This window comes from Chanodichthys erythropterus, chromosome 18, assembly GCF_024489055.1.
Source record: "Chanodichthys erythropterus isolate Z2021 chromosome 18, ASM2448905v1, whole genome shotgun sequence".
Lineage (NCBI taxonomy): Eukaryota > Metazoa > Chordata > Actinopteri > Cypriniformes > Xenocyprididae > Chanodichthys > Chanodichthys erythropterus.
The window spans coordinates 32,717,199-33,005,556 of NC_090238.1; the positions used below are offsets into that span (position 1 = coordinate 32,717,199).

General features: G+C 37.1%; 3 protein-coding genes across 12 annotated transcripts; all 3 read left to right on the plus strand.

The window, feature by feature from the left end:
* Positions 1 to 43,736: 43,736 nt before the first annotated feature.
* Positions 43,737 to 155,306, plus strand: gphna (gephyrin a). Of its 7 annotated transcripts, XM_067367944.1 has the most exons (27): positions 43,763 to 43,831; positions 56,614 to 56,649; positions 76,423 to 76,501; positions 84,533 to 84,590; positions 85,178 to 85,270; positions 96,228 to 96,322; positions 96,454 to 96,520; positions 101,917 to 102,189; positions 103,212 to 103,328; positions 106,551 to 106,682; positions 119,163 to 119,204; positions 120,996 to 121,070; positions 126,692 to 126,754; positions 128,991 to 129,033; positions 129,116 to 129,253; positions 140,227 to 140,319; positions 140,944 to 140,999; positions 141,532 to 141,651; positions 142,909 to 142,967; positions 145,274 to 145,427; positions 145,529 to 145,650; positions 148,507 to 148,594; positions 149,056 to 149,129; positions 150,689 to 150,753; positions 153,480 to 153,583; positions 153,667 to 153,763; positions 153,856 to 155,306. In XM_067367944.1, exons 1-27 carry the CDS (start codon positions 43,768 to 43,770, stop codon positions 153,987 to 153,989), a joined length of 2,541 nt encoding a protein of 846 aa, XP_067224045.1. In that variant the 5' UTR covers positions 43,763 to 43,767; the 3' UTR covers positions 153,990 to 155,306. The 7 variants fall into 7 exon arrangements, with proteins under 7 accessions (XP_067224046.1, XP_067224051.1, XP_067224045.1 ...); XM_067367945.1 differs by lacking the exon at positions 56,614 to 56,649 and having other exon boundaries at positions 43,737 to 43,831; XM_067367947.1 differs by lacking the exon at positions 126,692 to 126,754.
* A 2,037-nt stretch (positions 155,307 to 157,343) lies between these two features.
* pals1a (protein associated with LIN7 1, MAGUK p55 family member a) lies at positions 157,344 to 190,726 on the plus strand. Of its 4 annotated transcripts, XM_067367600.1 has the most exons (16): positions 157,360 to 157,480; positions 164,561 to 164,631; positions 171,499 to 171,624; positions 175,119 to 175,641; positions 177,670 to 177,878; positions 181,918 to 181,995; positions 182,192 to 182,341; positions 182,434 to 182,595; positions 183,507 to 183,584; positions 183,678 to 183,861; positions 185,075 to 185,146; positions 185,232 to 185,303; positions 185,493 to 185,660; positions 185,749 to 185,951; positions 186,742 to 186,852; positions 188,484 to 190,726. In XM_067367600.1, the coding sequence occupies exons 4-16, from the start codon at positions 175,182 to 175,184 to the stop codon at positions 188,658 to 188,660; spliced, it is 2,124 nt and encodes a 707-aa protein (XP_067223701.1). In that variant the 5' UTR covers positions 157,360 to 157,480; positions 164,561 to 164,631; positions 171,499 to 171,624; positions 175,119 to 175,181; the 3' UTR covers positions 188,661 to 190,726. The 4 variants fall into 4 exon arrangements, with proteins under 4 accessions (XP_067223700.1, XP_067223703.1, XP_067223701.1 ...); XM_067367599.1 differs by lacking the exon at positions 164,561 to 164,631 and having other exon boundaries at positions 157,344 to 157,480; XM_067367601.1 differs by lacking the exons at positions 157,360 to 157,480; positions 164,561 to 164,631 and adding an exon at positions 164,959 to 164,976.
* A 2,886-nt stretch (positions 190,727 to 193,612) lies between these two features.
* Positions 193,613 to 199,176, plus strand: eif2s1a (eukaryotic translation initiation factor 2, subunit 1 alpha a). Its single transcript, XM_067367388.1, has 7 exons — positions 193,613 to 193,764; positions 194,028 to 194,275; positions 194,354 to 194,433; positions 196,591 to 196,742; positions 196,824 to 197,028; positions 198,300 to 198,443; positions 198,577 to 199,176. The coding sequence occupies exons 2-7, from the start codon at positions 194,035 to 194,037 to the stop codon at positions 198,700 to 198,702; spliced, it is 948 nt and encodes a 315-aa protein (XP_067223489.1). The 5' UTR covers positions 193,613 to 193,764; positions 194,028 to 194,034; the 3' UTR covers positions 198,703 to 199,176.
* Positions 199,177 to 288,358: the final 89,182 nt, after the last annotated feature.

The window sequence follows — 288,358 nt, forward strand, 5'->3', positions numbered from 1 at the left end:
GTGAGAGTCGCTGCTCTCTCTGGGACTACAGGTCATCTGCTGTAATTAAGGTGTCACTCTCTGACACATGAATAAATATGTGGTGAAAGCAAAGGTTGAAAAAGTGTATGGAAGAACTGTGCTGCTTTTGACAGCAGAGAAAGAATGCGTTTGATAAAGACGTAAACAAAGCTGAAAAGGATGATGGGTGAAAGAAAAGACCTCTGTAGACTGCCGGTGATGTAAGACGTTTTTTATTGGATCCTGAGGGGATTTATTCCATAGTCCTTCTAAAACAGGCATTCTGCTGGTTTCTTTTTTTGTCAGTAATCGTCCAGCTTTACTAGTTCAAGTGAATTTGTTCTGGTGAGCCCATATGACGTCAACTCGTTTAGCACAGCAGAAACCCAAAGGCTGATTTGACTGGTTGTGTGTTGTAGTGGGTAATGATCTGGGCTGGTAATTGAAAAGGTGTAGGTGAAATCCATGCGAGGCTTTATCTCTGAGCTTTTACCCTTGTGCCCTGAGCAAATTACTTATCCTCAGGTTACACCACTAGACCTGTCCCAGTAATACATCTGTTAGTCACTGTGGACAAAAGTGTCTGTTACATTAATACTTACGCCCATACTTTGGTGTCCCTGCCACTTTTTTTTTAAAGCATTTGAAGCACAAAAGTTTGTTGCTATTAAAGGTGCCCTAGAATCAAAATTTGAATTTACCTCGGCATAGTTAAATAACAAGAGTTCAGTACATGGAAAAGACATACGTTGAGTTTCAAACTGCTTCCTCCTTCTTATGTAAATCTCATTTGTTTAAAAGACTTCTGGAAAACACACGGATCTCAACATAACACCGTAACAGTCGGGATCATTAATATGTATGACCCCAATATTTGCATATATGCCAGCCCATGTTCAAGGCATTAGACAAGGAAAGGCAGTATTAACGTCTGGATCTGTGCACAGCTGAATCATCAGACAAGGTAAGCCAGCAAGGACAATAGCGAAAAATGGCAGATGCAGCAATAATAACTGACATGATATCATGATATTTTTAGTGATATTTGTAAATTGTCTTTCTAAATGTTTCGTTAGCATGTTGCTAATGTACTGTTAAATGTGGTTAAAGTTACCATCGTTTCTTACTGTATTCACGGAGACAAGAGCCATCACTATTTTCATTATTAAACACTTGCAGTCTGTATAGTTCATAAACACAACTTCATTCTTTATAAATCTCTTCAACAGTGTAGCATTAGCTGTTAGCCACAGAGCATATAGCCTCAAACTCATTCAGAATCAAACGTAAACATCAAAATAAATACTTTACTCACATAATTCGAAGCATGCACACAGCATGCATGACGAACATCTTGTAAAGATCCATTTGAGGGTTATATTAGCTGTGTGAACTTTGTAAATGCGCTGTAATATAGTCGAGAGCTCGTGTGGCAGGGAGCAGGTAAATTAAAGGGGCGGCGCGCTGCCAAAATCAGTGTTTAGTTAATGATGCCCCAAAATAGGCAGTTAAAAAAATTAATTTAAAAAAATCTATGGGGTATTTTGAGGTGAAACTTCACAGACACATTCAGGAGACACCTTAGACTTATATTACATCTTGTGAAAAAGCATTCTTGCATTCACCTTTAACCTACTATTATCTAGCAAAAAGACAAAACAAAACAAAAAAACATGATTTTATTTTTTTATGTTTTTGTCTGTCCCACTTTAGAGGTCTTGACCTTCTTGCCCTGCATTTGTCACACTGTTATCAGAGTTCAATAATAAAAAATAATAAATTCAGTAAAAAAGATAGAAATATGTGTTGTATACTTTTCTCACTCGCTACTGCACTGTAAAAAATGACTGTGATTTTAACAGTAAAAGACTGTAAAAATGCTGCGGTGAAAAACTGTCAATTGGTTTACAGAAAGTTTCCGTACTGTATACGGTGAATAACTGTAATAGATCTAACGGTACATTTAATGTAATTTTACGGTAAAATACCATTAAATTCACAGTTTTTGGAAGTGAAAAATAACAATTCCTTGTAAAATTTACAGTGAAAAAACGTAAATTGACATTCTCACAATTCCCTGCGTGACACTTCACATTTGATATATTTTCGTTGAAATAACTCTATTTCTTCTTAGTTTTTCTCATTTTTTTCTAATCAGTTATGTACATTAGGGTTTTATGTTACATCTAATGTTGTTAAATTAATGTTTATTGCATTTTTAAAATGTCATGCATGTTACCATGATGGTGTTTAGTGTGTGTGTGAATGACACTGTATGCTCCTTCTATATGTTAGTGTTGTCCTTCTCAGCTTGTGATGAACTTTGATTCATCATGTGACTCTTATCACCACTGTGTTTGGTGACTCTCAGTGTATTATAAAGGTACAAAACAGATATTAGTACTTCATTAGGTTGGTAAATTAACATTATATCAGTTAATGAAATATGTTATTTTACCGTAAATTTAACAGATTTTTTTTTTTAACCTTGCTACTGTATTTTTTACGGTAAAGTTCTGGCAACCACAGCTGCCAGTTTTTACCGTAAATTTTACTGGGATTTTTTTTAACAGTGTGTCAAGGACTGCATTTCCCATCATTCTCTCTGGCACCTAACCATGCACACCTGGAACTCATCTATCCCTCATCACCAGCATGATTAGAGCATGCACACTTCTCAGTCATCAAATGCTGCCTTCTGAGGACACGTTTCAGGGTAGGAAGGCATCAAGGCACGTCCGAATAGTGTCACTTCCAGTTTCCTCAGATTCCTTCATCTGATCGATTTTTCAAGGCAGCATAGATGTATCCCACAATCCTGTGCTTTCCATTCAGTGACAGCTGAGCTAGAAAAAGAAAGATGGCATCTGAAAGTTGCGGTTTCTTATAAGTTTGTGTGTAAAAGTATGTTTTTGACCGTCTTCCACTTCTGATGTCATTTCTAGCGAGAAATTACTACTGTAGTAATTAAATATTTGTTTAGTTCTCACCAAAGCTCGCTCTATTTTGCTGTAGATCATTAAATTGTGTATTAGTGAGTCATTGAATCATTTATTCAAAACCATTTTTTTGTTTAAATCATAAAAATTAATTCAAATTAACATTTTTAAATAGACTGCAACACTTTATATTTTTTTCAGAACCTCTAGTAAATTATTTTGTTTAGTTGTCTGTTCAGAATCGTGATCTCCATTTTAAACAAAAAATTGTGATTCTCATTTTATCCACAATCATGCAGCTCTACGTGATATAAACTTGCAATTGTACGGAGCCCCTAAAGGGTCATGGTGCTGGGGGGTAAGAGATGGGAAGAAAATAAGTCAATGCTTTTGTGTTTTCTCGCAAACGTGTTGCATTCCCCCAAGAAACTTTGCGTTCCCTCGCAAAACCTTTTTGAGCCCTTGGGAGCAAACGCAAACTTTTTTGGGAGCACAAAGTTTTGTGCAATTGCGTGTTATAAGGATATAAACTCGCAATTCTGACAGTTCTGAAGTTATGTATCACACAATTCTGAGGGGGAAAAAAGTCAGAATTGCTTCTATACGTTTTACCTCTCCCTATTTTATATTAATTTTGAACCATTATCTGCAGCATCTTAAGTCATGCACACCTATCTGTGTGTGCCGTAATAAGCGCCTGAGACCTGCGAGAACGCTTTGTCTTTGGATGAAAAGTGAGAATGAGTTGTATGTGACAGAGAGTGATGGAGCAGTGGAGAGGGAATAGTCCCCTGAAAGCTTGATTTCCCAGGGTCCTCTCTGGTTCAGCTGCTGCAACTGCCGCCTGGTTAGAGCTGAATAATGAGTCTGTTAAAACGAGAGATCCTGTGTGATGGTGTGTGAATGGCTCGGTGGGCAGCTGGGTGTTAGGTGCGCTAAACGAGAGGCTTTATTATCATTCTATTTCCCATCTCTTTTTGAAGAATCCTTTTCGCAGTGTATAACCTGTTTTTACTCTCCTCCCCTGCGAGAACTTCCCATTCCTCTTTTTATATCCTCTTCTGAAAATAAAAGAAAATAATGGAGGAGAAATATACTGCGTTCCAATTGTTTTTGCATCCTTAATTAAATATTGATCCAAGAGTCACAATACAGTCAATCTAAATCAGTGAGGGATATTATGGCCATAAATATAGTATAGTATAGGGACTTCTTGAACAGGTGTATGATGCTATTGGGACGTGTGGTAGTAGTTTTGGAGAGTAAGCTGTTCTGTGCGCTGTGCGCTTTAAGAGCCATTCAACAGAGTACTACTATTGAACTCAGTTACTGGTGATATCTCAGGGCACCATGGGATCCCGATGAAGATTTGTATGTTTTTGAACTGTAAATCTAGTGTTTTTTTCAGGTTTTTTTGGTTGATAAGCATATTCTGTCTTCTCTGTGTGTGCATGTTTTTGCAGGTCTGTGAGGTTAATGAATAAATCAGTAAACATGTGTGGTTGATTTTCCCCTACGCACCTGACTTCATTTAAACTGGGTGTCACAGACACCTACTAAGCGTACTTCAATACCTGTTCGAGTCGGTCGACGTCTCAACCCTTCTTGAGCACTATCACTTGGGAATAAGATCTTTAGTGCTCCGCTAAACACTATCACTTGAGTATGGAAGTAAGATCTCGAGTGCCTAGTCTACTGCACAGCCTAAAAACCAAACAGACTCCAGACTATGCCTTAGAATATGCTTTAATCACAGCTGGAGGACTTCGTATCAATCACAGAGAATCCCAGCATCAAAAAGAATACAACAGTTTATATAGGATAGGAGCATGGCAAAGCATCCTACAATATGATTGGTTCTTCATATGTCAAACCCTCCTGTTACTAAGTAAAGCAATATCTGCCCAAATCATGCGTTTATTGGTTCGTTGGTTACTCAATATCATGGGGCTATCATATTTAGATGGTTGTCAAGCCTAGGTTTCATTTCCACTTTTCTTATTTTTGGACATGATTCAGACACACACTGACTTAGGCCCAAGGTTTGAGGACATTTAAGTTTCAAAAGCATATAAATGTGATTCCTGCAAGGAAAAAGAAATGTTAGTTATGATTAATTAAAAAATTCCATTACACATGACATAGGAAAGAAATATTTTGAATGCAATTTCTGTAATATCTCAATGGTTTCTCCTAGACAGCAATGATATAATATGGAGAGCAAATGGAGAATCTTTGGGAATATAATAATATATTTATTTTTAATCTACATTAAAGTTAAAAAGTTTGGGATACGTTTTTTTTTTTTTTTTGTCTTTTCTTTTTGGCTGCATTTATTTGATCAAAATACACTAAAACTATTATTATTACTAAATATCAATACAATAAAAAATAAAAAAATTATTATATATATGTTTTAAATATATTCTAGTCTTCAGTGTCACATGACCCTTCCGAAATCAGTCGAAAAAGTTTTGGTGCTCAAGAAACATTTATTTTTAATTTATAATATATATATATATATATATATATATATATATATATATATATATATATATATATATATATATATATATAAAATTATATATATATATATATATATAGATTTATTTTATTTTTTTATTTTTTTTTTTTCTCCTTGTCCTTCAAATTTTGAATGTTAAAAACTCTCATCACTGAGAACTCCACGTCTTGGGAACAAAGAAAGAGCTAACTGTGAGCAATGAAAATTTAATGTGGGTCTTCGAGTTTCGCAGTGATACTGTATATAGCTCTGACGATAATCATGCTTGTGAGTTCATGCATAAGTTCAACAAGATTTGTGTGTGTGGTCCTAAACCCTACATTATTGGAACAAAATGTCCCCAGAGGGAAATATCCAAAATCCTTGTCCTTGTGTGGACATTATTTGGACCACACGAAGAGAACTTTTTTTTTTTTTTAAATGTAGATCTAGAAAGTTTTCTGTGAAAGGGTTAGGGTATAGAATATACAGTTTGTACAGTATAAAAATCATGTTTATGGAAAACCCAATGTGTGTGTGTGTGTGTGTGTGTGTAGACTCTTTCAGCACAAGGCAGAGTTTAGCTAAGCTGAATGAATCTTTGAGTCTGAATGATTTAGATGAACAGAGAGGCTTGCTCCAAAAGGTTTGCTCTGAAGACTGACACAAACTTGTGAGCTTCTGTGTGTAGCAGTGTTGGGAGTAACTAACTGAAAGTAGAGACACTACTAACTTAACTCCATTCTTCAGTAATGTGGCAAATAGTTCAGCTGCAAAATACTGCTACTTTTACAATAACATCATGCTATTTTTTCTAACAAGCGAGTTTTGTAGCAACAAGACACCTTGACATTATTCATTTTTAATGAAAGCCGGTGACTTCCAATGACATGAACGATAGCAACTGTTACCGAGTAGATGTGCGCATGTCATTATACAGTATATTCACTGGTGCAGTTTATATAAAACGTTTTTCCTTCCAAAAGAGTAATGTTGCGGAATATTTTTACAATGTAATATGATTGTTTTCCATTTTATTATATTTTAAAATAATAGATAAAAAGGAATCTTTTCCATGTTAATCTGAGTTTTTGTCCTAACTATCCGTGACAATCCTATTTTTGAAACGGTTTCTATTTTTCTGCGATGTCAAGGCTGAAACAACAACACAAATTATGGCAGTGATCTCCGGTAATGTTTATGTGCTTTATTTAATGCTAAAAGCGTGTAATGTGAGTTTGAATATCATTTAGTGTTCCCAGCTTTGTAGCCGTACTAAAAGCAACACCTCAGATCTTGAAATTAAACAAATGAAAACAAGAACGTACAAACTTAGATAAACAAGTGTATTTTATGACAAATATCATTTTAGTAAACCAGTATGTATTTTTAATATTGTTTAAATTGTAGAATATTTGTGAATTTGATTATGTAGGCTACTTATACATTTGCCAAGCACTTGCCGCGAGAGACCGCCCACACTCTCCTCTGATTGGCTGTGTTGTTTTTTTTTTATTGATTCTGTCGCATCAAGTAGTCGCATCGCGTCTGGTGTGGGCAGACAAACAGAGTATCTCAGAGATGACGTGTTTTTGTAGGCAAAACTTGGAAGCGAGTTAGCATTTTAGGACTTCCGGTTCCAACGCCTTAAAGTCTATGGGTTTTTTGAATGGGTTTTTGCTAAATTGTCTGAAATAAGGTCTGTGGTTAACAAAGCCTCCAAATATTTTCACGTTTTGATCTATGACATAAAATACACCAGTTATATTATGGGATTTTTTTAACTTTTACTGTGTCTTAAAAATGGCGGTTGCTAACAAGTTGCTAAAAGGGACTACTTCCTTTGGCGGGGACTTTAGACGTCATCATGACAAACAGGACATTTGGACAGCATTTCTCATGAAAAAGTGGATAAGTATTCATACACAGCGCAGATCATAATCAGTGAGCATGTTTTTAAATAAAGTTGTTTAAATTTAAATAGAGTTTGAGGAAGCTTGGCGGTGACGACGTTGATCCGCGACCATGGTGTGCTGTAGTCCGTTTATAGCCTACTGTTAGCTTTTTATATCTGACCACTTTATTTAGGCTTCAAAATGTGTAAATGTTGTGTTCACTTGTAAAGATTATCTTGATAGACAAAACGTATAAGTGTCATAACCCTTTGTTAAACACACAGCTTATTTTTTGCGATTTTCCAGAAGTCTATGGGAGAAATGCATAGGCTTTCGATCGAGGGAACCCATGCGGCGCTAACTTTTGGATTGGCCTACAAAAACACGTCATCCCAGAGGTACTCTATTGCATGTCACTGGAATCTTATCGCATCACGTCTGGTCTTCAGCCTTCAGTATCACATGATCCTTCAGAAATCATTCATCAGTGTAGTTAGCTCCAAAAAAGTAGCTTGACTATAGTTGAACTTACTTTAAATTATTATAGCTTGCTAGCAATATTGTTTCAAAGTACTCATGTGTAGACATTTAGACTTTTCAGATCATTAAACCAGGTCAGATTTGAGTGTTTTTAGGATGGGACATACGCTTGAAATGACTGCCACTTGTGCCATCATGTGTGGAATGACAGACATCTTGTTCTCCCTTCTTCTCCTGCTGATCAGAGACAAGAGGGCCTCCTTCTGATGAATATTCGATGAGGCTTGTGTTCTGAAAATCTGCTGGCCCACTGTGGATGCTGAAACTTGCTCTTTGGGCTCAACTCATAAAGATGTTCTTTGGGTGAGTGCCCAGATCTACCCGGCCAAACACGGAGCCGTAATAGCTCCTGACTGACAGGATGGAGAGCTGCTGTTGCAGAGCTGTCAGCGTCTGCGGTCCTGTGTGATGAGGGTTTTTGAAATAGTGATAAAGGAGAAGTGGTCTGCCCTTGTGGTGAAGGCTATAATGAGATGGGCTGTGCTGACTCTGCAGTGCAGAGACCCCGCGGGATCCACCGGGGGACCCTTTTACTGCATAAGGGAAATCTCTGCAGACCCCCTGTGGTTTCTGTGTGTTTTATTGATTTTATTTTAAAATGAATGAGTTTGCACTTGGATACATACTGTACGTTCCAGAACCCCTCAGTCCAAAAAGACATAAAAAATAAAAACTTAGCTGCAGAGATGGCTTGGTACTCAACAATAAAGATTTTCTTTTTCTTTTTTTTTTGTTCTTTAGTTTAGATTTTTACTGGCCCCAACACAAAGCATTTTTATATTTGCTGGAAGTATATTTTTTTCTTAAATGTTAAGTTTTCTTTAGAGTTGTTTGGAAACACTTTGTTCCATTTGTTAACACTATAAACCTCATTAGTTAACATGCACTAACAATGAGCATTTATTAATCTCTGTTCAATTGGAAATTCGCAGATTTTCAACCTGCTTTGTATTGTAGTATACAGTTTATAAATTAACAATGTTTACTCATTCTCTGTTACCTGAACTGAGAAATTCAGGTTTATTTGTCAGCAAAAGTTTGTGTCATCCAGCCGACTTTTGACAGCTCCAGGGCTTTCGTGAAAACTACGGATTATACTTCCACATTTTTGGACAGTGAGATCAACAGAGAGATATTAACAAAACAGTTAGTGTAAGAGTAGATTTATCACTAAATTTGAATCGTATTTTATCTACTCTTTAAACAAAAATATGGTAAAAATGGAGCACTATAGTAACACTGTTGGAACAGCTTTCTTACCTGCTAGCAACAGTATTTTGCTTTGGCCAGAACTGATGGATTGTCCGTTTCTTTCAGTTTTTCCCCTCCGTTTGGCCTAAAACAGTGTTCATGGTCATCCAGTTTGAACTGCTGACTACAAACACTGAGGTTTTACAAATTTTCCGACTCGCCGTTCTCTCCATATTTGCTTCTTTGCAGCCTTTAGCCGCTGACTACAACACACTGGATCCTTCACTGGAAACCAAGAGAAACTCATTCCCGCTATATGTTTACTCTTTGAATTCTTGCACCCGGGAACAATAGCTACAAGTCAACACCATTATGACTAAACGTTTGCTAAGAAGTATGTCCTACTAAAGCAAGGCAGTATTTGACTCTGGTAAGCGTATCCATAGCAGACTGGTGGGAGTGGCCTTGGACGGCAGCATGCCCTGTACATTATGGATGTTGAAGTTTTCCTATTTATTTGGCAAAAGGGAAGACAACACCCTTTTTTCTCTGTTTTCTCTGTTAGCTCTTTCTCCGCCAATTTTTGGAAAAAGTTGCCAGCCACCGCTAGCATTTTTGAATATTTTCACAAAACTTTCATGGCCCCCAGAATATTTTGTTGCATGAATATCTGAACAATGCCTATAATATATATATATATATATATATATATATATATATATATATATATATATATATATATATATATATATATATATATATATATATATATATATATATATATATAAGAACAGAGCCTCTGCTTTTATCAACACTTGAATGTTGGTAAGTTTCATAAAAAAATATTTTAAGCAAAAAGCTAAGAAAAATCGCTACATCCAGATCAGATTCACAATAATGATCAAAACATAGATGGAGTAGATCGCATCCATCAAAACCCCCAAAGCTTGCACAGTCCTATACCTTGTCCTGGGCTGATATTTCATTCAGTAACACTAGGCAGTTTTGATTTATATGCTGTTTAATGTTGATTAGCGCATTATTTTAATATGCATCTGCTTATATATGTTGTCGCTTGTTTCTGCTACTTCTTTGCCTGTGTTTTGATCAGGAGATTTATTACTCTTTCAGAATATGGGTAATAGCGCCCCCTACCATATAACAGTGAAAACACAGAAAGCAGGAAAATTCCATCAATGGTGGGGAAAGAGTTAATATTATTTAATAGACCTGAGAAAACAGGAAATAAAAAAGAACAGTTGTGATTTTATTAAGTAATTTTAACAAACATTAATAATTACTGTAACAAATGTATTGCTAAATGTAATTATAATAAATGCAACTAATTGTTTTTATTTATATATATATATATATATATATATAATACTAACAACTTTTTTGTTGTTATTTATTTATTTACAAAAAGAACATTATACAGCTATAATGTAACACACCTTTGCTGGAAAATGATGGCATGTGATCCAAAAGGCATGCCAAAACGGTGTTTATGCAAAACAGCCAGTTGATTCTGAAGGCTTAGAGATAGGGTAAATATGGTCATGTCAAAGCTAAATTACAATTTTATGGTGCATATAACCTTGACTAATGTTTAAATGTCATAGGAAAAAAGAAATAATTTGCACAAAAAAAAAAAAAAAAAAAAAATTAAACTACTCTAAACTAGCCTCAGTAGTTGCAGACTGTGTGCTGCTGTGTAATGTGGTGTCCTCCAATTAAACTGTGATGTTAGACAAAGCAGTTCAACAAGCACAAAAGCTTCATTTCCCATGATAAAATCATTCGATTTTAGTCTGTTCATTTCTGCTGGGGCAAACGGCCAGAGAAAATGGGGTTATAACTCTAATTAACGGAGCTATACGCTCCTTTTCCAGATTACAGACTTTCATTTGATTAGAATGGATCTAGTAGAGTACATCCACTCTAACTGAACACAAATAAGGTCACAGATTAGCCATATTTATATACAGAGGCTTTCTACATGTCTTTACTGAAATTCTCTTAAGGCTTAAGGGTGGCAGATTGACACCGAGTCATCTGCTTAAGATGATTTATTGTTTTAGTTATGTGGTGCAGTGAATACAGCTTCAGGCTGATAATTAGAAGGTCACTGGTTCAAGACTTGAAAGGAGCAAGATATGAGCTGTTGTGTCAATGAGCAAAGCACTTAACTCCAGGATGATCGATTGGGGTTGTCCTTGTAATAAGTGTACTGGAAGTCACTTTGGATGAATATGTCAATGATAAAGATCTACTATTTTTAAGAGTTTTATATATATACGAAGTATCGCAAAGTATTAATTCATAAATATCATATCATTATGTTTTAGGGAGTCGCACCACATGACATTTTACGACCTGAAATAACCTTGTCTTGTCATAAAAGGTGAAATTATCTGATATTTTTGACTTATTGACCTTGACACGCAGTCATATAGACAGTGTCTCTTTGTCTGTGTGGTTTCTGCTGTTGCCTGGGCTGGATGTAGTTTGTCCAATGTTGATGAAGCAGCTTAAATGGACTTGTTTACTCAGCTGACACAAACACCACGATCCATCACATCCCCAACCGATAGAGAGAAAGGACAAACAAAGTGTCTCTCTCGCCTCGGTGGGGGGAACTTCTTCGCCAAGTTGAGATGGAATCCAATCACCAAACCAATGCTGACACTCAGCGTGCAGGAGCTCTATCTTTGATGAATAATTCCTCCGAGTTGACATATGTACGAGGACACACACACACATACTCAATTTCAGCAGCTGTTCCAAGCGTCTCATTCCCGATGTAGTGAACTGAGGTAGTGCTGGTGAACATATGGACAGAGAGACACTGTGAGGAGATGATGAAGCTGTCTGTCTCCCTCTGTCTCCATTACACCACACAAAAACACGCACAGACGGAGTGTTTCAGCTAGCTAAATCTCCAATTGGAATACTAGCATCGCCAGACGTCCCGTTTTGGCCTCTTCTCAGTTGTTCCAGTTTTGTACTGTACGTTCACAGCATCTTGGCAATTGAAATAAAACCATGTGCTAAAAAAACCTTGCTTTTTTCTGTAGCTAGTTTGCCTTTTCCCGCATAATTTTGTTAGATAAATACCTTAACCAAGTTTTGTGTTTTGTTCGTCCTTCATATTTAAAATATTTTCAAATATCCACTCTGGACATCACCTTTGGACACTAGTAATATATGTATATGGGTCAATCACGAATAAGGTTTTTAAAAGTGTTTTAAAAAAACAAAAAAACATAATGGAGATATAATTCACTGTAAAGTTTTAAGTGTTAAAGTCCCCATGAAACGGAAGTTTCAAACGACTTTTCTTCAGTGTTGTGACATTTCTAAGTAAAACAGAATACTGAATAGAGGGCAGGGTTTTACTTTAGTGCTCCTCCTCTCCATCTCTCGCTCATAGCAGACTAAAGTTTGGAGGGGAGTGGTTTAAGTGTTTTCAACCCAAGCCGTCAAAGTGACGTCATCAGGGAAGGAACGCCATTCCAGACCGGAAGTAACATTTCAGATTTTGATTAAAGATTACCACAACAAACAAATTTTTTCTGTGTATTAACCTGCACGGATTTCACGGATTCACCACAAGACTAGTAATATGCACTAATAAAGTACAAACCCGATTCCAAAAAAGTTTGGACACTGTGCAAATTGTGAATAAAAAAGGAATGCAATAATTTACAAATCTCATAAACTTATATTTTATTTACAATAGAATATAGATAACATATCAAATGTTGAAAGTGAGACATTTTGAAATGTCATGTCAAATATTGGCTCATTTTGGATTTCATTAGAGCTACACCTTCCAAAAAAGTTGGGACAGGTAGCAATAAGAGGGCGGAAAAGTTAAATGTACATATAAGGAACAGCTGGAGGACCAATTTGCAACTTATTTGGTTAATTGGCAACATGATTGGGTATAAAAAGAGCCTCTCAGAGTGGCAGTGTCTCTCAAAAGTCAAGATGGGCAGAAGATCACCAATTCCCCCAATGCTGCGGCGAAAAATAGTGGAGCAATATCTGAAAGGAGTTTCTCAGAGAAAAATTGCAAAGAGTTTGAAGTTATCATCATCTACAGTGCATAATGCAAAAATACAGTTGCATGAGTGCGTGTGGCATGGGCAGCTTACACATCTGGAAAGGCACCATCAATGCTGAAAGGTATATCCAAGTTCTACAAACAACATATGATCCCATCCAGACATCATCTCTTTCAGGGAAGTCCTTGCATTTTCCAACATGACAATGCCAGACCTCAAGGGTGACCAGACGTCCCGAAATCTAAACTGTTGTCCCGAATCCCGAATCTGGCCCTAATTGTCACGAAAATTAAACTAAAGCAAAATCTTGAGTAGTTATTGTCTGATAAACATTAAGGTTGAGTCGTCCTGTAACCAGCCCCCGCCGGCTGCTCATTGGCTGCAGCATCTTTTTTCTAAGTTCTAAAAAAATACCGTAGTAAGTTTTATTTTTTCTATTCATTTATCTAATTAATCTATATGCACAAAGACAATATGTCCTTTTTGTCCCCTTTTTGTTTTAAGCCTTGATGAAGAGGGCGCAAGTTGCTGCAGCCACAAGGAGGACAGTGATGCACGCGTAAAGGAGTGATTGATTGTTTGCTGCACTGTGTACAAAAAAATACTTCTACACAATTATTTCGTTATTTTCGTTTAAGCTTATTAGCATTAGGCTATACAGAAAGGTCTGATTTACGCACTGTTACTTACAACAGTCATTGTTTTTTTTCTTTTCACAATGACATTTGAGTTTATGATTTTAATGTTGTTTTTTTGTGGCAGACTAAAGACTAATGACAGACAGTTGATCTTTGAATAAAAATATGTGTGGTTCAGGTTGGAAATTCATTAACTTTTATTATAGGCTACACAGTCTAACATCATAGAAGCCCCCCATCCCGTCACCCCAGACTGCAGACCTGTTCTCTTTTTTTCTGGACGGCAAGGGCAGTGACTGTAACATTGAGCATATTTTGCAGTATTAAACACATATTTATGCCGATTTCATCAGGCTCCGTAAATTCTTCAAAATGAACACAAAGAAAGACCTTCTCAGCTGCCATAGTTGCAACTCTTGCGTCATCAGAACGGGGGGTTCAACGCATCACCATTTCCGTTTAAAAAACGTTTTGCAACATTTTGTCAGGGCTGAACGCTGAATTATTATTATTGTCATGTCATTGACCCATATATATATATATATATATATATATAATATAACATAGAACATAGTTATAGTGTTATTTCTGCTGTAGGCTGGATGATCAGGTGAACATTTGAACTAAATCCAGACAGTGTTCAGAACCCAGACATGAAGCAAATTATTCCAGAGAGCCATGTAATAAATATGGTTATTCTGCATTTTAATCAAGTTTTGAGTTACGTGTCTGATGAAATACATGGGTCAAGAAGGAAATATTATAAATTAACATTGATATTGCTTCCGGTTAATTCGTGACACTGGAAATGGAAGTTTCAAATTGAGTACACTGCATTGTGGGAGGTAGTATTTCATGTAGTGCTGTGTTTTATACTGCACATGTTGACTAATATAGTAAGTCACATTATACAGACTAATGTACATTCGAAGAACATTTGCATTCTGTGTATAGTACTGCTTACTGTTTCAAAAATAGTCTAGTATGCAGGGCTCCAGACTGCGATTAAAATAACAATTTGCAACAGTTCTTTTATATGTAGTCTGCATTGATGACTAAAAAATGTTTTATGAGTCTATTATTTTGTCAGACATCATCAGACAGACATCTGGTTCTTTTAAAGAAGTCAGAAAGATTCACGTAACAGTCTCAAACTTGCTTGTTGTTGACATTATAGTTCAGAAACATCACTGAGTTAACAACTGACTCTTTCACTAAAGCGTTCTGTCAAATTGTTTTTGGTTGTCTGATTCGAAATTAACCAGGCAGGAACCGTGTCTGCAATACAATGTTTGAAAGACATTTATTGACTGGCTGTTCATTTGAAGTAATTAAAGATACGTTCACATGTTTAAACATTTTATTGGTGGTTGTTTTGCATAAGAGGTCCAAATGTAAAGATACGTACACATTAGCAAAATTTTGGATGCAGAAAATGCCCATTGTCAATAGTTACAGCGTATTCACGTGACCAACTTGAACATGAGCGAAATCTTTGTGAAGAACTTTTTCTCCGTCACGTGAAACTCCTGATCGTGTGGAGTTTCCTATTAATATTCCTATTAAAATGACTGGATTTTGCCATGGTAAATGTATCTGCAGCCTAAAGTTAGGGTTGGCAATGTTTATCATCCTGATAGCAAGCAATACGGAGCCCCGCACATGACATGCAAGAAAAAAAATTAAATCATGCACACAATTTACTAATTCGTTCCCTCGATTTACGCATTCGTGTGCACGATTTACTAATGCGTTCCCTCGATTTACATGTGCATGATTTATAAATCGAGGGAACAAAATAGTAAATCGTGCACACAATTTAGCCTATTTTGTTCCTGCATGTCATGTCCGGGGCTCTGTAAATCAATAATAGAAGTGGTCTAAATATTAAAACATGTCTTCTGTGGAAGTCTCAGGACCAAAAAAAATTTTCGTACAATCATTGCACTTGTTCTGAATGCAATGATAGGATGTCCAACCTTCCTATCAACATATGCATTTCCATCAAAGCCCCTGGAAGGCAAACCTGCAACCTTTAGCCAAAAAAGCGTAACGGCTAATGATAACACTCCGGTTGTGGCGGTACCCATGGGCATTACTGGCGGTACGCAGGAAAGTACAAAAAGTAGCCATGATTACACGATAGGCTGAGAGGTGCCGCACGTGATTAAAGGGTTAGTTCACCCCAAAATGAAAATTCTGTCATTAATTACTCACCCTCATGTCATTTCACACCCTTAAGACCTTCTTTCATCTTCGGAATACAAATTAAGATATTTTAGTTGAAATCCGATGGATCCGTGAGGCCTCCATAGGGAGCAATGTCACTTCCTCTCTCAAGATCCATAAAGGTACTAAAAACATATTTAAATCAGTTCATGTGAGTACAGTGGTTCAATAGTAATGTTATAAAGCGACGAGAATATTTTTGGTGCGCCAAAAAAAAAACAAAATAACGACTTATTTAGTGATGGCCGATTTCAAAACACTGCTTCAGGAAGCATCGGAGCATTGTGAATACGCGTGTGTCGAATCTGCAGTTCGAAGCCCCAAAGTCATGTGATTTCAGCAGTTTGGCGGTTTGACCCGCGATCCGATTCATGATTCGATACACGGATTCATTTATCTGAATCTTCCTGAAGCAGTGTTTTGAAATCGGCCATCACTAAATAAGTCGTTATTTTTTTTTTTTTTTTGGCGCACCAAAAATATTCTCGTCACTTTATAATATTAATATTGAACCACTGTACTCACATAAACTGATTTAAATATGTTTTTAGTACCTTTATGAATCTTGACAGAGGAAGTGACATTGCTCCCTACAGAGGCCTCACGGAGCCATCGGATTTCAACTAAAATATCTTCATTTGTGTTCTGAAGATTAACGGGTCTTACGGGTGTGAAACGACATGAGGGTAAGTAATTAATGACAGAATTTTCATTTTGGGGTGAACTAACCCTTTAAGTTAGCTGTTACGCTTTTTCCAATGATAAGAGATACAGACCCTCTCATCTCCCTATTATATACAATCTCTGCAACAGTTCCTCCTGAACAAAAACAACGAGCTTATGCTGTATTCGCCATTTAGTAATTACTGTAATTAAGAGATGGCAACCCGTGACGTTCTACTAGGAACTGTTCACATCCCCAGACTCGGATTTATGCGTTTTTATGGCAACACTGTCAACGCCGAAATGAATCTGCAGCAGTCAGGTAGGACAAGTCGGCACTCTCTGGCTATTTACGTTGATTATTACTGTAATGTTATGCGCTTTGCCTTTGAGACATAAGGTAATTTTTCGGTACCCTTTGCTGAATCTGCTCTGGCTGTGCGCGACTTGCACGTTCATGTGTTTTGAAGGAGGCGTGGCTTTGGCGAGCGCTCTGAAGTGAGGGTGGGATCTTTTCATTTCAAAAGCTAGCTTGCTATTGCTAGTTTTCAGAAATTGCCTGCCTATCCATCTTATAATTTGTATCCATCTATCCATTAGACAGATACAGTCCTTCAAAACAAAATGACATGTAACAGCATTTTTGTGCTAAATATGACTAGGAAAAACTCCTTAGTTTATATCATTTAATTGTTGTTTTATATTTTATTAATTTTTTCAATGTGAATTCTAACCAAAATCCAACATACTCCTTCAGGTGGGCACAGGTGGCCAATCTGGTGGATTGGCCATAAATTCTCTCCAGTATTAAATTAAGCAGCACCTTTCTGATTCATCCTTCCTCTCTCTATATCTTGATTAACAAGGCCACCATAATGATGCTCACGTTGGCATTTATTGGGAACGGATGAGGAGTGATCCTCTAAATTGAATCTTTTAAAAATTCCTCAGGCCCATTTCACATAACGCTGCCTCTGTAATGTGACCGTGATGATTAATCAGACGGGGCAGAGATGAGAGGCCGTGCCGGAGAGAGTGATGGATGGGACGGCCGGGCGAGCTTTAAATGGAGTAAGTTTCCCCTCCTGTTGCATGTACCTCATTTCCATATTTAACTCCACATCATCTGTGATTAGTGAAGAGGGATTGATGTGGAATGAGAGCCAGAGAAAGAGAGTAGGGATGAAAGAAAAGATAAAGTTAAGGACAAGGAAAGGGATAGAAGAATTGAGGGCGGGGAAGAGAGGAAATAAGGTGTGGGGATGATGAAATATAGAGACGCAGAGAAGTTAAAAAGAAACCAGAGAGCGACAAATGTAACAAAACAGGGGTGGAGTCCACAGACAGAAATGAAAGGACCCTGTGAGTGTGTGTTTGGGTGGGTCTGTTTGTGAGGAAGAAAAGGAAAAGTGGGACATGAGAACGCAGAAGGGAATAATAGGTTAGCGAGGACAGATAGATACAAAGCTGCTTAAAAGAAACAAATCAGAATCCATCTCATTACGACTATAGATGGCAAAAGATCTAGAACACTTGCAACAATGCAGCGGAAAATAGCCGGGGGAAGTTCAACGGCTGAATGAATGGGTGGATGGATGAATGAGGGAATAAGAAAGAAGGAAAATCCATATTGTAACAATATATGCTAATAATAGGCCTTTTCTGTGAAACTGATTTAAATACGTGATTAGTGGTGTTGAGAACAGCATAGGGTCACTCTCAGAATACAATGGCATTTGTGTGTAATGTGGGTTCTTATGACTTCTTCCAATTTTCAAGTACTCGTTCATTATTACATTTCATAGGTTTAAATATATAATATATATATATATATATATATATATATATATATATATATATATATATATATATATATATATATATATATATACAGTAGAGAGAGAGAGAGAGAGTCCATCATTTTTGTCCATCATTTTCTGTTCAACTCTGTTTTGCTGTGATTCTTCTGACATTATATTTAAGGGAGTATTTTTTTTTTTTTTAACCACATGGTTCAGACAGTCTTTATTAGTATTTCATCATAGTTTCACTATGGGAATAAATCCATGTAATGATAATTTTTTTTACAGAAAAGCTTCTTTGCAACCATATTATTTGTAAATAATATGGTGTAATGATTTATACTAATGTAGTTAAGCCATTATAGCTAGTTTTTAAACCTTTTTAATACATGTAACAAAAACAGGTTTGGCACAAAACATGTTTGAAAGAGAACATTGTGGGGTTTTTTTTCAATTATAATTGTGATGAATATATATATATATATATATATATATATATATATATATATATATATATATATATATATATATATATATATATATATATATATATATTTGTCAGGGTTCTGTCACTTCGGTCTAGTCTATTTCCTGGTTTTGTGACAGAGCTCTGACACTCCCGTTCTTGTCGTGTTTTTGTGTGAGCGTACGGTCTCGAGGGTTCTCGGGGCTGTGCGCTCTCTTGTCTGCGTGCCTTGTTTCATGTTGGGAGCGTGGCGTTCGGATCCCGGCACTCGTGTCTAGTTTGGTTTCGGTTTCGTGTCGGGATTCGGACACTCGCGCTCCCAGTCCTGTCTTTATTGTGAGCGCACGGATTGTGTGTACTTTCACTTGCCGTGCGCTCTTGTCTCATGTTTTGTGTAGCACGCGGTTATTTCCACCTGCTGCGTGCTTTCATGTTGTGGTGTTGTCTTGTGTAGCACGCAGTCTGTGTTTCACGGGCTGCGTGCTCTCATGTTGTCTTGTTTTGTGTGAACACGTGGCTTATGAGTTTTCATAGTCACGTGTTCATGTCTCGTCTTGTGTAAGCACATGGCTTGTGATTTGTCTTCATTGGCCATGTGCTTGTGTCTTTGTTTTGTTTGATGTGAGCACATGGCTTGTCATGTCTTTCTTTGTGCCATGTGCTCTCATGTCTATTGTCTTGACCCCGCCCACCTTGTTACCTCATTATTGGTTGATTTGCCCCACCTGTCCTCCCTCATTACCTGCCTTGTTTGCTCTCCTATTTATTCTCCTTGTGTTTGCAGTCCTGTGCTGGTTCGTTGTCGTAATTTGTCACTGAATGTCGTATTTTCCCTTGTGTGTCAAGTCAAGTCAAGTCAAGTCAAGTCAAGTCTTATTCTTGTCTGTTTTCCACCACGGGGTTGTTTCTATTGTGTTTTTGTTTTTATTTTTATTATTAATAAAAAGCCCTTCCTTCCCTGCATTATTTAGTCCTCGTCCTTCCAAACCTGACAATATTATATATATTTATAAGATACATAAGATACAATACATAAGATATAATATAGACTGGGTAAACCCAGCCTGATCTGCCGGCGATTTGTTTTCGCCCGGCAACTCAGTCTGGAAACCTGTACATTCTTTTCTACTGCTTCTGTTACACTTTTGCAGGAACCAATCACAGACTGGCTTATCCACCTTGCTCGCTATTGGCGGGTATAACACGATGATGATAGAGAAGTGACGGCAAGCATGACCGTCAATCCAATTCCTTTTAACCTCTCGACAATGCTGAATGACTTATTTAGTTTAGCAAACAAATCGCTCGAGTGGGTGTAAATACCACTCACTTTCATGTTTTTTTTTTTGCACAACCTGCAAAAATTGCTCGATGACATTGCTGCTTCTGCAAACCGCTGATCAATGCTACAAACCAATACAAACTAAACATGTCTGGAGTTTTCTAGTAACTAAACATGCTGATGAAATGAAAGTGATTCTTTAAAGGGATAGTTTACCCAAAAATGAAAGTTATCCCATGATTTACTCACCCTCAAGCCATCCTAGGTGTATATGACTTTCTTCTTTCAGATGAACACAATCAAGAGTTATATTAAAAACATCCTGGCTCTTCTATGCTTTATAATGGTAGTGAATGGGGCTTAAGACTTTGAACCCAAAAAAAGTGCATGCATCCATCATAAACGAAATCCATACGATTCCAGGAGGTTAATAAAGGCCTTCTGAAGCGAAGCGATGGGTTTTTGTAAGAAAAATATCCATATTTAAAACTTTATAAACACCTGATGCGATGTAGGTGTCACGATCACCGTCAGTTACTGTCACTTCCTGGACTACATTCCCCATAATCCTCTCTGCCAATCACCTGCACTCACTCCACCAATCACTACACTAATCACCACACCCAGCTGCCATGCATTACCTGGACTATAAAAGACTCACACACTCATCACCTGATCGCGAACTCTTGTTTTCACTTGTGTTACATTTCTGAGCGTTTCCTTGTATCCTGTTTGCCTGTCTGTGATTGATCTTGCCTGATTCCTGTTTTACGACCCATTGCTGCCTGCCTCGATCCTTGCATGTACCCTGACTACGACTCTGCCTATTCCTTATTGCTCCTGTTTGTTCCTGTTTGACCCTGCCTGAACGACCACGCTCACTTCTAATAAAACGCTGCAGTTGGATCTTACTCTGAGTCCTGCCTTCGTTACAGAAGACTTCGCCATACCCAGATCCAGCAGCTTCTGTGAGCGTTTCCAGTCTCAACATGGACCCCGCAATACGTCTCATCCGACTTCGTCAAGGTAACTGTACCCTGGAGGATCATATTCAGAAGTTTCTGGATATTGCTTACTATTCAGATTTGCCTGACTGTGTCTTGATAGATTTTTTTGTGATGGCGTTAACCAGCCACTCCAAAATAAACTACGACAAGAAGGACCACGTTTATCACTCAGCGGTTTTATGGATTATGCGTTATTAACTGTGGGCTCTCCATTTACTGTGTGTGTCGCAGAGAAATGCGACACCACGGTGAATTATGTAATGGCTGCCACACCAATGGACACTCACAAAATGGTGGCTACCATCACAACAACACCAAGTCAAAACATAGTTGATCTTCATGAGCCACGTCACGCCTTCGCTGATCGCCCAGAGCAACGTCACGCCTTCGCTGATCGCCCAGAGCAACGTCACGCCTTCGCTGATCGCCCAGAGCAACGTCACGCCTTCGCTGATCGCCCAGAGCAACGTCACGCCTTCGCTGATCGCCCAGAGCAACGTCACGCCTTCGCTGATCGCCCAGAGCAACGTCACGCCTTCGCTGATCGCCCAGAGCAACGTCACGCCTTCGCTGATCGCCCAGAGCAACGTCACGCCTTCGCTGATCGCCCAGAGCAACGTCACGCCTTCGCTGATCGCCCAGAGTCACGTCACGTCGCCGCTGATCACCCAGAGTCGCGTCACGTCTGTAGATCAGTCCGGGAGCGGAGAGGGTTGCGTTCCAGTGTGGCTGATCCTCCACTGACTACGGTCCGAGCAGCTGGCATCCCCAAGTCCTCGCCGGCCGCTTCGCTCTCAAGCCAGCCGGCCGCTTCGCTCTCAAGCCAGCCGGCCGCTTCGCTCTCAAGCCAGCCGGACGCTTCGCTCTCAAGCCAGCCGGCCGCTTCGCTCTCAAGTTCGCCGGTTGCAACGCTCTCAAGTTCGCCGGTTGCAACGCTCTCAAGCGCCCCGGACGCGATGGACAAAGTGGCTGCCTTGCCAGTGCCCTCGGGCAAGATGGCCGCCCCTGCAATGAGTAAGGATGTAGGGGGCGTTCCAGCCAGTGAGTCCATTCCAGAGGCCGCTCCAGCCAGTGAGTCCACTCCAGAGCAGCCTGCTCTCCTGGTCAGTCCTGTCTTGGCCCAGAGGGCTGTGCTCACTTTTTATGTTTTGGCTGTCCTGCGTGCGTTGAGGATAAACTCGAGCTCTATGGACTTTGGAGCAGTCTGCCAGCCCGAGCAGCCCGCTGTCGTCCCAGAGCAGCCCGAGCCTGCTGCCGTCACAGTGCGGCTTGCTGCCGTTCTAGAACAGCCTGTGCCCATCCCAGAGCTGCCCGCTCTCCCTGACACGGCCACGGAGGCCGTCACCGAGCTGCCCGCTCTCACTGACACGGCCACGGAGCACCCTTGGTCGGCCCTGCCACCACCGCTCAGGCCATCTGCCCTGCAGGCGCCACCCGAGCTCCTTGCCCATGAACCCGCCAATGCCTCCGTTGATTTCCCCAAGAACTTTTGGGGGGGGGGGCAGTATACCTAGGGGTGGGGAGCTTGTGGGAGGGGACCCTGCTCGGCCACTGCCGTCATCGGCCTTTGAACTATTCTGGCCATTTATGGACCCTGACCCGCCGTGGTTACCCAAGCCGCCTGACCTGCCGTGGTTACCCAAGCCGCCTGACCTGCCGTGGTTACCCAAGCCGCCTGACCTGCCGTGGCCGCCCAGGCCGCCTGACCTGCCGTGGCCGCCCAGGCCGCCTGACCTGCCATGGCCGCCCAGGCCGCCTGACCCGCCGTGGCTTTCCGACACTCCGGACCATGGTTGCCCGAGTTCCTGGACCTGCATTGGGGACCCCATTCCTGTCTGCATGCAGGTCTCCAATGCACCCACCCTCCCTCCCTAGCTGTTCCTTTTACGCCGCGAGGACGCGCCTTCCGGGAGGGGGGCGTTATGTCACGATCACCGTCAGTTACTGTCACTTCCTGGACTACATTCCCCATAATCCTCTCTGCCAATCACCTGCACTCACTCCACCAATCACTACACTAATCACCACACCCAGCTGCCATGCATTACCTGGACTATAAAAGACTCACACACTCATCACCTGATCGCGAACTCTTGTTTTCACTTGTGTTACATTTCTGAGCGTTTCCTTGTATCCTGTTTGCCTGTCTGTGATTGATCTTGCCTGATTCCTGTTTTACGACCCATTCCTGCCTGCCTCGATCCTTGCCTGTACCCTGACTACGACTCGGCCTATTCCTTATTGCTCCTGTTTGTTCCTGTTTGACCCTGCCTGAACGACCACGCTCACTTCTAATAAAACGCTGCAGTTGGATCTTACTCTGAGTCCTGCCTTCGTTACAGTAGGAGTGTCGAAAGCTTAGACGCCTCTCTCTGTTCAAACAAATAGGGCTGGGCAACAAACTCAAGCTCCTCTTCTCTTATATCGAAATCCAACATTTCTGTTTAAAAATTCTTGTTTTAGACTTATAATTTGTGACTGGTGTTTTGTTTTGCTCTATCCTCTGCATGGAAGTCAACTTGTGTACGGATGTTTGCCAGAAGCCAGTTATCATAGTGTATAAAGCTGTAAATATGGATATTTTTCTTACAAAATCCTATTGCTTCACTTCAGAAGGCCTTTATTAACCCCCTGGAGCCGTGTGGATTACTGTTTTGATGGATGGATGCACTTTTTTGGGCTTCAAAATCATGAGCACCATTCATTCCCATTTTAAAGACAGGATATTTTTTAATCTAACTCCAATTGTGTTTGTCTGTGAGTAGATAGTCATATACACTTAGGATGGCTTAAGGGTGAGTAAATCATGGGATAATTTTTGTTTTTGGGAGAACTCTTTAAGTGCATTCACACTTACCTAATTTTTTGTGTCTGAAAGTGGTTTGCAGGATTTTAGTTTATATGTGAACGCTTCAAAAAACCCAATGAGGCCTTCACAACTATAATGGACCAAAAGGAGATCTGAGTACACTTTTGAGCCCCAATACAGTGTGAATTTCAAGCAAACTAGATACAATTTCTCTTCAAATCAGAGTTTGGTTTAAGAATATAAACCTACACATCCCTACAAACCCACTCCAATTTTCAAGTAATGTTATGTGATTGCAACAATGTCAAACAAGGCCGAATTTCACCTTGGTGTTTTTGGAAACATTACTTCCATTTGCACATGCTGTGAGGAGGTGCAGCACAGATTCATTAGAAACTCAATGTTCTTTATTTCTCCACTTTATTCCCATCAGCAACCAAGAGCGACACCACACGCTCACGCACGCCCTCCTCGCACATCTCCACGGCAACTCGCAGCCAGGTTAAATCAGTTGTGAGTCTCACAGGGAGAACACACATTATCTCAAATAATTCCTCCCAACTAAAAAGCTTTTTGTTTCACTGTGACGGGGACAGAATGGGAGGGAAGCGCTCCATTTGCAAGTATCAAATAATGGGAGCAAAATAAAGCTTGTCTTTTTTCATTTGTCTCCTCTGATGAACTGTTAAATATGGTTTGGCCTCTGGTGTACCATCTCCATTTGGATGCTTCCTGGCCTTCTCATGTTTTGCATATTGACTTGTATGGAAAATTCCATGCAACTTGGCCACAGCGGGTCAGAGCTGGGTTGGTTAAAAGCGTAGGGAGTTTGCCAGGAAATGTGAACCTGAAAGGAAGTAGGAATGAGGCTTCAGTGGGCTTGTCTAGAATACTCAAACACCTGGGCTGTAAAGCTTTCTTGTTAATGTCTGATGGTATTAAAAGGCCGCTGCATGCCAAGTAGATGTGTGTCTACATTCCATGTACCTGAGTGGGAGAACAAGAGAGTGGGAATGTGATAAAACAGGGAGCAGAGGGAAAAGAGCCAGTGGGACGCCTTATGGGGTGTGTTTAAAAAAAAAAAAGAAAACTCTGTCAAGTCAAGTCAAGTCAAATTTATTTATATAGCGCTTTTACAATTGGTAATTGTTTCAAAGCAGCTTTACATATTAGAAGCACAGAAAAAAAGGGAAGTGGTTAAAACTGTACAAGCAAGCGTGGTAATATGTAACATATACAAGATGGTGCTACATTAAGCCAATGTCGGCTGACTTCCAGGGGTGGAAAAAACCCCCTAGGAGAAAAACCCAGCGTGCTAGCACTGGGAAAAAAGTCCTAGGAGGGAAAAAACCCCTTGGAAGATATATATATGTAAATGTATATGGAGATCAAAATCTGAATTGTACATTTTTATTATAGAGATTAAAAATCGATTATATATAAATATATGTAAGCGGATACGGGGATCCTGGGCTACGTTGTAGTCAGGTCCAGACGCAGGTTCTCCATCTGACCTGGATACGGCCTGGATCCAGCACCCGGCAAACCTCAGGATAAGCAGAGAGACAGATATTAGCGTAGATGCCATTCTGGTTGTACTTTGAAGTGTAATTGGCCACTTCGCTACAGATACAACAACTGAGGGTCCCTTTGCTGTTCTGTAAGCCTGCAGAAGACTGAAGATCAAAGAAGATGTGATGGACATCTTCCCCATGGAGGTAGAGTGTGTGTGTGTGTGTGTGTGTGTGTGTGTGTGTGTGTGTGTGTGTGTGTGTGTGTGTGTGTGTGTGTGTGTGTGTGTGTGTGTGTGTGTGTGTGTGTGTGTGTGTGTGTGTGTGTGTGTGTGTGTGTGTGTGTGTGTGTGTGTGTGTGTGTGTGTGTGTGCTGCATGGTAATATATACAGTATCATCATCTGTGAAATATGAAAATGCAGTGCTTGTGTGCTAATCTATCATAAATTGTTATGATGTCAACATGCAAAATCATGTACACCTGTTTGGTTAATTAAAAAAAGTTTACTTTCTTTTTTTTTAATGATTGTTGTTTTATATACTTTTATAGGGACTGGGAAGAGCCGACAGTAAACTATTTGGAGAATAGGCGGGACCAAAATAAGTAATGTCACAAGTTCAAACACCTGCCACCCACATAAGCATCATGGCTCATTATTGATCCACCACTTACTGATCACCTAGTAACGCCCTAGCAACTGTAAAACAAGATGCTAAACTCTCCTTACACCTTAGTAATGCCCAACAGCCACCAATAACAGCCTATAGCAACCTTATAACCAAACCTAAGTAATTCCCTGGCAATAGTGGTAATTTCGTTACAAAAATCTATGACGAAAAATATACGTTGACAACCTTCTTTCTATGATGCTGCATTCCAGAGGTTGGATGTGAATGTCCTAAATTAAATGTCCCACTTCAGACCTCACTAAGTTCCAGGCAATCAGACGTCACGCTCACATGTGGACCACATGATGTCACCAAGACACAAAGACACAACATATCGTGTTTTTGTCAATTATGGGAAAAACAGAATAAAAACAGCATAACGAAAGTATTAACCGGTCGAATGTCCGACTTTGAGTGGCATTCCAGATTAGTTTTTCCAAGAATGAGGTGGGAAAAATTCAAAAGCTTCCAAGCTGTCTGGAGTGTAGGATAAGATGAGATGATGACAAGATGACACAAAGTCATTAAATTATAACTGACTATATTAACGTATATCTTTGACAGCTGCCAGATTTCAAGAATTGAAATCCCCCAATCAGAGCTTTTCTGTTAAAAGAACATGTTTTCTACATGCAATATGATAAAAACTAAATGTACATTTAACATAGAACTAAGACTAAGACTAAATTAAAAAATTAACACTACCTGGCAATGACACAGAATACAACTGCATAACTAGGTGCTAAAACACTTTAGCAATGCCTAGCAGCCACCAAGAACACTAGAAATGTCAAAAAACACTGAGAACATCTTAGACACCCTGGCAACCATTGAGAAAACATTTTAGCTACGCACTTGCAACCATCCAGGGGTGCGTTTCCCGAAAGCATCGTTAGCCAACTATGGTCGTAAGTCCCATTGAACTTTCAGGAAACAACCACATAACAACATACTAAAATACTCAGAACACCTTAGCAATGCCTAGGAACCATCCAAGAACACTCTAGCAACAGCATAAGAATGCATTCAAACTCAGAACACCATAGAGATGCCATGGCAACATGACAAAACACAAGCAAGAGCACAGCAACGTCTGAAAAACACTAAGAACAACTTAGTAACACTGGCAACCACTAAGAAAACTCTTTAGCAATGCCCTGGCAACCACATAGCAGTCCTAAAAAAAAATCAGAACACCTCAGAAACACCATGACAACACCCTAACAACTGCATATCAATACCCTAAATCTCAGAACACCATACCAGTGCCATGGCAACACACCATGAATCTCAGAGAAACACCTTAACAATGCCCTGGAAAACACCCTAGAAACGGCCTATACTCAAATCCCCTCAGTAACGACCTGGCAACCACCCAGAACACCCCAGTAATCGTTTAGCAACATGCTAAAACACTCAGAACAACTTAGCAATGCCCAGCAGCCATCAAGACCACACTAGGACCCACAATGCAAATATACAAAAAGTACTGACCTTGGCAACCACATAGAAAACATCTAAGCAACCACATGCTATTTTTGAGTGTTTTTAGCTATGTGCTAAAAACACTCAAAACAACTTAGCAACGCATTGTGGCGAGTTGCATGGGCAAGCAGCATATTTTCTTCATCTACTTCTCCCACTCCCACTGCTGATTCTTCTTATAAGTCTGCAACTCTTATAACTTTTAAGAGAGAGTAAGTAGGAGGGAAAGAGAGATTACATGTTGAGGGATAATTGGAGTCACACAGAGATACAGTGTTCATAATCACAGTCCTTACCTCAGTACAGCAGGTTGCACTCACACTTTCTCAGTAATACAATAATAAAGATCAGAGGGGTGTTTTCAGAGGCCAAGGCTCATTGTGCGTTATGAGACCTGCACTTGTAACCCAACTATATCTCATGACCGCACAAGAATATTGCACTTTAAATTTGGGCTAGTGAGGTTAGGTTTTTCACAGCTCACAGATCACAGCATGACTCTTACTCTTATCTGTCACCCTGTTCACTTCACTAGAATTTCGTTTTCTCCCTCCTCAAGCATATCCTTTACCTCACAAACACTGTCCTCAGCTAAAACAATGCAAACTTCCTTCTCTTTTCAACTTTTTTTCTCTCAAAATTCGTTCTACTGCTGATGTCAGATGTACAGTGTTGCCAAATCCGTAGTTTTCCTGTGAAATTGGGCTACGTCTAAATGCGATTTTTACTCCCCGGCTGTGATTGAGCGGGTTTTGAAAAGAAATAGAGTAGTGCTGGTATGACGTCAGAGCCTGTAAGTCTAAACCCCTGGGTAAACTTGTTTTTTTACACGTACGCTAGTGTATGCGCACAGTCGAATGCAAAAGTATACTTCATTCGACTCGTATGTGTACACATGCATTTGATGCATGCACAGTTTTGAGTAATCTCTCGGCACGAGTTACAACACATGTAAACATATTTGTATTCTTTCATGCTAGAGGGTACTTTCTAACCTTTCTAACCTACAAATGAGGGCACTTTCTAACCTTTTTTGCACAGTCTGTCATATATATATATATATATAGGCCTCCATTGTCGCAGTACCTTGCATGTGTTCCGTTCTGTTCTGTTTATGCAGTTTTTCTTTGACTACCTTGTGAATCGGTGCCCCCAGGGCACAGTTGCCATCTTGTGGATAAACTAATTACTACAAAAAACAAAAAAACATGTACAAGTATGCACGTGTAACTGAAGGGAGTCAGTCAAGCATAAATATAACATAAACCATGAAATGTGAACAAGAAACACTAAAACAAGACATGACAGAATCCCCCCGTCTAAGGGTGGCTCCTGACGCCCAACATAAATAAAAAAACTACAGTCCAGGAGGGTGGTCTTGGGGGAGGGATGGTGGGCCAGGCCCGTGCAGGGGAATCAGAAGACCTGGGCGTTGCAGAGGCGGGCCTGGGCCGTGGAGTGTGGGAGGACCTGGGCCGTGGAGTGAGGGATCCAGGTGCACTGAAGGACCTGGGCCATGGAGCAGTGGTGTACCAAGCTCCACAGCTGCAGGAGCTTGATACCTATAACCCCCCCAAAAAAAATACTTGGGGAAAACTAGGGCAGGTTTTATGAGAGGGGGCTCTGGTGTGGCAGGTGTGGCGTGGTGAGGCTCTGGCGTGGCAGCCATGGCATGCCGGCGAGCTTGAGTGCAAAGCGTCATAGAAACAGAGACGTGGCTTGACACGGCTTGACTTGACATGAAAACAGATCCTGACACTCACCATTAGCGGGTCACATAAAACAAAGCTAGACCAGATAACAATGGAACATGAGGGCTATTTATACAAAAAGACTAATGACAAACAAGGAACACCTGTGAACGATCAAGACAAAGGACCAATGACAGGACAGAACTGAAATCACATGACTATGACAACCAATCAGAACATGACACATGAGACAGGGGAAGCGCATGACATGATCACATGAAGGCAATGGGAAAACACATGGCAAAAACAAGGAAAACAAACATAGCAGTGGAAAAGCATAACTATAACATAAACCATGAAATGTGAACAAGAAACACCAAAACAAGACATGACAGCACGGTTACAAAAATCTTCTGATGACGAAATTCATGTCACACACACTGTACGCTGACCCTCACTTACACGTAAAAAGTGAAGTACACTTTGGGCTTAATTGACCCTTCGCAAAGACCCGCCCCTCCTTAGTTACTGTTGCTTTGTCTGACAAGCCATGGCGCTGTCACGCCACACGCAGTGAAAAATACATCAGGAGCAAAGAGGACACTGACAACACGTCGATAGACAAGACAGAGCAGGTTACTTATGATATTAAACAAAGTCCCAGCTTTCAAATTGTGAAATTTTTTTGAAGAAATTCAAACAATAAAAACTGTTTTGTGGCTCTTTAATGTGTCGTGACGGATTGCTGTAGCGCCTCAGCTCAAGTGGCTCGTGAACCGATCATCTCTTCCTACAAGTTAATTTATAGCATCAAATAAACATGAATGATCATGAGAAGGAATGTTGTTTCGAATGTGGAAAGACATCAGTACACACCATTTTCAAGTTCAAGTCCACTGAGGTTAATCTTCTAACTCCTGACTGCTTTGTCGGACAAAATGGCAAATTCGGCATTATGATTGGTTAGATCGCTTGTCAATCAAACTCCCGGCGAAGGGTCAATTCGCTGGTGGTTCCTTACAGATTTTCAGGTTTTTATAATGGGTTTTTTCAGTTTATGTGTAAAATAAAGCCTGTGGTAAACATAACGTGACTATACCTATTCTGTTCTATAACGTAAATTACACACAACCATAGCAAACACACAGAGCGCAGAGTATGTTCATTCTTGAAAACATACGTTTTTAATAAGTAACTAGATAAAGCAGTTTGGGGTGTGAGTGTGTGCAGTGTACATTGTAAAACAAAACGTCAAAGTATAGTCAAGTTATGTTTGCCAGAGGCTAAATTTACACATAATTTGAAAAACCTCATTATAAAACCCCATAGGAAAATCTTGAAGGAACCGGCAGCGAATTAGTCCTCTGGGTTCTGACGTCATATCTGCACCACTCTATTGGGCTGGTTTTGTTACGCAAACCTGGCAACCCTGCAGATGTAGCCCATCTTGAGCTTAACAGGTTTATGAACGTCTGATTATGTTATGAAGCACTAGAGATCAGAGCCATACAGATTTGCATGACCTTAATTGTGGATTTTGACACAAAACCATCAGAGAGCTGAATTGATCTTAATGTACTTGGGTTTATCAAGGATGGCTGATTATCTCACTTACTATTTGGCACTGCTTCTACAGTCTGTGAAATGACACTAGTTATGCCCCATTTGCAATTATGAGTGGCTTTTTTGTATTTTCCAGTGCTTTTTCAAAAATGGGGTCAAGGAGTTTTCATTTTATGATTGTGGCACCGTTTATGCCAAAATGGTGGCTGAAGCTACACAAATAAGTGTGGAAATAAACGGCTGGCATGAACAGGTATGCTGGAGTCGTAACCTTCTAGGCCCAACACCTTTTATCAGCACACTGCTGCCATCTACTGGCTAATTATATTGTACATTTCAGTGTGGCACTGCAAAATGAGCCTGAAGGACTGTGATGGTGAGCACTGAACCTTCTGTGTAAACAGTATTTCAGTAAACAGATCTTGACTTTATTGTAAAAAGAAAACTTTTTTTTTTTAATCATAATTAATATTCATGAGTTAGGCCTTCAACACTCAACTCTGTGTGAAATGTACAAGCAATTTCTGAGTGAAAAATGTTTCAAAGTAAATACATTTTTTTCAGTGTAGGATCTGTAATTGTGTTGATCTAATTTATAATGCATTTCCAAAACTTCTTGATCTATGGATCGCACTTGTCCAAACAACAAGATGTTGTATATAAAAACGAATCCTTTCTCAGCACTTACTTAAATAACACCCTGCCGCCATGTTCTGCAGAGTTTTATTTTTCTCTGTTGTGACAAGAGTCACTGTCTAAACAGACCTCAACACTATATTATAAAGCCTCAATTAGTCATGATAATAGGATGACAGTTTTGCATTCTGGAAGGGTAATGGCTCGGTTTAATCGTGCATTTGCATGAGTGCGCTCTGGGTGGAGGTGAGAGGTGGGCCTCAAATGAGAAACATTTACTCAGCGCTTGATTATAAAGAATAGACACACTTAATTGTGGAGAATTGAATAATGAGCCTTTATTCTATTTATTGGATTACGGAGCCTCTTAGCTGTCCCCTGCTGAACGTTTCAAAGGGCGCTCGGGTCACACAATACTGTCAGGTTAGGAGGCGTCGGAGGTGAGCAGGTCTTTGGAGATGTGGAATATTAATGAGCCGGATTGGCATTGATTAGCCTGCCGATGTCATATATTGGTTTGCCTGATGGACATGGTGATGAAAATTAAATGAAATAAAGAGAAATATAGAAAAATAACTATAGCTAAACTGAAATGAAACAATAAAATAGAAATGAAAAAAAAAAAAAAACGGATGAATTCTTAAATGAATTCTTTTAAAATCTATAACAACCCTGGCAAGGATAAGTTGTGTATGGTTGTAATATGAAATACTGTTTTGGCAACATTTGAGAATCAGAAATGGCCATATTGATTGACCATTAATCTGAATATTTGGGAGGATAAATCCCACTCAGTGTTGTTTCATTTCCCTTGGTTATCAGATCTCAAGCACAACGGATGCTTCAAAGTACTGTATAACAGATTCAGTGCAATTTAAAGAGAATTTTTAAATTAAATGCTATTGAATTGCACGGCGAGGCAAGTTATATGAGTGCAATGATAACTAAATTAAATAAAAAAACATAAAAAATGACAAGTAACCAAAAATGACAATGCCACTAAATAAACTACAATAACACTAGACTGCACTCTAAAAAATGCTGGGTTAAAAACAACTCAAGTTGGGTTGAAAATGGACAAACCCAGCGATTGGGCTGTTAAATGTTTGCTGAACCTGCTGGGAAGTTTTATTTTACTCAACTATTGTTTAAAAATGACTGTATTGCTTTGTTAAAATTAACCCAAAATATGCTGGAAATTAACATTTATTAATATGTTTAATAAATGAGCATTTATTGATAGTTTAGTGAATAATACACAATAAATATTAATTAAATTGCTAATTAATAAATGTTCACCTTTTAATTATTATTATTGTTGCCTCTAGTAATTATGTATCTGATTTTTAATTTCCAACCTATTTGGGGTTCATTTTTAGCAGCCATGTAGTAATTTTTAAACAATAGCTGGGTTAAATAAAACTACCCAGCACATGGGGCAAACATTTAACCCAACCGCTGAGTTAAAACAACCCAATTGCTGGGTTTGTCCATTGTCAATTGCTGGTGTAACACTTTAAGTGACACCAGATAACATTTTACTTTGGCAGCCCTAAAAATACGAAACTAATCTGAAACTGAGCCAAAACTACACTGTAAAAAATGGGTCAAATATGGACAAACTCAGCCGTTGGGTTAAAAAATGTATTAAAAAATGTAAACAAACAGTTGGGTTTGTCCATTTTTGACCCAAATTTGGGTTGAAACCACCCAGCATTTTTTAGAGTGTAACAATTACTAATAAACTGAAAAGATAGATTGAAAATAAAACAGAAATAAAAAACTCATAAGCTGAGGTACCATTTGATATTTTTGTATTATATAAAATACTGTGTGGTTACAGCCCTGGGTTTCTATCAAACCTTTAATACTAAAGCTACAAAAAAATAAATAAAGCAGATTCTGTGCAATTCAAAAGGAAATCTGAATGCTATTGAATAAAGCGGTTTGGATAGATGGATGCTACTCAATTGCGTCGTGAGGCAGTTATGTGAGCGTTTTCACTGGGATCTGGTGATATAATTATTGAGTTGCATTATCCTTCTGGCTTGATTAAAATTACTATCATTGTGGCAAAGAATGAAAATTGTGTACTCCAAGACGTGTGATGATGACAGCCACCGGTTCAATCTAAACCCCTTAGCCCCTTTTATGTGCTCCTGCTCCAACAAATCAATTGTGAAATGAATTCTGATCAACCTACAGTTTTTTTTTTTTTTTTTTGCAGTCGGAGGGAGCGATGTCCAGCGATGGATGTTTGTCTCACTGGCTGTAATTCGCCTGAAATCCAATTACAAAGAAAGCGACGCTAAGCCGAAACACGCTAAGATGAAAAATGAATCTGGAGAGCGTTTTGCTCGCTAGAGCTGTTTGGTGTGGCAGGCCGATACTCCAGCACAAACTCGGTTAGGTCATACTCGCTGGAAGCGCACATTACGCTGACATTAGCATAAATGGGTTATCGATTCTCATTGAAGTTAACCTTCAGTTCTGTCCTGTGGAATTATCTGGGGTGGACGGAAGAGCTCGTGTAGGTGTGTGCACGCGTGCGCGTGACAGTAATGAAGATGTGACCTTTCGGGTTGAGCCCTCCTGCCCCCGACAACCCTTCAACACGCCGCTCACCTCTACACGTGCGTTCTTGTGTCACAGTGTCATCCGCTCCATTTCCAGACATGTAGTGTTCTTTCACGAGCTGTCAGCGAACACATCTCTAAGCTCGAGTCTTCTCAAGTTCTTGACAGGAATTTTTGAAAGCCTGTCTTAAAGGAATAAGCCGCTGTCTTTCCCATCACGGGCGACGGGAAGAAGGGAAAAAAAATGAGGGATGGGTTGGGGAGGGGGACATGCAGTGGAGACTGACCAACGAGAAGAGGAGATCAGTAAATAACAGTCACCCCAGGGGCCGTGTCTGGGGTGCCTCCTCATCTGGCCCCCAGTCAATTTAATTTAAATGTAAATTTCAGGGATGCGTGACGTTAAAAGGCTTATATTAGCAAAAAAGGAAAAGTTAATGAATATATTTCAATCTCTGTAACCACACAGCCATCCTCATTTACCTCCCCGAATATATGAGCAGTGCTGCTAGAAATTGGGACTGTGGTAATATACGTGTTCTCCAACAACCCACTTAAACCAGCCTTCACAATCCCTTATCCAGTCCATCATCTCGGGTAATGCCGAGGGCGAGTTTGAGTTTGACTGAACACCACATTAAAGTGATCATGATACTACTGCTGCATTTTAGAATGAAAGCCATCAAGAAATGTCCAGGTCAAAACACCAAAACCAACAGAAAAAATAATTTGATCTATTATTATGACCTTCACATTGAAAAAAATAAATAAAATAAGAAATCACTACTTTAATGTATATAGTATGGCCTTTCTCATTCTATTCTATTCTATTCTATTCTATTCTATTCTATTCTATTCTATTATGATTGTCTGTACTGTAATAGTCATTTTTTAAAATGTAGTATGGCCTTTCTCATTATTTTATATTATATTATATTATATTATATTATATTATATTATATTATATTATATTATATTATATTATATTATATTATATTATATTATATTATATTATATTATATTATATTATATTATATTATATTATATTATATTATATTATATTATATTATATTATATTATATTATATTATATTATATTATGATTGTACTGTAATAGTCATTTTTTAAAAACTTAATTGTGGTACAAATACTGTTTTTAATGTTTTTTTTTATTTAGTTAATTTATATAGATATATAGTAATATTCTTATTTAAATCTAAAAAATGTACTGTATAATACATAATTCACATTATATTTATATACACTACAATGGTCAAAAGTTCATGAAGCATCATGTGACTCTGAAAATTCTGCTTTGCCATTACAAGAATAAATTAAATAAAAAAAAAAAAAAAACTTTTAAATTGTTAAATTGTTTAAAGTATTACTGTCTTGTATTTTTGATCAAATAAATGCAGCCTAAGTAATTATTATAAACTTTTGACCGAAAGTGTGTGTGTGTGTATATATATACTATATATATATATATATATATATATATATATATATATATATATATATATATATATATATATATATATATATATATATATATATATATATATATATATATATATATATATATATATATATATATATATATATATATATATATATATATATATATATATATACTAGTGGGTGCAGGACACTATACACTCATTTATGTAAGTGAGGATAGCAAAATAAAGTAAACTGTGACATATTATACCCAAAAATTCTTCATACAGTGGACTACCAGTAAAACTGATAAAAATTTGGAACCAAAAATTATTCAGACACTTTGACCTGACCATGTTTTGCTTAAGTGTTATCTGACATAATTAAGATTATTTTTTTTCTGACAGTTTAACTATTTTTTGTTTAGATCTTGCCATATTTTATTACCATTTTTTTAAACTATGGTGAATAAAGTATAATAATGAATGAAATGTTCAAGGTGTCTTAATAAATTTTGTTTTTACTGTATACACACACACACACACACATATATATATATATATATATATATATATATATATATATATATATATATATATATATATATATATATATATATATATATATATATATATATATATATATATATATATATATATATATATATATCATGAGATTCACCCAATTTAATATTTCACTCTTCATGAGATTCACCCAAATACCCTGTCTAAGCTAAATGTTTTGGATGCTGGTGTCTCCACCAGGGTTCTTTATTAGCTTAACCAGCCAATGGCATTGCTTGTCCTCCATATACACTGTAGGTTTGGCTATGCTGGTGGACCGGCTAAACCGGCACTAACCAGCCCGGACCAGCAGGGAAATGCAAAAGAGAGAGGGGGATGCTGAAAAGACATTGGTGAGGAAGACTGAAGAGAGATTGAGAGGATGGGGGAGGTGAGAGAATGGGTGAGTGGAGCAGTCTTGGGAAGAGGGTTCACAGACTAGTGCCTACTTGGAATTCAGGTTGGTTAAAATTCTGCCTGCATACAGTATGTGTGAATTGGAGAGCTGTCTCATCTAAGTGTGCTAAGGCTTTCCTCACAGAGTGCCAACAGCTGGAAATGTACATGTCAGCTCTAGAGAGAGGAGCTCCTGTGTTATAGCAATACGCACACATTCAGTAAAGCAGAGGAGGGTCATGCGTGAAGACACTGAAAGATACTAAAAGTGATGTCAGAGCCAAAAAACATCTTCACATTGGTGTTTCTTCAACTTTTGGCACTTGTTTTACATCACATGGGTTGCTATTTATTTTATTTTATTTTATTATAAATTAGAAGGTTTCAACTTTTTTTTTTTTTTTTTTTTTTTTTTTTTTTGATGAGGGTCACATTAAAACATACTTAGAAGCTTTTTAATTAAATTTCATCATTTACTCATGTTTCCATATGTTGCCACACACACACACACACACACACACACACACACACACACATACGCACTATATTGCCAAAAGTTTTGGGACGCCTGCCTTTACGTGCACATGAACTTTAATGACATCCCATTCTTAATCCATAGGGTTTAATATGGAGTTGGTCCACCCTTTGCAGCTATAACAGCCTCAACTCTTCTGGGAAGGCTTTCCACAAGGTTTAAGGGTGTGTTTATGGGAATTTTTGACCATTCTTCTAGAAGCGCTTTTGTGAGCTCAGACGGTGATGTTGGCGAGAAGGCCTGGCTCGCAGTCTCCGCTCTAATTCATCCCACAGTGAGGTCAGGACTCTGTGCAGGCCAGTCAAGTTCCTCCACACCAAACTCACTCATCCATGTCTGTGTAGTCATGTTGGAACAGGAAGGGGCCATCCCCAAACTGTTCTTACAATGTTGGGAGCATGAAATTGTCCAAAATGTCTTGATATGCTGAAGTATTAAGAGTTCCTTTCACTGCAACTAAGGGTTCAAGTCCAACCCCTGAAAACAACCCCACACCATAATCCCCCCCCACCAAACTTTACACTCGGCACAATGCAGTCAGGAAAGTACCGTTCTCCTGGCAACCACCAAACCCAGACTCATCCATCAGATTCCCAGACAGAGAAGCGTGATTGGTCGCTCCAGAGAACATGTCTCCACTGCTCTAGAGTCTATTGACTCTGCAGAAAGTTGGCGACTTCTGTGCACCTCAGCATGCGCTGACCCCGCTCTGTGATTTTACGTGGCCTGCCACTTTGTGGCTGAGTTGCTGTTGTTCCCAATTGCTTCCACTTTATTATGATACCACTAACATTTGACCGTGGAATATTTTAGTAGAATATATTAGTAGTATGTATATAGTAGTAATATATTTATTTATTTATTTTTTCCCCCAGACTTCTAATCCTAAAAAATAAATATTACATGTTTAAAACTGTGGTAGTTAAACAGAGAGTGAAATAAACACAAATCATTTCCATATTTCTTGTGCGGAAATGATTGACATCATAATTTCCACTACACCGAACAATTTTTTTTTTTTTTTTTTTTTTTTTTAAATCTAACTGTACTTGTAAATTTAAGACCTCAATTGAGTAAAATATCAAGTACAAGGTAAATATCAATATAAAAAATATGTGCTATTATATGTGCAATATAAAAAGTGCCATTTCCAACCAAGCTGTAATTTTTTCAGATTATTTAAACAGTGTGAAAGTGTTATTTAATTGTGTGTTTTTAGAAAAACAAAAACATGCTAGCTGTGAAATTGCCAGCGTAGTTAGCATTTAATTTATATATTTTTGAGATGTGAGGATAGATGTGATTTCTATGCTGCGTTTTTTGTGCTCTGCCAGCAGAAAACAGCCGCTCATTTTGTTGGCTTGAGCTTGTTGCCTAATAAGAATGCTTAAATAATGACCTGCAGAGAGCCGTTGTCCTCCTAGGAGGCCTGTGCTGACGTGCTGGCTTTTCACTCAACTCCAGTAAGGTCTGACGTATCCTTTTTGGGGTTACATGGTGAACGCTGATCTAGATTTAGCTGCGCTTGCCTGAAAATCTCCCTATGATCCTTGCAACAGCAGAAAATGGTTTCTTCTAATAACACCGTTGCAAACATTCATGTCTATTAATGGACAAGACGCAAGCTTCCCCACAGCCTTCCCTGTTTTTTTCCCCACAATGCTCTTGTGCACATGTTAATAAAGCTGGAGTGCTTCTGCTGGAGCTGCGCACCTTAGTGCCAGATCTAAGCTTGCGATTCTGTGATGCAATAAAGTGTGTAATTAATTTTTGATACAGGTACCAACTCCCCTGGATCCATCCTGCACTGACACTCCAATAATATCATCACTAAACATCAACCCTTATAGGAATATTCTAGGATCAGTACAAGTTAAGCACAATTGACAGCATTTGTGAACTAATACTACCATAAAAATCAATTTAGACTCATCCCTTCTTTTCTTAAATTACACAAAATAAATGACCTCTAGAGGGATGATAAAGATGAGTGACCACCAAGAAAGAGAAAGAAAGAGAAATGACATGCAAACAGTTAGAACGTTTTGGGATTTTTAAGTGGGATTCATAATTCAGTTTTACATTTAAAGGGGTCATCAATCTTTTGACATATAAGAAGTCTTTGTACCACTAAAGCTTTAAGTAGTTAAAAATAAAAATGAAATGTCCTCCTCACTATAAACAAAGCATTTATTTAATCAAGCTCAAAATGGCTCGTTTTGATATTGCAGGATCTGTGACGTCACACGGGCAAATGCATTTGCATATGACTGCCTCCAGAGCAAGACTTCGACAAATAATTCACATCATTGCACCACAGGCCCCGCCCACTGGCATTCAGTCGCTTAACGGCTGACGTTTAGCTACACTGGATGTGATCGTCACGTCAAAAGCAAACAGAACCCATTATAATCGCTGTCTATGCTGGATACGTGCGTTCATTTTCTGACATAATCCACGCACCTGATGACAATTTTTTCCACGTAAAAAACTATTAACATTATAAGACATAATAAAATATTAAAATAAAACATTAAAATCCATGATCTCTTAGTCCTACTCTAAACGTCCTGAGCAGATATGGTGCCGATCAGATGGTCACGCTGTTCTTGCATAAAATTTTAAGCATTTCTCAGATACTAGTTCACTACTGCAGTCCCATTAAGAAAGCATAATCGAATCAGCCAAAATATGTGCTAACGGGGGAAGGATGTGTAGGATTCAATGGCAAGTTTATCAGTTCCGTAAAAATCTACTAAGGTTTCTGTGGAGTTAAGTGTGAGTCTGGTTCCTAAGTTTTTCTTTGAACATTTGCAGTAACAGTGAATTTGTTTATGATATAGGCCTATTAATATTCCTAAATTAATAGGAGGCCTAAACAGGAGATGCATGGTGAAATATGTGAGCCATTACTGAAACTTTCAAATGTCAAAAGGCCACAGAACAATGGATTCCCCGGTTGTAAATCTTTGCAACTGGCATATTGTTGGAATACTCTTCATCTTGCCCCTTCAAGCTCAAACAAATAAAATGTGCTTTTTCCTCATTGTTAAATAAGGTACAAACATTTTCAGGATAGTGAACATTAAAACATTTTTCAAACTAAAGTAAATATTCATACTAAGGCAAGACACCCCAGATGAATAGGGTAAAAAAAATGAACTAATAGATATCACCATACTTACCCAGTTGATTTTTTTTACATTAGGAATTGCAAACATTTTTTTATTACAAGTTTTCTGAAATGTTATGTTTAAATATGCAAATGAGATGTTATCTAATTAAATATGCACTCATTTGCATACATTTCTAGAACAAAATCTGAATATTGGATGAAGTCAGGTTCAAAATTCTTGTTTCATTTTTTTTTTTTTTTTTTTTTGACATATTAGAGTCAAAGATTTTTACAGAGGGGATTTTGGATATCTCTTTTTATCACTCTATAAATTAGAAAATACTGTCAATATGTCAAAATACATTTTCACCATTTTTTTTTTTTTTTAGGAATAAAATCAGATTTATATATCAAGTAAAATATATACCTCTGTAAAAACCTTCAGAATATAGATAGGAATAAAAATAAAGTTTGGTGTATAAGTTCTGCTGAAGTGGAGATTTTTGACTCAGAGCCTTTAAAGATATGTACAGTAACTGAAATCTACAGTGCCATTAGAGACACTCTTAAAAGTGTATTTTGGATGTTTTATTTCTACCAGACCAAAAACAAACAAACAAAAAACACTTTATGAAAATCCAAAATGCACAAAAATCTCAAAATTGATAACTGCATGAAAAAAAAAATAAAATAAAAAAAAAATAAAATATATATATATATATATATATATATATATATATATATATATATATATATATATATATATATATATATATATATATATATATATATATATATATAGTCATTTTATATATATAGATATAATGACTTGAAATGTATAGGCAAAAACAAAGGGATTTTTTTTTTTTATTCACCAATCAATTTTTAGGCTTCAGGATTTTTTTTTAACCAAACTTTGTATAAAGATGATTGTCAACTATGTTATGAAAGATATAAAGGTATTAATTGATATACCATTTTACTTTATGCAATATGTGGATAAAATAGCCATGGGTTTTTCCATTCAGTACAATGCATCTATACACTGTATCTAATTTGCTTATTAATATGTTCTTGGAGCAACATGTAATTAAAAAAAGTGTAATAATGAGAGTAATAATTGGCAAAATTTTCATAATAATATCTAATAATTAATAGGAATATTGATATTAAAATGCCTGATAAACATGATTTGAGTCCTGTTGTCCTCTACAGTAGACATGTGTAAAATCAATGTTCTGTTTTGTAACAGAAAGTCATATTTTGATTAGAAACCCCATAACATTTTTTCTTGAGATGTTGATTTATGACAAACAATGTGAAAAGGGTGTTAAATTTGATCACTAAATCATATTTATAGACCAAGGAGAGGGAGAGGTCATGGTGAAACCTCCAAACATTTGGTATCTCTGAAAAGCCCTGAATGTGCTCTTTACAGGACATCCAGACTTAAAACTGTGACATGATGATGATGTCAGAGAAAATCACTAAAATATAATGTCCACTACAGAGGACAGAAGTCTATTCCTGGGTCCCAGGAGGATAAGACAAGAGATGTCAATTAAACATTACGAGGGCATATATATATATATATATATATATATATATATATATATATATATATATATATATATATATATATATATATATATATATATATATATATATATATATATATATATATATATATATATATATATACACTTATACATAAATATATACATATATATAATAGTGCTGTCAAAAGATTAATCACAGTTTTTGTTTACATAGTATACATGTGTGTAGTGTGTATAATTATTATGTACATATAAATACACATACATTCATGTATACAGTACAGTCCAAAAGTTTGGAACCACTAAGATTTTTAATGTTTTTAAAAGAAGTTTCGTCTGCTCACCAAGGCTACATTTATTTAATTATAAATACAGTAAAAAACAGTAATATTGTGAAATATTATTACAATTTAAAATAACTGTGTACTATTTAAATATATTTGACAAAGTAATTTATTCCTGTGATGCAAAGCTGAATTTTCAGCATCATTTCTCCAGTCTTCAGTGTCACATGATCCTTCAGAAATCATTCTAATATGCTGATTTGCTGCTCAAGAAACATTTATTATTATTTTCAATGTTGTAAACAGTTGTGTACTTTTTTTTTCAGGATTCCTTGATGAATAGAAAGTTCAAAAGACCAGCATTTATCTGAAATTCAAAGCTTCTGTAGCATTATACACTACCGTTCAAAAGTTTGGGGTCAGTAAGAATTTTTATTTTTATTTTTTTGAAAAGAAATTAAAGAAATGAATACTTTTATTCAGCAAGGATGCATTAAATCAATCAAAAGTGCCAGTAAAGACATTTATAATGTTACAAAAGATTAGATTTCAGATAAACACTGTTCTTTTGAACTTTCTATTCATCAAATAATCCTAAAACAAAATGTTGACACAAATATTTTGTACAATTGTACACATTAAATGTTTCTTGAGCAGCAGATCATCATATTAGAATGATTTCTGAAGGATTGTGTGACACTGAAGACTGGAGTAACGATGCTGAAAATTCAGCTTTGCATCACAGGAATAAATTACTTTGTCAAATATATTTAAATAGTACACAGTTATTTTAAAGTGTAATAATATTTCACAATATTACTGTTTTTTACTGTATTTTTAATTAAATAAATGTAGCCTTGGTGAGCAGACGAAACTTCTTTTAAAAACATTAAAAATCTTACTGATCCCAAACTTTTGGACTGTAGCCTACTGTATATTTTAAAATCTGTTATATTTATGTATAAATATATATATATTTATATATAATGTAAATTATATAAATACATATACAGTATTATTGTGTATTGTGTAATCTCACTGGATTATTACAATTAATGGCAAAATGGCAAAACACACTACAGCAAAAGATATAAATAACTGTCTTAAAACCTTTTTTAGGGGGTTGAAAATACTGACGTGCCTAAGACTTTTGCACAGTACTGTGTGTGTTATATATATATATATATATATATATATATATATATATATATATATATATATATATATATATATATATATATATGTGTGTGTGTGTGTGTGTATAATGTATAATGTTTAATTGATATCTCTTGTCTGATGACATGTTTACTGGCGGGAGGGCGGGACAACCTGTCACTCACATGAGATCTCAGCATATAGCAACCATCCAACAATGCAATCAGTTCTTGATGGACAAAATCAAGTCTCCAATCTTTTAAACGATACCGTAACTTTAAAACAAAATATACAATCACTGATTACACTCCCTGGTCTCCAGTACACATTCATGGAGGAGATTAGCACTATTTGTAGGGCATTAAAACCATGTCATTCCTCTTACAAAAAAGAGATTTGTGAGTAAACTGTACATTATTGTCCAGCAACCTTGCCAAATCTACAGCGGTGCGCTCAGAGTTCGGCTGCTCTCGCCTGACTCCTCCCCCCGAGTTCGATGCGCTCGTCTCTCGGCTCTGCTCAGGCTTGTCAGTGCGGGCGAGAGCGCTGCTAAACATGGCGTCGGACGGGATGATTTTAACCAACCACGACCACCAAATCCGAGTTGGAATATTGACAGGTAAATACGAAATGACACTAGCTCTTTTTACGCCTCGTCGCTCGTGCTGGTCTGTCCGTACATGCTGTTGCCCGCTGTTGATTGTCGTGCCGGTGGTGATTCCTATCTGAGCGAGTTCTGCCCATCTATCGCTCGCGACTCATTTGCAAAAAGCTGTGCGTTTATTTATATATTCCGCTGTTCATTTATATACATATGCGATAATGTATCCGGCTCTGTGAGATCTGCCTTTGGTCTCTCATGCAGCACAGCTCAGTGTCAAGACAACAGTTTGTGTGATGAATTATTCATAGCTTGTACGCAAGACATCCAAATAACATAAAGCAGATAGCTGGAAAACCCTCTTATATCTGTGAATGAGCCTTCCGGTCGATGCCATATGTCTGATCGTGGTCATATTAACATGTGTGGCTGCTGAATAGTGCTGTTATGTGGATACGAGTTGGTATTTGGAGTTGGTCACGCAGTGTGTTTTTTTCCCCCTCTCATGGATTTCTGCACAGCAGCATCGGCTTTGCTTCGAGTCGTTATTTGTACACATGCACGTTGATATCTAGATATATACAGCGTCTCGTGCAATAGATAGATTCACTGAGAAATGCACCTGAAACACGACTTTCAGGGTTAACGATTATGGCTTTTAAGATGCACGCGATTGAGTGGTGTGTATGCATGTGAATCGTTTGCATTGATCGCCACCCCAATTTTGCCTAAAATCAGGGGAATGAAGCAGCCGCCATCCTGTTAAATATCGCTGCCATAGCTTCCCCTCGGGAGCAGGAGGGAATAAGTGATGAATAGCGATGTGAACGAATCGAGTCAGAGATATTTATAATGAATCACGATTGCTTCGCGAGTCGGATAGAACTCGTGCGTTAAAGGGTTACTTCACCCAAAAATGAAATTTCTGTCATAATTACTCACCCTCGTGTCGTTCCTCACCCGTAAGACCTTCGTTCATCTTCGAAACACAAATTAAGATATTTTCTGATTAAATTCGAGGGTTTTTTTTATCATAGAAAGCAACAAAATGATCACATTCAAGGTCCAGAGAAGTAGTAAAGACATCGTTAAAATAGTCAAATACAGTGGTTCAACTTTAATGTTATGAAGCGACGTGAATACTTTTTGTGAGCGAAAACAAAACAAAAATAACAACTTTGGAACGACATGAGGTGAGTACTTAGTGACAGAAATGTCATTTTTGGGGAGCTAACCCTTTAAGGAGTCGAATTGATTTATTGGTTTAGCATCTGTCAGAGCGATTCTGAATTATTATTAACTCATTGATTCGAGAATTTTTTTTTTGAACATGTCCACATGTAAATAAGGTGCAGAGTTCTGTTAATGCGTTTTACAACTTTTTTTGTCAACGTACATGATAGTGCGGGAACACACCAAGCCGACGGTCGGCCGTCGGGCAGTTTTTCTTCGTTTGGCCAACTAAGTTTTCTCAGTGTGTTCCACACTGTCGGCTGAAGTTGGTCCTCGACGGCTTTTTTTCAGCCGATTCGACATGTTGAATTGGCGTCGGGCCATCTGATCATTCTGATTGGCTGTTCAGCTACTGCCACCTGCTGGTATGGAAAGGCATTTCATCTTACGCAGCCGCAGAACGGATGTGCAACTTGGCCGTTGGCTGTCGAGCGTTGGTTTGGTGTGTCAGGGCAACTTTGGACCCAGATGCTCCCGACGTGAGCCAACCCCGCAGTCTGCTTTCGTCGCCACTAGTTCGTCAGCGTCAGCTTGGTGTGTTCCTGCCTTAAGCGACATTTTGCAGCCATTTTCTATTGTCAATAGTTTGGCGATTACTTTCAAACCAAGCAGCTCTGTATTGGTCAACACTGCAAATTTGTGACCATTGTGAAATCTGTGTGGTGAAATGATGTGGAATTCCAGTTTGCACGGATTCCAATTGAAAATATTGGATTTCGTCGTGAAAATTCGGCGAACAACAATAAACGTGACCGCACTGGAATTACTTTTTTAGTAAACAACATTTTATTTAAACAAACAACAACTTTTCATTGGTTTTTGTAAATATAAATAACAAAAATCTCCCTTATTAATAACATTAACTTAATGACAGTTTTTAGAGCATGTAATATACCATGTAGGCATGTCACAGATCACATGATGATGTAAAAGAATCGCTGAATCATTTTTTTGAACTGGTTCTTTGTAACAAACTGAATGAAATGAATTGGACTTGGATCACAAGTGATCAAATGCACACACTGACTGAATGCAAATGTCAATGACTTTGCAGTGTGTCACATATTCATGACATTCTCTTAGGCATGCTTCCGCAAGCCTATTCCGTGAGCATGAGTCTTCGAAATGCTTGTTGCGAGGGGGAATGACATAAAACAGTGTGGGAATCCCTCTCCCCCCTCCACACACACACACACACACACACACACACACACACACACACACACACACACACACACACACACACACACACACACACACACACACACACACGCACACACACACACACACACACACACACACACTACTGTATAAGCATGACTGCTGGCTGAGGGTGCTGTCCACTGGTTTTTTGGTGCTGAAATGCTGTCACCCTCATATTTGTGCTTGTTGCAACGTTTTCCTCAGCTTTGTGGGGCTGTAACAGAAATATATTTGAAGAGGTGAGAGGGATTTTCCTGAGGACATTATAAGCACCCCCTTTCCCCTTTTCTCTTATACTAACATCAGCTGATCTAGTCCATCATTAGTCGCAGTCACGCCAAACCCTTCTAGGAGATTGGTTAGCATGCCTGCACTGTGTAGGGGCATTTCGTGGAAGCGCACGCTTATTGATGAGGAGCTCTGTGTGTGTGTGTGTGTGTGTGTAAAGGAGGCAGGGAGAGGGAGCAAGAGTGAGTATGAATGGCTTAGAGTGAGACGAAAATGGGACCAAGCACAAAGAAATACGGAACGCGCATACTTAATAGTGAACGAGCGTCACATCGCTATTTCTAGACAGTTGTGTATTGACGGGGGAAAAACTGTAATAAATTGGTTTAGTAGAAACATAACCGGGGCTTCCAAATGAATCTTAGTCTAAAAATAGGTCTCCAAACTGTTTAGACTATGCATTAAATTTGCATTAAAAATATTTGTTTTGGTGTTTATTTTTGGGGTAGCAGTCGAGACTTGCTCTGCAGATTTTCCGAGTGGTTTCCAGGCAAACGTTATCATTGTTCAGAATGCTGTCTGCTATTATGAATGTTTTACATATAACATTCATAGCCTGGAACATTTTAGGTGGAAAAAAAATGAATTAATATAAAGGACACATGCAGAATTATCTCGAGTCTCAAGGTTTTGGTTGAATGCTGAGCTCAGAGGCTTTCATTTTTGGAAGGGTGTTGCTTTTGGTTTTTCATAGAACAGTAAAATATTCGTGTATCCTACAAACTGCCTCCTGAAGGGGATTGTGATATTGGACCAAATTTGATGTGTTGTAAATGCCATATATTTACTGCATTCATCAGGTTTGCTCAACCAAGCGTTTTTCATTCTGATTGCTTGAGCTATGGAGGGTCAGACACATCTATCGGTAAATCGTTGGTTCCTCTTTGATATCTGATACATGAAATAACACATAGAGAAAAAGCACAAGCTTTTTAGATCGTTTCCTCTTCAGCTCTCATCTTTCCATTCAAAGGTGCCAGCATCAGAGTTACATTCACGGCTGTGGATGCTGTCAGGGCTTGTCTCTGAGGTGTTCAGAGCGATCCTCCCGTGTGGGCAGGGCTCCTCCTTCTGAACAGCTGTCGTGCTTCAACGAATAAACTGAAGTCAGGTACATGCCCGTCATTGATGGGCTTTATTTCCTCAAACACAGGAAATGATTGAGTTCCGGAATTGTTTAGTATCCCAATGGGTTTACTTTTTTTGGATCCATGTGCAAGACAGGCAGGCACGATTTGACTAAAATGAAGGACTGAATTAGTACAGTTTGGCTGCAATTTACCTAAAACGAGAGAAAGAATTAATAAGATTTTTCCCTCATGTTGTGTGCGGGGCTACGTAACTTTGGTTTATTTGGCCAGATATTTAACCACTAAGCTGAGGTTTCGCCACCTTGCTGTTATATTGAGAAATGAGTCCTTTGGTTAAATGCCTGATATCAGATCTGTGGTTAACACAAGCTGAAGTTATTTAACACGGTTATTGGTGGACGATATGAATAAAGTCTTTTTTTTTGTGATATGAGTAATTTTAGATATCAGTAAAATTTCACAATTATCGATAGGCTACTTCATCAAAAACTAACACTAGGTTATCTAATGTAGCTAACTAAAAGGAGTAACACTTTATTTTACTGTGTCCTTAATACACGTTTCATGTAGTTACTGTAGTAATAACTATAAGTTATGCATAATTACATGCAACTAACCCTAAACACACTCTTATCCTAACCCTAATGCTATAGTAAGTACATATAGTTAATTATTGTTAATTATAATTACACTGTAACACATACACCTTAAAATAAAGTTTAACCGTAAAAGGTCCTCAAAACGGTTAAAGAAGGCAAGTCAGCAATACAATAAGAACAAAGAAACTAATTGCAAACAAAATGGACAAAAATACAAATGAAATCTTGTTTTTCAGGAAAATGTACTAACAGTGCTATTCAGGTAAGTAATAGTCTACAACAGAAACTGAATAAAGTAATCAGATGTAAAATAATGCATAGTCTTCACTGTATACATTAAATATAGATTAATCCATTTTAAAGCTACAAAAGTTATTCATTCAAGAGCAGTGAGTGATTGTACCTTTTGTTGTTTGATTAACATTAAAGGGTTAGTTCACCCAAAAATGAATGTTCTGCCATTAATTACTCACCCATTCCAAACCCTTAAAACTTTTGTTCATTTTTGGAAAGCAAATGAAGGTCTTTGTGTTGAAATCAGAGCTTTCTGTCCCTCCATAGACAGCCTACGCAATTTAAACTTTGACGCTTCAAAAAGTTCATCAAGAGATCTTAAAACTTAATCCATAATTGATTGGTTTTGTTAAAATTTTCTGAAGAGACACAATAACTTTATATGATGAACAGATTAAACATTGATCAGCGAACATGAACAGAAGCTCAACGAACCTGAATGACGGGGGAGAACAAACCTCTTCTGGAAGCTCAAACGTGCTGCGTAACACACAAGAATGAACCTCTTTGGTTACGCAGCACGTTTGAACTTCTGGAGGAGGTTTGTTCTCATGTGACTCAACTGCAGCAGTTATATTAGGCTGCTGTCACTTTAAGAGCTGCACGGATCCAATATACTGATACACTTAAGACATAACCTACCTACTGTGTTTACGAGGATACATGCCAAAACGTCATTTTGACATTTAAGCTATTTGACCGTTTTGACGCAATAGTATACTTTGCATGTTCCACTCTGTCTCGGAGTGCGCGCACAGAAAGCCGCCCCAGGAATACTTTCTCTTTTGCAGCTTAGTAGACTGTAGAATGCATTTTACAACAACACTCACTTATTCGGCTGAAATTGGATGCTAAGTTTGGCTTGGGGATGAACAAAAGTGCTATGAAAGGAAAGGAAGGTGCTCTGGGCGAAATGCGACAACGGCACAATAATCATTTTACCTCGATTATCTTGTTTTTATAATCGTTGGAAGCTAAAATTGGAATTGAAAATCAATTTTGATTATGTACAACTGTGCACAACACTGTTGAGGATATTAAACATCATCATGACGAACAGGCTAGTCGCCTTTTACAGCCTTGTGTATATACCGGTACTCTTGCAAACCATTCCGACACAAACTTTGAAACTTAATAAAGACAAGAGTTTTTAGAAGCTTGGTGGGGGTTTTGAAGTCATGCGAACGTGGAGTAGTTCTTTATAGCCTAACTTTATCATTTTACTTCTGGCGATTGCATTAAGGCTTCAAAATTGATAAAAATTATGTTCATTTGTGAAGATCAAGAAGACGTGCAAGTATCAAACTTTTGTTGGCCACAGAGCTTAAAGTGGGAATAAATCCTACTGGCTTTTTGTCGGGGGAACCAGCATAGCAATCAGTTAAATTCCATAATCGCTGTATTGAATTTTTTATCAGATTGTTGCATTTCTGCATCTCTAGTCACCAGTAAGCTGCTCCTGTCTTATCCAACCTCTTGAGATCCACCTTCAGATGTAGTTCCTCAAGGCCATTGTGGTGTCAGAGCATGTTAGCACCCTTTGTGCTAACACTCAAACAGCTCTCCAAAAGTTTACACTTCAAGTCACTTTAACACCTCCAGAAACCCTCCAGTGGTGAGGGAGCAGACACTTGAATAGCAATTGGGAAGTCATGTGCCAGACTTAAAGGCAATAGAGGACCTTGTATTTGAAAGACAGGGGCCTCTGCCAAGATCTAATCTCAGTTCTACGTCAACAGTTGCCATTAATAAGCCTTAATGAAAGATAGTTCAGATGTCAGTTCCCAGGTATCGTTTCGAAGCCATCAGTATTGAGTTACAGGGGCATAATTTCACAGGTGTTGGAAATTCAGACAAGATCAGCCCCGGAGAACACAGATAACAGAGCATTCTGGTCAGTGTTCTCAGAACGACATCAAATCAAAGCTAAAGGCAAATATATGGCTTTTATGTAGTGGTTTATGCGAATACTCCTTTCCATGTCGACACGGATGACATTTTTGTGGATTTATGCTCCTCGTTTTCTGACTGTAGTTGCCCTTTGGGGATGTAGAGGACAAATGACTTCAGCATGATGTGTTTATACAGTATACATTTATGGTATTTCAGGGTTCGTTCTCCCTTAGTTTTCACCATAGAAGCATATGGTTGTGTGTAGTTTTGAAGATCACTGTCATTTAATTAGGATGTTGAAAGACTTTAGACTGATGCTGTCATGATTTCTCGGTTAAATTCGAGTACTCGATTTTAAAAAAAAAACTTTGTTTGCAATTTACCCATGTTGAGTAACCAGCAAAATACTAGAGTTTTGATGTCCACATTTTCTTGTTCAAGAAACTACAGTCGCTGTAGCATTTCTATCATAAAAAATGGCTAAAAGGCTAAACATTTTAATTAAATGTTGTTTGGCCAATATTAAAAAAAGGATTTGATCTGCTATAAAGTGTAACAACACCAGGCCTTTGGCACCCTTTTCAGGCATATGTTATACATTATTGTTATACATAATGTACTTAAGATGATTGTTTATATTATGTATTTTAACAGTGTTGTTCTATAAAAGCATATGTTTACTTGCTTTTGATACTTTATTTGAACAAAATATTAGGGCTGCATGATTTGGCAAAGGCTGCGATTATTTAATGTGCAGCTTGTCAGAGCTGTACGGCTCTGTGATCAGTAGTAAATGCTTCTCCATCTGGAAGCCAGAGGGCGCTCTTGTGCAGAAACTGAAAGTATGCCCTGCCACAGAAGAAGATAACATGCGTCATATATCGCTGTAGCTGAATAAACTGAAGATTGGAAAGCTTTGATTAAACATGACTAATAAACACACGACTGCATTATTCTGTGTAAGAAGCCACATCATCTCACAGAAGGATGCTCAACTGTTATGAAGTGAGTTTGTAGTAAAAACATTTTATTAATTGTTGTCTTTTGTTGGACAAGATGTTAATAAATGCTTCTCATGTCTGGAAAGATGTTTGACGCGTGTTGCTTTTTCAAATGTACATTATAAGCGATTCAAACTCGCAGTGCTTTCAGATGGATTAGCATTTGTTGTATCATTATACGGTAAAAGTGCAATGATAATAAATGCATTCGATTTGGAGCAATAGTTCATTGACAGGCTGCGCATAAAAAAATCGCAGCCTTTGCGATCTCATAATTGCACTAAGAATCACGTTTAAGCTCAATGTTATTTTTCATATTGTGCGATAATCTTGCAGCCCTACCAAATATTATTGCCACATTGTTAATATATATGTATATTTTAAGTAATTTTGAAGGCTTAGGTCTATTTTTATTTCCACAAAAATATTAAATACTCGATTAATCGTCAAAATAATCGACTGATTACTCAATTACTCACCATAGAAGCATATGGCTGTGTTTGTGCGTAGTTTTGAAGATCACTGTCATTTAATTAGGATGTTGAAAGACTTTTGACTAGCGCTGTCACACATGTTTTGATGTCCACATTTTCCTGTTCAATAAATTACAGTGGCTGTAGCCTTTCTATCATAAAGAAGTAGCCAAATAAGTAAACATTTCAATTAAATGTCGTTTGGCTAATATTACACAAGGATTTGATCTGCTATAAAGTTAACAACACCAGGCCCTGTTATACATAATGTACATAAGATGATTTTCTTTATATTATGTATTTTAACAGTGTTGTTCTTTAAAACCATATGATTACTTGCTTATGATACTTTATTTGAACTAAATATTATTGCCTCATTGTTATTATATATGTATTTTAAGTCATTATACAGGCTTAGGTCTATTTTTATTACCGCAGAAATATCTGAATACTCGATTAATCATCAAAATAATCGACTGATTACTCGATTACCAAAATAATCGCCAGTGTCAGCCCTACAGTGACTTAATACTATATCATCCCTGAGGCATTTTTTCATAAAAATCAGTAAGCTGCGACGTTCTCATGGACGGCGTTTTACGTGTATCTGGTAACTCGGCTGTCATACGGAGCAACCAGAGAGACCAGTCGAAAGCAGTTCTCGTTCTGGTAACTGCATTATGCCGAAGGTATCTTCAGTTTAACAGATTATTAATCTATTCCATCGAGGGATTTCTGTCCAGATGTGGGCGAGATGAAATTGCATGCTCATGATAAATCCACTGCAGTTGTTATCTGCATATGTTTAGAGTTCAGATCTCTCAGCATGGGCACAAGAATTTCTTTTTGAAGCGGATTATCTTTGAAGCATCTCTCTGCCGTTTAGAGAGCTATAGCTCGTACTGAGATATACTTCATTTAAGTCTTGGCTATAGTGTAACCCCATGGCAATGATCTATTCTTTGAAATGCCTAAGGGGCCCACTTAGTCCAACTAGTACAGACAACATTGAAATGGAAGGTTCTGTATGCAAGTACTACTCACTGATTTACAGTTAAACGTTAGGATGCTCAGTTTTAAGGAAAATGATTCTTTATGACTTTTATTTTACATAAAGGCATTCTTTCATGCAGTCATTTTGGTTATTATTTAACATATAGGCTTGCATGCTTAGGTATTAAAATATGCTTTCAAGTTATTCATTATTTTTGAAAATGTAGGACATTTTTTATTTTGGCTTTTATATTTTAAAGACGTGTGCATAGAAAATTATTCTTTATTTTGTTTTTTTGTAAATAAAAAGCAAAAAGTTATTTTGCACATAAGCATGTCTTTTTTACATAAAACATGCTGACATGTCAAATTATTTGGCTCTTATTTTACATAATTTTGCACTCAAGCATGTTTTTATGTCAAATAAGAGCTAAAATAAAGAATAATCTTGCATGCAAGCATTTCTTTATAATAAATAATTTTGCATAGACATGCTTTAACATCAACATGCTAACATGAAAAATGTTTATTTTGGCTCTTATTTTGCATAAAACATGCCTACATGTCAAATTCTATTTTATTTGACCCTGTTTAATGTTAAGTAAGAGCCATTATAAAGAATAATTGTGTATGTAATGATGTCTTCGCAAAAAGACTAATTATTTTTTTTAGTTTTTTTTATTTGCAAGTAATTACATACAAAATTAACAGTGAATAATTTCCATGACGTTATCATTTTTTCATTTCACATTTATTGAAGACATTTTTTTTCTCAAGAAGGTCACCTGGCTGAGATCTCCCACTTTTTCCCGCTCTTTCCCGCTCTGCTATTGGTTGACCTAGTGACTGACAGCTCTCCTGTCCTCTCGCAGTGTGTTCCAGCAGGATTGGCTCCAAGGTCTGCCTCTATCACCACACCACAAGCTCCATTCATAAATGCGTAATGGCTCATGAACGTGTTGGCTCTGTGTCTGTGTCCTGCTGGGGATTTGGAGCAGTGGGAAATATGATCCAGCAGGACATTTATACCATGCCGTCTAGCCTATGCTTCACTTCCCACTTACACTCAGAGTGTGTGGAGAGTGTGTGAACTCATTGCAGACGGGTGCATTGTGTGTTTTGCACACACAGTGTACATGACCCTCACAGAGTCAGACAGAATCATTGTCTGTGCATATATTTTAGTATTAGCTTTAGTGAAATATTGAGTTTAAGAAAATGCTTTTGAAATTATTGTATGTTGTTTCACTATGAGCGCATCTAAAAATAGTATGTGTTCTATAAACAGCTATGTAAATTAGAAATGTATTTTGCTTATTCATAAGAAATTTATATGCTCAAATGCTCCCGAGATCCATTTCAGTATGACAATATATCAGCCTAACAAGATATAATTCACTTCCGATTATGACTTTTATCTCAGCGAACTCGTGCCTTTTTCAGCCCTTAATGATCAAGAAATGACCTTTGCCTTCCTCTGTCCCATGATTCTCTGAGTTCTGGCCTTGAAATTGTGGATATTTCACGCTGGCCCCCTGACTGCTGATTAAATGGACCTCTGAAGGGGTTCATGGCTGGTCATATATTTATCATGCTCAGAAAGAGGCCTAGATCACAAGACGCATCCACGCACACACACATGAAGCAGTGTTGTGCACCATCCAAAAATGAATGGAGAATGCTTTTAAAATTTCAGTTAAATTCCTGAATTTGATGTAGGATTATAGTATTAGAGTATTTCAATCAATGATTTCAATACCACATATAGGAATGTGTATAAACGAATGCATGCACAAGCATATTCTAGCGCAGTGGCTGAAATACAGATAGTTAGCACAGCAGAGGCTGAAAATGAGCATGATAATCCTCATGCAGTTTTAATCGGCCTTTAATCATTACTCTCATTACACCCCTCCACTGTCAACGGCACTCTAAACACACATCAGTACAACACTAGACACATACGACTCTGAATACATAAGAGAAGGCCTGTGTGTTCATGGAATAGGTAGAGAACATGGCTTTGTGTTTGTGTGAGCAAACGTGGTTTAATTGTGTAGTTTTTATCATTCCTTAATAATGCTGGGTGATAATTTTAGTTTAGTTTTTAGTTTTTTTGGGAGATATTTTCATGGTTGTGAGCATGTTACTGGTGATGTGAACGTGTACACGTGTTTGTATTCAGGGAGGAATTCTCACCACACCAACCCCGTGGAGCAAGGCCTGACATGGTTCGTATTGTTTTCCGTTTAATCGCCATAAAAAGCGCATACAATTTTTTCGCTCCATCTCTCTAAGCTGTTTATTATGCTTTTCTATTTGCATATCTTATATCACAGCCATACATGGCCATATTATTTGTTAGACTGAAAAAGGCTATCTGTTTACGGGAGCATAAACTAGTCTTACAAGTTAGTCTTTTTCAAGACTGGTCATAACTTTTTTAAATCAGTCAGTTGCATGAAAAAGAAGATTGATTGGTCTAATTTGAATCCGAAAAAGTAAGACTGATTAGCCCTAACTTATTGCTAATTGGTCAGATTAGTTCTTAAAAGGGATAGCTTTCTTCTGCTGAACACGAAAGAAGATATTTAGAAGAATATGGGTAACCAAACAGTTGATGGGCCTCACTGACTTCCATTGTATAGGAAAAAATACTATGAAAGTCAATGAGGCCCATCAACTGTTAGGTTACAGATATTCTTTAAAGGTACCCTAGAATTAAAAATTGAATTTACCTTGGCATAGTTAAATAACAAGAGTTCAGTACATGGAAATGACATACAGTGAGTCTCAAAGTCCATTGTTTCCTCCTTCTTATGTAAATGTCATTTGTTTAAAAGACCTCAGAAGAACAGGCGAATCTCAACATAACACCGACTGTTACGTAACAGTCGGGATCATTAATATGTACGCGCCCAATATTTGCATATGCCAGCTCATGTTCAAAGCATTACACAAGGGCAGCCAGTATTAATGTCTGGATGAGCACAGCTGAATCATCAGACTAGGTAAGCAAGCAAGGACAATAGCGAAAAATGGCAGATGGAGCGATAATAACTGACATGATCCATGATTACATGATATTTTTAGTGATATTTGTAAATTGTCTTTCTAAATGTTTCGTTAGCATGTTGCTAATGTACTGTTAAATGTGGTTAAAGTTACCATTGTTTCGTACTGTGTTCACAGAGACAAGACTGTCGCTATTTTCTTTATTAAACACTTGCAGTCTGTATAATTCATAAACACAACTTCATTCTTTATAAATCTCTCCAACAGTGTGTAATGTTAGCTTTAGCCACGGAGCACCTTCAAACTCATTCAGAATCAAAGTAAACATCTGAATAAATACCATACTTGCGCAATTAGACATGCTGCATGACAAACACTTTGTAAAGATCCATTTTGAGGGTTATATTAGTTGTGTGAATTTTGTTTATGCTGTTTAAGGCAAGCACAAGCTCGGGGGCGAGGAGCACGAGAATTTAAAGGGGCCGCAGCCTGAATCGGTGCATATTTAATGATGCCCCCAAAATAGGCAGTTAAAAACGTGTATATATATATATATATATATATATATATATATATATATATATATATATATATATATAATATATATATATTTTGAGCTGAAACTTCACAGACACATTCAGGGGACACTTAGACTTATATTACATCTTTTGAAAACACGTTCTATGGCACCTTTAAAATATCTTCTTTTTTGTTCAGCAGAAGAAATTCATACAGGTTCGGAACAACTTGAGGGTGAGTAAATGACTAACTCTGTGTAAAGGATTTACTGAGTGAGTAAATGATTACTCTGATGTGTCCAGTGTAGACCACCTCAAACAGCTGTGGCAAAATATGCGCCTAGAGTAGATACGTTGGATGAGTTTATTATAAGTGAGACACTCATGTTCGCCTACTCAATTGCTTACTCATGAGTCACACAGAAACACAGCTAAAAGTATTCCTAATATGTTGGAACTTTTATTGAAAATGGCCTGCTTTTACCTGTCGAGAGTGACATGCCTTCACATGCACCTGTAAAAACTGTATTTATCTTGTTTGAGTTGGGGGAGGGGTGGGCATTTGAAAGGTTGTTTGAAAATTGCTTCATTACTTCACTTTTAAGATCACTGCCCATATATTTCAATATCTTAGACAGAGTTAAAAATGACAAATGTATGCACAATTTATTATTAATATTATTTATTTTAAAAAGTTGACAAACTATGGGACTAAAATGGGATTTTTTAAAAAAGTGTTATTATTATTATTAATATATTAAAGTTAATATTAAAATAAATCGATAAAAAGTTAATAAAGTGTTAATAATATAAAAATAATAAAACTAATCCATTTACTCTTTTATTTATTTATTTTAAAACTAAATTATAAAAATTAAATTTTCAATGCTTGGTGACATTGATTAGGCCAGCAGGAAAAAAAAAAAAAAAAAAAATCCTTCTTGTTGATGCCTGAACAGCTCCGTTATATTCCGGGAACACTTCTCACAGTGAGGTAGAAACTGTATCAGTAACAGTACAAGAGGCCCATATGGTGGAAACAGACTGTGTGAGAGAGAAAATCTGCCAAAGTGTCTCAGTAATGATCTCTTCTCTTAAACATGCCTTCCCATCTGAATGTGCCTGTGTTCTGTTGGCTCGTGTCTGGATGAATAATTTAACTCGAGCCTTATCTGGACACAGTGTGACTGCAGCGTCTTAGATAATAGAATACAGACATTAATCACAGCCCCCCTTCACCTCCGGCTAAAGGAACCCCCCGGAATCGCTCTCGCACCGCTGATCAAATGGACATGCTGCTCTTTACGTTTTTGTAACCTGTTGGAGTGTGTGTTTCAGAGCGTATGTGATTTGTTTCTGATGTTTTCTGTGTCGGCATTACTTCAGATTTCCTGAGTGCAACATTTGGAGGTGGGCAGTGCCTGAGAGAGGCAAGGTGGCTGAAGTCTCCATCAGATGTCAATTCATTTGATCTAAAGAGAAGGGTTGTTTTTGCAAACATTTCTGTGCCAAACAAGAGTAGTCATTAATAGATCATTTACCAGCGCTATCATCCAAACGACTAACCAGATATGATGCAATAAAAGCTCACTCCATGTAAATTTAAGTTTTTGTCCCAACCGGCAGCAAAGATAACAAACAACAAGGTGTTTTGTTGGTCACATTTATTTATTATTATTATTTATTTGTATTATTTCTGTGGTGCTATTATTACAATGTAAAATAACTGTCTTTTGTTTTAATATATTTTAAAATGTAATTTAATCCTGTGATGGCCATTACTCCAGTCTTCAGTGTCACATGATCCTTCAAAAATCATTCTAATATATTGTTTTGGTGCTCAAGAAACATTTCTCTTTTTACATTTCTAAAAAACAATTCAGTGTAAATGAAGTCCGGATCACACCTACTTGGCACTGAAACTGCAACCATTTTGCCTCCACCACCCTGTATTATTAATTATCAGGGTGTGAATATGCAAGGATCCCGCAATAGCGTCATAATCTTCATATTTCTTGGGTCATGTTGCAGTACAGTTGCAGCCGCTTAATTTGCAGAAATACGGAAAGTATTAGAACATCAAGACTTATTAAAACGCAATAAGGCTTTCATTCGGCATCTCTTAAAAATTGCATTTTTCATATGAGGCTTTTGTTTCTCTTTAATGCTGTTAAAGGTGAAATGAATCCAGGCTCTCAGTGCGCTTGTAGAATGAGATGTCTTCAGTTTGCGCAGCCGTGCCACAATAACTTCCGACTGCTCTCAAATAACCGAATGCAGTGCAATTTGTTTTTAATTAACAACAGTCCTTTATAATGATAAATAAAAGCCCACTGAAGTGCCTTGAAATGCATAGCATTATTCAGTGTGTTGACATAAATTTCACTTAACCAGGAAGACAGGGCTAGACATATCGAGCAGCTCCTCCCCTTTTTAAAAAAAAAAAAAGTAGCGCTTTGTTTACATCACAGCTCAGGCCAGAGCTGTTGAACTCCATAAAGCGGCATTTGACAGCTTATGAGAGCCATATATTCCCATTTTAGATTAAATATGAAACCAAAACTTCCACCGTCCAACTTCCGCTTCCACCAAGCTTTACTGTTAAAATTAAAACATGGAAGAAACACTGAGATTATTGTTTAAAAATAATAATTTAATAATTTATTGTTTAATTTATCTAAATTCTACTGTACAACAGTATCCATCAAGTTAAATCGAACTTTTATTTTTACGGTTTGCCTAGAGCTTTGAGTTTCTCTGTGTTTATGATGGTAGTTTTCTCAAACGAAGCGGTTAAATGCTGATGAAGTGACTTTCAGAGCAGCTCTGGAGATGAATTTGTGCATTCATATAGGGAGGCGACAGAGGACGAAAACACCGCGAGTGTCGCATGTGCTTCCCGCGCGAGTGTGTGCGCGAGTGTGTGCGCGAGTGTGCGCGCGAGTGTGCGCGCGAGTGTGCGCGCGAGTGTGCGCGCGAGTGTGCGCGGCGGTGTGAGGTAAATGAAACTGCTTCCGCATCATTCATTTCAGAGTCACACAGGCATGCAGGATTCATGTTTAAATAGTCGTTTTGTGGGTTTATATTCACAGATACTAGTCTATATCGCGATTTAATTTAAGTGTACTAACCTGCTTTTAATTCATTCATCAAAAAATTTCACAAATTCCGTGACATTCCGCGTTATATAGTAAATTCCGTTTTTACGAATGGATTCTGCGATTCCGTCTGCGATTCCGTGATCGCGGAAATTATAGGGCCCTACATAATGATTTTAGGCTGCCTAAATGCGTAGTAACATTGTGAACAAACTGAATGACGGCACTTATGTTAAAATTAATTGTAATGTGTCTGTTATATGCCACACAAGTCTGTGTGTGTGAGGCAGTGTCTGAGCTGATTGACAGCTTTTAGGTGCGCTATTGGCAGCGTGCGCCACCCTCCGGTTACAAGTCACCACCGCATCAAATGGGGAATTTTTTTTAAGACGATAATCGCTCAACCTATTCGATATTCTATAATTAAATCAACTAATCGAATATTCGAAAATTGTGACACATCCCTAATTCATATTGCTGGAAGTAAAATACTGTAAGCTTTGAACACTTACTTATATGTTCTAAATGCGAATTTGTTTTGGAGCACACTAGCTTATAGAGAACCTTAATGCTAACTATGGATGCTATGATATGAACATTTTGGCCAATACCGGTAACGATAATTCTTTATATTTGAAAGCCGATAACTGCACAACAACAAAAGTCTCACCATTAAAAGCCCCTCACCATTAAAATGCCCCAAGCACACAATTATATCGTTCTCATTATTATGATATGTAGGCTATCTATATGACTTGTGCTGTACATTGCACACAACGGTATTTTCCTTTTTGAAGTGATTTCAATCATATTTCAAGCAATTCAATACTATGCTGGAAGACAGTGCCCATCTGATGTGTCTCAGCTGTTCATTAGTTATCAGCTTTAATATATCGGGCCGATAAATGATAACATTAAAAATGAACATATATCGGCCGATATCGATATGTTGGCTGATATATCGTGCATCCCTAATGCTAAAATATTCATACATGGGGGCAGTCGTGGCCTAATGATTAAAGAGTCAGACTGGTAACCCGAAGGTTGCGAGTTCGATTCTCAATACCGACAGGAACAGCACCTAATTCGCTCCTTGGGTGCCACAGCAAAAATGGCTGTCCACTGTTCTACAGTTTGCAGTGTGTGTGTTTACTGCTCACTACTCCTAATGTGTGTACACTAACTTTTGAGTATGGGTTACCACCATACTTGGCCTTCATATTTCACTTTCACTAAAAGGCAAATTTTTGATTTTATGGGGACTTTAAAGCATTGATGCTTGGTTTCAGAGTGCCGATTCTGTATTGCGATGAAAAATGAGTGTAAGATAATTGTAATATATTCTATTGGTTTCATTCTTTCTCTAATAATGAAACAAGTCTAAGTGGTCTAAAGTGTCAGTTTGTCTCTGTTGGTTGAAGTGGAGCTACTTTGAAAACTATATATAAAATGATAACAAAATGAAGTCTTTGATATGATCTGAGCGTGGTGGCGGATCATACATTTTGGTGAGAGACTCAGACTCCTGCAGGAGCGGAGGTGAGTCTGCAGACATCTGTCTTAAGAACACAACTTCTGTCCACTCTGTCTTCTTAATTCATGCTATCTCTCTGTCTCTCTGCTTTACTTCATTTTCTGTCTTTCTTGTGGTAGTAGAAGAGCATCTTTGGATCATTTGTCATGCTTAAACCAGGGAGAGAGCTTCCTGTTTGTCATGGCAGTGAGTGATCCCAACTACTTGGACATATCAGATGCAGTCACACTTTCATTGATTCACAAAAAACAGCTATGCACAAAGTGAATGAACAGAGCATCTTTAAGTCAGCGTGGTGTGTGAGACCCGGTGAGTCGCTCCGCAGCAGATTAAGCTTCCGATTTGGATGCAGAGCTGGGTTGTGGGATTACAGCTCTCACATATTGGAGCAGGCTATGTCTTCATCCTCAGTGTGAGTCTAGTGAAGGACAGTGCTGCTGTCACAGTCCCCAAAAATGATTTTTACAAATTGGTTTGCAACTTGAGGCTTACAGGAATTTCTTGTTGTCTTGGCTGTGTTCGAAATCGCCCTCTATACCTTCAATATGGCACTAAATTGAGGGGACAGCCATTTGTAGTGGTGTCTGAAACCATAGTGGACGTTATCGAGTGCACTCATTCAATCCCATAATGCGCCGCAACCGATGTACACTCAACGGCTAGAGAATACCCACTATGCACATTCGTTGTGCCGAATGAATTCCCACGTGTCGCCAGAAGATGGCACTTGCAGCTGAATCATCCATCCATTTTCCAAACCGCTGGTCCAATGTGGGTACAGTGTAATATACTGGTATAAATTCCTGTTACACTTTATTTGAAGGTGTTTTTGTCACACTGTAATTATCCATTTATGTACTGAGTAATATTAAGTACTACATATACTCACTATAGGTTTAGGATTAGGGTTCGGTTTAGGGCATGTAATTATGCATAATTTATAGTTATTACTAGGGCTGGGTATCAATTCAGATGTCCCAAATCGATTCGATTTCGATTCACTAGGTATTGATTCGATTCTCGATTAGATTTTATGATTCTCGATTTTTGATTCAATTAATTCATATAAATGATTCATTAATTATAAATTTGATTCATTAATTCAATAAATATTCACATGCCCACCACCACCACAAAAAAAAAAAAAAAAAAATAGTTATTGTTTTTGTTGTTTTTGACCCATGTATACTTATGTTGTAATAAACAAGGTTAAGGTTAAACGTCTTTCACGTTGAAGGGCACGCATGCATCCGCCATGTTTAGCAGTAGCACTGAATGAATGAGTCCCCGGCCCGCTGTAACATCACGCAAGGTAAATAAGAGGATTACATCTAGTGGAGAAGATAAGTAAAAAGATTAATGTCAATCAGATAATATGTTCAGTGTTTGCGGAATTAAATACGAAAAAAATAGATTCTTGGCTTTTGAGAATCGATATCGAATCGACCACATTTTTAAAAAAATGATTAATCGAAAAATCTATTTTTTTGCCCAGCCCTAGTTATTACTATTGTAACTACATGTAACAATGACACTGTAAAATAAAGTGTTACCTAAATTCCTTTTATTAGTTGATTATTAAATTGTTTAATTAAGGTTTGTACATGATGGAGTTCATGATACATGTTTTCATTACTACTGGAGCTGCAGGTTTCAAATGACAAGCACAAAATATTTAAAAGCGGCAGCCCTTCCGGCACACTCAGTGTCTGAATTTGCTCACTTGTTTTCATTCACTCCTTCAAGTAGATTATATTAGTGGACTAATGTAGGGAATAGTGAATGAAGGTATGGGAGCGATTTTGAACACAGCCTTGGGCTTATGTGTGCCTCTAATTCAGGGGTTCTCAAGTCTGACCCTCGAGGTCCACTTATCTGCAGAGTTTAGCTCCAACCTTGATCAAACCAGAGATTGTATATAATAGGGAGATGAGAGGGTCTGTATCTCTTACCATTGGAGAAAGCGTAACGGCTAACTTAATCATATGCGGCACCTCTCAGCCTATCGTATAATGGCAGTGACATCAGTCGCAACATTCCCTAGTCTGTCTTCTCTTAAAAAAATACATTTTTATCAAGCTAAAATCTACATATAGTTCCCAACGAAAGTACTGTTTAGTGTAAAACATGCTGAAGATTAGCAAACAGGCTGTCGATTAATTAAAGCTTGTTCATGTGTGTTTGATTAGGGTTGGAGCAAAACTCTGGTTGGTTCACCCCAAAAAGAAAATTCTGTCATTTACTCACCCTCATGTTGTGCCAGACCCATATGTCTTCCATTCATCTTTGAAACAGGTGTATTTAAAGAAATATGAGATATTTCTATCAAAAGTCTATTCACCCAAAACTTTAAGCAATTCAAAAAGTTCATAAATGCATAGTAAATGTAATCCATATGAATTAAGCAAATCATTTCCAAATCTTCTGAAGAGACCTGATTGCTTTAAATGATAAACCAGTTTAATTTAGGCTTTTATTAGCTTATAAGTATTAGGGCTGTAACGATATGCGATATGAAACCGAAATCGCGATACGCAGGTCCACAAACCTGTATCGCGATTTGAGAAGGCAGAATCGCGACACACCCCTTCCAACTCCCAGAGTTATCCTTCCTGTCCAGATCCAATGCTACCACATTTTTAAATTACTATAAGTATTAGGGGTGTAACAATTTATCGTAGATGATGTGTCTCAATCAGCTCTCTAGTTCAGTAAGTGTTTCGGGCACACATTGAATCTTGCAAGCAGGTTTAAACGTTTCTCATGTCAGTCTCTTGCATGGTCGCGTGAGAAAAGTCGTGGCTTTCTTTCACCGCAGTGCACAGCAACAGCTGTGCTCACAGAAAAGCAAAAGACGCTTGCGATGCTTTGCTTTAAGAAGTTCTGTGGGGCCGTTCACATATTGTGTCTTTTCTGCGTGCAAGTCAGTTATTATTTTCAAATGTAGCTGCGCGGGAGGCGCGCTCATAATGGGATCGATGCGCATGCAATTCTCAACTTCTCAGAATGCCGCAAGCGCACCGCAGGTCGTGTGACAAGAATCAACCGATCAGCTATGGCCTTTCCGTAACAAAACATCAAAAGCTCAGCCGAACAGCTGATCATAGCTGTACATGGTGGTTTTTATATCTTATCTCCATCAACATATCTCGTAGTAAAACTAATGCAAGGGCTAGAAATCATTTATCCTTTGCAGAAACTTCCTGATCCTCTTCGAGAGCGCAGTTCATGGTTGCATAGCAACGACCGACGCCACGAGAGCGCAAGCGCTTTGGAAAGGAGAAGCGGTGCTGCCGCGCCTTCCACGCGTTTTTAGACGCGATATGCGAACGGCCCCTATTCATAATTCTAAGTTCATGTTAAATTTAACATTTTTTTTCAGTGACAGACAGCCCTATTCAACTGTTAATTTGAATACAGAAGGTTTTTATTAAAATTTTATATTTATTTTATTGAAATATGATCTTGTATGTACAAGGAAAATTTTTGAAATTTGTTAATGTTTTTTTTAAATAAATCTTGTTTGAATTTCAGTTTCATTTTGTTCAAAATATTGTGATACGTATCATATCGTATCGTGAACTCCGTATCGAGATACGTATCGTATCGTGACCTGAGCGTATCGTTACACCCCTAATAAGTATTGATCAACACGCATGCATAGAACACATTAAACCGCTCAGTTAATAGGTATTGATTGAACTTGAAGCGTTAAAGTTTTGGTTGCATGAAATTTCTAATGGAGGGACAGAAATCTCTCAGGTTTCGTTAAAAATATCTTAATTTGTGTTTTGAAGATGAACAGAAGTCTTATGACTTTGAAACGACATGAGGATGATTAAATAATGACAGAATTTTCTTTTTTGGGTGAAGTGTCCCTTTAATCGAGAAAACATCGGAGTAGGATGGTTTTTATCTGAGAATTAATGAGAAGCTTTGCACCCCGTCACTCTGAGGGTGATTCAAGGCTGGTGCCTTTATATTTTTGGGATTTTGCCACTTTTATTTTTAGAAGTAGTCGAGGGTGCATAGGAAGACATGCAATATCCCGAATTAGCACGTCTGGTTGGGCCACGTCTCCAACACATTTCTCTGTTTTAAAGGCCCAGTTTTATTATCTGTGTTGTTTCCTATTAAAAAAAGGAAGGTGTGTTGGAAGATATTAAAGAGCTCATGCTTTTATGAGTACTTTTATGAGTACACTAGTATTTAGCTTTAAAGCTAACAGGCCTGGACCACAAAACGTGTTTGATTTCATTGGGTCATTTATGTTAAGTTTTAATCTTTCTTTGTGTGGTTTAATGCAAGTATTTGAGTGAAAAGCAGTGACTTTGGTAACCCTTATTTCAGCAAAAATGAAAAAGTGACAGAAATGCTCTTACAGTAGAGTTATGTTGGTCAGTTGGTGTATTTGTCCCATAGACTTCCATTACAAGCCCATAATTTTCAGTGTGTTTTATTCTTTGCTTTCACAAAAAGAGAGAAGGGTTGAAATGAATTTCTGTCATATTTGGTAACAGATGCCGTCCATAGACCTTAACTCATATTAAAGCTTTAATATCCCTTTAAGAGGAACTCCAAAATATTGTTTTCATATGTGTTACAGTGACAGCTCTGATCTGCTCTTAATGAATGTCTTGCAGGAGAGTAAACAGGTTAGTTTCTATGTGTATGTGTGTGCTTGTATGTGCAGAAATGAGGCAAAAGTGCTAATGAAAGCACAGGGGTCATCAGCAGTGGGCTTTAAGATAATTACCAGCATTCACAAGGGGAATAGCTGTGTGTGTGTGTGTTTGTGTGAGTTTTGGGTGTAAGGGTTTGCATCATTCCTCTGTAAATCTAAATCTCTCATTCCTTGATGTCTTTTCTCTGAATTTCTCTCTCTCTCAGGATGTATGCTTCATCTTGTTCATCATTTATCTACTTGGATACCTTGTCTTCTCATCCACAGTCTCTCGCTCTCCTCCCTAATCCAACTCTTCCTCAGTCGCTCCTTCTACACCTCCCCCAATCTCTTCTTCAGTCTTTAGATCCCTTCATCATTCCACATTGTTCTTCCTGACTGACCATCTGTCTCTCTCCATCTCTGTTTGTCATTCTGTCTCTCTTTCTGTTGGTTTTTAGTTTTTTTTTTCCCCATTTATGTAGCCTACAATATGAATTATCTCCATCTTTTGGTTTTTAAGAAATGCAGGAGAGTAAAAGAGCTGAAGATGACAGGAGTGGCAGGATGGAGGGATGCAAAGAGACGAGTGCTGAGATTCCTGTCTGTTGTGTGAGCGGCAGCTTCCTGAACGAGCCTCTCCTCAATATTTATTAGTGTTGAAATTAAATCTTAATAATGGTGGACAATTTCACAGATACAAAAAAAGACCACATGATGACCATAATTCATAACCCACATAACCGCTGGAGCGATTGGGCAAAAACAAGTGTCACGAGCAGCGGGACTTTTATTATGACACAGTCGCTGCCTGGCGCCGCTTTTCCGGTCATGAGTATGAGGTAACGCAGCTCTGTTTATCATATTAGATACATTTGAGTGTGTTGAAAATGATGTTATAACGTTACTCTGTGCATTCGCTCGGCGGCTGCAGTGAGATTTTAGAATATCATTAAATGCTGGATGGCTTGTGTTGATAAATGGCATGCAATTCATTTTAAAACGTATTGTATGATGGAGAAAATTCTGTATTACTGTTACTAAAAATAAAGCTGCATCTGATTATGCTATGTTAGCTACTTCACAAAATAGTGTTTTTCTCTGAGGCATGGTAAAAAATCAAGAAAATTTGATTTAAACAATACAATAGACTATACAACAATAAACAATACAAAACAATAGACTAAACATGTTGAGCTATATAACAATAATTAGTTTTTTGTCTATAAATATATCAAAACAGTTGTTCCCTTGTCTATTAAAACATTTAAGCGTCTTTGGTGTTTCCATGGTTTCTACAAAATAAAACCTGAAACCGAGGGTAACGCGGGTACGACGCAATTGACAGGCGACTCCTCACACCTCCCGGAGTCTTGGTTAAAATTGCAATTTTCTCACGATTTACAAACAGTTGGAAACATTTGGAAATTGTAAGTACTCAAGTGAACAAAATATATAACACTGGTGGTTTTTGGATATTTTACTGCAAAATTATTACATATTGGGTATGATTAAGAATGTAGGATATAGTAATGCAGAATAAGGCATTAATATGTGCTTAATAAGTACTAATAAATAGGCAATATACTAGTAATATGCATGCTAATAAGCAACTAGTTAAAAGACTAAAATAAAGTGTGTAAAATATATATATATATATATATATATATATATATATATATATATATATATATATATATATATATAATATATATCTCAGACAAATAATGCGTTTACCAAATTGCACTGCTAAACTGATTGGTTTTAATATACGTTGGTGAATAATTATGTCTTTAGAAACATAGATTGATATACTTTAGTTTAATTTGATGTTATAAACCCCTCAAGGTCGTGAAACTGAAAGGTGCTGCTTATAAAGCCAATATAATGCTGATATTTCTATACCCTTTTCAAATATAGAAAATAATGGTAACACGGTTGATATTTTAAGATCATCCCCTATTGATTATTATAAGACGTAAGATAAATTTGAGAAAAAAAGAGGAGTTTACTTTTTGAAAGGATGTCTCTTTTAATAACTGTTAACTAACAAGTTGGTAAAAATAATGATTTTTTTTTTGTTGGTATGTTTAAACAAATGAAAGTTGCCATCAGCTATTCATTTATTACTCTTTATTTATTTATTTATTTTTTATACACATTTTATAAGGGATAATGGCCCCCATTTAGTGTAATCACCCATTTCGTAATTCACACCATCATTGATTAAGATGCGAGTGTGGTCTTGCCTATACTGTGAAATATTTATTCGACATTGATCGTCACTGTGAACTTAAAATTTTTTAAAAGACAGACTGAAAGCACTCGCTTCTTCACAGTATGATTTCTTTCCTTTTTGTGTGTGCTTGCTTTGTTATTGTGTGATCTTGGTGTTGTTTGCATGCGTATGTGTGTTCAGTATTGAGAGAAAATGTATTTTGCTGACTAAGTAAGTTAGCAGTGGAGCTGCTGTGTATGATGTTTTATTAATCTGCTCTGGAAGGAGAGAGAAGACGAGGGCAACTTTCAACTTTTCAAGTCATTTTTCACTCAGACTTGGATCAGGGTGGTTTTCTTATTAAGTCTGACTTCGCAGAACGTCATGATGGGATATTTAGAGCACATTCTGTTGGTGCAGAAGGCCAGTGAGGTCAGATGATCTTCTGTTTGCAGTGACTGGTGTTTAGGGAATGTTTTTTCTTAATACAATTGCAGAAAATGCTTGATTGATTTACATTAATGTACTTACTATGGGGAAAAAAAATCCGAAATATGCGGCTTGTCATTTTGTTAAAGCACACATGATGGTGTTTTCTCAGTGATTTAATTACATGCTCCTCATTCCTCTCTAGAACACTTCTACTTTCCCACATTCCCTTCTGCTCCCTCCCCCCTAAATAAATTATTTTTCATTTTCTCCATTCCCTCCTTTGCCTTTGTGAAACGCTTATCTTGAAACTGAGCTTTTGTAGACTCTATACGATACATTTTGTATAAAGGTGCTTTGAAATGCAGCTCACAGATTTGAGTTCCATTGTGACTTTCTCTTTTCTCCTGAACATCATCCCCTCACAACCCCCCGCCCCCCCGCCCCCCTCCCCCCCCCACACACACACACACACACACACACACACACACACACACGTGTCCTGTCCAGCACAGTTAACTATGTGCCTGGGGATCAGCGTGTTCCTGTCACTGATCTAATGGAGTTCACCTGAAACCTACATAGACTCTCTCTTCTTGAAAGCCCTGCTCTTTTTCCATCTTCTTTCCATATCTCCCATGTTTCCAGAGCAGTTTTGCATAGTCATGAAGGTGGCGGCAGGGGGCAGTAGAGATACTCATTGATTAGATCTGGAGCGAAGAGTGAGTAATATATAACGTTGCTCTTGGGGAGTTAGTCTAGTGGGCTTCTCTGATTGGTCAGCAGGACGTTACACATTCTTCTATCTGATTGGACACACGTCTGTACACAGCAAAAGCCTCTAAATCATTTTGCTAGTGGTGCTTGAGAATACCCACTAACACTAGATATTGAACTCTGGTTCATACCTGGCCCTGCATTATTTAAGCTATAAACATGAATGATCTTGAATTGTGTGACTTTTTTTTAGTGGAGAGTTGAGTGTCCAAAGAACATTGTCTGCTTAGACACTTGGAAAAAAAAGCAGACACTATTCAAAGTGACTTGCATTCAAGCTATTTGAGAATGTTGATTTGACAATGATGAAACCGTGGTTGAATTTCATTTATGAAGGAAATGTGCCAAAGAAAGTCGGTAAAGTGTACTTCTGATCATTTCTGACATTTTGGCTGCGTGAGATTCTCCAGTTTTGTTGTTGTTGGGTATCCAAAAGAAGCACAAGCTGTTAAAGCTCCGCCCTCTTCTGGAAAGGGGGGCCGGGATCAGCAGCTCATTTGAATTTAAAGGGATGCACATAAAAATTGTCAAAAGTGACAAGACTTTTCAGTTTTATGGACTTCGCCATCTTTGATATTACTTTGCTTACTGGTGAGAGAATAACAGGCTTGACTCTCCTTGCACGTTTACAGACAATATTCGAGACTCTACTGTAAGTTGTTGTGTGAACGGGACATTCTGAGACTCACATCTGTAAGTAAATGCGGTTGTCAATCCCAAATACTTACCATGTGAATGCAACAATAGCATCAGAATAAACCTTAAAGGGATGAAACAAGAGAGGAAGTAAATGAACCAACTAGATTAGCTCATCATCCAATTGGAGACAGACTTGTCCTTTAGTACTTTAGTGTTTCTATATGTTGTCTTTCATGGCAGGAGGGTTTTTCACAGAGAATGCTGCTCCAACTGAGGTTTGCTGCTCAAAGCTGGGCTTATCTGCTCCCAGGTGTTGGACCTGTGGTGTTTGAGGAACAGAGTGAGGTCCACAGGTCTTCTCTGGATGTAGGCAGAGGTTAACGAGACCGGGTTTTACACCAGCTCAGCTCATGCAAGTCTAACTCCTACGCACAGCCGCAGGCAACACACACTCTCTCACAGACAAACACACTCACACAAACACACACAGTCTCACGCTGAGAGGGAAACTCTCACCTCACCAAAGTGTCCATGCAGACAGACTTTTCCGTCTGCAGAGCTGTGAGTCACAGACATGAGGTAGAAAGAAAAAGCATGTGTGTGTGTGTGCGCCTTCCTACAAACAGAGCTTGAGAGATGCCGTGTCTGTGTGACGAGAATTGGCAGTGTTCAATAATTCCATTTTATATATATATATATATATTATTTGATATAATACCAAGGCTGTAACCATGTTTTGAACATTAGGGAGGGACCGGGGGGTATTGTTTTTTTTTTTTTTTTTATGTATATATATATTACAAGTAATTAAATAAAAGATTAAACGGCCAATAAAGACTGCATTATGGAGAATGATTAGATATTTCTTTACATTTTATTATTAATTTGTGTTAATGTTGCTCAAATAGAACAACCTAGGTTAGACAACCATGCCGCGAATTCCGGGCTGAGAGCGGTTTGTAATCTTGCTGTGCCGTACCAGGCTCCAGTGAAAACACAACTGGAACCGTTCCTTACCATTCTAAGAACCGTTCAGCCTTACGGTGGAAAAGCAGCTATTGTTCTATGGGGAAATCATGGTATTTTTCGGTACCTTGGAATTCCATGTAAATACCATGGTATAACCATCAGTTACTATCACTACTGTACTTTTTGTAAGGTGTCATTATAATCATTATCATGATATTTTTTTATTCTTTTTACAGTACAAATAATAAAAAAAAATTGCCGGCCACATAAAACAAAGCCATTTCAGTGCTTCCCACAGGTCTGAAATATACTTGCGGTGGTAGCCAGGCAGAAAATCCTCCTATTACCCACAGCACAAAAATGGTCTACTACATGTGACAAACAAATAATGTGTGATTTTTAACAGTATTTTTATTTATTGAAATTAATTTTAATTACATAGCATATTACATTTAATTACATACTAATGTTATGCATTATTATGCATTGTAAATTATGCAAAATTACAGCATTTAAATGGTTATCCTTTTCCTATGTTCTCCTTGCTGTCATATAGTTTCTCTCTCAGTGAATGGGGCACATATTTTACTAGGAAAATTTATAAAATTAATAATATATGTGTCAAATAATGTTCTTAGTCTTTTCTTTCTGTGGGGGAGACTACAATAATTTACTATGAATTAAATGGAAATCAAATTAAATACAATTTATTATGTAACCAAAATACATACCCCCCCCCCCCCCCCAAAAAAAAAAAACAAAAAAACAAAAAAAAAACTTAGCGTCTGACTTTTAATTATAAACAAGCCCGAAATACACCGGGACTCTTATTTTGAAATGTCTGTACTATTGCAGGCTGATCCTTCAGATTCTTACAATCATCTAAAACATTTTATATAAAGGCCATGAAGTAGACATTGTAATAATTCATCAACTTGAGTTTATTATCAATCGCTTGGCATAAATCTGCGCTTTTCACTGATTGAGAATCACTTCGAAGCAGTCTGAACATAAGAGTCTGAAGCGCTGTTGGGCGAGCTTGTTAAATACGCAACAGCGCCCCCTTGTGAGTTTGCAAAATGCCTGTGGGAATGTCAGCGGGAGTAAACAGTTCTGACGCACACATAACGAGCAGGTATGAAATGACTAGTTTATTGATCGCAGATGGTTTCATTATCTTGCAGAGATATAAAAGTATAAGAGGATAAAAATAATAAAAGCAAAAATGTGCCTCCAAATATGCTTGGGCGGCCGTTATTATATGTGGGCGGCGCGCCAAAATTAAAGTCTGTGTGTGAGAAGCACTGCATTTAAAACCAAGCAGAAGTTTTTGTCAACTGGTCAAACTGACAGTCGATGGAATTAATGAATCAGTGAGTGGTTATCCTATTATGGCTACATTCACTTACTTGCTTTTCAACAAATTAGCTACAGCTTCTGGGCGAATGTTAAGTCACCTAATTAATATTAATGAGGAAGGTTCACAATGTGTTGGGGATCATTCCTATTCCCTTATATAGAAGTCATATATTGTCATATAGTATTTTTTCAATTTCTTAGAATACCATAACAAACATACAATAACATGATGTTTAAATCTGTGTCATGGTAATATTAAAGTACTATGGTATTACCATTGGTTGCTGTCAGCTTGTTTTGTGAGTTTTTATAGGAGCAATGAATTGATATGCTTAAATGATTAGTTCACTTTCAAATTAAAATTTCCTGATAATTTACTCACCCCCATGTTATCCAAAATGTCCATGTCCTTCTTTCTTCAGTCGAAAAGAAATTAAGGTTTTTGATGAAAACAGGAATTCCAGGATTTTTTCTCCATATAGTGGACTTCAATGGACTCCAAATGGTCAAAATTACAGTTTCATTGCAGCTTCAAAGCGTTCTACATGATCCCAGACGAGGAATAAGGGTCTAATCTAGAGAAACCATCACTCATTTTCTAAAAAAAAAAAAAAAAAAAATATATACGTTTTAACAGTAAATGCTCATCTTGAACTAGCTCTCTACTTCTTCTCCATTAGAATTCTGGCAGTGTAGACGCTGCTAAGTGTATTACTGCCCTCCACAGGTTAAAGTTTGAACTAATTGTTAAATACTTGCACTAGCATATTGTATATGACAATTTAGTTCAAACTTTGACCTGTGGAGGGCAGTAATACACTTAGCAGTGTCTACACTGCCGGAATTCAAATAGAGAATAAGTAGAAAGCTAGTTCAAGGTGAGCATTTATGGTTAAAACATATAATTTTTTTATTTATTAGAAAATGAGCGATGGTTTCTCTATATAAGACCCTTATTTCTCATCTGGGATTGCTGTAAACTGTAATTTTTACCTTCAACCGTTTTGGCTCCATTGAAGTCCACTATATGGAGAAAAATCCTGGAATGTTTTCATCAAAAACCTTAATTTCTTTCCGACTGAAGAAAGAAAGACATGAACATCTCGAATGACATGGGGTGAGTAAATTATCAGGGAATTTTAATTTGAAAGGGAACTAGTCCTTTAACAATGCGTTACTTGAGAGGTGTAGCTCTTTAGCAGGTCTGAAAAAATAGACAACTCTCCTCTCCTCTCATGCAGGGCAGAGCGCTGGTGATATTAACATTCTGATGCCTTAACATCTCTGATGAATGTTCCAACTGCTGCGTCTTTCCTTCTCCTTTCTCCTGCTCCTTTTCTCTCACACACACACATATGGTCACTTGTATACGATGCATTGGCAGAACAATCCTCCTTCACCCTCATTCATACTCGCACAGACATTGCGTTTCCGTGCCTGTGACAAGAAGTTTTTTGCCGCCTCTCTGAGGAGAGCTCACTTCTCCTGCCTCCTGCAGGGAACACCAACCTATTTATAGATCAAGGGTTAGCAGGGTGGAGAGAGAGAGAGAGAGAGAGAGAACAGAGAGAACAGAGAGAGCAAGAGATGAGGAGAAAAGAGAGAAGGGTGAGAAAATGCTGCAATTATGAAGCAAGTGTTGCACCGAGCCTTGTGCATGATGGAGAATGTGACGGTGAACGGCAGCACTTTATCACTTATTTACACAGCACGGGTCATTCTCTTCCCTCGTCACAGATTTTGACCTGTTTTGAGCTAGACTGGACCTTTTTATATCACAATGCTGTTGAAATGACTATTATTTATGTTACTATTAAAAGCATTTGCACCCTTTTTTAATTTGGTAATACGAATATTTCTAGGTTAAGCATGATATGTAATGAAAAAAAATGTAGGATGGGACTTGATCATAAATAGTCGTTTCCATATGGCTGGTGGTTGAAAGAGAGCTTGGTGACCCTAAAAATTAACTTCATAGGCGGAGACAGTTATATTTTGATTACATATATTTTTCTTTGGCATAACATGTAAGATCAGGTTTAAATGGGGTTTCATTGTTGTTCAGTGTTGGAGTCTTCGAGTCTGGACACAATCTTGACCATATTTTCATGGTTTTGGTCTTGTCATGGACTTCGAGCATTTGGAGCATTCGGTCTTGACTTGTTTTGTGGTCTGTCCTGAAGGTTTGAGTGACACTGATGTGAAACTAGGCTTCATTCGCCTCAGTGGAAAGCGTATTTACACTGTCTGAATTATTTAGACTCATACTTTTCTGGTCTCAGGTCTCGGCCTGGTCTCTGACTACAACTTTGATATATTCTATACTTTTTGTGTTTTGTTTTCTTCCCTAAAGTCCAATAATAATGTTAGTCAAGACATCTTGCATCATGAATGATTGTTTTTCATTATCGTTTTTGAACGTTTCTTTGATGCTTTGTTACCACTAGAGGGTTAGTTCACCAAAAATGAAAATTCAGTCATTTATTTACTCACCCGTATTTCGTTCTGAACTACTATGATTTTCTTCTGTGAAACAGAATTTTTAAGAATGCTTCAGTTGTTTTTGTCCATACATTGCAAGTCAGTGGAGTCCAAAACAACTTAAGACATGGAACACTGAATTTTTATTTTTGGATGAACTATTTCTTTAAGACCTCTATATGCAAGTGACCTCTGTTATGATTGGCTAACTTTTTAATAACAAAGTTTGGTTACACTTTTGTTTAGGGTCCATTTCTCACTATTAACTCGTTGCTTATTAGCATGCCTATTTCTAGGATTTTGGCTGTATATTAGTGCTTATAAAGCAGATATTAAAGACTTATTCTGCATGACCATATTCCACATCCCTTAATCCTACCCAATACCTAAACTTAACAACTACCTTACTAACTAATAAAGGGGTCCTTGATTATGATTTCCCTTTTTTCATACTTTAGTTAGTGTGTAATGTTGCTGCTTGAGCATAAGCAACGTCTGTAGTTACGACGCTCAAAGTTCAATGCAAAGGGAGATATTTTCTTTTACAGAAATTACTTTTTAAGGACTACAGCAAACGGCTGGTAGAAACTATAACAAGTTCTTTCCAGGTTTGTGACATCACAAACCCCAAAATTTACATAAACCCTGCCCCCGAGAACATGCAACAAAGTGGATGAGGCCATGTTGGGCTGCTTTATAGAAGAGGAAGAGTTGTTGTAGTAGAGTGTTGTTGCCATGCTGTCATTTTACACCAGACTGCTTCACAAACGAGGGTCAATTCAATGCTGGATTTGCACAGAAGATTAACATTACGGCACATGCTAGTTGATGAGTTGAATCAACTCCACAGCAACTAAATTTATCCACTAACCATTCAGAAACGTCCAGTTTCATTCTAAAAGTTGTAACTTCTTGCTGAGTCTCTCCATCACTGTTTGACAGTTTTTGAACAATGTAAAGCTGAATACCGTTACTGACAATCCTCATTTTGGCTGCGTAAGATTCTCCAGCTTTGTTGTTGTTGAGCAACTGAAATGTGAGCTGTTAAAGCTCCGCCCTCTTCTGGAAAGCGGGCCGGGAGCAGCAGCTCATTTGCATTTAAAGGGACACACACAAAAACTGCATGTTTTTGCTCACACCAAAATAGGGGCAAATTTGACAAGCTATAATAAATGATCTGTGGGGTATTTTGAGCTGAAACTTAACAGACACATTCTGGGGACACCAGAGACTTATTAAATTTTGTAAAAGTGGCATTATAGGTCCCCTTTAATTAGCAGAAATTAGGAGTTTGAGGCAAAAGTCCTAGTCACTAATGTCATATGCTAATAAGCTTATAGTTTAGGCATCAAAACCATGACAATTTCTGAATGACAGATTTTTGCAGCATGGTTTCAGTAGGTGGTTCATGTTGAATATGTGTACATAGTTCTAACTACTGGTTAGTTTTGTGCTGGTGCTTGAGGATGTGTGCTGAGCTGATGGTTATCAGTGGTGCTTGTTCTGCTCACCATCATACAGGTTGTAAAATCCCAGAGCAAGTTGACAGTAATGTTAATGCTCTCTGGTGTGTAACAGTGTGGCCTCCATTACATAGAATACATGAAGGCCCGAGAGTATGATTGTCCACGCTTGTCGTTGCGTGCTTTTGTTGAGTAATGTGTTTTGACATAATTCATATTCTCTCAAACCTCAGGACTAACGTGACGTTTAAAGAATTAGACATTTGTGGTCTACAAAAGGGCATTATATTATTCCCATGCAATAATGTGCTTTTTTTTCTCTTTTCTTTTCCTGTCTCATATCCTTTCTCCATTTCTCTCTCTCTCTCCTGTCTGCAGTGAGTGACAGCTGCTTCAGAAACCTTGCTGAGGACCGCAGTGGAGTCAACCTCAAAGATCTTGTCCATGACCCATCCTTGTAAGTGATTCACAATTCGCATTCCTACCACCCATGCATCAGGTCCAGTTCACCATAGGACATTGCCAGATGGGCATCGTTTCCCATTCCTAGTTTTTCTTTGCTGAATGGATGGGATGTCCTTGAACTTGTGGACTTGTGATGGCTGTCACTTGAGCGTGTTTGTGATGTCCATGAGACTGTAGGGTAACCCAGTCCATATGTGCCTTTGAATGCGGCCTTATGCCAAGTCCACTCTGATGCGGTCTACTACCCAATGATTCATTCCAGAACAACGTGTGGACTTGAAGGAAGACTGCAAGTGTTTTGGCCAGCATTTGATGCCAGGCCCAAGAGTCCATCCCTGATGGAGGACAGCAGCTGCAATTTCTTACTTAGTCTTTCTGCATTACCTTTCATGCATTGTTGCGAACTCCATTGATTCTGTAAATTGAAAGAATTTGAAGCAGGGCTTCTATACACTTCCAGAAATTGAAGTGCACAGACTACTATCAGTTTACTATCAGTAATTATTGTGATATTATTTTTCTCAATAAAATAACAACAGTTCGATAAATGTTCAATATGATGCTTATGCTCCAAAGTGGAACATAACAACATTAATGGTGCCACACTGACCATTTATCCACTCGACTCAAATGGCAGCACAGCGCAAGCTTACTAGTGCAGATGCGTTTACTTGCTGATCAGTCTCGATCACGCAAACACTGAACAGCGTTGTGAGATCCAACGAGAAGCACTTGAATTCAGTGAAGAACACAAATGTCTCTAGGGCTTTTCACGCTTGAAATAATAAACCCTGGGTCATTCTAAACCCCAGGTAAACGGAATCCGGGAATATCTTGCTTCGTGTTTCAAACTGCTCATAATGTACCTGGGGATAACAATTAATCCTGGGTTTTCATAAACTGACATTTCACATTCTTAATTGCATATTTGCAGTGTCATTGATTGGAGAAATGCAGCACGCGACCTGTTTTCCAAGCTCTAGCATCGAGCATCCTGTATTGCAGACTAGTAACAAGTTTATACTGAATGGACATTTTGGACTGAAGGTTAGAATAAAATGGTCTCTTCTTCACTCAAATTGTCACGTTTTCTGTCAGTTTTGACATTTTTTTTCTCTCAACCTCCGAATTTACTGTTTATCCGCTGTGTTTTTGTGACTATCTAAAGCACGTGAATATGAGGCAAGCTATTGGTTATCTGTTGCTAACTTTTTAGTTGTAACATTCTAACTTTCACACTGTACAAGTTTGGCACCGCAAAATCATAATCCAGGGTAAAAAGCGGTGCAAACCACGCTTCTAAATTACAAGTGTGAAACATTCCTTTACCCGGGGTTAAAAGCGGTATTTAGAACGATGATAACCCGGGGTTAGGCGCAGTGTGAAAACCCCTTCTGTGATTTAAATTAGTTGAAACCAGAGGAAGCAGCACTGTCACTCTCAACAGCACGACAAACACGAGAAACATTGTGCCATGAACGATCCAGTTAGAAAGATTTTCAATCTACAAATCACCATCATTTACCATGGGTTTAATGTAGTAACACTAACTGGCCAGTCCACATTGTACAGCGGCCAACTCCCGGTGCTCCAGATGGCCAGTCCGCCCCTGAACTGCGCCATGGTATTGTGTCAGAAATGTGGTATATTCTTATCGAGTTTTATTATATTATTCATTTAGACTACTAGATCTACTTCTGAGTAACAGTTTATTGCTGGATTTTCCCAAGTTTGTTAGTTTTATGGCATCAGATCTTTGAAAGATATTTAAGAGTTTTGTTTGAGACCAGCAAGTAAACAAGATTCTTGAGCATCCTTAATCTGTTTGTAAAAAAAGCAACTCTGGTTTTCCCTTGTCTCTTGTCTGAATGAAATCAAATGCAGGGGTCTCCAAATAAGCAAGAACTTGTCCTTTCTGGACGGCCTAGATGGTGGCTTTTGGATGGCTTTTGGACAGAATATATACTTCAAAGTAGTCAAAAATCTGGGTCCTTAAAACTATATAAACCAATTAAAGGACCTCTGTTATGTCATGTAATTTGTGTAGAAAGTAAGCAGTTAGTGAAAGTGTCTATTATAGTTTCAATTACATAAAAAGGTGTATCTACTTTTGACTAGGTGCATATGAGATGCTAAAGTAGCGTATTTATTTTCTTCAGTCATGTGTCGAAGGTCATGAAAAAATGACCACATGCAGGACTGAACTGCTGGAGACTACTTATGAGTGCTTGAGTGCAGAGAATGTCTGCATGCACTCTTGCAAATAGGTGTAGTGAGGACTCTTCACTTAATTCAGGCTTCTTGTATACTTCAGCGTATACCTCTCGAGCTTTGAGAAACCTCTTCGTCTTTAACAGACTTTCAGCAGGAAGAAGAGCTCACTGTCCTTCCACCTCTCTGTTTAATTGCTGCCTTCTCTTGGCATAATTTGAAGGTTGGAAGGCCTCAAGGCACATCCAAATCCAATGTTCACTAACAACCTGTCTAAAAAGATGCACCAATCTGTTGATTTCTGAAGTGCCTTTGTAGACTAGTTTCCTTGGGAGGTGCCTTACATCAGAAAACGCTTCCTGTTATGTCATTAAAGGAAGCTGCTTTTGTTTCAGACACAGCAAGTGGACAATGATCCATTTTAATAATTGATATATCTAAAGTTATTGGTATTGATGTTATGAGTAAAGAAGATTGATCAGTAGGGATCTATGATGGATCAGGAATCGAAAGGACCTTCAGTTGTTCCAATACTGCATTGTACCAGAACCTGCAATGCCTGTCCACCTCTGTTTCTACTTTAGCATCTAAAACCAAAGCTTTGTACAGAGCAAGTCTCTGTACCCCGACCAAGGTCAGTGGAGCGACAGAGACAGCAGGATGTAGGTCTCTGAGAGATGTCAGAGAGGAGGAGAGGCATGGGGCGCAGCCAGAAGGTAGAGATAGTTCAGAGAGTATTGATGGATAAGGAATGTGTGTGTTGTCTGTTGACTGGTGAGCTCCATCTCCAGTGCTCTGTCAGCTCAGGTGAATTGATTCATCGGAAGAGCTGTCAGTTTTACTAACGAGGTGTGGTAAAAATAGAGCTGAATTAATCATAGCGGGGACACGTGTGGCTCATCGTCCTCTGGATAGAGATGATTCCGACGTCTTCACCTACAGAGACGTTTGAGAGAGGGACAGCTGAGCACTCACCTGAGAAACAGAGATGGACGTGTCTTCACCCGAGAGCAGAAAAGTGTCACCAAGGTTATTGTTCCTTATGAACCCGGCTTTTATTTGCCGTGGGCCTGCAGACAGTTATTTATTAACTCGCCAGAATTGTCTGGTTTTATTTATTTATTTTTTATCAATGACAGTAGAGAGGAGACTGGGATTGGGACCATATTTGAACCTGTGTCACCCGCAAAAGCACCTATGTCTTGATAGTGTCTGCCTTTTCTGTATTTTCAGTGGGTGCAAGTGGGACACCTAATTCACTACAGGACGTACTGTATCCAAATCAGGTTACTGCGCAAACAAGTCTAGAATACCTGTGATTACTGCAATGCTAACGGCAGAGATGGGCACTCTAGTTAGAGACTCGGACTCGAGTCGCACTCGAGTCGCATTTTAACAAACTTAAGACTCGGACTCGACCTGAATGACTTCAGACTTGACTTGACTCAGCACAAAAGACTCGGAATATTTAAAAAACGACTCAAGTCTTTTACCCTGAACTACTGATATAATAAATAAAGAATTTGTGTTGTGTTTAAATGGATTTATAATATCTTGTCACATATATTTCCTTACGTGTCGTGGTAGATTGGACTCTTGCCATAGAATTTGATTATGTGTGTCCGTGCGCATATACTCCGAAATGTCATAATAAGAGTCCCATGAAACATGATGGGAGCCACCGTGCCATATGTTCTTTCGTTTGGGTTTATTATCACGTCAGATCAGCTAGATGCACAGAATGTGGGAAAACAATTAAAGACACCGGAACAACATCATCATTTTATGAGACATCGCATCCACAAATGTTAGTCACATTAACTCGCAGCTCATTTGAATTGCCAGCCTGTTAAAATATGAACAAAAAAAAAATCTAGACTTTAAACCTAGCACTATGTTTTATCAATCTTCGTATTATTTGCAGCTTTTCTATTTCTTAATGTGTCCATAAGAGAGAGAGATAGAAAGAGATGTTAATCCATTTATTACTTAAAGCTCATATTTTAACGTATCACAATCGGCATGTGTAGAGTTTTATATTGACATTCTTAAACATTCCAAAGTTTGATATTTTCTGATAATGACTGTCGTCAATAACAACAAACAACTGTATAACGAACCGTGACTCACTGGCGCCATCTTGTGTCTGTTTAGTGACTACTGAAAATGACTACTCGTGTTGCAAGGAGGACTGTTTTGTACATTGTAATGGATTATAAAGCAAAAAACTGGATGTACATTATCCCTTACATCATAGGACCTTAATTTCAAATAAAACGGATTACAGAAAGATCATATAATTTTTCTACATGATACAACTAGGATAAACTAGGATTTGATTATTAGATTTTTTTTTTTTTAATGACTCGAGACTCGACTCGGACTCCAGATAAAAGACTCGTGAACGTCACTGGCTAACAGCACCAGGAAAGTAGTGCTGAGTTTTGTGAATGAGGTAGTTACATAATTAATTTCATTACTTAAAGGTAGGGTAGGCAATATTCTAAGAGGGTAGCAAAACCGAGCAAGCTTTGAAAGCACAAGATCCCACCCGCTCTTCAGAGTGCTCTACAAAGCCACTCCTCCTCCAAAACACATGAACGAGTTCAGCAGGGAGCAAACAAAAGCGTCACAAGAGACGGCGCTAAATTACCTCATATCTCAGAGCACATAACATCTCAATAATAATGAACATAAACAACTAAAAGAGCACTGACCTGTTCCACCTGACTGCTGAAGATTAATTTCGGCGTTGATAGTGTTACAATTGAAACACATAAATTCGAGTCACAAACTGCTCCGAGTATAACTTCACGGGTCTTCATCTCTCCCAAATTACAGTAGTTATGGTGTGAATGCAGCATAAGCTTGTTGTTTTGGTTCATGAGGAACTGTAAAAGGTGGCTGCTGTTTTGGTTGCAGTGTTCAGTGACCGACGTCTGCATAACATTAAACACACTGATGACGTATGATGTCAGCGTGAACGATGCGCAGGGGTATGGAAATACATATGCTCACAGGCAGGTAGGACATTGTATCATTGCATTCAGACCGAATTAAATGATTGGACGAACATTTAATGGTCCTACGCCTTCCACAGATGATATATTAACATATAAATACATTTAGACCACTCAGCTTAGTGATTAGCTATCAGGATGTGAAGAGACTTTCAACCAGCATAACAAAAAAATGGAACAAATCACCTACCCCGCCTTTGATAATATTATTTAATAATACATTAAATAATGACAATTACTATTGACAAGGACAAGTACTCACTGTGAAACACTGTTTTAGCACATTTAAGGGCTTTTGACACTTTGTTTAACCCCGGGTTATCGTCATTCTAAACACTGCTTCAAACCCCGGGTAAAGGAACATTTCACACTTGTAATTTAGAAGCAGGGTTAGCACCGCTTTTTACCCGGGGCTATGAAACCCTGCTTCAGGGCAAGGTTAGCACTGCTTTCGCACTGTAAACCCCGCATTGCGGTGCCAGACTTGTCATGGAAACACTGCACATTGTATATAAACAGTAAATTCTGACAGAATAACTGACAGAAAATGCGACAATTTGAGTGAAGATTATCTTTATAATCCGAAATGTTCATTCAGCATAAACTCGATAGTACACTCGCCATTATGAGGATCCGCAATGCTGGAGATACTGTAGCTAGCCTATGTAAACAAGTCTCGTGCTACGTTTATCCAGTCAATGACATTAACACTGCAAATATGCAAATAAGAACGTTAACCCAGGGTTTAGTAATGTGAAATGGCTGATTATGAATACCCAGGTTAATTGTTAGTTTATAATGACCCAGGGTTATATATTTCAAGTGTGAAAAGCCCTTTAGAGCCTCACTAAAATGTATTGCAGATTGTAATTGAATTACATGTTTTATGCACTGAAATACTGTGTTACAGAGGTGCAACTGGTTAATAAATTCATCGCTTTAAATTCCAAGGCCTGCTTAAGGCACCCACACACTATTAGATGATTTTGGGCCCAATTCTCCCCTTAATAATTCTAGGTAAAGTCCCAATTATCTTGATGGTTCTACAGATTATCTTTATCATATTTTCTTGTGGTGTGAGGTATGTTAAGAGTGATTGAATCTGCTCAAAAGAACGTCGGGCCCACACTAATCTCAAATCTCCAACATGTTGAATATTTACGATCAGAAATCCTGTTGTGTGGGGGAACCCTGTGGTCAAACATTCACACACTCTGTAGATCGTCACATGGAACGAAACGATACCAAATCAGAAAGCGAGCTTTAGTGTTGAGCAAGCTTTTTAGTAGAGCTTTATGCTTTAGTTGAGCATGTGTGGCTACGTGAGCATACATGCACTGCATCACAGAGTTTTAAAGTTGAAAATAGCGAATGATGGCTTTATTCAGGTTGAAACCTCAACTAAATCAGTACACAAAGACATGCGTTAACATTCTTGTTTTGGTTTGACAGACTATGCCGCCCAACCCACGTACACACTCATTAATCAAACCACAATCGAACAGTTTCGCCCAGATTCAGAAGACGCTTCAGCATTCTTCACTTCCCTTTCTTCGCGTGTGTGTGTGTGTGTACTCACTTACACAAACAAAATACCCAGGTTGAAATCCCAAACTCATCTCCGTCTTAAAGCACCTCTCCCCAAACCCCCAATCTTCACACACCAGCGGTTTCCCTGGCAACCGGATTAAAGAGCTCTGCATCTTTGTGTTCAGCATATTCTTCTTTTAGTCTCTGCTCTCTCTGTCTCTCTCCCTCTCTCTGTCTTTCTTTTTCTCTATTTCTTGCTCTTTTGTGGGCACTACACAGTTAGATGGACCGATAGATGTACTTCAAGAGAAAATGTAGATGCAATACAACAACGTAATCAACACAGAGAGCCCCAAATATACAAATAAGCTCCAGAAAATCAATCTTGAGCCAAACTAAAAAACAAGATTTTGCTAAATCTTTTCAGTTTTTTTTGAGTCACGAGCTTGTCCTGGTTTTTCAATCACCTTTAGTTGGACACATAGCTCTGCGGTCCGGACATGTCAAGATGCGGTGCTCACGTAGACGATACAAGTTTGAGTCCGACTTGCATCCCATTTTCTCCACTTCTGTAATAGCTTTCTGTTTTATATTTAAAGAGCTTTAAACTATTTAATTGGTCGTTGTAATCAGCAACTGATTTCCAACTTACCTGTGGTAGTTTGCGTCTTGTATCGTCTTTCTTCTCACATAATAACATTATTTAAAGTTAAATGGACATGAAACATTATTTATTTTGTATATAATCATGCACTAAGCTGAATTATGTATGTACAAATCAAAAATTGTAAATGTGCTCACATCTGTGTCTGAGCTGCTGTCTCCATTTATTGCTTTGCAGTACTAGAAGCAGCCACTAGTGTGTGCTGCACTTCAGTATTCGAATATGGTTTGCTCCAAAAGTTATGAGTTCAAATTTACATTTATATAGGAGGCTTGGACTTGAAACCGAGCCATTGTCTTAATCCACCTGTTTTGTGGCCTAAAACAGCACTGTCAAAGTTGAACCCCTGTGAATGCTAAAACAGCAAGAACCCTGTGAAAGAGAGAAATTTCTGCTTTAACTGTCATTCCTGTTGTGGGTGGAGTGTGTGGGGATCTATTTTGACAGCTTTCTGGTACCTCTGGCATTGTGTTGCTCTTTCTTTTTCCTGCACTCTGTCACATTGTGTTTTTTTTCCTCTCTCGCTCCCCGTTTCTCCCCTGCTGTTGGATCTGAACATGCACTAACGGTTGTTGTCGTTTGTGTGTTTCACCCACAGGCTCGGAGGCATAATCTCTGCATACAAAATAGTCCCTGATGAGATTGACGAGATCAAGGTAACGCTTCCTCTCACCCCTTCAGAGAGGCCATGAGGCACACATGCACATCCATACACACCTTTGCACATTACTGCCCCCTAGAGGCCAGTATTAGTGCTGCACTCTCAGCCATACCATAAACCACTTGGAGTTTATCTAAACTCAGATATGGAAAAATGTAATGAAAGTGTCTAAAATGTATTTTGTAATGATAAAACAAATGTTAGTTGATCATATTTATACTTAATGTGATAAAGTTCACCTGTGGTGATAGACATCCATTAAAAATTACCTTAGGGAACTAGTTGGTTAAAAGTCTATTGCTGCAATGATGCAATGGCTTAAATGTCCAAATACCTTTCGGAGCCACTTTATATGATATTTTTTGCTGGTAACAGCAGAATAAAAATTGATGTTTTATTTATCAGGCCAGACTATATGCCCGAAATAGCTGATATGATGTTGCACCAGTAGTCTGAGGGAGATATGCTGCACAAATGTATCTTTCTGCACTATACAGAATTACTGCTAAACGTTTTGTGTTGATATTCTGTATGTGTGTGTGTGTGTGTGTGTGTGTGTGTGTGTGTGTGTGTGTGTTAAAGGAGACGCTGGTGGACTGGTGTGATGAGAAGGAGCTCAACTTGATTCTCACCACCGGTGGAACGGGTTTTGCACCCCGTGATGTCACGCCTGAGGTATATGGGAGCCCACCTGTTTGTGTTTGTGTCCATGTGAGTGTGTGTTTCTGGCCCCATCCCCATGTGTCTTTGTTTTGAGTCTGAATGAGAGTGAGAGAAATTGTGACTTCTGTACATTTGGGCATTGTGTATGTTTGTGCACAATTTATTTTCACATTCGCATGCATGCTGCTTGGCTGATGCTTTCTTATGAAATCAGGTTTTGTGAGAGGAGTATTTTTAATGACTTTTTAACAGCTTTACACAGACGTTTTAGAAGTTGTTTAAATATGGTCCAATCATTTTATTTATAATGAGCAAATTTCATAAATACTGCCATTCAAAATTTTGGTGTCAGTGATTTTTTTTTTTTTTTTTTTAATTCAGCAAGGGCATATTAAATCATCAAAAGTTACAGTAAAGACATTTATCATGATACAAAGGATATCTGTGTGAAAAAATGCTGTTTTTTAATAGTTCTATTTATCATAGAATCCTGAAAGTGGGTATCACAATTTCCACAAAATTTTTTTTTTTTTTTTTTTTTTTCTTGAATCAGCATATTAGAATGATTTCTGAGGAATAATGTGACTCTGAAGACTGGAGTAATGGCTTTTTTCATATGAATAATTTTTTGATCATACAAATGCAGTCTTGATGAGCATAAGTGGCTTCTTTCAAAAAAAATCTTACCAACACCAATTATATATACATAAGAGCCATTGGTAACACTTTAGTATAGGGAACACATATTCACTATTAACTACAACTTTTGCCTCAATAAACTTCTAATTTACTGTTTATTAATAGTTAGTAAGGTAGTTTTTGTAGTGTTTATGTTTAGGTATTGGGTAGGATTAAGGGATGTAGAATAAGGCAAATAAAGGATTAGTTCACTTTAAAATGAAAATTACCCCATAATTTACTCACCCTCAAGCCATCCTAGGTATATATAACTTTCTTCTTTCTGATGAACACAATCAGAGTTATATTAATAAATATCCTGACACATCCAAGCTTTATAATGGCAGTGAACAAGACCAACGAGCATGAAGCTCAAGAAAGTGCATCCATCCGTTGCGTCAGTTACACTTTCTTTGTAAGTTGAATACGGAAGGCAGTAGGGGCGTGCGATATGTATCGTCTGCGATAATATCGTGATTGTTGTTTTAACGATATGCCATCTGAAATTATCGAGTAAATCCCTCACTTTACAAAAACACAGAGAGTTGCACGCATACACTATGTGCTGTAGTCTAGTGTGCGTTAGAGTGCACACTTTCACTGCATGATATAGTCCATTAAAAATAATTTATAATGCACCCAATATTCAAGATAAGGGGTAAAAGTACATCTGTAGGCTGTCTTTTATATATTTGTATCATTTAATATAGTTGATCGATATCACATTTTCTCCAAATATCAGCATGATTACAAATGTGATATTGATTTTCAATAAACAAGAAGTTAATATTGCCTGTTTTCACTCTATTTCGGCAACGAAAATAGTTCCAAACAAAGCCACTGGACTGATTTGCGTCTAACAAACGCAAATTGTTTGATTAAATGATTCAATGATTCACTCATTAAAACGGTCAATTGCTTTCCTGAATGAATCAGCTGTTTGGATGAATCGGTTAAGACTCAATGACTCTCTCACCTACTGGCGGTTTTAATTTCATTAAATTTATACTTTCATTCTTTAAATAATTTCAAAGTATCAATATTCAATGTTTTATGTTTAAAACATCAAAGCATTATTTATGCATTTGTAACTGCAGTTTAAATGCATTTGTTAGCTCTGAGCTGCATTAAACGGTGTGTATAAATGCATTTAAATGCCACATCAGATGCAGATTCTATGTTTCTTCTGCATTGCAGAAATTAATTTTGTTGATTCTGATTTTATCCCTATTATGTCTTGTTGTTCTAATTGAATTTATTGATTAAAAGTAAGAATTTGACACAAAAGATGATTTAATTATAAAGGTAAAAATGCCCATAAAATAGGTAAAAATCAATTTAAACTTATTGAAAAAGATAATTCACAATTATTATTAAAGTCTGCGAACTAACCACCGCACAAAAAATATGAAGAATATCAAAAACTTTGAGAGTAAACTGCCCACCAACACAATAAACACACTCAGCAAAATATCGTCTAATTATCATTATCGAGAAAATCCCAGAAAATATCGAGATATTTTTTGTCAATATCACACATCCCTAGAAGGCAGTCAGGTGGAAGCTAGATATTTTACTTGTTAAACTTGTTAAATATGGATGTTTTTCTTACACAAACACATTCAGAAGGCCTTTATTAACCCTAAAATAAAGTGTTACAGAATCCTTTGAATCAGAAACAGAATCAGAAAAAGCTTTATTGCCAGGTATCTTTACACATTCTAGGAATTTGTTTTAGTGACAGAAGCTCCACAGTGCAACAGAGTGACAGTGACAAGATAAGACACAGATAATAAAAAGAATAAAGAATAATATACAAATATACAAGATAGACAAAGTGCAAAAAAAAGCAAAAAAACAATATATAATATAGGCAATTTGTATGTACAGTTATGATGTGTGCAAATTTGAAATATAAATAAGTATGCGTTTCAAGTAAATAATGTATAATAGTGTTGTGTGTTCCGTCTTTGTTTGTTTGTTTGTTTGGTAATTGAACAAAATGTGGTTGCGCTGTATGGTTTTGATTTACTAAAATGAACTCACTCCTTTAGAAAGTCATTAGAATGGGAAACTGACATGTTTAGAGCTGATTCGATAGCAGAGTTAGTTAATCTATAAGGAAAAAATATGTGTGTGTACCTGTAGATCTCCATATAAAGGTGTTGTAATGTGTGTAACAGCGAGTGAAACAGTGTATATCCATATGGAAGTCTGGTGGGGATTGTGCCTGGTGGAGTGACGCTATGTAGCTTTTTTGATGTACCCTGCACTCCTTCTCCTTTTTACTAATGTGAGTGTTTTGAAGTGTCATTCAATTCAAGGGCACAGTGCGTCACGTCGTAGAGAAATTCTCTCCTTTCTTTAGCCTGAGATCCCTTTGGTTTTCTTCTCCTCCCTTCCCTGCTGCGCACTTTTCTTCTGACTTTGTGTGTGTTCTTGAATGTGTTTGTTTGAGTATGACTGTGCGCAGGTGTGTGTGTGTTCCACTGGGATGGGACAGCGGAGGTGGAGGGATGCGTGTCCCAGGGGATGCTGGGAAGGGTTCAGTGAGTGGGGATTTCAGATGGAAGAGTAAAGACATCAAAGGCCCACTGGAATTGTGTTTGTAATGAAAAATCTCAGTGACGGGGCTGTGCTTATGTCATGAGTATCGGGCTAATGCCAGTGCTGCGAAGAACAATCTGCTCTAAACGATGAATTAGCTTAGCCTGTTTGCATGTAAAAAGAAAAAAATTATTATGTTTTCCTTATGTTTCGGGGTCCTTTTTTGTTGTTGTTGTTGTTGTTTTTTGGTAAAGAAGTTTTTACAGTTCTTACATTTGATAACAATCGAAAAAAATGTTCGATAAAACGCTCGATAGTTTCACTTAAAGGTGCCATAGAATGCGTTTTTCAAAAGATGTAAAGTCTAAGGTGTCCCCTGAATGTGTCGGTGAAGTTTCAGTTCAAAATACCCCATAGATTTTTTTTAATGAATTTTTTAACTGCCTATTTTGGGGCATCATTTAATATGCGCCGATTCAGGTTGCAGCCCATTTAAATTCTCTTGCTCCCCGCCCCCGGAACTTGCACAAGTTCACACAGCTAATATAACCTTCAAAATCTTTACAAAATTTTCATCATACAACATGTCTAATCGCGTAAGTATGGCATTTATTTGGATGTTTACATTTGATTCTGAATGAGTTTGATAGTGCTCCGTGGTTAAAGCTAACATTACACACTGTTGGAGAGATTTATAAAGAATGAAGTTGTGTTTATGAATTATACAGACTGCAAGTGTTTAAAAAAATGAAAATAACGACAGTCTTGTCTCCGTGAACACAGTAAGAAACGTTGGTAACTTTAACCACATTTAACAGTACATTAGCAACATGCTAACAAAACATTTAGAAAGACAATTAACAAATCACTAAAAATATCATGATATCATGGATCATGTCAATTATTATCGCTCCATCTGCCATTTTTCGCTATTGTCCTTGCTTGCTTACCTAGTCTGATGATTCAGCTGTGCTGATCCAGATGTTAATACTGGCTGCCCTTGTCTAATGCCTTGAACATGGGCTGGCATATGCAAATATTGGGGGCGTACATGTGTTATGTTGAGATTCGCCTGTTTTCGGAGGTCTTTTAAACAAATGAGATTTATATAAGGAGGAGGAAACAATGGAGTTTGAGACTCACTGTATGTCATTTCCATGTACTGAACTCTTGTTATTCAACTATGCCAGGGTAAATTAAATTTTTAATTCTACTTTTACTTCTTTAAATGCACTAAAATGTAAATAGACATTACAAGTATGGTTACATGAACAACCCTCAAGCATGCACCATCCCTTGATCATAAACAGCCTATCATATGTCTTGATAAAGGAGTGTGCTACAAGTGACAACCGAACAGCCAATAATTGAACAAGTTGTGTTACTGTGGGGTTCGGTTACGCCATCGCCATGTGACATCAGAACACACAAACACATGCAAAAATGAGTGCCGCGCCTGCTGGCGATGAGGAGATTGTGAATAAAAAAGGACACTGATTTATTTAACAGCCTATCACAGCAGAAATAAACGTGACAACAGCCAGCCAGTGTATGTCGCTAAATCTCTCCATTTTTCTGCATGTCTCTGTGTGAATGAGTGCTGTAATTTCGTCTACTACACAAACTCAAACACACGTGACGCTTACGGTGTGTTCAGCATTTGCGTCTACATTTATGAGGACATGAACACATGAACTTCATCTCCAGAGCAGCTTCTGAGAGTCACTTCACAAGCTTTTTCCTGTTTGATTTGAGAAAAATTACTGTTAAATATACGCTGAAATTGAAACTGAAAGTTCTTCGCAACAAACGTCAAAATAAAAGTCCAGTTAAATTAAAGAAATTATGACAGAACTATATATTGCTATTGTATACTAAAATGTAATTCTTAAAGTAATATTATTTTTTTATATCATAAAACAAAGATATCACCCATATTTTAATTTAAACAGTTCTGTTGTGCAGCATCTTACTTGATAAAATATAAAACAAAATGATTTGTTGTAAATTAATTGTTATATTTTCATTTGATTATATTTTATTGATTTTTATTAAATTAATTTAACTAGACAATTTTTGATGATACATTTTATATTAAATCATAAAAAAGAATCCATACATATATTTATATATATATATACACATACATATATATATATATATATACACATACATATATATATATATATATACACATACATATATATATATATATATATATACACAAACATATATATATATATATATATATATATCTATATGTATATATATATATACACATACATATATATATATATATATACACATACATATATATATATATATATACACATACATATATATATATATATATACACATACATATATATATATATATATACACATACATATATATATATATATATATATATATATACATACATATATATATATATATATACACATACATATATATATATATATACACATACATATATATATATATATACACATACATATATATATATATATATATATATATATATATATATATATATATATACACATACATATATATATATATATACACATACATATATATATACACATACATATATATATATATACACATACATATATATATATATATATATATATATATATATACACATACATATATATATATATATATATATATATATATATACACATACATATATATATATATATATACACATACATATATATATATATATATACACATACATATATATATATATACACATACATATATATATATATATATATATATATATATATACACATACATATATATATATATATATACACATACATATATATATATATATATACACATACATATATATATATATATATATACACATACATATATATATATATATATATATATAGACACAAAAATATATATATATATATATACACATACATATATATATATATATATACACATACATATATATATATATACACATACATACAGTGGGTACAGAAAGTATTCAGACCCCCTTAAATTTTTCACTCTTTGTTATTGCATAATTGCATAATTTTTTTCCTCATTAATGTACACACAGCACCCCATATTGACAGAAAAACACAGAATTGTTGACATTTTTGCAGATTTATTAAAAAAGAAAAAAACTAAAATATCACATGATCCTAAGTATTCAGACCCTTTGCTGTGACACTCATATATTTAACTCAGGTGCTGTCCATTTCTTCTGATCATCCTTGAGATGGTTCTACACCTTCATTTGAGTCCAGCTGTGTTTGATTATACTGATTGGACTTGATTAGGAAAGCCACACACCTGTCTATATAAGACCTTACAGCTCACAGTGTATGTCAGAGCAAATGAGAATCATGTGGTCAAATGAACTGCCTGAAGAGCTCAGAGACAGAATTGTGGCAAGGCACAGATCTGGCCAAGGTTACAAAAAAAATTCTGCTGCACTTAAGGTTCCTAAGAGCTCAGTGGCCTCCATAATCCTTAAATGGAAGTCGTTTGGGACGACCAGAACCCTTCCTAGAGCTGGTCGTCCAGCCAAACTGAGCTATTGGGGGAGAAGAGCCTTGGTGAGAGAGGTAAAGAAGAACCCAAAGATCACTGTGATTGAGCTCCAGAGATGCGGTCGGGAGATGGTAGAAAATTGTAGAAAGTCAACCATCTCTGCAGCCCTCCACCAGTCGGGGCTTTATGGCAGAGTGGCCCGACGGAAGCCTCTCCTCAGTGCAAGACACATGAAAGCCTGCATGGAGTTTGCCAAGATGGTGAGAAATAAGATTCTCTGGTCTGATGAGACCAAGATAGAACTTTTTGGCCTTAATTCTAAGCGGTATGTGTGGAGAAAACCAGGCACTGTCCAATACAGTCCCAACAGTGAAGCATGGTGGTGGCAGCATCATGCTGTGGGGGTGTTTTTCAGCTGCAGGATGACTGGTTGCAATTGAGGGAAAGATGAATGCGGCCAAGTACAGGGATATCCTGGACGAAAACCTTCTCCAGAGTGCTCAGGACCTCAGACTGGGCCGAAGGTTTACCTTCCAACAAGACAATGACCCTAAACACACAGCTAAAATAATGGAGTGGCTTCACAACAACTCCGTGACTGATCTTGAATGGCCCAGCCAGAGCCCTGACTTAAACCCAATTGAGCATCTCTGGAGAGACCTAAAAATAGCTGTCCACCAACGTTTACCATCCAACCTGACAGAACAAGAGAGGATCTGCAAGGAGGAATGGCAGAGGTTCCCCAAATCCAGGTGTGAAAAACTTGTTGCATCTTTCCCAAAAAGACTCATGGCTGTATTAGATCAAAAGGGTGCTTCTACTAAATACTGAGCAAAGGGTCTGAATACTTAGGACTAGGGGTGTAACGGTACACAAAACTCACGGTTCGGTACGTACCTTGGTTTTGAAGTCACGGTTCGGTACAGTTTTCGGTACAGCAGGTGGAGAGAAAACTAAACATAAAATTGTTTTTTTTTATTATTAAACAGAGGTTTACTGAACAAATTGTGTTTTTGTCTTTAAATATATTAATACAAATTAAAACTAAAAGTTTCTTAAGGATAAAAAAAAATGCTCTCTGCTAATGCTATAAACTATGTAGGGAGCCCTATTGAAAGAAGCCCAAACTATTAGCCTAAATTCAATTGCTTTTTATTTTTAGATAAAATAATCAACACTCAAATAACAAATTGTATGCAAACCTGTAAGCTGCACCTAAGGCAGTTTTTGCATTAACTTCTAAATGTTTTTACTCCAATTCGTTGTTGAAATATAATCATTAATCACACAGGCTGTTATTTTAACATCAGATTTATTTAAACATACATTAAATAGCCTAATCAGGATATCACTAAAAGATTAAGTAAAATAATGAATATATTGGCTAATGCAGTGCATACATTAAGCGAAGGAGTTCATTTCTCTAGCGAACTAACAAGCTGTGAACAATGAATGGCTTTTCTGAGGTAAATGCATCATGACATATTGTTGAATACGGACGCTTTCATTGATGTCTTTCCACCGTTGAAACACTGAATGAGCGATTACATGAGATATGACCGTTTCAGTAAGTTGTACTGAATCTTGCAACATACCTTCAGATGTTCTTTCATGTTTATTCTGTAACTAGTATTAAGGAGGAAGAGATGAACACATTCACTTGCGCTCCGCGCTCGCACTGCCGGTTGAACTGAGGCGCCTGTACAGTGATCTGTCACCCCACATCAAAGCACGTCAAAATGGCATTTTCTGTTTAAACGTCATGATTTCGTGGACAGAATTTGAAGGATGACACTTTGTTTCTTATCGAAAGTAACAAATCGCAGAGCTTATTGCGGTTATTGGTGGTGAATATTGGTTGCAATGTAATGCTTCGGTACACACGTGCACCGTACCGAAAGCCCTGTACCGAAGCGGTTCGGTACAAATACGTGTACAGTTACACCCCTACTTAGGACCATGTGATATTTCAGTTTTTCTTTTTTAATAAATCTGCAAAAATGTCAACAATTCTGTGTTTTTCTGTCAATATGGGGTGCTGTGTGTACATTAATGAGGAAAAAAAATGAACTTAAATGATTTTAGCAAATGGCTGCAATATAACAAAGAGTGAAAAATTTCCGTACCCACTATATATATATATATATATATATATATATATATATATATATATATATATATATGATATATATATATATATATCTGATTTATATATATCTCGTGAGACTAAACTGTGATGAGATTTCTCGTCGAGGCGAAAAGTAGTCTCGTGATGTTGCCATGACAGAGTGGTTAGGATGATTAGGAAAGAATATGCCACCGCTACGTTTACATTACGCCTCCACTGTCGTTTTGCTTTGTGTTTAAATAAAAACATTTAATTCAGTTGGATAACGGACGCCGCTGCTCCATATTTACAGAATTACGCGCGATCGCTGAAAGTGAAAGTAAACATAAGCGCGCATTCAAACGCGATCTCAATACCCCGCATTTTGAAAGCGGCTCGATGAATACAGATATCTCTCAATATGAAAGCTATTTTAGGCTGGGCAGTGTAGTTGTAACCATCTCTCAGCTCTGTATCAAAGAAAAATTTGGTCTTATTTGCACTTTGAATATTGAGAGAGTGTGATTATGGTTGCACTTATTGTAAAGTGTTATCATGAAAACGAATAACAGTTTTCTCTTAATCTTATTAAGCACAAACAGTAAGGTTTCATTTGTTAACATTAGTTAATGCACTGTAAACTATGAACAATGAATGACTATTTTTTATTAACTAACATAAACAAAGATTAATAAATACTGTAGCAAATATATTGCTCATTGTTAGTTGATGTTGGTTAATACATTAATGTTAATAAATGAGACCTTATTGTAAAGTGTTACCATTTTTATTTATACTGTTTTTATTTCTATGATCAGTTTGGGGAAAGGAGTTCAGTTAGGAGGTCAAAGGTTGTAGAAGCTCATAAATCATGTACAGTAAGGTCTGAAGAGACGTGAAATCATACAGGAGAGAAGTCAGTCAGTTGAGTTAGTAGCAAAATGTTTTACAGTACTTGAGTATTGTTGTCTTTTACTGCATATGATAATTCACACTCAGAAAGTTGAACTGAAATGACATTCATTACAAGATGATTAGTTAAAACATTTCAAATACACCTGCAGAATATTTTTCCTAGTCATGATTTCACCATTGAGGATTTCTTAAAAATGAGATACCTGTCTCGTCACACCCCTATATATATATATATATATATATATATATATATATATATATATATATATATATATATATATATATATATATATATATATATATATATATATATATATATAATAAAATAAATAAATAATAAAATAAATTTTGTTTTCCATTAAAAAAAAAATATATATATATATATATATATTTTATTTTTATTTATTTTTATTTATTTTTTTTTTTAATGGAAAACAAAATTTAGGGAAAAATAAAACATACATTCATTCTCAAGGTCAAATAAACATAATTTCCTTCCCCATTAATTGGTAAATCAATATCGTGATAAATATTGATACTGTATGATATGAAAAAAAGATAGTGATACTATTTTTGGCCCTATCGCCCAGCCCTAGTATAAGAAGATATTTTGAGATTTTTGTTGTTGTTGTTGTTGTTTTCTTTCATTGTATAGACAAAAGCCACTGAGACATACAATAATATACAGGTTTGGAACAAAAAATCAAGTGTGGCTTAAACTGGCTATTGGCTGTTTTTTTTAAAAAGGGGACGATCCCTTCAATGTGTCCCGTGACCATCCCATCTTATCAGCACAGGAAAGAAAATAAAACCCCATTTCATGGAGTGGGGCTATTGGATACATGTGACAGGTTCAAGTCCTGCTTGCAACATAAAAAAATCTTATAAATTCCCATAAAAAACAATGACTAAATGTTTTTTTAAGCATTTAGTCAAATAAACAGTCAGTAATCAAATACATAAATAGTAAGTATTAGTAAATATTATTTGGTTTATTATTAATGACATATAATGTGTACATGTCTCCATAAAACAAAAACAAAAAAACATAATAAAACAGGAACCTGTAAGTAATATAGCACTCGTTTACCAAATTGGTACTGTAGAAAGACTTTTTGACATCCCTAAAAGTTAACTTTGCTGGTTTTTGAACCTGTTGTTGCTTATATATGTGTGTTTTCTGTCGTCCTCAGGCCACCAGAGAGGTGATCGAGCGTGAAGCTCCAGGGATGGCTCTAGCAATGCTCATGGGGTCCCTAAATGTCACGCCACTCGGCATGCTGTCCAGGTGAATGCACATGCACAGACATGTCCTCTCATCTCACTCCTCCTCTCTGCCTTTCACTCTCAAAAGCACAAGTGTAAAGGATGTGTTTTGAATACTAATTGGATTAAATACTAATCATCGCCTTCCTGTAGACCCGTATGTGGAATCAGAGGCAAAACCCTCATCATTAATTTACCTGGGAGCAAGAAGGGCTCACAGGTAAGCTGTTTGTGTGCGTGCGTGCGTGCGTGCGTGCGTGCGTGTGTGTGTGTGTGTGTGTGTGTGTGTGTGTGTGTGTGTGTGTGTGTGTGTGTGTGTGTGTGTGTGTCTTTTAGTGCATATGTATTCTGATCACTTCTTCAACTATTCTGAACTGTGTATCTATAAATATGCATATAAATATTTTAGCACTTGCTTATATTGTTTATACATTTTATTTATTTATGTAAGGGTAATCTATATAATAAATATGATACATTACATAAAAAGTATACATTAAATAAAAAAATCACCATGTAAAAAGTTCTTTAAATTATATATATATATATATATATATATATATATATATATATATATATATATATATATATATATATATATATATATATATATATATATATATATATACAATGAGGACACACCCCTCCCCTTTCTACACCTCTCACATATACGTTCACCCTCTCTTACCGTGTTAACATTGTGGCCAATCCTATTAGAGCTCCTTCCCGTGGAGCTCTGCTGATAGGGCCATGCTATTAATCTCCATTACCCATCAGCCCCAGCCACGGAGAACTCTGCTGTCACTGCTGCTTTGAAGTCCAGAAGCCGAGCCGATAAGGGGATTAAACTTTGAAGAACCCCTTTATGCTCGGTCCAGCTCAGCTACTGCACTCCCCCTCTCCCTTCCTAAATAAAAGCACCCTCCATCCCACATCTTAGACCTATAAAAGCAGCCTCTTCACGTCCCCAGCTCCTCCTCTATGACAGCGATTCTGCTTCTGGACTAAGTTTGCCCTTCTTGCTTTTAAAATGGAGACAGACCCAGGCCACGCCAGGGGATGCATGTTCCCAGTGTGCACTAGATGGAACACACAAACATAACCCTCAAGTGGCCATGAAGTGGTAAAATAAACATAATGGATGTTTCTTCAACCTTGGGCACTTTCCAAAAGTCCTGAATGTTTCCACAACATCTCAAATGTTGTATTGTGTTTAGATTTATTATGTGATAAATAACTAAATGAACTACATATTATACTTCCACATTTTTGTATCCCCGGCCACGGACAGTCAGATCGACAGAGGGTTATTAACAAAACAGTTATTGTAAGAGTACTAGGTTTATCACTGAAAATTGTATTGTATTATATCTACTCTTTAAACAGTATTATGGTAAAAATGGAACACTATGGCAACAGCTTTCTTGCCTGTATGCAAAGTGTATTGCTTTAGGGGGTTGGGCGGAACTGACAGAATGGCAGTTTCTTTCAGTTTTTCCCCCGTTTGGCCTAAAACACTGTGTCTACCAGTTTGAAATGACTACAAACACAAATGCTTTTCAGATTTTCCTTTGCGGCATTCTCTCAGTATTTATGATTCTTTGCAGCCTTTAGCCAATGCCTACAATACTCTGAATCCTTCACTGGAAACTAAAAATAACTCATTCCTACTAAATGTTTGCTCTTTGAATTCTTGGACTGTGGAACAAAGTTGACACCATTGTGACTAAAAGTTTGCTAAGAAGTATTTTCTACTAAAGCAAGGCGGTATTTGATCCTGGTAAGTGTATCCAGAGCAGACTGGTGCATTATGGGTGTTGACGTTTTCTTATCTCTTTGGCACAAGGGAAGACAACAGCATTTTTTCTTTGTTTCTCTAGTCATGTAGCACCGACTTCAATATTTTTTGCCTTTGTACTGCATCGGCAGCCAAGTTTTGTTGAAAGCCCATTTTGCCAGGGGTGAAGTACCCCTTAAAATAATATTTTCCCACTTTTTGCGCAATTTGACAAAATTATAGCTTGATTGGAAATACACACTTAGATATAAGTATGTAAGTATAATGTTAAATTTAGATTTTAGACTTAGATTTTTTTGTTTTCTCACACTTTTATGAAACTGTATAGAGTAAAAAACTCACATACTTAAAGGGAGAGTTCACCCAAAAATGAAAATGATGTCATTAATGACTCACCCTTATGTCGTTCCAAACCCGTAAGACCTCCGTTCATCTTCGGAACACAGTTTAAGATATTTTAGATTTAGTCTGAGAGCTTTCTGTCCCTCCATTGAACATGTATGTATGCTATACTGTCCATGTCTAGAAAGGTAATAAAAACATCATCAAAGTAGTCCATGTGACATCAGAAGGTCAGTTAGAATTTGTTGAAGCATCGAAAATACATTTTGGTCCAAAAATAACAAAAACTACAACTTTATTCAGCATTGTATTCTCTTCCGGGTCTGTTGTCAATTCGCGTTCACGACTCCGCTTCTTCTTCTTCTTCTTTCCTGTTTTACGGCGGTTGGCATCCAGCTTATTGGTGCATTAACGCTGCTGACGTGTTATCTGGTGCGCCCGAGCTTCGTTTACAGTCTGAGGGAGACGCACGCTGTATTCAAGCTATTCTACATTGTTTGTATTTTGGTATTGCTATATTTTTTAAAATGGTGCATAAGTGTGCATGTCACGGATGTCCTAATCGCCAAAAACAACCACGTAAAAGTGCATTACCAACACCGACAGACGAAAGCATTCAATGGAATCAATTCAATGGAAAGGATTCCGGAAGAGAAGACAATGCTGAATAAAGTCGTAGTTTTTGTTATTTTTGGACCAAAATGTATTTTCGATGCTTCAAAAACTTCTAACTGACCCTTTGATGTCACATGGATTACTTTGATGATGATTTTATTACCTTTTTGGACATGGACAGTATAGCATACATACATTTTCAATGGAGGGACAGAAAGCTCTCGGACTAAATCTAAAATATCTTAAACTGTGTTCCGAAGATGAACGGAGGTCTAACGGGTTTGGAACGACATGAGGGTGAGTCACTAATGACATAATTTTCATTTTTGGGTGAACTAACCCTTTAAAAACAACTGTATAGAGTGCAACAGTAAAAATCCCATTAATTTTCTCCATATTTCATCAAATGATTTTTAACAATAACTTATAATCCTTTAAAGACAGATCTAATATATTTATTTCATTTATTAAAACCTTTAAGTACACAGTCTACCTTTGTCTTTTGTTCCATTTTTAAATCCTGTTTTGCTTCTCATAGGTTGGTTTGGTTTTTGACTTAAAATACCTATGGGAAAAATGAATGGGGAAAATACTGTGAATCAAGGCCACTAAAAAGTGTCCAGGCACTGCTTACAATTATTTCGCTCTTTGTTTAGATTATCGTAATTAATATTTTTATGATAGATTTTCAGAGTTTAATGGTAAAAATTTAAAGTTTCCAAGACAGGTTTAAAAGTTGGTTGTTTTAGATTTGCATTGGATTTGAACACGTACATCAGTGGTACCTCTTAAAGGGTTAGTTCACTGAATATAAGCGTAAATTCTATCTGTTCATCATATAAAGCAATCAAGTCTCTTTAGAAAATTTTGACTAAACCATTCAATTCATATGGATTAGTTTTATGATCTCTTTATTGAAACATTTTGAAGCGTCAAAGTGTCAGTTGCGTAGACTGTCTATGGAGGGACATAAAGCTCTCAGATTTAATCAAAAAGATCTTCATTTGTGTTCCGAAGATGATTAAAAGTCTTACAGGTTTGGACCGACATGAGGGTGAGTAATGACAGCATTTTCATTTTTGGTTGAACTAACCCTTTAAGTTGACAAGGGAGTGTTTGATCTGTTGAACCCAACAGAATAGGAACCAAGTGACTGCCAAAATGTCTTGCAATTCCTTCAGCTCTGAATAAGGGCTGCAGTGTAGGGGTTTCTAGTGTTGTTTCGAGGAAACTGGACGTGAAATGTGTCCATCTGCTTTTACAGTGATGTGGCTTCACATCACACATCCTTATTGGCATGTTCCTGTCTGGTCAGTGTGTCTGAGTTGCCCATCACTCTTTCTTTGAGCTCAGGTGCCATTATTCCTACAGAGCAGCGCGCTCTGATCTGGACTGTCAGCGCACACACATGTGCCTCACCTTGTACCAGGAAGACAAAAATAGACCATTCCTACATGCACCAAGAGGACATGAAGTAGCCTATGGACTTCTAACGTCTCCACACATTAATCTTCATTTTAACCCTGAGTCACCAAAACGGGGATATGCAACCACATCAGACCTGCGGGGGGAAACACTCCACTGCATCAACCCTCCCTGGACCGGTCTCCATCCCCGCTGCCATCCTTTCCTTCATTATTATTAATGTCTCTTGTCAGAAGTACTTAAGAAATGCGGTTTAAGAGCAATCGAGTTTGGCCACCTGTGTTAAGTTCACACGCTGTGTCCTTATCGGACTTCAGCCCCTCAAAATGGAGGATGTCCAACTGTATTAGAAATTCCATTAAGTTAGTGTCAATAGGTTGGCCTGTATGTCATCCTATTAGGGGATTCGGATAGATAGTGGCCCATTACGTTGGAGGAGAACAAGAGGGATTTACGCCGTAAAGACCTCACATTACTGCTAAACAGTACACTAGAAGCTTAGGAGCTGGAGAAATCTGAACTCCAAGGAGATACAACAGATTAATTCATTTTTATAATTCCACTGTTCAAATCTTGAAGGAATACCTCCGGTTAAATATTATTTAAGGTCTTTTAAGCACATTTAATGTGTTATATATTGTATGATAAGAGATATTAATTTGTCGAATATTGTATGATAAAAAAAAAAAGGATAAGAGAAATAATACTAATTGTCAATCATTTATCTACTGCAGTCAGGCATTTATTTTAGCTTGTGTGTTGATTTTTTTAATAACATGTATATTGCTATACTATAGCTTAATCTAGTAAAATAATGTATTTTTCAGCAAACCATAATAGTATTAATAATGATAATAATAATAATAATAATAATAATAATTTCATTATCCCATAATGTTATTTTTTATTGTTAAAATCATAATATCTTATTTTTTCTGAATGTTAGACAAAAATATTTCCCATCACACAATATAATAACAGTATGAGAGAATTTATTTTAAAAACCTTTTTTAACCTTCATTCTATTTATATAAGTTTATATTCTGTATTTATATATAAATAAATAAATGAATTAATATATAAATGAATATGTACTGTTTAATTTGTTTATTTTGGGAATAATTAAATTAAATTAAATTAAATTAAATTAAATTAAATTAAATTAAATTAAATTAAATTAAATTAAATTAAATTAAATTAAATTAAATTAAATTAAATTTCCAGCTTTGAAAGCTGCCTATTAGTAGTTGCCATTTAACAATGTGATACTCATAATAAATATAAATAACACGCACACAAATATCGGGCAAATTATATTACGTATTATTAAATTTAAGCTGCTCATGAGCTCATTTATATGAAGTAACACATTTTGGGTGTAAAAGATTTTCTTGCGGTTTCATTCTTTCACCTGTTTCTTCTCTCCCTTTTCACAGGAGTGCTTCCAGTTCATCCTGCCTGCTCTGCCCCACGCCATAGACCTGCTGCGGGACGCCATAGTAAAGGTGAAGGAGGTGCACGACGCTTTAGAGGACCTGCCATCCCCTCCACCGCCGCTCTCCCCTCCACCCACCACCAGTCCACACAAGCAGACAGAAGACAAGGGTGTACAGTGTGAGGAAGAGGACGAGGAGAAGAAGGACAGTGGCATTGCGTCCACAGAGGACAGCGGCTCCTCTCACATCACAGCAGCTGCTATTGCTGCTAAGGTGAGTGCCATTAACAGCTATTTAATCTCAAACACTCAAACTGGCTCAGGCTGTTTGTTTCTGCAGCTCTTAAAATTTTTCACTCTTACAAAAATGAATGCCTTAAAGGCATAGTTCACCAAAAAATGAAAATTATCCCATGATTTACTCACCCTCAAGCCATCCTAGGTGTATATGACTATCTTCTTTCAGACAAACACAGTCGGAGTTATATTAAAAATATCCTGACTCTTTTCAAGCTTTATGATGGGAGTGAATGATGCCCAAAAAAGCGCATCCATCCATTAAAAAAGTAATCCATACGACTCCAGGGGTTAATAAAGACCTTCTGAAGCGAAGCAATGTGTTTTTGTAAGAAAAATACTCATAATTATAACTTTATAAACTGTATTCTCTATCTAGTACTACTCACTCCCATTATAAAGCTTGGAAGAGCCAGGATATTTTTTAATATAACTCAGATTGTGTTTGGCTGAAAAAAGAAATGCATATACACTTAGGATGGATTGAGGGTGAGTAAATTATGGGATAATTTTTGGGTAAACTATCTGTCAATTGGTTATGAAAACGTCCCTTTGAATAAACTCACTTAATTTTGATAAATTTCATATTTTGTCATTTTGTATCTCCAGTAAATACTTCTTGATTTAGATCATTAAAGCCAACCACTTCTTGATCATTAAAGCCAATCACAGACATATCTGTTCAGCGTGTGAACACAATGGCCAATCAGAGGTGTTGATGAACCCGCTCAACAGCGCTCAAAGCATCACATTTTTAACATTTCAGTAAAGTGTGTAATTTCTGTGCCATTAGAGGCACCAAATGGATTTGTAACAACTGTTGTCAAAAGGTTTTCCAAACAGTTGAACAAGAGAAAGAAAACTAAAATAGTAGAAAGTATTTTGACATTGAAAAGTGACGCTCTACCCCTTCTTTCGTCATCTCTTGCCCTTGATGTTCCATTAATTCATGTTTTGTGTGTACTTTGTCATGTTCATATGTCTCATATTCATCATCAGAACATGAAGTCTCATCACAGCCATGCCATTTTCATGGCGAAAGGTGGGCAGCCCTTGACTGGCTTTATCCCGCCCACCTCCATTCCCTCCCATTTCACCTGCTCCTGCAGTGACACGGTAAGCCACACCCACTTTTCCATCCGTATTCACCTCTCCTGCTATTCAATTGGCCCTTTTGAACATCCTGTTTCAAAACCTATCATTACGAGTTCTGATTGGTTGTTTTGCCTTGTCACTATTACTGTTGGTCGACGATAAAACAGGAAAAAAAAAAAAAAATCATATTCTTATGTTAAAGCCCTATTTAAAGACCAACATATTAAAGAATCGACACCCAGGTCTAACTTTTTTGACTTTCTTCTACTGCAGTCTTGAATTTATGTAAAGTGCCCCTATTATACTATTTTAAAGGTGCCTACTTTTGTTTTGGAGTCTCTTACAACAGGTTTACATGCATCCAAGATCAAAAAACAGTTTAATTTTCTCATAATATACATTGCTGCACCATCTCTTTTCTCACAGTGTCTGAAATGGTTCGATAAAGGATTCACTCTCTCCAAACCCCTCTTTTCCATGAGCTTTTTCTGCCCTGATTGGTCAAAAAAATAAACTTTTAATATTAATTCAGTATAAGTTTTATATAATGTATGTAAGTTATTAATATATGCTGTTGTTATTTATTTATTTACTTATTTAGACATTAAAGCCATATCTAAAGGCCAAAATATCATAGACTTGGCACGTCGAGGTCTTGCTTTTTTGAATTTGGCAGGAAGTAACACCCTGGCAGCCACCCACAACACCTTAGTTTTGCACGGGCAAGCACGTCTCGCTGTCTTTCTGTAGTGCCTTGTATCAGTTTATTCTCTAGTAAGCAATATTTGTCTTGTTGTTCAGCTTTGCCAGGTCTTGTAAAGCTTTTTCCCTGATAGCCGAGGATTGAGTGTATATCCTGTATTAGCTGTCTTTATATAGTAATTATAATGGGGTCACGCAGGTTGGCATTACTGTGTTCTCCACAGGGAGCGCTCGTAGCACAAGTCTCCTGGGAAGGCAGAGGTTGAGTCGAATGCTATTATTAGCGCAGGGTTAGCTTCTGCGCTGGGTAATTAAAGCGCTTGTGGAGCTGCTCTTTCCTGTGAGGCCTTGATTTAGCCCCAGTGTTAATTAGTGCTCCGTTAAGCCCCAGCGTTCCTGTGGAAGATCCCTGCGCTCTTCGCCCTTCTGCCCGTCAGACTCCTGCTTAATCCCACCACGGTTCTCCCAGACAGCATAGCTGCAGTTTGTTTCTGCACGAAGACTCGCCTGCTGGATCAAAGGCAGCGAGTCTCTGTCTGAATACAGTAACAAATATCACTCTGTGTAGATAATGGCGTTTCAGATATTTGTCTTCATTGTGGAGGTTTCATTGATATTTTCTGCAGACATTTAATGGGCCGTAATATGCGCTTCTCTAGCTTTTGAAAGTTTGTGTTAATCAAGGCTTAATGTAGTGTTACATTATTATTTACCACCCCTCTCTGATGCTGTTGTACCTTCTGTGTGCGAATAAGCGGTGTTATGATTGGCTAATGCTTTGCAACACACCCGCCAACACATATTGGCTAAAACCACTAAACTTTTGATAATTGCAAAAAAAGATCAGGGTTTAAAATCTTGAAATAAATAAATCAAATAAATATTTGTAACTCTTTAGTTGAGTGCCCTATTCTCACTATTAACTAGTTTCTTATTAGCTTGAATATTACAAAGATATTGGCTGTTTATTAGTACTTATAAAGCACATATCAATGCCTTATTTTGCCTGACTATATTCTACATCCTTTAACTACTACCTCAACTATTAATAAGCAGAAATTAGGAGTTTGAGGCAAAAGTTGTAGTTAATAGTGAGAATTGGACCCTAAACTATATGTGTATATCACTTAAAATTATTAAATTAAGATTTTTTTTCTTTTTTAACTTAAATTTTAATTAAATTTAATAATTTCAGCTGTGTTACACTAGTACTTTAGTCCTTCTCAACCATTTTACATCATCATACATTGCCATTCAAAAGTTTGTAATAATTAAGATTTCTTTGAATCATTGTGAAGTTTTGGCATTATAAATGTCTTTACAGTTACTTTTGAGCAATTTAATATGTATATTAAATATTGATGTATAAAAGTATTAATTTCTTATAAAAAAACACTCCTATTGACTGTTGACAAAAAAAAAAGATAATTGCGACTTTTCTGACTTTTTTCTCGGAATTGTGAGATTTAAACTTGCATTTGCAAGTCAGAATTGCGCGATATAAAGTCAGAATTGAGTGATATAAAGTCAGAATTGCATGATATAAAGTCAGAATTGCGAGATATAAAGTCAGAATTGCGATATAAAGTCAGAATTGCGCGATATAAAGTCAGAATTGAGTGATATAAAGTCAGAATTGCGAGATATAAAGTCAGAATTGCGAGATATAAAGTCAGAATTGCGAGATATAAAGTCAGAATTGAGTGATATAAAGTCAGAATTGCGTGATATAAAGTCAGAATTGCGTGATATAAAGTCAGAATTGTGAGATATAAAGTCAGAATTGCGAGATATAAAGTCAGAATTGCGAGATATAAAGTCAGAATTGTGAGATATAAAGTCAGAATTGCGAGATTTTGGCCCGGTTTCACAGACAGGGCTTAGCGTAAGCCAGGATTAGGCCTTAGTTCAATTAGGATATTTAAGTAGCTTTTATAAATGTACACTATAAAAAATAAACATTACTGGTGTTCATCTTGAGAAAAAAAATTGGCACTGACATATTTTAAGATATGTCAGTACAAGTTGCTTTCAGTGAAAACAGCTCAAATATGCATTTTAGTCTGTGACTAACTTAAACCTTGTCTGTGAAACTAGGGGATAAAGTCGCAATTCTGACTTTTTTCTCACAATTGCGAGTTTATATTGTGCAATTCTGACTTTATTACTTTATATCCAGAAACTGCGAGTTTAAATCTTGCAATTCTGAGAAAAAAGTCAGTAATTTTTCCCTCACAATTGGACATTATAACATGCAATTACGAGTTTATATCTCACAGTTCTGAGAAAAAATTGAGAATTGCAAGTTATAAAGTCAGAATTGCGTTTTCCTCGCAATAGCGAATATATATCATGAAATTCTGACTTTATATCTCGCAATTCTAGAAAAAAAAAATCACAATTAGCTTTTTTATGTTTATTTCATTGTGGAAACAAGTTTCCATATGAAACCACTGAATGGTAGTGTAAACAATAATATTTAAGAGGCTTATTTCTAACAATTCTTTACTGAACTTGACTGCAACGGTCTTCTATTTCCAGATACCAGAGTCCATCATTTCACGAGGCGTGCAGGTGTTGCCACGGGACACCGCCTCTCTCAGCACCACGCCCTCAGAGTCTCCTTGTGCTCAGCAGTCCCGCCTCTCCACTGCCTCCTGCCCCACCCCCAAAGTAAGACTCCACCCCTTCTCCCTTTATTCACACCATTCCTTCTCCCCTCAGCTTTCTGTTTCGTCATGCACTCCGTATCCTCCATGGCTGGATCCTCATCTGCTGCCACCTCATTGGCTGCTTGACACACTGCTTTGCATTCCAGACAGCAGTGACTTTGCTCATTGGGCCGTGTGAGAGGAGAAGCGGGGCTTCTTCACTGGCTGAATTTTAAGTTTGGCCATTTTGATGTTCCTCATGTAGCGGTTAACAGTTTGTTGTTTTAGATCCAGCGGTGTGATTAGATTAATTCTATTAGCGGCTATTAATTGATAACCTTTATATTCAGATATTCAGGAGCTGTTTTGGGTGTGTTTTTTTTTTTTTTTTTAAGCATTAACACTTATTTGAAGTGTCTCTAACTCATGTTGTGTCAGCCATTTAGTATTTAGTCACTTATATACATCATTGTCAAACATACACTCTCATCTCCACTTCTAATTGAACAAGTTAGATTTTGCTGTGACGTGTGTGACAATATGATACTTCGGTTTCAGCTCTTTCTCAGTTGTGCTTTAGTGTCATGGTATAAATGTTTCCTATTTTGGCCCAGACGAGGCTGGCCCTGTCAAAAATGCCACCCTCAGCTTTTGCTTTCTGTCTTTGAGTGGTGACATAATACATCTTAGACTTTTTAATAGTACTGATTGAAACACAGAATGACAAATGAGTCACCCTTTGCTCTCATGGACATCATGCACAGACAAAAGCACATCAAATGTGGCATTTGGGTCAGGACTACTGTGCGTGTATCCATTCAGCTCATGAGACAATGGGTCACATAGGTCATATGTATGCATGAAATCTGTCAACATGCTAAGAATAAGTAATTAATTGGTGCTCCACTACTTTGTCTGTCTCCCTCTAGTGAACACAGTGTGTATTACAACAGTGTTTTCCTGTAGTATTTGTCTAAGTATCAGACCTTGGAAAGTTGATGCCGTAAAGTACTTGAAGTATATAATGGAAACGTTTTGCCATTTTTATATAGTATTTTTAGGATGTATGTGAAATGCCTGTGATAAGCAGAATTCCAATGAAGTGTTCTAAGCTTCAGCTTTGACCTCAGGCTGGTTTTTAATTCTGCTGACTGTTGTTTTTTTGACAAGTGTCTGGCAGTTTGGCTTTAGTTGCTAAACAAGGGTGTCAAGTGGCACTTAACAGTTAGAGGCTATATACAGTAAAGAACGTGCTGAGAAGTGTGTGTGTGTGTGTGTGTGTGTGTGTACTCTGTTACATGTGCTGGTGAGCAGTGTACCTATCAGCTTGAGCATCTGGGAATTCACAGACCTGAAAAAATAGTCATTGCAGATTCATGAGAGTGTGGAGAATTTATATGCAGAGGAAATTGTGTGTGTGTGAGACACTGTGGTGGGGCCCATATATATATTTTTTTTAATTTGACCTCATAATTTTTCATCAAAATGTCATAACACGATCTTCTTAGAAACAATCACGTGTGATCTGCATGTACAGAGGTACATGTGGTTAGATAAATCGGGCTGCGCGTGTGTAGTACAGACCCTAGCTTGTGTGTAAAATCTGTAGAATACTTTGGGCTATAGGGGTGGATGATATGAACAAATTCTTATTTCATATGAAAAAATTTATTTCATGAAATATATATTTGGGTCATTGACGAATAAGGTTTTTAAAAGTGTAAAAAAACATAATGGAGATTTAATTACTTTTGAAGTTTTATTAAGTGTTAACAATGAGATTACAGTGGGTTCGGAAAGTATTCAGATCCCCTTAAACTTTTCACTCTGTTATATTGCAGCCATTTGCTAAAATCATTTAAGTTCATTTTTTTTCCTCAATAATGTACACACAGCACCCCATATTGACAGAAAAACACAGAATTGTTGACATTTTTGCAGATTTATTTAAAAACAAAAACTGAAATATCACATGGTCTTAAGTATTCAGACCCTTTGCTCAGTATTTAGTAGAAGCACCCTTTTGATCTAATACAGCCATGAGTCTTTTTGGGAAAGATGCAACAAGTTTTTCACACCTGGATTTTGGGATCCTCTGCCATTCCTCCTTGCAGATCCTCTCCAGTTCTGTCAGGTTGGATGGTAAACATTGGTGGACAGCCATTTTTAGGTCTCTCCAGAGATGCTCAATTGGGTTTAAGTCAGGGCTCTGGCTGGGCCATTCAAGATCAGTCACGAAGGAGTGGCTTCACAACAACTCCATTATTTTAGCTGTGTGCTTAGGGTCATTGCCTTGTTGGAAGGTAAACCTTCAGCCCAGTCTGAGGTCCTGAGCACTCTGGAGAAGGTTTTCTTCCAGGATATCCCTGTACTTGGCCGCATTCATCTTTCCCTCAATTGCAACCAGTCGTCCTGTCCCTGCAGCTGAAAAACACCCCCACAGCATGATGCTGCCACCACCATGCTTCACTGTTGGGACTGTATTGGACAGGTGATGAGCAGTGCCTGGTTTTCTCCACACATACCGCTTAGAATTAAGGTCAAAAAGTTCTATCTTGGTCTCATCAGACCAGCGAATCTTATTTCTCACCATCTTGGCAAACTCCATGCAGGCTTTCATGTGTCTTGCACTGAGGAGAGGCTTCCGTCGGGCCACTCTGCCATAAAGCCCCGAATGGTGGAGGGCTGCAGAGATGGTTGACTTTCTACAACTTTCTCCCATCTCCTGACTGCATCTCTGGAGCTCAGCCACAGCGATCTTTGGGTTCTTCTTTACCTCTCTCATCAAGGCTTTTCTCCCCCGATAGCTCAGTTTGGCCAGACGGCCAGCCCTAGGAAGGGTACTGGTCGTCCCAAACATCTTCAATTTAAGGATGATGACCCTTTGAACACTGAATCAATGAACACTGCTTTTGTCATGTTTTACAAGATTGACAATTTGTCACCAAAAAAAGTCATTTGGTTTAACCAAAATGTCAGTTTTACCGAATGACAATATATTCAAACAATACTAACAGGCTGATATCTCGATAGTTAGCTTATTATCTAGCTAGCAAAAGGACAATCAAACATTTTATATTTAGTACAAGTCTTTAAAATATTACAATATTACACTGTGCTCTTAGGAGCCTTAAGTGCAGCAGAAATGTTTTGTAACCTTGGCCAGATCTGTGCCTTGCCACAATTCAGTCTCTGAGCTCTTCAGGCAGTTCCTTTGACCTCATGATTCTCATTTGCTCTGACATGCATTGTGAGCTGTAAGGTCTTATATAGACAGGTGTGTGGCTTTCCTAATCAAGTCCAATCAGTATAATCAAACACAGCTGGACTAAAATGAAGGTGTAGAACCATCTCAAGGATGATCAGAAAAAATGGACAGCACCTGAGTTAAATATATGAGTGTCGCAACAAAGGGTCTGAATACTTAGGACCATGTGATATTTCAGTTTTTCTTTTTTAATAAATCTGCAAAAATGTCAACAATTCTGTGTTTTTCTGTCAATATGGGGTGCTGTGTGTACATTAATGAGGGAAAAAATGAACTTAAATTATTTTAGCAAATGGCTGCAATATAACAAAGAGTGAAAAATTTAAGGGGGTCTGAATACTTTCCGTACCCACTGTATATGATTTTTATAATCAATGAACACTGCTTTTGTCATGTTTTACAAGATTGACAAAATTTGTCACCAAAAAAAGTCATTTGGTTTAACCAAAATGTCAGTTTTACCGAATGACAATATATTCAAACAATACTAACAGGCTGATATCTCGATAGTTAGCTTATTATCTAGCTAGCAAAAGGACAATCAAACATTTTATATTTAGTACAAGTCTTTAAAATATTACAATATTGTCCATGTTTTATAGCCGTTGTACCGAATGTCGGGACATGCGTATGAGCATAATTTTAATATCATTTTGCACTATGTTGATACATGATGTTATACAATCATTCCAGAATAAAAAAAAATATACATTTATTACATTTTAAAGATGATTTTAATCACAAATTAAATGGCTTTATTGGCATTTGGACGGTTAAACCGAATGACCTTTTGACACTTTAAAAAGTCCTTAAAAGATCTTTAAAATACCTTTATATTTAGGAAAATATAATTAAACTTTTTGGATTCAATAAAAGAGATCTAGTTGTACTACCTTACACACTTTAGATGTCATATCTTTGTTTTTTATTATTATTAAGGCCTTTAGACAAAATATGTCACAATATAGTTATTTTGTGTTATTTTATCTAATTTCTGTTATTAAAAATAAGAAAAAAAGAAGAAAATTACACACAATAGGACAAATATAATAAAACAAAAATATGAAATAAATTAAGTTTTCCAGTACAAAAGGTTTATTTAACATGGATTTATAATTAATACTCAAATTTAACAATCATAAAATGCATTTGCATTTGCGCTGCCGTTGACCCAGAGAGTGCAGTTATCATGTGTATGGAACAGCATCACAAACATTCCTGTCAACCACACAGGATCATTAATTCTGCCTTACAATAATTCAAATCATCACAAAATTACTGGGATACACATTTTATTGTTCGGATATAAACACTGATGTCTTTAACCTTTTGAAACTCTAGTCTTCAAATATAAGTGTCACTCGTTCAAGAAATTCATTCATTATTGAAACAAATGACATATTTATTCATTGAATCATTCAAAACAAAATTTTAAAATAATTCAAATAATTTAAATATTTTTAAATGGACTGCAGCAGTTAACATTTTGTCAGAACTTCATGTAAATTACATGCTATTTTGTTTAGTTATCTATTCAGAATTGTGGAAGAATCTCTATTTTGTTTACATTCTTATCATTCAGATTTCAAGCAGGTACTCTGCTGTTTAAAACTTCAAGGTCAGTATGCTTTTTTTTAAAATTTTTTTTTATTAAACTTCTTTCAAAAACATAAAAAAAAAATCTAACCAACCCCAAACTTTTGAACGGTAATGTGTGTAACATCATATATAGTGCACACACATTGTCTGGAACTCTGTCTTAATACATTCTTTTTTTTGTTGTTGTTTGTTTGACTCCTCCTTTATATAGTGAACTGTGTGACATTCACTGTGCAGTGAACAAATCAGCAGTTTTGCACACAATATATGCATGAATGCATAAAATGTCGCTTACGTTCTGGTCAGCAAAATGGCGTGGTAGACATCAGCAGAGGCTAAATTCCAGTTTTCCTGTCACCTCTTTCCAAGCTGACAGCTTGTTGTAGGAGAGAGACTTTTAGAATCATGCTGACGCTAAAAGAGTTACAATGAGGAATCACTGAAACAAACAATTCATATTTCATCAAAATAACAATCGGGCCTAAAGATCAGATGTGAAGCCAAATTGGATTTGCGTGTAGTGTGAAAGGAGCGTGTGATTAAAAACCTCTTCCGAGCATACATCATCCAGTACGACCAGAGGCAACTCAAACACACACACACATATGCTCACTGCATTCCCTCAGCACAACGTCCAGCTGTTACATAAGACCCAGTTTGGCTGTGAGCTCTCCATGCGCACTAAACACAGAGGTAATAATGCATAATAAGTTTTTACACTCTCTTTCTCCCTCTCTTAACCCACTCACATGCTCTGTCTGAGCCGATCTGATTTCAGCAACCACACACACAGCCGTCATGCCATACATCCTTCAAATCTGTGGTTGCACTTCCTCCAAATTTAGATCCCAGTGGTTTTTACTCATCCTCCGCTTTGCATGCTGTCTCACTCCACCTCTTTCTCCCCTCCTACACTCTCTCTGGCTTCATGCGTGTAGTGTGTGTGTGTATGCGTGTGTCACTGTGTGCATGGGAGACGTGCGGCATTCTTCTGTGTACCAGGATAAAGCATGGTAAGCGCCGTCTTTCTCCGCTCTGATGCGTCACTCTGTTTTGTTATACACGTGTCTGTTTTGGATGTGCGTGCGTGCGTGTGGGGGGGTAAGTCAGTAGGGCTTTAGATAGACTCCAGGGGGGATCGTGGGGCAGGAAGATTTCAGGGTGCATGATCTACGGCGTACGGAGCAACCACTTGGTTTCATAACAGCTGCAGTGGTCTGATGTGGAAGTACAGGAGACGTTACTGTGGCTTTTGTCAATGTAGGCTCCATTAGGTGCCACTGTTTGGAGGTGTAGTTGGTCAGTAGTATCAGTGCCGTCCCATATCTGTACAAATTTTCCAGGTGCAGGTGCTTACAGAGAAAATTGTTTCCTTGTATGTTTGAGTTTTGTTTATGACAACAAATATGCATATTTGTTTGATTTCTGTTGCTATGTGTGTTTGCATGTTGTGTAAGTGCACATACTGTATGTGTGTTTTTGTTGTGTATGCATGTGCACTCATGTTCATAGTGTGTGTTCGTTTATGGAGGGGAATCTGTTATTTTACACACTTTGAATTTTCAGTTATAAAGAGACAGTGTTCTCAGAAGTTTTGTAACAGACATTTCCTGAATTAGTTCCAACACAATGTAATTGGAAAAAATAATAATATAATATAATATAATATAATATAATATAATATAATATAATATAATATAATATAATATAATATAATATAATATAATATAATATAATATAATATAATATAATATAATATAATATAATATAATTAATATAGATCCGCAAAATTACTGAAAATGCTGTATTATTCATGCCAGGCCAGTAGTTGGCGATGTCACTTTGTAAAGATACACTACGCAGCTAAATATCACCAAGGTATCTTGGCAAGATATCACCATTTTTTTTAAAAAATTTGCCTTTCTGTAGTTTATATGAAGACAATAACGGTATTGTTTTCAAAAACTTGTACTTTGAAACCCGCTTTCAAAATCAAAACCCCCAAAACATCCAAATGTCATGTAAATGAATGACCACTTAGTCTTTCATTATGTAGATAATGTTCTCAAGATTTTTATAATATACATTTTGTAAATTAGATACTACAAAAATATAATTTATGATATAATATAATATAAATAATTTAAAAATAATCATTTTGGCTTAATTTCAGCTGAAAAGATTTGAATTAACTTTAATTGTGAAACATTTGTCTTTTATTCTTTTATACTCTCATTATTCAGCATTTCACTATTATTTTTGAATATATTTCCATATAATATTATAATACAAATATGCATTATTATACAAACATAATATGTTATTATAGTATATTATTTCCCCAGATATAATTGCAACATTCAGTGTGTCACATATGATAAGAACAGCAGTATAGCACTTTATTTTACATTTAATCATTTATGATCATAATACTTGTCATAATGATATCATATCTCTTGATCACTGGTGAATCCCATTGTGTGTGATGTATAATAAGACTAGATAACAGCAATATGAGATGTAGACAGATTCCAGACTGAAGCTCACCCTTTGCTTCACTGGCTGGAGATGTGTGGATGCTCAGAGGGACAGCATGTGTGTTGTGTGTTCACTGAGGCGAGTGTGTAGTGTGTTCACTGGTGTGTGCTTACGAGGTAGGGTTGGCTAAGAATACCGCCTGGAGGGGCTTTCAGCGACGGACAGAAAATAGAGACTGTAATTAAACAAGGGTGTTTGTACTGAATTGCAGTCACATCTTTTCCCTACACAGGGCAAGAAAATCATGAGTGGCAGGATTTTAAAATTTTATATATATATATATATATATATATATATATATATATATATATATATATATATATATATATATATATATATATATATATATATATATATATATATATATATATATATATATATATATATATATATATATATATAATATATATATATATATATATAATATATATATATAATATATATATATATATATATAATATATAATATATATATATATATATATATATATATATATATATATATATATATATATATATATATATATATATATATATATATATATATATAATATATAATATATATATATATATATATATATATATATATAATATATAATATATATATATATATATATATATATATATATATATATATATATATAATATATAATATATATATATATATAATATATATATATATATATATATATATATATATATATAATATATAATATATAATATATATATATATATATATATATATATATATATATATATATATATATATAATATATATATATATATATATATATATATATATATATATATATATATATATATATATATATATATATATATATATATATATATATTATATATATTATATATATATATTATATATATATTATATATATATATATATATATATATATATATATGTATAGATATGTATAGATATGTATAGATAGATATAGAAACTATAGACATAATAACAAAATGATATCTATATCTATTCTATGGACATTGCTGCCATTTTATATATATTTTTGATTTTGTTTATAACGTGGCACATCAATAAATCGGTGCATCTTTAAGTGGGCAGTACTGCTTAAAGTTATTGACATTGACATGTTAGTTCACTCTTGAACGATTCACACTTAGAAATCTTCCACAACGTGCGAGTACTGAATTGAGTTCTCTTTTGCATTTATGGTATTTCTCTTTAATTTCTTCTCACTAGTAGGAAATATCATACTGCGAGTGACCAAGCTCGTTTTTTCTGTTCTTTGGATGTTAAACAACCAAAAAAAAAAAGGATGACAGAAATAAATACAAAAAAAAAAAAAAAAAAAAAAATATATATATATATATATATATATATATATATATATATATTTTTTTTTTGTGAGTTGTATGTTTGTTTGTTGCATTGGACATAATGAGAAAAGACGTGATATCTAGTTGGTCATTGTACTTTTGCGTCCGTTCCTTTTTCTTTTTTTTAAACCAGAAATTAAATATGGAAGGTGCGGTTTCTTCTTTATTGATACTAACACTAATGAATAGAATTAGCAGATACAAACCAAAGTTCCTTATACAAGATTCTTGTTTTATTAAAAAATAATATAAATTATATACAACTTGTTTTTTTAATATATAAAAGTGCTAAATTTAATTTCTAGTATTTTTGCATCTTTGCAGATGCTGAAAGTGCCCTATAGTGCCTTTTTACTAATGTGAGCAGTAAAAGCATTGGTTTGGCGTCAATAGTGACTTTATTATAGTTTCTCAAAATATCTGTATAAATTTGCATTCCTAAAAAAATTTATTAAAGCCTTTATCTGGCTGTTTTATATTATTCTATATTGAGAAATTGTTTAGGTATAGTAGGAGTCGTGTTATGCTCTAGCTAGCTGTTCAAATTGAAAATCATACCCCAACATATGTCATGATGACCAAATTATTCTCCAATGTATAATTTTTATGAAGACAAAATTCCCATGTCCTTTGCCCAATTGGATGTTTGACATGAAAGATTTTTCATTGAAAGCAATACGTTGCCGGCCGCATTGCTGGGCATGTTTGCCGTCAGTATAATGACTGCATTTGTCTTGGACATGCGGCAGTATCGGACCCTTGTGAGTGAGAAGAAATCAAGCCATGGTTCCAGAGACATGGCTCTCAAATGTGTGGGAGAAATGGATATTCTATTTTTTTGTGTTACTTGCATCATATTAGGTGTAAACGGGGCAAACCTTCATTATAAATAATAAAAAAGAAGAAATGTCACACGGAAATGGTTAAATAGCCTATAGGATGCTATGATAACAGAAAGCAGGCACTTCAATGTACACTGTGGTAACATGCGTGTGTTACCTGCGTACACCCTCTCTGGAAGTGTAATAAATGGACATTGACAGTTCGATGACCCTTTGCTCCCGAGTCCACCCCACCCCCACCTTCTCTATCTCTCTTCGATTGATGAATGGAGAGGAGATTGAAGGTCAGCTGAAGGGGAGAACAGGCCCTTACGCTTGCCTTGGCGATTACTAAACAGCCCTGTCATTGAATCTGACGTGTGTGGCAGTTGTGGAAGAGATACGTATTGTATCTGGCAGTGCTTCTGCATTTAATTTTTTCATTAATGTGCGTATGTGTGTGTATGTGTGCGCCTGTGGGGTTAATTAAAAGCTGGTACAAGACTTCAAGGGCGCTTAGTGGTATATTTTATATCATAAGTATGTGTTTGTTCAGTTGTGTGTGTCCATTCTCATAGTTTCAATTCTTCATATTCACACGTCAATTCATCTCATTCGTTTAGTTCTGTTGTTTATACATGTACACATCTTCTGACACATTGGCACTTGGCAGTCTGTTAAAGCAACCATTTCTATAGAATTGTGCACTGTAAGTTTACTTATAATGCAAGTCAATGTTTCTTGCACCAAAAACAGTGAGATTAAGCAGGCTGTTATTGATACTGTACCTACTACTGTAAGAGTTCTGTATTTAATTGACTTGTATGTGTTATAAATGGTTAATTGCATGCAGAAGTTTCAGCCTAATACATTAGAGTGGGCTGAGTTGCTGAATACGGAATGGCTGCTGAAATGTAAATGTTGGCAGTCATGTTAATGTGCTCATGGTTGTGATGTCATAAACATGACGATTTCAGAATTACCTTTTTTACCAATTTAGTTTTCCTAAATGGAGAGAGGAAGCTATGTATTGTGAATGTTAGAGTATGTCAGTGGGGTTGGTTAAACTCTTTTATTTCAAAAGAGTAAGGAAAGTTCTGTTCTCCATTTGTTTATCCTCCTTTAAAATATAAATGTAGGCATTAAAAAAAGAGAAAGTTCATCCAAAAATGAAAATTCTGCCATCCTCATTCAACCTCATATTGTTTAAAACCAACATAACTTTCTGCTTCTGATGCGACACAACAGCATAAATACTGGCCATTTACCATATAGTAAAATGATAGTAAGTAAATTGGGATTCAGGTTGTCAAGTGTCAAAATGACCAAAAGCACCAGAAAAGTTGTGTAAATAACATATGTGCTATATTCTAAATCCAATCAAGTATTAAAATAGTTTTATGTAATGAATATGTCAGAATTTGCCATGCAGATATTTAATGTGGTCAATTTGTGGGAGCAAATTCATAATTTGTGGCCACTATATCTGTTTTTTTCCTTCTGCATGTCATATTTTGAGTTCCATAGTTTTTTTGTTGTTGTTGGTTTGTTTGCACATGGCATAATAAATATGCAAATATGCGAATACATATGTCCATGAATTTCATGGGAACAAATTCTTAATTTGTGACCGCTATATCTATTTTTTTCCTTCCACGTCATATTTTGAGTTCCATAGTTTTTTGTTTTGTTTCATTGCGTTCACAATTGACATGGGGGGATAAGTATACCCATGAATTAAGGAATGGGAACAAATTCTTAATTAGTTGCCACTATATCTGTTTTTTCTTCTGCATGTCATACTTTAAGTTCCATAGTTTTTTTGTTTGTTTTGTTTTTGTTTTGTTTTTTGTTTTGTTTTGTTTTGTTTTGTTTTTTGTTTTGTTTTTGTTTTGTTTTGTTTTGTTTTTGTTTTGTTTTGTTTTGTTTTGTTTTGTTTTGTTTTGTTTTGTTTTGTTTTGTTTTGTTTTGTTTTGTTTTGTTTTTTTGTTTGCAACTAAAATGCCAGAATAAGTATACCCATGAATTAATAAGTCACTGGAATAAATTCTTAATTTGTAGCCACGATATATATATATATATATTTTTTCCTTCCACATGTCATATTTTGAGTTCCATAGTTTTTGTTTTGTTTTGTTTCATTTCGTTTCGCTCGGACATGACATGGGGGGATAAATATAACCATGAATTAAGTCATGGGAACAAATTCTTAATTCAATTTTTTTCCTTCCTCGTTTCATATTTTGAGTTCCATAGTTTTTTGTTTTGTTTTGTTTTTTTGTGTTTTGTATTGTTTTGTTCGCAACTGAAATGGGGGGAATAAGTATACCCATGAATTAATAAGTCACTGGAACAAAATCTTAATTTGTGGCCATGATATATATTTTTTTCTTACGCATGTCATGATTTTGCGCTCCATACTTTTGTTTTATTTTGTTTAATTTCATCGTTTTATGTTCATTTTGGAGCTCTGCAACCCGGATTCTCATTCACTTTCATAATATGGAAAAGCAGGATATAATATGGAGTAGCCAACACATTTTTCAACATTTCTTCTTTTCTGTTCAAAGTAAGAAAGTCATTGAGGTTTGAAATTACATGAAGTTGAGTAAATGGTGGCAGAATTTTGTTCTTTTTATCATTAAGCTATTATTGTAACTAGTTTGTTGCATGTATCATTTTGTGTTTTTAAAGAGAATCTCTCTCTGGAGGTCTTTACAAACGTGTGCAGTTGTGTTCAATCAAACTGGCAGTGGGGTTGCTGCATCCTGTGTCTTGAATGTGTCCTCTCCTTGTAGAGTTCCGGCCAGCACTTGCCTGTGAGCCGCTGTAATGACGGAATGCTGTTTATATGTTTCCCCTGCTTGTGGCTGCAGTGTTAACCCTCCTCTTCCCTGTTCCCTCTCTCCCTAAACCAGGCCCGGCTCACCTCCTGCTCATCCACTTATAGTGTCACAGAGGTACAGCATGTTTTACACAGCCACGCCCCTCTCAGAGACTCGGCCAATCATTGCTCACACACCTCACACATGCACAACTCATCCCTGTGAAGCAAGTCTCTCTCATCGGTTCTTTTATTTACCCCCAAATTGCCTCATAGTTTGTTTTGTGTGTTGGAGTGTGTGTTTGTGTGTGTGCTTCAATTCATCAGTTTCTCATGAAGTGTGAACTTTTCTGTTCTAAATAACGATAACGTGATCATTAATTAGATCAGTGTTTAACATGAAATGTGTAATATTTCATAATTGATAAAAACATTTAAAGCTGCCGTAAGCAATACCACGTCAGCCCCAAATCAAGTAGAAAGTGTAAATAATAATAATAATAATAATTATTAATATTATTATCATCATTGTCATCAAATTGTTGCATTATTTGAATGTTTTTTGTATTTCCAATGATAACAAATGTTATCATGATACATTTATACTGTTAATTGGTATATATAGATAATATAATATATAGAGATAATATAATACCATTTAAATAATATATCATTAGAATAAGTTTTCTCACATTACAGTAACCTGAAAGTGTTTTTGCATTGTGGTAACTTTTTCTAAAATATAATTTTTGGTTGGAATCTGATTAAAGGGATAGTTCACCCAAAAATGAAAATTTGATGTTTATCTGCTTACCCCCAGGGCATTCAAGATGTAGGTGACTTTATTTCTTCAGTAGAACACAAATGATGATTTTTAACTCCAACCGTTGCCGTCTGACAGTCTTATAATGCGAGTGAATGGTAACACAATTTATATGTCCAACTGCGTTCAGCGCTCCCTTAGTGAGGTCTGATCGCGCTCTGACAACGGCAGTAATGTCTCGCACTCATTGAAGTATAAGCGCGAGACATTACTGCCATTGTCAGAGCACGATCAGACCTCACTAAGCGAGTGCTGAACGCAGTTGGACATAGTGGTGTATTAGAGCTAAAAAATGATATAAATAATGTTTGGTTTCTTGCACAAACCGATCGCTTTGTGTCTTAGGACATCAGTGTGCCGTCACGAGCCGCAGGGTTTAATTTAGATTTGTCTAAGCATATTTTTTGACTCTTATAAATTGTGTTACCATTCACTCGCATTATAAGACTGTCAGAAGGCAACGGTTGGAGTTAAAAAATCATCATTTGTGTTCTACTAAAGAAATAAAGTCACCTACATCTTGGATGCCCTGGGGGTAAGCAGATAAACATCAAATTTTCATTTTTGGGTGAACTATCCCTTTTAAGATATGTTCTTGAACGATTTGATAAGATTCACCCGTGGAGGGCGAGAGGTTATGAAAGGGTGGGGAATGGCTAGTGTGATTTCTGAATTGCTTACAGCAGCTTTAACAACCACCCAATACACACTTGTCCTTCCAGACCAAAGACTTTAATCTCTCATAATATTCTACTTTTCTGCAACACTTCCAGTTTCACAAAGTTGGAGGGGTTATAGAAATGAGCTTTAATACATTCATAAGTGCTCATTACCCACGGAAGCCTCCTTTGTTCTTGACTATCAGATGAAAAATTGTTGTAACACACAGAGACACACTGCAGCTGCTTTGCTCCTCTTTGGTTGCGTCGTAGTAGTAGGAATATTTTGCTGTTATGACTTTTCGCTTGATTCCCCCTCATATTTTTCATATCAGTGTCAGATGATCCTTAGAGTGTGTGTTTGTGACAGTGTATATTGTGAAGTGTGTGTTTGTTGACGGGGAAGGCTGTATCAGGTGAGTTACTGTCCTGTGGCTTCCTCCAGGCCTCACGGAGAGAGTTCAGGGCTCACCTGGATGAGGTCATCACGCTCAAGTCAAGGTACTCTACCTTGGACCAGGTAAACAGATATCCCTTTCTCCCCTAATCTTCACATAAGACAGCACTCAGTCAATCACACATACAAACATGCACTAAAGTCTTCCCTCAGAGTGTTGCACGTGGCCCACAGCCTCCTGATGTAGAATCAAGGCAGTTTTTGTTATAGCTTCGACTTCTTGTCTTAAACAATCTCTCTCTAGCTTTGTTCCAAAACCTAGTGAACTACCTTGCTTTACCAAGTACAGAGGTTGCTATCTTAGCGATCCTCACATGAAGCGCACAGGAGGAGGAGATTCACAATTTTTAATTAGAACAAGTATTTTTTTATCAATAATTTTGACACGTAAAATAAAGAAGCCAGGCCTGGTTGAGTTGCGTTATTGTGTTGAAACTCATGGTTATGGTAAAGGGCATGACATTTCTGAAACATGCTTGAAGCGGTGGACCAATCACAACACACTGGTCCAGCTGACCAATCAGAGCTTCAAAGAGACAGGAACTAAACAGGGTGTTACTGACAGACTGGGAAGAGAGGTGCTGAAACAGTGTAAAATATCTGAAAAATGTGTTTTTTAACATTAAAGCATGAAAACCTATTCTAGTAGACCCCAAAAGCATATTAAATACTTCAAAAAAAAAAAAAAAAAAAAAAGAGCATAATGGGTCCTCTTTAAAAAACACTGAATTTAAAATCTGAAAACTATATTTATAAAAATATAAAACGTTCAGGGCTTGACATTAACAGTCCACGGTTTTTCACAGAATTGGGCTACTTTAACACTGTTGCGGTGTGTTGTTTTTCATGTCCCAATAACATGATATTTAAAGCCTTGAATGTGAATTTTACCAGGTTAAGCCCTCCTGAAATGCGATTGGGCTAGTTTTGAGTAGCAATTGGGCGGGTTTTGTTGTGCAAACCTGGCAACCCTGTTAACACCTGCCAACCCACTAAATGTGGGTGGATTTAGCAGTGGCGTGTAACACAGTCACTCTGACTTTGGCTGGTTGAAATTTACAGTATATATAAAATATACATTTTTCAATTGAAGTCCTTTAAAGGGATAGTTCACCCAAAAATGAAAATTTGATGTTTATCAACACAAATGATGATTTTTAAATCCAACCATTGCCGTCTGGAACTTCTTTTATAAGAGTAAATAAAACTTGCTTAGACAAATCCAAATTAAACCCTGCGGCTCATGACGACACATTGATGTCCTAAGACACGAAATGACCAGTTTGTGTGAGAAACCGAACAGTATTTAAATATTTTTTTACCTCTAATACACCACTATTTCCAACTGCGTTCAGCACTCGCTTAGTGAGGTCTGATCATGCTCTGATGTCTCGGCAGTGATGAACGGCAGTGATGTCTCGCGCTTATACTTCAATGAGTGCTAGACATCACTTCCATTGTCAGAGCACGAACAGATCTCACTAAACGAGTGCTGAATGCAGTTGGACATAGTGGTGTATTAGAGGTAAAAAAGATATAACTACTGTTCAGTTTCTCGCACAAACTGATCATTTCGTGTCTTAGGACATCAATGTGTCATCACGAGCCGCAGGGTTATATTTGGATTTGTCTGTGCATGTTTTATTTACTCTTATAAAATAAGTTCCCATTGACCCACATTATACAGCTGACAGACGGCAACGGTTGGAGTTAAAAATCATCATTTGTGTTCTACTGAAGAAACAAAGTCACCTACATCTTGGATGCCGTGGGGGTAAGCAGATAAACATCAAATTTTCATTTTTGGGTGAACTATCTCTTTAAAAAGGCATCTGAAATAATAAACTAAGTGAAATAGTATTGTCAAAAATATAGATTTTTTTGGAAACATATTAATACTGAAATATCTGAAAAGCTTCCAATACTGATTTTCCGCAGAATAGATATACGATACCAGCTGCATTTTCTCGTTCTCTCATCTCTCCGACAGTGAGTTGACACACAAACCCCTTTGTGTTCACGTAAACACAGTCAGTTATGTTTAAAGTGAATGTAAACAGTTGAGAAAGAAAACGCATGTGTAACAGTATAATGGAGCTGTGCGTCAGGTTTTAAAGTGACAGCAGCCTAATATTCCTGCTACCAAATTATGAGATAATATAAAAAAATATCTATATGGCAGTTTTTCCCAAATAGTAACATTGTCAAAAAAAAAAAAAAAAAAAAAAACGAGTGAAAACCACTAGCCACAGTAGCTGGTGAGCAAAAGAGTTGATGCCAAGCCCTGAATACAAAACAATACTCTCTCTCTATATATATATATATATATATATATATATATATATATATATATATATATATATATATATATATATATATATATATATATATATATATATATATATATATATATATATATATATATAAAGATGCAAATTTACACACATTCATAGTTTGAGATTTAATTGTAATTATTTATTTTAATTAGTTAATAGCCCTATATAATTCTGTCTACCTTTTGGAGCAGCTTTCATGTCAGGAGTATGACTATGATGCCTTAAAATGCTGTCTTGTTAGGTAGCTCACTAGGTTTAGGAATAGAGCATCTCTCTTTTTACCTCTCTTTCTCCCTGTCTTTCTCCATCCCTCTTTCTGAGCTACTAAAATGGCTCACCAGCATTACATCTGTTAGTTTCCATACTGTCTTATCAATCATTTCTGATTGGTTAATCACAGAGCGGAGTTCCTCTTATTGGACCTGACACTCACTTGTTAATAATTCATTCCCCATTGCTGTTTCCCAATTACTCCATCTTCATTTCACTGGTCAGGGATTAACTCTCATCTGCCCGTATGCTGACGCACCGTTCCCCACCCTATGTGTGTGTGAGAACGTGTCTTGTTTGTGAGCGTGTGTTTTCAGTCCACTGAGTTCTTTGGTCCCACTCTGATTTAAAGAGAACTGACGTCTCTGCATTGCTTTCATTGCCTCCATCCATTCCTTCAACCCGTCCTGTGATCATTGGTTACCTCTCATCTTCACTCTGAGCTCATGCTGTCTGTTTTTTGATGAAAGGAAGTTAGATGTACAAATAGGAGGAGGGGAAGAATAAAAAGTGCCAAGGATATACAGTTTTCCTTGGCTGTACATACAGGACTTGGTGAAATATCTCTCTTAGATCTGCATGTTTGTGGTGTTGTGTTGAATACAGTTAAACTGGGGCTGTGGCCTGATATTTAAATCTGCATTTTAGCAGCAGTTTTTGTGTTTTCATTTTGATCCTTTTACTTACTATGGTAAATCTAAATCTATGATTCTCTAGAATCTAAATAACCTAAACAATAACTTGTAATCTAATAAATAATAACCATAATGTATTTTTATTATACCTAATGTATATACATGGCTACTAGTTGATTCAAATGAATCCCAGTTAATCTTATAGTATTTTTTTAGTTAAAGCTGCATTCCATAAGTTTTGCCTCTTTGACGCCATCTCTGTTTGAAACCTGCAATTGCAGTTATTTGCGGAATTATCATCTTTACGTGGGTTGTGCATTGGCACGGCTCCTCAGTGCGGATGAATATAACTTTTGTTGTCAGTCACCACACCGGTGTGGATACTGTACTTCAGAATCACAGATTCTAATCTAACGATGGCTTAGCTCAGATCACGTCAAACCATGCAAATTATTATTATTGTTATAATTTGTTCTCAAATTGTTAATTTTAACAACATCATCATTGCGTGACTATGTGTGCGTTCACACTTGTCATGTTTGGTTCGATTAAAACGAACCCTGGTGTGATTGCTCGGTTAGTGCGATTCATTTGAACATATGTGAACGCTGGTGTGCACCAAACAAGCAAACCGAGACCGCTGAAAAGATGGGTCTCGGTCCGCTTCCAACCGAACTCTGGTGTGGATTTGAATGATATATGAGCGCAACACGGACCAAAAACATATAAACGAACCAAAAATAGGAAGATGAGACCCTAAAAAGGACAGAATCCTCACGCATGTCGGTTTTTCTTGTCATAGTCGTGAGTTTGCCCATCACAGGCATCAGACGTGCGTCTCCACGCAACAGATCGTTTATGTGTGTGACGGATGATTCCCGCCGCTGTTTTGACTCCTTTTCACATTTTATAAGCTCTTCACAAGTTCCCAGCTGGCCAAAATACCATCATATGCAGGCTATGAACACACAACGAGCGCATTTACCTCAGCACACAGCATTGTTTTGGATGTTCGGTAAGTTCTGCCTCAAAATAGGCAATAAGTCATAAAATCCCTATGCCTTAAGGTTCGGTATCTTTTGGTTCGGTGATAAAATTGCCAGTCTGAATGCTAATCGGACCAGGACTATGTTTTTTTTTTTTCTTCTTTGGTCCGGACCAAATGAACCAAACGAACCGAACTACAAGTGTGAACGCACCCTATGTGTATTTAGTGTAAATTAGCGTTACTTGTAGATTTCAATTTCTGTAGCCACTCCGCAGTCCAAAGTCTTTTGCTTTGGCTACGTGTGAATCTCCAGTTGTCACTGAAGATTGTCACCTTTCTGGATTACAATCCGCCATCAAAATAAGTGAGAAAAGAGAAAAGGCTATAAATGATCCGCCATCCTCACATGTGATTTAACCTACTAGCTGGGACTCGTTCTTTATGTAAACAGACATGACGTAATGACGCAAAGACGAATGGCTGCATGCTCGAATTTCCCACAGAAAAACCACCAGTACCACCCGAATTATAAAACATTATTAAAATGTTTACAATTGTGAATCGGGCTAAAGTAAGGAGATAGTTTTGAACATTGGCTGTAATGTACTTGCTCAAAAATTGATTTCGGATAATTTTTAACCAAAAAATGTTATGGACTGCAGCTTTAGCGTGACTAACCTCAAACTTTTATAATAATAATAATAATAATAATAATAATAATAATAATAATAATTAAGTGAAACTAAAACAGTTTGTGTATTAACTGTGTTAAATAAATGATTTATATTTCATTTATTCATTTGCAGTAAATCTAGGTGTATGGTTTTCTCCATCCATCCATCCATCCATCCATCCATCCATCCATCCATCCATCCATCCATCCATCCATCCATCCATCCATCCATCCATCCATCCATCCATCCATCCATCCATCCATCCATCCATCCATCCATCCATCCATCCATCCATCCATCCATCCATCCATCCATCCATCCATCCATCCATCCCAAATGTAATATACAAACTCTGAACTGTTCTGGTGGCCATTAGCACACTGACACTCAACACCACCAACACTGTCTTTTGTTTTTCGGTGTCCTCTGAAATCTCACTGGAACAAAAAGTGCAGTATGTGCCGTGTGATTTCACTAACCGTGTGTGCCGAGTGACATTGTGCCTCACCGCACCCCTCTTCCTCGCTAACCTGTGCTACCTTCCTGGCTGGCCGGCATAATGCCCACCTAAACATTAGCAACAGGACGGAATGACGTCCAGTCAGATCTCTCTTCACCTCTTAGTGCTCATTCGTTGTCATATCAGCTTGTTGTGTGTAAACTGAGCGAGCGCTGTCTCAGAGAGCCTTTAAAACTCATTCGGTTTTCTTTTTTTGGTCTCCCAAAGCTTCTCCTTTGCTCTGTCTGTTGTAAACCCTTTTGTTTCTGTTCATTGCCAAAGCTCCACTCTAGGCTGGAGGGGCTCAAAGATGATCGCAGGAACCATAGGACCTTCGACTCGCGAGTAACTATTCCCAACCCACGCAAAAAAAAAGGAGCTGCTTCCATCCGCAAACTCTGCTTTGCGTCAGGAGTCCAAACTCCTTGCTTTACACTCTTCTTCTCTCCTTGTCTTGTTTCTTTCCTCTCTCTCATTATCTTGTCTGTTGACGTTGCTCTTTCTAATGCTCTCTTTGTTTTATTAGCCGTTTGGTGTGTTGGAGTCTCTTGTGGACATTGAGTTCTGTTTCTTAGATCTTTTTTCTCCTGTTTTTCTGTTCCTTTTAAGTTTTATCTCCATTTAGATGCAGTGTTTTATTGCTGTTTGCTGTATGTGAGCTGCGCCTCATTGTTTTCTTCCTCTTCCTGTCTTTCTCTAACTCTCTCTCTGCTCTGTGTCGATCATTGATTTGTCGTGTTGGTGCTAGTCTGTTGTAACTGGATCGTGAGTAGAAAGGATTTGGGACTTGCTTGTGTGTCTCCCCCTATAGGCCAGGGGCATTGCGTCTCAGCACGAAGGACACAAAAAGGGCTGTTTTAACGCTTTCATGCAGTAAATCAAAAACTTAATATCTATAGACTTCTGCCACTATAGCCTCAAGTCAATGTGTATTTTTTGCATGGAATTTGATTGCCCTCTCATACCATTACTCTTGGCCTAAGGGAACTCCATACTTTGATACTTTGTATTGGTAGATTCCACAGTTACAGCTGAATGTATAATCAAATTTGCTATTATTATTATTATCTTACAACATTCATGGCTCATTTTGAGAGAAATCCAGCTTAAAAGGGGTCAAAATTAAACTGAATGGGAGGGAGTGTTCAAATTGTGCTCTATGTTATGAAGCTTTCTAGCTATTAAAGTCAACTTGAAATTGAGACTTTTTTTTTTTATATATAATTTCATACGATACTGTATGTATATATATTTTTTAAACTGCCTTTGAACTGACATTTCTTTTCTGCCATCAAGTAGGCCACATCTAGGCTACTATGGTAGGTAACAAAAAGATTCAAGATACCTTTCAGCAAAAATTACTCCATTACAAGTTACAAGTCACCAATTCCAATACGACTTGAGTAAAAGTCTTAAGAGTATCTGATTTTAACAGTACTTGAGTATTTTACTCGTACTAAATGTAGGCTGAAAGATGCACTAGTCCTCGACACCTGAAAATAAGAAACAATTGATTTACAAAATCTAAATTTCTAAAATCAAAATAAAACTGAACACCTCAATATTGCAATAAATCAAGGTCAACATAACAGCCTCTTAATCGTCTACAAACTCGTGTCTCTCAACTCAGTTAAGCTCAAGTGCACAAAAAGGCCATAAGAAAACCAATATCCTTCAAAAAGGTATCGTCGTCTCACAGTATAGTGAGTAAATATAATAATATTAAGTAAAATTAAATAGTCAAAGCCGAGGATGTGCTTCGGCCTCATCACAGTCTGCAGTCATGAGCTGCGATTCAGCAACTACCCGTTAATGCACTCGCATTCACGTAAAGTAGCCTTGTTGACAAGTGTGGATGAGTAAAGGCAAAACTCACAAGATATAGTACCTTCAGTGCCCTTTGATGATGATATTGCTTCTTTATAGCAGCTGCTGCAGAAAAAGTTAGGTGCCATGCAAAATGTAATGTGTAATTGCATTAAAAGTACATTTACTTGTTCAAAAATTTAGTCAAGTAGAGAGTAAAAGTTGCTAATATCTTTGATACTCAGTACAACTATAAAGTAGCCAAAAAGATACTTAAGTACAGTAACTAATTACATTTACTCAAATACTTTACACCTCTGGATATGAAACGCCTACATTTTTCTTTCAAACTGAATCTCTGAAATACATCACATTACAGCATTAAAATGTTTCATGTTGACTTTAATGTCTGTAATATCAGATCTGATTCTGGAACCGGGATGGTTTGGGCAATAGAATGCTACCATGACCTAACACATACATTTTCATTATGTAAAGTCCATGATGATAATGATAATAATGGCAGTAGGACTGAAAATGTTATTTTCAGTTTGTTTGTTTTCAAGCTAGTTTCTTTTGGTTGTTTTGTCTGAATGTGTAGATGATCATTCTGATCTTTATGAATCCTGTCAGTGGAATGCTAACTCTCCTGGACGGAGGATGGGGCTCCTTTAGTGCTCTAACTCTCTTCATGTCTTTCTGTCTTCTTTTCCCAATTCCTTTCTCTCTCTCTTCCTCATTCCCTCTCATTCCGTCTCTCTCTCTATATCTGTAGGTGCAGTCACGATGCAGCAGCAAGGAGAACATCCTGAGAGCAAGTGGGTGACCGATCGTGCATTATCAGTGATGTTTGTGCAAGTGCGTTTGAGAGCATGAGTAAATTCTCACTCTTTGTCTCAGGTCACAGTGCAGTGGACATCACCAAGGTAGCTCGGAGACACCGCATGTCCCCGTTTCCCCTCACTTCTATGGACAAGGCCTTCATCACTGTGCTAGAGATGACTCCTGTCCTGGGTACTGAAATCATCAACTACAGAGGTGAGCTCTTTGTTTGCGCATACCGACCCTAAACTAGACCAAATTCCTGATCGCACAAAGTTAAACCATGTGAGCGAATATATTCACAAACTAAGAGTATTTATAAAGTGATCAATCATGCTGAGATATTGGTGAACGTGAACAGGTGGGACAAAAATGTAATTAAATCAAATATGAAAACTGCGCATTAGGACTTGCAGTGATAATTCAGGCTAATAGACCTGCAACTGTCATTAATATTAATCAAACAACAATATTAACAAGAAAGAGTCTGCTCTTGGCTGAATAACTTTAGTAGCTGTTATGAGTCCTCTATAATCAGACATGATTTAGAGGAATCATAAGTGTGTGTGTGTGTGTGTGTGTGTTTGTGTGTGTGTGTGTGTGTGTGTGTATATCTTAAAATAAAGGGATATGTTCTCTACCAAATTTGTTTATCGTTTCATTTAAATTGGTATTGAGAAACATGATATGTGTCCCTGGACCACAAAACCAGTCATAAGTCGCATGGGTATATTTGTAGCAATAGCCAACAATACATTGTATGGGTTAAAATTATAAATTTTTCTTTTATGCCAAAAATCTTTAGGATATTAAGTAAAGATCATGTTCCATGAAGATATTTTGTAAATTTCCTACCGTAAATATATCAAAAATTTATTTTTGTGAGTGAATATGCATTGCTAAGGACTTTAAAGGTGATTTTCCCAATATTTAGATTTTTCAGATTCAGATTTTAAATTTTCAAATACAAACCCTATTCCAAAAAAGTTGGGACACTGTACAAATTGTGAATAAAAACAGAATGCAATGATGTGGAAGTTTCAAATTTCAATATTTTATTCAGAATACAACATAGATGACATATCAAATGTTTAAACTGAGAAAATGTATCATTTTAAGGGAAAAATAAGTTGATAAATTTCATGGCATCAACACATCTCAAAAAAGTTGGGACAAGGCCATGTTTACCACTGTGTGGCATCCCCTCTTCTTTTTATAACAGTCTGCAAACGTCTGGGGACTGAGCAGACAAGTTGCTCAAGTTTAGGAATAGGAATGTTGTCCCATTCTTGTCTAATACAGACTTCTAGTTGCTCAACAGTCTTAGGTCTTCTTTGTCGCATCTTCCTCTTTATGATGCACCAAATGTTTTCTATGGGTGAAAGATCTGGACTGCAGGCTGGCCATTTCAGTACCCGGATCCTTCTTCTACGCAGCCATGATGTTGTAATTGATGCAGTATGTGGTCTGGCATTGTCATGTTGGAAAATGCAAGGTCTTCCCTGAAAGAGACGACGTCTGGATGGGAGCATATGTTGTTCTAGAACTTGGATATACCTTTCAGCATTGATGGTGCCTTTCCAGATGTGTAAGCTGCCCATGCCACACGCACTCATGCAACCCCATACCATCAGAGATGCAGGCTTCTGAACTGAGCACTGATAACAACTTGGGTTGTCCTTGTCCTCTTTAGTCCGGATGAACAGTTTTCCACTTTGCCACAGTCCATTTTAAATGAGCTTTGGCCCAGAGAAAACACCCGCGCTTCTGGGTCATGTTTAGATATGGCTTCTTTTTTGACCTATAGAGTTTTAGCCAGCAACAGCGAATGGCACGGTGGATTGTGTTCACCGACAATGTTTTCTGGAAGTATTCCTGAGCCCATGTTGTGATTTCCATTACAGTAGCATTCCTGTATGTGATGCAGTGCCGTCTAAAGGCCCGAGATCACGGGCATCCAGTATGGTTTTCTGGCCTTGACCCTTACGCACAGAGATTGTTCCAGATTCTCTGAATCTTTGGATGATATTATGCACTGTAGATAATGATAACTTCAAACTCTTTTTCTCTGAGAAACTCCTTTCTGATATTGCTCCACTATTTTTCGCTGCAGCATTGGGGGAATTGGTGATCCTCTGCCCATCTTGACTTCTGAGAGACACTGCCACTCTGAGAGGCTCTTTTTATACCCAATCATGTTGCCAATTGACCTAATAAGTTGCAAATTGGTCCTTCAGCTGTTCCTTATATGTACATTTAACTTTTCCGGCCTCTTATTGCTACCTGTCCCAACTTTTTTGGAATGTGTAGCTCTCATGAAATCCAAAATGAGCCAATATTTGGCATGACATTTCAAAATGTCTCACTTTCAACATTTGATATATCTATATTCTATTGTGTATAAAATATAAGTTTATGAGATTTTTAAATTATTGCATTCCTTTTTTATTCACAATTTGTACAGTGTACCAACTTTTTTGGAATCCTTTTGGAACCCTTATGACTGGTTTTGTGTTCCAGGGTCACATATTTTACTAGTATTATTATTAACTTTTACAAACAATTTACAAACTTATCATTAAAAAAAGTCACTATTTCTGTCTTTACTTCATTCTCTGAAAAAATGTTTGATTGCCTTATCTGTTCAACAACCAGTAAAAATTAACAGAACAGAATTAAAAAACAACAATGGATCATTGCAGTATGGTGTTTCAGACTCTGCATGGAGTTCACAAGGATGAATTGTTTCATTTAAAAAATGGGTTACACTTTATTTTAAGGTGATGTAGTTACATTGTACTTGCTCAAATAAGTACTGAGTAATATTAATTAACTACATGTGCTTACTATAGAGTTACAGTTAGGGTTTGGTGTAGGGTTATTTACTTGTAATTATGCATAATTTACTGTTATTACTATAGTAAGTACTTGTAATAATGTGCAACTACGTCACCTTAAAATAAATTGTTACCAAAAATGTTGTCACGCATATTTTAGTATTGAAAATTCAGACTCATTCAAATAATTGTTGTGAATAAGCCTTAAAGGGATAGTTCACTCAAAAACCAGCATTATTGTCATCATTTATTCACCCTTATGTTGTTACAAATCCATATGACTTTCTTTCTTCCATGGAACACACAGTAAGTTTTGAAGAATGTTCTTGCTACTCTTTTTTTCATACATTGAATAAAACATAATAAAATACTCCATATGACTACTTTCCTTATGGTAAAGAGCATTTTGTTATAGAGACATTAAGACACGCTGTTATAAATTGTTCTCCACGGAAGAAGGAAAGTCAAATGGATTTTGAAAGACGCAAGGATGAATGAACGATGAAAGAATTTTCATTGTTTGTGGACTATCCTTTTAACTTGTAGTAATGTCCCTCTTATGATACCAAACTGTGTTCTCATTGGCTGTTGGACTGTGGTGTATATAGGCCAGTAAGTGCTGAAGGCATATAGTCACCAAGCTTTTTGCTTTGCAGGCTTTCAGCTTTTGCTTTTTCATCTTTCCTGCCTGTAGCTCCTCATCTGTCACACATCTGTCCCTTCTTTCTTTCACCCCATCATCTCTCCATCTTTCCAGCTTTAATCTTGTCACTTGTTCCATCCGCCGTTCCTTGTTGTTTTTTAACTCGCTGACCTTCTCTGAAGCTTTGATGCCATTGTGATCATCTGAAGTCAGATCCAGTGGTCAGTTTCCACACAAATCCAACCGCAAAGGCCTTCTTTCTGAATTTCGGAAAAGCTCTGGAAGATTTTCAGTCTCTCAAAGTTACTCAATTCACATGAACATCCGGAGCGGTCCAGTCCCACAGGCTAGATTACATCCCATAGTTTTTTTTTTTGTTTACTTTATGGTCAGTGCACCAAAAGCTGTTTAGTTTAGCCCATGCTGTTCTTTTTGATGGCACTTCTTTGATTTTTCATGGCCATCACTAACACAGAGCAGCCACCCTTGCATGTGGATGTGAATTGTGCCACCAAGACACAGACTGTGTGCTGGGCATAATTTCGGTCCATGTGTTGGGGGATAGTGGGATTGCCCATGTGGTAGTGTAATGTGCCCAATGCGTCTGGCAGGGCCCAATGCAGGTGACTTGGCCCCTCCAGCACGAAAAGGCATCTGGCGCCAGAGTGGCTCAAGTTGGCGGAAAATTCCTCTCTGCACTGGTGACGAAGCAAAGGCAGAGAGGAGAGCCCTGGCCAGTGTCGCCCACGCCCCAAAGTATTGCACAGGTCAGTGAGCACCTTACCCAGCACCTTCATGTCCGGCGCACACCTTCGAGCATGCCTGATGCTCATTTGGCCCCAGTAATGTGTGGAATAGTCATCCATGCCTCAGTGCCATTTCACCTCCAGACCAGCAGGGGGCGATTGAGAGTTGAAGGTGGAAAAAGAAACTCATGTGAAGGACTGATCTGAGTGTGGCTGAATCACAATTTGATTACTTTTGCATACTTGTATGCAAAGTATAATACAAAAATTTTAGCCTTGATTGTATACTTTTAAAGGGGTCATGAACTGTGTTGTTTTGTTGTTTTATGTTTCCTGGGGTGCACTTATAATGTTAGTATGCTTTTTACATCAAAAATTGTCATAATTTAGAAATAAAAGGCATTTCCTACCCTGATATTAGACCTCTTATTTGAATGCTCTGTTTTAAGGGGCGTGTCTGTTGTGAGACTTAAGTGTAAACGCCCACTGCTGTGATTGGCTAACATCATTGCTCTCTGGAAAATTTTAGCACATTTTTACTATTACAGCTCTCAAGGTTAGCTAATCATGAAAAGTGTTGATTATAGCATTAGGTTGCAGTGATGAACATTGTGGCCGATCACACACATGTTGTTGAGCGCATGAAAGCAGTGATTTCGTCATTGCAACTCAGTTTCTGCACACTAACGAACACTTTCATGATAACTAACAGTGCAAACTTTATGCAACTTAGAGATTCATTGAAAAAATGGAGTTTTTGCTTGATTCCAGAACTTGCGCTGTTTGATTGACAGCTCCAGCGATTGTAAAGGGAGCGTTCTTTAATCACTTTCTATTTACAATTTAATCACCATTTGACTGTTTAGTCACAGGTTTGATATACTGACACACAGACAAAGAACATCTGACTATAAATGAACCATTACATATCAGATCAGGCGTTAGTATTAACACAGTTACTTACATGTTGTTGCATTACTGTTGAGTCCATATCGTAAAAGTCTGTTTGCAAAGCCTGCGCCAAAATGCGATTGATTTACCAAAGAATCCACAGTGAAATGTACCGAATACAAATAAATACAGCTCAACTGAGACATTCACATTGTAAAAAAATAAATAACCATATTCCTAGCATTAGGACCCATTGAAAGGTAATGTTATTTTTAGTCCTGTATCGCTCATCTATCTATCTCAATAACACGGCAGTGGGTGGGGCTAATGTTGCAATGATGAAGTAGCTGTTGATTTCTTATGCCGAGGCGGCGTTTAGTCATTCGCTGGGCCTGGTGTCAATAAAAGATTTCATTGGACTAACAAGGAAGTTTTCAGTCCTGAAACTTACAGGATATTCTTATAGTATGATGACCTCTTATATATCAAAAGCTCAAGAAACCGTTGGTTTCTAAATTCATGACCCCTTTAAGTATGAATTATGCCATTACAAAATTGTGACAAAAATCGTGTCTTGATGTTACATCAGTGAATCATCGCAAACAAATCCACTTTGCATTGCATGGAATGATCCATCTAATCAGAAATAGTTTGCCATTTCAGTACCTTTTGACATACTTTTTTAAATGTAACGCTATTACGGACAATGTCAAATTGGGATTCAGCTCATAAGAGACAAGTGATTCACTGGAATCTTTTTGTTTTCCTTTAGCTTGTTCCATTGATTTGGATATGGCATGGTTGTCATAAATAGTCAACGGAATCATGTTCCATGTTTGGCTGTATCTGTTTGGTTTATCCATAGAGAATGGCCTAGATTGGAAGAGCTTTGTTGTCATTTTGTGTTCTAGATCATTTGCCTATGACTGCTGCTTTGGAAGCCAGTGAACTCATCAATCGTGATGCGTGACGCAAGGGTTAGAGATGTGACCAACAGTAAAAATTAAAACAACTTACACATCCAATACTCAAGCTTTTCCGACATCACCTCTTTACACAAAACCTGCTGTAGCACCTCAAACATTGTGCCTTGTACAATCTACAGTATCAGTAACTGTGTGTAGAGCTTCACTGTTTCCTGACAGATAAAAGTGATTGATTTTCAGCTCAGCGTGAGCACAAGGAGGGCAAGTCCAGATCAGCGTAAATAGAGGAAATATCCTCGCCCAGCCAAGTAATGTCACTCATAAATTTTTGAAATGCGTTGTTCATACAACAAGATGGGTGTAAGTTATGAGCGGCTGTCTGTTTTAAAACCTCTTTCTGTCACCTCAGTTAATAAAATAAATTTAAAATGTATAAGTGGTCTCAGCCTTGGAGAAGATTGGCCATTTAGAGTATGCTGAGGTGAGACTGTCTGTTCTGCTGGATTTTGATGTATTGACGTCTGATGCACCAATATAAATTACCAATAACCAATAGGTTTGCAGATATTGCTGTATACATCTGTCGACATATACTACCGTTCAAAAGAATGGTGTCAGTAAGATTTGAAAAATAGTTTTGAAAGAAGTCTCTTATACTCTTTGTTTGATCTAAAAATACAGTTAAAATATTAAGATTGTGAAATATTATTATAATTAAAATTTCTATTTTAATATATTTTTTAAAATTAATTTATTCCTGTGATGGCAAAGCTGAATTTTCTGTTGAAAACAATTGTGTTCCTTAATATTTTTGTGGAAACTGTGATACATATTTTCAGAATTGTTTGATGAATCGAAAGTTCGAAAGAACAGCATTTATTTGAAATAGAAATCTGTGACATTACTTTTGGTCAATTAAATGCATCATCGCTGAATACATTTATTAATTTCTTTCCAACCGACCAACCAACAAATAAATAAATAAAAAAGAAATCTCACTGACTAATTATATATATATATATATATATATATATATATATATATATATATATATATATATATATATATATATATATATATATATATATATATGTCGTTCTCATATATTTTTGACAATAATGTTTTCAATTCTATTTATAATATATGGTATTTATGTTTAAAATCTATTATAAATCAGCGTTAGAACTGCACTTTGGAGAACAACCAAGTTTTTCCCCAAAATGTTTGTTTATTTGGTTCGAAGCAAGTGGCAACCTCCCCCCGTTTCTCTTGAAGCCAATACGGAAGTGACTTAAACTGCAATTCATCGACTGGCCACTAGGAAAAGGCTCCAAAAGAGAGCAGAATCTCATTGAGTCCCATGTTAAAATGCCCAACTTTACAGCAGGAAAAAAAAAAAAAAACATGTTTACAGCCTGGTACAAATTGTTGTTTTGGTCTATATAGCTAATTTTGTCCTTCATGACAACTCTGAGGGGGTGAATTTTTTTATAACTCATCCGTTTAAATTATATTAAGCCTTAAAGTTTTACATAATTAAGGGCGTGGCAACTTGAGTGACAGGTGGATTGCCGCTGCTGTCACTAGCCGTTTGTCCATTTTCTGTTATCTGGGAATGACGCATGTTGACACGCTACCAAGATGGCCGGCTTTAGATTTCAAAAATGCTCTTCAGAAACTTACGGGTGACATCACGGACACCACGTCCATATTTTTTACGGTCTATGGTTCGAAGTTACGAGAAGTTTATTAGGTGTCATTAGCAAGCGAATTAGTATTATAAACAGTTATTTTTTATTTGTATAAGTTTAAAGTTAATCGAATCGAAGATAACTTAAAGATTAAAATGGCCATTAGAATCAGTTTTAGGAGCACTGTTTTAGTGTTCATTTCAAGACGACAGCATTTGGTATAGACTTCAGGCTTACATGTGGTCTCTTTACGGGCCTGTGCTCGGCTCTGTTGAGTTGATCTGGGCTTGTTGTATTGTAGCTGCAGGGAATCGTTGCAGTTTCATGGTGACTGGGTTGTCAGGGCTCTGTGATGTGCGCTTGAGTACTCATCTCTGTGTGTAGATAACACCGTACCCATCTGTTTGATCTCCCAATCCAGACATGCGCTATATTTAGAGCCTCGTCAGATGTGCTGTTTTAGAGAAATAAGTCTTTTCTAATCAGCCTCCAACCGAGGAGAGGCCTCATTAGCATCAGCTCGCTGTCCCTCTCTCATTCTCGTGCTTTATCTCTACAAGAGCGCCTTTGCACTCTCTCATTCTTTCTTTTTCTCTCTCTCTCTCTTGCTTTCCTTCTGGCTCTCTCCGATCCTTTATTCCTTCCCCTCTTTCTCTCTCTGTCTGTCATCCCTCTTTTCTCTTCTTCTTTTCATGTGTGGGAGGGCGCTTGTTGCTCCCCCAAGAGATCTCAGGCTTTGTGTGTGAGTGTAAGTGTGTGTGTTTGGTGTTCAGAGGAAATGGCACATCTGTGTTTCAGGGCACACTCTCATCCACCTTTCCTACATCATCATTTAGGCTATGTGTGAATTCCTCTGCTTTCATTTGAAAGTATGAAATTCGACCACTGACAAAGTTCTTTATAAATAGTATAAATACATTATTGTACATATTACAACTACTACTAAACGACGCTTAAAATGGCTGACTCCCTGATCAGTGTCCTGACTATTGAACTAAGGAGATAATTGAGACCTTTCCTCTCTCGTAATGCCTGTTGTATGCTAAGCTAGCCAGCTTATTGACAAGCTGAATACAAAGTTAATATCCTCATTGACTGGACATTGTATGCTAAGTTAGTATGCCAACTGGTTAGCTTGATTCACTGATATATGATGGCTGATTCCTCAATTAGAGGAACTTTTTAGTCAGGATGATTTGAAGAGGGATAAAAAACAATAAATATCTACTTTTAAAGGATAGATTATTATTTTGTTCCCTCACATTTTCAAGGGTTAGGGATGTTATTACACTATAGTGGTCAGTTTCACTATTATGGGTTATCTTTTTGTAGCAGTGCTAGCTAATAAATACTACAAATAATGGTGTATATTTTGTGCCAGTGTGTGTGTGCAAGGTTAGCAGGCTTGTTAATTAGCGGTATGTTTGTCAATTAGCAGTATGCCATACTAATATGCTAACCTGTTAGCTTGCAGGCTACCAGAATAAACATGTTTAACTGACAGTTAATAAAATACATTCTTTGTCTTATTAACCTTTTGAGCCTTACGGTCCTACATAATGGATTTAGAATGACGTCACATAACTGCCAGATTCAAACTGTGCTTTCACGCTTTGGCTGCGAGACGGACTTGTCATATATCACAGATATGCAGTGTTTTCAGCCACATCATGTTTTTTTTTAAGGTTTCAGACATTTAAATACACATAAGCACCAGTAAAACAATACATTTAGAGTTTATAAAATACACACTGATGTCAAACATCAGTGGAAGCAGTAATAATGATCCATTCAAATATAATTTGCAGACATTTATTCATATCAGACACACATAATGGGCCTAAGTAACTATAAAGTTTACACTATTCTTCCAGTTTACCAGCCACTTACTTGCATGTATTTCAGGAGAAACCGAGTTAACTTTATTTTACAGTGCCGTAGTTACACGTTACTTCATGTACTTACTCTAGTAATAACAGTAAATTATGCATAATTACCAGTAACTAACCTTAAACCAAACCCTAACCCTAACTGTAACTCTACACTTCATTCCAAATTATTATGCAAGAGACAAATCAGTAAGATTTCTGTACAATAAACATTCAGATTTTAGTTTTTCTAAGAAAATGTTTGTTCATTTATTTATCCATGTCTTTTTAGATAACTGCTATCAATCTCAGACAAAATAATTTGCCAGATCTATGGAAACCTTACTTAGAGGTTGTTCCACATTATTAAGCAAGTCACAGTTCTCATGCAATATGGGGAGGAAGAAAGATCTTTCTGAAGATGAAAAGCATGAAATGGTGCAATGTTGTGCAAAAGGCATGAAAACAACTAATATTGTGTGAAACTGAATGGAGATTATCAAATTATCATAAGATTTGTAAGTGATTTAGAGCACAGCAGAACTCAGTCAGATAAAGGCTTATTGAGAAAGTTCCTGTCAAAAAAACGTAATTGCATTAAAATGGCAGCTATAAAAAAGCCGGTGTTGAGCAGCAAACAGGTATTTTAAGCTGCAGACATGGATAAATAAACAAACAAACATTTTCTTAGAAAAACTAAAATCTGAATGTTTATTGTACTGAAATCTTACTGATTTGTCTCTTGCATAATAATTTGGAATGAAGTGTAGAGTTACAGTTAGGGTTAGGGTTTGGTTTAAGGTTAGTTACTGGTAATTATGCATAATTTACTGTTATTACTAGAGAAAGTACATGAAGTAACGTGTAACTACGGCACTGTAAAATAAAGTTAACTCGGTTTCTCCTGAAATACATGCAAGTAAGTGGCTGGTGAACTGGAAGAATAGTGTAAACTTTATAGTTACTTAGGCCCATTATGTGTGTCAATTGCATAATAATTTGGAACGCAGTGTATAGTAAGTGCATGTAGTTAATAAATAGTACTCAGGCGCAAACTAAGATGGTGGTGCCCATCTCGCGTTATAGATCAAGATAGATAAAGATCATTTATAAAGGTTTTTAAATGACAAAACACTCTCACTTACACATATTTGAGAATCATAATATCCGATAGTTGACATGGTAAGCAAGTTTGTGAATATTTTAAATAAAAAAGGAAAAACAAAATAATGGCGAAACATCTGTCGTACAGTGTTATTGTGGCTGCGGTGTGTTACGTGACAAGCATGACGCATCGCCAAGAAAACAATAAGGGCAAACGTTCTAAAAAAAATCATTCTGGGGAGTCAGTTAGAAGATTTTAAACTCACACTTGAAAGGGTTAAATCATAATATGCACCGTCCTTGTTTTTACATCCCTCTGTTCATGTTGTCTGGCTGCATGTCTGCATTTGTGTTCTCATGTAGCTTTTGCTGGCCTCTGATGTAGGTACATTTTCCCTTTCTGACTTTTATGAGGAAGTTAACTTTCATTGTTGTTGTATTCATGATTGTACGAGTTCATCAGAATTTTTTCTTTGTTTGTAGATGGAATGGGTCGAGTTCTGGCTCAGGACGTCTATGCCAAAGACAACCTGCCTCCTTTCCCTGCGTCAGTTAAAGATGGCTATGCTGTTCGAGGTGATTACCCATTTCTGCCAAATTCACATTTTCGTGTACCCCTTTTCCACCCAAATGGTGGAGATTTTCCAACCTCTCTCAGTCTGTGCCGCATTTATACTGACTTTAGAGCAGAGCTATCACATAACTGATTATATAAGATAACCTGCCCATAAACATACATTTGCATATGAAGTCTTCAGGGTAGTACACATTGCCCAAACAAATTCCTGCAAACATTCTGAGAAAGTTTTAACATCCAAGGTTTTTTAATTTATTGATTTTACACCACCATTAAATTTTTATATATAGGTGGTAGATACATCAACAAATCAAATCTTTAAAAATCACTTCACACATATGATGCTTGCTCTTCAAGAACAAGTTTAATGGGCCAGTTTTCCGGTCTGCCACCTTTTGGAACAGGGCCAAATTGGCACCTTCACTGTGCCAATGAAAAAGGCGTAATTGATATATTCATTAGAACTTACGATTATTTCCCTTTTACCCTTAATGCTTTAACATAAAAAGCATAATAAGATATAACAACCTTATTCTTAACCTTTTTACCATTAGAATCTCATTCACCAAACCTGTAAACCTTCTGAAATTAACTCAATGAGTTACTCTTTTACTGTTTTTCAGCTGCTGATGGCCCTGGTGATCGCTTCATCATTGGGGAGTCTCAAGCTGGGGAGCAGGTGAGTTAAACTAACACCAACTTGTTAGCTAAACTAGTCTTCTTACACTGTTTTGCCATTAAACCCTGATGTGAACATGCTGAGTTTCTCTTCCTTACACATACACTGGAAATGCCTGCTTTTGCACTGGACCTTGTGTCTGCAGGCGGCTTATGTGCTCAGATGGCAAGAGAACTCAGAATCAGTGAGCGTGTTTAATGAGTGCATTACACAGAAAGAGAGAGAGAGAGAGAGAGAGAGAGAGAGAGAGGGGGATCCCCGTGGGCTATGTGCAGCAGAGTGTGGGCCAGCACTCCAGTGCTCATGGCTGACGTCCATACAGCGCACTGTCTGGAGTGTGTGTTTGCATGTGTGTCATGGGTCATTCTGTTGTACTGTTGTTTATTATGAGAGTGTATGTTATTTTATGTGAATAAAAGCAATTTAACCCAGTATCAGTAAAGACAAAACATCTGTGTTTTGCTTTCACACCACAGCCGAACACGCGTAGGTTTTTTTGATACAGTGGTGAGGAGTCTTTTTCTGTTTGCAGCCCACTCTCACGGTTATGCCAGGCCAAGTGATGAGGGTGACGACAGGTGCTCCTATCCCATGTGGTGCAGACGCTGTAGTGCAAGTAGAAGACACAGAACTGCTACGAGAGTCTGAAGACGTAAGTGTCACATTCTCAACCACAGACTCTTTTTAATTATTTTAATTAATATATAATATTTTAAATAAATGTAAAAAGCAAATAACTTCTAATAAATAACTTGTAACTTACTCAGAATGAACCATATCTCTAAAAGAATAGCTTTTTTAAAAAGATAAAAGTACTTTTATGAGTAATTTCTACCTTTTAAAGGATGCTGCCCATTTTGTTAGTATTAAATACTTTAAGACAATTTTCACGGATTCTGTCCCGAAAGTGAAACATGCATACTTCAAGGTGTTTAAAGACAAAAAAATTCAACCAAATATATTTAAAGGGTTAGATAAGCCAAAAATGAAAATTCAGTCATTAATTACTCACTCGTCATTCTACACCCGTAAGAACTTTGTTCATCTTCAGAATACACATTAAGATATTTTTGATGAGATCTGATTTTTTTTTTTTTTATCCTCTATTGAAAGCAATGAAATTACCACATTCAAGGTCCATAAAAGTTGTAAAAATTGTCAAAATTGTCCATGTGACTACAGTGGTTCAACCTTATTATTATAATGAAGCGACGAGAATACTTTTTGTGTGCAAAAATGAAACAAAAATAATGATTTTATTTAACAAATTCCTGTTAATCACATACACATGCATTGTGCTGCTCACATGACCAGAGTGGACCAATACTGAGCCGCCATTCGGACGTAAACACTGAAGCTCTGCAACGAAAATAGCTTAGCAGAATGACGGGGGGAGACAAATTTATTTATTGATTTATTTTTTTATTTTTTTTGTGCACAAAAATATTCTCGTCGCTTCATAATATTAAAGTTGAACCACTGTAGTCACATGGACTATTTTAACAATGTTTTTACTACTTTTCTGGACCTTGAATGTGGTAATTTTGTTGCTTTCAATAGAGGATAAACCGAATTTCATCAAAATATCTTAGTTTGTGTTTAGAAGATGAACGAAGGTCTTACGGGTGTGGAACGACATGAAGGTGAGTAATTAATGACAGAATTTTCATTTTTGGGTGAACTAACCCTTTAAGATACAGAAAGCAACACAAATAATCTACAACTATATAATTACAATAAATTATACAGCACTACTTTTAAGGAAACTGCAATAGTATGTTTTGTGTTATGGTTTTAATATGGATGAAACAAGAAAGACAAACACTCTTCTAAACAGTGTGTATACTTTGATTGTAAATTAAAGTCCAGTGTGTACAGGTGTCTGAGTCTGGTTGGTTATGAATTACAGGGTACAGAGGAGCTGGAGGTGAGGATCCTGGTTCAGGCCCGTCCAGGACAGGATATCAGGTGAGTGGGACTGTAGTTTACTCCCTCAAAAAAAGAGCCTTTTTTTAAAACTATATTAGATTTTTACTGTTTTTCTGTCTCATTCCCGCCAGCTTTTTTAAAAAGTTGAACTGATTTTAACTTGAGTGCCATGTTTCTAGAACACCGTGTCATGCACAAAACACTGCAAAAGATGCAAGATGGTCATAAATGTCCATCTACTGTGTGTTTACATAAAAATAAAAATTGGAAAAGTAGCGCATTGGAATGGAAAAACTCATTCTGTGTGAACGGACCTTACAGCCTCAAAATCAGCTTGGCATCATGCCAACAGTTTCGTTGATGCATTATTCAAGGTTTTGTCTATCAAAAATAAAATATTTTTTAATAACTTTTTGCCGGCATGGTCTGAAGATGATCTGAGCCAATTTTGCTGAAAATTGGGCCATTGTTCTAGGAGGAGTTAGGAAAAATAAGTTTTCATCGAAGTTTAAAATGGTGAACAGCAATTTCGACCAGCTATGGCATAATTGGTATCGTTGTTTTCAAGGAATCTTCCTGTTCCAGTACAATAGGCAAAATTAATCAAGAGTCAGATGTGCATTTTTTTGACCACATTGTGGCATTGTCTTAACTTTTTGAGTACTGTCAGGGCATGGTACCAATGACACTTTCCGAGTTCCTATCAATATGACAATGCGTTCATAAAATAGAGCATTTTACGACAAAATTTAAAATTGGGTATTTTTTGACTCTGTATATTTAACTGAATCAAAAGGCGTTTTTTGGTGGGGGCAAACTGTTAAGAGGTTATAAGCAAAATAGTATCTCTTGACCAGTAGGAGGCGCTGTGCCGAAACACTGCAAATAGCTTCAGTTCATGCTTGTGACGACGTACCAAGACTCGTCTCAATACATTAAAACGTTGCGGAGGTGTAGCCTCACATCCATTTTTATGTGCTTTTTGTCAAATTCATTTGTGTGCTTTTTGAGAGTGATTGGGTTTATCAAACATTAATTAAATTCATTTTTACCTTTTAACCTTTGGTGCTTTGCCCCTAATAACAGTTTTCTGTCTGAATATATATTTAAAATGTAATTTATTTCTGTGATGGCAAAGTTGAATTGTCAGCATCATTACTCCAGTCTTCAGTGTTACATGATCCTCCAGAAATCGTTCTAATATGCTGATTTGATGCTGAAGAAACATTTTTTATGATCAGTTTTTAAAGGTGCCGTAGAATGGGAAATTGAATTTACCTTGGCATAGTTGAATAACAAGAGTTCAGTACATGGAAATGACATACAGTGAGTCTCAAACTCCATTGTTTCCTCCTTCTTATGTAAATTTGAATTGTTTAAAAGACCTCAGAAGAACAGGCGAATCTCAACATAACACCGACTGTTACGTAACAGTCGGGATCATTAATATGTACGCCCCCAATATTTGCATATGCCAGCCCATGTTCAAGCATTAGACAAGGGCAGGACGTCTGGATGTGCACAGCTGAATCATCAGACTAGGTAAGCAAGCAAGAACAATAGCGAAAAATGGCAGATGGAGCAATAATAACTGACATGATCCATGATATTTTTAGTGATATTTGTTAATTGTCTTTCTAAATGTTTCGTTAGCATGTTGCTAATGTACTGTTAAATGTGGTTAAAGTTACCATAATTTATTACTGTGTTCACGGAGACAAGAGCCGTCGCTATTTTCATTTTTAAACACTTGCAGTCTGTATAATTCATAAACACAACTTCATTCTTTATAAATCTCTCCAACAGTGTGTAATGTTAGCTTTAGCCACGGAGCACCTTCAAACTCATTCAGAATCAAATGTAAACATCCAAATAAATACAATACTTGCGCGATTAGACATGCTGCATGACGAACACTTTGTAAAGATCAATTTTGAGGGTTGTATTAGCTGTGTGAACTTTGTTTATGCTGTTCAAGGCAGTCGCGAGCTCGGGGGCAGGGAGCATGAGCATTTAAAGGGGAAGCATCCTGAATCGGCGCATATTTAATGATTCCCCAAAATAGGCAGTTAAAAAAATGAATAAAAAAAAGTCTATGGGGTATTTTGAGCTGAAACTTCACAGACACATTCAGGGGACACCTTAGACTTATATTACATATTTTGAAAACACATTCTATGGCACCTTTAAATGGTTGTACAGCTTAATATTTCAGTGGAAACTGTGTTTTGTTTTTTCTCCAGGATCAGCTTGATGGAAATATTCTTAATCTGGCTCCAGTTCATAACATAACTGATATTATAAAGGCTGATGTAAGTCTGTTCTCTTGCTTGTGTCACACATAGGCCTATAGGTCATGATATCAAGCGTGGAGAGTGTGTGTTGGCTAAGGGTACTCACATGGGTCCATCTGAGATCGGCCTATTGGCCACTGTAGGAGTCACAGAGGTGGAGGTGCAGAAATTCCCAGTCGTAGCAGTCATGTCCACCGGCAATGAGGTATGGCTTGCTTGTGTCTGTTGGTTTGTTATACTCTTTTTTTTTTGCTCACTGTAATTTAAAACGTGTTTCAACGTGTTTATATACACTTGTATGTGCAGTTGTTAAACCCTGAAGATGACCTCCACCCAGGCAAGATCAGGGACAGTAACCGATCCACACTGTTGGCCACCATTCAGGAGCACGGCTATCCCACCATCAACCTCGGCATCGTCGGAGACAAGTCAGCATCCCTCCCTTACCGCCCACACACACACACACACAGACACAGACTCACAGTCAGCTTTGCACATGTCTAAATCTTTCCAACCTCAGCACTCCTTTGAAACTCCAGCTCATATATTAGAATCGATACAGATTCATACAACGTCTCAGCAGAATTTACTGAACGACAGCACTTCCTGCAGTCCTCTGAAGTATATTTTCCACCATTATTTGTATTCACATACGTATACTGTAAAGATGTATACAAAGACATGTATAAGGAGCAACTACAAATAGGTTTACATTGATAGTATTAGTGATTACAGTGATTAAAAATTTAATTTGACTGAAGTATTTAATGCATTTAGTATAAATATAGAATATAACATGGTATTGTGTATTTCGAAATGTATTGTTTATTGCTATATGTAATTCTGCTGACATATCCAATGAAGTCTATCCAAAAAGAGGAAAAACAAGGACAGTAGAAGAACAGGTGTCATATTTATTTATTTTTCAGTTGAAGTATTGGAGGTTAAATATTGATATGTGATTTAATTATATAATATAACATTATAAAGTTCAAAGGTTGGGGTCAGTAAGATTTTTTTTTTTTTATCTTATGCTCACCGAGGCTGCATTTGTTTGATCAAAAATACAGTAAAAACAGTAATATTGTGAAATATTATTGACATTTAAAATAACTATTTTTTTATTTTAATATATTTTAAAATGTAATTTATTCCTGCGATGACAAAGCAGCCATTACTCCTATTTTCAGTGTCACATGATCCTTCAGAAATCATTTTAATGTTAATTTATCAATACTGAAAATGGTTGTGCTGCTTAATATTTTTGTGGAAACTGTGATACATGCTTTTATTTTTCAGGATTCTTAAATGAATCGAATTTTCAAAAGAACAACATTTATTTGAATCTTTTGTAACAATGTAAAAAAGATTCAAATAAATTTTTTGCAACAATGTAAAAGTCTTTACTGTCACTTTTGATCAATTAAATGTGTCCTTGATGAATAAAAATATTAAATTCAGGTTATTTCTTGCATTCAATTTGCCCTAGTAACAGTGAAACACCAGGTTCACACATACTCCATTTGCAGAGCATAATATGCAGTGCAGAAGCAGCGCAACTCATGTGCTTTCACATATGATGCAACTGATATGTGGCTGTATACCACAAACACAACATTTATTAGTTATTTGTATTTCAAATCCAGAAGTTTGTTACTGAAAATGCTTTTTCAGCATTGTAATTCTCTTTTTACACATTACAGTTATACAATATTTCATCAACATATTCACATTTAAACAGTGTTGGTGAAAGTTACTTTTAAAAATAATGCATTACAATATTGCGTTACTCCCTACAAAAAGTAACTAATTGCTTTACTTAGTTACTTTTTATGGAAAGTAATGTGTTACATTACTTTTGCGTTACTTTTTCCTCACCTGGGCTGTTTTTTTTGTTTTTTTTTCATAACAACAAAAAAGTTCTAATTTTGGCAAATGTAAAGGCCCTTTCACACCAAAAACGAGATGAATAAGCTTCAGGCTGATCACAAATGTGATGTTTATCTAAAGTCATTTTTGCTTATTATTAGGGTTGAATTGGATCATCGAAGGTCAGCAGCAAAGACATTGGTTAATAAAGTGAGATTTAATACATAAAGTATATTTGTTTACTTTAATATATTTAACTATTGCAGGTTTGTGCAATATTCTGAGTTTGCATTTCATCGTTTTTAAGGAACACTGAATTTGTTTTTGTGCAAGTGAGACGAGAAAATGTTCACATTTAGTCTAGAACTACAATAACCATCATGTTCACACAGCGTACACAACACCTCTTCACTTACTCCTGATTTCTCTCATCATGGGAACAGGAGAGCTGTCAATAAATGTGAAAAAGTAACTTGCATTACTTTTTTGAAAAAGTAACAGATATTTTGTTGTAAATTTAAAAATAATACTTTACTAGTTACTTGAAAAGTAATCTGATTACTTTACTCAAGTTACTTGTAATGCAATACCCCCAACATCGCGTTCAAACACACTAAATTTATTATTCAGTTCATTACTTCTAGATTTAAATCTTATGTTGCTCAAGCAAGTGGCATAACATTTAAACATACTTTTCTTATTAAAATCACAAACATTTTCAATTGACAAAACAGCCGACTCATGCTTTTTCTTTTGGATTTAATTCTTCATACAAGAAATGCAGGTCATAAAGAACTTTGTTTTTCCACCTCCATGAAGAGACGAGTGCCTTTCTCATCTAAATATGAGGTAAGGTGTAGTTTTCCTTGCTTTACCCTAGGCAAAAAGCCACATGATGACCGAAACCCAGTAGAGCGTAATTATATGCATTTATGGTGAAATTACTACATTTTCGTGTCACTTTAATTCAATGTGTCAGCAAAAATAGACTTGAAAAACGATCACTCCTGAAACGCATTACCGGACCGGTGCAGTGTGAACGCTCTAATCTGTTAACATGGGCACGGAAAAAAACAGGCAAATGGAGAATGTGTGAACCTGGATGTGGCAAAGACAAAATGGTTTTCTAACTCCCCTTCTAACACTTTTTAAGGGAAAATGAAATTCTGTCATCATTTGCTCACCCTCAAGTTTTCAAACCTGTATGAATTGGATACAAACATTCCTCCAAATATCTTCCTTTGTGTTCAGCAGAACAAAGAAATGTATACAGGTTTGGAATAACTTGAGGGGGAGTAAATGATGACAGAATTTTCATTTTTGGGTGAACCATCCCTTTATCTTCACCAATATGCCAGTAAGGTATGAAAACGGAAGTAATTTGGCTTGAAGTTGTTTTCTAACTCCCCCTGCAGCCCAGACGACCTGCTGAACGCCCTAAACGAGGGCATTAGCCGTGCTGATGTCATCATCACCTCTGGGGGTGTGTCCATGGGTGAGAAGGTCAGTTGATTGGAGTTGTCTGGAAGTGTATACAAGGTCACATACTTGAAATGTCCGAGCTTCTCAGTAAAGGAATGTGGCCTCACAGATCAATTTGCTACATGTCAAGGAGAGCATTCCATTGGTTTACCCAAAGGCCATGAGATCTCTGATCAAAACACTTTAAGAGCTCAAGCCGCAGGTCACCGTGTGTTTTACTGCCATCTAGTGTTACTGCTTGTTTTATTTTGTCACAAAGCAACACTTGTTAATCTGACCTTTTATTTTGGGTCTTTGCCCAGGCAGCAGTGCACTGACCGCCTCTTGCTCTTGATTTTCCGCCCTATTAATTAGAGCTCTTTAATTACCCAATGTTTCACTTCACCAGGCAGGGATAGATGTGTTGTACTACATGAGAGGAGAAACGCAAACACTCTCACACACTACTAACGTCTCTGTTTTCTTGTTTTTTTTTTCTTCAGGACTACCTGAAGCAGGTGCTGGATATAGACCTCCATGCCCAGATCCACTTCGGTCGAGTGTTTATGAAGCCAGGGTGAGTCAGAGAAGCAGTGTTAGTCATCCAGAGCTAGACTTGGGTAAAGTCTGGACAGGGCGGCACTGACGTGAGGGGAGGCATTTGGTTGTTCTCTGGGATACAACTAACTGCTGAAAAACTCTTTCAGCGGTTTAATGCCATGACCTCCAAGATTTAAGCAAAGCTGAAATACTGATAAGAACCAGTGCATCCTGACTCCCAAAAGTTGAAGCATCCCGCCAATCATTTTTCTTCAGCTCTTGCCATTTTTATGTGCAATATGAATCAGATGTTTTTTTTATATATATATATATATATATATATATATATATATATATATATATATATATATATATATATATATATATATATATATATATATATATACATGTAGGCATGTAATCTGATTCAAAGACAAAGTAAACAGAAAAAGATCTTCATTGTGTTTATATCAGTGTCATTTTAGTATTATTTATATAGTATTACAGTATTTATTGGTGTTACATTTGCTTTTATTTTTGTTTACGTTTTAGTCATTTTGATATGTGCTTTTGTCATTTTATTACTTTTTTATATGTGTGTTTCTATTTAGCTTGGATTTATTTTTATTTCACTTGTTTTTTTTTTTTTTGTAATATTAGTACTTCAACTTATTTTATCTCAGTTAAATAAAATAGTCAACATTTCTCACTTTTGTTTGTTTTTCATCCAATATTTATATTTTAACATTTATATTTTATTTTTAATATTTTATTTTATTTCAGCTCAAAGGCACAATATGTAAGATAAGAACTAGAACCACTAGAACAATGTTATATACTTGTTCTTACATTATGCCAGATGTTTCCAACATTGTTTAAATCCAGAGAAATCAGCAATTTTAACCAGTGTAACGGCCAGTGTCATCGCATCACCTGTCAATGATGTCATATCCGCCTTACCCTCAGTTTTTACTTCCGTAGAAACCATGGAAACACTAAAGACGCTTTAATATATTATGTGTTTTATTAGACAGGTGAGCAACTGTTTGGATACATTCATCGACAGAAAACGAATCATTGTTATATAGCTTTTTTTGAATAAGCGACCTCTAGTGGCGAAACTTACATATTGTGCCTTTAATGACAGTTTTAGTGAACAATAACAATGATTTATATTAAATAAAGTGTTACATCATCATTCTAGCTTTTTATTACATGGCTCTCTAGTCTAGAATACTTGATTCTAATTGGTCGTTTATGGCATTCAGCTCATTTGAGGTTGATATTACTATAATTGATGACTGAGATGCAAGATGATGTATAGTATGAAACAAAAGAGCGTGAGTTTATAGTGTGAAACGATAGATATGAAAGTGGTGGCAGGCTCAGTTAACCACATGAGCAGACAACAGAAAATATTAAGGAAACATCTGATCAGTCAGAATTAAGAGTTTCACAGAGCCGTGTAACAACCAAATGACTGTACATTTTCCCTTGACATATTAAGTTTGATTAGGGAATCTGTTTTTTAAAAAAAAGGATTTTGGTTGTTCCTGGAATGCAGAATACTGATGCTTTATTCTATTTCTGTTTCAGTTTGCCTACTACATTTGCCACCTTAGACATTGACGGTGCCAGAAAACTGATCTTCGCCCTTCCAGGTACAATACGCTGTGTATTTGGCATGCGAACGAACAAAGAAGTATTGACAGGAAGAATTGGAACTATTTAGAATTTACACAAATGAGAAACACAAACCCAGGTGACTTAAGTTTCCTGTTTTTCCCACGTATGTGTTGTACCAATTTCCCTTATTTTAAGTGTATACATAAAGCTACATATCTCTATAGTACCATCTCCAAACTAAATGGTCCATTCTCCATAAAATATAATCAGCCCACGGTTGCCCACTTATGTATCCTTCTGCAAACCTGCATTTCCCTGCTTGCCCACTGGCCCGATCAGATTCCCCAGGCTTGCCCCCATCCCGAGCCCACTGTGCTCCCACCTTGTGCCTTCAGAAACCAGGTGGTCGAGGCAGTGGTGACAGTGGCGATTTCTATATTCCCCTTTAAAGGTAATTTCACCTACAGAGACACAGGGGCGACTCTTCTGGAGACTGTGCCCCTGAGTGACAGCGAGGCCAGCAGACTGCCTGTGCCTCCTCCCCCACGAGGAAGTAGGTGCACTTAATTCAGGAAATAAGCCCTGTCTTCAGCCCGCGCTCAGAAAACGGAAATGGACTTGAAATTTTGACACAAAACCCTAATTAACTGGTTTTCGAAATCAGAACAGGATTTAAGACAAAATCTCTTTTAGTGCACTTGGGCTCATTTGGGACCAGTACGATGTAATTATTACGGACACAAGATAATGAAACACGAAAAAAGCCTTGTCGAATCTAACAATCTCCAAAACACAATGAAATGAAACATAGGAAGTAATATTTTTGTTCTGATTTTCCAATGTGACGCTTTCTGTTCTGTTTTCTGAGAGAAGCTTTGTGTTTTTGCTTTTTTTTTTGCGTCCATGGCGCTCCATGTAGTTATTAGTTCTGTTGCAACCTCTCAAAGCCCTTCCGTTTGTGTACCGTGATGTGGCTTAGTGTCTTGAAATTGCTATTTGTCTGAAATAGTCCTGTCCTCCTTTTACTTTCAATGCCCCTCTTCCCTTCTTGTTGATGTGGTGAAGGGCACCTCTGCACTCGACACATTCTTCTTCCTTGACTGATTTCAGTAGTGTGCTACACATTTGTCTTATCAGATAGTCTTGGGTTGTTTTCAGACTTTATTTGATTGCTTTGGTCTGAACCAGAGTTCAATTCCTTTCTCCTAGCCCCAGTATTATTGGGCTCCAAAATGTACATGAACACAAATGTACATTTGCATCATCAACGTGAGTGCAGCTTTCACACCAGCCAGACAAACTGAACTCTGACATCAAAAAGACTCTTTGAATGGGCAGTTGACCCAGAAATGAAGATTTTGTTATCATCTGCTCACCCTCATCATGTTACAAAATCATATAAAGGAGTAAAATCTTTATGCTGGTTTTTTTTTTTTCTAAATCAAAGTACACAGAGAGAAAAAATGAATATTTTTATTCAGTAAAGATACATTGTTTGATCACAGTTGTTACAAAAGTTTTCCAAAGTTTGTAAATAAACGCTGTTATTTGGAACTAAGGATTAGTTCTCTTCAGAATTCAAATTTCCTGATAATTTACTCACCCCCATGTCAACCAAGATGTTTGTCTTTCTTTCTTCAGTCGAAAAGAAATTAAGGTTTTTGATGAAAACATTCCAGGATTTTTCTCCGTATAGTGGACTTCAACAGTTACAGGTTGAAGGTCCAAATATCAGTTTCAGTGCAGCTTCAAAGAGCTCTACATGATCCCAGACGAGGAATAAGGGTCTTATCTAGCGAAACGATTGGTAATTTTCTAAAAATAAAATAAAAATTGATATACTTTTTAACCGCGAATGCTAATCTTGCACTGGCTCAACATTGTGCCACGCATTGCGTAATCACGTTGGAAAGGTGTTTCAAAAGATTTAAACATCCAGGATATGCACACAAAAGCATAATTTCAAACAATAAACTAATACAGACATATACATATGTCATTCAACATAAAACAACTTTTGAACGGTCCTCCTTCTACACACTTGTAAACACTGGATCCATTCTTCCGCCTAAGTCACGCGTGACCTTTCCAACTGATAATGTAATGTGTGGCGCTAGTGCAAGACAAGCATTTGTGGTTTAAAAGTATTTAATTTTTTATTTTATTTTAGATAATGACCGATCGTTTCTCTAGATAAGACCCTTATTCCTCATCTAGGATCATGTAGAGCTCTTTGAAACTGCAATTTGGACCTTCAACCGGTTGAACCCCATTGAAATCCATGATATGAAGAAAAATCCTTCAATGTTTTCCTCAAAAACCATAGTTTCTTTTTGACTGAAGAAAGAAATACATAAACATCTTGGATGACAAAATTATCAGGAAATTTAATCCTTTAAATTGCTGTCAGTTCCTCTTACAAATCTATCGCTTGACTTCAGACAACTTTTTATGGTGTTCTGTTGTTTGTGGAGCTTGACAGCCACTGATCATCATATACTTGAATTGTATGCAAAAGAGCAGCACGAACATTCTGCGAAACGTCTTGTTTCAGTAAGTTTAAACAAGTTTGAAACAACATGAGGGTGAATAAATAATGACAGAATTTTCATTTTGGGGGTGAACTGATGCTTTATAGACATCATCGGTGCTTTATCAGGAGACAGAACTGATTTCCTCTCTACTACAAGATGATCCACAGTTTAAATTCTGCCATACCCATAGGCTTCACCTCAACAGTCATCTCTCCTTTCTCTATCAGGTAACCCAGTGTCAGCTGTTGTAACCTGTAACCTCTTTGTCATTCCTGCATTAAGAAAGATGCAGGGGATACTGGACCCACGGCCCACCATCATCAAAGCCAGGGTGAGCACATCCACAAAAGCTCACGTTTTTGTTCTGTTTCTGTACAGCTGAGTTGTCATCAGTGTGTGTCTTTTTCTTGGCAGCTGTCCTGCGATGTAAAGTTGGATCCACGTCCAGAATATCATCGCTGTATACTGACATGGCACCACCAGGAACCACTTCCCTGGGCACAGAGCACAGGTCTACATATGTAGTTATGTGTATATACACATACACGCGTTATAACCGACTTATCTGTATGCTAAATAGCAATTTCCTCCTCTGCTTCTCAGGAAACCAAATGAGTAGTCGGCTAATGAGCATGCGCAGTGCCAACGGCCTTCTGATGTTGCCTCCGAAAACAGAGCAATACGTGGAGCTGCACAAGGGTGAAGTCGTGGACGTCATGGTCATAGGACGGCTATGATGTCATCTTAAGGGGACAGACCAAGTACAGAGCAAGAAAGTGGTGCATGTCCACATATCATTACTATTCTGTAATATGCAACGGCACAGCTAGTTTTTATTGATTTGGGAGAAGTTGATCAAGTATAATCAACATTTCAAACAGACGAAAATGTGAAATTTATGAAAATACGACTTCGAAGACATCATAGTATTTCAAAGACAGAAAATATTATACCTTTTAAAGTGATAATATATATATATATATATATATATATATATATATATATATATATATATATATATATATATATGAAATATAAGAGATTTATTCTGTAATATATTGTTATAATTATTATGATTATTAATATAATGATGAATATTATCATATTAAGCAACTCTGTTCTCTTTCATTGCAATTGCTTTGTGTGTTCAATGCTAGAACTTATAGATAGCCGTAGCATTTTAATAGACAGCTGTTGGCGCCTGTCACACATACATCAGAAAGCTTGTTTTCTCATCGGTAGAAAATGTGTCACTGAGGAATGAAAAGCTCTTAAAAACGACAGCGGGGAGCCCTTTGGATCCCCGACAGGAGCTGGATCTTTTCATCTCTCCTCAAAGTGCACCAAGGTGACCCAGCTTCTTTCCCTTTAGTATTATATGCTCCATAAAGACTTCATTATGCTTCATAAAGGGTTTACAAAATCGCTTTGCTTGTCGTTTATCTTGTGAGTCGTGTTTATGTGCGCAGTGCCAAAAGCCAGGGCTGTGGGGGGGGGGGAGGTCTTGTGGTCATGACGCAGAAAAGCAGCGGGTGCCGCCGGGTATCACAGACTTTGTGCGGATCGTTTTCGGAAACGATGACTGATGAGGGTCTGTGTAAAGTCTGTGCTACTTCAGCGCACACAGAGGCATGTCCTGTGCTACAGGCTACCTCAGTCTGGAACATACTTCATAATAAACTGGCCCTCATAGCTCTGCCCTTATTACTCTCTATTTTACCCACTACCCTTACATTTAAACTCGCCCGGCCCAATCCTAGAGGCTGAGCTCCCTGGAAACTTTTGTTTGTTTAACTTCGAAGATGAAGACACAGCTTATTTAAGTGCTGACAGCCTTTTTAAACAAATGACATAAAATGTACAGTCAAAAAATGCAAGAGTGATATTGTACAGACAAGTGACCAGCACTCCTGAGGAATATACTATGGTACTGAAAAGATATTGAAAAACTCTGTACTATAATATCATTTTCTGTAATACTGATCTAATGCGAGAATTAAAATTCTTGATCATTATGTAAAGACGTGGTTCAGTTTCTTTTTTTAAATAAACACTGAAAGCTGATTGAGTTCTCCATATCTGTCATTTATTTTCATGCATGTATGATCAATGTTTATTATTTAATAAATAATATATATATTTTAATATGTACTTAATACATATTGTTTATTATGTATGATCAGTGTTGGGTAAGTTACTCTAAAGTAATTAGTAGCTACTAAGTATCTTCAACAGTGTAATTAGATTACTAATTACTCTCTCTAAAAAGTATTGGATTACTTATTACTCATTACTTTGTTAATCTCATATCAACCTCAACCAGCTGAACAATACAAGGATAGACACAAAACTGCACTTTTGATTTTTTCAAATAGCAATATACAATTGCATAAATTATACTTGAACTGACCAAAGTGTTTAAAGGGAGAAGGTGACATTAAAAACATACATTTTAACATTGCATTTTGATGTTAAATCCACTATTGTCTTAAATAGAATTGTTCTATAGTCTAAATAGTATTTAATGCATTTACATTAAAATAACTGTAAAATTACAAAAAATAAGTAATCAAATTTTCAAGGGAAAAAGTAATTGAATTACAGTAATTATATTACTTAGCAATTAATTACACCCAAATTGTTTGATACTCTCTTGAAATATAAGCTATTTCCTTTAAGTACTATTAAAGGCACAATATGTAAATTTGCGCCTCTAGTGGTCGCTTATTCAAAACAAAGATGTAGCTTGATGACGCCTTGATTTTGCTGAATCATGGGAAGTGTTGTCTTCACATCTACAGCCGGTGGAAGAGAATCGGGACGCGACTCTGGCAGAAATCATGTTGATGGATGAGATTATTAACATTACAGTAGTAAGAAGGGCCGAGTGCTTTGCGAGCAGAAATGAGGCCGCTTGAGCGATTGCTAAAGACAGACGAGCGCAACACACGCCTTGAGAACAGCAGAACTTTTATTATGCCACAGACGACCGCTTCCACTTCTTCTAGTCAAGTGTATGTGTGTTGAAAATGATGTTATAACGTTACTCTCTGGGTTTGCTCGGTGGCTACTATGAGACACTTGTTGCACACTCCTGCAAGGACTTCAGATGACGCAATATCTGGATCAACATGCACATTCCCAAATTTCTATATATCCTAATTATTGATAATATGTAATTCATTATTTCCAGGAGCTCATTGCTTCTACCTTCAATGAAAACTGCTAACAGTAATTGTAAATTAAATTGCCTAAATGATTACATTATTAGCTAACTGCATTCTCTAAATTGTAATGTTGACATGCATTCTCTCTAAAGCTGCTTTGAAACGATATGTATCGTGAAAAGCGCTATACAAATAAATGTGAATTGAATTGAATCAAGAAAACAAGATTTAAACAATAAGACTTACTGTGTTGAGCTATATAACAATGATTAGTTTTCTGCCGATGAATGTCTCCATTAAAACAGTTGATCACCTGTCTAATAAAACAAATATATTAAAACGTCTTTAGTGTTTCCATGGTTTCTACAAAATAAAACTGGAAACCGAGGGTAACGCGGGTATGATGTCATTGATAGGCGACGCACGGACACGGTCCGTGTCCTGGTTAAAACTGCTTATTTCTCTGAATTTAAAAATTCTTGGAAACATTTGGGATAATATAAATACACAAGTCAACAAAATATATAACATTGTTCTAGTGGTTTATGGATATTTTAATCAAAAATCTTACATATATTGTGCCTTTAAAGGTCGACGACAGGTTAGAGGAATACCTGAATATGCACTATTCACAATGGAAAATTTGCTATACCATATGTTTTTTTTGTTTGTTTTTTTTTATTAACGTTTTTACAATATTAAAAGAGTTTAAAATCTAAAAAGTGAACAAGCCTAAAAAAATCCCAATCATTTAAATCGGTTCAATTGAAACTGACCGGTTTGCAGTCTACTCTACATTCTCAAGGAAAACCACACCTGATTGGACGGTGGAGTTAAGCATGGAGGATTTGTCCAATCAGAAGCGTCGTCTCATGCGTTTGCCGGAGGCGCTGTTGAGCCGCTCTCCGTCAGTCTCACACACAGTCCCGAAACTCTCGAGCCACAGCGACCCGTCACACAACATGACAACAATCTAATGTGCTATTCTGTGAACAAAACCGCTTTTCTGGGAATATTTATACACTAACTGGACTAAAAGAACGGCAAATCTTACTGAAGAGGTAAGCTAAGCGACACTTTCAAGTTGTTTTGGCCGTTAAAACGCGGCGTAAGTGTTGTTTGCAACAGGTTGCCTGGGAAAGAAAGCAGCGCTGCGCTTCGGGAAGTGGTAAGCTAGCTGTGTTAGCTATGCAAATATTCAGCATAACCCTAAAACACACTCTCATTTGTATCAAATAAAGCTCTATAAACATTCAAGAGACAGTTTATAAGATTTATAAATTCTGCGTTTCACTCTTTGTTTAGTTTTGTGGGCACACCAAGCTCATACAATGGCTGTCTCTCAAAACCTAATGAGCTGCCTACCTAGACAGCCTTTTTAGGCATCATTCAACGCCCAAAAAGTGGCATTTCACTTGATTTTGAGATAGTTTCTCTGGTGTTTTGGATTTGGTAAATGTGAATGTGAAGCTACATGCTTAAAATAACAAAACTAGGGATTTAAACAACCTGTTGAAACTGCCTGGAAGTTTCTTTGATCGATACACGGACTGCCATTGTTCATCTACCTTCATTACAGCTATTAGGACACAAATGTTGCATTGTTCCCTTCGGGAAGGTTCAGAAATCTGATAGCACGAACTCTTCATATTCTCTCTGGAGTGATTACTGGGATATCATGGATCAAAGCTGACATGGAAAGTGCGTTATCGTTTTATTTTATGGTTGAATTGCCTTAGTGAAGTGAATGGGAATGATGCATTTCACCAGTCAGACAGATACCTACAGTTTAGGTTGTTCGTTTGTGTTATTAATGAATTGAATAGATCCCGTGTCATTCATGAAAATGGCATCAGACACACTGGGCTGTGTTTACTAGGCATATGAAAAGTGTTTATGTGCTTATAAAATTGAGTGTTAAGTGTTCTGGTTTATTTTATCAACCTCCTTTTTGAATCTTGAATGGACTCTTGACAGTTTGATGAGCTGGTAAATGAGATGAAATAAAGTGTGAGTTTTCAGTATTAATCTATTGTTGTTCCTAGCTGCAAAAGTTTGCACACAATGACTATATAGTAGGTGTAACTTGTACACTTTAAATGCTTATATTTCAATTAGGCCTACTTGTTTTTGGAGTGAGTTTAAAGGAATATTCTGGATTAAATAAACTCTTGACAGTATTTCCTGTTAATTTCCACAGGAAAATGAAAATATATATATATATATATTTAAACAACTGGAAAAGTCATAAAAATCATTGGTGACAGTTAACCCATAGACTTTGTAAGTGCTTCACTGTCAACACAATTTGGCTTGGATTTGTTTGTGTTGTAGATGTGTCTTTTTATGTTACCAAAGGTACAATCCCAACCAGGGCTGGCTGTGATCCATGTCTTCTTTCTATTATTAGGAACACAACTGACAATCTTATCATTTCCTGAGATCACAAGCTGTGAGTCAGCTGGCTGCTCTGTGTTGTTTAAAGATAAGTGTTCACTGCATTCTGTGATATCATTCAGCTCAGAGGTGGCCGTAGGTGACCTGTATCAGCACAGTCACACAGATAACCGTCCCTGCTCTTGATGCATGTACTGAAGTCAAAGATCATTTGTTCTATAAAATGATTCAGTGCTGTTGATGATAATAAATAATAGTAGGTATTATGGCAGCCTTGTTTGTTTGGTGCAGGTGTGGAGTTACTGCACAAATAAATGATGTTATAACGGATGATAGAGGATTTTGGCTCTGGATCAGATGGGCTTTCTTTCAAGGAGACGGTATCTGTTTTCAGAGTAGAGCGAGAGGTGTTAATGCCAGCACGCTCTAGAATCATATTACCTCACCGCCACGTTCCTTCAGTGAGTCTGGCTTGTCAGACTGATCAAATCTGATGGCCTGTTCTGTTGTTGGATATATAGCTAGTAGGATATAGAGAAATGTGTAAAAAGAACAAAAATACAGTATAACTATATATATTAAATATAGTTACTAAGGGATGCACCAAAATTAATTCTGGGCTGAAACCGAAAATACTGGATGCATTTGACCAAAAAACAAACCGAAAATGCTTTTAAAAATTAATTTATTATTTTAATGTAGCTTTTTTTGTATAATTGTATTAATATTATAATTTTAATGACATTAAATAATTTTAATGATACTGAATTTAAAAAATATAAGCCAATATATTTTTCACTTTTATTGAAAGTAACACTGACATTGGACAGAAAATACAGTTATATTAAATATCAATATATTACTCTTTATTTAGTACTATGCAACAGAATCAGATTTAACACATTTATTTTTGACCAAATATGTAATAATGTATTTTATTCTTTTAATATAATTTATTCCTGTAATGGCAAAGGTGAACTATCACCTCATTACTTCACAAATCAATTTAATATGCAGACTTGGTGCTTAAACATATTTATTATTATCAAAGTTGAAAACATTTACTGTTCAATATTTTGATGTGATCTTTTCCCAGTTTTTTTTAATTTTTAGATTAATTTATTATCATAGTAAATACATAAATGTTTATTTAATTTAATGCATCCTTGGTGAATAAAAGTATTAATTTCTTTAAAAAACAAAAAACCAAAAAAACTTACTGATTGATATTGATAATTGAATGGTATTGTATGTATTCAGCCTCCTTGCTCTAGATCAGTGGTCGGCAATAGTCGGCAATAATATCTGGCCCGTGCCCGCACCCAGATTATTTTGATAGCGGCTGGTTCTGAAATAGATCTTCGTCTCATGGTGCAGTCTAATAATATCACCGTGTCTACACCAGACGTGACTTTTTTCGCGCAGCATCCAGTGTAGACAATATCACTGATTATAATGGGTTCTATTATCTTTTGACGCGTCGCGCCTCTCGCATCCGGTGTCGGTGTTCTATTCTTTGCAAACAGCGACAACTTCTGGCTTTGCATTCACAAAACTAGGTAGGATGAACGCATAGTTGTCTTTCCATTTTTCTTTGTATGCCCTATTTCGCTGTCAACTTTACTTTTTAGACTCTTTGATTGTGCCATTTTCTCTCACCAGCTAGCTTAAATGTTAACATCACTCTGCACACGACGTAATAGCGTACCTCCAGCATGCAAACAATTTTAAAAAATGCAGTTTAGTACATGAGGATGCAAAATTAAGTTTGGCTCCATTGTGTAACAAGCAAATTAAAATGAGACACCTTTATTATTCACAATATGGAAAGAGGAAATAAAACAGTTCGTTAAGAGCATGACTCAAACATGCCATTAATGGGCTTATTCAAGTCCTCTTTTATTTTGAGTTTTTTTTATCCATTCCACATCTCCCACATATGGTGATGCTATTGGTGAATGAAGATACTTGCCAGGTTACGTGTCACTACTCTGCTTTATTAATTTATCCAGTGTTAAACCCGAACACACCACACAAATGTGGCTTTTTGTTAAGGACTGTTCTACTACAGGATTTAACATGGAGTAACAGCTCAATACCAGTTACAAAAGACACTGTAACAGTGTGTCACAGGCAATTCTAGTTGCATTTTTCATCAATTAATGCTTTTAAATTATCCTTTGACTATGTATCTAGTGGTGCAATTTTTTTTGGCCTGATGCCAAACTTATTAGCCGACCCCTGCTCTAGATGTTTTGTTGCATTGCATTAACCATTGAAATACCTGAATTGGTCAAGCACTAGTTCATATCCATGCTAGTGACAAGCACCAGCATCAAATGTTATCAGCAAATATTTTATAGTTATGCGGAACTAGCAAGTAGGCTGATAGTCTCAAATGTTTCAGCCTCATTCTCGGGCCCTGTTTACACCTGTTGTCGGTTGCATAAACTGCTTAGACTAGTCTTAAAAGTTAGTCATCTAATTTTTTCTTCAAAACTGGTCCTGACATTTTAAAGTCAAGTACATAAAAAGGTAGATTGGTCTAATTTTAACTGGAAAAAGACTGATATTACCTCTTATCCAACTGCTATTTGGTCAAACTATTTCTTAAGACAGGCTTAACATAGTGGCTAAGTTTATGCAACTGGCCCCTGCTATTAAGATGCATTTCGGTCGATCGGATCACAAGTGGACGATGCTAATTACAAGTGTAAACAGGGTCTAGAATATTTTGAGCCACTTCCAGAGGTAGAAGCATGCTAGCAAGACAGGATTTAAACTTTGTCGACTGAAGACCCAAGTTTCGTTGGAAAGATGAAAAACATACCAAGCACAATGTTCTCTCAACATTCCTGATTTCTAACACACTCACAGTGTTCATCCATAGACCCATTTACCCATCCATAGACCCTCCCCTTGAAGAAATCAGGACAGAAGTGTTTGAAAATTGACAGGAGACAGATTAAAACATCAGGTGTAAATGGGAAAGTGTCTCCCTCGCCTACTTGTGATCCGATCAACCAAAACGCATCTTAATACCAGGTGTAAACAGGGCCTCAGATATGCGTGATGCATTGATGTGGGAAGAGAGGTATGAAGGTGTAGATAGGACTTTTTATCTCATATATGGTTGTACAGGAAGAGGCGGAAATGTACAGAACCGCTGTAACCCCTGAGGAATTCTCAATATGCACAGGCTCTGCTGTCCTGATGGACCGCCACGGTTAAGAATTAACGAGCCACAAACTCTCCTAGAGAGTCCATACAAAATGCTGCAGGGCTGCTGTTCTGTCTAGACCTGGATTTTCTCACTAGTTTTCAGGGGGCCTGTGAAGAACAATAACAAACGAATGACCCCTGAAAGGAAGCATGTGGCTCTCAAATCACAGACTTGAAAACTCATCAATTGTGTGAAATGTTTGTTTAGACTGTTTGTCACCTGGCTAATGCTAGCTGTGAGGAATCCTTATTAATCTCTTGATTCCATTTGGGGTCTGTCAGATCTCTCAGTCATTGCCGGCTGGTCCAGGTGCAGCAACCAGTCAAGAGTGGATGAGCCACAGATCTCCAGCACTGTGTCTAATAGGCTTCCAATGCTAAAAATTGCAACACATCAGCACACTTTAAAGCATGGAAATATTTTTCTGCTGCTTTTTTTTTTGTTGTGTGTGTTGTGTGTTGATCGTTTTATGTTCTCACCACAGATTGCAAAACAGCGATTTTAATACCTTTTCACAGCTTATTCTTGTCGAGAACAGCCTAGTTGGACAGGAAGACACAGTCTGGTTGATATATAAAGTGACCAACCACAATTCACTTATCTTCAAAGTGTAATTTAGGGACTTTTGCTGTAAGTTGAAGGTCTGGAATATCTTTTAAAGTTGCAATGCCATATCCTTACAAACTATCAAAAATCCTGGGAAAGTTGCATGAATCCAGCCTTAAGGCTTGGAAAAATGTTTGCGAAAATGTGGTGTGATTTAAAAAAATACAGTTCCTAATACTAGGGATACACCGATCAGGATTCTAACATTGCTGATTCCAATGCTGGTTGCCGAATTTTATTTTATTTTATTTTATTTGTTCTATAAGGGTGCTTTCACACTAGCACTGTTGGTGTGCACCCGGGTTAGATTAACGTCAGAGTTCAATTCATTTGGATGATGTGAACGCTGTCTCCCGAACTCAGATGGGCACCTGCAAACTGTACCTGAAAAAGGGTGGTCTGGGGTACGGTTCATGAGAACTCAGGGACGGTTCGCTGCTGATATGAATGCAAGCAATCGTACTAAATCATGGTAATGAATAAAAGCTATTAATGACCTATGATTTGATAAAATAGTGTTTGTGTGCATTTCAAAAATATGTGTGTTTCTTTCCTGATGAGTGTGACTGATGCACAGCTGTATATCTCATTTCTGCTCACCTTCCTGGTCCTTTAGAGCATTTGCAGTACATTCGCGGTGGATAGACGTGTGTTGTTACCTACTGAAGCTTTGGGAAAAAAAACAGTGGTTCAAAAACAAAAATAAAAAAAAGTGAGGCAAGCAACGCTGTGCATTTTGCTGCCTTCTCCTGCCCCGTCGTCACAGAGAAATGCATGTCATAAATATTCAGCATGTTGAATTTTTACGATTTGAGATCTTGGAGAAATGGCTCCGACATTCCTCCAAGCAGATTCAGTCACTCTTAAAGGGGCTCTATGTAATAATGATCAAAATAAGTACTGCAGTCCAAATTCAAAATATTGTTTGGCCCGCCCCCTCGTTCAAAGACGCGTGTTGCCAGCAACAGTAGGTAGCGCAATTGAAAGCTGAGGAGACTTGCACACTGTAAGCTGATGAGTTGATTTATCTGTTTTAATATGCTGTCTTTCATAGAGATATTTAGATGGATGCAAAGGCTTTTTAGGTCAAGTAGGATCTGTGATTCTCCGACCCAGTTTGTTTGCTGTTTTTCATGGTTGCAATATGCGGTGTTCTCCACCAACTGGCAAACTGATGTCGAAATACTATTGGATAGTAAACTGGCAGCACACGGTTTCACACAGACCAAAACAAAGACAGACATTCCGACACGGAACACAAATTTTCAAAGTAGAATATCTGGCTGTAGCATTGTTTTTCTGAGAAACAAGTAGGTGAACTTAGCATGTTTCCTAAATATCTCCAAACATATTGGGGTATTTTTATGCTTTATTAAAGTAAAAATCTTACATAGAGCCCCTTTAAGACACCTCACACCACAGGAAAATCTGATAAGATAATCTGTAGAACCATCAAGATAATCAGGACTTTATCTAGGGCTTTCAGAAGGGGAGAAATTGTCCCAAAATAGCCCTGAATATCTTGTAGTGTGTGGCCAGATTAAGCAACAGTGGAAGCATAGACATTTGAGCCTAGGATTCAGAAGGCAGTATCCAAAACATGGTGTACGTTGATGTTCCCACGGTTTGAGAGGTGGAGCCTGGCAGTCTTGTTTCCACCTGTCGGTAATTTATTCTCCAAACATATTTCCATGCACATGACTTTTTGAATGTCTTCTATGGAAGTTGTCAACTGAAGGCAAGTAGAATAGTTTACTTATTAAGGTCATCTGCAGGTTTTATTTTCTGTTCCTGCACTGCAAAGGCCAAAAGTGATTCATCCCTGCATGCTGGTGTTGTCCTTTACATACCATGCTGTTTCCACAAATTTTCCCTCTGTTTGTCTCTTTCCCTCTCTTTTCCACTCTCTCTCCAGCATTGCTCTCCCTCCTGGTACTAAGTGGTACGTGGCCGATTCTTAGGAGCCTGGAATCTGGAATTTTTTTGGTACGCAAACACAGGGTGTTGGAATGTTGAGCTGGAGCTTTGGAGAAGATAACGATCCTGGTCTGTTTCTCCTCTGCAGTGACAGCCATGGAAGTGTCGGCCTGTCCAGCTTCCCTCTCTCCTGCATGATGTCTTTCCAGACATCTGCTTTTCTCTTGTGCGTTTTCCAGTTCTCTGATGAGAAAGATTCATATATGTGAGGTGTCAGTTAACTTAGTTTTTTTTTTTCAGTGTAAAGGTGTGGTGGACCCCAGAGTTTTCATATATTTCATATAGTTATAAAACCTACTGAAGGGGGATGAAGGGAAAAGAGCTCCGGTCCCTCCCTGTCGCAGAATTCAGCAGGTACTGTTTTCCATACTTGCCACTCCTCAGGACGAGCCGTTTCATGTCTATCAGAGTAACAGGTTCATCCTGTGTAGGGCCGAGGCTGCCAGGCCAAGGAAAAAAACATCCTTCATGTGAATAATGCATGTTGTTCAGTGCGTTAAGTGGAGCTCTTTGCCGTTTAAGCTAACAGGTCATAAGAGCTGCGGTATTGTGATGAATTCATTTTTATAAACTGACTGAGGCTAGAAACTATTGGTTGATTTTGTTTATATAATTATAAAAATGTAAAGGGTCCACACATAATTAGCTGAACTTTCAGAGCAGCTTTGAAACATGGAGTTTGTATGGAGGATCACATATAGTGAGCCACCATACACTACTTACGGACAGATTGGATTGCCGCTCGCAATCTTTGAAGCATGCAGCATGTGCAGATTATTATTTAAAAATTGCACAATAGTCACAATAGATGAACAACTTTAAGAACCTGAAGAACAACTAATAAACTAGACTAATATAAATTTCAAACACTATTAAATACAAGTATACAGTCAGTAATGCAATAAGAACAAATAAGCAGAATAGCAATAGCACAAATAAATACAAAGTTCAGAAATTAAAATCAAATGTAAAATAACACTGCATAGTTTTCTTTTTATAAATAAAATATAGATTACTCATTAAATTTAAAAAAGTTTTTCAGTCAAGATCGGTGAGTGGTTTTGTCTTTTGTTGTTTAGTAGTAATGACAGACAGCAGGAGGTATATTAGGCTGCTGTCACTTTAAGAGCGAATGCACTGATCCAATACACTGTTACACATGCGTTTTCTTTCTCAACTGTTCAACTTCACTTATGACGTAACTGTTTACGAGGATATTTTGACATCATTTTGTGTGTATTTGTCTTTTCAAGCCTAAGACGTGAAGTAGAATTCAGTATTTAGGTACTATATAAGAGGCAGCTTTTTGTGAGTGCCGAATTGGGTCCTCTTATGAGTCTTCTTGGGCTTGCATGGTTTAACTACATTAAAATGTGCACACAGTAGGGCTGCACGATTAATCAAACGATTAGGGAAAAAAAACCATTGAAATCACACTTACACGATGTGGCTTAGTGCAATTATAAAATCGCAAAGCTTTGATTATTTTTATTTTTTTTTTTTATGTGCGGCTTGTCAATGAAGTATGGCTCCAAATGCGAATCCATCAGAAAGCACTGCGAATTTGAATCGCTTATAATGTGCATTTGAAAAAACAACACGTGTAAAACATCTTTCCAGACATGAGAAGCATTTATTAACATCTTGTCCAACAAAAGACAACATTTAATAACATACTTTTACTCAATCAAAACGTTTTAATCTTCTGTTTATGAAAGCTACAGCAATAGTTTGGGATTTCTTGGAATGACACGTGTTCTACTTTGGCAGCAGGGCATATTTGCAGTTTCTGCGCAAAAATACCCTCTGGCTTTCACATGGAGAAGCATTTACTGTTGATCACAGAGCCGTACAGCTCTGACAAGCTGCGCATAAAATAATCGCAGCATTTGCCAAATCGGCCCAAGCCCTAGCACACAGGAATTGATAAAATGGAATCAGAATTTAAATTTTATAACAAGTATCCAAGATTCCAGAATTCGATTCCCAACCCTAGGAGATAGTTCACCCAAGAATGAAAATTCTGTCATCGTTTACTCTCCTTCATACTCTCCTTCCAAACCCATAAGACTTTCATCCATCTTCAAAACACAAATGGGGATATATTTAATGAAACCAGACAGATTTATATGCCTCCATTGAAAGTTCGTTCATCTAAAACTTTCATGCTTTAAAAAATTCATAAAATATTAAAATAAATTCATATGAATCGAGCGGTTTAACCCAAGTCTTCTGAAGAGAGTTGATAGATCTCATCAAATATGGTAAACATAAGCTCATCTCTACTTGCTTGACATATGCAAACAATCTTCACACTTCCTTGTGGAAGCTCAAACCTACTCTCATGCGTCAAGCAAGCACATTTGCGCTTCCATTTACCATAATTTTTGTGCTTTGTAATGTTGATCAGTTTTTACATGTGAAAATAAGCCTAAATTAAATCTGTTTATCATGTAAAGTGATCACTTCTCTTTAGAAGACTTGGATTAAACTGCTTGATTCATATGGAGTTTTTGAAGCATCAGAGTTTTGGTTTTGGTTGAATATACTTTCAATGGAGGAACAAAAATGTCTATTTTATTAAAAATATCTTTATTTGTGTTTTGAAGAAAAACAAAGGTGTTGTGGGTTTGAAATGACATGAAGCTGATCATCTAATAACAGAATTTTCATTTTTGGCTGAACTGTGCTTTGTGGAAATCAAAGGGCATTGCACATCTTTTAATTTTTATGATTAGTGGCTGAAGATCTCAAATTATAGCCAACAGAGCTAGTCAAAATACCTGCTACTAGTCTAAATAACTGTAAAGTGGAATATGAATTTGTTTGTTTTTCACTTTGACATTAGCGAAACTACTCTATTACAAAATCTTGCCAGGAATGCAGCCGTTGAGAGGCCGTCATGTTTATTGCGTAGTGTGTTCACAGCCGCAGTATCTGTGAGGACCGTTTCCCAGGTGGAATGAAAAACAACAGGGTTGTTGACACAGTGCCCACTAATGCTCACGTCTCATTTGCTGCCTTCGGGCCAGCCGTGCTGCACCTGCTCTGGCTAGAAACACCTGCATTCACCACAGACGTGCTCTTCCTAATCTACCCCGCCTCATATCTGGTCTTCCACGCTGAGAAATATTATCCTTGCCTTTGGCATTTATCAGAGATCAGCCTGATGATTTAGCCAATAAAGGCTAATGTTTGGATTTGGGTTGGTTTACTACATCAGTGTAAAGTGCAGATTCTATTAGTACGAGCCCAGATGTCCCTATTCCCCGTTTAAGAGGCCAGAGGCTTAGTGTGCTGATGCCGAGCTGTAGTTGAGTCGTGGCCAGCCAGTCGCTGAATGGAACAGGAGGGTCTGAAGTAGGCTACTTAAGCTCTTGAACAGCAGATGGTTCGAGGCTTTATTTATATGTTTTTCAGTCTTGAGGCTCTCCACTGCGTGTTGTGTCATCAAGTAGGGGGGAAGGGGAAACATCCTTAAGACGGTCCGTATTGGTGTGAGATTGTTTGTGTTCATACTTGTGTGCGATCTGTAACACAGCCCTAACCAAAGCCTCTTTGCACGGCACCAGGGTACAGAATGACCTTATTGGTACAAGTATTGAATTTTCATATCCCAATAATTGCTAAAGCTATTATCATGGTATTATCAAAACTGCAAAACAGGTTTAGCGATAAACAAACATTAATGTTTTTCTATTAGTTTTAGTTTGCAAGTTACTTTTTAAGGCCAATTCGCACTGCACCAACAGATGGTGAACAATCACCAAATTACAGTACGCCAATTCTCAGACATTCCCCAACCCCTACAAATGACGATGGAACATGTTCAATTGGTGAAAACAAGCGCCGACCACTGATCTGGCAAAACTGGACGAAGTGTCTGTTGCCATTGGTCAGCGTCTGTTGGTTAACTTAAATGTATTTTGGCCTTTTAAATAAAAACATTTCAAATTAAGTAAGTTTGAAATGAACATTTAAATAAATAAAATAAATATGTGCTTGTAAGAAGAGTGGTTTGCTGAAGGGCTGGGACAATGATGGATGAGTGCTGCCCTTCTCCTGACAGTGCACATTTACAGTATAAAGAACCTGTTAGGGCTGGGTGGTACATTGACTTTGAATGATTGGTATGATTTGTTAGGGGAGTGAATCTGCATAGAAAATAATAAACAAATTACAAAATTTAGATTTACAAAATTAGATATATACAATAGAACAAAGATACAAATGAAATAAACAGTGCTTTATGTTTTTCAGGTAAATCTAACAGTATCGTATTGTTGAGTAAATCTCTACAATTAATCTGAGAATCATGTGCAACTGTGAAACTGTGTGGCCTGGTCCCTGCGGATCATGGATCAACTACGATCCCTATACTTGACATCGCACATCCTGTGGCATGGCTATCGTGGATGCACACATTGCAATGTCGATGCTAAAATGTTGTGCAGCCCTAGTAATAATGGAACAACCGTTTTAAAGCAGGATCTGCATTTTTGGGGGGTTTAAATAAAATATTTTTGTTTTAAAAAGGCAGTAAAGAAACTACTTTGTACACTTTGCGACTCCTTTCCTTGTAAAATAAAATTAACTTGATTTTCACAAGTCGGGCAAATTTGCAATAGCGGTTTAGCTTTTTGACAAGCCAAAAATGTCCATCTCTAAATAACATGTAATTTATTTAAGCTACAAAATAAACTTAATTCTGTACAATATGAGTATAAAGCATTTCGAACATCTCCAGAATATTTTATAATTACCCAAAAATTAACCATGTTGGGTTGAAAATGGACAAACCCAGCAATTGGGTTGTTTTAACCCTGGAGTTGGATTAAATGTTTGCCCAGCCTGCTGAGTAATTTTATTTAAATCCACTATTGTTTAAAAATTACTGTATTGCTTGCTTAAAATGAAATTAAAATTAATGTTGGAAATGAACATTTATTAATGTTAAAATGTTAAATTTAATTAATAATAATTCAACAATAAAAAAGTATTAAACTGCTAAATAATGTTCACCTTTTGATTATTGTTGTTGTCTCTAGTAATAATGTATCTGATTTTTAATTTCCAAACTATTTTGGCTTCATTTTAAGCCAGACATATTATAATTTTTAAACAATAGTCGGGTTAAATAACTGCCCAGCACGTTGGGCAAACATTTAAAGGATTAGTTCACTTTCAAATAAAATTTTCCTGATAATTTACTCACCCCCATGTCATCCAAGATGTCCATGTCCTTCTTTCTTCATTTCGAAAAGAAATGAATACGTCATTGCTTTTTTGAGAAAAGGGAGAAAATGGTCTTTTGCCCTGAAACAAAGCATCTTCCATACCCATTGTGTACAATATTAAAAGAAACTGAACAACTCACTTTGTAGAAAATAGAGATTCTAAAAATTTGGCTAATGGATTTATTATGTCATAATAATGTCATGTAAAACCATGTTGCATTTCCTAAACAAAAATTGTGGCCAACTTTCCAAAAACTCAATAAATTTCTTTGTCAAAGCCAATTTTTCCTTCCAGTTGGCTGTTGGTGAGTGTTAATTTTGGACCTTGTACAACACTATACCTCAGTCGTCCATCTAAGCCACACTGAAAGATAGATGTCTGTTATGTAAATGTACGGGGCTTTTTGGCATGGTCATTTGGGGGATTGTTTGATTTGGCTCAGTATTGCTTATTGGAAACCACCTTAATGACATCAGCATAAGTACCTAAATGTAGGGAGTGTGTGGTGCTCACGTGGTTGTTGGCTACGTTCAAGCTACATCTGTGTGTAGGTGTAAGGCTACAATCCTCTTACCTTTTTATAGGAGCGAATAAATTGGATTTTCTCCTGTCGATATCAGCACAGCTGCATCCAAACAAACAACAGTGGCTTAGAGGTCTTAATGAAATAAATCTCTGTTTAAAGCTGGCCTGTTTTTCAGCTCTTGTTCTTTTATGTCTTAATGTAACCTTGACTTCGGTTTACACTAGTAATCAGGTATTGAGGTTGCATGAGAAAGTGTATGCATGCAGACGTTCACAATAGAGCCCTTATATTGGTCTGGTCTGCTGAGGAATGTCATTCCCAGGCTGTTTTGCATTCCTGCCGTGTGCATTATGGGATTGTTGCTCCATCATTGCACAGCAATGACCTCAGAGATGGCTGTGTGAATTATAATGGAGGCATGCAGGAACTATAAACAAAAATATATTGGCAAAGCTGCGTTTTCAGCAGTCATTACTCCAGTCTTCAGTGTCACATGATCCTTCAGAAATTATTCTGATATGCTGATTTGGTGCTCAAGAAACATTTCTTATGATTATCAAGTGTTCAAAACAGTTAATATTTTTGTGGAAAATGAAACTGAAAATAAAGAAAGAAAAGAAATTAATTTCTTGTTTCTTGAGCATTAAATGAGCATATTAGAATGATTTCTAGAGGATCATGTGACACCGAAGACTGGAGTAATGATGCTAAAAATTCAGCTTTACATCACAGGAACAAATTACATATTAAAAGATATTAAAATGGAAAACAGTTATTTAAAATTGGAATAATATTTCACAATATTTCAGTTTTTTCTGTATTTTTGATCAAATAAATGCAGTGTTGCTGAGCATGAGAGACTTTTTCAAAAACATTTAAATAACTTTTGACCGGTAGTGTGTATGTGTATATTATTAGCATTTATTGTAGACTGTGCAGTCCTTTACTCTTGTCTGTGACAAATCAGGACAGATTAGCATTTACTCTACAAATGCAGTGTGGTCACCTGCATTTAGTGCCATTCGCTTTTGATCTGATCACAGATACGGATCTTAATGACGTGCAAATGAGGTCAAGCTGTCACCTGCACTCACAATTTTTCTCTATTTCAGGAGGGGTCAACAGAAACAGACTTTAAGCATTCAAGTGAAGAGAGGAGGAAGACAGGTCAGAACTGACAAGAGAGGAGACCCTGCTACAATCTGGAGGGCTTATCCTGGGTTGACTGGCAAACACGGGTGAGGACCCCCGTGTAGCTTCTCCCTCTGTGTGTGTGTGTCTTTGTGTTTTCGTCCTTTGGTTCTCAGTCCTCGGGACCTCCCGCCCACAGACAAAGCTGTTGTCATGGCAACGTGTTAGGCAGTCGTGCGGCACAGAAATCTCAGAGTGGTCTTAACGGGAGGAGGGGAAACTGAGGGAGGGCATGGCAGAAGTGAGGGGAGCAGTGCATTAGTGAAGAGTGAAGCTAGACTAAATGAGGGATAGTGCTAAAGATAAGAGAGGTTCTGTATCAGACGGTCAGATTGAGAGGCAGAGTGAATCAAGAGTTTCCCAGAAACTACAGTGATTTCATCTCAGCCATCACTTATGCTGTAACAAACTTCTGTAATCAGCACTGCTTTACTTCCTGACTCCAACAAGATGGGATCTAAGATGATGCATTTGGGCAGGCTGGACTTTTGAAATGTTTTGAAATTGCTTTTAGCACTCCCAAAATTAGCTTGCGGCTTTTCAGGCTCAAGTGAGTTCAAGAATCAAGAATAGTTCACACAAATATTAAAATTTGTCATAATTTACTCCCTATTATGTTGATCCAAACCTAGGACTTATAGTAAGCAAAAGGACAATCAAACATTTTATATTTAGTATATTTAGTTTTTAAAATATAATAACATTTTATGTGTTTTATAGCGGTTGTACCGAATTACATGATGTTTCGGGACATGCGTATGAGCAAGTGAAAGCATGAATTTTTCAAATAGTTAAAAGAAAGTTGGTTATTTTGCTTCACGACCTTGTGGTCATTTGCAGATGTCACATCCTGTCACATGATAATGACTGCATGACTTGATCCAAAATGGTCTCTTTTATATTGGTTACTATATACATTTATTACATTTTAAGATATTTTAATCACAAAAGAAATGACTGTATTGACCTTTGGACGGTTAAACCAAATGACCTTTTGACACTTCAAAATCTTTAAAATACCTTTATATGTAGCAAAATATAATTAAAACCTTTTGGATTCCATGAAAGAGATCTAGTTGTACTACCTTACATACATCGTATGTCACATCTTTGTTTATTATTATTATTATTAAGTCCTTTGGACAAAAAAATGACCCTTCACATCATTGACCATATATAATATATATATTATGTATATACATCATGGAAATGCTGGTCAAAATTATTACTTCAGTTTCCATATCCATATAAGACCCTTACCTGTCAGGGTGTCAGAAACATTTTATTATATTTATGATATTTCATCACAGCATGGGCAGGTTCATATTGTGTGCCCGTAGTGGGAGTAGTTAGAGAAGTTAGGAATGAGCAGAGTGGAATGGAGGAGGGGTAGATGAAGGGACAAAGGTTATCCTTTATCCTCACTGTGCAGTCTTTTCTTTATCCTATGGGATGGGTTTTCCTGGAAGAAGACGGCCATTTTACGTGGTATCACTGTCTCATGCATAATTCAGCGGTAGAGCGTTGGCATCTCAAGTCAGTGGCAAACACTTAAGTCCTAAATATTCTTCCATGAACACTCTCATTACAAGAGCTTCTTCCAGCGTCTCCCTCAAATGCACGCCTCAACACCTGACTCACTGAGTGACAGAGCCGTGACTCAGGGCTGTTTGTTACTGGAAACTGTCTGAGAAGATGGAAGGAAAGGCTTGAGGGGTCAAGGGTCAGGGCCGCTCACATCTACAAGGTCTTGTTGGGGGTGAGAAAGCGAGTTGGGGTTTTCTGAAAAGTGTCAGCTGTCAGAAATGGGTATGATGAAGGGGCAGATAACACAGTGATCTGGCCTGTCTCAGACAGCTGACACAGCACTCACAACTACAAGGCCATCACAGTGGGGAGGAGGACTGTGTGGCTGTTTGTTTATCGCTCTGAGCCTTTACCGTGAGGACAGCTTATTTTGTCCTCGTATTGTGCAGGTTTTGACACAGCTCTTTAAATAACTGTACACTCATAGAGGACTGAATGCCATAAATAGCACTGTACTTTATCAGCTGTGTTGAATAAGGGTTTAGTAATAAAAAAGAAAACTTCCTGTTGTTTTTGTGTTTTGCAAATGCATTGTTTTAGTGGATAATGTCGAATACTCCTCATGCTGACCTGTGTTTGAGTCCATCCTGGGTCTTATCCCAAACCCATTCCCCTTTCTCCCCATCTACTTCCTGTCAAAACACCAGAAAAACCAAACAAAGCAAAAAACTAGGCGTTAAATCAACTATATAGATAGATTGATAGGCTCTTTGATCTATTAATTGATTGATTTTGACATTTTCTGAAAGAAATGAGTGGTGCTTGCCTGGGCAAAACTTGTCACCATGATGCTAATGCATTGTGGATATTTAGCAGAGCATTATGCAGTTGCTAAGGTGTTCTATAGCATGAGGTTTTGAAGTGCTTTTTGGGTGGTCACTGATCTAAAGTGTGCAACTAAGGCAACAAATTAATGTCGTCAAAAGTACAGACACTATTTTTAAATTTTACCAAATTTAAAAAATTGTAACGACACCAGCATTTCCCCTTAGCATTTTGAGCTCTGTTGAGCGGATTGGCCAGTGTGTTCACACGCTCAACAGATATGCCTGTGATTGGCTACAATTATAAATGCTTCAAAAACATATTGTAACTAGACATCTTTGACACTCTTTACTCACACAGACACACATGGTAGCGTTTGAAAGCAGCCGTCTATCAGCGGAACCATCTATCAACGGATATATTTGGGATCCGCTGAAAGATGCCTGATCTCAAACGCTTCTGTGTATATCTGTGTAGGCACTCGATGAAGAACGTCAAAACATGTCTATTATTTGTATTGTACAATGACCCAAACTAAGAGCGGATGTAGAGATGATGTTTGTGTGAAGCAGCATTAACTGCGACCTGCCCTAAGATAATGAAAACATTGTACACAAGCTGTTTGCATGTAAATGAACACAGTGCGATGCTTCACTCTGAAATGCAATGCACATATATTTATTTTATTAACTCGCAGAGCAGACTAATTTTGACATTAATTAGGGGTGTGGTGAGAGACTGTTAGTAAAACAAAGTATTTTTATTTTCGAATATTAATTACAGGTTGAATATTCAAATATTTGTGCACACCCCTAGCGAGTCATGTGTCTCTGGTCTCGAGATATTGCATCATTCCCTCCTTCAATGCAAGTCTATGGGATTTTTGTTTTGTTTTGTTTTGTTTAAACGTATGCCAAAAGAAAATCATAAGTCTGATCCCTTAATAGCAGCTCTGTCCTCAAGCCACATGATTTGATGAATCATTCATGTCTGTAGCACAAACAGTTCTGAAAAAAAAATATGAATTAAGTTTAAAACTTATGGTTAGGGTTAGAGTGCATCAAGCTTTTCCGTCCATATAAATGTGTTATTAGGTGGTATTTTAAATGAATAGATAATGTATATAAATACATGTTGTGAAATACATGGTTGTGGAAGACTCCTCTAACCGCAGTTCCTTCTCTTCCAGGTGTGGCTCTCTGTCTGGAGCTACTGACCTCAGCCCTGCTGTCATGGCCTCAGCCCTCAAACCATGCAGAAAGCACCCCTCCTAACCCTCATACCTCACACACACTCACACCACACTTCACCACACACGCGCACAGCCATGATGACCACCTCCCACATGAACGGATATGTGACCGAGTCAGATGGCGGGGGAGGGAGCGGCGGAGGCACTGACATCTTGGAGGAGGTGGTTCAGAGGCACAGGGAGATGGCAGTGGACTGTCCCAGCGAGCTGGGTGCTCGCACCCTGCCCGTCAGACGCAGCGCCCAGCTGGAAAGGATCCGTCAGCAGCAGGAGGACCGCAGGAGACGAGAGGAAGAGGGCCGCAACCGGCAGGAACTCGACCTCAACTCGTCCATGCGCCTCAAGAAACTCTCCCAGAATCCCAAAGTGGGCATCGATAACCCCACCTTTGAGCAAATGGAAGGTCCCGGTGGCTCCATAGGTGGTCTGCAGAGCCTCACCGCACCACCAGCTTTACTAGGTGGGTGTGATAAACTGCTAATGAGCATTTGTTTCCAAATATCGCCACTATAAACCCACCCATGACGTGCAGAGCAAGCAGCGGGATTGTTTGTGGGTTATTAGAGCCTACGTATTGAGTCATGGTGCCTATGTGGGTGATACAAGTTTAAATTTGGCTTGCAACATTTCCAGTTTTCAATTCCTTTTTCTTCTCCTCATTGTTTCTGTCTTCTGTCCATTAGTGATAGACTGACTTTTTTGTTAAGTACAACTAATAAAAATCATCAGTCATTTTCATTAATTGAAATAAAATAAAATATCAATATTAGATAAACTTGAATGAAAATTAGAAATGTTGAAGTACAAAATCACTAAAATATAAACAAAGCTAAATAGAAATAAATGTCTAAAAAAATAACAATTACTAAAACTAAAACAGAAACAGCTAAATAGAAATGAAAAAATTAAATTACTAAAAAATAGCAAATTACTAAAACATAAACAAAACTAAAAAGAAATGAAAAAATTAAATTACAAAAAAAAAACAGTTGCTAAAACTTCAACTATAGTAGTCAACATTTGAAGTGGATCAAAAAAAGTTAATCAACTTAGAAAGGTATTGATCCACTTATAATGCTGACTACTGTAAATCAAAATTGAAGGTGTAGAATTAAAAGCTATTTCAAAATATTACGTACTATAATAGTAATAATACTAAAAAAACTGCAAATATGCAGTGACATTCAGACTTTTTGAAATATACACATAGAGTCCAAGAAAGAACAGTCATCCACTGCTCTCCACAGTCTCATCAAATAAAAAGTGACAAAAAGCAAGGAACATTTATGGTAATGTGAGGTTGAATCTGAATCCGAGTAACTGAAGGGCACTTGACTGCTAAAATCAGCATGCATGAGTGAAGTCATTCTTAGAGGAGGCAAAGAGCCGTGTTTCTGATGACTAAGAGTGTTCAAGAGCCAAAGAGCCACTGGACTTGAAACTAAATGGGGACAAAAGTCCATTTATATGCCCCATCATTTTAATATCCTTTTTAGCTATTTTTTCACCTTTCTTTGCTTTCCTCAACAAGACAACCTTATACTCTGTCTCTTTAGCTCCTCTCTGCATGAAACCTCTCACAGGAATTTAATTCTTCAGATCAGACAGACACACACATGCTCAGCTCCTCCAGTGAATTCTTGCTTTTGAATAGATCTCCATTAGGGGAAATCCAGCATGCATGGCAAGGAAGAACGAAGTGAGTTACTGTGCAAATGAGAGGGGCACTTGGAGTTTCTGCTGAAAGTCATGGCCGAGGGATGTGTGTGAGTGGAATTCCTCAGGGAGGGAGAAGAGGACCATCAGAGGGGGAGGTTAATTAAAAAGCCTTTTATGAAACATTCTGATCCAGACCGCTCTTGCTGTACTGTTTTCTTCGGTTTTCCTTTTTGTTTGTTCCAGTTCATCCCTCTGCAATGTTTGTCACGCTCTCCCTGTGCTGTTTTGGGACAGTCCAAAACTCTTTGTGGCACTAAATTCTCTGTAAAATACATCCCGTCAAGGACAAAGCAAAGGCGACATTTAAGATATTTGATTTGCCCACTAATACCTCTATTAGCCACCCACTTAGACATTACACACCACACAAAGAAAACACACCCACGTCTCACTCCTATTGTGTCTTGCCATTCTCTCATTGTGGCATTAGACACTATAAAGGAGAATTACAGCATAGCTGAAACTTGGTTCGTCAAGGACAACACTAGAATAGCTGAATTACATCTGTGATTTACTCAAACGTTGTGTGGTGTGGATGACGAACAATAAAAATGCTCAATGGGGGGAGTTTTTGCGAGAGGCCATGTCACCAGTTTTCCGGGTGGATGATTCAGAGGTATGTACTGTTGTTCCTCGGTCAAGTCATTGTTTCTTCTGGGGGTTTTGTTTGTTTTTTTTGGTTTGTTTTTGTTGTTTTTTTGCAGGCAGGGTGTTGAGTGATCTGGAAGCACACCTGAGACTAAACTTGTGGTTGTTTTTATACTTTCAGAGCTGGAAGACCTGTTGATGTCCCTCAAGCAGGTGCAGCATAATTTAAATGACTCTCAGAGTCAAGAGGACGTGGAGCTGGTTCTACAGCTTGTCCAGAAGCCTGACTTCCAGAAAGCCTTCAACATTCACAACGCCGTGGCCCACTATATGAACCGGCCCAGCCCCCCCTACCCCCTGACGGACCACGCACAGAGCCTCGCACAAGAGGTGAGCGACACTTTGTTACATACATGGATCGAGGAGTGCCTTACAAAGTCCAAGTGTTAGGATGAGCAGGAAACATGTATAAGAATCATTAACGAATAAGGTTTTTAAAGTGTAAAAAAACATAATGGAGATATAATTAATTTTGAAGGTTTATTAAGTTTTAACAATGAGATTGTGTGTTTTTTTTTTTGTTTTTTTTATCAATTAACACTGCTTTTGTAATTTTTTTACAATATGGACAAAATTCAGTTTTACCGAATCACACTTTTGGTTATACCAAATGACGATATTTTTAAACAATGCTAACAGGCTGATAGGATAATCAAACATTTTATATTTAGTACAAGTTATATTACATTTTCCATGTTTTATAGCAGTTGTACCGAATGACCTGATGTTTCGAGACATGCTTATGAGCAAGTGAAAACATGAATTTGTCAAATAGTTAAAAGAGAATTAGTTACTTTGCTTCACGAACTTGTGGTCCTTTGCAGATGTCTGAATGATGTCACATCCTGTCACATGATAATGACCACATGACTTGATCCAAAATGGTCCCTTTTATATTGGTTACTCTGAATGACATCAATGAAATTCATTTTTCCAGACATTCTTTCTCATAACAAAGCAGCAAAGCAATGATTCAATGAAATGTAATTGTTTTTAATTTTGTGTGTATGGTGTAAATCTGTGTCGAAACAAATTGTTTTGCTGCCTCATTTTGGCCAGGTCACTCCTGTGAAAGAGTCTTTCCTGGTTAAATAAAGGTTAAATTAAAATAAAATAAATAAAAACCACTTCAACACATAATTTTAATTGTTGATATATGATGTTATAAAATCATGCCAGCATAAAAATATATACATTTTAAGATATATTTTAATCACAAAATTCAAAATCTTTAAAATACTTTTATATGTAGCAAAATATAATTAAAAACTTTTGGATTAAATAAAAGAAATCTAGTACTACCTTAAATACTTCAGATGTCATATCTTTGTTTTTTATTATTATTAAGGCCTTTGGACAAAAAATGACCTGACACATAAATTAATACGGATGCTGCAAACATAAGAAATGCTCTGACATATAACCCTAACCTAAAAAGGTACAAAGCTGTCACTGGGGCAGAACCCTAAGATCCAAAAGCTAAAAGGTAGATGAAGAAATACATTATCATGCAAAACTTTGGGGTCAGCAAGATTTATTTTTGTAAGAAAGTAATACATTTATTCAGCAATGATGCATTAAATTAAACTTTGCCATCACAGGATTAAATTACATTTTAAAATATATTAAAATTGTAATTACATTTTGCTGTAATAATAATTTCATATTATATTACTATAATAATATTTTAATATTTTAAAATATTACTGTTTTTCCTCTACTTTCAATCAAATAATTGCAGCCTTGATGAACATAAGAGATTTCTTTCAAAACATAAATTTTGCTGACCCCAAACTTTTGAACGGTAGTGTATTTTGACCCATGAAGAGACAGAAACTCTCTGCAGCTGTGAAGCACAACAGCTTCAGACCTGATATGATGCTTGCACTTTATTACTTTTTTTAGAAGCAGAGAGAGGTGAAATTACACATTGCAAAATGTGTGTGCTATTGTTAACTAATCATTTGTTGATGCTTCTGTTATATTGATTGAATCTGTAACACAGCCTGGAAATCAGTTGGCATCAAAGAACAATTTGGGACTATTTGTTTCCGGTTGTATTGTATGATTCTGTCAACAACACAGATTCAGTTCAGTATTGTAGTCATACAGTCATTTGACAGTGATAAGCTGTCAGTGCATTTCTGCATGTTGGTGCATGTATGTTGTGGGTATCAACAAGTGGTTAGTAAGCTGATGGAACATTACTGCAGTGATTAGTTAACACACCCCACCCAACTCTAAATATAGAGTGATTACCCCACTCTCAGGCTCCTGGTTAAGGGATTAGTTCACTCCAGAATTAAAATTTCTTTTTATGTCTTTCTTTCTTCAGTCGAAAAGAAATTAAGGTTTTGAGGAAAACATTCCAGGATTTTTCTGCATATAGTGGACTTCAACAGATACCAATGGGTTGAAGGTCCAACTTGCAGTTTCAGTGCAGCTTCAAAAGACTTGACATGATCTTAGATGAGGAATAAGGGTCTTATCTAGCAAAATCAGTCAGTCATTTTCTAAAAATTAAAATAAAAAATGAATATACTTTTTAACCACAAATACTGCATGTCCATGTCTTCACGCATTACGTAATCACGTTGGAAAGTTCACGCATAACACAGTAGGATGGGGGGAAAACTCCATCTCATTTTCTCCTCCAGCTTAAAAATCGCCCGACATCATTGTTTTACCCTTTTTTGTCTTTGCACATTCGCTTTGTAAACACGGGGTCGGTACTTCCGCCTACCTCACATTTTTTTTAGAAAATGACTGATCGTTTCGCTAGACAAGACCCTATAGTATATGGACAAAAATCCTTGAATGTTTTCCTCAAAAAACTCAACTGAAGAAAGAAAGACAAACATCTTGGATGACATGGGGGTGAATAAATTATCAGGAAATTTTAATTCTGGAGTGAACAAATCCTTTAACCACCTCTGTTCCATATTACCAACACCTGTAACGAGTAGAAAAAATAAATCATGCACATTGACAACATTTAGTTTGTCTGTTCATATGTATAATTGAGATATAATAATGCTGTGTCAATGCCATTTGACTAATCATAGGAAAATTACGTCATGACAGTGCGATTGCCTGATGGCACAACACATAATTTATAATCCTGAGTAAAGGACTGTTCAGAAGATCTGACATTTGTAGCTGCCCAAATGATTGAGTATGTGCACAAATGATTGGTGAAAAGGCTCTTTAGTTGGAGTCACTCTTGTGTGAAGTGCTAATGAGAGCCTGATATACTCATAGTTGTTGTTTTTGGTTCTCTCAGGACAATACCAGACAGAGAGCTGCCTTGTCCTTCCGTATTCATTAAGACCCAGATCCACTGACCTGTGCTTTGCTCTCACAGTAATACTCTCTCTCGTGGGACAGAGGCAGTGTGGACAGCCTATTCAAATGTGGGCACATCTCATACAGAGCTCATCAAGAGCTTAAATGTTATTTCATCTTCTCATAAATACTGTTTTTCTCAAAGTTCTCCAAAAATGTCCCTTTATATTACATGTTCTATATCCGTAAATTATTTAAACATGGTAGGGTGCAATGACTTGTATCTGTAGGAGCGTTTCAGAAATCTCTTCGAGGCCCCCATTTTTTTTTGAACCCATGATACAAAGCTGTACTGTTTATAAAAACCTAAAGGAAACCTGCTGAAATCACAACTCCTACTTTCTGATATTTTGTTAAAGGGATAGTTCACCCACAAATGTATAGTATCTCATGATTTACTCACCCTCAAGCCATCTTAGGTGTATATGACTATCTTCTTTTAGACAAACACAATCAGAGTTAAATATCTTGGCTCTTCATAGCTTTATAATGGTAGTGAAAGGGGCTCGAGTTTTTGAAGCCCAAAAAGTGCATCTATTCATCATAAAAGTAATCCACTCGGCTCCAGGGGGTTAATAAAGACCTTCTGAAGTGAAGCTGATGGGTTTTTGTAAGAAGAAAAAAAAAAAAAAAAACACTATACATTTATAAACTACAATAACTGGCTTCCGGCAACGGCTGTACAAGAGTCAAGTTCCAGCGGGAAGAGTGACCTCTGACCTGACGTATGAACTATTGACGAAGTGCACAGGATAGAGCAAAACAAAACACCGTTCAAAAATTAGAGAGAAATGTTGGAGGATTTTGTTGCACAGTCCTATTACTTTGTACCAGTTGTGTTAATCTGAAAAAAGTTAGTCATATATACCTAGGATGGCTTGAGGGCAAGTAAATCATTCATTTTTTGTGAACCTATGCCTTTAACAACATCGCTGTAAAAAGTACTTTGACGCATGATACATGTAGTAGTTGTGTTGTATTTATGTGATGACCTGATTGATGATTGTTCAATCTGTCCTCACAGGTCGAGGTCATGATGCACAACAGCTCACAGAAGGATGGACTTGAGCTAAGCAACCTGCTCACGACGCCTCACATGCAGGTCTGTCACCATCACATGTACACACATCCTCACATTCCCCCATATCTCTGCTGTAATCACAATCCTTGTCCAAAGGCCTGAGCTCTTTGAACTCTATAACATGACGTTAAGGTCAGACTTATGTCTGCTCTGTAGAACTCAGTGGCTTTCATCCTGAATATAACCCATCATCTCTGGCTCTCTCTATATCCTCCAGGCACTTATGATGGCCCATGACAGTGTAGCTGAACAAGAGATGCAGCTGGAGCCACTTGTTTCTTCTGTCAATGCAAGTGAGACTCTTACCCAGTGGGGCGGGGAGACTGTCAAAATCGTGCGGATTGAGAAAGCCAAGGACATCCCATTGGTGAGGACGTTCTTTCACTGCCTCTCCTCAGCAAATTATGTACCTCTTGACTTTTGACTCAAGTTTAGCTTAATGTGCATGTATTTATACAGGGAGCGACTGTTAGAAACGATATGGACAGCGTGGTCATCAGCCGCATTGTGAAAGGAGGGGCGGCAGAACGCAGCGGCCTGCTGCACGAAGGAGATGAGATCCTGGAGATCAACGGTGTGGAAATCCGCGGCAAAGACGTCAACGAGGTCTTCGATATCCTGGTAATTAATTTTAAAGAAGGATGGCAGAAGAAGAAAAAGATGTAAAAGCCTGTTAGGTTTTTGATTTTTAAACATTAAAAGGAATAGTTCACCCTCAAGCCATTCTAGGTGTATATGACTATCTTCTTTCAGACGAACACAATCGAAGTTATATTAAAAAATATCTTGGCTCTATCTTGGCTTTATAGTGGTAGTGAATGGGGCTCGAGATTTTGTAGTCCAAAAGTACATCCATCCATCCTAAAAGTAATCCATACAGCTCCAGGGGGTTAATAAAGACCTTCTAAAGTGAAGCAATGCGCTTTTGTAAGAAATATCTATATTTAAAACTTTATAAACTATAATAACTGGCTTCCGGCAATGGCTGTGAGTCTAGTTGGGGGTGGAAGAGTATAACCTCTGACCTGAAGCATGATGTATTGACGAATGCGGAAGCGCAGAGGATTGAACAAAACACTGGTCACGAATTAGAAGTCTAAAATGATCATTTTTAAAGAGAAATTTCGATATAAGAGAAGAGGAGCTTGAGTTTGTTGCCCAGCAATATTTGTTTGAACTGGGTCAGGGGTCGATGGAAAAGTTTTAAATATGGATATTTTTCTCACAAAAACACATTGCTTTGCTTTAGAAGGCCTTTATTAACCTCCTGGAGCCATGTGGATTACTTTTATGATTGGATGCACTTTTTTGGGCTTCTTGAGCCCTCTTCAATACCATTATAAAGCTTGGAAGAGCCAAGATATTTTTTTAATATATCTCTCATTGTGTTCGTCTGAAAGAATATAGTCATATACACCTAGGATGGATTGAGGGTGAGTAAATTATGGGATAATTTTCGTTTTTGGGTGACCTATCCCTTTACGTTAACAAAAAAAAGGTTTTCTGAATGGTTTATGTTGCTGTGTTCACAGGCGGACATGCATGGCGTACTCAGTTTTGTTCTCATCCCCAGCGCGCAGATCAAACCACCTCCCATTAAAGAGACTGTGGTGAGGCCTTCAGTCAGAACTGAATTAATTGTTGCTTAAATGAAGCAGTGTAAAAATAAATCTAATCAATGATTATAACAATATCCCACCCAGATGCACGTGAAGGCGCATTTTGACTACGACCCCTCAGATGACCCCTACGTGCCGTGCCGAGAGCTCGGCCTGTGCTTTCAGAAGGGAGACATCCTCCACATAATCAGCCAGGATGACCCCAACTGGTGGCAGGCCTACAGAGATGGGGATGAAGACAACCAGCCTCTTGCTGGCCTGGTCCCTGGTACACTATCTCACATAATATTCTGTGGATTCAGGTAGGGATGTCCCGATCACGTTTTTTTTGCCCTCGAGTCCGAGTCCGAGTCATTTGATTTTGAGTATCTGCCGATACCGAGTCCCGATCCGATACTTAATAGCCTACATAAAAAAGAATAAAGAAGAGCAAAAAAACAGATCCAGGAACAGTGCTTTTCAGGTTTTTCAGGTATTCGGTTTTCAAATAGTAATCAAATATAAAATATATATTATCTTTACTGTATAAAATAAATAAAGATTAATCATTATTGAAGTTACAAAAACTATTCAGTCAAGAGCAGTGAGTAATTTCTTTGTTATTTGTTGTTTGATTTAACATTAAATACAGGCAGCAGGAATAGTTGTTTTCCCTTTAAGACATGCACGATCCAGTACATATACTGTTACACATGCGCTGTCTTTCTCGACTAATATACGCTCACTTAAGACATAACCGACTATGTTTGCTAGGATACTCGCTAGGACGGGCATGTTGACATAATTTTTGTATGAATGTGGCCGCCGAAGCGCAAGACTTGAAAGAGAACTCAGTATTTGCGCGCTGACTGGAATAAGCGTGTGCGCGCTTCGGATGAGCGCACAGAAATCTTCTCACAGCGCGTGCGAGTTCTCTTTCGCGTCTTGTTCTTTAAGGTTTAAATCAGCAAGGCTTAAACGAGTTAGTTTAAATACAGACAGCAACGTGTGTCAACACCCGGGTGATGACGGCGTAAATGACTGGACATTAGAGCAGACGGCACTCGCAGTTAACAGTTTACAAAGAGTGACTGTTTTGTCCACGCTTTCTGATTATCGTTGTTGTAACGTTTTGCGCATCCATCGACTGAAACATATATTATCTGAACTCTGTCTGTATTCCAAGTTGCTATTTTAAACAAACCATATTAACCAATAGATGCGTCGTCATTCGAGATGGACCGCAGTGCAGGTGCGGTCCGTAATTGGAGAACCGTATGGTTCGATTTTTTACAGAGAACCGTTGCACCCCTAATACATATATATCCGAGTCCTGATCGGGAGGTAATGTCCGATTCCGATCGAGTCTGAAACCACATGATCGGCCCGATTTCCGATCATGTGATCGGATCTGGACATCCCTAGATTCAGGTCTGTGTTTAAATATTTCTAACTAGTTTTTTGACATTACCTTTAATACTTTTTCTCATTTGATTGTCCAGGCAAAAGTTTCCAGCAGCAGAGAGAGGCAATGAAGCAAACCATAGAGGAGGATAAAGAGCCTGAGAAGTCAGGTTAGGGTCGCAGCGGTCATGCACACTCCTAAGCACATACGTGCACAGCTCTTCATTCTCATTAACACTCATCTTCTGTTGTCAGGAAAACTCTGGTGTGCTAAAAAGAACAAGAAGAAGAGAAAGAAGATGCAATACAATGCTAACAAAAATGATGGTGAGTCTCTTCCGACAAATATTGGAATGAAAGTGTACGTGCTGAGTAGTCTTAAAAGGTCTTAAAAGTACTTAAAAGTTGTGCAGTTAGTGCAAAAAATGTGCGTTGCACACTTCATGCATCCCCTAGCTTACGCATTAAAAAAACAATGTATACTTTGGGCTTAAAGTGTTTCTTCTTGCTCTGCAGATTATGATAACGAGGAGATTCTCACATATGAAGAGATGGCACTGTACCACCAGCCAGCCAATCGCAAACGGCCCATCGCTCTAATCGGCCCACCGAACTGTGGGCAAAATGAGCTCAGACAAAGACTCCTCTCAAGTGAGCCGGACAGGTTTGCTGGCGCGGTTCCTCGTAAGTGTCTAAAAAAATTCACTTTTAATTGTTGTTTATCAGCTTATTTTACTGTAAAGTCCTGAACAAGAAACTCTCTTTGCCACAGACACCACACGAAGCCGTCGTGACATTGAGGTGAATGGCCGCGACTACCACTTTGTGTCCCGTCAGGCTTTTGAGATGGACTCTGCGGCAGGGAAGTTCATAGAGTCCGGAGAGTTTGAAAAGAACCTCTACGGTACCAGCACAGACTCGGTCCGACAGGTCATCAACACGGGCAAAATCTGCCTTCTGTGTGTACACACTCAGGTGAGATGGATCTCTTCAGAAACAGCACAGCAATTCCTGGTGACCTCCCAAAACATCCTTGCACAGCGGTGTCCAATCCTGCAGGATTTAGCACACTTGCAGACTTACACCTGCCTGGATGTTTCTAGCGAAACCTTAGTTAGTAGTGTTATCAAAAGTACAGACTTCGGTACCAAGTTGGTACTGAAATTTTAAAAATGTGATGCTTTGAGCGCTGTTGAGCGGATTCGTAAACACCTCTGATTGGCCATTGTGTTCAGGTGCTCATCAGATATGTCTGTAATTGGCTACAATGATCAACACTTTAAAAACATGTTGTAAATAGACATCAATGACGCTCTTCACCAAACGCTTACACAGATAAACACGGGAGCATTTGAAACCAGGCATCTATCAGTGAGCCGGTCCGCTGATAGATGCCAGCTTTCAAATGCTCCCACTCCTGCATTCAAAACGCTTTCTAACACTTCCGTGCGCTTTCAAATGCTACCGTGCGTTGATCATTGTAGCCAATCACAGACATATCTGTTGAGTGTGTGAACACAATGGCCAATCAGAGGTGTTTACGATTACGCTCAACAGTGCTCAATGCGGCATATTTTTTTTTATTTCAGCAACACTATTGATTAGCTGGCTCAGGTTGTGTTTAATTAGGATTGGAGCTAAAATTTTCTGGAAGATGGCCCCCCAGGCGCACCCTTTCCTATCATTTTGGCATTTTTGCAAAGCAAGTACTACATGCATTTCCTTTAGAAATCGTGTTACTCACTATTTTCTTCTCTCTTTTTAGTCTTTGAAGGTGTTGCGCAGCTCAGACCTCAAGCCCTACATCATCTTCATCGCTCCTCCATCCCAGGAGAGATTGAGAGCCCTCTTAGCTAAAGACAACAAAAACCCAAAGGTAAACATCGGCCCTGAAGAATCAACTCTTAGGGGCCATTCACACGTAATGTGACATTGCAATCCATCATGCTGATTTCCCATTGTTGTTCTATAAGCATGCGCTAGTCCAGTGGTTCCCAAATTGGGGTACGCGTACCCCTGGGGGTATGTGACGTGAAAAAAGGGGGTACACGAACAAAATGAGTAAATCATTTAATTCTTCCTTAAAATAATATTACCTCATCATTTAAAGTCAAAAATAACTGTATCCACACAAGCATGGCATGCATATGATAGACTGCGTAGACTGCACGCTGCCTTAAATCGCGCTAAATTACTGTCGTTCTCGACAATGCACCTTTGTACAAGTGGGGATTTAGCACTTACTCGCATGAAGAACAAATACAGACACAGATAATGGATTAATTTCGATTTAAGACTCAAACTTTCTCCGATACAATAAAACATACCTTGTGTGAGTTCTTGTATTTAATGATGATAACGAGCAAGAATGCAATTGTTCCCAAATATCCACATGACTGCAAACGTGACATTATACAACAGGTCAAAAAATAAAACGTACATTTTAAACACAGTACTGTCATATTTACTCTATTTTGCAATGAAATAATAGTTCAAACGAAAACCACAGCAGAACTACAACACACGTTTGTGTTTCGTGAACAATTCTGCGGCTTTGAACGAATCGTGAGAGTCAGTGATTCAATGATTCATTCACAGCCACTTGCTTTGTTACTGAATGAATGACTCGATGACTCACTCATAAAAACAGTGACTTGCTGCCACCTACTGGCGGTTTTAGTTTAATATTTAAAAGTTTTACTTAATTTTACCAACATTGCATATTTCTCTATTGAACATTTTTTTATTTAAAACATTATAAAATAAATAAAGTTATTCATAAAGGTAAAAAAATGCACTGGAAAATCAATTTAGGGGGCAAATTTTGTCCCTTAATGGTAAAGGTGTGACTGCAGTCGAAGTGGAAGAGAGGGGGTATGCGTAAGGATGGTAATCCCTTCAGGGGGTACTCCAAGCTAAAAAGTTTGGGAACCACTGCGCTAGTCGAATGCCATGATGAACTCGTGTCATCTCGAGACCTTGGCTGTGTTTAAAAGCTGAATAATGCTGCCTTCACAGGCGGCATACAGAAGTCTGAATCCAATGATCGTGTCACATCCTGTCAACTAAGATACCTTCATCTGATCAATTGATCCATTTGATGACAGTTAAGCTGAAAAAATAAAGATGGTCATCTGAGAAATGAGTATTGTAATTATTAAATAATTCCTCCGAAGCTCCCTCTATTTTTTTGTACATAATTAAACTTTTATGCTGCTTCAGAAGTCAGTTTTGTGTGGTACCTTCGTGTGCAAACGCTGCTTGCAAAGTCATTGCCTGATATGTCAGTGAGGGAACAAGCTTTCTGATGCAGCTCTTGTTTCATAACATGTCAAAGTAACCCCGACGGCGTACGACTAGAGCCAAAGGTGCAGAGCACATTGAAAAAACTAAGCCGACCAACGCTCAAAAAAGGCCCAACATTGGCTTGGTGTGTACTGGCCTTTAGACAGCAAATCCACTCCCATTCTCATGGTTTCACACCCTTGTTGTTCTCTTTAATTTTAGCCCGAGGAGCTGAGAGACATTATCGAGAAGGCCCGGGAGATGGAGCAGAACTACGGCCACCTGTTTGACGCCGCCATCGTGAACACTGACCAGGACAAGGCCTACCAGGAGCTGCTGCGTCTCATCAATAAACTAGACACTGAACCTCAGTGGGTCCCCTCGTCCTGGCTGCGCTGAGATGAACCCCACTCACAGCCACCCCTCAGCAGAAGGATGTCCGTGAAGAGCAGACTGAATCGCACACTCTCGGGTTTCATAGAGTTGACTCAATACCGCTGTTTTTACACTACAGGATTCGACACTAGATAAGGACACCACGCGCCCTCAGACCTGGACAGAAGTGTCTGTCTGCACTGCGCTGTCGGGAATGAGTTTTTATGTCATAATTTGTTTGATCATGGTGTGTTTTTGAGTCCGTTTACCCACATTCCAGTGAGAGAGTTACCAGCACTTGGTGCAGCAGTAGAATTAGGGCTTCTATACTGCTTTTGATAACTATTTATGATTGTAAATATTCTCTATGTATTTTTAAAGTTTTTGGACAAATGTGGAGATGGGTTTGCGTTGTGGGAAAGCAACAAGGCACCGTTTTAAAAGTCCAATGAGATATTCAGACTTTTGGGCTCCCTGACATTATTAGTGGACAACGACGTTCGTACATTCTGTTCTCTCCTCTTCTCACCCTTAACCTCTGATGTGAGTTCAGCGCCCATTGTGTCTGAACAACTCTTTCAAGACACTAAAAGGGATAACTGTTGAAGCGACTGATGCCTTCTATCCTTGTGGCGCTGCCTTGGTGTTCCTATGACAGAGTTCGACAGTAAACTTCAGGTTTTTTGAGAGTTTGCTAGGCCACTTCTGAACACAGCTGCAACATGCAAGTGGCTACATTTAAGTCTATGCTCTCTGTCTCAGTATTCACATGCACTTCCAGCACTCAGAAGTGTAACCAGTATTGTAAACAGTATTTGACAGCAATACAATGAGGTTCACCATCTGAGCGTCAGCACGGCCTAGTCTTAGTCAATGCTTCTGCACAATTTAAAATGTTTCCTTTGTGGTTTGTTTTTGATTGGATTTGAAGGTTCTGTGTTGTGTTTTACCCATTTCAACATGAGCAAAGGGCTTGTGTTTTAACTTATGGTGATGCTTTACATTATTAGGGTCTCATGAAACTTGAGAAGAACATGTCCTGGTCACATTTCACCCTAAATCAGAAAGAAAGAAAGAAAGAAAGAAAATCATGGGCTTCATTTTCTTTATGAGCGTCATGCGTCGTGATATTAACAATTAAGCATTTTTTCCTCAATTCTCATTAACGTAATACAAAAAAATTAGAAATTGATGAACTTCATCAATATTTGTTGTACTGCCCTTAATTTGTGCTTATAAAATCATATAATAGATTATATAGGTTTTATACTGTAATAGTCAAAATACTGTTCGATATCTGAATCACTTTTAATGACAACCGCAAAAAAAAAAGTAAATGTCAAGCATTTTTTTTCTTATTACTGGTAAAATATTTAATTCTTGTAAAAATAATATGGTCCAAAAATAGGCTCCATTTTCTTTATGCAATATATATATTTTTCAATGTGATTCTGGGGTGTAATTTCACCTGGATGTGTTTCATGAGATTCTCCCATTGGTTTTCCATGACTTTAAATGATCAAAAGTATGAAACATCAGCTCTGTGTTGAGGTGAGATTGTGTGTGTTGATTCATATGCTTGTGAATGCATGATTTTGGGGTGTGCGAGTGCAAATGCTGCAAGTAGAAAACACTTGATCTTGATGGACAGAAATCATCTGCGTGTGTGTATGATTGGTAACATCTCTTTTAAAGGAAGGAATGTCAGTTATTGCAGGCATGTATTATCTCCATAGCTGATTCAAGCACACACTGGGAGCAGCTTTACTGAGATTTTGTTCTGCAGAACTGTTTTTATGTTTTTTGTTTTTTCCTTAAGATAATCAATGTGTATTTAGAAAACAACCTGAATATTTTTTTAATGTACAGAATAGCTCAGCCACTAGGAAAACACACCGTTGAGGTTTTTACTCTTGTGCACTACAGTTTGGTTTGTGTTCTGAGTGTGGACGGAGCCGGTAACCCGCTGTGTCTCATGTGATCTAGTTACATGCCAGTCAACTGGAAGTAGAATTAATGAATGTAAAAGAAGAATCACCTTTCCTTCTCAACTGTTTTTGTATGAATTATACAAGTGAATTAAAGCCCAGATTAATAGTGTTTGTCTCTTGTTTTTTATGGATGTGATGGTAGTTGTGTTAGTTCATGAAGATTCAGTGCAAGCATTTTCTTTTTGATTCAGAACATCAGCTTTCTAGGTAAGTGAAAAAAATAATGAAGTTGTTATGCCTCAACCTGTTAATTCCTAGAGTAGAACTGCGTTGGAAAACAAATTATGAATTAAAATACATTATAAAATATGGGGGCTGATTTTGGACCCTATAGTCAATAATTTTATTCCTTAAAACTCATCTTTAATCATCAAAATGACACATTTAAATGTTTTTTTTTTCCCGTTAAAAAAAAAAAAGCCTTAAAATAGCTTGAGTCTACACCCTTGCCTCATTTATTATATGCGGTTCTATGAATATGCAAATTAGCCCCGCCTCCACTCACCAGTTCAGATATCCAGTCATTGATGATCACACATTGACATGATTGGTTACAAAGTGGTTTGTGACGTCTGACACTGGTTCACACAAGGAGAAAATTCTCAGCAATGGTGTTGACGTATGATTTGTCACATGGTTTGTCTTAAAGCACATTAAAAACACCACATAGACATATAAACAACATTAAAAACTTGATTTTCACCACAAGGGCCTTTAAATGAAAATTACTTATTGATGAAGAAATATTTTGTTCTATTTAATCTGGGAAAATTGATTGTGAAGTACTTAGTATTTCAAGGTTTTCTATTGGGGAGACTGGGTTGTAGCACTGGTTAGTTGTAACACTTCCAATTTCTCCAATCGGGAAGAAGTTACAAATCATCTGATTCACTTCACACATGCTCAGTTTAGTCCTGATTGCACATGCAGGAAAGTAAAGCCCTGTGGCAAACAGCAGATTTTAGAGGAGAAAAAATAATTTTGAAGTCAGAAAGTAACTTTTTTTACTTAATTGATTTTTGTTATGGCCATTCCTGCTTTGTAGTTCAACTCATCAAAGTTAAATTACGTTTATTTTGTGTCTGTAGATATTTTTCATTCATGTTGTTAGTGCCAAGGTTTTGGCTGTTAGATGTAAGGTGAGCTAGTTCATGGCTGCAATACTCTGGATTAATTGTAACATCAATGAAGCATGTTAAAGCCTCCCCCAAATATTATTACAGTATGCTTAGGTCATGGGTGTCCAAACTCTGTTCTGGAGGACCACTGTCCTGCAAAGTTTAGTTCCAACTTGCCTCAGCACACCTGACCAGAAGTTTCTAGTATGCCTATTAGACCTTGATTAGCTGGTCAGGTGTGTTTAATTGGGGTTGTTGCTGAAGTCTGCAGAATGGTGACCCTCCAGGAGCAGGATTGGACACCCCTGGCTTAAGTCTTGGAAGAGAAAGACAAATTGAGGGATTTAAAATGAGCATTTGCTCATTTTATTCTGTTCTTGTTACACGCACATTCACCAATTATGGAAAAAAAGTCTTAGTTGAATAAAAAGCTTTTAAACAGATTTTTTATTTATTTTTTTTATTTTTATTTTTTATAATCCTTATTTCATAATGTTACATCTCACCCCGGTGGATATCATAATATTACATCTCACACCAGGGACTGTTACAACTAACCCAGACTATGGGGTGAATTATAACATTTAACTCCACGTGTTTGAAACTAAACCACACATTTTCTGAATGTGCTGTTATTTAATAGCTGACACTTGTAACTAAGTTTCAATCATAAGTTTCAATCACATTTTGAACGCACTGGCTTAAAAGAACTTCAAGATACAGACAGAAATTTTTAAAAATGCTACAACAATCCCTGGTCTCCTCTATTTCACATTTTTGCACTGTTCTGACAAGATGATTTTCATTGGGCTGCTCCATTACAATAATAAAAATGACAAACTCGAAAGTAAAATATCCACTTGCATTACAGTTATCAGACTGCTGAGAAAATTGTGCTTAGATGTCATGAAAATAAAATATTAATTTTAATTATCCTAAAAATATTAATAATTAGTAACTATTTATTATACAGTGTCTTTGTCAAACGTTACATGCTAAAGTAATAACAGTAAATGATGCATAATTATATGCAACTAACCCTAACCAAGCCCTGTAACTTAAGTACAAGTAGTTAATTAATATTACTTAAATGTATGATTAGACACTGTAACGAGGACACATTAAAATTAAAGTGTTTTTGAAAGAAATCAATACATTTATTCAGCAAGGATGCATTACAGCAGAACTAAGTAACTTTTTTTACCTTCATAAATAGTTTTCTAAGTCCTTACGATGGTTAATTGACTTGTAGTGGTGTGTTTGAGGCGAGCACTAACCCCCTCTGACACGTCTACGCCAGAAAACAGCACTTGCAAGTTGAGCTGCGCCGACCCGACACAATCTCGCCTCATGTTCACGTTCACGCGAGAGTGACAAAATGCTTTACGGTAATTGAAAAACAATGTATTATGACTTTATAAGACAATTTCGCAAATTACCCACCTCCATCGAGATTTCTTGTACGGTATTTGCAAAACTACTGCGCTGGTGAGCGTTGTAGTCATTGAAGTCCAGAGCTGCACTTGGAGTATTTACGACAGTGTGATTCACTGAAGGAACCTGTAGGGGGAGCTTCGCAAATCTTAATGAGTTCCGCTTCAATCAAAAGTCTAAGACTTTTGCTTTGTTATAAAATATTTTTTTCATACAAATGCTGTTCTTTTGAACTTTCTATTTATCAAACAATCTTAAATAGATGTAGACTATCACGGTTTCCTCAAAGATATTAAGCAGCACAACACAATGTGTATGTAAATATTTACTATGGGAATTTTAAAGAACAAAATAAATCATTTTCAAATATCCGAATCACTGGATGGCGGTACAGAGCAACTCATCAAGCCACGAACAAAAGAGTGACTTCCGCTTCCGCCTGTTTTCAACATGCTGATGAAACAGAGAGCATAGACAGCGCTGTTCCGTTTCCCTTACTTCTTATTTTGTATAAATGTACTTGAATTTTCATCATCCAACAACGGACTTTAACTAAATTCTAGTACACATTTCTCCTGTATATCGGTAAGTGAAAGAGATGATGGTTGTTGTGACAGAAAGTAATGTGGTGGTTTGTGATAAATTGTTTTCATTTCAGTTAGTCTCTCAGTTATAGTCTATGGTTTGCCGTTTACAATGTTTCACACTTTAGAGAAGTTTTCCATGTAAATAACGTTAGCTGTTTAACTGAGAAGCTCTTCTCATTGCACATCCTCTGGCTGTGTCTCAAAACCTAGTGAGCTTTCTACTTAGACAGCATACTCACATTAGAGTTTTCCTCCTGCCAGGTTCGAGATGCCAGGACTCAGCTGTAGGTTCTACCAGCACAGGTTTCCAGAGGTGGAAGATGTGGTGATGGTCAATGTCAGATCAATAGCGGAGATGGGCGCCTATGTGAGTCTGCTGGAGTACAACAACATCGAGGGCATGATCCTGCTCAGCGAGCTCTCCAGAAGACGAATCAGGTCCATCAACAAACTCATCCGCATCGGGCGCAATGAATGTGTGGTGGTCATTCGTGTGGATAAGGAGAAAGGTGGGACTGTGTTTGATTAAGCTTCTTGCTTTTTTTTTTTTTCATCCATTTTAACCTGTGATATCCACATTTCCACAGGCTACATTGATTTATCCAAAAGAAGAGTGTCACCTGAAGAGGCCATTAAATGCGAAGACAAGTTCACGAAATCTAAAACTGTGAGTATGCCTTTCCTGTTTAATGGTGAATACACTTTGAACACTTTGACCAGGTTTAAAGGATTAGTTCACTTTCAAATTCAAATGTCCTGATAATTTACTCACCTCCATGTCATCTAAGATGTTCATGTCTTTCTTTCGTCAGTCGAAAAGAAATGAAGGTTTTTGATGAAAACATTCCAGGATTATTCTCTTTATAGTGGACTTCAATGGACTCCAAACGGTTGAAGGTCAAAATTAGTTTCAGTGCAGCTTCATAGAGCTTTAAATGATACCAGACGAGGAATAGGGGTCTTATCTAGCAAAACGATAGGTCGTTTTCTAAAAAATAAATAAAAATGTATATGCTTTATAAACTCAAATGATTGCCTTGCAAATGCTTCCGCCAGACCGCCTTCCATATTCTTCAAAAAGCTGACATAGAGCGTAAGCTTTTTTTAAAGAATAGGGAAGCACTTGCAAAGCGATCGTTTGTGTTTATAAAACATACTTTTTTTTTTTCTTTCAAAAATGGCGTTTCACTAGATAAGACCCTTATTCCTCGTCTGGTATCATTTAAAGCCCTTTGAAGCTGCACAGAAACTGTAATTTTGACCTTCAACCGTTTGGAGTCCATTGAAGTACACTATATGGAGAAAAATGCTGGAATGTTTTCATCAAAAACCTTAATTTCTTTTCGACTAAAGAAAGAAAGACATCTTGGATGACATGGGGGGTGAGTAAATTATCAGGAAATTTTAATTTGAAAGTGAACTAATCCTTTAAGGACTCTAAATATTAATTAATATTATCGATCTTGAACTTGCATTTAATCACATTTAATTTGATTACATTTAATTTACATTTAAGTAACTTACAAATGAGAATAATAGAAGCAATCAAACTAGCAATAGGGCAACAATATGTGAGTGCTGTGACTAGTAACAAGGTGTTTTATATGTATATATGCATGTATCTATGTGTATTTCAATATATATACTGTGTGTATATATATATATATATATATATATATATATAAATTAGAAAAGCTCAATTCACATTTATCTGTATAGTGCTTTGTACATATGTACATATACAAATCATGCATCTATTAATTTAAACAATATATTAATTTAAGGAAGAAACGATGAGTTCATGGAAGAAATGAATACATGTTAACAAATGATTAGGATATATATAGAAATAAATTTGCATTGGTGCATGCTGATCCAGATTTGCATCATCTGAAGTCCTCGCAGGGGTTTGGGTCATCTCTTCACAAGAGATCTGAAGTCTTCACAAGAGGCTGACCTGGTCGTGTTTAAATATATAACTGAGTATCATCGGCATAACAGTGGAAACTAATTCCATATTTTCTTATAATATTAACAGGTGGCAGCATATATATATATATTATTGGAAACAACAGAGGGTCTAACACAGATCCTTGCGGCACTCCATAATTTACGGACGTTATCTTAGATTTTTCCCCATTTAAATAGGCAAAATGGTGATGGTCTGATAGGTACGATCTAAACCACCTTAATGCATGTGCCTGAATACCAGTGTAATTTTGTAGTCGATCTAAGAGTATTTTATGATCTGTAGTGTCGAACGCAGCACTAAGATCACGTAAAACTAGTATTGAGATACAGCCTTGGTCAGAAGCTAAACGTAGTGCTCGTAAGTGTCAGTATTATTGGGTAAAGTGTTGACTTAAATGATGTTGTCTTGAACTTGAACTGAATTGAGCTGGATAATGACAGAGCTGTGTTATAACTGATTCATTGTACTAATTTTGCAGTATGGACACTCTTATTGAACTGAATTGAATCAACACTGAATTGACTTGAGCTGCATAATGATGGCACTATTGCTTTCTGTAGAGCTGCTTATAGCCATATTGAACTTGTTTCATAATTGATGAACTTTACACAGTTATTGAACTGAATTGAATCAAGACTTGAACTGAATAATGACACTATTCTTCTTCCTTAATTCTGCTTTTCATCAGAATTAGAATTTGTCTTATATTTGAAATTTGTATCATTGATCGCTGTTTTCCTGTTTATTACACTTGTATCGTATAAAGTGCTACATAATGAAAGGTGACTTACCTTGTCAAGCTGAACACTTAAGGAAGTGGTTTCATAGATGCTGTATGCATGTTTGTTATAGGTTTACAGCATTTTGAGGCACGTAGCTGAAGTCTTAGAGTACACCAAAGATGAGCAGCTCGAGAGTCTGTACCTGCGAACCGCTTGGGTGTTCGATGAGAAGTACAAGCGGCCTGGATACGGTGCCTATGACATCTTTAAGCAGGCTGTGTCGTAAGTATGCATTCATCTATCAGCTATTGGCAATGAAATGACCTGGTTTCTGAAAAAGATGTGGTTTCTTTTTCGGTGTAGGGACCCATCCATTTTAGATTGTCTGGAATTGACAGAGGAGGAAAGGGCTGTCCTGATTGACAACATCAACAGACGACTCACTCCGCAGGCTGTCAAGATTAGAGCGGACATTGAGGTGGCCTGCTATGGCTATGAGGGCATAGATGCAGTGAAAGATGCTTTGAGGGCTGGACTGACGTGTTCAACAGAGTGCATGCCAATCAAGGTACAAACAGATAGATTTTTTGCAAAAACCTTTAAGACCTAGTAAAACAACCGTATCTGTCAGTTTTACAGCAGCAAATGTAACACTGTTGTTTACTCGCTACTAGCGAAATCCTGTCACTGCCACTGTAACGATGGACAAAACATGATAACTTGCAGCTCGGCAATTGAAAGCGGCTCATATGCACACTGTCATTCATCTTGAAATCATATGATTCGATTTGCGTCTTCTGATTGGTTCTTCTGTGGCTTTTGCTGATAAAGGGAAGTGGCGTTTAGCAGTTTCTGCCAAAGAACCTGTATTTCTGAATGGGCTGACACTGGGATTTAGCGGAGATGTGCGGAGAGCGTTTGCTCAATATCATTATCATTTTTGAGGGAGGAGGCGTTTAGCGTCTTATGCGTCTGAACTCTTCATATATTAATTTATTCAAAAATGCATTAAAAATTCAATTCATACATTCTTGTTTATGTTGAACATGTTTTTAATTTCTAAATTTATTTAGATATTTTTAGGGTGGTGTGTAACAAAAAGGTGATTAAAAATGCCCTGATAAATAACAAAAATAAGATTTTCTTATTTAAAATTTTATTAATTTAATGAGGATCTCTTAAGTAGTTTGGCATATTTTATCAATATTATTATTTATATTTTTAAAAAGTGAAGTGAATTTATTAAAATATTAATCATTACATTTTTGTTTTTAACCACATCAATCATGCAGCCAACTTGCAGAAACATGCAGCAGGAAGTGATATCATACAGAGGTCATACTCAAGTCTCTAAAAATATCAAATAATTTGACAATTTATGAAAGGCAGGGTTAGTTCAGGTTGCGATGCGAATCCCCAAAATGTAATGATATTTATGAATTGATTCTTTATTTTCTTTGTATTTTTTTTTTAATAACTAAAAACATATAGTTTTTTACATATAATTCTTTACTATATTCATAATTATTCATGATATTATTATAATTATAAATAATTAAGATTCATACAAAATTTATTAGGGAATCTGTTTTATTACCCTTACAGCAATTATAGTTTGTAATTTTTATTTTTAAAGAAATACCAAATTATATTTATAATGAATTAAAAATTCATGATATTTTAACTTAAAAACTAATTTAAAAACATGTCTTCAAGATTTAAGGAAATATGCAATTTTTACTTGATTTTTAAAGTAATTGAATGTAAACTTTTTTTCAAAACCAAAAGAAACCTTCTATTGATCCAGACTTGCTAACTATTATATTATTTTTGTCGCAGATCAACCTGATCGCCCCTCCGCGTTACGTTATGACCACGACCACACTGGAGCGCACAGAGGGCCTTTCTGTGCTCAATCAAGCCATGGCTGTCATTAAAGAGAAGATCGAAGAGAAGAGAGGCGTCTTCAACATTCAGATGGAGGTGAGAAATTATACAAGCCCATTTTTCTGGCATGGAGACATTGCTAACTGAAGATTTAGTTGAGAATGCTGCTGTAAATCTTGTTGGCTTTGAAAGAAGCATTTGAGTTTGACCTGTTTCTGTGTCCCCACAGCCAAAAGTCGTAACAGACACAGATGAGACAGAGCTGGCTCGGCAGTTAGAGCGGCTGGAGAGGGAGAATGCAGAGGTGGACGGAGATGATGACGCAGAGGAGATGGAGGCCAAGACTGATGACTAGCTTGAAGAAAGACAATAAAACAGCATTTCCATAATCATTCAGGAGGCTTGAGAGTTAGAGTGAATTGTTTATAATACCACAAGGACTGAAAAGGCATTGATGGAAAGCACTGCTTCCATGATAAGCAGATGAAGGGTGAATTTTATGTTCCACTTGTAGCAGGCAGTGGAAGTCGATTACGTTCATGGACATTTGCTTATCTTATGAGTTGTGGCAGGAATTCTTTCCATGAACACTAGAGTTTTGCTTTGGGTGTATTAATTTAGATATACTATTTCAACATTGTGGTTGTTTTAAGTGACCTTTCTGTCTCCAGCCTTATCCAAGAAAGATGCTGTTTGTGGTCAAGAGCCTCTGTAATTCTTGACAAAATATAGACAACCAACCAGTTTACTTCTCTTTATCAGAGCCCTCTGTTGTGGATGCAGAACTAATAAAAGCAAACATATAAGTTTGTCATATAAGTTTGTCATATAAGTTTGTCCTGTGTTACTTTGTGCTGCTTGCTACATCTAATATGTACATCTTACATGTATCTTACAGAAGCTATCTGTCCTCACTAAACTTTCTTTTTTTTTTTTAAAGTAAAATCATGGTAATCTCTTTATTAAAGATATTAATACTTTTATTTGGCAAATATGCATTAAATTGATCAAAAGTGAAAGCAAAGACACTTAAAATAATTCAAATTATGTTATATAATATGATGTTCCTTTTAAAGGTGCTCTAGAATTAAAAATAGAATTTATCTTGGCATAGTTGAATAACAAGAGTTCAGTACATGGAAATGACATACAGTGAGTCTCAAACACCATTGTTTCCTTCTTATGTAAAATTTGTTTAAAAGACCTCAGAAGAACAGGCGAATCTCAACATAACACCGACTGTTACGTAACAGTCGGGATCAGTAATATGTACGCCCCCAATATTTGCATATGCCAGCTCATGTTCAAGGCATTACACAAGCCAGTATTAATGTCTGGATGAGCACAGCTGAATCATCAGACTAGGTAAGCAAGCAAGGACAATAGTGAAAAATGGCAGATGGAGCGATAATAACTGACATGATCCATGATATCATGACATTTTTAGTGATATTTTTGTAAATTGTCTTTTGATATTTTTCTAAATGTTTTGTTAGCATGTTGCTAATGAATTGTTAAATGTGGTTAAAGTTACCATCGTTTCTTACTGTATTCACGGAGACAAGACTCGTTATTTTCATTTTTAAACACTTGCAGTCTGTATAATTCATAAACACAACTTCATTCTTTATAAATCTCTACAACAGTGTGTAATGTAAGCTTTAGCCACGGAGCACTATCAAACTCATTCAGAATCAAATGTAAACATCCAAATAAATACCATACTTACACGATTAGACATGCTGCATGATGATCACCTTGTAAAGATCCATTTTGAGTGTTATATTAGATGTGTTAACTTTGTTTATGCTGTTTAAGGCAAGCGTGAGCTCCGTGGGCGGGGCACCTTTAATTTTCTATTCATTAAAGAATTCTGGGGAAAAAAATAGATTTTTAGCTAATAGAGTGAGCTCTATTGAGTGTTGCACATTTGTTCAGCTCATTTGCATTTTGATTTTTTGGTTGCACCTCTTCTGTTGGTACAGCACCTCCTTTTTAACATTTGAAAAAAAAAAAAAAATGATTTGCCATTACAAGAATAAATTACATTTTAAAATATATTACAATCAATTTTTTAAAAAATATTTTAAATTGTAATATTTAACAATATTGCTATTATAACTGTATTTTTCAAACTGACCCCAGACTTTTGAAAGGTAGCATATTGTAAATAGATATTGTACATATTGTATATATTGTGTAAATAGATTTTTTTTTTTTTTTTATTACAATAATGGCAATTATAGTTTCTAAAATTTTAGGTGAATCATTATTATTATTTAAGGTAGGCCCTACACTAGTTGCTCGCAATTTAAATGAGTCAAAACATCATCAGTCTTTCTTTTTTTTAAAAAAGTGTTTTTGTCTTACCATGATTCACAATGGTAAGTTTATTATAAGCGTTTATATTTTAGATGTGTCGGGATGGTTTTCGCGGGAAATTTCCCATTCATATGTTACTCTCGCAGTTTGCATTACACTTGATCTGGGATGGTTTATTTCACTGTTTAATGTCGCAGTGCAGTAAAAAATGAGCAAGTTTCAACAAAAACGCAGTGGAAACAGCTTTTTATTGTAGCAGTAAGCTACACCTGTGATGCTGAGGGTCTTCACGGTAAATGTCATGCTCACAGTATGTCACTGTCAGAGAAAATATTTCATCCTTTAGCATAGACTCACTGTGTAACTCCAGCCGAAAGATGGCGCTGTTGTATCACACTTTAGCCTGTAAGAAGGCCCACTGAACGCTTACCTGTATCGTTATAGTCAGACAGAGGTCTGACTATAATCCTCAGAGGTCTTTATAATGCTTCAACAATATTAAACAGACATTTAGCTTGTTGCTTTTGAAAAAACAAACAAAATAAAACGTTTGTGTATTTGTGTGGATGTCGTCAGACAAGGTGCCACTATCAAACATGTCTATCTCTGAAGGAAGAGCACATATAGATGATCCCACATAAATTCAGGTCAGCCTAAATGTTTCAGTTTTATTTTCAGATGTTCATATAAACCTCTGAGCATTTATAAGGTAAAATTGCAGCTTAGTTTTGTTTTTGGAAATACAAAGCTGTTTTAGTACCAGTTTGCCATAATTTCCCATTATGAGTTCTAGTATCCTTGACACTGCGGGTGTACAAAAGTTTGTCTGGCTAAATGAGACCATGAGAGCAGCTTGTTTTGTGCTCACATGAGAATACTTATGGCAGTAAGTCTGAAACCTGCACTGTTCAGAGCTCTAAGCTAAATGCATTCTAGGATTCTTTTAGTGTAATTGTTGATTTAATGTGCTCCAAGTGTGCTGTATATTTTTAGCTGCTTTATATGTGGTAACGTGTGCTTAGTGTTTTTCTTTGCACTTTTTGAAGCATTTTATTTAATCATGCATTTTAATGTAGAATATTGTTTTGTATTTTATTTACATGTAAGTATAAAGGGGATGTAAAGGTTTTTAAGATCACAAGAAACCTAAATTCAGTCAAATGTGTCCAAACTTTGAATGGTTCTGCATATTTCATCAGATGTTATTGTACATTATGAATCTACACTATGTATGGTGATTCATAGTAACTCTTTGGTGGTTTTCATCTGGTCTAATGACTAACTTTGCCAATGCAGGACTCTAAACGAACACTTTCTGTCATCTAGAGTGGTATTATGTGATGTAGTGATGATAACACTAAGACATGTTTCTTGAGCAGCAAATCAGCATTTGATTTCTGAAGGATCATGTGACACTAAACTCTGGAGTAATGATGCTGAAAATTCAGCTTTACCATCATAGGAATAAATGAATAAATCTTGAAATATATTATTGTATTTTTGATCGAATAAATGCAGCCTTAGTGAGCGTAAGACTTCTTTCAAAAACATCAACAACAACAAATCTTTTGCTGCAGAGTTGCACAGCTTTAACCTTTTATGATCTCATATTTTGTGTATAATAAGCTCTAAGTGAACATTAAAGAAAAACTTTGTGTGGAAGTTGAACTTTATACTTTCAAGTTTCAAACAGTCACTGAAATGTTCACACTTTCTTAAAGAAGGAAAATATGGCTATTTACCAAAGTCTGTTTGAAATAAACTTGAGATATTGTTCCGAACTCTTAATTTTGAAACTCTACATGCGTCGCACCTGTTCATTTAATTGTAAGAAATCAATCTCTTGTTGCAAAATCGAGTTAGCTCCCCATCACTGCACACTCAGTCAGGTTAACATGATTAACTGCTAATGAGGGGTTATTTCTGTCACTGCTGCGTCAAAGGCTGCATAAAGTGTGTGTGAGAGAGAGCACCTGTAATTAAGAGCCATTTGCTTATAGTCTTGGAAAAAGAATCCCTTCATTATCACCTTTAATATTAATTAGCCATTGCTTTTGCTCCCTTCTATCCACCTTATTTTTCAGTTCAGAACGGGCGCGCCCATTTGTAAATTTAACGGCTGCGTCCGAAAACTGGAAAATGCTGCCTTCGGAGGACACATTTCAAAGTATGAAGACATTAAGACAAGTCTGAATCCAGTGTTCGCTTCATTTCTCCTGAGATACCTACATCTGATCAGTTTTTGAAGGCAGCTTAGATGTATCCTTAGCTGACTTTGATATCCCACAATCCTGTGCTTTCCATTCTGTGACATTTGAGCTAGAAAAATAAAGATGGCGTCCGAAAGTTGCGTTTGCTGCTGTGTAAATGTACGTTTTTAACCACCATTTTCCACTTTTGATGTCATTTCTAGTAAGAAATGACTACTGTAGTAATTAAATATTTCTCATCTCATTTTGCTGTAGATCATTAAACTGTTTCGCTGCCTCAGAAGTCTGTCCAAAATCAGTTTGGTGAGGTTTCTTCATGCACAAACACTGCCTTACAAGTCACTGCCTGATAAGGCAGCGAGGCAACAAGTCAGCTGCCTAGGTTTTCGTATGCTGCCAACATGTCTGGCTTCTGGTTATTTTTAGCTGTACAAAACAGGTCGTTATGCTGCTTGATATTGCAAACTGGTATTTCTTACCATATTATTTTAATTTATTGTATTAATTATTAACACACTGGTTTGTAGCGTAAACCGTTTTACAGTTTACAAATTCTTCTCGTTCCCTATAGCAGCTAATAAATCAGAAGTCTTGCACACTAACAAAAAGCTTCCGTGTTGAAAAATAAGGTGGATATATTATCACTTCTCATCATGATAAAACAGGTCCAGTTCTGCTCCTGGAGGGCCACTGTCCTGCTGAGTCTTGCTCCAACCCTAATTAAACACACCTGAACCATCTAATCAACGTCTTCAGGATTACTAGAAACTTCCAGGCAGGTGTGTTGAGACAAGCTGGAGCTAAACTCTGCGGGACAGTGACCCTCCAGGACAGAGTGTGGACGCCCCTGTTTTAGGTAATCTTTTTTTTTTATTTTATTATTATTATTTTTTTTTTATGTGGATTCTGTCTCATTTTGCTGTGATTCAGGGTTTGTGTTAATTTTACTTTTTTTTTTTTTTTTTAAGAATTATCTTATTTTGAGATGGATTAGAAAAACATAAAGCATAAACATTAACACACTAAATAATATATGTTAATGGGATGTTTGAATTGCACAAGTCTACCAAGTGAGGGAACCAAAGTATCAGAAACCACGGGAAACCATGGGATTTGCTTAAAGGGTTAATACACCCAAAAATGAAAATTCTGTTATTTATTACTCACCCCCATGCTGTTTCACACCCGTAAGACCTTCGTTCATCTTCGGAACATGAATTAAGATATTTTAGTTGAAATCCGATGGCTCAGTGAGGCCTCCATAGGGAGCAATGACACTTCCTCTGTCAAGATCCATAAATGTACTAAAAACATATTTAAACCAGTTAATGTTCGCACAGTGGTTCAATATTAATATTATAAAGCGGAGAAAATATTTTTGGTGCGCCAAAAAACCCAAAATAACGACTTATTTAGTGATGGATGATTTCAAAACACCTTCAGGAAGCTTCAGAGCACAAATGAATCAGCGTGTCAAATCATCGTTTCGGAGCACCAAAGTCACGTGATTTCATCAGTTTGGCGGTTTGACACGTGATCCGAGTCACGATTCGACACAAAACATTCATAATGCTCCGAAGCTTCCTGAAGCAGTGTTTTGAAATCACTATATAAGACGTTATTTGCACCAAAAATATTCATGTCACTTTATAATATTAATATTGAACCACTGTACTCACATGAACAAATTTAAATATGTTTTTAGTACCTTTATGGATCTTGAGAGAGGAAATATCATTGCTGCCTATGGAGGCCTCACTGAGCCATCGGATTTCAACTAAAATATCTTAATTTGTGTTCTGAAGATTAACGAAGGTCTTACGGGTGTAGAACGACATGAGGGTGAGTAATAAATTGCACTATTTTCATTTTTGGGTGAACTAACCCTTTAACCTATTTGTACTGTTAGTGTTTCTACACTTGAAACTCAAAAGAAACAATATACACATGTAATATGTAATTGTACAGACCTACATTGCACAAATTAATACACTTTTTTTAAGATAAGAGTTTAAAAAAAGAAGTTCCAAGATGTTCTTGACACGTCTTTAAACATTTCAGAAGGTTTTTGGCTGCAAAAAGCACAAAAAGTTCTTGATATGAAACAAGTTTGGAATCCTTGTGTTTGACTCTCATACTATGGCAAAAAAATAAAAATAAGATTCTATCCTTTCCTGTCAGATTATTTCTATGAAAAAGACTAAATCATCTTAATATTTCAATTCTTTTAAATTAATATTTTGTATTTTATATTTAATATCTTATTATTTGACATTGTAAATAAACAACTAAATTATTTCAATCTGTAATAAATACCACCATTACATTTTTGACACGTTGTCAGAACCGTTTAATCCCACTCTTTTGCTTTTAACTTTATTTGTGTTGAACGTTTCTTCAGTACCTGTGACTGAGTAAAGTGACTTTCTGTTTGTCACAAGAGACTTATCTGTATAATATTATGTAATCATCTGATAAGCTATACATCATGCTGTTATAAGTATGCCACTGAATAAGTTCAAAGATAAACTATACTATTTTTCTAAGGTAATTACCGAAAAAATAATATTTGGAAGATTTGATTCATTTCTGCAGTTGCACTTCTTTGTGAGAAGTATCTGAAAAGTACAGAGCCCTGCAAGATGGCTGTCAAAAATTAAGAATTTGTCACCGCATTTACTTAAATCATGGCCATGTTATACTAATTCGCTCCCTCATTTAGTTGTGACAAAGGAATTAATAAGTCATAGGAACAATATCTATTTTTTTCTTCCATGTATCATGTGCTGGGCTCACTACTCATTGAATGACACCGTAACAAATACTGTAAAGTCAATTCTGATCAAAGTCAATCTTACTTTAAACTTTAATCTTTAAAGTAACAAGAACCTTGTGTAGGACCAAGTTGGCTGCCTGCCGAACTTCTTTTGTGAATGTTGAACATGATTAATAAGTTCAGTAAGCCTTTGACTTGTTCATTCATACCTGTGCATAGATCGCTGTGGATTTGTCTAGGACGGGATTGATTGGATGAGGGCATGTTGCTGCTGGGTTGTCTCCACAGGGGAGTAGGGTTAATTAGGAGAAGATGATGAGGTTGATGATGAATTGAGGTCTGTAGTGCAGTGTAGACGCGTTCAGGCCTACAGATGACACAACACATTCCCCTGACCTGCCCCGTCAGCCTTCAGCTTACGCAAGCAAACCTGCTGCCAGCACTAATGCTTTTGGCCCGATTCAACGGCGCTAAACCACAATCCAGGTTTGAGTCGTCGTCCTCATGTTGCTTATAGTCGAGCGTTCCAAATGTAGCTTTCACTCACTTGTTTGTACAAAGCTGCCAACACATCAAGCCCTCTTGTATGTTATCTACAACAGCTGCAGCTAGATAATATTCATTATGAAGAGGAACTGTCACGTTCGTCAATAGTAAAGGTCTGCTTCCAGGACTCCGGTGCTCTGCACGGCAGATGCCTGGAGTGTTTCACCTGAGTTTATGAGCTTTCTCAGCTGCGCTCATGACATTTCTATTGGACTCATAGGTGTTTTGGGTTAGAAATGTTCAGGCGTATCCATATAAATCAATGGACACACCCTGGGACTGGAGTGTAGGTGAGGAATTTATTGCATGTGCTAGAGCTGGATCTTTTTTTATGGAGAAAAAGTAATCAATGTGAGCTCATCTTTATTTTTGAGCATTCACACTTGTGAACTGGGCCTTCACAAAGCCACACCTTCAAACGTTAAGGACCAATCCTACCTTAGCAACTATTGCCATTCCTCCATTTTCAAGCTTTCATTGCTGAAAAAAAACCATCTAAACCAGATCTTAGCTGATTTGCAATTGGATTTAGAGGAGTTTGGGTCATTTTCCAGCTAAACATCTAGCTTAGCCATGCTGAAAGACCAGCTTAAACCAGCTAAGACCAGTAACACTTTGAGCTGGTTTAAGCAGGTTCTTTTAGCAGGGATTGCTCTTTTTGATAGTTTTGAATACAGTTTTATGGAATTATCTATTCTAAAAACATTGCAAAATGTAGTTGTCAGGTCACTTGGAAAAGGTACCCAGAAAGAATATAAGCTATTTTCCCCTTTTCTCTTTAAACAAGTGTTCATGTTGTAAACTGTGTCGCCCTTCATTACTGTAAGAACTCATACATTTGCTCCAAGGTCAATTAATGGGACTTATTTAAGGTAGGGTAGGCAATTTGTTTTATAAATACTACTTGTTATACTGGTTGAAACTTTTCACATCCTGATGGCAATCAATAATAGAAGTGGTCTAAATAATAAAAATGTTAGGTCCGAATGCAATGATATGATGTTCTATCGGCTTGTATTTAACAGTTTCTCCTGAACCAAAACAACGAGCTTATGCTGCGTTCACGCCATGTCGTAACCGTTATTATGAGATGACAACCCGTGATATTCTACCCAAAGCTGTTCACGTCCTCAGACTCAGATTTATGCTTTTCTACGTCAACACTATCAACACTGAAATGAATCTGCAGCAGTCAGGTGGTACAACTAGAGCTTTGTAAGTTGTATAAGTTTATTATTATTGTAATGTTATATGCTTTGAGACATGAGGTAATTTAACGGCGTCTATCATCTTGTGATGCTTTACAGATGCTCGTGCACATTCATGTGTTTTGAAGGAGGCATAGCTAGTTTGGAGAGCGTTCTGAAGGAAGGGTGGGGTCTTATTAAAAGCTAGCTTGCTTTAATGTAATTTAATTTATGTATTGATTCAGGTCATTGTAGTGAATTAGTAACTAAAGTGTTCACATTACCATAGTGAATGTGTCATAGAAATGTTAGAAACAGTAATGTTATCACTTTTTTTTTTCTGTTGTCATTTGACTTACTCGATAGTTCACCCAAAAATGAAACTTCTGTCATCATTTACTCCCCTTCAAGTTGTTACAAACCTGTATAAATTTCTTTGTTCTGCTGTACACAAAGGAAGATATTTGGAAGAATGTTTGTAACCAAGCAGATCTCGCCCCACTTTGACTATCTTAGTTTTTTTTTTTTTCCTACTATGGTACTCAATGGGGGGCGAGATCTGCTTGGTGCTTTTGGGTGAACTACCCCTTTAAGTCGGTTTAAACGCCGTCCCTCCAAGTTTGCATTCATCTGCCTCCACTTTTGAGTGCCACGCCCACATCTCAACCTTCAATCAACAACCGGTGCATAGAACCAAGACCCCACCCTACATTTTTTTTTTTTCTTTTTCTGAAATCCGTTTCACTTCAGATGTGAGTCACAATCAAGCGGCAACCTCCCCCAGTTTCTTGTGAAGCCAATACGGAAGTGACTTAAACTGCGATTCATCGACTGGCCGCTAGCAGGGCTCTCAAGTTTTGAACTGAGTTCAGAGTGAGATTTTCGACGGGGGTTTGGGTGGGGACGAGGGTCTGATATGAAAAATGACACATTCGTACAAATAAAAAAATATTTATTAAATTCAGCATTTTTGTGTGTATGTGAGTGAGTGTGAGAGATAGATAATGGTAATATAATCATACACATTATATTGTTGTTTTTCCTCAACATTGTAATGTGAAACAATATAAACATGGTAACCATATTCCGACTCTAGTGTACCTTATATGTACGTTACGTTCTGCACGATAACTGGCGCGCTCTGCTTTACTAGTGTTTTTTCCCGCTCGCTGCTTGAGCCTATAATGCTTTTGTTCTTTAGGCCTATATTTTTGTTTACACATATTGTTTAATGTTTTAAACTGAATGAAAACCTTAAGATAAAACACAAACTTGTTGTGTATATTACCTAATCATAAGTTTGTTCAGAAATGGTGACGACAACTTGAATAAAAAATAAAAATAAAAAACGTCTCTCATTTTCTCAAAATAATCGTAATTTAAAGCTGCTGTCCGCGATTTTTGGCCCTCTAGTGGTTAATAAACAGAACTGCACGCGTCTTGCGGAGGAACATTCTAGCCGGAGCTACTTTTCTCTGTGTATGTCTCATGGTATGTCTATGACGAGTCATGAAGTTACATACTCTCAGCGAGTCCTACCAGTCCGGTCTGAAATTGTCCGAATATAAACACTTATTATAAGTGTACCTTAATGATTCAGGATAAGACAGAAACACGGTTTGGAAAATGGATTCATGTTGTATATTCTCATTATATATTTTTTGTACATTTTTAACACAAAAAAGTTGCGGACTGCAGCTTTAAATACACGAATATTCATTTTTTTACTAGCCCAAATATTCAAATACAATATTTTGGAAAAATGCCCATCACCACTAGCCAGGCAAGTTCACGTAAAAGTACTCTGGACAAACTGTTAACTAACCTACCAGCTGCCTGGACACAAATATTCCCCAGCAATTTGATGAGATGACTTACTGTACTCATAGGATATGGTCCCACATCGATCACGATCAGTCTGTAGCAGTGCCCAAGGAAGTCGACCGGAAGTTGAAGTCGGCCACGTGCCGCCATCTTGTAGCAGAACTTCACTTGCGTTAGCATCCCCATTGACTCCCATTCATTTTGGCGTCACTTTGACAGTGAATAACTTTACATCTGAGGCGTTTAAAGACTCAATTTGTCCAAATTTATTTCCAAAGATACACAACAATGTATAAAGGGCTCCATTACCTTCTATGTTACATTATGGCCCCGTAGAAACAGTTTTTGTAAAAATAAGCTAACGATTGCATCATAACCACTCGACTCTCTGTCGCACAGTAGCGAAATTACCGTACAGACAGGAGGAGAAGCTCGCAGGCAATCGGGGAGATTATCTTAATATGGCGTACTGGCGTTACATTTTAAAATACTTTACAAAATAATTAATCAGAATACTTACTCCTACTCACTCACGCCAAAGAACTCCCCGCTCAAGCTCGCCGTCTCTGCAAGATTAACGATGGCAGTTTGCACACACAGCTACTAGAAGATTTACATCTGTCAGACAGGTTGCGGACGTCATCAAGCTTAGTGTGAGTCTGCGCGTCAGAAGCGGAAGTGCTAAAAATCGCTAAAAATGGGCTTCACTTGACTCAATTGAGTTCCGATGGGGTCGCTGTGTCCATTTCTTTTACTGTCTATGGTCTGTAGCCAGATGTGAATCAATGTGACTGACAGATGTCCTCCTCTAGCTAACTACTTCAGCGAGCATCTGAATCAGTGCGCGAGCCCGTGAATCACAGAATGTGTCGTTGGAATCAGAACATAAATATTTTTGTGGCGGGAATATCTAAATCTTACCCGGATACAGTAATTCTATTTTCTGATTGGCTGTTCGGTAGCTATATTTTTTTTTATTAGATTAACTGGTGCGTGGCAGGGCTTTCTACTCTATGGGGAACTCGCTTGATTCCTCTATTAGCGGCGCAACTTGTTGTGCGTTATCCTGGAGATTTCTCTGCGTGAGAAATACAAGGTGTGGCGTGTGAGCGTGTGAACGGGTTGAAATGCGTGTGTCTCACGCCCAATGCGTGAGACTTGAGAGCCCTGCGCTAGGGACAGGCTGCAGAAGAGAGCAGAATCTCATTGAGTCCCATGTTAAAATGGCTAAGTTTACAGCAGAAAAAAAACATGTTTACAGTCTGGTTCAAATTGTTGTTTTGGTCTATATAGCTAATTTTGCCCTTCATGACAACTCTGAGGGGGGTGAATGTTTTTATAACTCAACCGTTTAAATTATATTAAGCCTTAAAGTTCTGCATAATTAAGGGCGTGGTCACTTGAGTGACCGGTATGCCGCTGCTGCCGTCATGTTACCTCAGCTAATTCCAGCCGCTGAATTTGGCATCTCTGCCGTGTTTGTGCTTTTTTTCTCTCTCTTTTTTTAATACAATTATAAAATATGGCTTGCTGCATTAATAGTCGAGACAGATGTGCGTCTGTGTAGATGTGCTCACGTGTGGAAGATAAACAGAACACACTTTGTTGGATCGTCTTGGCATTGGCTAAAATTTCCTGAAATTTACTACAATGACAGTAGCAGGAGGATATAAAACTCCGACAGCACTGCTTGGATATTATAACTAAAACTGCTGCACTATTTTGAAAAATTATACTTTTGTTTGTGAGATATATACGATCACAGACAGTTTTACAACGTAAACACATAAATTGCATTATTTCTTGAAGAATGATGATGGAGAGCATATCATTCAGAAGAAATGTGATGCAAATAATGGATAATATATCAATATTTCATGGATTTAACGCTTTCGTGGACAAAAAGGTACTGTGTTTTGTTTTGCAATGGACATTTTACCCAAGTGCCACGGTTTGGATTAATCTCGCGATCTCTGTTTCATTATAAAGGTATGAAGTTCTGTTTGATTTTTCATGTTATTTGCTATTTGTTTGAACCTGAAGTTCATTCCTATGGGATGTTTTGTAAACGGTATCCAGTGGGGGCGGAGCTTAGCGAAGGATTAATTGTCATTATTTCCCTTTATCAACTACCTCAACTGAGCTAAAAGCATAACTAAATACTTCCTTCAAAGCAGAAAGGCTGCCTCCCCTTAAAACAATCAGCATTTCTCTGGTGTAATATTTTGGTTTTCGTATCACAGCTTTGATGAACTGCTTCATATCAAATAATGTACCGCTGCTGGATTTTTGTGTGGCGCAGCAAGCATCCCGAGCAATAAAACAGCGCATGAACGTGTCAAACCGGCTCCCATAACCCTCTGCCACGCACCTGTGTTGATGTTGCTTCATTTCTCTGATGATGTGTGGCAATAATCAGAGGAGATCCTGAACACAGATATGTTCTCTCTCTTGGCTATTGAGCCATCTACCGCTTCCAGCCATGCACCTGTACCCCTCCTCGCTCCTGCAGCAGCGTGCCGTGTTTTGCTTGGCATTTCTCATTAAAAACTTGCTCAGCTTGACACCGTGGTTTCCTAAGTGAGGCTTTCACAAAGAATCTGTCAGTACAAATACCCGACAGCTTGTTAATAACAGCTTTCCACCACAACAATACGCCGCTATTGTCGCCGGTCGGGTCCGACTTGATCTTCGCAATAAAGTCACGGCTCTTGGATATCAACATTTATTCCACACATTTGTGCCTAACTGGACATAAGGTGGATAAGGTCAGGCTGACTTTGGAAAGACAGCGCGTGCCAGCACGATCTGGACCGGATTGCGCTAACATGACCTCGATGTTCAAAAACGCATCGAATTTATTACATTTTTGGGACTTGATTTTCTAACGGCCTATTTTGGGGCGGCGTGACATACTGCTCTGAGCCATAAGTAGAGTCTATCCTCTTTAGCATAGGATTTAATGATGCTTGAATGTGCACTCTCTTACATGTGTGGCCCTTGCCACCAGAAAAGTTTTTGAGAGGCAAGTTAACAGACCGTGAAAAGGCGGCACAGATGGCAACATCCTAGGTGGTAATTATCCAGCACCTCCTCCAGAAAAAAGACAAGAAAGTAGAAAGTAAAAGCACAAGATGGGTGTTGCCATCAGGTCAGACTCTGACACCTCTTGCAAGTCAAATCAAATCAACGGGGTCCTGTGGGGACAGAGGCGGGACTGATGTCACAGGTCACATCGTCCAATAAGAGGATGATTTCTAGCTTCACTGCTTTGCAAGCCTGAGAGGAAGCGCAGTATGTGCGCAGATAGCGGGTGCCTAAATATCTTCGAGTTTTGTGTATTAATTGAGCTGATAATTTGCCTTGTATCAGCTAAAGCGTCTCAGTAAGGGTGAGCCGACCATAATAGGTGCGTTTATGCAACATTAAAGCTGTTGTGAAGAGCTTAAACGTTTATTTTGGTGCAGATCTATTAAAATTGGAGGTGACTGTTCATTTGAATCCTGTTTGATTTTTTTTTTTGGGGTGGGGGGATTCGATGCACTACAAGGTGATGGCTGTTCCAATGTAGAAGCGCCCATGCAAAAATATGTAAATGCTGCCCATATTAGAATCTTTGTCTGGTTGTCATTCTCACATGGGGCACATCAAAGCCATATGACCTGATTTTGCACCTGCTGTTTAATTAAATTTACAAGACAGACACACTCTCCACTCCTGATGATATACAAATCAGTTTTTATTACCCCGGCCTCGTAATTTACAAGGCAATTGACTGCTGTGTGGAGATGGTGCCTGCCAAAGTGGTCCCTCAGAAAAGATATCGAAACTCTCGACACTGCTTTGGTTCTGCTTCTTATTTGAGAGCTTGTGCGTCGTAGATAATGAACTGTAGGGATATATCTGTGGGATTTTACTTTAGATATATAGGCTTTTCATGTAATGATGCAATATTCTTTGGAATGGCACTAACCAAAAAGTGTTTTTTTTTTTTTTTTAACGTACTATGGTTCTATCGTAATTCTTTGAACTACTTTGGAGTACAACATGAATATGATTGTATTCATTCGGCACCATGGTATATTGTAAATTCATACATATATTTACTTGAATTGAAATAACTGTAAAAAAAAAAAAAAAATGTACACAATAAAATGCCGTTTTCCATTGAAACATTAGTTGCGTCCAGGGCTTGACATGAACTTTTCTGCTCACCAGCCACTGTGGCTTGTGGTTTTCCAAGGCCACTCAGCATTTTCACTGGCCACAATTTTGCTGTTGGAAAATAACATTTTATATGATTAAAGTTGACTTTGGCATGCTTAAATTACTTGATTTTGAGTCATTTTACTTGATTTACAAAATGTAAAACTCTTTCAAACTTTCAAAAGCAGAGTGACCACCCAAATCAAGACAACATTGTATATCAGCTGGTATGTACAGGTGGGCAATATGAGCATAGGCTAATATGAGAAATTTTATTATTTATTTATAATTTTATTATTTATTAAGTTATTTTTATTAGGCTATATAAAAAGAACAAAGAAGCAAATTACAAATAGTAAATTAAAAAATATATTTTTTTTTTTCAGGTACATAGGTTTAGTTAACATGTATACATTTTTTTTTTTTTTTAGATCTTTTGTTGTTTGATTAAGATTAATGACCGGTATTTAAATGGGCTGCATGCTGCATAGACGTAATATACTGACAGATATTCAGTATTTTTTACAGTCTATGGTTTTGACCCACCTGTTTACGTCCACTTAAGCCATAACCATGATGGACATTTTGACATCTCTGTGTGCGTATATTTGGCTATTCAGGCATAAGGAGAACAGATTGCGTGCAAGAGAGAGAGAGTGCTTCTGTTGTGTGTCATTCTTCAGCGCGATTCTGCCTATCCCGCCTTCACTAACAGCAAGTTAATCGGTAAAGAATTGTGATTGAATTGTAATTTTGTGATACGATGAGCTTGGCTACCTTTCATTTGGCTGTAGGCTGAAAATATATTCAACCCGCCAAAGTGGCTAGTGGGAGTGGCTGTCTTAAGGCAGGAACACACCAAGCCGACGGTCGGCCGTCGGGCAGTTTTTCTTCGTCGGCCGGGTAAGTTTTCTCAGTGTGTTCCGCACCGTTGGCTGAAGTTAGCCTCGTCAGCCGATTCGACATGGTGAATTGCTGTGCAGAGCTCGTCTGATCATTCTGATTGGCTGTTCAGCTTTTGCCACCTGCTGGTACAGAAAGGCATTTCATCTTACGCAGACGCAGAACGGACTTGCTACTTGGCCGGTTTGGTGTGTCAGGCCAACTTTGGACACAGACGCTGCTTTCGTCGCCACTAGTTTGTCGGTGTCGGCTTGGTGTGTTCTGGCCTTTACCCGCCACAGCTGAAATCCACCCGCATTTGGCGGGTTGGCGGGTGTTAATATCAAGGCCTGGTTGCATCCCAAATGACGCACTATAGCTACACTATGCACTTATACACTATGTACTTATGCACTATGTACTCATCCACGTAGTGTATGAAGTTTATTTTGTCATTAAACATCGGAGTCTGATCCGATGTTCATTCCACACTTCATTTTTTCTGTTAATTTAGTGCATTTTCCAGGTATTTAAAGTGCACTTTTTCTTTTTGGAATTTTCTGTGTGAACGCACTAATCGCATTATTTGTACTATTTCACTATTTGAAATGTCATAGAATAGTGCATAAGTACGTGAATTGGGATGCAATTATTGAATCAATAGTAATGGATCCTATTGAAAGTAATATACCATAAAACAATGCATTCTGGGTAATATTTGTGATTTCAAGAAAAGAGTCCAGGCTACTTTCTCAAAAACGACAAATAATATTACTCAGAATGCATTGTAAAATACGGAAGTTATATACTGTAAAAAAAAACAACAATGTATTCTGGGTAACATTTGTCATTTTCGAGAAAGTAGCCTATAGGACTTTTCTTAAAATCACAAATATTACCCAGAATACATTTTTTTTTTTTCAGTATATTACATCTGTATATTACAATGCATTCTGGATAATATTTGTGATTTTAAGAAAAGAGTCCTATAGGTTACTTTCTCAAAAACAACAAATAATATGACCCAGAATGCATTGTAAAATACGGAAGTAATATACTGTAAAAAAAAAACAACAACAAAAAAACTATGTATTCTGGGTAACATTTGTCATTTTCACGAAAGTAGCCTATAGGACTTTTCTTAAAATGACAAATATTACCCAGAATACATTATTTTTTTCCAGTATATTACTTCTGTATATTACAATGCATTCTGGATAATATTATTTTTTGTTTTTGAGAAAATAGCCTCTTTTTTGAAAGTAATAAACCATAGAACAATGCGTTCTGGGTAACATTTGTCATTTTCGAGAAAGTAGCCTATAGGCCTCTTTTCTTTGTTTTAAACTTTACCTACATTACCTTATTTTACCATATATTTGTTGTGGATGCTCATATTTGTCATTAATTATACATATCAGTCATGTATATGAAAGTACCATGACTGATAACTGTCTGACATTATCATTGTACCATGGTACAGATGCAGATTTTGTTTTTCTAAGGGGGCAAAAGACAAAAAAATGACAATGTCAAATCGTGTAGCATATAAATTCTGCGTTGTATCTTTTTATAGAGCTCAGATTAATTTGGATTTGCTCTGATGCCTTTTATTATGGTTCATAGTTTAATAAATTGATCAGATTTATCCTCTACTTATCATTCTGAGCAAACAGGCAATAAATCTCTCAGTAAGTCAGTAAATCTGTGTTCTATCTGATTTGAAATTGCAGGGGTATTTCAATACAAGACATTTCAACCATCTAAATCCTTTAATTCAGTAGTAACATGTTAAATTCCATAAAGCCAGGCAGGCTCAGAGCACATCTCCAATGTCAGTGTGCTCGGTGTGGATTTGCGATTGCATGTGATTCAGACATGCCCCCGGTCGCAGTGGAGTACGCTTCTCAGGCAATCCATAATAGATGATGAAATTTGGCAAGCGGTCGAGCCTTATGGTCCATTCTTCCTCCCGCAGCTGCTTGTTTTCCCACAGCTCATCTGTGCTGACCAAGTTGTGTGCCGGAGTACGTTTCTGGGTCCGTATGTCACCGGCTCTGCCTAGGAGCGCTCCTCCTGCAACTTTCCATTATTCAACACGTCAGTGAAGAAAGACGGACCGATGTTTAGAGGGTTCCCTCTTTTAGCATGCTTGCGTGGAGAACAGAAAGTATGAACTTTTGTCACATACTGTTTGCATTTGCATGATAAGTTGTTCAGTGCTTATTTCATTACCTCAAATTTCATGATCTGATGGTTGTGTGCCATATATGAACTAATTTAGCCTGAAACTAGCCCAATAGCATGCTTACTTTGAAAATCCACAAGAAATAATACACCATCCGGGGACCTTTGGCATAGTATTTTTGACATACTGTGATTTGAGATGCACTAATATCTCACATACTTTGCAGTATGGATAGAATGTGAATCGAGATACTGACAAGTGTCAATCAGTAAACAGAAAGTGTCTGCTGTGTATGTTTGAGTTGCTGTATTAGTAGGACAGAGGAGTTTTGTTGTTCATCACACTTTTAAACGTTGAATGTTTTGATTTAAAAAAAAAAAAGTAATTGACTGTTCCCTTTTCGAGGGAACTCAACGCTGTATCAATTGCTGACACTAAGGGAACTCGGTAACACTTTACAATAAGATTCATTAGTTAACATTAGTTAACTACATTAGTTAACATGAACTAATAATAAACTGCACTTCTACAGTATTTATTCATCTTTTTTAATGTTAATTTTAACATTTTACTAATACATTATTAAAATCTTGTTAACATTAGTTAATGCACTGTGAACCAACATGAACAAACAATGAACAACTGTATTTTCATTAACTAACGTTAACGAAGATTAGTAAATACAGTAACAAATGTATTGCTCATGGTAAGTTCAAGTTAGTTAATACATTAAATGTTTGAAGTGGGCAGAGCTAAAATGGCTATAACTCGTGAACAAAATTAGATATTTTTTACCAAACTCAGCACATCTATGTAAGAGCTCATTCTGTGGTCGTGTGAAAAAGGATGCGGTAACTGGCCACTTGGTGGCGCTATAACGGGGAAAAAAAACATAAAAATGGCTATAACTACTTCACCATTAGTCCCATTGACTTGAAAATTGGCATGCAGTGTCTTTGTCCAAGGTGCCATGATTATCTTCGAGGACACTAGCGTATCTCAAAAAATGTCATGCCATCGGCCAATGAATTTTGAGCAGCTATCAGACAAGGTTAAAGGAGGCCGATCAGAACATAACTTTTTGACTCCCGGCTTCGCATTTTTCACATATGTAAAGGATCGCGTATTACATGATTTTTCGCACATGCTCACTCTGAGCAACTTTGCCTATTCAGTCGTTAAGTCTGACGTCACGCGGCAGCGCTTCCGGGTCCTAACGCTCTATCTCATACCACAAGAAAACAACAAATGGTGCTAATATACATACACAATGTGGTGTAATACTACAAAAAAAATTATAATCATAACCTTTATCTCCATACCAGAATTCCAGATGGCCAGACAGTGACTCATCTTTTATAAATCGTTAAAATATTAATATCTGTGACGCTGTGAGCACAGAGACTGTTGTGTAGACTGTAAGTATTTAAAATGATTGATGTTTAAAATGAATAAATAGCGCTCATAAACGGCCGTCGATGGCATTCTCAAGTGAAACGAGTCGAGGCTTGGACCCGGAAACGGCATTCTTTACGTCACGACTTAACAAGCGGATAGAGGGTATGCATCGACGTCACTTTCCCGCCGGAACGCAATCCCTCAGCTGGACTGAGTGGCTCAAGAACCTGCCGTGTGCATGGATTTAATAGGGGAAACTGCGAAAACGCGAGTAAAACAAAGATTACACTAAAGGTTGGGCTCAAGTGTTTCTTACAACTTGTCAAATAAACCTAATCCATGGATATTGACATGTAGCCAGGAGTCGTGTTTCCTGACATTTATATGTACCTGATTTCGATGCCGGGGAAACACATAAAGCAAATCTGCCTGTGAATATTTTATATAACTACAATATTGGTAGGTTTAAATCCACGTAATCACTTAAATCAATGTTATATATATCGTCATATTGTCCAGCCTTAAAACTTGTATAGTTTTTGTCAGTGTTTATTTAAAAACACCCAAATATGCAGAATATAAAATTGATGAGTTGTCAACATAATATATAACTATATATGGTATGATTTTACCTCAAAATCCAACACTATGACACAAAATGATAACTGCAAATCCATGTTTCTCTGCTGGAGTTCAGCTGTTTCTGTGAATTAAATACATACCTCAGGTTTTGTGTCAAAGCTATTTGTACATTCAATCACAAAGCTCTTTTCCGTTTAGCATGTGTTTTGTGTGTTTTTCGCTGCATTCAAGCTGAAAACCAATGCTGCTGCTCAGTCTTTGTGCCACTCAGTGGGCGTAACTAACGGTCGATGGTGACGTCACGTGCATACCCTCTATAGGACCGCCGGCATTCTTTGAAAAAATTCATAAAAGTTTCAGTAAGTGGTATTTGAACTACGCTGTTGGACATTGGGTTGATTTCAAATATCAACAAACAAACTGCGCACACTCCAATTCTAACCACCCTGCTCTGAATCGGTCTCGAACTACTGCCCGATCGCTGCTGGCACGTGAGGCAAATGCACTAGCAATGGCGCTAAGCACCTCATTCTCTAGCAGCCGTCAATGCACAGTAGTTTAACTGCACAACTCTCAGGCTACTTTCTCTCAATATCATTCCAGTGATATTCTTTTGAGCTCTTTTGTATTGTCCCATTTCTCATTCTGCAGGGTTTTTTTTTTATATTTTCAAATCTCCCTCTTGCTTGTTCTCTCTCCTCGACCGTCATACGCCCCCTGATGCTGATTGATTAGACGTTTGTTGTTGGTAGCGGCCCGACTAACTTCCAAACAGTGGATTTGAAATATCACTGAGTCCCCCTTTAAATATTAAAGATTATTTTAAAAACCAACTTTGGTGAACTAGTCCTAGGTTTTTGGCTCAACCTTGATAACTGTTAAAAAGCTTTATAACCATATATTTCCAGTGGTAACTTACCTGTATTGGCTATAAATGGTCTTTTCCATCTATGATCGAGATGGTTACAGGCTTGCTAATTAAAAAATGATACCTTTTTATGCATGTGCCTAAAGGCCTTCAAGCATTTGAACCAGTATTGAACCAATTTTTTAGTTTATTTTTATTATTATATTTATTATATTTTTTAATACATTTAATAGTAGGCCTACATAACCTTTTTAATTTAATAATAGATTTCTAGGAACTATGTAGCCAACTGACTAATCTTTTGATATGTCCTTTCCAGGGTTGTTAATTTAAATAAAACTGAAATAAAATAAAATAAATAAGCCTATTAGATGAAAAATGTAAACTGAATAAAATTAGAAATATTTAACTGAAATAAGTTACAGCACTAAAATTAAGTGGAAACAAATACAAACTAAAACTGAAATAAACATAAATTAAACCCAAATACTAGAAAGAATACTAATAAAAATTGGAAAAATATAACAAAATTACTAAAACTGAAACTAAATCAATAAAAATAAAAGCTGATTCAAAAAAATAAATAAAATAAATAAATATATATATATGTCCTGTTTTATGCAAAATACAGCAAGGAACTGTGCTCATCAAATGATTTCAAGGGTTCTTAAATAGCTGTCAACAAACTGAGACCATTGAAACTGATGTGAGACTCATGTGAAAGTATACTGAACACCTATGCCAAAGTAAATGAGGTATTGCTCATTGCTCACACTCTCTCTCTCTTTCACCCAGGAGGTGTTGGCTGATTGATGGCCTAGGTTGAGCCAGTATGGTAAGATGGCTGCGAGATGCTGATCAGCAGCTGTTTTCTCAGAGCGAGGGAAAGGGGGAAGAAGTTTTCCGCTTGCCCTTCAGGCAGACCAGGTGTCTCTAACTCCTCGCTGTGTCATCCCCCAATCTTGGCACTGTGTTCCCAAACAGGTCCATTTCATTGTTGCGCTACCTCAGGGATGGGCCAAATTAACGCACGCTCGGTACACCGAGCAGAAGAAACACCCCAAAAATGTCGCCCAGAGCCTGGGTGTAGGGCAGAATGAGAGTTTTTGCTGAATAGAAATGAGAGATGGAGTCAGAGAAAGCCAGAGAGGCACACAGGAGAGCTCCATTTGTTAAGGTGCAGGTGCAAAATTTGAGTGAATGCCAGGTTGCGCTCCTCTTTTTGGTTCCATATTAACACTGTCAGCTTTTTTGTTCATATCTAAATCTTTTTTGACAATGCTGCCTGCTTTCAGTACCTGCTGTAATTTGCTCATTTGCTGTGTCGTAAAAAGTTCAAATTTGTCTAGAAACTAGAAAATGAGTCATTATGGAAGTCAACTCAGAAAGCTTTTTGGAAGACATGGTTGGTGCTTGTGAGTGCATCGGTAAGTGCGTTTAAACGGACTTTGAAAAAAGTTTGACTTCTATCAGACTGAAGCAATAATTTGCTTTAGTCTGACTGAAATAGTACCAGTTGGGTTTTTGCAAAGTGGGACTAAAATACACTATTTAGACTAGACAGAATTGGAACTATCAAATATGAATATTTTTGCAAGAACAATACTCAAAAGCTGCCTTTTTAAAAAGTTTTTTTTTCATAAAGTAGTGCATCTATCTATCTAATATAATGCGAGAACACAACAGAAGTTAACCGAGAGTCTCCAAAAAGTCTAATTGCCTTGGACTTTTGCAATTTTGATGATGACAGTTGGTATGGGAGGCGTATGGGCCGCAGTCAAAATTGAATAAAACACAAGGCGGGAGTTGGATGACAGCTTTAAACAGGGCAGGCCACGAGTCTTCTCTTCTGTCTGCGGGAACAAATGCAGTCCTGCACCAAACATTGGCAACCGCAGACCACAGCTTGGAGGCAACGGGAGAAAAATAACTTCTGTCAAAAGCAAGAACAAAGGAGAAAACACTCATGCCTGCACTTTACTCCTCATTATTTTGTGATTTCATAATCAAGACAACGAGATCTGATATGCAGAACCGTGGACAGCTGGTCCGTTTCCACCACCGAGCCTGTTGGGATTTGTAGTTCTTTCTCAAAGACATGTGCGAATCCCCACTGTCCCTCCCCTCGTTCTCGATAACGGCCGACTTTTTCAGGAAACAGAAGGGGTACTCTGTTGTGCTGGGCTCTTTATTTCCTTCCTCCGTCGGATAAATAAAACATTGGGCACACTTTGAAGGGACGGGCAGGGGGAAGTGGGGATTCAAAGGGATTGTAAAGAATCTGGGCTGTGCCCTTGCATCGATTCCCCGTTTCGTTTGCGCGGCTCCGCTGATGCTGCATTGTGGGTCGCAGATTGCACTGTTTTTTCCATCCCTCAAGTGAGATGTAAAAGCAAGGCACCCATCTGCCGTGCAGACTCCTGCAGCCCCTGAACGCTCTGGCGTGTGGAAAGATAAGAAGAGAGAAAAGAGGAAAACGGAGGGGAAGATCACTGCTCTGAACTGTCACCAGACCTCCATGGTCAAGAAATGCCATGTCGGTAAAGACCAAGAACCAGCTTATAAAAGTTAGATAATTCAATGCCACGTAAAAGATGTGATGCTATTTTACACATAGCAGTCATACTAGGCCCATCTAATAAAGAAAATATTTTAGCTGTGTGTCATGAGTAAGCAATTGAGACAAACACTCTGTGTAGAGCGAATGCAAGCATCTCGCTTCCAAAAAACCCATCCAACATATATGCATCAGGAGCATTTTTTTGACGTGCCACGACTGTTTGAAGCTGAGTAAACATTATAAACTGGTACATTTATCTTTCTGAATGGGTGCATGATGATGCTGAATTGTATTGAAGTGCCCAATGTAGTGCGAAACATCTCAATACCCCATCCGCTTTGACGTGTTCATGATTTAATCCTTGAAGGTTTAAATGCAGAAAATTTTGGTCCCACACTGTCTAAACACCCTCTGGCTCCGCCTGCTACAGTAGCCACGCCCCAAACTATTACTATAGGATGAGCTGGAAAGTGACTGTTGGATCTGATTATTAAATAGTTACGTTGTGAGACATAAAGTTGTAATTGTTAGATATAAAGTCACAATCGTTTAACATAAAGTCAGAATTGTGAGATTTAAAGTCTAAGAAAGGCCATCTCTGCCAAAGATGATAAAAAGGATAAAAAGGTTTACAACATTTTTGATTTTTGCAATGCATTATATTATATTATATTTGATGCTTCTCCTATAAGCAGTCCTCACCTGAACCTGAAGTTTAGACAAAACTGGTACCTTGCCCGTGAAACTCTCTCCCCCATGGTATCCAGTTTGGGATATGTGGGGGTTGGACTGCTGGGCGGAGAGCAGGTTGGGCGGTACTTCCTGCTCACACCTCCCACTCTGCTGTGAGCAAGCTCAGGAGTGTCAGCACCCCCTCCTCCACTCACAGCTGTCTACACACACACACACACACACACACACACACACACACACACACACACACACACACACACACACACACACACACACACACACACACACACACACACACACACACACAGGTGCTCAACTCACACCTCAAATATTCAAAGACAGACAGAGACTGATGTTCTTGCAAATGCTTTAAACCTGTAATCTCAGCAACAGACTGCAAGGTGACTGCATAATACTCTCCTGTATAGATGCATGTGTGAAGAAGCTATGTAAGGAAGATAATGAGAGTAATATGATGATGGAATATGGTAAATGTGATTATATCATGGCGTATCTGGTCATGTAAAATGGATTGCAGAAATCACATCTACTCGCTAGGGCTGCATTGTGATTTAAAACAATTTGTAAATTTGTCCTTTATTGTAATCTTGATTACTAATTTGGATTAATAGAATTTAATTAAAATATTTAGTTTGGGGCTACTGCATGACAAATTCTTTATGTACACATCTAAATCTAATAAAAAAATCTAAAACCCTTCATTTATTGCTATTTTATACAGTAAATCAAGAATGACTATAAAGACGTATTTATTTTAGGGCTGTCAATAGATGCATTTTTTTAATCACGATTAATCGTGTATCCTTAATCGCGATTAATCACGATTAATTGCACACTTATTGTCCATTGCCTATATCCAGCAAAGTAAACTATCAGATTGAAGTGTTATTTTCACAAAACTGTATTTTTCTGCTTTTTTTCCAAGGTAAATTTAGTCTTTCCAAAAACGGACACTTGCAGACTCCTAAAGGACACCAAATAACCAAATAATATGATTTCATATAATTCATACATTTATGTACACCAAAGCACCCATAAAAATAAAATAAAAAAATCACAGCAAAAAACATTTCAGAATTCACAGTGTATAGTACGTGGAACAACAAAGAGCTTGTTTACTCAATTTTTAATGACAGCACCAAGTCTTCTAGGCATGGAATGAACAAGTTGGCGACATTTTGCAACATCTATCTTTGTCCATTCTTCAAGAATGAGCTCTTTTAGAGACTGGATGCTGGATGGAGAGTGAAGCTCAACTTGTCTCTTCAGAATTCCCCATAGGTGTTCAATTGGGTTCAGATCAGGAGCCACTGAATCACTTTCACCCTGTTCTTCTTCAGAATTACAACAGTGGCATTAGATGTGCGTTTAGGATCATTGTCATGTTGGAAAAGTGCACGAAGACCAAGGGCACGGAGTGATGGTAGCATCTTCTCTTTCAGTATAGAGCAGTACATCTGTGAATTCATGATGCCATCAATGAAATGACACCAGCAGCACTCCCACATAAGGACACTGACACCACCATGTTTCACTGTAGGCACCATGCATTTTTCTTTGTATTCCTCACCTTTGCGATGCCATACAGTTTTGAATCCATCAGTTCCAAATACATTTATCTTGGTCTCATCACTCCAGAGTATAGAGTCCTAGTAGTCTTCATCTTTGTCAGCATGGGCCCTGGCAAACTCTATAGGTGGGCTTTTTTGTGCCTGGGCTTTAGGAAAGGCTTCTTTTGTGGACGGCACCCATGCAAGCCATTCCTCTGCAGTGTATGCCGTATTGTGTCACGGGAAACAGTCACCCCAGTTTGGCTTTCTATTTCTTTAGATAACTGCAGTGAACTTGCATGCCGATTTTCTTCAACCCTTCTCATCAGAAGACGCTCCTGTCGAGGTGTTAACTTCGTGGACGACCAGGACGTCTCTGTGAGATGGTTGCAGTTCCATCTTTTTTACATTTTTGTACGACTTTTGGCTACAGTATGCTGACTGATAAGTAAAGCTTTGCTGATCTTCTTGTAGCGTTCACCTTTCTGGTGTGAAGAAATTATTTCTTTCTCAGGTCTTGTGACATTTCTCTTCCATGTGGTGCCATTGCTGACAGCATGAAATGGGAAGGGGTTTTAACACCCTTTTATAGTCATCTGTCTGCTCGACACCTATGTAATGAATAATTAGACTCACCTGTGGTTGAATTCTTGTTAAATTAGACATTTGTAGTCTAAAATATAGCTTTGCTCCCGAGACTTTCAGTGGGGTGTACTCATTTTTGCATCATCCTAATTTGATTAAAACTAAAAATTTTGTTCTATAAGTTATATTATTAAACTTACTTTCATGTCATAAGTCAAACAGATGTTATTTAAACTTAGTCTTGTCAACATTTTGGAAATTTGTTTTTGTTCATTGAGATATTGTTTAAAATGTTACTTTTTAAAGGGGGTATTTATTTAGCACTAATATATATATATAAATATATAATATATATGCAGCTGCACAACATCATTCAGCCTATTTGGATACAAATACAAATCTGCATGTCAAAAACAGTGAAAGACGACTTGTCATCCTCAACTTTTGAGCATATGGATATACTGGGAGCATTCAATGGATGATAAATGCCATACAGTTAAAAATCTCATTTCATCTAAAGGAAACAGTTTTGCACCTATATGCACAGTTAAAACAATTGCAGCATTGGATATTAAGCTGATTCCGACAATTAATCTGCCTTGTAAGTTATTTTCTATTATCGTGTCCATTTTATTCAGTGTATAGTCAACATTTTTGAAAATGAACAAAAATTTTTGGTTTCACTTGCAATAAATGTCAAATAACTCTCATTAGAGTATTAGTAGACTGTAATAGACTGTTATGTTAGGGTTAGATGTTAAGGCCTGTGCATTTAAAATGGTAGACGACACTGCTGAGAAGTTAATTGCCGAGGTCCAGAAAAAGCCACCACTTTTTGACAAGTCAAGTCCCCTTTTCAAGGGTACTTTAAAGACAATGGATATATGGAAAACAATCGGTCATACCCTCAGAATAAATGGTGAGAAGTATTAACAATGAGATCATCATTATGCCAGGCTAGCAAACAGTGTAACATAAAAATGACCTCAGGTAACAGTTATCCAGCACTAGTTTCAAAAACATTGTCTTGCTTCCTTTGAAGTTGCAGTGAAAAAGCCATTGTTTTTATTCCACTATATTGACTTCGTCAGCTAAGTTCACTGTTAGATTAGATCAATTACACTAGCTATTCACTCAAAACATAGCATGCTGAGGATATCTGCTGGTTAAAGTCATGTATGCAACAAAACAGCAAAAATGTACACACTTTAAAACAGCAGCGTTATCGTTTGTTGGTGTGAACGCAAATTATCGTTATAGTTATCTTTACAGTTATCGTTCTTGGTGTGAATGGGCCTTTAGGGTGTGGGTTAGTAGGATAAGTTGACGTAGTAGGAAAGTTACTTATAGTTAGTAGACTGTCTAAAGTGGACCATCGAAATAAAACGTTACCAAGTTTTTATGTGGATTTTTCTTTATTCAAGACAATGTTCCTCAGAAAATTAATTTCCTCAATTTAACATACACATTTAGTATCTATGAACGTGAATTATCTTTAGAACATCATAATAATAATATTTATCATACAAAATGACTTGATGTGTTCGCACATTTTTTTTAGACTTGAGACCAGAAATAGCGCCCCCTGCAGAGTTCATTTTGTAAATGACAGAATAGACGTTGAACAATCCATTCTTTTTCCAATATTAGATCTTCCTTCAGGCAATGAGAACCTACTTTACAGCTAACTTTAACATCTTAAACTTCAGAAAGTGGGATAAGATAAAACCCTTTCCCAGAGGGATTTTTTTCATCCATTCTGAAACTAGGAACATCCCACAAGGTCAAATCCGTAGACTGAAATGGATGTGAGATACAAAGACTGACTTTGACAAGAGGGTAAAAGAAATGGAGTGAAGAATTTATCTCAAATAACTAAGAACAGTATGAAATGCATATCATAAAGCCAAATGAGACCTACTGCCGAAGAAAAAAAACACTTATGGTCCCTTCCAACTGGACATGTTTTGTTGTGTGATACAGTAGACAAGCAATAAAAGGAAAAAATTAAAGAAAATTAGGAAATCAACAGAAGCATGACACCTCCAGGGACATCTTCCCAAATCCCCCATAGGCATGAATAGAGCTTCCAATATCTGAGATGAAGTGGTCCAGAGATATTTCCAATCAACAAAAAAGAAGACCTGGATGAGCCAACTGTAGTATTCTAAAATGTTCAAACAAATACTTTCATTCAGGCAACATTATTAAACTGCAACACTACCCATTTGGTCTTCTAAATGTCCATGTGGATGGTATTACATTGGGAAAACAAAAGTAGAGACTGTACAAAAAATTATCCTCCTATTTGGCAGATTAAAAGACAGGTTAAAAAGTATCACTGAGTTTTTGAAGTCTACATTTTGTTCAATATTCTTAGGTACTTTATTCTGTGATATAGCTGTGAATGTTATTTAATTTTTTTTGGGATGTATGCCCAATAAAGGACTTGTGTAACTTGTGACACAATAATATTAAAAGGATAGTAGGCTATCTATGAGATGAGCAAAAATGAATGCCATCACAATATTGTAATGATCAAATTATCAGATTTTCTTTGAGTTGGGGGCGTGCCAATTAAAAAATCATTGCAGAAGCCAACTGGCATGGGCCATAATTAACTTTTAATTGTTAAAGTGGAGTACAATTTAGTATGTACTCATCTTTTGGTACTGTTAATGAAGAACAGCTATAAAACTTACCATAAAATTCTTCTCATTTAGCAGGTTTAAGAGGCTACAGATTTGTGCGCCAAAACCACATTTCCCATCACTGTCTGAGAATGAAAATCTGTCTAAAATACCTACAGTCCAAAGGTTTGGGGTCAGTTGGGATTTTTTTTTTTAAAGAAATTAATACTTTTATTCAGCAAGGATGCTTTTAAGTGATTAAAAGTGATAGTAAAACATGTTATTAAAAGTTCTATTTCAAATAAATGATGCTCTCTTTTTTTTTTTTTTAAATTTCTGTTCATCAAAGAATTCTGAAAGAAAAGTATCACTGTTCCTCAAACATAAGGAGCACTGCTGTTTTCAACACTGGTAATAATAAGAAATAAGATTAATTATTGAACAGCATTGTAGATATTAGTTACTGATTGAATGTATATTCTTTGAGGTTCGTTTTGATGTATTAGTGCCAAAAAGCACAAAAAACGTCCTGTCAGTAATTAAAAAAAAGGGAAGTAAATTACCCAATGCATATTTAAAAAAAAAAAAAATCTAATATTAAAGCTGCAAGCAGCGATGAAAGGGCCCTCGCAACCGGGGTCACCGCCACCTGTTGGCCTTAGGAAAACAGTGAACAGTGGGCAACATGCGTTTGAGTGGGTGAATGTAGGAGAAATATGGCAAAGCCATTTTGATGTGCTACACTTCTTGCTGCCAGCATGTGGCGCTTTGATTATAACTGAATATTGATGTGCTCAGGCCAGGACTATTATCAAACGTGAACTTTGGGGCAGATCGGACATTGAATGTCTGAGTTACAACAACTTCCTGTTTTGTGGCGTCAATTGCATACATTAGTGCCTAGCAGAGTGCTGCATGATTTAACGTGTTTCTAGCTTGTTTGGTACTTCATGGCATGTTTGAATATGTTTCTGGGAGTGAATTACAGTGTAAAGCATGCCATTTCCTGTTACCCGCAGGTGGCGCTATGACTAACTGAATATTTGCATGTAGATGTGTTAAGGCCAGGACTCTTGTCAAACATGTGAAGTTTGGGGCAGATCGGACATTATATGCCTGACTTTACAAATGCTTCCTGTTTCATGGTGAAACATCAGATTTTGTAGGTGGCGCTATCGAGCCATTTTGGCACACCAAATTCAGAAACCCATATAAGGCATAAGTTTTCACCACTACTGACATGTGTGCAAAGTTAAATAAGTTTTCGAGCATGTTTACCTCAAAAATGAGATTTATTTCAGAGAAGAAGAATAATTGACTGAGCAGTTACAATAGGGTCCTCACACCATCGGTGCTCGGGCCCTAATAATGTCCTAAATATAGTGGCTGTAAAACGTCATTTATCAAATGCATCTGCTCTTTCATTTACAATCAGTAATTCAACTCTTAGGACTTTTTACACACTGCACTTAACCCCGGGTTATCCTCGTTCTAACCCTGCATTGCGGTGCCAAACTTGTACAGTGTGAAACGATGTTACAGCTAGACGCTTAGCAACAGACAACCAATCATGTACTCATTTTTGCCTGCTTTGAACAGTCACGGAAACATTGTGCATTATAGATAAAAAAAGTAAATTTGGCATTTAAAAGGAAAAATGCTAAATGCTAACAGAAAACACAACAATTTGGCCAGAGTGACTGCGGTTGCGCCCACTGAGTGGCAGCATTGGTTTTCAGCTTGAATGTTGTGAAAATGCAAGAAACGTGAAAGAGCTTTGTGATTGACTGTACAAATAGATTTGTCATCCCATGGGTTTAGGAATGTACAATGTGAAACATCAGCTTATGAATACCCAGGATTAATTGTTAACCCCGGGTAAATTATGAGCTGTGTGAAACAAACGTGAAGTAAGATAACCCAGGATTCCGTTTACCTGGGGTTAAGAATGACTCAGGGTTAAATATTTCAAGTGTGAAAAGCCCTTTTTAAGACCATTTAAAGGATTAGTTCACTTTTGAATGAAAATGACCCCAATCTCACTATGTCCTACACATTCCGTATTCTACTTACGGAAAAAGCTTAACTGACGCGTTTAATTTTCGCTTTTTTCGTAAGTTGAATACGGAAGGCGGTCTGGCGGAAGCTAGATATTTTACTTCATAACTTGTTAAATATGGATATTTTTTTACACAAACGCATCGCTTCATTTCAGAAAGCCTTTATTATCCCCTCGGAGCCGTGTGGAGTACGTTTATGGATGTGGATGGATGCACTTTCTTCAGCTCATACTTGTGACCCCGTTCACTGTATGTCATTTCCATGTACTGAACTCTTGTTATTCAACTGTGCCGACGTAAATTCAAATTTTGATTCTAGGGCACCTTTAATATTTCTCCGATTGTGTTCGTTAGAAATAAGAAAGTCATATACACCTAGGATGGCTTGAGAGTGAGTAAATCTTGGGCTAATTTTCTTTTGAAAGTGAACTAATCCTCTAAATCCATAAAAAATAAATGTTGGTAATAAATATTACTGGTGGGTTATTGAAGACCATGTAGCTACAACATATAGGTCCTGAATGGTTTAATGAAAAAATTATAAAGGCCTTTTAACTTTATATCCATCAAGCGTGCTTTAAAAAAAAAAAAAAAAAAAAAAGAAAAACTCAGACAATGAAAAGTTGTATGGTGAAATAACCCTAGTGCTCATGGGGAAGAAAGAAAATGGAGGTTCTGTGAATATTACACTGCCTATCTGAGCTCAGCAGGATCCCAGACTGGGCCTGCAGGGAGAAAAAAAGAAACCTTGTAGTTATTGAAAAGTAATAATAAAAAGAAAAAATACAGTGTGGCTTGGAGCCTATTCCTTTTATATGGGCATACAGGGAGGGCCAGGCCTCGCTGTGAAGATAAATGTCATTTTCAGCACACACACAGGCCTGCAGTGAGAGTGTGTCGCGTCTACTCTTATCACTGCTCTCACACACACACACACACACACACACACACACACACACACACACACACACACACACACACACACACACACACACACACACACACACACACACACACGGCTCTCTCCTTTTCTTTCAGGAACAATTAGCTTTATTCTGGGGCTGAGCTTCTGAAATGTTATTCAGTGAGGTGAACTGGTTATTATATCACAAAGACTGCAGCTGAGTCAATTATTCTGTGTGAATAGAAGAGTGAGCAAAGAAAGAGAGAGAAAAGGTAGAAACAGAGAAAGAGTATTGTTTTTTAAATTGATCAAAGTACTTTTAGAGAGATCTGTGTTGCCCAGGATTTGAAAGAGAGAGCTTGAGATTTGTTTTAACAGCACATTTTATCTTGCAGCTTTGCATTGGAGCTGCTAAAGGTAAACTATGATACTCATAGTTCACAAAAATATTAAATATGTTTATCAATGTTTATATATATGTTTAATATATAATAATATGTTTAAATAAGTTTTCAACACTGGTAATGATAAGAAATGTTTCTTGAGCAGCAAATCAGCGTATTAGAATGATTTCTGAAGGATCATGTGACACTAGAGACTATAGTAGCCCTAATGATGCTGAACTAACATGAACAAACAACTAGGGCTGTCAAACGATTAATCACGATTAATCGCATACAAAATAAAAGTTTGAGTTTGCCTAATATATGTGGGTGTACTGTGTGTAATTATTATGTATACATAAATACAAACACATCCATGTATATATTTGAGAAATATTTACAAGTATATGTATTTATTTATATTTTTATATAATTTATATTATATATAAATACATTTTTTGTATTAATAAATACCATAACAAATGTACACTAAAAAAAAAAAATAATAGCTGGCTTAACTTAAAAAAGTAAGTTATCTGTTTGCCTTAAAATTTTGAGTTCATTGAAATAAAAAAATTGAGTTAATACAATGAAGGTGATTGGTGTAATCAACAGAAACTCAAAATATTATGTTATCTGAACCACATTAATTATTGAAGTTGATTTGACAAAAGAAAAAATTTGATAACAAATGCTCATTGTTAGTTCATGTTAGTTAATACATTAACTAACATTAACAAATGAGACCGTATTATATCTCCTATTTATTTCTGTAAAATAATTTTTAATGATTATCTCAGTATCTTTAGAGTTTATGAACAATGTTTTATGACAGCCAATATTTAAGTTGTGATATCTCAGCAATGCAGAATAAAGATACTAAAGATATAATTCGACTTTGCCTAAAACACAAAATCACTAAAAAAAAAAAACTCAAAGTGACTCAATCTGATGAAGCCACAATCTGATGTCACATATTCTGGCTACTAAACACTTAAACATTCTTTTAAAGATTCAATGTTAAGAAATTTGACGTTGAAATTTGAAACCAGATGTTCCTCATCAGAAGCGCTGATTAAATTTTTTTTTTTTCTGTCACGCTGATATAAATCTACCTGCCTGGCGGAAAATGCATAGCTGGCAGCCGAGATTGGAACTTGCGATTGTTTGTGTGTGATATGCATCTGACCATCAGTGAACGGACTGTCAGGCATCCAAGGCTATGTAAAACAGAAACACCTATAAATGAATCTGAATGCTCATCAAACACAAAAGGAGTGGCTCATTGCACACTTTTCTGTTCCAGACAGAAGAGCCAGATGGAGCTCTGTACACACTGTACAAATGCTACACCCTTTGGGACTACTGCCCAAACACATACACCTTTTTTGGGCAGGTGCTGTAGGAGTGTCCTGCCGGGGGTCTCTACACCCCCTCCCTGCGAAGAGTCGGTCAAAATGCCAGCGCGGTCCCACCTGGGAGAAGCCAACCCCGTGGCACCTGACGGGCCAGCGTCAGTGTCACGCCAGGCCCGAGGCGCTCACCCCTGACGAGAACACAATGGCATGCAGCCTGCCGGCAGACGCGGGCAGGTACAGATAATATTGTTAATCGTGCAGAATGGCAAACAGGCCTCTCAGGACAAAGAGGGATGGCGGCGCAGTGATTGGAGAATATCCCCTCTTCTATTTTTTCCTCTTTTCTCGCCGTTTAAGCACAGAAAATTTCATTTCGCTATTTTCCACCTCACAGCGTCTATCAGCCAAGGTGTTTGGTTCTGATATAGTGGAATTGAGAGTTTTGCCTTTTACAGCGGGGTATGAATCATGGCAAAATACACACACACCCCCCCCACCCTCCCTCCCCTCATCCCCCTCTCATTTTTAATCTAACTCAGGCAACAATGAGTGCACATTGCTCCAAAATCTCAACATTGTTTCACTTCTGTTTTCATTCGTCTGGATACTAGCAGATATTCTACAGGAGTGCTTTGTAAAATGAGATAAGCACATTTCTTTCCCCTACAAGCATGTTTAATTTCTCATATATTTTAAAGAGGCTAAATGGCCCCATCTGGGTTTGCAGAGCATCATCTACTTATGTTTCATATTTTGTGTCGCATCCCATTAACATCGCATTAAAAAAAGAAAAGAAAGCTTCTTTTTCTAATCTTTTTATACACACAATAAATAGACGTCCGTATCCTCGGCGGTGATTCACAAAGTAGTATGAAAAGAAAAAAAAAACCAAAGGGATTATGGGTGAGATCAACTTCTGTAAACTGTGTTAAAATGGCTTTTCAAACTTTCGAGAAAGCCACAAATTATACGCTTAGATTATTGCAGAATTGTTGTCAAGGATGCAAGAAGAGAAGTTGCTTTCATAAGTCGTAATAGTCATGATAAGGTGACTGTCAAGTCAAAATGAAATTACTTTATCTTTTGAGATCTCTGTAAGCAAAAGTAAAAGTGTTTGAGTTCATAAATTGGTTTTGATGAAAAGATTCACAGCAGAGGTATTTAAGTGTTAATGGGTTGGTGGTAAGACTAAAAAAACATTATTATGACAACGTTTAAAATAAGAAATACAGTAACATGTTCAAGGATGTTGGGCAGACAAAAACTGCAAATAGAGCTTTCATAAGACTAAATAATGACAGTGTCACAACAAGGTGACTTTCTGCAGATGTCGAGTGAAAATTATATTACTTGCGCACTAAGAAGAAGGGCATCTTTTGAGATCTCTGTGAGCAAAAGTGAAAGAAACATGTGAGTTCATAATTTGTTTTTTAATGTGAAAAATCACAGCAGATGAGTTGGGTTAGCGGTAAATGAAAAGTGTACTTTCAGTATGTCTCGGTGACTGTTGGTATTTAAGCCCATTTCCACCTCAGGGTAAAAAAAAAAAAGAAAAAAGTTATGAAATAATGTTTAAAATAAGAAATAAAGTCCCATTTGGAGATAATAATTATGATTATAGAACAATTATGAGAGATAAAATCATATCAGCAAGATTGTCACATTGTGAGATAAAAAGTAGCATTTTCAGATATAAGAAACAAGGTCTCAACTTTGAGACAAAGTCACTATTATGAGTCACAAAGTTGCAATTGTGAAATTTAAAGTCATAATGTGAGATAAAAAAGTTAATGTAAAGTCATATTGTGAGACAAAAAGGTGCATTTTGAGATATAAAGTCGTATTGTGAGATAAAAAGTTGCGTTTTTAGATATAAAGTCATATTGTTAGATATATATATTTAAAGTCACATTTTGAGATATAAAGTCATATTGTGAGATATAAAGCTGGTTTTGAGATCAAAAGTTGCATTTTGAGATTTCACAAGTTCGCCTGCCCATTTAGTCTGAATGGTTAATGGTAAAACAAACTTGGCTTGCTGTCCTCGAAGGAGGCTCGAACCTGAGGCTCGGCTCGAGCTCCGAGTTAAACCCCCCAATAACAGTACTGCAAAGAGGGAGAATAAGAGACATAGAGAAGGAGATTGGGAGGAGGAGGGATGCTGGAAGAATTGCACTGGGATGACGCAGTGACTACAGCTTATATACGCTCGTAATGATGATTGACAGGACTGAATGTTTAGGCTCATCCCGAACCTACGTTTGGAACTACATATAAAGTCGTATTTGAAATAAAAAGTTGCGTTTTGAGATATAAAGTCATATTGTGAGATAAAAAGTTGCGTTTTGAAATATAAATTTACATTTTGAGATATAAAATTGCAGTTGTCGCAATGTGAGATATAAAGTCCTGGTTATGGGGAAACAAGGTCTAAACTTTGAGACAAAGTCGCAAATTGTGAAATTGTGAAATTTCAAGTCATAATGTGAGATACCTATAAAATCACGTTGCAAAATATGAAGTCACAATTGGGAGAAATCGCAGTTATTAGAAAAGGTCACAACTGCAAGATATAAAGCCACACTGTGAGGTATAAAATTTCAGTTGTGAGTCATGGTTATGAGAAAACAAAGTCTCAATTGCAATTTATAAAGTCAGAATTGGGAGATATAAAATCGCAATTATGAGAAACAATGTTGCAATTAAAATAAATAAAGTTGCAATCACCTTCTTATTTTCTTTACTTTGAGGCAGAAACAGGCAGTGTTGGGGTAACGTATTACAAGTAACACAAGTTATGTAATCAAATTACTTTTTTCAAGTAACCAGTTAAGTAATGCATTACTTTTAAATTTACAACAAAATATCTAGGTTACTTTTTAACAGCCCAGCCCAGCCCAGATGAGAAAAACGAATGCAAAAGTAACATAACTCATTACTTTCCATAAAAAGTAACTAAGTAACACAATTAGTTACTTTTTTAACGTCATATTGTAATGCATTACTTTTAAAAGCAACACTGGAAACAGGCATATACTGTGTTCATTCATATGTACATCATTCATATTTGTGAACCGAACACTGAAATAAAGCTCCTAATCATTTCCTATCAGCAAACTACAGAAAAAAGATCTTTTACATTTTATAATATTGTGACAACAAACACCGAATGATTTTCCATGATGACTAAAGCTTAATTTTATCAACATCTCCCTCTAATTCATTTAAAAGGGGACCCCTGTAGCTCTTGGAAACCCAAACTGAGGACGGCTCTTTGTGTCTCATTCTGTCAGAGCTGGGCGGTATGGACCGAGGTTCCTGCTGCTGGCAGACTCCGTGGGCCGCAGATTGAGTGACAGCAGCAGCAGTCCTGGTACATCTGGGGTGTGATTGGAGCAGGGAGCTGAGCAGAGGATGTGTCACAGACAGCACTGCATCACAGAGCCCCACTCTTTTACACCTGACAGCATCCATATTCATGCGCCCGAGTGTAGCCTGCGCTCCCCAATCAGAGATAAAGGCATGCTCACTAAAGGCTGGAATGTGTTCTGCAGATGGCTGCTTTGCTGTGATATTTTAGATGTTTGGAGGAGAAACACGAAAAAGGTTTTCTTTTCATGACAGACTCAGTGTTCTGAAGGTATTTTCCTCCACTGATGTATGAATAGATTGGTGGACTGCATTTTAAAGCTGCTGTGTGTGATGTTTTCAATGCTAAAATACTTTCTCCTGCCTCAGCTTAATGTAAAAAAGACTCATGAGTTCAACACTGTGTCGCTTTCAACATTAACTTATTTCTTTGAGTGGTTCAACATGTCATTATTTGCTAAACCAGTTCCATGAGGTTAGGGCAGAACTGCCATTATGTCCAAACACAACGTGATCTCTCAATATTCATACGTATTTTTTACGTAAAGTGTGGTTCCATCACACATACATTTAATACATAGTTCAGTTATGAAACTCTAGATGGCGCAGGCTGATGGGTCCTTAACGCAAGCTGATGATAATTACAGCATTAACTACTTGCTACAAGCTGATTGGTCCATGTCATTTCTGCAGCCAATGAGCTTGTTGCTCACACATTTAAATGGCTGGTTACATTCACTATAGCAGTTTTGCAGCGCGATTCAGAGTTCCTCTAAAACCCTGCACCTTCCCCAGCTCCACCTGTATAGATCTGCTATGGGTTAATGATATATACTATTTGTGCAGCAGCACCATGTCTCACTTGCAGCAGCGTACTGGCGTATGTATTGGCAGTAGCAAGTTACTATACTTGCTCTGCAGCAGCAATAATCTACAACTACAGCAATAATCTACAGCAGCAGCAATTCAGCAGCAGCGTAGCAGATCTATAGCCTGGTAATACCAGACTCTGCTACTTCACTTTGCTTCGTAGACAGAGTCTGGAATGGCATAATAGAGAAGTGTTTTCTCTCTCGCTAGGGGGCGCTTGTCTGAAGTTTAAAATCATTGGTTACCCGTAAGCCAATCAGATACGTTTAGTTATGACGTATGTTATGTGCCTGTACAGCCGCATCGAAGCACAGAAATCATGCATCGAACTCAAATCAATGATTGAACTTCCACTGTAAACCTGTTGTAAACACATGATAAAACAAATGTTTATCAAACACTCTTCTTGTTCTGGTTTCAGTTTGAAAAAGAGTTGAATGTTCTCCATTACAGAGCGAATTGCATCCCGTGTCTCGTTTCCCATTTCCGCGGTCGTTTCGGTTTTCGATTTCTCTAACCTACAATGTAAAACTCGGCGCTTAGCATCTACGTCACGGCTCTCAGCCCGCCCTCTGTTCGTTGATTGGCCCGGCTGTTTCCAGACCGGTGGCAAACAGAAAGCACTGACGCTGTATCAGACTGAGTACAGAAGCGAAATGAAATTGAGCGGAAGTAGGAAGTCTGACGTAGTCAGGCTAGCAGATCTTTTCCACCAAGACCAAATACATTAACAATGTCATATCCATTCCCATACTAAAAATCTTTTGACAGTTGTCATTCTAAACCCTAAATATTTATATCTAAATATTTGGTAAATATTGTTAAATATTATTACAATTTAAAATATTTTTCTATTTTAATATACTTTAATGTATAATTTATTTCAGTGATGCAAAGCTAAATTTTCGTCAGCCATTACTCCAGTCTTCAGTGTCACATGATGATATTCAGATATTATGAATGCTGGAAACAGTTGTGCTGCTTAATATTTTTCAGAACCTTTGATACGTTTTTCAGGATTCCTTGATGAATATGAATGTTAAAAAGAACAACATTAATTCAAAATAGAAATCTTTTCTAACAATATAAGTCTTTACTATCGCTTTTTATCAATTTAACAAATTCTTGCTGAATAAAAGTATTAATTTCTTCCAAAAAAAGAAAGAAAACTTTTGAATGGTAGTGTATATGCTATTTGATAAAAAAATAGAGAAATAAACCCAGTAATATCGTCAAATATTATTACTATTTAATAAAATGGTTTGCCATTTTCATATGCTTTGAAATATAATTTATTTCTGTGATGCAAAGCTGCGTTTTCATCAGCCAGTCTACTCCAGTCTTCAGTGTCACATGATCCTTGATCCAGAAATCATTCTAATATGCTGATTTATTATTAATATTGGAAACAGTTGTGCTGCTAAATATTTTTATAATATGATACTTTTTTCAGGATTCTTTGATGAATAAAAAGTTACAAAAGAACAGCATTTATTTAAAATAGAAATCTTTTGTAACAATATTGCAGCATATACACTACCATTCAGAAGTTTTCTTTCTTCTTTTGGAAGAAATTAATACTTTTATTCAGCAAGAATTTGTTAAATTGATAAAAAGCGATAGTAAAGACTTATATTGTTAGAAAAGATTTCTATTTTGAATAAATGCTGTTCTTTTTAACATTCATATTCATCAAAGAATCCTGAAAAAAGTATCACAGGTTCCAAAAAATATTAAGCAGCACAACTGTTTCCAGCATTGATAATAACTGAATATCAAATCAACATATTAGAATGATTTCTGAAGGATCATGTGACACTGAAGACTGGAGTAATGATGCTGAAAATTCAGCTTTGCATCACAGGAATAAATTATACATTTAAAGTATATTAAAATAGAAAAATATTTAAAATTGTAATAATATTTCACAATATTCACCAAATAAATAAATGCACTTCTTTCAAAAACATTAAAAATAGTCATGTGTCCAAAATTTTGAACGGTACTGTGTGTGTGTGTGTAATATATATATATATATATATGTTTGTGCATGTGCCCTGAGACACTAGTGTGCTGATGTCCCCAACAAGCATGCCACACGAGTCCTGAAAAGTGAAGCTTAAAGCGTCTCGAAGCAGTATAGGTCATAAACCCCGCCCTGTCCATGAAAAGTAATGGGACATGAGACAAACTAAACAATCAAAATACACTTTAAATGTTAATTCTATTTCCAAAGACAATTTATGTGATTTTAGGCAGTTTTTATCAAGCTGGTGTTAGTTCAAGTGTTTGTTCTTTAAAAAAAGTTTGGTTTTAGTAAGTTATTTGATGCTATAAAAATGAGGGTGTGACGTCATGATTGACAGCTGAGATTCTTTGAGTGAAGTAGACACTGAGGCGCCAACAGACTTTTTTCTTGATATTCATGACGTGATTGAAGCTATAACTTTAATTTCTACATTTCTATAACTGCTTATTTCACACCGACATACCGAGTTGTTCTGAGTTTGGGCGAGACCTTGATATCGCGGCTCCACTTTGCGCTCACTGCTGCGCAGACTCGGCCTCCAAGTTCACTATGACTCGAGACTCAAGATGTCAGCGCCATATAGATACACTGGCGGCTTCAGTTACTAAAATGGAAGAGAGTGAAGATGTGTCTTCCATCTTTTTTTTTTACAGTCTCTGTCCCCAACAAACTTCTCAACTAGCTTAAACAGCAAGAGATATTTGGTCAACTAGCTTCACCATAGAGATTATGCTGGTTGACCAGAATTCTTTGCTTGTAAACCGCATTGTTAGCTGGTCCACAAGCTAGACTGGTACAAAAACAGCATGCCTATACTCAACTTAAACAGGCTTCTGATTGATTGGTGTAAATGGATTTCAAATGTGCAGGCGTGACAATCATTTCTATGATATTAAGAGCAATTAACGACAGACAGTAGTGATGGGATGATATGTTCACATACTCTAATATGCGCTATAGTTTCACATCTGCTAGCATAGACATCAGATTGCTCTTCAATCTTGACTCTTTCACATTAGCTCTTTCTGACAAATACACAAGGCTAACAAGCTTACCAAACAAAGCAAGATGAGGAGAAAGGACCGCCATTGCACGTCTGCGCTGACCTTAAAATGAAGAGCTCGATGCAACATCTGGTTCATCAGCTGGATCCTATGCATCAGCGGGCAGAGGGACACACTGGGACAGGTTTGGCGGCTGACTTTGACAGCAACAGTTAATTTCCAACATAATCAATTTATGTGGAGCTCCATAATAACCATCTGTGTGCTGCAGTGGAGACTGATATTTCCGAGGAATGACGCGTTTCTTTTCAAATGTCTTGGCCAGGAGACAGACAAGTCCAGCTTGGCCATATGGAACTATACTCTTTCTGTGTGGGCTTTTCTATATGCAAAACTACCCGCTCGCTTCCTATGTCAACGGCTTGTGTTTTCATACAACAAATTAACAGATGCAGCCAGAAATTTAAGTCCCCCAAAATATTCTACGCAATTTGAAGGCAAAAATAGAAATGGCTCGCATGTGCGGTTCTGGCCTCTAACAAGGTTACTCCTTATGGCAACTTGTGACATGCACCCTCTCCCTCACCTTTGATGTCAAAATGTAGCGAGGAACGTGCCACTCACGCGATTATGGATTCACCTCCCTGAGCCAATTACACCAGGCCTGTCATGGCTGAATGCGAAGAGCAGCTCGCGTACAGACACCGACAGACCCGGCTGTGCGATGCAGAGTATGAAAACTGAATCTCGCTTGCTGCCCTCTGACCCCAGCGCATGCTATTAAAATGGCAGGCGTAGCAGGGTAACGGCTAACATCCATGCACACTTCGACCTTTACCAGATATCCAAAGGTGAAAGAGAACTTGCATTGTACACTCTTTGGGAAAGCAAACCATTGAAATGAGTTTGATGCTGTACGATAGTGAGCCAATGTTATTTTTCTGTTGTTTCCTACAGTTGAAAGAAATTTAAATTCATATGCATGCAAAAACAAATGCGTAGCAAATTCCTGCTTACATTCGTACTGCATTAAACTCATTTGATGGCTTGGTTTGCCAAAGTTTGTATGTAGTATGTAAGAAAAAAGAATAACTGCGACTTTATTTCTCAGAATTTGTTTCTTGTAATTGCGTCTTTATATAACTTTTAAATCACACTTTTGTGAGCCAAATCATTTACTGAATCGCTCCAAGGCCACGTTTATACTTGGTATTAAAGGTGCTGTAGAACGTCTTTTTAAAAGATGTAATATAAGTCTAAGGTGTCCCCTGAATGTGTCTGTGAAGTTTCAGCTCAAAATACCCCATAGATTTTTTTTTTTATAAATTTTTTAACTGCCTATTTTGGGGCATCGCTAAATATGCGCCGATTAAGGCCCCTTTAAATCTCATGTTCCCCTCCCCCGGAGCTCGCGCTTGCCTTAACCAGCATAAACAAAGTTCACACAGCTAATATAACCCTCAAAATGGATCTTTACAAAGTGTTCGTCATGCAGCATGTCTAATCGTGTAAGTATGGTATTTATTTGGATGTTTACATTGATTCTGAATGAGTTTGATAGTGCTCCGTGGCTAAAGCTAACATTACACACAGTTGGAGAGATTTATAAAGAATGAAGTTGTGTTTATGAATTATACAGACTGCAAGTGTTTAATAATGAAAATAGCGACAGTCTTGTCTCCGTGAACACAGTAAGAAACGATTGTAACTTTAACCACATTTAACAGTACATTAGCAACATGCTAACGAAACATTTAGAAAGACAATTTACAAATATCACTAAAAATATCATGTTATCATGGATCATGTCAGTTATTATTGCTCCGTCTGACATTTTTTGCTATTGCCCTTACTTGCTTACCTAGTCTGATGATTCAGCTGTGCACATCCAGACATTAATACTGGCTGCCCTTGTCTAATGCTTGAACATGGGCTGGCATATGCAAATATTGGGGTCATACATATTAATGATCCCGACTGTTACGTAACAGTCGGTCTTATGTTGAGATTCGCCTGTTCTTCAGAGGTCTTTTAAACAAATGAGATTTATATAAGAAGGAGGAAACAATGGGGTTTGAGACTCTCTGTATGTCATTTCCATGTACTGAACTCTTGTTATTTAACCATGCCAAGATAAATTAAATTTTTCATTTAATGAATTGCTCAAAGGCCCTGTTTACACCTGGTATTAAGATGTGTTTTGGTCGATCAGATTTGGTCAGTTGATGACACTAAATACAGGTGTAAATGGGGTCAAAACATTTTGAGCTTGTCCACTTTCGACCACTTCCAGATTGTTTTTTTGATAGTGTAGATGCTCATGTGGTCGAATGTGTTCGAACAGCCACAAAAGACCACCTACTCTCTGCTTACTGATCTAATGTGTAAACAATATGGGAAGCGAGCTAGCCAGATGGGATTTAAACTTTGTCTGCAGAAGACCAGAGCATATATTCTCTGGCTCTGTACCCATCAGTTTCCACAAGAGCGATTTATTGATTATCATGACAGAATATGCTAATCAATGACTTAATCAAAGATAGTTAACTCCACATCACCTACATAAATTCATCGACTAACCATTCAGAAATGTCCTGTTGTATACATTATACATGTTGTCACTTCTTCTTGAGTCTCTCCATCATTGACAGACTCTGGTTTGAACATAAAAAGCTGAACAGTTTCTGACATTTTAAGTGAGTCCGTGTGAGGTAATTGGTGCTGCTAACATGACACAAGCTCTTGAAACTCCGCCCTCTTCTTGAGAGCAGCAGCTCATTTGCATTTAAAGGGACACACACAAAAATTTAGTGTTTTTGTTCACCCGCAAAAAGTGACAAATTTAACATGCCATAAAAAATGATCTGTGGGGTATTTTGAGCTAAAACTCCACATACACACTCTGGGGACATCAGAGACCTATTTTACATATTGTAAAATTGGCATTATATGACCCCTTTAAAGAAAAAACAGCTGGTAAAATGATTAATTTAATTAATTTAGGCCCCCAAAGGAATACTATCCAATTTCTATGAGCATATCTTACTGAAAATCATGCTATTCATAAAAATGTCCAATTGATTACTATAGGATGTTCTGTAAAAGGTTAACAACACTTAGTGAAGGTCAGTTGAGATGACCTTGATGAACATAAAAGAGCTTTAGAACATAAAATAGCTTCCACCAGATCAAGCCACTCAATTAAACCAACTTATAATAGACGCCTGCTTATGGCCTTAAACTTTCTGCTTCTCATATATGGGCTGTCCTGCGAACAAGCTAAATGATTGACAGGCTGAAAGTACGTCAAAGTCATCTAACTCGTTCAACAAAACAACCTGACAACTAATCCAATGGTCCATCAGGTAACAGTGATATTTTCTGAGTGCATTCCATTAAAAAAAATCACTTGCAGCACCTGTATCACTTGAAGCCCCTTCCGTAGTTTGAGGATCACAATGGCGATTTTCTGCATTTTCGCCAAATGTGACACATGGAGTGCTGCGTGTCCTTGTGAAACCTGCAAACACACATTCCCTTTTCCCCTAATTGACATGCGAAGAATCCCAGCAGCTGGGAGGCTTTTTCTGTGAGCCTTGGCGCAACCCTGGCCACCTGGACATAATAGCCATCAGCTGCCACCATCACCAGAACGCTTTGTCGGCAACGCATTACAATATTCCCCCCCTTTATTTATCTCACAAGGACTGCTGCCATTGTCTCTCCTCTTCTGGCTGGGATGAAAGAGAAGAGAGAAAGACTTCCGATAAGCAAGACGCGTTTCTGAAAGTTTGATTACTCGTGTACCAGCCGGACGCATTTGAAAACAAGATTCTCCATATCAGATTCTACGTGCTTCATACACTGTCGCTCATCAATTTAATATTACGTCCAGAGGAATTATGGTCTCTGTTTGTGTGTGAAAACATATTGATTTCCTCTTTCTCATCTGGCATTTAGAACCTGACACATTTCCTCCTCATCTTTAATTCAGGAATCACTTTCGCTCTCTGCTTTCCAATCGCAATCCTTTGATTCTTCTCCTACTTCTCAATTCTTTATGGAGCTCTGCATTTCAAAGGGTCTGCGTTCTTTTTCAGAGGCACAGCGCAGGCCAAGTCTTCGAATGAGACTGCCCATCTGAGGTTATCTGGTTTCAGCAGGGGTTTGCTCATCTCCGATTCAGGTCGTCCTCAACTGCACAAGGGGACATAAAAGCCAGCATGGGCGCATCTTGTGATCCCAGTAAGCCTGGCTGTTAAAAGGCTTGATCAGTCGGGCATCCACCTGGATTGTCTGACCCTGGCACGAGTGCCAGAGAGGCATATAAATGCCAAAGAAGAAAACATGAGGAAAAAACATGTGCACAAGCTCAGCGCTTAGGTAAGTGAAAGTGCAAGATCTGACAAATGCTATCTGTGGTAAAATTAAGGAAAAATATTTAAAAATATATATTTTTTAAAATAGTGTCAAGTACATAGAAATGTACTTTGCACTATTTGGTTTTGGAAAACTTTTATAACATTAAGAAAAAATGAAATGTCACATGGTGTATATTTTCCTTACACTTTGGATGTGAATGTACACATCTGAACTATTGAAAACATTATTTTCCAAAGTAAATGTTTTTTTTTGTTTGTTTTTTTTAAATATCATTAATCATTAATTCATAAATATTATTTAGCATCCTGAACTCACCTTGGAGTGTTATAAAAAGGTCAAATTACTTTTTAGACTCATTGACCTTGATGCACACAACTCATGAGGGTCAATTCAATTCTTATAACTCTTTCTGGCATTTTTTTTTTTTTTTTAAGGTGCCCGTCACCACCAACATTTTTGATCATTTTCACAAAACATTCATGGCCTCCAGAATATTTTTTTAATTAATTTGTTACATTTGTCTAGTGTTTTTCTCAGCACTCAAAGTGCTTTACATGGAAGGTGGGAATCTCCTCAACCACCACCAGTGTGCAGCATCCACCTGGATGATGCGACGGCAGCCATATTGCACCAGAACGCCCACCACACACCAGCTTATTGGTGGAGAGGAGACAGAGTGATGAAACCAATCAGTATATATGGGGATGATTAGGAGGCCATGATGAAGGACAGAGGCCAATGGGCCAATTTGGCTAGGATGCTGGGGTAAGAACATCCTGGGATTTTTTATGACCACAGAGAGTCAGGACCTCAGTTTAAGGTCTCATCCGAAGGACGGTGCTTTTTGACACAGACCACAAGGTGAGCATCCCCTGCTGGCCCCATCCAGGTACTGACTGGCTCAGCCCTGCTTAGCTTCAGTGGGCCACTAGACTTGGGCTGCAGGGTGATATGGCTGCTGATAGTACAACCCTATTTCCAGAAAGCATTTTGTAAAATGCAATACAATCTGTGATTTCTGAAAAACAAAAATTGTAAATATAAACTATTTCTGATTTTGATTGCTGCGACACACTCCAAAAAAGTTGGGTCAGGGGCACGTTTACCACTGTTTCACATCTGACAATTGAGGATACTAACAGTTGCAGTTTTGCAAGTGGAATTTTTGCCCAATCTCACCTGATACAAGACAGCTGCTCAACAGTCCGTGGTCATCATTGTCTGATTCTCCTTTTCATGATGGGCCATACATTTTCAATAAGAGACAGATCTGGACTGCAGGCAGGCCAGTCAAGCACATCCTCTCTAGAGTGTCTAGAAACCACTTTCTTGTAGCACATGAAGAATGAGGCCTGGCATTGTCTTGCTTCCCAGGAAAGATGTCATCTTGATGGTTGTATGTTTCTGTAAAATCCCAATATACTCCATGTCATTGGTACCTTCGCACATACTGTATGTCAGTCACCCATGCCATTTGCACTCTGAATTTCATTTAATCTTTTCACAATATCATGTATGGTAGATGGTGAACGACCTAAATTCTTTGCAATCATGCACTGAGAAATGTGATTTTTTTAATTCTTTGACAATTCTCTCATGAAATTTGGCACAGAGTGGTGAACAATGATGACCCATCTTTGCTTGCAAAGACCAAGCCTTTTGTGGATCTTCAGTTTATACCCAAACATGATACCATCAGTTCACCTGCTAATTGCAGACTGTTTCAAAAGAGATTAACTTGGATATTCTATAATCTTTTTACTTTTATTGCACCTCTATCCCAACTTTTTTGGAGTGTGCTGCAGCCAACAAAATCAAAACTTGGTTAGTGAAAACAATGGAAATCTTTTCTTTGTACCTTTGCCATTAAAATAAAGTTTTAAGAGAATTAAATCACAGATTCTTATCAAAATGTCCCAAATTTTCTGAAAATGGTGTTGTATGAACATCTGAACATTCAATATATCAAAATGAAGAACAAAGTCTGCTTTAACAAACAAACAAAACATATTTTATTCAAGCTTATTTCAAGCTTCTTTTTTTTTCAAATCTACACTTGAATGTGGGTAAGTTTCATTAAAAAAAGCAACATTTTGAACAAAAAGCTGAGAAAATTACATTTTGGTCAAAGACTTTGTCCGGATCAGATTCAGATCACTAAAAACATAGTCCATGTAGATTGTGTCCATCAACACCATCAAGCTTGCACAGTCCTATAACACTTCCTGGGTCGACATTTCATTTGGTAATGTTAGGCAGTTTTGATTTATATGCGGTTTAATGTTTGATGATCGCATTATTTTACATGTGCATAAGCAATGCTTCTATCACTTGTTTCTGCTTCTTCTTTTCCTGTGTTTTGACCCGGAGATTCTGTTCTCAGAAGATGAGTAATAGCACCCCCCTACCGTATAACAGTATAAACATGGACTTCCGGAAAATTCTGTCAATATAGCAGGAAAAAATTGTGTGATAAATTAGGGAAATATCCGTCAATTGTGGGGAAAAGAGTTAACGAGTTTTTTTTTTTTTTTTTTTTCTCTCTGCATAATGATATCAGGAAAGTTGTATCACCCTACGGTTGATTTTCATCTTTCTATTGCATACGATGGTCTCCCTGTATACCTTTAACATGTGTTGACCCAGAGGCCATGGTGTGCAGTGCACATCTGGCTGGAACAATGCCTGAATGGGATTTGCCTAGGGTGGGAGACCAGCTGGGGGTGCACATATGAAGCCAGGCTGTGGAAATGCTTTGTGTATTATGAATAAGGACTTTAATGGAGACACTGACAGCTGTACTTCTCCTGCGCACAAGGCCATGCACTTTTTTCTACCTTTGGAACAGCTGAGCATACACATCAGATGGATGAAAAGGGGGAATAGATGTTTGCTCTCGATATTTCAAGCACAGGCGTAGTGAAAAGTGCACTTGAAAAAGCTGGTCCTACTGGTAAAGCACAAGATAATGGGATAAAAAAACTTTAACATGTATGCAGATGTGTTTCTGAGTGATGAGATAATCAAAATACAGTTTATAATTGATAGTCTATTGTAGTGTGTATGAAACTTATCAGTGCCACATTGGTTATTGTGTAGAATTGATAGCTAATGAACTTTGTTTTGCTTTCTTTTCATATTTAGTCAATGTCGAATCTGAGATTCTGTCTTCTAGAGTATTCAAACTTTTTGATGCCAAAACCCCCCTAAATATGACGATAGCTTACAGTATATGAGGATATATAAAGGAATTTATATATTTTAATGTAAACCTGCTAATACTATGTGAAAAAAAATATTAATTGTGATATTATAAAGAAAACAAAATTTAAAAGATATTTCTAAAAACTGAATAATTTGCTTTTATATTATCAGTGTACTGAAGCAAATTGAACTATTATCTAGAAAATCCTGTTGAAAACATATCAGAGAGTAATATTTAGAAACATTTTTATTTTCCCAAAAGTATACTTACCATTAAAAACTAGAAAACAATCACTATTAAGCTTATGATTTCTTTTACCTGTCTTTAGAAAGCAGAATGAAATATCAGATTTGTTCATAATCACTTTAAAATAAAGCCATTTCACTAATAATATTAAGTGCACATTTTAACTTTGAAAGACCTAAAAATGCATTGTGTATGTATAAAAACATTTTTTTTTTCACTGTGAGTTCCTTATAGCACCCCCTTGTGGCACCCCTGGATGTGCCCTGACCCTAGTTTATAAACCTCTGTTGAAGGAAAGGGGTTGGCAACCTTAGGGTCATTACTGGCACATATGCACTAAAAGTTAATATTATAGTCCTCCCTCAGTAACACAGCTTGTTATATATAGTTATGAGCTGTGCAGGATGCCAAATGCTTCTACTGAACTAAACAGCAGAGCACAGATAAACTATCTACACAACACAATGGAAAAGTAAACTGCAGGATAGTCATACACCACTGTTGTAGTTTGGTCTTCATTTTTGCTGCTTCATGCTCTCAAAATAATACTTTGTATAAGTGAGGAGATGTTGATAATGGTGTTTCAAAATGCAGAATAAAGATGATGAATATAATGATGAATCAAGATTTTCAGCTTTCTACTTTCAACATATAATGACGCTCAAAATCATGCAATTTAGTGAAGAAATGCACAAAAAAGTTATTACCACAGAACATAAAAATCAAAGAGAATAGCTAATAAAAAGTACAAATAATAAGAAGTACAAATAATAAATAAAATATTAAATATAGCTGCAAGCAGCAATTAAGAAAACGGTTTTGTCTATCGACACAAAATCCAAACTTTTTTGCAGCATGGTCTGAAGGCGACCTGACTCAAATTTGGTGCAAAACGGACAAACGGTCTAGGATAAGTTTGAAAAAGTAGGTATTTAAAGAAAATCTAAATGTTAGAAAGGAAGTTTGACCAACTATGGCAAAATTGGTTTCTATGTTATCAGCATAACCAAGGGAATCTATTAAGATTTCATTACAACAGGCAAATTTATTAAGATTTCATTATAATTTTTGACCAATTTTGACAAGGTACACTGTAAAAAAAATCCCAGTAAAATTTACGGTAAAAAACCAGCAGCTGTGGTTGCCAGAACTTTACCATAAAAAATACAGTAGCGACGTAAAAAAAAAAAAATCAGTTAAATTTACGGTAAAATAACGTATTTCATTAACTGATATAATGTTAATTTACCAACCTAATGAAGTACTAATATCTGTTTTGTACCTTTATAATACACTGACAGTCACCAAACACAGTGGTGATAAGAGTCACATGATGAATCAAAGTTCATCACAAGCTGAGAAGGACAACACTAACAAATAGAAGGAGCACACAGTGTCATTCACACACACACTAAACACCATCATGGTAACATGCATGACATTTTAAAAATGCAATAAACATTAATTTAACAACATTAGATGTAAACTGTTCACGGTTGTCATAATACATACCAAGTTTGGTCTGAATACAGTTAATAATTTCAGAGATATTGTCCATTTTGGTGTGCTATTCATAGAATTTGTTTTCAAGTTATTTGAGAATGGTTTGAAATTGAATTTGTCTAAAAATGATCTGGTTCAGTTTTCATGAACATCTGACAAACAGTCAAGGTGGAGTTTTTTTCGGAAAATTCAAAATGACAGAAAAATGTTCATGATGATAAAAGTTATGAACCAAAAGCCTTGAACCAAGACTATTTTGTTCCTATGGGCTGCCATAGGCTTCAAGAATGGAAGAACAACAAGAACAAGAACAACCATTACAATATTCGCCTATGCACCTTCAGTGCTTGGCCCCTAATAAGAACACTAATGGATACAAAAGGTGCCTATTCTTCACACATTCTTCTTCACTTGGCACCTAATTAACGAGTTCAATGAACAAGAAAAATAAAACAATGGTATTTCATGTTGAAAAAGGTTGCCAACCTCTGTTCTACAGTTTCCAAGGAAAGTCTTCCTAATCTGAACCAAAATCACTCACAACAAGAGCTGCAGTAATCTATGCATAGTGCACGCATGGCAACACGAGGCGCGCAACCCGCCGCAAATAAGAGCCCACAGACACGAAGAGGCAGCCGGCATTTGCTGTGTTTGAGGAATTTGGGGATTTGATAATTTCCTGTTCTCTGAAAGGGATGGCAGCACCTGGTCGGCACAGCTGTACTTCATTTGGAGAGCAATTTGAACAGCGGAGAGGGAGGCAAGAGGAGCGCCTGCCTTGTCATTAAGGGCTGTAGAATGGCCTCTGTTTGTTAGACACATGGCACAGAGTTAATGCTTTTGAATGGGGAGACGGCCGCTGTTGATGCTGCCGTGAATTTCTCCTAAGTGCTGGCAACATCTAAAAAGCCACTCCAACAAAAAGAGAAAAGTCACATTTCCAATTTTTTCTCGCAAGCAAATGTTTTAGACGTTAATTATGAAATAATGTTTCATGTGGAAATAGTTTTTCAACTGTAGTTTTTTATTGCTCACCACACTACATGTTTTGTCTCTCTCTCTCTCCACTTTGACGTACAGAAAAAAAACACTCTCTGCATTGATCAGAAGCAAAACTTGTCTTTTCTCACAATGACAAAAATGAGGGGAAACGATTTCAAAGCTACACTAGGACAGAAATCCTATCAATTTGGTGGTTAGCTTCCTGTCTCTCGGTATATGATGTAACTGACTTTGACATGCACATGTGCGTGGCGGAGGGGGGAGGCAAAGTACGATCAAAGGGGAGCGCTTTATCACCACATCAGAGCTCCCCACTGCATTTTGTATTCTACCAATCTGTCCAAACAGTCTGACAAATTCCTGTGATAGAGAGTTAGGTTATTTCCTCCTCTTTTATTCAGCCACAGATGGGACCAGAAGTACTAAAGTGCAGCGTGAAAACACAGAACCACAAAGGTGAAAAGAGCTCCTGCAATATTGAGAGATTTCAGAGGGAAGTAGCAGCCTGGAAGAGAGAGAAAAAAGATGGTGTAAGTTTAGAAAAGTTATATTTTAACAAGGCACAATAAAAGAGATTGATTTCTGGAAAAAGAGAGATGTGCTTTTGAAAACCGAATCATGATTTAACTGGAAATATGCATGTCATATTTTGATGTTAGCGTTAGTATTTTCACATTTTCACAAAAACTATCTATTTATCTTGTTGCCATCCTTGAAATAAGACATGAATTAAGTTTATTGTTGTTACCCCATTGGCAAATCATTATTTTCTACTTTTAAGCATAAATTTAACTTAAAATTTTTAAGTTTAAAATATTTTCAAAATATGTTTAGAAATTCTTACTGCAAAACAAGACGAAAAAAATATAGCTTAAGATAAAGATGTTTCGAAAAATGTGACTTGAAGCTGAACTTCCATTACGAAAAAGATGTTTATTCAAGTGTGCAATTAGTACACATCTTTTTAACTAAAAAATAAGAAAGTATACTATTTACTTCTCAGAAATATACTTAAAATTGCACTTAAGTATGGCTTATACTGACAGAAAAGTCTAAGTATTTTTGGCCTATACTTGTACTCAATCTTTTGATTGAGAAATATTTAAAAGTATAATTAAGCATACTTAATAAAATGAACTTGAAGTAATTATTTTTTGTAAGGGTTAACACAAACATCCATAACTTTCACAGGAAAGACATTGAAACATTGTACAATAAAATCAAAATTTTTCAAGCTGAAGTATAATTTATGAGCCACTAGTATCAACAAACTGGATTGCAAAAATATCAAACAGGATTCCCCAACACTTTTTACTATTGGTCAGTCAAACAGATAGCCACACCACCAAATCACACCATTGGTTGAGCCAATAATGGTGTATTTGGCTGATCAAACAAAAAGAGCAAGGTTTTGATAGTATCAGTGTTTATACTTTTGTGTGGAAAAATGAACATTCAAATAACTTACAATTTCTCTGCATATTAAATTGTGTTTTAACACTGAAAACCTTTACTGTGTTATGCATGTTCCATAAATTCATAAAAAATGCTGGGTTTCACACACACATGCAGCTGCTTTTATAGATAATAGCACTGGGACATCATGGATGCTCATCATGGGTTTGTGGCCCCCTGAGGAGTCCGGTACAGCATGCTCATTGTTAATGGGGATGTTAGTGTGTCTGTAGGCAGTGTGGGGAAATCAGAGTCGGATAGAGAAAGGGGGAGTTTGCACCTGCCAGGTGTAGAAGTGTTGTAAAGCTCCATCACCAGCCCCACAATACTGTGCTCCACAGATGAACATTCTGTTACATCTGCATTGTTTTACTGGAAGACAGACATACATCCACAGCTTCATCTCTGCTCTTCTACTTATCCATGACCAATTGCATGCATGTTTCAGTCTATAAAGGGATAGTTCACTTATTTACTCACCCTCATGTGGTTTGAAAATCATTCAACCTCAAAAGGAGTTAGCTAGGAGACTAATATTTTCCATACGGTGAAAGGGCATCAAGCTCTAAAATGGACAAAAAGAGCCATAAAAATATCATAAAAGTAGTCTATAGGTGCATTTCAACAGCAGGAACTTTCCCCAGGAACTAAGGACTTTGGGGTGGTACGTGGGGTGTGTTTCGACCACAGTAACCAGGGTCTAAATGAAGTTCCGGGTAAAAATTTTCCTTCAGAAAGTCCCTGCTCACGAGGTAGTACTTTTTTAAAGTTCATGAACTTTTGGGGGTGGAATTTGCTGACTGATTGAGTCACAACATTTTGATTGGTTGACTCCATGCAACATTTAATTTCATCCACCATTTATAAAAGTCTGTTGAGGTACGTGCAGTAAGAGCTGTTTGCTATTCGAATCAACAATAGAGTTTAAAAATTATAACCGATGACGAGGTTTAGGCTTTATGAAGCTTATATGCGGAGGACGAAATCCAGTGGGAACTGGAATGCTTGTCATAGGACTATTTGCTTAATCTTCACTGTACTTAAGACCATGATGGAAACGCAGGTAGCAACAGGTCTGGGGGAAAAAAGCTCCTAGGACAAATTGTTCTATAGGTCATTTTGGTGGAAAAACATCTTAAATCAGTGTTTCCCAACCCTGTTCCTGAAGGAATGTCAACAGTACACATTTTTGAAATCTTCCTTATCAAACACACGTGATTCAACTCATCAGCTCATTAGTAGAGACTCCAATACCTGAAACAGATGGGTCAGATAATGAAGACATCTAAAATGTGCACTACTGGTGTGCCTCCAGGAACAGGATTAGGTCTATATGACTTGTGCTTTGTATATCAGGTCTTCTAAGGAACAATGTGTGTGCCATTTTGGTGCATAAGTGTAGTCCTGAAGTCACAGACTCGAGTTTCCATCTCTGCAGGAGATAGGGGATGCTAACAAGGATGCTAAAGACCACACCACTTGTGTCAATTGCTAGTGATCTTGAGGCCAGGAAAGTGAGGTTTATATACTAGCTGGCCTCTGTCACATTCACTGCCTAAACTTCACCCCATCCAGGTCATGACACCAATGTCTCGGGTCCTGCTCACACTGCTCTGAGTGAGATTCAAACCAGTATCAACCCACATGGGAAGTAGGCGATCTAACAAGGATGCTAATGACCACAACCTCTAGAGTCAGTAGCTATTGTGCGAGCTTCTTGAGGTTTACCTGCACAATACTTAACAGCTGGCTTCCATTACACTCACCCCCCTTAACCTCATTTCAGTTCCAGTCAACTGTTTAGTTCTCGTATCGGTCTGAATGGGATTCGAACCAGCATCAAACCACATCTTGAAGGCAGGGGAGTGAGGTTTACCTGTACAGTTCTTACTAGCTGGCCTCTGTTCAACCGTATTCGTGCATATTTCAAAGTGGACTATTCCCCGGCATCCCTAGTGTAGACTTTTGACACAGTATCTAAAGACATTCAGTAGTTTTTGGTGAGGAATGTCCCAAAAATGAAGACCTTACTCACTGACTTTTATTGCATTAACTCACCTTATTGTATTCACTTGATTTTCTGTAGCTAAAATACTAGAACATAACATTAGCAAAGCCAATGTCATGAGTATGATGCAATGCAATGATGGATGTTTTAGGCAATAGAGTCTGCCAAATGATTAAAAGTAAAATTTTTGTTTGCATGCAGTCGAAAGAGTTTTATAGACACACCAGGTTTGAGAGAGTTGTTTTGATTTTTGGGTGAACTATCCCTTATAGCTTTACCAATGCACTTGCTAACAGCATTTGGAGACGAACCAGCCAAACAAACAAAAACTCACAGCTGTGTGGAAACTTCAGTGTGTTTAAGTGGTGTGGTGCACAGGCTGAGTAGGCATCGACAGAGTTTTGGGTCACAGAGGGCATTTGGCTGCTCTCCTCCCTTCCGTCAGATGCTCGCACCCAGACCGTGGATGTATGTGTGTGTGTGTGGCATGGCCGTGGCCCGTCTGCAGCAGATGCGAGGCCCTCATGTCAGAATCAGGCAATGGCACGGCGGCGCTGCGGAGCCCGATCATACCTCATTGAGCCGTTTCCCCCTTAGCAGATGGCGCGCTGCTGCGGGCGCTCCTCTTCCCGATAATTACCAGCCTTCGCCACAGATGGAAACGTCAGTCAGCCCTCACAGGTCCCGGTTCCTGCCATTGCCTCCGTCCACCGCCCCTCTCTACCTAGGCAAGGCACTGCCAACCCTCACCATGTGTTTTGTGACTGCTGACTAGGCAGGCAACAAAAGGAAGAGGGCGCCTCATGAATATGCATACAGAGATTGTAGGTACGCTGAGAGGCCTCCACGTGCTTGAGCCATTTTGAACACGGGCTTACCTTTTCGGTCGCTTCAGCTTTTCAGTGATGCTCAGCCTTTTAGCCTAACATGAAATTGGACAAGAAAATGCCAAAAAAAAAAAAGAGCAATACTTGTGCGTCGCTGATGTGCAAGGGGCATATTTAGGAGATTAGGATAACTGTGTTTGCAAAATGGATTAATTCTAACAGATGCTGGGACAAACCCCCACTTATCTGTGATAAGGTGAGCAGATGTCCCAACTTGGCACAGGCACGCTAAGAGTTTTATTACTCTGCATTCAAAGTATCCCAGGAGACGCTCCACACAGCAGCAGCACATAATCTACCTTAGCTGAGAACAAGACTTCAGGGTTTGCGTCGTTATTTGTCTTGCCAGTGTAAGTATTTGTGTGAAAATGTTTATAGTGTTTGAAAGTTCAAGTAGATAAGCCTAACTAATTCTCGAGTGCTGAATTGATATAGAAATGCAGGCTTAGGCAGTGTGACAGTTGCTACAGAGCCACTACTGCTTAACATAACTTTTTTATGAATTCATTCTGAGTAAAAATCGTAGTTGAGAACTGATTGCTTGTTCAGCAGTGGCCTGCAGTGTAATATGTTGTGTTCATCAAGGTATTTTAAAGTGTTAGTTCACCTAAAAATGAAAATTCTGTAATTAATTACTCACCCTAATGTTGTTCCACACCCGTAAGACCTTCGTTCATCTTCTGAACCCAAATGAAATCTGAGTGTTCTGTCCTTCCATTTATACTGTAGCTTCACAACTAGCACTTTGACGCTTCAAAAAGTTCATAAAGAGATTATAAAACTAATCCATACGAATTGAGTGTGGTCCAGATTTTCTGAAGAGACTCAATCACTTTATATGATGAACAGATTTAATTTTGTATAGTATAAACACCCCAAAATATGTTTTATTTTTCTTTAGCCAAGACTTAGGTGTATATACAGAAACTAACGTTCAGAAATAAACCCATCCTGACAAATAATAATGTTTAAAATGTGTGACAACTTACCCCTATGTAAATTGTAAACTAAAATCTTGATGGTCAGAAAAGAAAAAAAAAAAAAAAAAAAAAAAACAGTATATATTTTGTCAACTACCTTAAAGATTTCTTCAAATGCTAGAGAACTGTGAAAACAAGTCATAATATAACTAAGTATACTAAGTGTACCTGTAGACTATAAAATGTGTATGATATTTTTGGCAGCCACCTGGCATCTCAAGTGATTCAACACAATGAGAAAAAGTGAATATCCCAGCTCTGAAATTATGAGGTGTTTTCAATGTAAGTTTCACTTGCTATGGAAAGCCACAGGAACGGTAGAAATGACTCATAGGTGGTATGTAAGAAGAAAATTCACAGTGAGCTCAGGTGACGCTCTCGGCGTTGTGTCATTGTTGCCGTCTGGTTGCAGCACATAGGTGTTGATGCGACCACCGCAGGAAAACCATTAGCATCATACTAGGACTGAGTCACCCAATTCAGTGAAGCCAGACTCTTCTAGATACACCAGCATTCAACAAGATGCAGATAAAGTCGAGTATGTGTTGATGAAAACCTCTTCTAAGGTCCCTTTGATTTGCTTATGAATAGCTTCTTCTTATTTTTTGTTTTAAGTATTGGACAAAGCTCAAAAATTCTTTCTCTCCAGACCCTTCAAAAACGTTTCAGCATTACAATAACTTAACAATACTATGGAAGCTTGTTTCCGCCACAAAATAAAAAATTGTGACTTTTTATCTCTCAATTCTGACTCCTTTTCTCAGAATTGCAAAATTTCACAATTCTGACTTTATAAATTGCAAATGTGACTTTATATCATGCAATTCTGAGAAAAAAGTCAGAATGGCGAGGTATAAACGTACAATTCTGACTTTTTCTAGCAATTGCGAGAGTCCAATTCTCGGAATTGCGAGTTTATATATATCAATTCTGACTTTATAAATCGCAATTGCGAGTTTATATCATGCAATTCTGAGAAAAAAGTCAGAATGGTGAGATATAAACTCGCAATTCTGACTTTTTCTCACAATTCTGACTTTTTCTAGCAAATGTGAGTTTATATCTCACAATTCTGGCTTTTTTTTTTTTTTTTTGCAATTACGAGAGTCCAATTCTGAGGAAAAAAATACTTTTTTTTCTTAGAATTGCAAGTTTATATCTCAATTCTGACTTTACAACTTGTAATTTTGACTTTATATCTCACAATTCTGACTTTATAATTCACAATTGCAAGTTTGCACACAAATGCAATTGCAAGTTGCAATATCAGGGAATTCTGAGAAAAAAGTCAGATTGGCGAGGTATAAACTTACAATTCTGACTTTTTCTAGCAATTGCGAGAGTCCAATTCTGAGGAAAAATACTTTTTTTTTCTCGGAATTGCGCGTTTATATATATATATATATATCAATTCTGACTTTATAACTCGCAATTGCGAGTTTATATCATGCAATTCTGAGAAAAAAGTCAGAATGGTGAGATATAAACTCGCAATTCTGACTTTTTCTCACAATTCTGACTTTTTCTAGCAAATGTGAGTTTATATCTCACAATTCTGGCTTTTTTTTTTTTTTTTGCAATTACGAGAGTCCAATTCTGAGGAAAAAAATACTTTTTTTTCTTAGAATTGCAAGTTTATATCTCAATTCTGACTTTACAACTTGTAATTTTGACTTTATATCTCACAATTCTGACTTTATAATTCACAATTGCAAGTTTGCACACAAATGCAATTGCAAGTTGCAATATCAGGGAATTCTGAGAAAAAGTCAGATTGGCGAGGTATAAACTTACAATTCTGACTTTTTCTAGCAATTGCGAGAGTCCAATTTTGAGGAAAAATACTTTTTTTTTTCTCGGAATTGCGCGTTTATATATATATATATCAATTCTGACTTTATAACTCGCAATTGCGAGTTTATATCATGTAATTCTGAGAAAAAAGTCAGAATGGTGAGATATAAACTCGCAATTCTGACTTTTTCTCACAATTCTGACTTTTTCTAGCAAATGTGAGTTTATATCTCACAATTCTGGCTTTTTTTTTTTTTTTGCAATTACGAGAGTCCAATTCTGAGGAAAAAAATACTTTTTTATCTTAGAATTGCAAGTTTATATCTCAATTCTGACTTTACAACTTGTAATTTTGACTTTATATCTCACAATTCTGACTTTATAATTCACAATTGCAAGTTTGCACACAAATGCAATTGCAAGTTGCAATATCAGGGAATTCTGAGAAAAAAAGTCAGATTGGCGAGGTATAAACTTACAATTCTGACTTTTTCTAGCAATTGCGAGAGTCTAAATCGGAGGAAAAAAAATGTTTTTTTTTTTTTCTCGGAATTGCGTGTTTATATAAATTCTGACTTTATAACTCACAATTGCGAATTTATATCATGCAATTCTGAGAAAAAAGTCAGAATGGCGAAATATAAACTCGCAATTCTGACTTTTTCTAGCAAATGTGAGTTTATATCTCACAATTCTGGCTTTTTTTTTTTTTTTTGCAATTACGAGAGTACAATTCTGAGGAAAAAAATACTTTTTTATCTTAGAATTGCAAGTTTATATCTCAATTCTGATGTTACAACTTGTAATTGCGACTTTATATCTGACTTTATAATTCACAATTGCAATTCTGAGAAAAAAGTCAGATTGGCAAGATATAAAATCAGAATTGTAAGGGGGGAACAAAGCCAGAATTGTGAGATAAAAAGTCACAATTACCTTTTTTATTTTTTATTCAGTAGCGGAAACAAGCTTCCATACACAGACCACACAGAAACAAAATACTTCATTAAATACACAGCAACTTCAGTTCTCAAAAACAACACGGCAATTCTAGTTATTACTAATGCATAAAAAGGGCTGGATCACCATAACATGTTTTTGAGACTGAACCTGTTCTTCATCTGAACTACTAAACAAACAACACAGGCTCATGCATGATTTCACTCAGCAGAATTTCATCAAGGTACAAATTCTGCAGTTTAGCAAACAAACCTGCGCAGTGACAACTGATGCAACACGTTAGCAACACATTAAAATGAGAACACAGCACGCCATTAGTAGAACCTCTTCCATTCATGTCCCTCCTCAAAGATGTAACCTTGTTATTGCAAATATCCTGGGGCATCACAGGTTCAGGTTTCAGAGATAGCTACGTTTGTTCCCCGCCTTTCTCTGTGAAACTTTCTAAGCTATGCAAGAGTTTGCATCAGCTCTTCCATATACTATTAATCTATGAACTGAATCTGATAGCAGTGGTGACAAGCAATTTATTTATATAGCAGCCTTTGTTTATTCAGGTAATGTGTTCATTTGTAGCCATCAACTGTCAGCTGATGCATTTACCCTTTTACACAATATCGCAATTGGAAAATTCAACATAGCGATCGGATATTGACCGTCCTAAACACGGGGTGGTGGGGAAGGTATGTCCCCCTCGGTCCATTCAAGATTGCCTTTCAGGTGGTCGGGGGGTGGGAGTGTAGATATTTGTTTGCCACATGCACTACAGGCCATGTCTGCATTGTGGGATACAGTACTGCACATTTAGCACATGTAATAAGGGATTCCCTATATACAGAAAATCACACATAATACATACTGCATAAGTAGTGCGATTAGTATGGCAGTGTGTCATTCAAAAAGAGCGAAAATTTTGCCAACACTTGTCTCTTTAAGAAAGGCAGGACTTCCTTTCCTGAAGCAGTCATGTTGTGTTCTTCCATGGAGTTACTGTCCTTATACAGTTTATGTTAATGTGTTCTCCTGTGTACTGTTATCTATGTGTAACGGACGTAGGCCGGTAAGAGCTGTGTGTGTAAACCTCACTCCCCTGATCTCAAGTGGCGCTCTAGTGACTGACACTAGAGACTGTGGTCTTTAGAGCGCTAAACTCCCGCGCTGGAGACCACGGTTCGAATCCAGCTCAGAGTGGGTCAGTAAAAGGATGTAGAATCGGTTACATTGGTGCCGTGACCCGGATGGGAGTGAGATTTAGGGGGGTGAGTGTAACGGACGTAGGCCGGTAAGAGCTGTGCATGTAAACCTCACTCCCCTGATCTCAAGGGGCGCTCTAGTGACTGACACTAGAGACATGTGGTCTGTAGCCTCCTTGTTAGAGCACCCGACTCCCATGCTGGTGGATCCGAGTTTGAGTCTTGCTTAGAGCGGAGGGGTTACATATAGCCAACCACATATACTATCACATTTATTGTTGCACTTCTACTAAACTGCACTAGAAATTACATTGGTAATGTATTACATTAAAGGTTTAGTACACTCCCAAAAATGAAAATTCTTTAATTATTTACAAATGCGTTCAATGCAAAACATTAAATCATCCTCACCATTGTCCATAAGATCAACATCAATGATGTTTGCCTATTTTTATGGTACTTTTAGGGTGTTTTTTGTCCTTTTAGTAGATGCTCACAGTATAAATCACGTAAGGTGAAAGAAAGTCATTTTCGTTTATCGTCAAATGTCTAAAGTCATGCATCTATGGTTGAAATAACAGTGTGAAAACAGATGCAGTATGTATGGCAGTAAGTGTTTGAGGACAGGATGATGTGTCGTGTGTTCTTCTCATAGCACTGAAGAATCATTGTGGAGCCTCATTTTGATTCCCACCCCATTATGCAGATTGCATGAGTTCAGATGGGGAATATAAGTGCAAAGGCCACAGCCCTCCTTTAAGCCTGGCAGAAATTTGCACTTAAAAGCCATTTGTTGCAGACAATAGCACAGGTGCAGTGTCCTTGACAGGGCTTCATTTTCTCCTGTGAGGCAGAAAGTTGGAGTCACACCTGTTTGGTCTTGTGTTCCCTCTCACTCTCTTTCCCTCTCTTTACCACTCGCTTTCCATCACTTACAAAAAGCACTGGTTGTACCATGGCACAAGGATGGTATCAAATAGTAATACCGTGGTATTTTGGCATATTCCATGGTAAACGATTACCATACCATGGTATTTGCTGTACTCCAAGTTAATGCAGAGCATTTTCTTTTGGGTTCCTCTTTATTCACTATCTGTCTCTTTATATAATGTAGTCTGTGTACATATAGTAATGTCTAAAACTAGATTAGCTATACTGTACATTTTCCTTGGTCTGGGTCATTGGTTCAGAAAAGCTCAAATCCAGGTAATAAAGCAGTTTTCCTTCATAAATTCAGACTCTATGTTCACATTAGATCAAGAGATGATGTTTGACTGCTTGCCACCAGAACAGCAGGATTGACCTCTCCTTTAATCTGCTGTCCGTTAAAATCATCATTTGACTTAAAACCATATTTTTTTACGATGTTGATTAATCGCTCCACAGTATGTTTGCAGAATCTTGCATTTGACAGATTAATAGCTGGCCATATGCTATTTGTGGCTTATTGAGGCTGTGATGCGATTTTCATTATAACACTCTACATAGTGGAACTCACTCACATTGATTAAAATCCATCAATTCATGCACTTTAGCTTAGATTATGAGTTCAGTTAATCTTAAAATAATCAACAATGGAGATGTGTTCATATGCTGAGAGGATTATTAGGAGCAAATCCTTGTACTTGTTTTGAGGGTTTTCTGCTGTTTGGCCCAGTGACTGTTATGTTTGTTCACTTTCAGGGTTATAACCTTGCTTGTTTGGTTGCCTCTGACTGAATTCACGAGGCATTTATTTAAATCAGAAGCACTGTTTTCTAACAACTTTTTGAAAGCCTTGTTAATAGAGACATTTTTTAAAACGTGTCACCATGTTTTAGATCTGTCAAAGTTAACGTTTTAAAGGGTTAGTTCACCCAAATATGAAAATTCTTTCATTAATTACTCACCCTAATGTCGTTCCACACCCGTAAGACTTTCGTTCATCGTCAGAACACAAATAAAGATATTTCTGATGAAATCTGAGATTTCTGTCCCTCCATTGACAGCTATGCAACTACCACTTTGAAGCTTCAAAAAGTTCATAAAGAGATCATAAAACTAATCCATATGAATTTAGTAGTTTAGTCAAGTTTTTCTGAAGTGACTCTTTTTATGATGAACAATTTGAATTTAGACTTTTATTCACATATAAACATTCATCAACTCACTCATCAGTTGTGGTAAATGGAAGCTAAAGCATTTTGATTGACATGTGTGAGAACCAATGAGGTTCATTCTCATGATATGCAGCTCGTTTGAGCTTCCGTAAGAGGTTTGTTCTTGTGCGTGAAGCAGGTTTAGTTGAGCTTCTGTTTATGTTCGCTGATCAATGTTTATATGTGAATAAAAGCCTAAATTAAATATTTTCATCATATAAAGCATTCGAGTCTCATCATGAAATTTGGACTAAACCGCTCAATTCATATGGATTAGTTTTATGATCTCTTTATTAACTTTTTGTAGTGTCAGTGTCAGTTGTGTAGCTGTCAATGGAAAGCTCTCAGATTTCATCAGAAAGATCTTCATTTGTTTTCTGAAGATGAACGAAGGCTTTAAAAGTTTGGAACTTGGGTGAATGATTGATGACAGAATTTTCATTTTTTAAAAGATGCAATTAATCAAAGTTTTTAAAATCTTTTGCACATCATAACTGTTTTATCTCATTCTATGTGATGCACATAAATGCATCTTGGATAACATAATTTGACAGTGCCTTTGTTACATGTTACATTTAATACCAGTTACAGCACGAAATAAACAAGACTAAACATCTGAAGGTATGTTAAAATATACAGTACAATCGTGTCTCGCGTAATAACTCAATCAGTGTTTCAACCTCGGAAAGTCGTCAATAAAACAGCTTGTAAACAATGTCATGTAACGTCACATTTACCTCAGAAAAACATATTCAGTGACCATAAACTCATTAGTCAGCTAGAAAAGTGAACTCTAGAAAGCAATATTCTAATAAATATAGCTATGCACCATTACATATTCATTATAATTTTTAATGTTCTTCAATATTTAATGCATGTTTGAATAAATCAGTTATGACAGCCACGATTAGTTATATTTCAAAAAAAAAAAAAAAAAAGAAGAATTGGAGTAGAAATATGATTATGTAATTCTTACCTTTATTTATAATAAAAACATTATTGAGTGTAATTTAAGTGTTTGTATATAAATAAGTTAATTTTAACCTTCAATAATACTATACAATAATACACATGGGATTCTTAACCTTCAAGAATCCCATGTGTAGTATACAGCATTAGTTGAGAGATTTTTTTCCTCTAGAAAATTTGCCATGTAATGTAACTGAAATACTACATCTAAAATAATCGATATCGAATCGATATCGTAATCGAATCGAAAGCATGTGAATAGTAATCGAATTGAATTGTGAAAATTGTGTCAATACCCAGCCCTAATAATTAAACTGTAACAACCTTAAAATAAAGTGTAACCATATCTTGCACCTGTTTATCAACAGGTCATTTTTTAGAAATGAAACCCAGACAAAAGCAAATGGTAAAATGGTAAAAGTGTGTTATCTCAAAATTCTGACTTTTTACCAGAGTTTCAGAGTTTACATCTCGTAATTCTGACTTTTTTCTCAGATTTGCGTGATATACATTCTAAGTCGGAATTGTGAGATATAAAGTTGCAATGACTTTTTTTTTATTCTGTGGCGGAAAAAAGCTTCCATACTTAACTGCATCCCGCTGAAACAAACAAACAAAAAAACAAACAAACAAAAGCTTTCATGCTTTCACTATATTTCTTAATCTCTTCCTGTTCTAGCTTTAACTATTCTGAACAATATTTAAAACTTTGTATTACTAGCACTTCTCGTGTTATTGCCTCAAAATGAATCGCTTGTTGTATTCCTCAAATGTAAGTTGCTTTAGGTAAAAGCCTCTGCTAAATGAATAAATGTAATTCAATCATTCATTGAAGTGAAATATCACCTGATTAAAAAACATCACCCACAGACTTTTACACTACCATTAAACTGTTTAGGGTACAGTAAGAAAGATTTTATTATTTTTTTAAAAATAAATTAATACTTAACTTAAGGTCCGGTCACACTACACTTTCCGTTCCATTGACTTCCATTCAAACGTATGCGAATGCGTCAGACGGGAAACGCAAGCTCGTGCGAAAAATGTCGCATTACTCTGCGTTCCAAAGTTCAAGTTTGGTGAACTCTGACCTGTGAATTTGCATCATGTGAAGACGTGCGACCAGTAGAAGATTCGTCACGGCATGACCTCTTGGCTGAATAGAGTACCTCAGGGATGACGCGTTTTTGTAGGCCAACCCGGAAGTTAGCGGCGCACGGGTTCCCTCGACTGAAAGCCTATTCATTTCTCCCATAGACTTTTGGAAAATCGCAGAAAATAAGCTCTGTGTTTAACAAAGGGTTATGACACTTATACGTTTTGTCTATCAAGATAATCTTTACAAGTTAACACAACATTTATAGATTTTGAAGCCTAAATAAAGTCGTCAGATATAAAAGTGGTCAGATATAAAAGGCTAACAGTAGGCTATAAACGGACTACAGCACACCATGGTCGCGGATCAACGTCGTCACCACCAAGCTTCCTCAAACTTTATTTAGAAAACAACTCTATTTAAAAACATGCTCACTGATTATGATCTGCGCTGTGTATGAATACTTATCCACTTTTTCATGAGAAATGCTGTCCAAATGTCCCGTTTTTAATGATGACGTCTAAAGTCCCCGCCAAAGGAAGTAGTCCCTTTTAGCAATTTGTTAGCAAACGCCGATTTGAAGACACAGTAAAAGTTTAAAAAATCACAAGTGGGTTATAACTGGTGTGTTTTATGTCATAGATCAAAACATGAAAGTATTTAGAGGCTTTGTTAACCACAGAGGCGATTTTCAGGCGATTTAGCAAAAACCCATTCAAAAAACCCATAGACTTTACGGCGTTAAAGTCCTAAAATGCTAACTCGCTTCCGGGTTTTGCCTACAAAAACACGTCATCCCTGGGGCACTCTATTAAAAGAATTTTATTTTTGCAGTAAAGTCGAGTAGGTTCTATATTTTTACATTTGAAATGTATTACTTTAAGTAGTTATGTGCTGAATTCATGTTTATAAAAAAGACGCTGTAGACCGTGTTGCATATCACGACCGTTACAGCATCCGAAAAAATTTCGCACATTCAAAGTCTAGTGTGACCGCAGCTTAATGCATAAATTATTCAGCAAGGACACATTACATAGACCAAAAGTGACAGTAAAGACATTTACAATAAAAAAAGTTACAAAATATTTATATTTTAAATAACTTTTGAACTATTTGTCAACGAATAATGAAAAAGTTCTCAGTTTCTGCAAAAATATTAAGCAGTGCAACTGTTTTCAACATTGATAATTATAAGAAATGTTTCTTGAGCAGCAAATCAGCATATTAGAATGATTTCTGAAGGATCATGTGACACCGCAGCAGCAAAAAACAAACAAACAAACAAACAACAAAAACATATTTTATACAGTTTGGGATGAATCATTTCTATTTACATGCTATGAGCATATATAAATCTATGCTGTGAGCAGGGGCTTTGCTAAAGATTTATAGGAATATCATTTGTTTTTCTCGAAACTAAACTCATCAACCTACAACAAACTACAAAAAACAGAGATTAATTACAATAAAATATTTTAGACAGCCTTAATTTATTATTATTTCCAGTCCTTAATTTTCTGTTCCCTAATCTAATGCAACCATTTCTGTCAAAGAAATACATTTAAAGCTTCCGTGCTTCTCTGACCTGATAACTAGGCAGTGAAGCAACGGTTAACAGCATTTACTCAGAGAGAAAAAGTGAGATAGAGAGTGAGAGAAAGAGGAAAAAAAAGATAGGTGACCTTGTTACCAGTCGGGCTGAGTTGGACAGGCTGGTAGGAGGTTCGTGTCTACGGGGAAGGACAGACAGATGCTCACTCTTTTTCCCAGGGTGAGACATCTCGCCCGGCACAGGCAGCAGACAATCTGGCCCTAGCAGCTGTAACCCTAATGATCACTGGTGGCGCTGCACCTGACCAGCTTAACGCTCGCCCAGCCCGTCTGCACCCCCGGCCCGCCAGTCTCCTCTTTGACCTACAGCAGCTCCAAACTCTGTGAAAACACACACACACACACAAGCACACACACACACACACACACACTCACACAGAGAGAGATGAGCCCTATAGTATGGAGCTCCGGTGCTCAGGCAAGTGAAGAGAGGATAGAAAGAGAAACGAAAACGAGTCCTTTCCCCACGGTTCGCCCATGATCCTGTCTGAGCTGTTTATCTGAACGCTCCCATACTGCTCTCCGGTGGCCCAGGGGCCCCGGCTCCATCCGCATCCCACCAGGCCGCTCTCTAAAGCGGCTCCCGGAGAGCGGGCTGATAGCTGCCGCGCTCCTGCTCTGATCCCAGACCCTCGGAGAGAAGGGTTATGAGTGTTTTTTGCGGGATTAATTACACGCCATCCGCTGAGGAGCTACGCCCACGGGGACGCTATCTGACCACACAACGTGCCGAACTAGTGCGCGGTGATGAAACCGTCTGTTGTTTCACTTCTTCCACTTGCAGAGTGGATCAAAAGGAAAGAACAGGAAGTTTTATGCTTGTTATTTTGAAATGTAGAGGCAAAATGTCTAAGGAAACAAATAAAACTTTGACTGTTATGCTCAATGACAGAACTATTGGCTTTTAATAAATGGATATTTCAAAGATCACAATCGCAAACGGGAAAAACATCATGTTTGGACTCGTTCCCTGCGCTCAGACGCTCAGCAGCTATGACCAGATGCGATCACTTCAAAAGGGGGTGCTAGTTAGCTGCTGTCAGATCTGCCTGTTGGCTTTGCAGAGAGCGAGCAGAGATCTGTGTGTAGATTAGCCGGTGCACGCCACATGTCTTTACCAGGCTAATTCTAAAACTTCAAACCTTTCAGGCACAAATCAGGAGCTGATGTTATAGCAGGTACCTTTCCTCACCGCTTTTCATGAATGATAGAAATGAATAATCAGGATGTGTTTTGATGAAACTTCACTGCGTTGCTAATATAATGTCTCTACCCATGACCAAAAGATCCGAGACCCGAGACTTACTTGCGCTTTGATTTCCAATACATTTCTGAACAGACTGAAGGGAACGTAAGAAATGTCTGCTGTTGTGCGCCGGCCAAGCTTACAGCCTGACTGCTGCTCTGTGTATCTGTCTGCTTTGGATAGCACATGTGACACAGACATTTCCCAGTCATTGTGATGGGTGACTTTTCCAACACTGCTCTGAGAGCAGTTTTTATTTAGGTTTATTTACATCGAGACAGGCCGGCCTCTTTCAGCCGTAAGAGCGGGGTTGTGTATTGTTGTCGGGTAATGTCAATCTGTCACCCTTGACAACCGTGGTATTTACATAATGCCTTCCCCTTTTGTGGGTTAAACAGGCAATGTGAACATATGGTACAATAATCCAAAATATAAATCTTTATCATGGCACTCTGTGCCGTGCTGTGTTGGGAGTAAACCTAAAATGTGAAAAAAATAATAAATAAAAATATATTGGGAGAAACATGCCTCGTGGTTTCATGTGTGCTTAGTTAACTGTAAGATTGTTCACTTGAGAGGCTCTCAGCTCAAGGGCCTTAATTTAAATGGTAATAACACTGTCCAGAGTCCAGATGCTGTTATTATTATCCCTGTATATTTCCAAACTCTCACTCTTCCAGCGGTATCATTTATTAACATAATACTTTTCCTGGCTCTGAATGCAAAGCCAGTGCCCATCAGAAACAAATTAGAATGGCTCTGAAAATGAACGTCCTGTGAGTGAACAACTTCACAGTGGTGAAAATGATCATAGTAGTGGAGGAAATCAAATGATAAAATAGATATACTTAAAAAAGATAATGTAAATGTGGACGACTGCATGTAAATAAATGTTAATACATGACAAATGCAACATAAAGGTGAGTTACACACCAAATTTAAATTATTGAAATTAATAATACTGAAATATTAAAAACAATCACATATATATATATATATATATATATATATATATATATATATATATATATATATATATATATATTTCTTTTTTTTTTCTTGTAGTTACTTAGGGACTCGCACACTAAAATACAATTTCTAATTATGTATTAACAAGTTAATAATGTATATAAGTTTAGAAATATTACTATTTTTTAACATTACTATAAGTCTCTTATGCTCATCAAGCCTGCATTTATTTGATCAAAAACACAGAAAAAATAGTAATATTGTGAAATATTATTACAATTTTAAAATAACGGTTTTCTATTTTAATATACTTTAAAATATAATTTATTTCTGTGATCAAAGCTGAATTTTCAGCATCACTACTCCAGTATTCAGTGTAACATGATCCTTCAGAAATCATTCTAATATGATGATTTATTATTAACAGTTGTGCTGCTAAATATTTTTTTTTGAATTTTTTTCAGGATTCTTTAATGAATAAAAACTTTAAAAAAGAACAGCATTCATTTAAAATAGAAATCTTTTTAACAACATACATATAACTAACTAACACTTTTAATCAGCAAGGATTTGTTAAATTGATAAAAAGTGATAGTAACAAATTCTTAAAAAAGTATCACAGGTTTAAAAAAAAAAGCATTAAACATGATAATAACTGAGTTTTAAAATCAGAATATTAGAATGATTTCAAAAGGATCATGTGACACTATATATATATTGAAATATAATTTTTTTTTGTTCTTTAATTTTTGTATTTTTTTTTTTACTTTTTTAATATTTTAATTTTTTATTTTTAATTACAAAAATAAGTGTCACATGTAAAATATCAAATATAAAACATATAAAAAATATCAAATATCAAAAAAATACAATATCAAACATGTAACACTGATTTAACCTCTTTGAATGCTACTCTTAAAATATCTGAACATTTGGCAAGTCTCGCCCGTGACCAATCCTGAGGTAGGTTTACATATATCCACTTGACAAAAACACGACCAGCATCCCAAGGAGGACTCATCTCTGCTGGCATGCTTTTTATCAGCAGCACCACCAGCCCGCAACTCACGTCATCCAGTGGTACTGCACATTACCAAATTAGTCCCAGTATCAGCTGTTATCTGTTCCTGCTAAGGCTGCCAGGGCTGGGCCGCTCTCTCCTCCTTCACCCCTCCACCAGCTGCAGCGTGCTGAAGGATCCCAGGCGGTCATGATCTTCAGTTGAGCCTCTACAGATTCTCAGTCCACAGGCCCAAGGTAAAAGCGCCTTCTTCCTTTAAAGGCTGCAAACTTAGCCTGTGATGTATAAAAACATACCAGTATAAATTATACGTATATATATATATATATATATATATCAAATGCCAAGCTGGAATGGGTAACACTGGAACATGCTCTCATACACTATTTTCAACTGATAACAGATGTGTCGGTTTGACCCTTCCTGCAACGTATGACAGGAATGACTACTTTTATCGCCCTGGCAGGCGCCTGAACAAGCAACACAGAGGAGGCGAAAGTAGACCAGACACGAGCAAGAAGAAAAACGGAGCCAAAGAAGTTATCGGATGACTCATAGTGTAACGTCGTGACCGAATACCTTCTCTGACTTTGTTGAGTGCATGCTTCAAACATTAGTTCATGATTGGTTATTGGAGCACGGACCGGGGGTTAGCAGGCCTCGTCCCGCTTTCCAGACTCCGTGCAGGACACGGTGATGGGTGGAAGAAGCCAGCGAGTGCGGCTGACAATCTGTGCCAACCTGAACTGAGCACTGCCATTCAAACATAAATAAAGTCGTTTTGGCACCATAAATCCACATGCGCTAATTGCGCTTGCCAAGGATTTTTCCTTTCCATACTGTAGACCCTCCCCCTTCCACCCCCTCCTTCATGCCGAACGCAATGTGTCCGACAAGAAATACTGAGGTTTATCTTCAGTACAGTAAAGATTTAATCAAGGTTGGAAGGAAATCGCATGATCGCCAAATTTCATCAACATTCCTGTCGTATTAAATTTATTTCACTCGCTAATACGATTATATAATAGGAACCAATAAACAACAAACTACTTGATGGTTTTTTAACGATCTGAAAATGATAAACATCCCCTCCGATTCTGTGCTGTCAGTTCCTGTAAATTATTAATGGAACTGCTGAATGGAACGTATTTATGGACTCTGGCTGCGTCTTCGGCGGTTTTGCTGTCCTCACAGCTGTATTTCCTGATTTCTTGTTGTGCAGCCTGAGGCGGACTTTACAGAGCCCAAAAATAAATGGGGGGCGATTAGGGGCTGAACTGCGCTGCTTTTTAAGCAACATTCACACTGCTGATGGCGCCCTAACCCCGGGACACTAGGAAAGAAAATCTCCTGTCGCCATGGCAACGCAGCACTTTCTTCGCCAAGAACTTGACCTGCTCCTTCTACGAGCAGCTAGACTGCCAAACAGGCATCCCCCCCTCCCCCCTGCAACCCACCCCAGCTCTCGTGGCTTCTGTCTCCGCTTAGATAGCCCTCTTGCTTGCAATGCAAGAATCCTTCATAAGCTCCTGTTAAATTTGCTATCGCATAAGGCCAGTGTTGGCGCTAATGCTCTAAGATGAAAGTGCACGCTCAAAAACTCGTGTGGGGAAAACCCGCTCTTTCCGAATTAGAAAAGTGCTTGTGCGTGAATAAGAAGATATTGTGTCAATTTATTCGTTGGATAATCTAATTAAGGATTAGAGCAGGAACAGTATCCAAAACCTTGGCTTTTCAGGAACACTGCATTCCGGAGAAGGGCACAGCGTTTCCCTGGCACACGCCCTTCAGTCCTTAGGGTTGGTAAAGAGTCAGGCTAATGTTTCCTCTGATCTGTGGAATTTTTCCGGCTGTGGCCATCTAACCCCTTGCCCTGAGAGAAGCTTGCAACAGGAAGTGACACATTAGAGGAACAAGCTCCTGCCTTGTTAGTTAATGTAATGAAAGGCAGACAAAGCCCGGCCATTAACACCAGTGGGGATTTGTCTGTTGATAAGGCCTGACAGGCACGACTGTTTGGCGACCCTTTTCCCATGGCCTTTGATAATAGATGTGAGTGCTGACTTGCTCTAGCTCCCTCTCTGTGCTCAGATATGCCCTTGGTAAGCAATTAAAGCCAGATACAACCTTCAGGCAACGTCCCCACAACCCGGTCCCACTGAAAACAAACTGTATTGCACTCTATTACCTCACAGTGGGAATTAACAGCGTGTCTCTGATGACTTCTTCAAACGCTGAACGAATTAATAACCTTCTAATACATCAATATCACCTTACCGTGACTGACTGTTTTCATGTAAAGTGAGAGCTATTAGCTGAACATTAAGACTAGCAAAACATTAATAAACACAACCAATAAATGACAACAAACTAATGTTTGTAAGGGGTGCAGAGTAGTTGAATCTAAGGAGAAATGCGTGACGCAGAATGGCGATGAAACATGAGTTTTAATAAACACAGAAAGCAAGTGAACACCACAAACATGGCTCTTTTTTTATGAATTAATAACAGTAAATATGATAACGCGTCATCCAGAGGACCGCAACTGATCCTTGTGGGAGAGTGAAAAAGTTTGTATATCTCCCTCAAATACTGGTAAAAACTGTTCATTTCTAACTGTTAAAGGATTAGTTCACTTTCAAATGAAAATTTCCTGATAATTTACTCACCCCCATGTCATCCAAGATGTTCATGTCTTTCTTTCTTCAGTCGAAAAGAAATGAAGGTTTTTGATGAAAACATTCCAGGATTATTCTCCTTACAGTGGACTTCAATGGACTCCAAACGGTTGAAGGTCAAAATTACAGTTTCATTGCAGCTTTACAGTGTTACGTGATCCCAGACAAGGAATAAGGGTCTTATCTAGAGAAACCATCACTCATTTTCTAAAAAAAATTAAGAATTATATATGTTTTAACCATAAATGCTCATCTTGAACTAGCTCTCTTCTTCTCTATTTGAATTCTGGCAGTGTAGACACTGCTAAGTGTATTACTGCCCTCCACAGGTCAAAGATTGAACTAATTGTTATATACTTGCACTAGGATATTGTATATGACAATTTAGTTCAAACTTTGACCTGTGGAGGGCAGTAATACACTTAGCAGTGTCTACACTGCCTGAATTATATTAGAGAAGAAGAGAGCTAGTTCAAGATGAGCATTTATGGTTAAAATGTATAAATTTTATTTATTTTTTTTTTTTAGAAAATGAGTGATTGTTTCTCTAGATAAGACCCTTATTTCTCTGGGATCATGTAGAACGCTTTGAAGCTGCAATGAAACTGTAATTTTGACCGTTTGGGCTCCATTTGACCGTTTCAACCGTTTGGGCTCCATTGAAGTCCACTATAAGGATCCTGGAATGTTTTCATCAAAAACCTTCATTTCTTTTCGACTGAAGAAAGAAAGACATGAGCATCTTGGATGACATGGGGGTGAGTAAATTATCAGGAATTTTCATTTGAAAGTGAACTAATCCTTTAAGTGGACCCAACAGTGAGCCCTGAGGTACACCTCTTGAATAAACAGATCAGAATTTTCCCCTTGAATGATAACATATTGTTTTCTATTAACAGCGTGTCTCTGATGACTTCTTCAAATGTTGAATGAATTAATAATCTTCTTATACATCAACATCACCTCACCATGACTGGCGAATAACTGTTTTCGTGTGAAGCGAGAGCTATTATCTATCCCTGCGACTGTTCTAACCTAACAGCATCCATTCGGTGATGCCAGAGAAATACTTGAGCAAGTAGAGCCATAATTACCATTCACGAATACATATAACCTGACGAAAAACAATGACCTCAGCGGTACGGCTGCGCCAGCCCTAACAGGGTTTGTTTTCATTGATATCATTGTAACACGCTGATTGAAACGTGATATATCATGTTCGTTGACTTTCACTGTCTGTTTATCTGTTTAAATGATTCGTTGGTCTTTGCTGATGTCATGTGCTAATTAGCAATCAGTATAACATCTCAAAACAAAACCCTGCGATTTTGGCTCACGTGTTCTTGCCTCAGACTTGGCAAAAAGCTTTCTGTCGTCAGGTGAGATGTAGGTCACTTCTATTCTCTTCTTCAAAGTGTAGTTACATCAGATTTTGTAATGTTCTCAAAGACTGCATGAGCTGTGATGCTTCTTTTAAGCTATTCGACTGAATCAGAACTTTCTTCTTGTGGGTGATAATTACATTAATGCACAATAGACCTCACAGACTCTGTTCCAAAACTTAGCCTCATTTCTTACTGCCTACATCGCTAGCTACCTTGTAAGGCAGCATGCTGACTGGAATAAAACCTCAAAGGTTACTAATTACACCACCCAATGTATGGTTTGTACCACAGCTGCCCTAAACTAACAGTGTTGGTGATTACCTTTTTTGTTTCTGTAATGGTTAATCCACACCAGTATGTGTAAGCTCTTTAGTCACAGTAGTGTTTCTAATGCTAAAATATAGTTACTGTTGGGATTTAATGGATTCAAAGATAGATCACACAAAAGTTTAAGTCAAAAGCAATTCTTTGGGAACAACTAGAAACTATTTGGAAGTCAATAACAAGACTGTGTAAAAGTACATAAAAACAATGCCAGCAAGAATGCAAGCTGTTATCAAGGCCAAAGGAGGCCATACAAAATAAAAAAATATATAATTTTTGTGGTTATTATGTGTGAATAAAGACTATTTAGTTGTTTCAGTAGTGTTTCACTAATTAATGACAGTAAAAAAAAAATTAACAAAAATAAAACAAGTTTTTGACAGTTTTTTGACACTTGTTAAAGGTCATTTTTGACACTTGTTAAAGGAATTTACCTTGGCATAGTTGAATAACAAGAGTTCAGTACATGGAAAATGACATACAGTGAGTCTCAAACAACATCGTTTCCTCCTTCTTATATAAATCTCATTTGTTTTAAAGACCTCCAAAGAACAGGCGAATCTCAATATAACACGGACTGTTACGTAACAGTTGGGATCATTAATATGTATGCCCCCAATATTTGCATATGCCAGCCCATGTTCAAGGCTTTAAACAAGGGCAGCCAGTATTAACGTCTGGATCTGTGCACAGCTGAATCATCAGACTAGGTAACCAAGCAAGAACAATAGTGAAAAATGGCAGATGGAGCGATAATAACTGACATGATCCAAGATTACATTATATTTTTAGTGATATTTGTAAATTGTCTTTCTAAATGTTTCATTAGCATGTTGCTAATGTACTGTTAAATGTGGTTAAAGTTACCATCGTTTCTTACTGTATTCACGGAGACAAGAGCCGTCGCTATTTTCATTTTTAAACACTTGCAGTCTGTATAATTCATAAACACAACTTCATTCTTTATAAATCTCTTCAACAGTGTAGCATTAGCCGTTAGCCACAGAGCATAGCCTCAAACTCATTCAGAAACAAATGTAAACATCCAAATAAATACTATACTCACATGATCCGAAGCATGCATGCAGCATGCATGATGAACACTTTGTAAAGATCCATTTGAGGGTTATATTAGCTGTGTGAACTTTGTTTATGCACTGTTTTATAGTCAAGAGCTCGGGGGGCAGGGAGCGCAAGATTTAAAGGGGCAGCAGCCTGAATCGGTGCATAGTTAATGATGCCCCAAAATATGCCCAAAAAAGTAAAAAAACAAAACAAAACAAAAAACAAACAATGGGGTATTTTGAGCTGAAACTTCACAGACACATTCAAGGGGACACCTTATACTTATATTACATCTTGTGAAAGAACGTTCTAGGGCACCTTTAAGCACTATCTATCTATCTATCTATCTATCTATCTATCTATCTATCTATCTATCTATCTATCTATCTATCTATCTATCTATCTATCTATCTATCTATCTATCTATCTATCTATCTATCATCTATCTATCTAATGTGTGTGTGTGTAATATTCCAAAATAATATTACAATTTAAAATAACTGTTTTCTATTTTAATATAGGTCTATTTAATTATATAATATTATTTTAACACATATATTCTATTTAATATATTTTAAAATGTAGCTTAATTTATTCCTGTGATGGCAAAGCTGAAATTTCAGCAGTCATTACTCTTTAGTGTCACATGATCCTTCAGAAATAATCTGTTGATTTGGTACTCAAGAAACATTTTTTGTTATTATTAGTGTTGAAAACAGTTGCTGCTTAATATGTTATCTATATGCTTGTCTATAACATAATCAGCCATTAGCAATGACTTGGAGCCCTTCTTTTCCTATGTATGAATCAATGTACTACGTTTTTTGCATAAAATCAGAATGCTACACATTCAAACAGTTCCCTTAAAGCAATTCTCCCATTTTAATAACAAGAATGAAACAAACAATTCAAAAGTCCATTGCACTCTGTGCATCAGTTGGGGCCAGTGAGGCCTGATACATGGCAGGTGCACTTCCTGTTTTTGTAATTAGAAACAAATTAGGTTAGAGTGCTTTTTCAGGCTGTGCACCGAGGGCCAATGCTCTCTGCCCCTCCAGGCACACACTCACGCTCACGCTCACACACACATACAGAATTACACATGACACCACGCTGACAGCCAAATGGTGAAAAACTCCACCGCGGCTGCTCGCGAAAAGAGCTGCACCTGGAAAATTCATACAACTATTTTTTCATAATTAAAGTTAGCTCCATTTGTCTCCGGCACAAAGAGACGGATGAAGTGAAAGGCGGCCTGTGTTCGCACAAAGAAAGGGGCTGCCGTTGGTTTGGAGCAGGATGCTCTTCCCCCCTTCTTGTTTTGTGTGCAGGCCTAATTGAACACTGATGGATTTACATTAATTTCCTGCCCACACCTGCTTCCTTTATTTCGCTTCAAGATAGCGCATGAGAGCGATGTGCCTCCACGCCATTATGACTAATGGACGACCACGGTGAGCAGGTTTCTGTAGGAGAGAGGAGCCTGTCACCATAGCGAACACCTCCCTGCCGCTCGATACGCAGCTGAAGCCTGGCAACACGCGGACCTGGGAATTTCAGACATGTGAAGGCTCTTTGCCTGGGCCGCAAATACAGAATAACAACAACGTGTTACCAAGGACATGTCAGAGCTGTTTGTGAGGGGTAAAAAAGGGTAAGGCTCTTCAAAGCAGAAAGTAATGTTAATAAGATGAAACCCTTTTTGTGAGATATTTTTCACATTAATGCATTCCATTAATCTTTCAAAGATTACAACCAATTAAGGAGAAAAGGAATACAGAATCTTTGTGTGAAATTTCTAAATTGTTTGCGATTAAACCAAGGGGTCAAGGTTAGCATGTTAGCATACTTGTTAGCCCCTGATAACTTTTTATATGCTGTAACCAGGGCTTGACATTAAAGCAGAACTAAGTAACTTTTTTTACCTTCATAAATAGTTTTCTAAGTCCTTACGATGGTTAATTGACTTGTAGTGGTGTGTTTGAGGCGAGCACTAACCCCCTCTGGCACGTCTACGCCAGAAAACAGCACTTGCAAGTTGAGCTGCGCCGACCCGACACAATCTCGCCTCATGTTCACGCGAGAGTGACAAAATGCTTTACTGTAATTCAGTATACGCATAGCAACCTCACTTTATAAGACAATTTTGAAAATTACCCACCTCCATCGAGATTTCTTGTACTGTATTTGCAAAACTACTGCGCTGGTGAGCGTTGTAGTCGTTGTAGTCCAGAGCTGCACTTGGAGTATTTACGACAGTGTGATTCACTGAAGGAACCTGTAGGGGGAGCTTCGCAAATCTTACTGAGTTCCGCTTTAACACCCGCCAACCCGCCAAATGCGGGTGGATTTCAGCAGTGGTGTGTAACGAGGTCACTACTACTAGCCACTTTGGCGGGTTGAATTTTATATTTAATAGATACTTTTTTCAACTGTAGTCTTTTAAAAAGGCATCTGAAATAATAAACTAAGAGCAATGTTGTCAAAAATATTGATTGTCAGAAATGCTTCCAATACTGATTTTAGATGCACAGCACTAGCTGTGCTTTCTCTCTCTCTCATCTCTCCGACAGCAAGTTGACACACAAACCCGCCTTCCCTCACTCACTTGTTTCATTTGCTCCGGATGAGTATTGTTGGTGTTACAGCGCTTGGATTTTAGTGTAGGATTGTGCGTTTCACATAATTTTACTCATTCCTACAGATTTTGTACTCACACCCAAAGTGAGCGAGCATAAAGTACTAAATTGAGTTCTTTTTCGCTGCTTATTGTGCGTAAAAAGTCAAATACACACATAATAATGTCAGTTATGATTTAAGGTGTAACAGTATAATGGATTCGTGCGTCAGGTCTTAAAGTGACAGCAGCCTAATATACCTGCTGCCAAATTAGATATTAAAAATATCTATAGTGCAGTTTTTCCCCATGGTATCGAAGGCAAAATTGTGGCCGGTGAAAATGCTGAGTGGCTAGTAACTCTAAAACCACTAGCCACAGTAGCTGGTGAGCAAAAAAAGGTTAACCCTAACTACAAGCTCATGTTTCTCCATTGGCAGCCATTCAAAATGAGCTGCGTGTTCGGACAAAAAACATACATAAACGTATATAACACTAACATTTCAGAATAGAAATGCTAACAGATAGTTTTGTTTGTGTATTTTAGACCTCCTTGTCTGGAAAGTGATTTAACCAATCAGATTTAATCTACAATAGCCTTTATGGTTAGGGTTCGGAAAAGATATGGTTTTGATTATTTAACGGAAATGTTCAAACACCAACAGATGTTGATCCAGGAACATGTCCTACTTGGCCAAATCATGTTATACCAGGGGAACATACTGTATTCAGCTCATAATTCCCAATGAGAACAGCTTATTTATGCTTATAGTAGTTACATAAAAAGTTGATGTCTCCACATCTCTTTGCATTTGATCATTTTGTGATTCTCTAGAACATGTGATGGGTGGCTGTAATGGGTAACTGCACCAGGGGGAGGTGATAGCAGGCTTCTTTACCGGGACGGGGCAGCTCCCAGCAGCTGGAGCCTAATTGCAAACACTGAAAGAGAATGAGGTCTATCACTGATGATCATAATTGCACACAAAATCTCCAGGGTATTGTTCTATTCCTCTCACAGTTCCTTTTTGTTCAATAATGTGTTTAAAAGCTTCGGATAGTACAAATGTTACCTTTCAGGATCAGAGCACTATTGTCATTTACATTTTTAAGTGCTTTACGAGAGCACAGATGATCCACTGAATATTCCCCAAACATGCTCATGCCTGAATCATTTAACAAATGGTTTACAAACACTTGCTCTGACACACGGTGACCCCATGGTAAAGATGTTTTCTGAACTGTTAAAACTAAAGTTGCCATTTATTTCTGGAAGTCACACTGTAACAAATAAGCTCATGTTTGGCATTGGAGCTTTGTGCTTTCTGTATTTTTTCCTAATTAATTTTAATTAATGAATTAATTATTATTATACAAGTATTATGTAAATGGCTTGTATTGGAAGTCCAATTAAAGAAAGCATATGAAACCTTAGAGAATTGTTTTAGGCTTTTGAAGCTACCTTCCAAACTTGAATTCTCTGAAAAATGCATAAAAAATAAAAAAAATTCTTATGAACCTGAGGTGAACATTAACAAAAGACAGCTCAATGCCAATGGAATCTGTGCAGGAGCGAAATGAATACTCCTCTATTTATCATTAACATGACCTTCAAGACTGTACTGTGATACATTAAAACAACATTGGAACAAATTCTTTGTTTAAAGAAAGAATGTTTAAATGCATCATTCCTTTTACAGTGTTCTGTGTTCTGTTTCATTGTAAATAGTGAATGTGAGAGGCAAAACATTGATGTGCGCCCACGCCAAAAAGAAAAAGAAATGATGTCATTGCCATGTTGCATGAAAATTGTAAAATACTTTTGTCTGTAATCATTCTGGGCATTGCCAAAAGTTACCTCATGTTCCAGAAACTACTTCTACATCTTTGTCCTTAAACCCTAAATGTAAATTCTATCTATCTATCTATCTATCTATCTATCTATCTATCTATCTATCTATCTATCTATCTATCTATCTATCTATCTATCTATCTATCTATCTATCTATCTATCTATCTATCTATCTATCTATCTATCTATCTATCTATCTATCTATCTATCTATCTATCTATCTATCTATCTATCTATCTATCTATCTATCTATCTATCTATCTATCTATCTATCTATCTATCTATCTATCTATCTATCTATCTATCTGTTTATCTGTCTGTGTGTCTATCTATCTATTATGGAAGCTTGTTTCTGCCATGAAATAAAAAATAATAAAAGTTAATTGCAACTTTTTATCTCACAATTCTGACTTTTTTTCTCAGAATTGCGAGATATAAACTCACAATTTTAAGTTATAAAGTCAGAATTGAAAGTTATAAAGTCAGAATTATGTGTTATAGTCAAAATTGCGTGATATAAAGTCAAAATTGCAAGTTATAAAGTCAGAATTGCGTGATATAAAATCAGAATTGCGTGATATAAAGTCGAAGTTGTGTGATATAAAGTCAAAATTGCGTGATATAAAGTCAGAATTGTGTGATATAAAGTCAGAATTGCGAGATATAGTCAGAATTGCGTGATATAAAGTCGAAGTTGTGTGATATAAAGTCAGAATTGCGAGATATAGTCAGAATTGCGTGATATAAAGTCAAAATTGCGTGATATAAAGTCAGAATTGTGTGATATAAAGTCAGAATTGCGAGATATAGTCAGAATTGCGTGATATAAAGTCGAAGTTGTGTGATATAAAGTCAGAATTGCGAGATATAGTCAGAATTGTGTGATATAAAGTCAAAATTGCGTGATATAAAGTCAGAATTGTGTGATATAAAGTCAGAATTGCGAGATATAGTCAGAATTGCGTGATATAAAGTCGAAGTTGTGTGATATAAAGTCAGAATTGCGAGATATAGTCAGAATTGCGTGATATAAAGTCGAAGTTGTGTGATATAAAGTCAAAATTGCGTGATATAAAGTCAGAATTGTGTGATATAAAGTCAGAATTGCGAGATATAGTCAGAATTGTGTGATATAAAGTCAAAATTGCGTGATATAAAGTCAGAATTGTGTGATATAAAGTCAGAATTGCGAGATATAGTCAGAATTGCGTGATATAAAGTCAGAATTGTGTGATATAAAGTCAAAATTGCGTGATATAAAGTCAGAATTGTGATATAAAGTCAGAATTGTGTGATATAAAGTCAAAGTTGTGTGATATAAAGTCAGAATTGCATGATATAGTCAGAATTATGTGACATAACATCAAATTTGCAATTTATAAAGTCAGAATTGCGAGATATAGTCAGAATTGTGTGATATAAAGTCAGAATTATGTGATATAAAGTCAGAATTGTGTGATATAAAGTCAGAATTGTGTGATATAAAGTCAGAATTGCGTGATATAAAGTCAGAATTATGTGATATAAAGTCAGAATTATGTGATATAAAGTCAGAATTGTGTGATATAAAGTCAGAATTGTGTGATATAAAGTCAGAATTGTGTGATATAAAGTCAGAATTGTGTGATATAAAGTCAAAATTGCGTGATATAAAGTCAGAATTGTGATATAAAGTCAGAATTGTGTGATATAAAGTCAAAATTGCATGATATAAAGTCAGAATTGTGTGATATAAAGTCAGAATTGTGTGATATAAAGTCAGAATTGTGTGATATAAAGTCAGAATTGTGTGATATAAAGTCAGAATTGTGTGATATAAAGTCAAAATTGCGTGATATAAAGTCAGAATTGTGTGATATAAAGTCAGAATTGTGTGATATAAAGTCAGAATTGTGTGATATAAAGTCAAAATTGCGTGATATAAAGTCAGAATTGTGTGATATAAAGTCAGAATTATGTGATATAAAGTCAGAATTGTGTGATATAAATTGTAAACTCAGAATTGCGTGTTATAATGTGCACCTATCTATCTATCTATCTATCTATCTATCTATCGATCTATCGATCTATCTATCTATCTATCTATCTATCTATCTATCTATCTATCTATCTATCTATCTATCTATCTATCTATCTATCTATCTATCTATCTATCTATCTATCTATCTATCTATCTATCTATCTATCTATCTATCATCATCACCATGCACTGCACCTTTCCTTGTAAGATATTAAAACCCATGCAGAGGTGTGTTTTGACATCTTTCAGGCTATGGTGGGATACAGAGGGGACTTGACCTCTGAGCAGCAGGAGAAACGCCTCTCTGCAGGTCACGGGGCTGACCTCTGACCTCTCCGGACGTGACTCCGCGGGGAGTGGAGCGGTGAAGAGTCATGGGAAATACAGGCGACAGCAGGGGCCATGTCTTTAACCAGATGGCAGGCTTAGATTAGTCATGTCCGCCCTGCATGACAAAAAGACAAGCACAGCCCTATCAAATCTGTCATTTCTCACACACAGCCTCTAAAGGTGAGTGATACAAATGCAAAAAAAAAACATCATGGCATATTCTGTAAAGTGACAGTGCAGTGGGTTGTTGTTCCGATCAATGATGTCTTCATCTGCCTTCTCAGCAGCATGCAAGATAATTAGCTGAGTTTTGTGTCGACGGTGACAAAATTTGCCCTCATTAAGGAAGGATGGTGAATCATTTTGGAAATGAAATTCAGATGCATTACTGTAGATTAGATTGGCTTCTAAAATGTTATGAATGTTTGGACAGTTATAAAACAATGCATAAAAATGGGCATAAAGCATCGACATTTAAAAAAAAAAATCATTTTGCTTAACTTGATTCAAATGTTAGATCTTAATAAATAGCACAACTCTGAACTGAAACCATTAAAGGATTAGTTCACTTCAGAATTCAAATTTCCTGATAATTTACTCACCCCAATGTCATCCAAGATGTTTATGTCTTTCTTTCTTCAGTCGAAAAATCAAGGTTTTTGAGGAAAACATTCCAAAATTTTTCTCCATAATATAGTGGACTTCAACAGTTACCAACGGGTTGACGGTCCAAATGTCAGTTCAAAGAGCTCTACATGATCCCAGACGAGGAATAAGGGTCTTGTCTAGTGAAACGATTGGTCATTTTCTAAAAAAGATTTAAAATGTATATACTTTTTAACCACAAATGCTCATCTTCCACCGCTCTGTGATGCGTCACGCATTACGTAATCATGTTGGAAAGATCACGCGTAACGTAGTTGGAAGTACCACGGTAGGGCAAAAAACTCTCATTTCATCTCATTTTCTCCTCCAACTTTAAAATCATCTGACATGGTTGTTTGACCTTTTTTTGTAAAGGCCGTTTGACTTAGTCTTTGCATGTTCGCTTTGTAAACTCTTGCTTGGCAAATCATTTACTCACCTCCACAAGATTCCAAATGTGACTTTTTTTCTTGCTTTGTTTGATATTTTGAGGAACACTTTCGGTTCCCACCGACTTCCAAAAAACTACAATGGAAGTCAATGGGAATCCAAACTGATTACCAACATTCCTCAAAATTCCAAAGAAGAAAGAATATCAAGTTTGGAATTACATAAGGGTGAGTAAATGATAACAGGATTTTCATTTTTTGGTGGATAGAATGCAAAGAAATTGAGTATGTTCAAGAATTGTGTCACATAAGTTCATTTTAAATAAGTAAACTGAACAAGGAGCAAAAATAATTTAGTTAAATGTAAAACGGGCAAAACTTTTCTGACCTTACAGCCACACAGGACAGATGCAGCACAACAGATTGCAGAGGAACGTGAGGCATATTTTAAAAGTGTGAAGCGTAGTGAGAGAGAAGGAGAAAGACCACGGCCCCTCCAGCCCTAGAGAGAGCAGAAAACAGGACAAGGTTAATGTACTATGACAGACAGGAGCCAACAACTCTCTTCAATGTTGTCCCGTTAGGACGCCCCCGGTGCAAGCATCTTTCGCATCCTTTAGGAGCCTCTCTGCCAACAACTGGTGGGGGAGAGAGCTGCGGACCAGCTGCCAAACATGACATTTGCTGGCGAGGGCCACTGAACCCCAGCAGGTGACATCTGTGGAACAGCCTTTGCAGCCTTTCATCCCCCGTGCCTGGCAGTGGAAGGGTACCTGTGCGATGCCCCGGAGAGGGATAGATGAATGTGCTCGTTCTCTCTCCCCCAGCTGGGGCTCCGCATTGCCACAGGGCCGAGGCGGCCCATGCTTCCCGGCTTCCAGAGGCAACATCTGCACCCACTGTCCCCATCAGCATCCGATAACATGTACCGTCGCGGCCTTCCAGCGCAATTTAAACAGGGGCTGATCATTACAGGGATGAATAAATACTATCATCATGAGAGTTTATTGCTTCATATCAGCTGTTTGATCAAATATGTATAAGCGAACCAGGCGGCTATGAGACGAATATCAAGAGCTGCCCGATCGTGTGCTGCGATGGTGATTTGTAGGGAAAGTAGTTGGCAGCGGATCAGAAAAATATTTCATTTAACAGCCACTGACATGGATGAGGATGTTAAGAGCTAAATATCAAGGTGTTTTGCAACTTGATGTCTTTTATGAAAAATGGATTCAAATGGCTTTCGTAATGCCTTATAATACACACTTACCATCTAGAGTCATAAGAAACATTTAGCACGTTATATAATACAGATTGTTTCAAAGTAGCTTCACATTAATAAACAGGAAAGTAATGATCAGTGATGCAAACAATCAAATATAAGACTAATTCAAATTCTGCTGCAAAGCACCTCTATAGAAGTCAACAGTGTCATTTTCAGCTCAGTTCTATGTTGATTCAATTCAGTTTAATAACTGTGTAAAGTTAATCAATTATGAAATGGGTAGCACTTTATTTTACAGTCCTGTTTAACATATACATACTTATTGTAGTAATTACAATAATTGGGTAATAACTAGGTACTAGTCCTGAACCTACCCCTAATCCTAATTTTAACCCATGTAGTTACCTTATATTACAGTACTTTCTTAGTAAGTACACTGTAAGTATGACTGGTACTGTGTTTTTATTAGGGCTGGGCGTTGACACAAATTTTCTATCCATAAGCTCCAACATAGATTCAGTTTGATTCAATATAAGTTCATTTGTGTGTTTGTGTGTGTACAGTATATATATATATATATATATATATATATATATATATATATATACACGACCGCTAAAAGGTTTGGGATCGGTAAGATTTTTAATGTTTTTAAAAGAAGTTTCGTCTGCTCACCAAGGGAGCATTTACTTAATTAAAAATACAGTAAAATCAGTAATATTGTGAAATATTACAACAATTTAAAATAACTGTTTTCTATTTGAAAATATTTTAAAATGTAATTTATTCCTGTGTTGGCAAAGCTGAATTTTCGGCATCGTTGATCCAGTCTTCAGTGTCACATGATCCTTCAGAAATCATTCTAATATGATGATCTGCTGCTCAAGAAACATTTAATGTGTACAATATAAATACAATATTTTTTTTCAGGATTATTTGATGAATAGAAAGTTCAAAAGAACAGTGTTTATCTGAAATCTAATCTTTTGTAACATTATAAATGTCTTTACTGTCACTTTTGATTGATTTAATGCATCCTTGCTGAATAAAAGTATTCATTTCTTTAATTTCTTTTCAAAAAAATAAAAATAAAAATTCTTACTGACCCCAAACTTTTGAACGGTAGCTTTGTATTTCAGATAAATGCTGTTCTTTTGAACTTTCTATTCATCAAGGAATCCTGAAAAAAAAAAGTATACAACTGTTTTCAACATTGATAATAATAACAAATATTTCTTGAGCAGCAAATCATCATATTAGAATGATTTCTGAAGGATCATGTGACACTGAAGACTGGAGTAATGATGCTGAAAATTCAGCTTTGCTAACACGAGAATGAATTACTTTGTAAAATATATTCAAATAGAATATTTTAAATTGTAATCATTTTTCACAATATTACTGTTTTTACTGTATTTTTAATTAAATAAATTAAGCCTTGGTGAGCAGACAAAACTTCTTTTAAAAACATTAAAAATCTTACTGATCCCAAACTTTTGAGCGGTAGTGTATATATACAGTACATATATATATATATGAGTAAACCTTTAAAATTTTAAGAGTTAAAAATATGAATAAGTAATAAAGTGCATATTTTAGTAGTTATTTAGTTATGGTTATTGAATGGCTTTCCTGAAGTAAAGTTGATGTTACGCAACATCGTTCACAAGCTGTTTATTGACATCTATTTGCGGTTGAAACACTGATTGAGCCATTATATGAGTCATGATTCATTTCTGTAAGTATGCTGTAACTGTCAACATTCCTTCTGATGTTCATTCATGTTTATTTGGTGTTGTAACCAGGTGTAAAGAGGAAGAGATGACCAGTTCATGTGCCACCTGAACTGTGGCACTACAGCAATGTCATGATACATAAGAGTGCCAAAATCTCATTTATTGCTTTAATTTCACTGACAGAAAATTGACAGAATTTAAAAGCTGAATCTAAAAGTCTTCTTCTAATGGATTGCATTCATGAAGGCTGCATTGCAATATTGCGCTACAGTGCCCCACTGTCAAACCACGTTATTACAGACCCTTAAAATAGGTCATATGAGATCAAAATTCTATTCGACAACAAAAATATTTGTTGATAATTTCGACTTATCTTTTAGCCTTATAATAAAGTCTACATCACATTCATGAAAAATTATGCATGGCGATTTGCATTCTAAGCTATTATAAAAACCTTTAGACATTATTAAGTCACGATAGGCCAAGGTTACAGTGATTTTATGGGAATGGAGTGTTTTAAAAGCACTGTTATGCATTTGGGCATATACAGATTTTATAAAACATTGGCAATGTGATAAAAGACACCAATGCTTAAAAAAAGATGAGTGGTGGGCGCCGCGGTCTGTAATCAGTAATCAATTTAAACAGGTCTAGCATCAATTGTACTTGCTCACATTCTGGTGCATTTGTCTTTGCTCAGCAACTTTAAATGAATGCTAATTACTCTGACACTAGTGCACTTGCCCCGTGTCTCTGATGTCACTCTGTCTCCATGAGTTCCTGACAGCATTTCTTCCAAATGTGCTCGTAATTGGCAACCCATGGTGAACTGACACACACAATTAAATCCAATTCTCATCATGCAGCCTTTACATTGGGTCAAGTTTAGAAACCATTATACAAATTGAGGGCAGACATTTACTAAGCGTTTCATAGTCCTTGAGGGTTTTTGCATGCCATTTAGGTAATATGGCAATCAGTTGCTTTTTCTGCAGTTTTGATGTCAAATTTAATAATTATTGTGATGGGTGAGTCTCACAAAAACATGTCCAGGTCTCTGAAAAATTATTTCCCTTTAATCATTATAATTATTATTAGGATTCAATTTTCCAATAGGATTTTTCAATGACAGTTAAATGCATTTACCCTGTAAAATCATAAGTTGTGACTTTATTATTATTTTGTTATTTAGTGAAATCAGCAAAAATTAAAGATGGCAACAAATATTACCAATGAAATAGTAAATATAATTTTTTAATTGCTTTTTTTTTTTCATTGAATTTTTACAATGAGAATTTAAAGAAAATCTGTGCTTAAAGGTACAATTTGTGATATTTTTTTCCGCTAGAGGTCGCTAGAAGCCTATTCAAAACAAAGGCGTAGTTTGATGACGCCAAGTTTTAAAGCGGAAACTTGGGACATGTGGTCTCCATGGTGCAAAAGAATAGGGATTGGAGTCTGGAAGAACTCATGTTCGTGGATGCGATTATTAACGTTACAGTAGTATGAAGCAGAGCAGGACTGAGTGTTGCGGGAGCTGAACGAGGAGCTGGAGCGATTGATCAACACACGCCTCACGAGCAGCGGGACTTTTATTATGACACAGCCGCCGGCGCCGCTTCCGCTTTTCCGGTCATGAGTTTACGGGAGCTGTCCTTGACGACAGAACCAGCGGCAAATGGTAAACAGTAATTATGTTCCATAAATAAGTAACACAATCCACCATAAAACGTGCAAGAAGTAAATAAGGAACTGCTTGAAGCAAGCTAGTGGTTTGCTGGACACTAGACACTACTTCCGCATTTGTCCACGGCACTATTGTCATGTGGTTTCTACGTCAGTAAAGGCGGTAACAAAGGTAACTGACGTCATTGACAGGCGACTGCACTGCCCCGTGTCACTGTTTAGAATGGGAATTTTCTCATGATTTACAAGTAGTTGAAAACATTAGAGATATTGTTAATAATCAGCTGGACAAAATATATAACACTAGCCCAGTGGTTTTTGGATATTTTACTGCAAAAATGTTACATATTGTACCTTTAATTGTCATGAAAATGTAGGCTACAAAACATGAAAATGTAGGCCAGGACATGAGTTAGATTTTGTGAGAATTACCTGTGTATCTTATTAAAAATAATCAGGATCATAAAGCAAAACTTTGTTTACAGTCACGTCGGCCATCTTGAGGTGCCGTGGTGGCCAGATTTGTGCAAACATGATGTTGATGGGGCAGAGAGTGAACAGGCTTCCCAGTGCTCTGCTTTCATCTTCATTTTCGGTTTTGACCCAGGCTAACGTTTCCCCGATGTTTCCACATAGGTGGGCCGCTGTACACCCGCAAGTGCCATGTTTAAAAAGGGCTTCTGCCTGCTGTTCCTCTTCCTCTGCCACCTCCCTGGGTGTGAACCTCACCGTGTTGGCTGGCAAACAAAGCTCAACATGAGCCGTGCTAGAAATGAAAGGAGGCAAAGAAGATGAAAAGAGCAGAGAAGAGAGGAGCGCAGAGCCCTCCAAGAGATCCACACATGTGCAGACTCTGTGCAGAAGGGTGAGATCGTCATGCTAAAGATAGTGGTGCTTTGACAGCTCCCAACATCTTGAGTTGAAGTGTGCCATGTGCTGAGTGTCTCTCAACTTCTTCAGTCAGGTTTGCAGGCTTCCTCTACAGTTTCATGCTGACTCAAATATAAAAATCCTTCATTTTAAAGCATCCGTGACCTCCTGTCTTTTACACAAAGACCTGATGGTACTCTTGCAAGTGTGATTTACTACCAGTTTCCAGAAGCCTGCTTTGAGGTGTCACCCGGTTGTATATGAATAGACCAGAACGATTGTCAGTAACACATCTTCTTACATATTTACAAATTCATAAACTATTAACTGAGGGCATGTAAATTGAATATAGTAGCATTTCCATCCAAATTTGTTTTCACACAGACGACCTGCCAAGAGGCTGATAGTTTCTTGAGATGGAAGGGCAAAGGATTAAAAATATTTCAAGAAACTACCAAAAGAAAAAAAAACGACATGCATAACAGTAAATGAAAAATATAAAGGCGTGAAAAACAAGGCATGAATAAACACATAAATTCATGCCAGTGTCATGCAAATGTGTTGTGAAGTGTTATGAAACATGCATAGCTACAGGTCAGTACAATGAATTGATGTTGTGCTTGATATGTAAAGGTCAATGACTTTTCATTTGCATATATTAATTTATTTAAAATCAAAAACTCTAACAAAAAAAAAAAAAAGTCCACCAGATTAAAAATATGAGGTACATCGATTCATTGAACATGCAGAATAATAATAATAAAAATATACAACAGGAAAGGATAAGGCTCTTAAAATATCAGATAACTTTATGACAAGGCAAGGTGGGTTCAGGTTATAAACATCATGTACTTAATGATTGCCTATTTATGAAATAAATAATCAATAAAAATTAATTCATGAAAAAAAATTACCTTGACAAATATATATTATGAGGAAGACGTGTACACTCACAAGTATTCAAGGTGTTAAGAAAATATGCTATTTTTAAATTATGGTTACACAACATGACATTTTTAGAGTTATTAAATTGTTTTTAAAAGCAATTTTTCAAAACATTTAAAAACCACATACAATACCAACATTAATACAAACATGAATAATAATAGCAATTATAGCAATACTACTACTATAGGTTACTAATACTACTAATAATTATAATAATCATTGTTATTATTGTAACGATTAGGTTCAATTTTGGTTTCATCTGTTCCTGTTTACCTGATTTCCTAGTTAGTTTCCTCATTTGTTAATTAGTCCCACACACCTGTTCTGTTTCATCCTGATTATGTTTCCTCATGTTTATAAGCCTCAGTTCTTCATCTGGTAGTGTGGTGCAGTTACAAAAATGTGTAGTGTTTTGGTGATACTCCTGCATTTTTTACTTTCTGATTTACCTTTTAATCGTGCATGCTATGCAATGCGTTACAGAATATTGAACTTCAAAAAGGATTAATAGTGCCTCGTCCCTTTTTTTTTTCAATATGGTGGTGTTTTCTACTACACCAGCCTTAGAGA

Coding starts and splice junctions, on each gene's coding strand:
- gphna (XM_067367944.1), top strand. CDS start 43,768: ATGGCGTCGGACGGGATGATTTTAACCAACCACGACCACCAAATCCGA. Junction 103,329..106,550: donor CCTGCTCCTGCAGTGACACG/GTAAGCCACACC, acceptor TTCTATTTCCAG/ATACCAGAGTCCATCATTTC. Junction 121,071..126,691: donor GGTACTCTACCTTGGACCAG/GTAAACAGATAT, acceptor TCATTGCCAAAG/CTCCACTCTAGGCTGGAGGG.
- pals1a (XM_067367599.1), top strand. CDS start 175,182: ATGCAGAAAGCACCCCTCCTAACCCTCATACCTCACACACACTCACAC. Junction 175,642..177,669: donor CGCACCACCAGCTTTACTAG/GTGGGTGTGATA, acceptor TTATACTTTCAG/AGCTGGAAGACCTGTTGATG. Junction 182,596..183,506: donor ACGAGGTCTTCGATATCCTG/GTAATTAATTTT, acceptor CTGTGTTCACAG/GCGGACATGCATGGCGTACT.
- eif2s1a (XM_067367388.1), top strand. CDS start 194,035: ATGCCAGGACTCAGCTGTAGGTTCTACCAGCACAGGTTTCCAGAGGTG. Junction 194,276..194,353: donor TCGTGTGGATAAGGAGAAAG/GTGGGACTGTGT, acceptor ACATTTCCACAG/GCTACATTGATTTATCCAAA. Junction 194,434..196,590: donor AGTTCACGAAATCTAAAACT/GTGAGTATGCCT, acceptor TGTTTGTTATAG/GTTTACAGCATTTTGAGGCA.